General features: G+C 54.2%; 12 protein-coding genes and 2 pseudogenes across 19 annotated transcripts; 7 read left to right on the plus strand and 7 right to left on the minus strand.

Annotated features, from left to right (window-relative positions):
- Positions 1-3,440: 3,440 nt before the first annotated feature.
- On the minus strand, positions 3,441-14,608 carry STRA6 (signaling receptor and transporter of retinol STRA6). Its single transcript, XM_068410738.1, has 17 exons — positions 14,484-14,608; positions 12,192-12,270; positions 11,681-11,766; positions 11,362-11,501; positions 11,033-11,199; positions 10,743-10,868; positions 9,847-9,914; positions 9,674-9,750; positions 8,755-8,816; positions 8,300-8,480; positions 7,406-7,481; positions 7,199-7,332; positions 5,878-5,995; positions 5,589-5,690; positions 4,596-4,759; positions 3,952-4,089; positions 3,441-3,619 (listed from the first exon to the last, which is right to left on the minus strand). Exons 1-17 carry the CDS (start codon positions 14,606-14,608, stop codon positions 3,441-3,443), a joined length of 2,022 nt encoding a protein of 673 aa, XP_068266839.1.
- Positions 14,609-23,354: 8,746 nt separating this feature from the next.
- Positions 23,355-67,141, plus strand: CCDC33 (coiled-coil domain containing 33). Its single transcript, XM_068410739.1, has 24 exons — positions 23,355-23,664; positions 24,043-24,509; positions 25,673-25,846; positions 37,020-37,183; positions 41,601-41,725; positions 43,310-43,419; positions 44,212-44,313; positions 44,483-44,574; positions 44,731-44,851; positions 48,637-48,766; positions 48,870-48,991; positions 49,253-49,324; positions 54,110-54,229; positions 63,047-63,153; positions 63,431-63,520; positions 63,561-63,588; positions 64,703-64,898; positions 65,016-65,104; positions 65,329-65,460; positions 65,650-65,722; positions 65,974-66,095; positions 66,321-66,404; positions 66,492-66,609; positions 66,990-67,141. Exons 1-24 carry the CDS (start codon positions 23,355-23,357, stop codon positions 67,139-67,141), a joined length of 3,300 nt encoding a protein of 1,099 aa, XP_068266840.1.
- Positions 67,142-67,447: 306 nt separating this feature from the next.
- On the minus strand, positions 67,448-70,839 carry CYP11A1 (cytochrome P450 family 11 subfamily A member 1). The gene is made up of 9 exons (XM_068410658.1): positions 70,589-70,839; positions 69,994-70,149; positions 69,624-69,823; positions 69,109-69,312; positions 68,522-68,682; positions 68,279-68,445; positions 68,052-68,130; positions 67,688-67,879; positions 67,448-67,570 (listed from the first exon to the last, which is right to left on the minus strand). The coding sequence occupies exons 1-9, from the start codon at positions 70,837-70,839 to the stop codon at positions 67,448-67,450; spliced, it is 1,533 nt and encodes a 510-aa protein (XP_068266759.1).
- A 4,723-nt stretch (positions 70,840-75,562) lies between these two features.
- Positions 75,563-101,381, minus strand: SEMA7A (semaphorin 7A (JohnMiltonHagen blood group)). Of its 2 annotated transcripts, none has more exons than XM_068410229.1 (14): positions 101,224-101,381; positions 86,553-86,686; positions 85,139-85,189; positions 84,734-84,829; positions 84,534-84,618; positions 83,839-83,949; positions 82,407-82,546; positions 81,874-82,052; positions 81,559-81,667; positions 80,710-80,908; positions 79,207-79,322; positions 78,461-78,612; positions 77,934-78,001; positions 75,563-77,526 (listed from the first exon to the last, which is right to left on the minus strand). In XM_068410229.1, exons 1-14 carry the CDS (start codon positions 101,333-101,335, stop codon positions 77,180-77,182), a joined length of 1,899 nt encoding a protein of 632 aa, XP_068266330.1. In that variant the 5' UTR covers positions 101,336-101,381; the 3' UTR covers positions 75,563-77,179. The 2 variants fall into 2 exon arrangements, with proteins under 2 accessions (XP_068266330.1, XP_068266329.1); XM_068410228.1 differs by having other exon boundaries at positions 75,563-77,529.
- An 11,823-nt stretch (positions 101,382-113,204) lies between these two features.
- On the minus strand, positions 113,205-120,791 carry UBL7 (ubiquitin like 7). 2 transcript variants are annotated; one of them, XM_068410568.1, is made up of 11 exons: positions 120,773-120,791; positions 120,071-120,314; positions 119,436-119,555; positions 118,690-118,772; positions 118,484-118,568; positions 117,309-117,366; positions 116,629-116,762; positions 116,119-116,168; positions 114,501-114,668; positions 114,146-114,268; positions 113,205-113,782 (listed from the first exon to the last, which is right to left on the minus strand). In XM_068410568.1, exons 2-11 carry the CDS (start codon positions 120,252-120,254, stop codon positions 113,645-113,647), a joined length of 1,143 nt encoding a protein of 380 aa, XP_068266669.1. In that variant the 5' UTR covers positions 120,255-120,314; positions 120,773-120,791; the 3' UTR covers positions 113,205-113,644. The 2 variants fall into 2 exon arrangements, with proteins under 2 accessions (XP_068266669.1, XP_068266668.1); XM_068410567.1 differs by having other exon boundaries at positions 120,456-120,778.
- Positions 120,792-121,373: 582 nt separating this feature from the next.
- Positions 121,374-123,461, minus strand: LOC137668443 (actin, cytoplasmic 1-like; annotated as a pseudogene).
- Positions 123,462-123,641: 180 nt separating this feature from the next.
- ARID3B (AT-rich interaction domain 3B) lies at positions 123,642-154,874 on the plus strand. Of its 3 annotated transcripts, none has more exons than XM_068410295.1 (9): positions 123,642-123,722; positions 126,436-127,106; positions 136,513-136,584; positions 138,170-138,242; positions 149,661-149,844; positions 150,311-150,570; positions 150,796-151,053; positions 153,740-153,844; positions 154,556-154,874. In XM_068410295.1, the coding sequence occupies exons 2-9, from the start codon at positions 126,525-126,527 to the stop codon at positions 154,705-154,707; spliced, it is 1,686 nt and encodes a 561-aa protein (XP_068266396.1). In that variant the 5' UTR covers positions 123,642-123,722; positions 126,436-126,524; the 3' UTR covers positions 154,708-154,874. The 3 variants fall into 3 exon arrangements, with proteins under 3 accessions (XP_068266396.1, XP_068266398.1, XP_068266397.1); XM_068410297.1 differs by having other exon boundaries at positions 153,743-153,844; XM_068410296.1 differs by having other exon boundaries at positions 123,678-123,743.
- An 8,099-nt stretch (positions 154,875-162,973) lies between these two features.
- On the plus strand, positions 162,974-173,630 carry CLK3 (CDC like kinase 3). Of its 2 annotated transcripts, XM_068410024.1 has the most exons (13): positions 162,974-163,051; positions 163,564-163,712; positions 165,778-165,985; positions 168,118-168,211; positions 168,483-168,549; positions 169,369-169,485; positions 169,663-169,829; positions 170,007-170,101; positions 171,682-171,811; positions 172,273-172,355; positions 172,633-172,712; positions 172,879-172,969; positions 173,276-173,630. In XM_068410024.1, the coding sequence occupies exons 2-13, from the start codon at positions 163,564-163,566 to the stop codon at positions 173,459-173,461; spliced, it is 1,467 nt and encodes a 488-aa protein (XP_068266125.1). In that variant the 5' UTR covers positions 162,974-163,051; the 3' UTR covers positions 173,462-173,630. The 2 variants fall into 2 exon arrangements, with proteins under 2 accessions (XP_068266125.1, XP_068266127.1); XM_068410026.1 differs by lacking the exon at positions 172,879-172,969 and having other exon boundaries at positions 173,276-173,417.
- LOC137668479 (ubiquitin carboxyl-terminal hydrolase MINDY-2 pseudogene) lies at positions 170,143-171,673 on the plus strand (annotated as a pseudogene).
- Positions 173,631-173,886: 256 nt separating the features above from the next.
- EDC3 (enhancer of mRNA decapping 3) lies at positions 173,887-199,370 on the minus strand. 3 transcript variants are annotated; one of them, XM_068410829.1, is made up of 7 exons: positions 199,321-199,370; positions 196,150-196,331; positions 194,412-194,725; positions 187,873-188,208; positions 179,769-179,922; positions 178,419-178,636; positions 173,887-177,293 (listed from the first exon to the last, which is right to left on the minus strand). In XM_068410829.1, exons 2-7 carry the CDS (start codon positions 196,311-196,313, stop codon positions 176,959-176,961), a joined length of 1,521 nt encoding a protein of 506 aa, XP_068266930.1. In that variant the 5' UTR covers positions 196,314-196,331; positions 199,321-199,370; the 3' UTR covers positions 173,887-176,958. The 3 variants fall into 3 exon arrangements, with proteins under 3 accessions (XP_068266930.1, XP_068266931.1, XP_068266928.1); XM_068410830.1 differs by having other exon boundaries at positions 199,306-199,326; XM_068410827.1 differs by lacking the exon at positions 199,321-199,370 and adding an exon at positions 198,745-198,858.
- A 1,152-nt stretch (positions 199,371-200,522) lies between these two features.
- Positions 200,523-206,776, minus strand: LOC137669061 (cytochrome P450 1A4-like). Its single transcript, XM_068410941.1, has 7 exons — positions 206,698-206,776; positions 204,709-205,577; positions 204,348-204,474; positions 203,989-204,078; positions 203,777-203,900; positions 203,143-203,229; positions 200,523-201,930 (listed from the first exon to the last, which is right to left on the minus strand). Exons 2-7 carry the CDS (start codon positions 205,555-205,557, stop codon positions 201,624-201,626), a joined length of 1,584 nt encoding a protein of 527 aa, XP_068267042.1. The 5' UTR covers positions 205,558-205,577; positions 206,698-206,776; the 3' UTR covers positions 200,523-201,623.
- A 4,037-nt stretch (positions 206,777-210,813) lies between these two features.
- LOC137669062 (cytochrome P450 1A5-like) lies at positions 210,814-214,140 on the plus strand. Its single transcript, XM_068410942.1, has 6 exons — positions 210,814-211,674; positions 212,115-212,241; positions 212,805-212,894; positions 212,983-213,106; positions 213,509-213,595; positions 213,823-214,140. The coding sequence occupies exons 1-6, from the start codon at positions 210,814-210,816 to the stop codon at positions 214,127-214,129; spliced, it is 1,596 nt and encodes a 531-aa protein (XP_068267043.1). The 3' UTR covers positions 214,130-214,140.
- Positions 214,141-222,408: 8,268 nt separating this feature from the next.
- Positions 222,409-232,863, plus strand: CSK (C-terminal Src kinase). Its single transcript, XM_068410943.1, has 13 exons — positions 222,409-222,673; positions 227,772-227,850; positions 228,191-228,304; positions 228,677-228,789; positions 229,508-229,727; positions 230,208-230,301; positions 230,381-230,446; positions 230,586-230,685; positions 230,823-230,913; positions 231,161-231,234; positions 231,338-231,533; positions 231,765-231,851; positions 231,932-232,863. Exons 2-13 carry the CDS (start codon positions 227,836-227,838, stop codon positions 232,112-232,114), a joined length of 1,353 nt encoding a protein of 450 aa, XP_068267044.1. The 5' UTR covers positions 222,409-222,673; positions 227,772-227,835; the 3' UTR covers positions 232,115-232,863.
- A 7,554-nt stretch (positions 232,864-240,417) lies between these two features.
- On the plus strand, positions 240,418-242,647 carry CPLX3 (complexin 3). The gene is made up of 3 exons (XM_068410792.1): positions 240,418-240,578; positions 240,940-241,027; positions 242,423-242,647. The coding sequence occupies exons 1-3, from the start codon at positions 240,418-240,420 to the stop codon at positions 242,645-242,647; spliced, it is 474 nt and encodes a 157-aa protein (XP_068266893.1).
- Positions 242,648-245,582: the final 2,935 nt, after the last annotated feature.

Consider the following 245,582-nt stretch of genomic DNA (forward strand, 5'->3'; position numbering starts at 1 on the left):
AAACCCCCCCATCGCTGAGACGCCAAAACCAGCTGAAAAGCAGCTGTCCCAGAGCCGTGGGCCTCCACACAAGCTCTCCAGCCCCACGACCCCATGTCTAGCCAGCTTGCAGGCTAAGAAAATGGGCAGCCGAGGAGCTGCCACACGCCAACACCGCCCGGGTACGGCGCCGAGGTCTCCGTGGGGGTCTCGAGGCAGAAACAGCCCAGAAACAGCCAGCGGCTCCTCGCACGAACGGCCTTTGATGCTAAGGAGCAGGCACATATTTTTCCCATTACAGGCAGAAAGGATGAAAAAAACATCGTGGCCCCAACAAGAATTTCGGTTTCATTTTGTAGGTTACAACTTTTAACTCTGATTTAACTCAACAGGGGTCGTCCCCTCCCTGCCTGCTTGGGAATAGCGGGGTATGGGAGCTCATTCCTGCAGCCTTGGTTGGGAACAGGGTTTGGAGCCAAAGATAATAATAAAACAAGTAAAGATTTAGGCTCCCAGCAGCCTTAAGCCATGCCTAAAAGTCTCTGCTTGCCTTGTAGAGCTGCTGCTCCCCCGGCTTTGCTGACGCACGGCTGGTTTGTCGCCAGAAAGGTGAACTGCTTCGTATTTGCCAAGTTTACTCATAGCTTTTATGGGAAGTTATTAGTGATATTGGGCACCTCTCATTCACAACAAACAGGGCACCCTGCCACGCAGCTCCTGGGTTGGATGCTGGAGGTGATACCACACTCAGCATCACCACCCCCACTCACCACAGCCTCCAGCCGGTGCAAGTCCAGGATGCCACAACCCCCATCAGCTCCTCTCTGTCCCTCACCTTTGCAAAGCCACAGCACAACCCAGACCTGAATTTCCACTCCCCACCTGGGCATCTTTTTTTTGATAAGGGCTGTTTTCAGCCAGATCCACTCCCTGAACCACCTCACCATGGGTTCAGGGGTTGGGTGGAGAGGGGCAGAGCTATCCCATGGCCACACCAATGTTGAGGGTTTAAAGACGAGGTGAGAAGCCACCATGAAGAAGAGGAGCTCAGTTCACACCCAGGGCACCCAGTTTATGTCAAAGAAGGGAAAGAAAACAAGGAAATCAATGAAGCCACCTCCTGTCTTCCTCCTAGGGCTGTCATCTCTCACCTCAGTCCCAGCCCAGCTCCTGCCAAGACATCTCCAGGAAGCCTGGGGCAGGGCTGTGTAAACAGATGCCGAAATCCAGCTCCACCCATGGCCCAGAGCTGCAGAAGATTTCAGGGATTACCAAGGCTGCCTTCAAAATCCCAGCGCCTCAGGGACTGCAGATGGGATGGGCTGCAAGGGAAAGGTGGAGCCGTTGCTTTAAGGCATCCCTTCACCTGATACGTGCAGGACATCCAGCACCCACCAGCACTGCATCTCTCCTGTGCTCAGACATGCAAACCCCAGCACGCAAAGCCCGGAGCTGGGAAAACAGCAGGAATTGCATCTTAGTCTCCTGCTGTCTTAAAAAAAATGACCTAGATCTGCCTCTGGTGCCACCACTGTCACGCAGTTTGGTGACATTGTACTATGTGCCAGATGGTAATCAAATAGGATTAAACCAGTGTTGGTCAGGGCAGTGGATAGGACCAGGCTTTGAGCACCCAAGTGCATTGGGTGGCTGTTGAGGCAGTGCCTGCAGGCAGCAGATGAAGGCAGGGACCCTGTCCTTCACTGGGATGGAAAGGGATTGGGTCAGGCTCCTGGTTGTCACCAAGCAAACCCCAAAAAGCAGAGCTCAGGCTCACTCACCCCCAACCCACACCAACAGTGCCAGCAGCCATCCCCCCCTCCCGCACACCACAAGTGACCCAGCAAGAGGGGACGGGGTCCTTGAAGGTCTGCTCACCTCCAAGGAGATCCTTGGGGCAAGGGTCTCAACCCCATCAATCCCCTAGAGCAGAGGAGGTGGCACAGCAGCCCTGTTCCACACAGGGTGGGCTGCAACGTCTCAAAGGAACCTGCTTTAGCAAGGCTGAGGTGTTTGAGTTCACAGAATCAACCAGGTTGGAAGAGCCCTCTGGGATCATCGAGTCCAACTGTTGCCCTGATGCCACACTGTCAACTAGACCATGGCACTAAGTGCCATGTCCAGTCTTTTCTTAAACCCCTCCAGAGATGGTGATTCCACCACCTCCCTGGGCAGCCCCTTCCAATGGCTAATGACCCTTGCTGAGAAGAAATGCTTCCTAATGTCCAACCTGAACCTCCCCTGGCGAAGCTTGAGGCTGTGTCCTCTTGTCCTGTCGCTGGTTGCCTGGGAGAAGAGGCCGACTTCCACTTCACTACAACCTCCCTTCAGGTAGTTGTAGACTGCAATAAGGTCACCTCTGAGCCTCCTCTTCTCCAGGCTAAACAACCCCAGCTCCCTCAGCCGCTCCTCGTAGGTCAGACCCTCCAGACCCTTCACCAGCTTGGTCGCCCTCCTCTGGACTTGCTCCAACACCTCAACATCTTTCATCTACTGTCAAGCCTTCACTCCACATGGTTGAAGCAAGGTCAGTCCCAACCATAACCCAGGGAGACGGCTACGATAGTCCTCATATCGCTCTTGCCAGGTCTGGCTCATTCAGGAACGGCCAAGAGACCAAGCGCACCCCAAGTGTAGGAATGAGGTATGTGATTTATTATCCTTCCCCAACTCGGCACATTCAAGCAAGGTGTAAAACTCCTTTCTGCGGATTCAAGATCAGCTCACTTGGAGGGTCACCAGCCCTGCGGAACCGCCGGCTTTAAACAACACAGGTGGTGGCAGCAAGAGGCACCGGGGAGGGACGAGAGTTACGGGGAGCAGAAAACAAATGGCTCTGCAACCTCACGGCCCACAAAACTGGGGGGGAAAAAAAAGTCCTGGGGTTAGGTACAGTGCCCGAGTAGAGCCGGGATCGGACCCGAAAGGGAGAAGCTAGGGATGGGGTTAGCAGCAGGGACCTTCTCTGCGGGGAGACCACGCCGAGATGCAGGTAGCTCCTTGTGCTCAGTCTGGTTGAGGATCCCTCCACACACACAAACACACACCTTCTTCTTTCATTACTGTCCTGGTGCTGGGGACTTGTGCCTGCCTCGCCACGTGTTGGAAAGGCAACCGTTGAGAACTGGTGGGCTCATTGCAGTAGTGGCTCCTAAGAGGACATTTCTGAGATGCTGAAAGGTTTAGCTTGGCTCATCAACCCCCTCTCCATCCAGGTCAGGCTTGGAGGTGACCAGTTTGCCTTGGCTGGGTCTTCACCTCTGGACCTTGGTAGTGGCTCAGCATGGCCCTAGAGCTAAAAACCAGCCTCTGTCACCAGTGGAGGGGGCCCGGAGGCTGGAGAGGGGCAAGGGGTGCCCAAAACTCCTGCCAGTGCAGGAGGAGAGTCAACAAGAGACAGGGATGGGATGGGACAGGAGTGTGCACGGGAAGCAGAGAGAGGTGGGGGGCTTCTCTGGAGGTCAGGGCCTGCGGGAGATGAGCGGGGTGCCGTTGGCTGTGGGGTCGGAGAGGGCAGTTTTCCGGCAAGCCGTCAGCGAGGGGTTGTTGAGGAGCGTGTAGGCCAGCCACCACCGGGCTCGGCTCTGCTTGAACCTGGCTCTGCTCGGTGGCATCTTCTTGGGCTGCAGCAGCTGGATGCCTGAAAGGAGATGGGAGCGGGGGATGATTTCAGCCCCAGCTCCCCCTCGCTGGGGCTGCCCAGATGCCCTCTGCACCCTGGGGTGAAAACAGATGAGCTCCATCCTGCCCTTGCATGGGCAGAGGAACAGGAGCAGCTCTTGGGATGGAGATGGTCACACATCAAACAGAGGTGGCATAAAAGCGGAGGGTGCAGCAGACTCACAACCCTCAATGGTCCCTTTACCCCAAAAGGCACCAACAGCATCCCTAGAGAAGCAGTAGACCCACAGAGGAGACCCCAATGCCACCCCACGGCGATGGCCATGCATCCCCACAGTGGGAAGGTCTCACCTTCTTCCAGGTTGCTGGCCCGCAGCCCCGGTGGCCCCGCCGGCTTGGTTGGCTGGAGGAGCAGCAAGCAAAAAGCTTTCATCACCGGGTGAGACTGGCTGACCTCGATTTTCAGATAGTGGCAGTAAGTGTGGTAGCCTGGGGGGAACACAGCCCACAGTAAACACGTGTGGTGGGGCCAGACTTCATGGTCCCACCTCCCTCCCACCCTGGAGCCAAGGGGAGGGTGGTTTGCCAGGCTCCATTCTCCACCCTGCCAGAGCAGCTCTGCCTCCAGAGCCGGTGCTGAGCAGGAAAAGCAGAGGAAGGGCTGAGCTCTCTTCCCTCCTGCCTTTAGCACAGGAGAGATGAGGGTCCAACTCATAGGGTCTGGCCACTGGTGAAACCCAGGGAACCCCCCCAGAAGGGCATCAGCCACCCTTGGGGATGGGTGGCAAAGCAGGACCAAGTGGGCATCAGGAGGAACCACTTACTCCAGTTGTCCCACCTGCCCATTTCTGAACGCAAGTGGTTTGAAGCCATCCTCACTCCCAGCAGCTCCAGGCAATGTAGGAGCCCCTGCCATGTCCCCTGGGAGCTCCATGGTGGGAGAAGGTCCCCCATGCCCGCAGAGGCCCTGCAGAAGGACTCCCCCAGTACCCTACCTGGGTCAAAGGTCTCCACACCACGGTTCAGCAGGCTGATGTCCAGCTGGCAGAAGTGGATGGCATTGTAAAGGGCAGAAATGACCATCCTCCACACCCCGGCCACGACGCCCACCAGGACGTTGATGGGGAAGAGCAGGTAGGTGACTATGTAGAGAGCTCGCCTGTGGGTGGAGAAGGAAGAGTAAGGAACACAAACGCCACGGGATGGGAAGCACAGCCTTTCCCTGCCAGAGAAACCTCCTGCCAAAACAAGCCTCCCACCCTTCCCTCCCTCCTCAGCAGACACAGTCACTGTTTGAGGTGTCTCCATCCCATGGAGAGAAGCAAACACCCTTCCAGGCTCTTGGAGAGGAGACAGCCTGGTGTGCTGTGAGGACTTCAGAGCTTGGCCTCCAGCGTGCACAGGGTTTCCGTTTCTCCTTGAAAGCTTAAATACCAGCGATGGCATGAGTCTGGGGGGTTGGGATGAAGGACACGTGGAAGACTGGCTGCCATGGAGGCCAGGAGAGCCTACAGCAGCCTCCCTGCAAAGCTGGAGGTGCTGGAAGTGCCCTGACTGCACAGAGCAGGACACGTAGCTCCATCTGCCACCCTGGCCTTCAGCCTAAGGAGGCAGCTTAGGCAGTGACACCACGCGTAAGCAAGGGACTGCATCCCCTAGCAGCATCTGAACCACTCCAGCCGATCCTGAGGGATCTGGGCTTCCTCTGAGGCTTGCAAATGGGGGTGGCGGAGCAAGGCACAGACCTCACTAGCTTCACCCCACCAATATCAAGGCTGTAAATGGACCATGGCCCTCTGAAGCATCTAAAGAAACCTCTCTGGGAGCACAGAGCCACTTAAAACCCTCAACCCCCCCAGGCTTTCCTCCTTGAGCTCATGAGGCAGAGGAAGCCATGACATCAGGGGCATATGTAAACTCACAGTCCCCGGGGTCCTGGACCTCAAGAGGGTCAGCTCTGCTCCAAAGACCCCCCCATGTCCCCCTACCTGTTGGTGAGCTCCTTCTGGAGGGGATGCTGCTCCAGGAATTGGTAGTGAGCCGCCAAATTTTGCACGATGACTGCAACAACCAGGGTCAACCAGAAGGGCCTGGGTGGGAGGGAAGAAGCAGGTTGGACACTGGGAGGGTCCCCAAGCACAAGACACCACCCCAGGCAGCAGAAACCTCCACCAAAGCTGAAAGAGCCCGAGATAGAGCCTCCCCTTGGATAGAGCACCCCTAAACACGCTATGACACCCACTTGGGCCTTCCATCCCTCCCCAAGGGAGCGCTCACCACATATTCTGAATGACTTTGAAGAGGTACGGGGTCGTGCCGGACTGGAGCGGGATGACAAGGAGGAAGGTAAACGCTGCCGAGCAGATGAAGAAAATCACTTGCTGGATGAGGAGACCTGGGATGGAGATACAGGGAGGGAAGCCATGGCAGGGGAGGATGGAGAAGCGGTTTTTGTTCTTGCTCTTACTCCCCAAACCTGTGCTTGTTGCTGAGCATGTCTTTCATTTTAATCCCGTAAAACCCCTGCAAGATCCTTACCCGCCTCCCCCACTCCAAACACAACGCTCCGTGCAGGAGTTAATTACAAGTTCAGCCTTTCTTATCGCACCCCGCATTATCCCCGCCGAGAAGAGCCATCACTCGGGGCTGTAACTATGACGCCTCATCATAACGATCAGCCTGAGCCCTGATTTCTAATCATAAATCACACCAAGATCGGCAGCAGCTGCGGTTCCTTGTGCACGAGCTTGTGCTTCACCTCCGCTGCTTTGCTTTAATGACTTGAAAACCAAGATTTTCAAGCAGGAGGTAGATTCATGGCAGCATGGTGAGATGCAGCCGGCTCTGCCAGGGGTGCACCGAGTAGTGGGTGGCGAAAGGAGAGCTGCTTCTCACTGACAAAGGGGTGCAAGGAGCTCCTGGGGTGCTCCCCAGCTCCTCCCTCCACATTGATCTCTGTAATCTGCCTGCAAAATAGGTCCCCTTTCCCGAGGGGTGGTCACAAATAGACCTGGTGGTCCCCCGCATCCTTCCATCACCACCCCAGACCCTCAGGGTGCCGATGCGGTTGGGTCTTGCGCATGCACCACCACAGACGCTGCCCAGAGTCACCTCCCATGGGGCAGAGAGGCCTTAAATTGTCTCCAGACCATGGTGGGGTAAGGATTTCTACCCTCTTTGACATCCTCCACCCATCCATGGGGTGACCAGCCCTCCCATGCAGGGAGACTCAGGCTGTGCTGGGGAAGAAGCGCAGCGAGGAGCACCCAGGATGTGAAGGCCGGGACTGGAGGAGACAGACAGTCCTTTGCACGAGATGCTGCGACAGCTTCTCAAATCAACACATTTGGGCTTGAGCCAAAACGACTCCTCATTTCTCCCCCCCTCCCCTTTTTTCTTCCCTACCAGTTGGTGTTCGGCCTGGCCCTCCCCGCAGAAGGACAGATTGCGTTGGGGGACAGAGGAACAAAAGCCTCACAACCATCTCTTTGCAAAACGGGGCAAGAAAAAGGGGCAAAGATGCTTAAACCCAAGGTAGGCTGTGCAAGGGGGGGGTTCACCACCAATCCACCCCCTCCTGTCCCCCAGATCCCCTTACCCAGGCAGGCAAAAGCAGTCTGGAAGCTGGCAAAGCTCATCCAACAGACAATGGCTCGTCGGGATGGGCGGAGGATATGGGCTTTGTAGAAAACATCCAGCACGGCCCCTTGGTAGAGAGCCTTCAGGTTGTTCCTGGGAAGAGAGACCAGCTGCATCCCAGCTCGGTGGCAAGGTCAAGGCCAGAGGAGGGAGGAGGACACCATACCTGTGCATCACCAGGGTCCTCAGCAGCATGGCACAGGTCAGCAGGCAGCAGAGCGCCGTCGAGCAGATGAAGCAGACTGAGGAGGTGGGGGGAGAAAGACGGGCGGGTCAGGGCTGCAGCCAGCCTCAGCAACGGGATTTTATTGTAAAATATATCTCAGGAGCATTGTGGGGGCTCAGTTATGGGTGTACCCCCCTCCAGTGGGGCACTGTGCCTCAGTTTCCCTTCCTTTGTGATACAGGGAGACCCTTCTCCATCTCCCAGGTGGGCATGAGCTGGTGAGACAGTGGAAAGGGAAGGGGAAAGCCAAGCAACCAGGGGAAGTACAAGCAGTTAGGTTAGCTTAGCGCTGGAAAAATCATTAAGCGAGCCGTGATAAGCAGGCAACGTGATGGAGAGAGCCTGAGAAGATGCCCTCAGAAAAGGGGATGCTGTGGGGGAAAGCAAGAGAGGGGAAGAAGGGATGGAACTGTCAGGAAAACAAAGAGGGTGAGAGGAGCTTGGTGACTCTGGAAAAGCCATAAAAAGGGCCCCCTTTGGCTCGTGGTACCCCAAGGTAGTGCTGTGGGAGGGAGGGGGGCACCCCTGCCATCCCTGCACCCCCTCATCCAGAGCTTTCGATTCTCCAGGGGGGTCGGGGGCCATCTGCTTGATTCCAGCACATATCAAAGCCCTCTGCCGGCTCTCCAGGCCTTGCCGTCTCAGCGCGGCACCAGGCTCCCACGGCCACCTTTCATGTCCTCATGGCTGTGGCAGCTGGTTTTTAAGTCCCCCTGGAAGCTGCCCCATCACCCACCGGTCTCCTGGACCATCCTCTGGGTTAGAAAGCTCTCTGACAAGTTCTGAAATCCTCTAAAAATCACCTATGGATTCAAGACCTGTCTGGGAACCCACCTTCCAGCGACCACAGGTAGTACTTGACGGTGTTGAGCTCCTTCTCCATGTCACCCGGGACAGCCGGGTTCTCCGAGGGCACCAAACCAAACTGGACCAACAGCATCACGATGTCCTTCGTCATCCCCACCCGCACGATCTGGAGGGTGGGGACGACGGCTACCAGGAGCAGCAGGGCGACCTGCGAGGGAGCGGGTGCCACGTGAGCCCCGGGTCACGGCATCCCACGGCTGAGCCGTCGCCTTAGCTTAAAGACTTAAGGCTGGCTGAGCCCTGGAAGCACACGGCCGGTTGCTGCAGCTCAGCCGAGGGATGGTAATACCTTGAGGCACGCTAATACCATCCCCATAGCCCAAATTATGATGCAGTAATGAGTCTGGGCTCCTCTGCTACGAGAGGACATGGCCAAGGAGGCAGGGAGAGGGCTCTGCTTGATATTTAACCATCAGCATCACCTGGTAGACAGCGATCACAGTTGTGGTTATGGAGAGGACGAGCTTCAGCGGGATCTGGAAACCTGGAAGGCACAATCAGAGGGGTGTGTTGGAGAGGAGTCAGGTTGCAGGATCACCCTGAGGTGGTGGTGGAGTCACCACCTCTGGAGGGGTTTAAGAAAAGACTGGACATGGCACTTAGTGCCATGGTCTAGTTGACATGGTGGTGTCAGGGCAATGGTTGGACTCAATGATCCCAGAGGGCTCTTCCAACCTGGCTGATTCTGTGATTCTGTGATCATGGGGGAAGAGAAGAGGAGGCTGCAGGTCCACCCAACCCATCAGTCAAGGTAAACGCCCAGTGGGGAGCACTGGAACAGGGCGCTCAAATATGAACTGGGATTTCCGCCCCAGGGCAATCCTGCGAGGATGTATAGCTGGATGGGTTTCCCTCCTCTTATCTTCCTTTCCCTCAAGCCCATGAAACCTCGTGCATCCACAGCACCGAGTGCCAGTAGCCAGGTGCCTGGGGAGCCGTGTCCCTTGGGGAGCCGCGTCCTGGGACAGCCCCTGCTTCTTGCCTGGGCAGAAGAGGTGAGGAGTGATTTCCCATTCCTGGGCTGTTAGGGATTTTATCCACTCGTCACAGATTTTATTCCCTTATCAAACATAAGGCTGCAATATTAGCACAACCCACGCCTGAACCTCGCTGCCTCAGCCCCCGCAGTGTCCCCATGATGGGGGGGGATCCATCTCCCCATCCCAAACCGCAACAGTTTGTGCGAAGCCGAGGCGCCGCGCGTGCGGCAGCTGCCGCAGCACAGATGCTTTGGGGCAGGAGCCAAGAAAGGCATTTGCTCTCGCCGGGGAGCGGGAGGCAGCCTGTTTGCCGAGCTGCTGCTGCAGCCAAGAGCTCAGCCCGCGCCTGCCCGCAGCCTACCTTCCTCGGGAGCGTAGATGTAGGAGCATAAATATGTCCGGACCCTTGATAAGAGGCTCTCTTCTATCTTTGTGGGGCTGGAGGAGGAAGGAGAGGGTGAAACCCCTGTCCCTCAGGAGCAGGGACCCCCTGTGCCCCCCTTGCAGGCTGCCATGGGCAGGTGCCCTCCTTACCTCCCCTTCCGAGGGCGTTTGGACAGGACAGCCTTTAGGTACTTCTTGTAATAACCTCTCCCTGTAACCTTAAGGAAAACAGCAGTAAGTTGCCTGATTTGAGGACAGGGACATGCTCAGGCATTCGGGGCAAGGAGAGGTGACTGCCTTTTAGGGGGCCAGAGCATCTGCATCCCACCCAGCAGCCATCTCCCTGCTCTGCTTCCACCCATCGCTAGCATGATGCCCCATAGCACCCTCAGCACAGGATTCGTTATCCCAGCCCTCATTTGGATAACGAACGTGTCGGAGTGATGCTGGCGGCAAATCTTCTGGCACCACAAGGGTAGAAATACATCTGCCTTGTTCCCATCAACAAAGCAGCCCCAAACCAGGCGCATCAGTAGCAGAAACCCTCATTCCCATCAGCCAACTCCCAGCAAGAGCCTGAAGGTCACTTCAGTCCACGCTTGGGTTGACGGCTTTTTTTTTTTGAAGTAGGTTTTTCCTCCTCTCTTCCCAACAAAGCCGGGCATTTCCCAAAGGGCCAGGGATTATCCTGTCTGCTGAGAAAACAAGGCGACCCCAGTCCCGGCCTGAATGGGAAGCATTGATGCCTTAAGCCTCTTGTACTAAGGAGTTTACTCCAAAGATGGATTTTTTTCACTCCCTCTCCAAATCCAGCAAGATAAACAGAGCCACAAGCCGTGCTGTCAGAGGGACGGAGGAGAGACAGCTCCTGGTGCCAGAGCAAAGTGGGGAACACGTGCCCTGGGAGCACCCCAGTTCTCCCAGTCAGACAGGCTGCGGGGCAGGAGAGTCACGAACCAGCCCTCACCACTCCCAAAACCATGCACGTCCATCAAGGGGTTCACCCACGCTAACACCCCCCCAGTTGCCCCATGGATCTTCATTACCTCCTTGTCCAAGGTCTCCTCCTGCCCAGAGAAGCTCCTGATGAGTAGGACTGGATACCAAAGGCTCAGGAGCACAAGGCAGAGGATGATGGGGACGTAAGAGAGCGTGGAGTAGTACCTGTAGATCTGGGGAGAAGCAGAGATGTCACATGCCAGACCACCACAGCCTGGGGGTCTCCTCCTGGGCAGGTGACACCTTAATGCCACTTCAAGGAAGAGATGAGAAAGCCAACTCCAGCTCTGGGCCACACCAGCCTCCCTGCTCCTTCCCTGGGTGGTAGGACATGTACCTTCGACGACTGGGGACAATCCACCTTCTGCCAGATGTGGACCACGCAATGGCACCAGGAGAGCAGGCAGCCCATGAGGTAGCTGAGCCTGTGCCGGACGGTGGCACAGGCGATCAGGGGGTAGTAGAAGGCAGGGTAGTAGAGCAAAGCCAAGATCTTCCAGTACTCTAGATGGGACGGTGGGAAGAGAGGAGGGAAGAGCAAAACGGGCGAGAGCAGGCAGCGTGCTCAGTATGGACCAGAGTGAACAGGCTGCTCAGGGTGCCACCCAAAGCCTCCTGGGTGGGGAGGAGCGTGGTGCCCATGGGCGAGGAGGGTGCTCGCCTTACCCCGGGTGCTGTGGGAGGAGTGGGTGATGAAGGGCAGAGGGTCCCTGTCCAAGATCATCACGCACAGGGAGGAGAACAGGATGCCGAACACCGCAGCCACCAGCCCTCGGTTGCCTTCCTCCTCCAGGAAGTTGGCTGGGCTGCAAGCCAAGGAAGGGATGAGCCTGCCACCAGATCCTGGGCACTCTGTCCCCACCGCTCTCCACCCCAGAGCTGGTTTTTCCCATGCCAGCCAGGCAGGTTGCACCTCAGCACCCCTCCACCCTCTTGGCTGCAAGGTGACAGGGACCCTGGGGACCGGGGTTCAGGGTCAGGGTACCTGAGCAGTCCTGGGACACCATTCCAGCAGCTCCGGTGGAGACGCCTGCGTTTCACCAGCAAGGACAAGCCCACGAGCACGGCCAGCTGCCAGAAACCCAATTGAGGGAGCAATAAATACGTGGGTGGGGGGCTCAGACATGCTGCTATGTGATGGGAGCCTCCACAGAGACACCGTCTCCATCCAACACCCTAAATCCAGCCATGGCTGGAGTAGGAACAGGCACTTCTCAACCTGCTCTGATGAGTTATGGGCTCTGAACATCTCAGAGGGACCATACTGGGGAAAACCAAAAATAAATCAAAGCCTTTCATTGCCTACAGGCACGAAACAAAGTCTGGAGCTGTGCAAGTGCCTTGTTGGAGCATCCCAGGCTCAAACCTCACTCCAGCTCACGCTGAAGAGCCCAGACCTGCCATGTGGGAGTAGATGGGCATGACCCAAACTGGGAGGACATCAAATAGGATGTCGGGGCAGACAACCCACCCCGTGGGACTTGGCAGGTACTTACCGAGACGGGTGCCATGCAGATGTGATACAGTCTGGGAGAAATGGTGGGGTCACACTCTGGGATTGCACTGGGAAACGTGCTGGAAAGAAGGGGAAAAAAACCCCAAATTTAGTCCCAAGAGGGCAAAGCAAAGAGCTGGGGTAACACCCACGGTCACGGCGACAGCGGAGGCTTCGCTCTGATGCTAAGAGGCAAACCACAACCATGGACAGCCAGGGATGAAATCACCCTCACGAGATGACTTTATGATCAAGTGAGAGAGATAACACCCAGGAGCGGCCCTGAGACGATCCCCGCAGGGGCTGCGTGACCTCCCTGCACGTACACGGCTGCCAAGGCTGAGCAGACCAGCAGCGAAGGACGAAGCCCCCCCTTTTACAGCCCTGTCCGTCCTGGCTCTGCCTTTCCAAGGGCTGCAGCCTGCAAAGCAGCAGTTCTTGCTGCCTGAGGCGCTGCACTTATTAAATGCCAACTGGGAGGCTGAAGATCCTTTGCAGGGTGGTTCGATGCCTTTCCCATGGGAGAGGGACTAGCCCCAGAGCTGGGGCCACGGCAGAGGCGATGGCTGTCCAGGGTAGGGGCGTGCGGGACAGGGTCCCAGCCAAGCAGGCGTGCCAGGCTTAGCTTTATTTATTCACTCTCTGGCCTCCATTACATCCCTTAATCTCTGCCTTGCCGCAACCCTCCTCCTCCTCCGTTGGTGGTGGAGTCACCATCTCTGGAGGTGTTTAAGAAAAGACTGGACATGGCACTTAGTGCCACGGTCTAGTTGACAGGGTGGTGTCAGGGCAACGGTTGGACTCGATGATCCCAGAGGGCTCTTCCAACCTGGTTGATTCTGCGATTCTGTGATTCTCTCCCCAAGGCCAGGCATGATCGTGCCCACCCACCTTCGCCCAACACCAGGCAGCAAATCCCTGTGCTGGGGAGTCGAACCCCCTGAGCCCTGTAATTAGCAGAGGGGGAACCCCCTAAGCCCCATAACTCACAAGGGGCGGAACCCCCTGAGCCCCTGTGCCCCCCCCAAACCATGTAGCAATGGTGGGGTGGGCAGAGATGAGAGACCAGCCGCAGAGCAGAGCCCTGTGAGCAAGGTCTAACAGTGAAATTAGGAGTTCTCAGGTGTCTTATGTCCATGGCTGTCACCAACCTGCCAGAAAAGGCTTTACAGGACCAGCTGTCATTAGCAAAACTCCAATATCTGCCTTTTTTCCTCTGCTGACAACCGGTCTTGGATAGACCAGAAAGTTCCTGCTGTCCCAAAATACCTAGACTCTGGAGAACCAGGGCACCCACCCGCAAGAGTGAGAGCACAGGGATACCAAAATCCTTTCTGGTATCAACTGGGCTTCAGCATATAAATCCAGAGCATGCAGGAGCTGTCAGACAAGCAAACCCCCTGATGCCTTCACCACCATGGCTTGCTGCTAAGGGGGACACCCAGAAAATACCCCAGAAGGTTTCTAGCAGAGGTTTGGGTCATGTAGGTGGGGGTTTATCTGGGGAAACCAGGGCTGGGCAAGGAGATTTCAAAGGCTGTTTCACAATGCAGAAGATTAAAGACAAGGAGGAACCCTTGGGGCTGGTCACCGCTGGGATCTCCTCCTGCTTGCCCTCAGGATTAGGTATCGGTCAATTAAGCGGCGTAAAACCCACCCACAGAGGACTAAGTCAACAGAGGGACAATAGATGCTGATGGTTGGGCCTTGGGACGCCCAGTTTCAAGCCTTGTGAGACACCTTGGATAAACTGCCATGTCACTCTGTGCCTCAGTCTCTCCTCCCTATAGCAGGTCTCTTGCCCTTGTTGAAGGCACTCAGTTGGGGGAGCATGAAGAGCCAGGGTGGGACCAAGGCAGGGGACAGATTTGCAAGGCTGTGTCACGAGGATCTCCTCAAACCCAGAAGCACAGAGCCAGAGGAGCCCTCTTGATGCCAGCAAAGGCTCTAGGGGCTTCAGAGGGGTCAGGGCAGCAGTTTAACACCATGAATTTAATTTCCCATTTTGGGGAAGGGTAAGTAAAAGGGGGTGTAGCAGAGAAGCCTGCTGCAGGAGTTACACCAGCTCTTGCCAGAAGCACCCAAAGAAACAAAGCATTTTGGGGGGGCCAAAACAAGACTTTTTCACCATCTCCCGCTCACCTGGGAATAAATCCTGGCTCTGCTGCTCAGGGGATGTTGCTCTACAGAAAGGGGATAGAGCAGCCAGGCAAAAGGCTGGCAGCTGCCCAGGGTGACCCCAGCAGGGACAGGGGGGGACACGTGGCACCCACCAGTGAGGCTGGACACTTACTCCTCCTGCGGCACGGCCGGCTCCATGGTCTCATAGATGTACCAGTCGGAAACGAGGTCGTCGGTGCCGGCAAAGCCGTTGTCCAGCAGAGCATCGTGCATCCCACCGGAGCCGTTGGCTGCCATGGCCGTCTCCTTCCTCCGTCCACGGGCTGGAGAGAGATGGTGAGAGGCAGCTGGAGGCAGAAGGCAACCGAGCTTTCCCAAGGTGGGTCCTCCTGGGCTCTGGGAAATGCAGGGATGGAGGTGCTGAGCCTTGACTTTATCTCCTCAGATCACTGGGGTTGACCGGGAGCTTTCCAAACCCAGCTGTGCCTCCAAGGCTCCAGCTTTTATCTGGACTCTGAGGGAGGGAGAAGGGATGAACGCCCCCCTCACACACACACAACCCGAGTTCTCAGGGCACACCTAATCGTCCCCCGGCCGCTCCCTGCCCACCGCGGGACGCTGATAGACTCGGAGCCTTTGTTTGGGTTGTTTAACAGCTTTTACGCCAATGACTTGAAAAACCAGCACAAGGGTCAAGTTTTGGGCTTGGCGGCATGGGCTGGCTGGCAAAGCGGGGATGAGAGCTCGCCGTGGCTGGGGAGCCCGTGATCTGTGTTCCCAACGTCCCTCTGTGCCACCAGCTGCCCCACACAGCATCCAGCCTCCCCCAGCACCACGAGGAAACCTCAGCAATCAAAAGGAAGAAGGATTTGTCACGGTGCCAGACCCAACAATCTCTCATTTCTCCTTCTCCCCGTTATTTTTTGATGACTTTGGCCCAGACAGCCCCACGCCCTCCGCTGATGTCCCAGAGCTACATCTCACAAGGTGCAACGTGCGTCATCTACCATCACTATCGCAAAGGCAGGGCCCAAAGGCGTCCCCAAACGCCGGGCAGCGATGCTCAGCACAGCTTCCAAACCCCAGGAACCAGTCCAGGACCTGGGGACACCTCATCCCACAGAGCTCAGGGATGTCACCAAACGCCCCAGGGCTGCTCCGAGGAGATGGGTAGGTGACGGATGACTGAGCCGGCAGCTTTGCTCTGGGCTGCTGTTTGTACAGCTGGTGTTGGCCAGGGACAGTGATGGATATAGCACGCCAGCTTCAAAGGGATTCCCCACATCAGGGCTGTGGCCCCACAGGCAGCCCTGTCTCTGGACAGACAACTGGCCCTCATCACCATGGCCACGCTGCCCCGTGGCCTGATGCTCTGCCGGATGTCACGTCCCCAGTCAGGTTTTGGATCCCCTCCAAGGACCTGAACCCCTCTAGATCAGGACATGAGACCTGGGACCTTCACCTCCCTTCCCAGAGGACCAAAGCTTGGCTAGAAAGCAGGTACCCCCCCCACCTCCCAGCATCTTGTCCACATCAGGGTACCACCACCATCCTGCTCCCCACCAGCACAGGCTCCAGCAGAGGAAGGATGGACCCCACCAGCCTGGGGCTGGTGGACCCAAGATCCCATCCTCAGCCCACCCAGCGCATGTCCCAGCCTCAAGGCATCCACTCTCCAGCCATCCCTTGGTTTCGCCTGCACGGGGAAGCAGCTCTGACCTCACCTCCCAGGAATGTAGCACTCCGTAAAAAGGTAGAAGGAGCCTGTAAAGTTCATGGCAGTGCACACGCACGTCTGGAAGCCCCTTTCCCCTCCCGTGGGGTCACTGAAGGTTGGCAGGGCTGTGGCACCTGCCTTTGGAAGTGGGGGGCCAGGGTTTGGGCAGGTCAAGTGAGCCATGCCAGCCCTGGCATCGGGCAGCATCCTTCTGGGGATGCCATTTCCCCTGCCAGGCAGCATTCATGTGAAGGACCAGCTCCAAAAGCCACCATGGGATTGCCCATGCCCCTCTCACCTCCCCAGTCAGCAGAAAGCAAGATCCACCTCCCCACCACCATTACCCCATACGACCCACCTCCGAACGAGCCAGCAGATGCTACCTTGCCGGTGCCCTGACTTTCAGCTGCTAGGGGACACGGCGGTCGCAGGAAAGCAGGAAGGAAAGGAGAGAAATGCTCAGCAAGAGGCACGTAGAGCTGTCAGGGAGCCCCACCGGGCAAGCCGCAGCCTGAATCCCACGCTGGGACAGCAACATCACGCGACCAAGCTGACAAGCTCCCCGGGTGGTGTGTCAGCTCCCCTTCCAGCACATCCTTGCTCAGAGTATCACCTATACCTGGACCCTGGGGCTTTACTGGCCATCTCTGGCTGGGTATGGGACCAAGGTGGGTCAACAGTGTGTCCTGGCACCAGGTATCTTCAAATCCTCCAGCCCAGCTCACTTATCTTCATGAGATGGATGCTCTCCCATTCCAGGGGAAGGACCCGTCTTGTGGTCCACCAAGCAGGGTGGCAACATCTTGGTCATTATCCAGAAAAACTGGGTGTCTGGAGAAATCAGGAGGTGCTTCAGAGCCTCCAACCCATCTGCTGGACACCACCAGGCAAGCCATGGCGGCACAAGGCCAGATGAGTGATGGTGTGACATGGGGATATCCAAGCCTGGACCCCGATGGGTCTCCTCTAGCCCTTGCTCTGTGCTGGAGCAGAGACTTTGCTGGCACATGGAGGGCATTTCAGCACGTGATGAGGGTCTTCGGCCTCACAGGGAAGAGTTAACCCCCCTATTCCCACCCAGGCTACAAAGCCCGGTGTCCTGGAGGAGGAGAGGCCGGTGTGCCAAAGCCTCAGCAGGAGCAGCATCCCTGGCCAGGGCAAGGCCACCGCTCTCCACCCTGCTCCGCGGGCGCTGGCTCCTCTCGCCGGGGCCGAGCCAGGAGCTGGCTGGCTTCGCAGCCCCTCCGTGCCCCGCGTTTCCCCAAAACCTGATCTCTTTGCTCCTCCGCGTAACCTCTGCCGAAACAGGCTGGGCCTTTGATCGCAGCAGCCTGGCCCGAGATTGATGGCTTCAATAAACCTCCTTCATATTCTTCATTTCCCACTATCCATCACTCTCTGGGGAGCTTTTGCATCCCACCACTATGAATTAAACTGGGAGGGGAAGAAGAGAGGAGCCATAAGGGAATTACCCCCCCGTTCCCTCCTCCCATCCAGCCTAATGGTGATGCCTTGTGTACAGCTTTTAATAAAAATGATAAAGATCTCATTTCACGATTGTTCAGGGAGCCCTTGGGCCAGCCAGGGGGAAAAAGATTTGTTTAAGCGAGATCTCTAATTCAATTGCCATTCGGGAGCCACGCTGGTGGCTGCTGGGCTGGTCCTGTCAAAGCCAGGTGGCACGGGGGTGGCTTCGGAGGACATCAGCAAAGAGAGGAGCTGGTGACCCAGCTCGTGAGCTGCTCATTCTCAGCAGCTTCGGTTGATGGTTGGAGAGGCGAAGCCCAGTCTCATGCCAGCACAAGCCAAGGCAGCCAACTTCAGCCCCAAAGTCCACCAAACTCGGTGTTCTAGCCCCAAAATGAGGTGAGACCAGTCAGTCCCATCCTTTCCCTCCACTGGTAACGCTGGAGCCCTCCAAGCACCAAAGATGCCCAGGCCAGCCCTTGCCCAGAGCTACTTGAAAGCACTAACCATCTTTCTGGAAAAGCAGAGCTTTTTCCAAGGTGAAGATCCCATCCTGCCCACAACTCCCCCAGCCTGCCCTGACGGACGTGCCGAGGAGCCCACGCACACCCCGAACCAAGGGACCTCCAAGAAATCACTGTCCACCCTTCCCCGGGCACAGGCTCAGCCCCAGGGGGCTGAGGACGCCAAACTCATTGCACTGGTGAGCCGACGTGTCTCCCCATCTCCTTGGGAAAGCCCCTGCCCAAGGCAGGGAAAGGGCCAGAGGAAGTTTTTCATCCCTTCCAGCCTCCCCACTCCGACAGCATTTTCCTCCCAGCTCAGACCCGGCGAGGCCAGTTCTAATCCACACCAACACGCCCCCAACCCCCAAATCCCTCCCGCACCCCAACCTCCACCACCCCAAGCAGAGCCCAGGAGCCTCTCCAGCTCTTCACAAACACTTTTCTCCTCTGCAGAGCTGGAGCCTGCAGATAATAAATCCACCCCAGAGATCATAAACACATCAGCAAGCCGAAAGAAGCCCCTTTTGCATTTTAAAAGCAAAGGCACCTCAAACATTTAAGGCCAGGAGGCTGTTTAAGGTTATTTTTAGGCTCCTGACCCCCCTGCTCCCTCCTTTCAAAGCAAAGGCAGCGGCACCTGCTGCGCACAAAGCCCCCCCTCAAAGCCAGGGGAAGGGAAAAAGGCAGGAGCTTGCAGGATGGCACCAAAACCTGCTGACAAAGTCGTACGTGGGGGGGTCAGGGCAGAGCACCCCAGAGCCCAGCTCCTGCGATGCTGTGGGGACTGAGCGTCTCTGGGGAGATAACCCCCTGGGATTGACCTCTGCTGGGATTTTGGGGGGCTGCTGCACCCCCAGAGCAGGGTTTGCCCCACCGTAAGCAAACAGGCTACATATTGAAGCTCGCATTTACAACCTGGAGCAATTAACTCCATGGGTTCATTAAGCCCGGCTTCCCCCACGAAGACAAGCTTGCAAGAAATTACAACAAAGAGGGGGAAAAAAAAGAGGAAAGATTAAAAAAAAAGTTACCTTCTTGCAACCAGCGACCTCCTTGCAAGGGACCCAGAGGCTTGGCTCGATGGGGGGGTCTCAGAGAAGCGTGGCCTTGCTAAGCGGGGTCTAAAGCATCCGCTCACGGGAGCCCGGCACGGATGCGGCCATGCAAGCTCCAAGGCAAAGTTCAGAGCACCGGCGAGCGAGCGGAGGCTCGCGGTGGCTCGGGGAACTTTATCCCCTCCATCTCGAGGAGGCCTTGGCTGGGGGCCACCCTGGGGTTTAGAAAATTAAAAACAACCAACCCCGTGGGCCGCTCTCCCTTTGATTAGGCAGAGCTTTGCGGGAAAGGAGGCAGTTCGACCCAGCCCCCTTCTTCCCCAGCTCAGCTGGGTTTGAGCTGCTCCCTCCGCCTCCCTGTGCTGAGATTTAGGGGGAAGCCTGGGGACCAAGATGCTGCTATGTCCCCCCCCACGGGATGCAAACATCTCTGCTTCCTCCTGGAGTAAACCAAAGGGCTAACTCCTTACTGGTGTAAATCAGTTGAGCCCAATCCTTTGCCCAAATCTTGCAGATTTATTTGGGTTTTGCCCCTGCCCAGTGCAACTTGGAGGGGGGGGGAAACATGGAAAGGAAGCTTTGGTTTGGTGCAAGCTTGGGGACAAGTGTCCCTGGTCTGGGAGAAGCTGCTCTGGGCTGGTCACAAGACCAGAGCATCCTCCTTGCAGCTCCTCGGAGATGGCCAGATCCTGCCCAGGGCTCGCACAGCAAGTGCTGTGGGTGCAGAGTGACGGTCCCACAGCAGTGGGAAAAGGATGTGAAACGTCTTGGGGTGCAAACTGGGGGATGCTTTGCCCCAGGGGTGAGGGCAGGAGGAACCAGCCCCAGCTGGGGCAGGCAACTGGGAGGAACAGGCTCCTTGGCCACCACCTCCTTCCCATCAGTTACACACAGTCCAGGAGACAGCAGTTTACAAAAAAAATATAATCCAGACAAATACACACATAGTCCACACGTGACAGCAAGCAAAGCACAGGAAAATTAATCAAGGTTGAAGATTTAGCTTAATTTTTAGCCAAAACATTGTGGCAACCTCGAACAAAATGACCTGCAGGGTTTATTTCCCCCCCTCCCTGGGACTGTTTTTAAATGAGAAATGCTGCTGTTTGTTCCTGGGTGGAGGTGAGGGACCAGGAAAGGGCTGAAATTCAGAGTCACAGGGGGTTTTTTTTCCCCCCTCTAGACAAAAATATTCATCGATTTCCATCCTGATCTTAGCAAAGTGATTGTTACACACATGCACACCAGCCCTGGAAGGTCTTTGCCAGTCCCTGGCTACGTGCATCCTTGGCCTCTGCTCCATGCTATAAGGTCTCTTCCCAAATACTTTTTCTGCTCCTGGAGAAGTGTCCTCTCCTTGCATGCATTGATGCCCTGAGCCTGTTTTATCTTGTAGCACTGGAGGATGGAGATCCAAGGTGCAACCCAGCAGCCACAAGCAAATCACTGCAGCCATGGGGACCCTTTCCCTTATGGAAAGGACTTTTACATGGAAGAATAGAGCTAAGGACAGCAGGAACCCACTTTTGGCTGAATCACCCAGCTCTCATCGCTATTACACAGCTTTCTGGACCCAAACCTTGAGCTCATTACATGGGCAGGGCTCCAGCCATCAAAGGCCACCTTTCATTTTACAGGAAAATAAAACAAACACAGGCTGCCAAAATAAACAGACCTCCCTGTGTCCTATGAATCAGCCTCATCTCCAGTAGAGCTGTGGAAACTGGTATTTAGCTTTTTGGGGGGCAAGGGAGGGTCTCAGCCCCAGGTTTGTCTATGCTTGGTGTCACATTAATGCAATGGAGGTGGCACCTCCAGACCCACTGCACATGCTCCTCTGCTACAGCTGGGAAAATGCTGCATGAATGAGCTGTGCCTTAGATTAGGTCACGGGACAATTAGTCTTTGATGATGCTGTCATTAGCAGCAGCTCTGTAATGTGTTTGCAGGAGGGTGGGAAGGAAATTAAGCAGGCTAGTTAAGGGTATGCAGGCAGAAATGGCTCCCATTTCCCCCCATTAGAGCCTGGCAGGGTTTTAATTGAGGCAGAGGAAACTTTCAGCTGCATTTAGGAGCTGAAGACCAGGGCGAGATCCTTCACACAGATGCTAATTAGATCACTAGGATTCCTCCTGCTGCTGTGGCCCAGGGAAGCAGAGCCCAGCTCCATGGCACAGGGTCCCCACCATGACATGGGGGTGCAAGGCAGGGGCTGGAGGGAGTCCCAGCTGCACAGATAAGCACAACGGTGACATCTCCATAGGGGACAGGCAACCCAGATGGCCACAATTTTGTAGGTGAAGCAGCTTGGAGCAGCATCACACCCTCAATTCAAGCCATCCCTAGGCTGGGAGAAACCTTGTAGGTCCAAGGCAGCTCTGCTTTGGGAGCACCAGGAGGTCTCCATCCATCAGGGGAGAGAACCAACAGTTCCTCCAACAGCATTAAAAGCATTTATGCTCTCAGCCCTCTCAAGCAAGCCAGCCGTCAGCATATCGGAGCACCCTGGAGACATCAACACTCTTCACAACAGGTTTGACAGGCAGGGGAACAATCCCTCCCTCCACGATTTCACCAGCTCGAGCTTAGCATCACACAGAGCACTCTTCTGCTTTCAACCCAACTCAGGGCCCAAAACCCTCCGAATTACTCCTGTCCTCACCCTGACCTCTGCACCATCCTCACCACAGCAGGAGGTTAAATACATCAGTAGAGTTCAGCACCTCAAGGCAAGACTCCAGCCTCTATTTTTCTTTCCCAACCAGAAACCAAGGAAGGACTAGGAGGTCTAACCGTCCTCCCTGAATGCAGCAAGGAGCTGTGAAAGACCAGGATTTCTTTTTAGTGAGTCCATCCATGGCCCACGCACCCTTCCAAAGGGATTCTTGGAAGCAGTGATTTTGGTACAGTGCCCCAGGGTCTCAGATGCTGTTTTATCCCCCCAGCCCACTCCCCCCGAGAAGAACCTTGTTGTTTCAAGCTTGCACCAGCGTGAAAAGACTGGAATGTGGCTTTTTATACAGAGCACAGAGCTGTCTTAGAGGAGGGCCATCTGCTAGCCCGGCTCTGGCTCACGTTTCACTGGGAATATCCCAAAAGCTGTGGGAATGTGCTATTGTCAGCAGCAAAGGGGAATGAGCTATGACATGGGGCTCCTGGCGAGGATCAGACAGTGCCATTCCACCTCCCTGCCCACCCCAGACCACCAAACCCCTTGAGGCCAGTCCCAAAATATCCATGGTGGGATTAATGTCCGGCTGCTCAGCTGGATCAGGGGCAGGGTTAGCAGGCAGGGAGCTCAGCTCCAGTTGCACCAGCCTGAAATGCATGCTCCTGCATGCAGGAAAGAGCAACCCATGTAATGCTGAGGGCAGACCTGGACCAAAACCCCTTTGTAGCCAGCTTTGGCTCAGGACATCACCCCTGAAAGGCTCCTGACCCGCATGCAGGCACCCCACCAGCCCCAAGCTGCCTTCTGCAGCCCACCTATGCCTCTCAGAGCATCCCCAACCCTTCCCCCAGGCTCATCCTGTTCCCCTGCCTTGCCCAACCCCATGGGGAACCACTTTCATAAGCAAACCCAGCTGAAAGCTTGCCTTAGAGACAAAACAAAGAGCAGCTGCAGGCTTGGCTGTCTCATCCCATCAGCAGAGGATCCAGCAAACAGCCCCTGGGTGCAGGAGGAGCAGGATTGTCCCATGGTCAGCAGTGGCATGGCTTGCACTGTCCTCGATGCCAGCATCTCCTGGAGGGTCTGCAACAACCAGCAAACCCCTTTCTGGTGAATCTCCCAAAGCAAAGGGGGCTCAAGGAGCCACGAGCTCCCCACTGCAGGGGTGCACACCCCCCCTGTGTGCACAGACACGGCTGTGTTGCATCGCTCACCATCACCCTGGATATCCCGGGCTGGGTGCTGGAAGGCAGCCACCACTTTGCATCTAGTTACCTGGTTTCCCAACAAACAAACTGGAGTTCAAAGTCCCTGGCCCTGCTGTTGCACGGGGGCAAGAAAGCTCCCGGCATCTCCCCACAGCACCCAAGGATGCTTTTCCAGGCACGGGGATTTCTTCTGCTTTTTTGCTGCCTTTGAAAGCTGCCTGCAGAGATGTGAAGCCAACAGGGACCCATAGGCACCCCCAGGCACTTTCCCCGCTGAAGAAGAGAAGGGGACAGTGACAGCAGAGCTGGTTCAGCTCAGAAACCTGCCTCAGGCTGCCAGGAGGGCTGGCTCCAGGGCAGAGATCTGCAAGGTCCCTGCCATCGAGGAGGCTTCACCTCCAGACTCCACCTCTGTCCCCATGGCAGGCAAAGCAGGGGAGCCTCGCGTCCCCCTGACCCTGCAGCACTCCCGGCTGAAGGCTGAGGAGAAAACACTGGATTTTGAGTTTGAGCTGCTCGGTGCCCAGTTTAACCAGCAGGGCTGCTACACCCTGCGGCTCACCGTGGAGAACCCGCTGCTGCAGGGCTCTGGCACCGGCGTCCGGCTCCGCATCAACAGCGGGGAGGTCACCCAGAGCAGCACCGGCAGCACCGACACCGTCGAGCAGAGCAACCTCGGCCAGACCTCCTCCTTCCAGAGGAGGAAATTCACCTTCACCCTGCCCAGAGGTAAGAGGTTGGATGCCAAGGGGATGGCCTGATTGCAGAGGTGACCCAGCAGCATGGCTCTGCAGCAAGCACAGCCTGTCTCAGGCTTGCAGACCCACACGCCATGCTCATACCTTTGCCCCTGCAGCAAGCCCCTGAGCTGGAGTCAAAGTCATCTGAGCTTAGTGGGGTGGAGGGCAGGTCCAGCCTGGAGATGGGGCCAACACCACCGACGGTTCAAACCCCCCCACCTGGGATCTAGATGCATCCAGGCTGGATAACGCATTTGCTAGCGCTCCCAGAGCGGAGCTAAGCAGGGCTGCTGATGGCTGAGCCCAGGAGATGCTCCTGGGACCACCACCCCTCCTAAGCAAGGCTTCCCCACCCCCTCCACGGCAGGGTTCTGCAAGAACGACAAGAACCACGACGTGCGGCTCCACATTGAAGCCCTGCGCTTCCCCGGGAGGGAGGAGAGGATGAGGAGGAGCAGGCTGGTGGGGGAAGCCTTCTTCGCCATCTACCCCCGCCCCAACCAGCCCCGGATGAAGCTCTCAGCCGGGCGGGATGAGGACTGGTACCGCTACAGCTCCGTGATGGCTCTGCTGCGGGTGGGCAGTGAGCAGCCGGCCATGCACTGCGGCCGCCTGGCCTTCACCGCCTCCCTGCACGAGCACCGGCCACCCACCACGCTGCCTTCACCCCCACCCCTCTTCCCCAGCACCCAGGAGGAGGACCAGCAAGCAGCAGGCACAGCCCCAACATCTGCATCCCCATCCCTGGGCATCCCTGTCCCCAGGCGCTCGTTCCACACACCCGAGTCTGCCTACCACTCCCTGCCCACCGAGGGCCAGACCCACTCCCCTGAGGTACGGGACCCCAGACTGGGGGGGACACAAGGTATTGGGGGGTCAGAGAGATCCTGTGCTCCAACAAAACAAGAGCAGTCTGCTTAGGGCAGGATTTGGCCCTGGGGTAGCTAAATGACCCCACATGGGCACCAGCTGGGGTAAAGGCAAAAAGGGAGAGGTCTCTGGGGCTTTCACAGAGGGTATTTGCTAAACAGTACAGTCCTGCCTCAGTTTCCCCTGCCTCAGTTTCCCCTGCCTCAGTTTCCCCACGTTATTGGGTAGAAGCCTAGTGCCTGTCCCCTACCTGCCACCAAAATTAGGGACCCTCTTTGTCCAGGACAAACTCAAGACACAGACAGGGTCTTAGTAAGACTGCAACCACCCAAACAAACCTAGTAAAGAGAATCCTGAAGTCCAAACTACACCCAGAGCTGCAAGGACAGACCCTTCATGGGGTATTCACCTAGCTCAGCCCACCCCAGGGTGCTAAGCACCCACACACCAAGAAAAACCTACAGCCTGGCCCAAACCACACCCAGCAAGACCAGAGCCTCCAACCCTTCTGCTCAACCCCCCCAAATCCCCCCCTCACCTTCCTTGGCTGGCACAGGGCAGCCCCTCTAGCAGAGACCCCAGAGACGGGGCAGGCACCCAGCAGCACCCTGCCCTCCTCTGCCCCTGCTCTTTTAAGGGCTGGGAGCAGCCAGCCCCCATCAGAGGCAGCTGGGAGCTGGGCAGATGCTTCCTATGAAGGGTGGAGGGAGGGCAAGGCTGCTAAAAAGCTTATTATTAATTATTATTAATATTATATTAATTATTATTAATTATTATTAATTATTATTATTATTAAAGCTATTTTTTTCCATGAGAATAGGCTTGTTCTTTTATTTTTTTCCTCCCTCTGAGGTAGTTGGGGTTGTGGAGGAGCAATCCTTAGGGATATATGATGGGGGGGCAGCTCTCTAAGTATAAAATAAAAGTTTTTGGGATAGTTATGGTGTTTTTTTAGTGTTTTTTTTAATTTCTTGCAAAAAATTCTGCTATTGAAGGGTGAGGTCCTGAGCCCAAGTGTTGGAGGACGGAGCAGGGGTGCAGAGGGGTCTCCCTGGGATATGGGGGTAGTGGGAAAAGGATGCTGGTGTCCAAAGCTGGGCCTTCAAACCCCTTCTCTTACCCCACAGAGGCTTCAGGCTGTGCTCAGCTCCTCCCCGGAGCTCGCGGGTGACTCGGCAGATGAGCATCCTTCCTCCTCCTCCTCTTCCTCAGTGCCCGCCCCAAGGCGACTGCTGAGCCGCAGCAGCTTCCACCTCTCCTCACCAGGCTACAGCGCGGATCTGGCCTCCTCGCCGGGGCAGGTGAGTGCAGCCCATGGAGAAGACACCATCCTACATAAATAATGAAATATTATTATTTATACCAGCTTCCCATTAGGGCTTTGGAGGGGTGAGAGGGGACATGGCCACCTCAGTCCTGTCCCCAGCTCAGCTCGGGTCCCAGCTCTCCTCCTGCTCCCAGGCCATCGTGTCCCCAGCTTGGCCCTGGGGATGGGGGAATGGGGCACCAAACTTTACATTTTTAGGACCAAAAGGCAGCCCTGCAGGCTGGCCGGCCCCAGGCGCTGGATGGTGTCACCTAGAAGCTCTTACAATGCCGACTGCGGGCAGCTGGGGCTGACATATCTTCAGTATTTCATCTTGCAGCTCGAATCTAGACTTTGAGCGACCACAGGGCAGGGCTAAAGCAGACAGAGAGGGTGCATTTTTCTTCCCTTAGTTCTGTTAAAAGCTGTCTAAATAAAGGAAAAAAAAAAAAGACAGACAACCCTTACCCCAGGGGCTCCGCTTCCTGCATCTCGCTACAAGAATAACACTTCTGTTGATGAAGATGTTGTCTACGTTGCTCCCAGAGGTGTCTTGTACACCTGTGAAAACATTGCTTGAGAAAGCTGGATTACGGCACCGGAGACGGGCTTGATCTCGTGAACCCTCCCTGGGCTCTCTTCTCCTCCCAGGGAGTTCCCCCGTGTCCTCCAGCTGGGCTGGTGGGAGAGCTGGGGATGGTGGGCTTGATGGAGAGGTCTTCTGCAGCCTCTGGGCCACCAGCAAACGCTGCTGGCTCAGGGATGGGGCTGACAGCCCTTTACTCAGCCCCCCTCCAGCTACGGGCTGCTGTGGTGGGGAGGTGACAAGGGACTCCACGGGTGGTGGCTTGCACCCAGAATCACAGAATCAACCAGGTTGGAAGAGCCCTCTGGGATCATCGAGTCCAACCATTGCCCTGACACCACCATGGCAACTAGACCATGGCACTAAGTGCCATGTCCAGGCTTTTCTTAAACCCCTCCAGAGATGGTGACTCCACCACCTCCCTGGGCAGTCCCTTCCAATGGCTAATGACCCTTGCTGAGAAGAAATGCTTCCTAATGTCCAACCTGAACCTCCCCTGGCGAAGCATGAGGCTGTGTCCTCTTGTCCTATCGCTAGTTGCCCGGGAGAAGAGGCCGACTCCCACTCTGCTACAACCTCCCTTCAGGTAGTTGTAGACTGCACTAAGGTCACCTCTGAGCCTCCTCTTCTCCAGGCTAAACACCCCCAGCTCCCTCAGCCGTTCCTCGTAGGTCAGACCCTCCAGACCCTTCACCAGCTTGGTCGCCCTCCTCTGGACTCGCTCTAACACCCGCGGTGCTGTCCTCAGGATGTCCTAAATGACAGACACATGCTTTTTGGTCCTGGTGACTACGTTGGCGTGGCTGGAGGGTAAAAATCGGGTTGGCATCCCTCTGCCCTGTGGTGTGGCCCTGCACTGGGGCTACCTGCCGCTGCGGGACACCCTCGTGGCTCGGCTCTTTCCCTTGTACGGGATGAAAGTGTTGCTGAGCACTGGAGCACTCGGTTCATGTATTTCCCAGGAGTTACAGGGTGCTGGAGCCCTGCTGAGCTGCTCAGCCCCTCCCCAGGGCTCCTCGCACCGCAGGGTGCTGAGCATCATAAACCCAAGGACCCCGGAGCGACTCCTCGCCCTTTTCAGCACTTAACCTCTCTCCATTTCCAAGTGGAAGCACTATCCCCACCCGGACCGGCTGCAAATGTACTGGCCAGAAACGCTAATTAGCGAGGCCTGATTGAGTTTGCTCAGCACAACGTCTAGACGTAAACTCTTCCGAGCTCGCGGAAAAGCCGAGGAAATCGATAGCAATCAGCTGGGATGTGGAGCGGGACGCGGAGCCGGGGCCGGGGCCGTAAGGAGAGGCATTAGCAAATGCAATTTTGCTCCTGGGCCCCCGGAGGGAATGCAATAAATCACCTGCTGCTGATGTCACCCAGCAAGTATTCGCCAGGATGGGGTTTATTTAAAAATTACAAGCTGGGAGGCGAGGGGGGATGTTGGCTCCCCGCCTTCCTGGGAGGGCTGGACTGGTGGAAAATGTATTGGAGGGTGGCTGAGCTGTGGTGGGTTACGGGGAAGGGACCAAGTGGAGCTGGGAGGGAGTTTTAATCTCCAGAAGCACTCCTGGGATGCTGCAGCCCAGAGCAACCTGAAGCCTCTTCTCCCGGGCAACCAGCGATAGGACAAGAGGACACAGCTTCAAGCTTCGCCAGGGGAGGGTCAGGTTGGACATTAGGAAGCATTTCTTCTCAGCAAGGGTCATTAGCCATTGGAAGGGGCTGCCCAGGGAGGTGGTGGAGTCACCATCTCTGGAGGTGTTTAAGAAAAGCCTGGACATGGCACTTAGTGCCATGTTCTAGTTGACATGGTGGTGTCAGGGCAACGGTTGGACTCAATGAGCCCAGAGGGCTCTTCCAACCTGACTGATTCTGTGATTCTGAGTTGCTTGTTACTCTGGAGCTGTTTTGGGTCTCGGTGGTCCAAACTTGAGCATCTTGAGGCATCGTGTGTTGATCCTGCTGTGCCTGGGGAAGGTAAACCCTAAAGTGAAGTCTGAGAGCCTAAATATCTCCCTAAACTTGGGCAGGATTCAGGTGATCAATAGCCTGAGGAGTCAGTGATGCTGGAGCATGGAGAGGGGCAACTTCAGAGGGGTGAGGGCTGCTGCTTGATCGGCGTCCTGGGAAATCTGGATGCCGGCGTATCGCATCCATCTGCTTTGCTTTCCTAAATGTCAAAGACACGCGGGCGCATCCCAGCGGGGTCCCGGCTCCTTGACACAGCCTCCGTGCCCAGCATCTCATCTGCAGGGCGGTGGGGTGATGGATGGGTGCTGAGCTCCTCCGAAAGGCCAAGGCACGGGGATAATGATTTTTCTCATCTCACCGCAACCTGCGGATAATGTATTCCCAGGCACGAAGCGGGAGGCTCCGCTCGGCCGTTCAAATCCCTCGCGCGTGTTTCGGAGCCAGACAGATCCTTAATTGTCCCAGGAGCTGGACACTGCACCAAGTAGGTCGATAACGTGCCATGGATGATGTCTGAGGTTGAGCCTTGGAGCTGCCAGCTCCAGGGGTACCTCCTCCCTCAGGGAGGGATGGAAGAAAGGGGACAGGGCTCAGCTTGACCCTTGGGGACTTCGCAGCAGAGCACAGGGCTCAGTTAAGGGTAATCAGCCCCCAGGTCAGCAGGTCAGTCCCTTCCTTGAGGAACCATCCCCATTTCCCTTCCAGCAGGTCTCTGTGGTGTTGGGGGGGAAGGAGCCAGCTTTTGGAGATCTCCTTGGCAGTTGGACTTGGTTGCAAGCCCACGGAAGACGGTTTGTTTCCAGTCTCTTTGGACCAGCTGGCAGCGAGGCGTCCATCCCAAAACAGCAATCTGGTGCTGTCAGGGTACGAGGAATCGCAGCCTTTTGGCATCAAACAAATGGCTTTGCACACAGCTTGTGTTCCGGCTCGGCCTCCCTTTTTTACCAGGCTGCAGGAGCACGGGGGTACCAGGCAGCTGGGTGAGCCGCAGCTGGTGCTCACCCCATCCACGCCGTGCAAGGCCAGCACGTTCTTACGAAGCTTCAACAGGTCTGAAAAATGGGCTCAAACCCTTTCCTGGCTCCATTTGTGCTGTGCTTTATCCCTTCGGGTTCCCTAAACAGCTTCCCTAGCAAAGCGTGTAACTGAAATCCCAGGGACAAGCAAAGTTCCCCAGGAATAAGGCTCACCTTTATTTTTTAAGCAGGATACAGAGAATAAAGCAGTGACTCCTCAAGCACCGAGTGTGTTTCAGGCACAGGGACCTGGGGGAGTCTGAGCCACAGCTGGACCAATTTTGGACCATTTTTGGGGGGGGGATTTGGGTTGAGGCTTCCTTAATGCACACAGGGGTAGCTCAGGATCCTTTCCCCACCGATGAGGCGTGGATGGCAGGTTGTGAACTAGCCCTGTCGCTTTTTGATGGGGAGCAGAGCCCAGCCCTGGCCTCCCCTGAACACTCCAAATTAAACACTGACCCGTTTGCAAGCCCAGCTCAACCATCTGCTTGTACCGAGGGGCTGGGGGGGTGTGGTGGTTTTGGGCTGCGATGTTGCATTTCTGTCTATCTGCAGTGGTTGGGGGAGAGTGGGGTTGCAAGGGCAGGGCAAGGGTGCTTGTGTCAGGATGAAGGTGCTTGTGTCGGGATGAAGGCGCTTGTGTCGGGATGCAGATGCCCTCACGATGTCCCTCGTCTCGCTGAGCGATGATGGTGCCTAAAAGCTTCTGTCTTCCCATCACCGGAGCGGCAGGGCTGGGGCAGAGGTCTCTGTTAGTGGGTGATGGATGGCGTGTGTCTCCCGTCTGTCCCCCCACCCGGCTCATCCATCACTTCTCCTGATGACAGCGGCCGTCACAGCGAGGGTGGCAGGGGTCCAGCCCTCCTCCCCCAGCCTGCCGCCTTGACACCGGGGTGAGGGGCTCGGAGCCACCTCGACTCACTGAAAGCCCAATGAGGCTTGAAAAACAAACTTTACTGGCAGGGCTCGCCCCGGGATGCGGGCGAGATGAATAACGCCGCTCGGGCGAGCAATTTGTAGGGCTTTGAAAAGCTGTCAGCCCGGGGAGGAGCGTGCCGTGATGGGTTCATCGGGGACTTCACCTTCCTCCGGCAGCGCCCCGGCTCTCGGCATCCCTTGATCATCCCCTCGCTGTGCTGGAGAGAGCCAGGAGCAAAAGGGGACCTGAGGCAAATGGCTTTGGGGTACTGCTGGCATAGCACTGATTTATTAGTTTACTGAAAGGTGATTTTTTTGAGGTGTGAAATGCATGTTCCTGGAGATGTGCTGCAAGGAATTGATATCCTCTCTCACAACGAAGGGAGCTGAGGCTGCCCAGCTGCACGGCTTGGTCCAAAAGTCCCCTTCTCCTCATGCTTCTCCCTGTCCAGGTGGAGATCTGGCATGGAAATGGGCTGGTGCAGGCTGGCAAGTCACGTTTTCTTTGCTAAAACGAAGAAAAATCTTCTCAGATGGAGAAGACGGATCCTCAAGAGGTTTTTTCAAGCTGCTTCTCGATTTGCTTTTCCATAGAGCACAAACTCTTTGGGTGCTCGGAGGAAAGCAGGCTGCTAAGCTCTAATTCCTGCAATTTAAGTCATCAATGTCCCTTTAAGTGTCAAATCACTGCCGTGATGAGAAAAGCAAATGGGCTTAAAAAGAGAAAATTGCTCCATTTTAAGAGGTTGCGGGGGGGGGGAGGAAATTGTGCTGGTGCCACCGATAAATATAGAAAGTGTAAAACTCTCCTGATGGAGCAGCCGAGGCGGTGCTGGGCTGCCAGCCCATTTAATTATTTGACAGGTGAATTGGGAGTTTTCTACATAAATGGAAGGAAAATGAATTTGGCAAATTTTTAGCTCGAAGGGATTCCCGGCCGGTGGCAACGGGGCTCCCTGGGGAAATCGGCTCGGAGTCTGCGTCCCTGTGTGCCGATGGGGGAGAGCATCCTCCCTCCCCGTGCCCCAAACCCACCCTGTGATCTCTAATGAGCTCCCGCAGGGTCCCCTCGAGGAAACAACTTGCTTAGAAATAATAATAATAAGAAGAATATATCAAGCTCAGCCTGAATTCAAGGAAAAATATCCCCTGGCCCCGTTGGTGCCTTGGAAATGGGAGCAGAGCAGTGGTGTCTGCCCGTAGACTTGGGGGTTACTGGATGAAACGATGAATAAACCAGTGTTTGCTTTCCCTGCATCACTTTGCTTCCTCTCGCTTTTGTTTTGCTGGAGAACAACTAAAGGGTTTTAACCGCTCGGGTTTTTTTTCCTTGGAGGGTGATTTGAACCCGCTGCACGAAGGTGTCGGGAAATACCCCTTGTGATACAGTTGGGTTTGCTTTGAAAAAACAAGCTGGGGCTGCCTGGGGCCGCCGGTGGAGCTGAAGTTCTCCAACCATATGGCTGTTTATTGAAGGGCTGGGTTGGGAGAGGAGCTTGCCAGAGCCTCGAGCCTCTGCGGGGGGGAGAATACGCTTGCTAGCTCCTGGAAATGGAAACCACGTGTGTGCGGGCTCCTTTCAGCTGGGAAGCTGATGGCTCTTCCTTGCCTTGTGCACCCACCTCTGGCTCATCCTAGAGGCTGTTTTTCAAGGGTGAGGGCTGCTCCATCAGTTGCTAATTGTACGTGTCATTCCACGGGGACTGTGCTCTCCTCCCATCCCACGCCAAGCAGCTCCAAAGCATCGCGGAGCAAAACCTCAGGAAGAAAAAGCATCCATGCCTGGACCCAGCAGGAGAACACCTCCCTGTGCTGCGTCAGCAACCAGGGGACGACCCCACGTGCCTTCCACCGGTGCAGGGAGCTGGTGTTGACGTGCAAAAGCCCTTGGCTTTGAAAGGGGCAGCATCCTGCTGCAGCTGCATCCCTGCCTGAAGGACCACCGTGCAGGGGATGCCCGTCGGTGCTGGGGATGCCCGTCGGTGCTTCTCTCCCACAGGTGGGAGCATGGGTCGGAGGAAGAAGAACGCTGATACTGTTTTAATCTTCCTTTTAAGCGTAATTGCGTTTGGCCGGCTCCCCCCAAGCTTGTTCCGGGCGATGCGTTTTTCCTGGCTAGATTGCTGTCCTTGTTTTGCTCACTGGAGACAGGCCGGGGCCTGTGTCATGCCAGCTATGCATTAACAGAGCCTCAAATGAGATTTCACAGCCTGCAATCTGATTAGCGCCGAGGCTCCGGTTGCTTTGGAGAGCGGGGCAGACAGGCGAGGAGCCGGGATGCTCGTGGGAGCGGAGCACAAACCCGTATGGATGTGGGGTGTCACACTGCACCCTAACACTCGGGGCTCGAGGGGACCGACACGCCTGGGGACATAGGGCACAGTGCAGCTGGGGTGCAACACACCTCCCAGCCCCAGAAAACCCTGAATTCAGGATGTTAAATTGTCCTTTGTGCAGCACGTTGGGAGCAAACTGGTCTGGGCGAAGCAGCTGCGTCCGCTCACCCATCAGCCGCCGAGTCCTTGCTGGGTTGCCTGTGGCTTTATAAGCCCATATTTGTGTAAAATCCCCTTCCCCGTCCCAGTTCCCCTGTGCCTGGAGGTGCATCCTTGCTCGCTGCCCGTGCCGGAGCCGATCAGCTGCTAGCTGCCTGCTCACCCCCGTTATCAGGAGATGCTCTGTGGTGTACCAGCACCTCTTTGCATGCTCTTCCATCCCAGAGCCCTGAGGTCCAGCCTTGAGAGGTGGCTGGATCTGCTAGGATGTCCCAAGGGACACCTGGGGACCCAGCATCCTCAGGCTGGCCCTACCTCGTGTTCAGACCCCCAAGAGCCCAGCACTGGAGTTGTAACCTGTTGCTTGTTTAAAGCCAAGTACATATTTTTCCCCCTCCTCCGGGCTGCCAGGGGAGGGGAAGCAGCTTGCCGGCGTTTAGCTGCCATAAGGAAGCTTGAAAGGAGCCTGGGGAGACATCACGTAGGAAAACTCACACCAGCCCTAGTCCATCTTCGCTCGTGGAGCCTACTATTATTTTATGAAGTCTCAAGAGGAGGATAAAGCTGCCACGTTCCCAACAGCCGCTCATAAATTGTCAGGGGCAGGGAGGAGCTCGGGGCTGCGAGCGTTCCCACCACAGAGGAGCAGAGCTTCGCTCCTGGATTTAGCTGGGGCTGGGGGGGCTTGTGCTTGCTACAAAGGGCCAGGAGGGTCCTAGTCCTTCCGTGGTAGGGCAGGGGCTGGTGTCTCCTGCAGAACAGTGATGTGTGGTCCCAGGGAGCACTGGCAGGGCTGTGAGTGGGGTTGAGGAGGTGAACACTGCAGGTACACAGCCCCAAGCGCTCACCTCTGCTCTTACGCTGTCCAACGCACCGGAGAAATCAAAATTCAAGGATCTTGCAAGCACCGACCTTCTGCAAAGGGGAAAACGCAGCTCCAGCCCCCATCTGTGGGCTGGGGATGGAGGAGCCCCTGCAATGCCATGCCTGGAGGTCCCTCCTGGCTCCCAGCCCGGGCTGTCTTCCCCGAACTAAACGCCGGGCTCTTGAGGCTATTTATGTCTTGTCAACCCCCAGCCAGAAGCAATTTAATCTTGGCTGAACGCTGCTGTAAAGGAGCTGCCGGAGCGCCAGTGCTTCTTACGAGATGATAAAGAGTTGATAGAAAAACAAATTACGATGATGGCAGCTCCGGCACCGTTAATCAACCTCCTCGCAGCATCGCGGTGTGAATAATTAATAGCCATCGTTAAGGATGTTTTAAGGGCAGCTTGGGGTTAAGGTGCTGCGTGGGATCGGGGCAGTGGATTGCGTGAGATGTTGGAGATGCTCTGCAGAAGTCGTGATGCTCCAAGGGACTTGAAAGTCTTTAAAACATCTGGTGTCCCCAGCTGAGACCCTTGGGGACACGGGGGCTTTATTCTTTTTCTCCAGCTCGGCAAGCCACAGGTTGCAAACTCCTGGATGAGAGCACTTGGCTTGGCAGGGATGGAGAAGATTTGCTTGAGTAAAAGAGCAGAAAAACAAGCGTGGGCTCTACCTGGAACCACAGGCACCTTCCCTTCTGGAAGAAATATCTGAATTTCCTCCTGGCTTTGAATAGCAACAGGGGGTTTTTTTTTGGTAGTTAATCACAACCTTGCTGAGGGTTTTGGGTACTGGTTGGCTGCAAAGCCTGGCATTGTTCACGCCTGCTATTTTTAAAATGTTTTGTTCTCCTGCTGAGTTTTACGTAGCTTAACCACTCATGAATTTTCTATTAAAACCCCTCGCTAATTATCGTGCTGGAAACATTGCTAGCGGTAAAACCTACTTCGTTTTTTTAGGGAGGTGGAAATATAAGTGGTGGGTAGGAAGGTATGTGCTAAAGAAACCTGCTTCTGTTATCAGGAGTGGGAAAGAAAACAGGGAAAATGCAAGAAAATGTCCCCAAAGAGTGAACTGGAGCTGTAAATAAGGGAGTGGTGTGGGACACTGACCCGGCGTCACAGCTTAGGGCCTGGGGTCCCCCGGAGCAGGGCTCCATCAGCGAGTTCGGAGGTGTCTGTGCAAGGCAAAGCGAGGTTGTTTCCCATCTCTGCCAGCTGGAATCCCTCTGGATTGGGGTTTTAGGGAGTATTTGGGGTGCAAATACTCAACCTCCAGAGCCGGAGCCTGGACAGATGCTTCCTTGCAAGGAGAGAGAGGTCTCCAGGGAGAGCATCCCTGCCCTGCCTGCTCCTTGCCTGCGAATCCAGCACCCTGCCTCTTGGAAGCCCCCAGCCACCCTTGCCCTCCCTCGATGATGCAGCTGTGTGTTGATACAGTCCAGGGGTCTTAAACCCAAATCTATCCTTTCCTCCCCCTTTCCCCAGCACCATCCCACAGTTTGCCCTCTTTGCCGATACTGGGATGGGCCAAAACCATGCTTTTTTTTTTCTTTAGGATAGTGTTTATACTCTTCCACACCCCCCCTTTTTCTTTTCCTCTCTGGAAAAGCCTTGGGAAGGTATCAGGGCTTGCCGTGCCATGCTTTTGGGGGTGCAGGGAGAGCTGGGGTGCTCGTGGGGGATGACTTGATGGGTAACATCCCACATCAGGTCAGGAAACCGTCATTTGCCCTCTCCATCAACGTTGCTGGGCGGGGGGATAATTGCCATGGAGCTGGGGTGGGATTGAGTCCATCCCCCCCATCTGCTCTGTAGGTTGGGGAATCCTCCCCCCCAATTTTTCTCCATGTTTCTGCTCCTTGGGTGGCTGCTTTCTGGCTGTCACGGGTGCTGAGCTGGTCCCCAGCACCCAGCCCCAAGCTCCAGCCACCTTCTGAGCTGACAGCAAAAAAATATAAGGAGGGGAAAAAGCTGATTTAAATGTTTTTCCAGGCTGCTGTTGGTCAGAGCACCCAGATTTCCATCCCCCAAGTGATCCTTAGGTTTGTGGTTGTTATCCCCCATGGTGGTGGGTCACCTCCCCGCTGCCGAGCCCATCACCGCTGCAGCCGGGCGGCCTCGGGAGAGACAAGGGAGAGGGCTTAGGAGGAACCAGCCCCTCATTACAGAGTTTGGAAGCAAAGCCACGTGTCGGAGGGGATTTGCAGGCAGCGGCTTTGAGAAGCCCCCAGGGTGGTTGTTGGGCTGGAGCTCTTGCTTCAACCCCAGGAGGTCAGAAGGATGCACGCAGGGTTTGCTTTTCAGGCTCTGAAGCGGTGCGGGGTGGGTTTTAACCCCTTGTAGGCAGAGCTTTACACAATATTAAGTGCATTAATGCTGCGTGCTGCCTGGGATGGTGGCATGGTGAGGATGCAGCTGGTGGGGGGGATGGCGCCGTCTCTCACTTGGATGGGGTGTGATGGGCACAGGGACAGTCCCCCCGTGGGTGAGGAGCGGCAGCTTGCGGCTCTGCTGCTCCTTATCACGTCAGCTGGTGGGAATTAATGAGCTGGGGTGGGGGGAGCTGCCGTGCTGTCCCCTTTTCCCCTCGGATTACGCTGAGATCCCCATTCCTGCTGAGTCCCTATAAATCGCAGAGATGCCTGGGCTGGCGAGAAGGGGAGCAGGGGGATGGCAGGGGCCAGAGGGGGGGTTGTTGGCAGGTCAGAGGGCCCTGGGGGAAATGGAGGTGCTTTAGGTGGTTAATCCCTGTTTTAGTGACCTGGTCTGGGGTCTCTGGTTGGACTGTGGTGTAGTTGGGACCACACTGAGTAGGGATGCTGGGCTGGTTTCACCCCATGCAGGATGCTCTCACACCGCTGGCCATCCTCCCAGCCAGCCTGGCACCCGTTGTGGCCCTGCCATGGGATGGTGACATCCCCAGTGCAGAGCTGCAACTGGGCCCTGGTTACAGGGAAGAGGCTGCTGTGATGGGGGTGGGCCAGGGGCATCATCACCCTGGCTTGTTCTCCCCCATCTGGGCTCTCAGCATTGAGCAAAGGTCTGGGGGAGCGGCTTGGGCGATGGAGATGTGCTGGGAACACCATCTCCCTGGCTTGTTCTCCTCCACCCAGGCTTTCAGCATTAAGCAGGGGTTGTGGGGACAAGTGTGGGGACAAGTATGGGTGATGGGGATGTGCTGGGACATCATGTCCCCCATCTGGGCTCTCAGCATTGAGCTGGGGCAGTGCGGACAAGGTTGGGTGATGGGGACGTGCCTGCAGCTTTGCCAGCTGCTCCCCACCCTGACACCCCTCCCGCTTGCTCCTGGCAGGTATCTGAGTCCCCCGCCGGGACAGAGGAGCCCAGGCACGCAGTGGGGGCTGGCGAGGGGCACGTGGCCCGAGTGGGAAAAGAAGCCATCACCGTCACCCTCCACGGTGCCAGCAACCTGCCGGCCACGCGGGAGGGCCGGGTGCCGTGGCCCTACGTCATCGTGTGAGTACCCAGCATCCGTGAAAGGGGGACAATGGGGACACAGCGAAAGGGTTTAAGAGCTGTCAACCTGTTATTAACTCTTTGTAAGTCCTGGAGAGGGGGGAAACCTCTTTAGCATCACCTCCGTGGGATGCTCGGGGTGGGGAGAGAAGCCGTGAGTCCTCGCTGAGATGAGGGAAGGAGGGGAACGAGGCGCTTTGGCTCGCTGGGATGTCAGGAAGAAAGCGTTCCTAATATTGAAAGTATAAAATGCTGTCAAAGGATCCACAGGGTAACGCTGCCTGGGTTTGGGGGTGACATCCCGATAAATAAAAGAGCGTTTTAATAAATAAAACAGGATGCTTGGGTAAGGAGAACGTGGCTCCTTGTGCATTATGCATGTGCCGGGGGAGTCAATTAGCCAGTCACGCTTTGGTCTGTGCTAAGAGGGAGGCCCTGCTGCTGCGAGGTGAGCCTGCGATCCCAAAGAGCCCTTCCCAGAGGCCTTCGGCACCGCTTCCGTGGAGAAGGGGGGAGGAAGGGGCCGTCCATGGGTTCAGAGCATCACCTGGCGCCCTGGGAGTGTGGTTTCTCCAGGGCACCTTCCCTGGGCAGGGCTGGACAGGCTGGTACCCAGGCGGGTGCGTTGATGCTGGGGCACAGGGAAGCAGGGCTGGGGTTTATCCATCGGGGAAAATCAGCAGCCAGGGTGGTGAAAGCCTGGAAATGTCTTTTCTGTAAGCGTGTAGAGCAAACTGTTGCTCGCTGGGTGTTTTGCAGTGTAGGAACCCTGAGCTCTGCGGTGAAGGGTGTCCCGAGGCCTGTTGGCACAGCACAGCGTGCCTTTCCTCCACGGTGCCCCGCGTCAGCCGCGTCGGACAGCCCTGAGGCTCCCTGGGCAGGAGGGATGTGGCTCTCCATCGTCAGATTTTTGGTAGCCGAGGGCTGGCTGGCACCTGCAGTCCTGTGGGAGCTGACCGGCACGTGGGCTGGCAGCCCCCACTGCCACCCCTTCCCCACCCTCCCCTTGCCAAAGACCCACTCTCCGCCCCGACAGCCCGAGTAACTCCACCGCAGGAGTTGTCTCTATTTCCATAAACCAATTATACCCAGATCATCTCAGGAGATTTAAACATCAATATCCTAAATGATAGCACGAGGGTGGCGTGTGATTGTTGCGTCTCTCTTTACATTCTGGTGCTGCTCCATCACCGCATTGCCATGGTAACGGGGAAGTGATGGAGGGGAGGGTGGTATTAGGGATGCAGGACACATGAGGGGCCTTTTAGTAACCATAGTGAGGGAGCCAAGGCAGAAGGGAATCAGTGATTGTTTTTTCAGGGCGCTTGCTTTTGAAGAAGAGTAACATGTTGCAGTTAAAAGGTGGGTTTTTACGGACGGGAAGGAGAAGCGGTCGGTGGATGTGCCAGTGGGGACCCGGTGGCAGCTGGTCCCCCCGAGAAGTGGCTGGGTACCACCAGCGGAGCCAGCCTGAACCCAAACTGCCAGCACCCAGAGCATCACCCCTAAAAACCAGGCGTTGGATGGGAGGAGGGGTGCGATACCGCTCGCCCCAGCCTTTTGTGGCTGTGCCCAGACGCCCGTGCATCAGCACCCCGCGGCGCTCCGTAGTTGTGTGCATCGCTCCCAGCGCTCCGTGCCTCGGATCGGGGCAGGGGAAAGGCTTGGCAGAATGAATCTGAAAGACTCTGAGCAGCAGAAGAATCATCCCGCTGGGCTTGGGCTCATCCCTGCCTCGGAGAAGATGGGGATGCTCCGATGGGGATGCTCCGGGGACCTGGCAGCGGCTTGGCTCTTCTCCTCATCCTCTGAACGCTGAGCAAATCCCCCCTCCTTGGTTTCAGGGGCACCCGTGGGTTTGCTCTGCACCTTCCTTTCTCTCCTGTGTGCTCACAGATAAATTGCTCCCGGACTGGCGTGATGCAGGGATGACCTTGGTGTGCAGGAGCCAAGTGTGCTGGCAATTAACGGCACAAAGCGCCTGGCTCCGGCCGCCTTCTCCTCTCCGTCGAGTACCGCGGGCGGGTGAAAGTACCTCTCGCTTCTTCTTTGCTGCTTTTCAGAGCTGAGATCGAAACTCAAGGTCGCTGCTGAATGCGCTGTCTGCTCGCAACCTGGGGGAGGGGGGATCCCGTATCTCCCTGCCTGCAGCTTCGCCCGTGCAGGCAGCGGTCCCGATCCTGGTGCAGATGGGATGCTCTGTCTGGGAAAGGGCTTAGGGTGTTCCCACCAGTGAAACATTTCAGCTCTGCATGGGGCAGTGATGTGCCCCAAAATAAACCAGGGGCTCAGCTGATAACCCCAGAGAAAGGGGGGGTCTTCACCCCAGCCACCCAGCTTAGGTGATGGTGGGATGAAGATGGCCCATCCCAGGGTTAGAGGGTCAGGAGCAAAGTAAAAATCATGTTTCTCAAAGGAAAAGGGAAATTATAATTATTCCTTTCTCATTCTGAATCTTTTCAGAAATTGCTCTTGCACCTCTGTGATTTCTTTATCTCTATTTATTTATCCAAACTGCACCTGATCCCCCCAGCTCAGCACCGAGCACGGCGGGGCTGTATGGCAGGGACAGCATCGCCTTCCCCGGGACCGGATTCTGCCTCTGCAGCCTGGGTAACACTTGGATTTCACTCCTGCAAACCCTGGCCCTGTTACATGGGCTTTTTCTTCTTTATCTTTTATCTTTATCTTTCATCGAAGCGGTGGGTGGCTGGTGCCATCCCCGCGGGGCAGAGTGAAGTGGGGACCCTCCCAGGCAAGGAGGGACGGGGTGCATCAGAGGAGCATCTCTTGGTCCAGCCCAGCCATGGCTTGCCCCAAGGGGTGCGATCCCATGGGCAGCTGCCTGCTCGCTGGACATCCCACCTCCTGCCCCTCCAGCGGGTCTGGAGCTGGCTGGGCTGAGGAGAAGACATCAAACCATTGCCACTCTCCACCATGCCTGCTGCCCCTGGCCTACTCGTTTGATTTTGAAGCACAGCCCCATGTGTTGTACTGTTGTGTGGGGGATTTTCCCCCCCCTTCCCCACTTCACACCTCTTTTTGAATGCTCTCTCGTCCTTAGGCAAGTCTATAATGAAGGGGGCCCAGAGCAGCCAGTTCTCACCCTCCTCCCACCCGCCCCCAGCCCAGGTCTGGCTTCATTCGGACTCCGAGCACGTTGCTGGTAGAGCAATCCCCCACAGAGCTCATTACTGGAGAGCCGATTTTCTTCCAGCCCCTCCATAATGGTGCCAGCCCGATGTTAATTCCCACCTGCCAGAGCCGGCCGGCTTGGCTCCATCCCTGCAAGATGCAGGTGGGTTTCACCGGTGGGGAAGGGGACATGTGGGCTAAGGGAGAGGAGCGTGGCTGAGGGTCCGTTAGACCAGTCTCTCCAGCAACAAGAGGGCATGGAGGTCTTGCGAGCGTGGAGCATCCTCCCATCAGGCTCTTACCTCTGGGATGAACCTGCTTGGTCCCACCACTACCTGGAGCTCATGCTACAGCTGGAAGGAGCTTTATCATCTCCTTTCCCCCAGAGATGGGGTCTCCACCTCCCAGGGGGTGACAAAGTGTTACCATCTGCTCTCTGTCACCGCAGTGCTCCGGTAACCTCTCCCTAAGAGCCACACTGGCTCTGCTCCAGCAAGAGCTTTCCTGGAGGAGCCAGCACCCGAAAATTTATCATCTTAATATCCAGAGCAACGCATTGACAGGGCTGGGGCATCTACGTCACGTTGGCCTGACGCCACGTCACTGTCCCCCCTTGCTGCATGGTCCATGATGGAGAAGGCTTGAGGTCACCACATCACCAGGTGGTGGGACACTGCCACGGTCTCAGGACTCCCAGGAAAACATCAAGTGTCTCGCTGGGCAGAGGAGACCCCCCAAAAGATCTGCCAGCCCCCCTAATAGCAGGGGGGGGGCATTATTATCCTTAACCAAGCTCGTGAGTAATTGATGATTGATTAATAAAAGTGGGAGGAACAACCCCAAAACAGCGCTGATGGTGATGGCCCTGCACCAGCACGGGTGAAGAATTGCCCAGGGCTGTAGCCGCTACCTCCGCAGTAATTATTGTTCAGCCTTGTTATGTGTGGGGTTTAATGATGGCTGGTCGTTAACATTCAATCTTCTCTCTCCTTTCCCAGCAAGCTCCTCCCTGTCCCTTCATCAATACAGCCGGATAATTAGCCTCTGGGGTCTGAAAGGGCCTTTTGGATAAAAGGGGCTGCAAACCCCATCACTGGGGGCTCGGTAGGATCCAGCAGCCGGGAGTAAAACCAGCTGTGGACCCCCAGAGCTTTGCTAAGGGTGGTGGGAGGGTGTGCTGGCCGCTGTTAGCTGCACTGAGCGGGGTCAGTGCTCATCCCTGCTGACCCATTCCCCTTCCTCACCCACCAACCAGCCTGCTTTGCCTCCCTTTTCCTCCCAGTAAGACCAGCAGAGGCGATGAGCAGAAGGCAGGGGCGACCCGTCCATCCTCGGTGCCCACCCACACGCCCACCTGGGAGGAGGAGGTGACGGTGGAACTGGATGCTGAAGATGCGGGCTGGGCAGGTGAGAGCATCGGAGGACCTTGGGGACAGGGATGCCAGGGACTGGGACGTCAGTCTTGTCTCTCTGAAGGGTTAATCTGGGGATATTAGAGAGCCTCAGCTCTGAAGGACCCCCAGATAGAGGGTGGCCACGATGGGGACAACCTGTGTCCCGAGCGGCTGCGGTGCCTCGTGCTTCAGGGTAGGACCTGGAGGGATGTGCCCCCAGACATGGGGCTGCAGGTGACAATGCTGAGCTCTGGGCATCCCCCAAAGCACCCCATGGGAATCGGCATCGGGGGGGAGCACCCTAAATCTTTCACCTTGTGTCGGTTGGACCCACATCATGACACCGTTACTGCCCGCGCAGGGCTGCTCAGTCTGTAATTGCAATAACCCTCATGGCATTAGGGGCTGGGATTTGCTTCTAATCAGACCTTTGCAAAACAAACTGTGGGAGCTAATCTTCGCGTCGTGCCTAATCTCATTAGGCCCCGACCTTAATGATATCGAGAAGCTTTCAATGTACTTTGGACCTGCCCTGTGTGGTACTGAGATGTGGGGAGACCCAATGGCACCTCCAGATGCTCGGAGGTGTTCATCCCCCATGTGTTCAGACCAGAGCTGTCGTTTCCATGTGCAGCTGCACCTTTTCTTGCCCAAAAATATGGTTTCCATCCTTTTCTTGACCAGAAATGTGGTTTCCATTGGTGAGGCCACCGATCTATCATCAGTGACGACAAGCAGAAAAGCTGCTTGTCTCTTGCTCAACCCCAGAACATTTTCCCTGGTGCTCTTTCCGCAAAGGGCTGGAGAGAAAAGCCAAAATTTCCATATAAAGCAAACTCTTGCTGGTCCATCATCTTCATTTTTGGGGCATCACCAGGTTGGCCAAGCAGGAGTTAAGGCAGGTGCCTTGGCACAGCCATTAAGCTGGGGGAAGGGAAGCCCAAGTCTTGATGGCAGCATAAAGAGAGGGCGGTTTTCCCTTCCATCAGCTCCTTTTTTATTTTTTTTTGATAAAAGGCTCCTGCTCGTGCTCGTCAACTAAATTGCAGCTTTGCTTTAAGTTTAAGCTGGGGGTGGCAGTGCCTGTGGAGGTGATGCTGCTGTGTCGGGGGATAGGTGAGGACCGGGCACCCCGAGAGGGCAGATGCCATGGTGGCAAGTGGGCTGTGGGCTGACCCCAGGGCAGGGAGGGCTCGGGGCAGCTGAGTGGGGTGGGCTGGAGCCAGGGAGGTAGATTAGGTGGATTCAGTGGGAAATCTTGGCTTCTTAAATGAGCATTTGAGCAACGTTGGTGCCAGTTGCTCATCGGCTTCATGTTCTTGGGGATGCCCGGGACATGCTCTCAGGGGCTCCTTGGGATGCATGTGTGCATATAAACCCAGGGTTTATACACAGGGGGGTTATAAATCCCCTGCCCACCCCACCAGGACCTGCGAGGGGAAGGGGCTGCTGAAAAGGACTTGATCCCCCTATCGCCTCTGTCCCTTCTTCACCCAGACCTTCCCCAAACCTCTCCCCATCCCTTCATCTGCCCTCCCCTTCCCCAAACCCTACGGCTGGCCTCGCTCCTCCTGACAGCCGCCCCTCTCCCTTCCAGCCCTGACTCTCACCGTGGCAGACAAAGCCACCAAGGAGGCCTTGGGGACCTTCCAGCTGCCCGTGCGGCACCTCCAGCCCTTCCAGCCCCACCATTGCAGGCTGGTGCTGGTAGGTACGGCTCCTGCCCCTCCATCCCGCTGCTTCTAGCTCCGATTTTCACCCCAGCTGTAGTTTGGGGGTTGTGGGCAAAGGGAGCCTTGTGTAACGATGTAATCCCAGTGGGAAACTTGAAATTGGCAAGTCGGGGAAGGAGCTCAAAGAGGCTTGTGAGCAAAGAGCTGCCCGGGCTCCCTGCGAGGTGGGAACAAGGCAGGCGTTGTGCTGGGCTTTTTTTTTTCATCTCCGGTGGGAAAACATGGAGGAAAAGCAATGGAATGGCAAGCTGGGAAGTGCTTTGGCTCTCAGCGTCCTGGGGAAGGAGATGCAAGACCAAGCTGTGTCCTGCAGCAGCCATAGGTCAGCGGGTTCATTAAACAGGGGCTGCTGTGCGTTAATTAATGAAGGCAGGTACCCAGCCCTGGAAAAAAGATGCTTCCCAAGCCCCTCGGTGGGGATTTCTCTGTGCCGACACATTAACAGTCCCAGGGATTTGGCTGATAGCTCCCTGTACAGCTGAGACCTGGCAAACTTACTTAATAATTCCCCCCAATAATTCCCCCATTTGTTCTGGCTGGCAGAAATGAGTTTCCTCTTCCCTGCGCAGAGATGGGGAGCGATTAAATATTTAAATGCAGAAGGATTTATTATATTGATCTTTTTGGGGAAAGACTCCGGGGTACAGTGAGCTTTAATTATCAGTCGGTGCTTTATTGCCAACAACGGGCTGTCTGCACGCCCAGCGCCAGCGTTTGGTGGCCTTGACCTTTCCTTCTCCCATGGTTCGCTCTCCCCTGTGAACAGCCGAGGACGCGGGAGCCTGCGGGGATGGCCCTGAATGTCACCATCATCCGCAAAGGGAGCTTCATCCCTCGCTGCCACGGATTGAGCTACGTGGCCTTGGAGGTGAGAGGTGGCCCTGGGGACAGGAGGTGGCAGGGGGTGGTTTGTAGGGTGGCCCAGAGCATCTCAAGGAGGATGCTGCTGCACATTGCCTCCTGCTCTGGCAGCTGTGGATGGTGTTTCCCCCCACCCCACCATTGCTGACCCTTCACTATGACCCCCCATCTCCCAGGTGCTGCTGCGGGGGCTGTCAGCCCCCCTGGCCACCCCTCCCGGAGCCCTCGTTGCCGTGGCCAGAGTTGTGTCCAACGTTCAGGAGTACAAGTGAGTGACGGCCATGGGGGGTGGTCGGTGACATGGGTTGTGGGTGCTGGGCTTGGGACAACCTGAGTGCCATCGCCCACTCCTGCGGTGCTTGGCTTGCCGGGGGCAGGCACGACCCTCCGTGTGCTGACCCTCCCCGTTTCCATCGCCTCTCAGGCACCGCATGGAGAAGCATCCCATTACCTGGCCCACCATCAACCCAACCACCATCCCATTCCCGGACCCTCCAGCAGCAGCTTTCAGCATCGCCCGAGCCCCCAGCCGCGGCTGCCCACAGGTACGAGGCTGAGCGCACCTGCGGTGATGCAGGGGTCTGGCAGCATCCATCCCACGTGGGTACTGATGAGCATCCCTCCTTCCCCAGGGGAGCTGAGCACCCCGCACGGGGCAAAGCTCTGGGGGCAACGCGATGCTTTGAGCATCAAAGACACGATCCCCACATCCGCAGCACAGGCGGCTCCTCCTTTGTGCCTTTATCCTCCATTTTTCCCCCTGCTCTGCTCACGCCTCTGGCTCGAGTGCTGCCTTTCGAAGGCAGAGACCTGCTCCTCCCCAGCGCTCAAGTACCACCGTACTTCTTCAAAACAGCTGTTGCCAGGGAAACGTGATTTCAGCACGCGGCATCGCTGGCGAGCGGGAGGAAGGGCCACGCTTTTGTTCCCCAGCCCTGCCAAAAATTGATGGGGAAGGGAGATGCAGGGGACTGGAGGGATGCTGGCACGAGGAGGAGGTGTGATGGGGCCGAGCCAGGAGCCAGCGTGAAGCTGCTGCCCCTCAAAACTAGAGCTGCTCCATCCCTTCACCTCCGAAAAGTGCCAGCTGAACGCGTGGCGAGGGCAGATGGCCAGCTGCCCTGAAAAGCTGGATCCAGCTGGTCCCAGAGCACATGTTTCTCCATCTCCATCCTTCCCCCTCAGTGCATTGAATTTTTATCCTCTCAGAGCATAACTCCCTGTATCGACATGTTCAGGGAGCCCATAAATAAAATATTACTTCGAGGGGGGCGGCCGAATACCAAGTCGCCCAGTGAATTATCATAAAAATCGCTAGCGCGTTTCATTCATTACAATAATTGTTGGTTTATTGCCTCCCCCCTTCTCCCTGGGTTATTCTTTGCAGGTGAGAGGCAGGGGGGATGCCGGGGACCCTCTGCCTTGGGTCTGCACCTGCTTTGGGCCCCCCCAGCAAGGGGTCTGGGGTGCAGGCTGCCCACGCCAGCTCTGGAGTAGGTATTAGGAGAAGAATCCCCGTCCGCTTGTCCCCACGTTATCTCCCCCCCACCATCTCTTTGCTCCAGGGTGCAGCACCCCGAGGCTGCGCTTTCCCAGCCCAAGCAGGGATATTTCTCTCCTCTAAAGGCCAAAAGCAGCCAAAACGCTTTTCCTTTGGGTTCAGGTGGATAAATACACACACAAATCCCACGAAGTCGTGGGGCCCAGGCTCTGGGCAAGCCCAAGCCAAACCCCACAGCCCCAAGCACAGGCAGCAGTGCCAGCGCGGAGCCATGGGAGCCCAGCGCGGGAGGACGAGTGATTAAACCCGGCCATCTGGCCTGCGTGCATGCTGCTGCCTCCTCCTCCTCCTCCTCCTCCCCTCCGCGCCCACATGGCTCTGTCTGTCTTTGCACACCGCGGAGGATGCACGGACAGAGCTGCGTAACGCCCATGCGCTCTCTTTCCCCCCATCTCCTGCCTCAGTTTCCCCATCTGTAGGCCACAGTTCAGTCCCAGGAAGGATGAACTTCTAAAGCTCAGCGGTGCCTGGGGGGAAAGGTTAGGGGAATGCTGGAAAGAGGAGAAGAGAGCGTTCCTGCTCTGGTTCCAGAGGTTAACGGCTTTCCCCGAGCGAGCTCCTGCGCGGGCTAATCGGATTCGCACATTCTGCCAGCCCAGCGTGTCCTCTCGCCTGTCGGTTCCCATCAGCGTCTGCAGGCAACAGCGCTTGGGTTCACCTTCAGCAGGGCAGCTCCTGCACCCCTCCTACTTAGGGGGTTTTTGGGTTCCTGGGTGGTTAACCCTTCCTTTCCTGGCCAGGGCTTCTGGAGACATGGGCTTCCTGGCTATGAGTTAGCTAAGAGCTGCACAGAGCATTGGGTGCTCTCCTTGGGTGCTCTCGTTGGGCCAACAGCCCCTTTCTCACCCAAATGGATGGGTTTAGACATGCTGGTGGCAACGGCAAACCCGTAGGGTGGAAGGTTGGGCACCGGGCTGTGCCTCCTACAGAAAGCCACGCCGTGCCTGCCCTCCCAGCACCAAGCTCAAGCCATCGTGGTGTTGGTTCCCTCCAAGATAAATCTTTTGGGCTCTTTCCCTTGGGAAACCTTCAGCTTAACCAGCTTCTCTGGAGCTTCTTGCTCTCTTTTGGGGTCTGCACCATCCAGCCAGGCAGCTGTGAGGTCCCGGGCGTGACCCCATCGCTTGGGAGGGCAGCAGAGATGCTGAGAGCTTGGCCACCTCTGCCTCTGCTCGTGCCAATGGTGCTGCCTTTGAACCAACCTTGGGGAGATGAGCTGGGACAGCCAAGGAGGATGAAGGAGTGTCCTTCCTCCTCCTCCTCCCCGTCCCCTTTGTTGTGTTGCTCCAGGTGGCCCTTGGCAGAGGCGGTTGTTGTGCCAAGACGTCTGCCCAAATCAGTGCATCGGCTCTGACGCCCCAGCGCAGAGCGTCCATCTGTCCCGCCGAGCCGGTGGGAGACAGCCTGGCCCCGGCCAGCGCTGCTGTGCCCCCCTCCCAGCCGCCCAAAATCGGGGGGGGGGAAATCAGGAACATCCTGAGGAGCCATGTGGGCTTGGGACCTCTGACAATTGGGGTCAAATTAACAATATGCTCCCGCGTTTGACTTTTTCCCTTCCCCGCTGAGTCAAAAACGGCACCATCTCGCGGCGCCTTGTACAGGTCGATGCCAGGAAAAGCAACCGGAGGCGGCGTTTGGTGTTTTTTAGGAGATTTTCCCCCCAAATTGGGCTTTCTGAGGCTGATGAAACAGCCCCGTGGGCTGGGACGCAGGCGGTGAGCGCTGGGGAAGGGGAGGAGAGGCTGGAAGGGGCTGAGCTGGACCTGGCTGCTAGGAGCTGCCCTCATCCGTGCGGGTTTTCCCTAAGGATTTACAGGCACCGACTGGGCTCCCCGCAGTCAAAGCAAGCTGCATCCCAGCTAAAAATCCCCATCCCTGCCTGATGCAGCCCATCGTGGAGGTATTTTTGGACTCTGAAGCATCCCAGCCCTGCACTCCCCTTGCTAACAGCCCCGCGGGGCTGGGTAATGCACCGCTGCGGCTCTCCGAGGTGCGTAATGCCCATTAGCATCCCCAAACGTGAGCAGAGGGAGACCTTCCTCCCCCTCCCAGCTCCTCCTCCCACCGCTGCGAAGAGCAGAAATGTGCTGATGCAGAAAAGCTCCTCGGCAGCTCGTCCCCGCTGGGCGATGCCGGCCAAGGGGATGGAATAACAGCATTAAAAATGAGCCGCTGTCAATAATTGCGTGGCGGTGGGAAGGGCTGACCTTTGGAGAGCGAAGGGGAGCAGTCGGTGGTGGGGAGGGACCGATGCCATTTCCAACGACAGCTCACGGCTCCGGGGACAAACACGGTGCCCGCTGTTCAATGTCTGTTGGGCAACCCAGAGCTGGAGCTTGGGAAAGGGTTTTCCCATGATGTACGGACCCCGAAAGGCTGCTTGCAGGCTTGTGTATCATCACAAACCCCTTTCCCAAGCACCAGCCCTGGGTTTCCCGACAGATACCAAAAGGCTTATCCCAAAAGTCAGCACAGCTCATCCTCCAGCTCTGCCCATCGGGTTTTTAAGCATGGTCCATGTGCTGTTTTCCTCCTCTGGCTCCAAGAGAGGGAAGCTGCTGGCAGGGATTATCTGGAGAAGCTTGAAAACCCAGTGAAAACCAGTTCAAGCAACTGGGATTTGGGGTTGCTTTTGAGCCAGGGATGGGATGCAGCTGAGCAGGTTGTGTTTTTCTTTACCCCCACCTCCTGTCTCCCTCCTACCTGTCTGCTTATTTCTCTCTAGAGAGAGAACATACCTGAAGGCTAATTTCCCTGTTGTCTCCTAAGATGTCCCGACCGGCCGGGCCCCCGGAGCAGCCCACCTGGGACACCTCCTTCCTCTTCCAAGGTCAAGACGTGGCCACAATCTTCTCCGAAGACACTGCCCTGGTGATCGAATATTATCCGTCCGAAGCCAGTGAGTCTGGGGAACCCCACCGAGGATGCTCTCCCTGGTCCCCGGCTTTGGCTGGAGGCACGTCCTGGGCTGCCGTGCCCCCAGCCTGTCTCCCCTTCCCCAGTGTGGGATGCTCCGGGCACCCTCGTTCCCGTGGGATACTCGGTGCTGCCCCTCACCAGCCGTGTTTTCCGGGAGCTGGCGGCGCAGAGCGGTGGGTTACGTGTGGATGGTCTGGCCGTTCAGGTGAGCTGGGTGATGGTACCTATGGGTGATGGTACCTCTAGGTGATGGTAGCTACAGCTGCTGGCACGGTGGGAGGGATCTCTGCGTCTGGGTGGGCAGCCTGGTGCAGAACTCTTGAGCATCCCGTGGGAAACCAGGGTCCCTGCTCCGAACCGCAGCCCTGAGCTCCTGGATGGCATCTGGGTAACGCCAAAGCCACCAAGAGCCCTGGTAGGAACCCAGAGGCCAGCGCGGGCTGTGACACTTCCTCTGCCTCCCCAGGGCACGGACCTGCGAACCACGTCTGGGGCCATCCCGACCGTGGGGCTCTGCCTGCAGCTCCTTCGATCGGAGGTGAGATGCTGGGGACGGCGAGCCCCGAGGCAGGGAGGGATGGGGACAGGGCAAGAGAGGGCTCTTTAGAGCTGCCACCCTCTCTCCAAACCTCTCAGGTGGGAATCAGCTGGGCTGGATCTGAGTTTTATCCCTTGTGCTTGTTGTCTCTGGAAAAAGCAGCATCGTTCTTGTCCTCGCGCATCCATCGCTTTCCCAGGGCTTTCGGCACGTGCTCATAGCCCCGGGAAATCCCGGCTGGAGGCAGGGCATGGGCAGGGTGTTTGGGAGAGGCTGGTGGCCCTCTCCGTGCCAAGAAGGACCAAGCTGGTTAACCACGGTGACAAATATCCAGCTGCCTTCATCCTTCAGCGTTTGTGGTCCCCGGGGATGTCACAGCAGGGAGGGAATGTGGCGTGAGGGCAAGAACCCCGCTAGCCCTTGGCTCTGGGACCAGCCCTTGGGCAGGTCAGGATGCGGCCACAAGCCCCATCGATCTAACTACTGCAGCAGCCAGCCTCTGCTTCTATCTACCAAAACAAAATCCTCTCCACAAAGTGAATTTGGGACAGGTCTGGATGCTGCGCTGGTGGCCGCATCCCCCCCTGTCCCCAGGGAGCCACGGCAGGCCGGGGGCCGGCTGGTGGGGGTCTTTGGAGCGATTGCCCAAGGGGGTCAGCAAAAAGGGGTCTGCGTGTGATGAATTATTCACACGGGTGTCACTAAGTGCAGAATTAATCCTTTCGCTTCCAGCTGGCTGCTGCACTAAATTATCACTCGCAGTCATGCGGGAAAATGCTGCGGAATTCATTTAGCTGATTATTGTTTTGATCTGGGAGCTGGGATTTTTTTTTTTCCTCCCTCTTCCTCTCCCTTTCCCCTCTCCAGCCCTGCCTTCCTTAATATATGTAAGAATTGGGAGTGGAAACAAAAAGCAGGAGAGCCAGAGCCTGCCTCGGGCTCCGTGTCTGGTTAATTCACCCGACGGCAGCCGGGGCAGACAGACCTGGAGCGATGGAAATCAATGAGCGAGCCTCTGCGGAGCAGGGTGAGGGCAGGTTCGGCTCCTCCCGGCTTTGCTGAGGCTCTTCTTTCTTGCCTGGAGGTCAGGATTTCCTGAGGAAGACGCTGGCTGTGATCCCCAGCACCCCAAAACACGCAGGCAGGGGAGCTGCTGCTGTGGCTGCAGGGGCAGAGCCTCTCCTCTCCCCCTTTGGGCAACCCCAGGCTTCAAGGGGTGCTTGAAGGTTGATTTCTAAGTCCTCAGCTCATGGATTAGTCCTGAGCTTGGCTTTGGGACAGCAAGAAGGGGCCAAATGGGGGCCAAGAGGCAAAGACGCTCAATACAAGACGGATACTGACCTGGTGAGGCATCAGGGCAGCCTTTGTACCAGGGTTGTCCCGGGGTGCGAGGACCCCCACATCCCTGCCCGTCCCTGGGGTGCGAGGAGCCCCACATCCCTGCCCATCCTGGGGTGCGAGGAGCCCCACATCCCTGCCCATCCTGGGGTGCGAGGAGCCCCACATCCCTGCCCATCCCTGGGTGCAAGGAGCCCCACATCCCTGCCCATCCTGGGGTAGAAGGAGCCCCACTTCCCTGCCCATCCTGGGGTGCGAGGAGCCCCACATCCCTGCCCGTCCTTCCCTGTGCTCTCACCCCCCAGCTCTCCCCAGCCAGATGGCAAAAGAGAACAGCCTCACCGAGCTCATCTCATTTCTTTTCTTATTTTTTAATGTAATGTAGAGAGCTGAAAATGCATAACCTAGATCGGTTGGGCTTTTTATAACGACCAACAGCTAAATAAACCCTGGGCCATCTGTACTCCCCAGCGCACTCGGAGCCGGGTGTAAATCCTCCGTGGCCTCTGTGGGGATTTCACCGACTTCTACCAGGGTCTGGCTGCTCCGGAGCTTGGCTTCGGATGGGCACATCAACCCTCCGTGCTGGGAAAATATCCTCAGTGCCAGGGTGTTCTAGGGATAAGGGACTCCCCATAAATAAAACTCGTCCCCCAGTGTTTTCGCAGGGTCTCAAAACCCTGCTACGTTTTTAGTAGCCCCAGGGAAAGGGGTTGAAGCAGCTGCTTTATTAAAAGCCTGGACACCAGGGATGAGCAAACAGGAGTCGCGTTATCCCAGAGAAAGGTCCACAAGGGCAGCGCTGGGTTACAGCCCCCCTTGTAAAGGCACCGAGACCCCCAGGTTTGCCCCCACCCAGCCCGTTTTCCTCCCCTGCCTTCATCCCCCTTCGCTCTCGCTTCGGAGCCCAAAGGAGAACAAAAGACTTTGATCATCTCGGGGAGACAAAGAAATCAAAGACTTCAGCAAAATGCTGACGGTTTAGCAAATCAAAGCTGGCGCTGAAAAACTGTTGCAGGGGGAAAAACCTGCAGCTGACTCCATCCGCCTCCATACGGGCTTGTGGCTCGAGGCAGGGCTCTTGCTTTCCCTTCGCTCCTCTTTTTCCCCCCCAAATTTAGTGTCTCACCCAGGAAAGATGAGTCTGACCATGTGCAAATCCATGCGTAGGGTCTGCAGGATGGGGTTCCCAGTGTGCCCAGGGGATGCTGAGCCCCATTCAAATACACGCTGGAGGCATCTTTATTCCTAAAGGGTTTATTTATTGCCCCTGTTTATTAACCAGCCCTGGTTTATGCATCATTTTGGCACACCCTCACCTTGCTCAACGCATTAACTCGGCACTTGGGACCTCTGAGGTCACCTCAAGCCTCTGCCACCCCACTTTGCTGAGTGCCCTTGGTCACGTCACACAAGCTGGGGTCTGGGGAAGCACAGGCATGTGGTGAAAGCCTCTGAAATAAAGGGAATAGCTCGTGCTGGTTTTTTTCTAGGAAAGGGGAAAAGAAAAATCAACAGGCTGGCTATATCCTTGCTTAAACAGCCTTAATTTATGTAATTGCTGCCATTTAAAACCGGCAGCAGATCGGTGCCTGCCGTAAATTGTCACAGTGCCGGGGTGGAACTTGTCACCGTGTCAGCCCGGCGATCAAACCCCTTTTGGGCTGGCAAAGAAAAATAATGGATTTACAAATTGGTTGGGAAGGGGAGAATCGCTGGGTGTTTGCTGTTATTTCAGCCTGGCTGGCTGGGTTTGTCCTCCACGACCACCAAAACGGGGTTTTTAACCCCAAATCATGTCGCAGGGGGTGAAAGGCTTGTTTTGGGGAAGCTTTTGGGGCAGCTGAGCTCCTGCTTGCCAGCTCTTGATTGACAGCTGTCCATCAAACCCATTACAAGAGGCGTTAACGGCGTCGTTGCCGACCGGGAGCATCGTTAGCCGCGGAGAGCAGAGCCCAGCGAGGAATTAAATAATAAAACCAAGTAGGGAATGTCTTTGTTAAGGAGAATTTGTTGGGTTCCGGTCCCGGGGGAGCGTTCAGGGCAGCGCTAATTGAATTAAGAGCACATGCACTCCGGCGAGCAGCTCCGCGGCGGGCGAGGGCGGCGGGGCCGGGCTGGCCATCGCTGCGGCGCGGCGGGTAGCAGCTGTACGCCGGGGCCGGTAATTGCGAGCAGAGCTTAAACTGTTGCATTTTGCATGATGCCGTTCCCCAAGGAAGGGGAGAGCGGTGGGGCAGGGGGGTGTCTTCACCCCGGCTTTGATGCTGGAGGAGGTCGGGGCCGGCGGCGTAATGAAAGGCGGCGGCACAGGGGACGGTGATGCTGATGGTGTTAATGAGGCGGAGATGAGGAAGGGCACGGGGACGCCTCCGGACACCTCCCTGCTGCAGAGGAAGGCGGGGGGGGGGGGGATGCTCGCTGCCCTCGTTAGCCACCCTAACGAGGCGAGGCCAAGCGCAGGCACGGAGTAATACCCGCAGCCCATTTGGAGAGGGCACGCAGCCTGATTGCTCGGCTGGCGAAGCGAAGGGAGCATCTGCGAGGTGGGAAGGCAGGGGGGGAGCTGAGGATTTGCCAGGTCACGGTCGTCAGCTCTCACCGTGCGAGATGCCACGCGGTGAAATAAATGGGTGCCAGGGCGCTGTGCCTCGATGCAAGGAGCCCAGTGGCAAGGCAGGTCCCCATCATCCAAGCCCGCCCCGATACTGGGAGCCAAGGCGGCCAGGACAGGGCGAGGGTGCCTGCTCGTGACCTTGCCGTTGCAGGCAGCAGCGACTCCATCGTTTATTCCATTAGCTCCGACTTCCCTCTCTAACCGGATTAGGGGAGAGTCTATAAAAGCCAGGCTGGCAGGAGGAGAGCGGGGCTCGCAGAGCCGGGTGCGGGAAATGAGGAGCAGGGAAATCGCATTACTGCTGCCGGCAGCGTCTGGCAGGGGGCTGGCAGGGGTGGCCGGGGGACTGGCAGGGGCAGCTGGGGTGCTGGAGGGGCTGGGTCCGGCAGGCACCGCAGCCAGGAGTGGCACTGGGCAGCGAAGTGGCTTTTAGCATCCCTTTGTGCCCCCAGGACCTGGGTACCCACCTCCTGCCCGCCCGGGGAAGGGGAGAGAGGGGTTGAGCTGGGCACGGACTGGCTATTTCCACCAACACAAGTGTGAAGGACTTTATCCTCCTCCTCCTCCTCACCGTGTCGGTCCAGTGCTGGTTCACGCCAGGGATCCCCTCTCTGCCCAAAGCTCCCCTTGCACCTCGCAGAGATTAGATGAGTGTGGCCAACCCACAGCCCTTTCCCATCGCCCCGGTCCTGGTGGCATATTGGGGATGAAGAAGGGGGGACAGGGGACATGCAGAGGGGTGAGCCCTGTCCAGGTGTCTCCTCCTTGCAAGGAGCTGCCGCTGGCACTGCATCCACCCACCCTACAGCCCATTGCCTCTCCCTCCCCAGAGACCAGCGGCGTTCCTGACCCCCTCCGGCAGCGATGCCCTCCCCAGCCTGGACCCTGCTGGCGTGCTCGAGAGGGGCGAAGAGCTGCGGGCAGCCCCCATGCGCCCATTTCACTGCCAGGTAAGGAGCCACGAGAGCAGCCGGTGATGCCACATCAGCATCCTGCCCGCGGCATCGCCCTGCCAGCCTCCACAAAGGCGAGCACCCCACCTCGTAACGGGGAAAAACTGCCGTAAACCCCAAATTTTCATCTCTCTTCCAATGGATTTTATCCGTAGCCTGGTCATACCGATGATTTCTTGTGCTGTGCCCATGGAGGACCCTTTCTGTCAGTGCCTGCATCCCTGGTCCCTGGCTGTTTCGGGGTGGCACAAGGGCTGGAGAGTGGGGACAGCATCCTATCGCCTTGCTGGGAGCAGCGCCCACTGGAGCAACCAGTTTTGATCTGATTGCTCAATCCCAAATCCATTTAGCAAATTCTCTCCTGTTACCATTGCATTACGTTGGAGACCCCAGGCACCTCCAGCTCCTACCTTTGGGCTCCAGGAAAAATAAAAAAAAGCAGCTGCTCTCCTCCTCCTCCAGCCCTTTGTACTGATAAATGGAGCCTTTGGATGAATTGAAACCCAGCCCTCGTGGTCCTAATATCTTCCTGTACTTTAAGCCATCTGGCTTTAAAAATAACAGGTCGTTAAACCTCAATTCTGCTTATTAAATAGCTGGGAGGGGAGGGACGGAGGGGCTCTGAGCTGCCCAAAAGCCCGATTATTTCCCTGGCAGTGGCTGCCCAAACCCCACCTTCGACCCCATCCCTCTCCCTGCAATTCATGCCGCAAAGCAGGAAGAAAATTAGCCATTAAAAACACCCCAAACCATAAAAATACAGAAAAGCTAATGTTTTTTTTCCTCCAGCTGTTTTAATTCCTCCAAACCACTGAGCTTTATTGCTTCCCTTGCCGTGGCCGTGACGGCTGCTTTATGCCCAGCCTAATAGCAACCTGTAATGGGGTGTGCGGAGGCAGGTACCCCAGCACAGCTTAAATGTGATGAGGTCCAAAATGGGTGGCCCAAATCGCCCCGGGGCTCCAGAGAAACCCCAGCACCCTTCAGACCTGCACAGGATCCAGCCCCGGCATCACCACAACGCATTTGCACCCCTGGCTTTGCTGTTTGCTTGCGCTGACGCCCCGAGAACCCTCAAATCCAGCTCGTTTCATCCTCACCAGAGCATCCCTGCGTCGATAAAGCGAGGGAGGGTGGGAAGTGATCTCAAAGGATGCTTCCAGCATCTTATTTTAAAGCCTGAGTGGGACAAGGGTTTGCACAAGCCCTGGGCACATCCTGCCCTGCCCTTTTTCTGCCTAAAAAATGCTAGAAAGCATTGCTGGTAGGATTATAATCCCCCCCACCAGCACCCTTTGACAGCTGTCTTCTTTCTCTCAGTTTTTTTTCCCTCCCCCCCCTAAAGCACACATTATTTTCACTCCGCTTGCGTGGCAACGCGGGGGATTCGCTTGGAAAGCCCATCTCCTGCCAGGCTGGGGAATGAGGGCTGACACCCTACTAATGGGGCGGGTGTGCGGGGGGGAGCCAGGACATGACAGCGGGGTCTGGGGGGGTCTGGGGGGGAGCTCTGAGCTGATCACAGCCCTGTCACTTCTTCCCACTGCGCTGTGGTTGATCAAACCCGGATCCCCATCCCTGCCCTGCGGCTTTTGAGGTCCTACTCGGGATCTGCTCGTTAATATTGTCATTAAAAAGGTGTGTGGGGGGGGGAGGAAAACAAAGCGATGAGGAATATTCTCAGGGATGGGGTAACCCTGCCCTGCCCTGGTCCCACGGAGGCAGAAAACCTCCGCGTAGGTTTTGTGGGACATTAAACCCCCACACACCCCTTGGGCTTACCAAGGCTTGGGGCTGGTGTCTGCAGGACAAGCTTTCTGACCTTAGGTGGAGGTTTACACTGGGCTCAGCCTAACCGTGTTTTCCTCCCCCTCTGCCCTCTCGCTGAATAGATTTGCGCCTCTCACCAGCCGATGAATAATTTACGAGCAGCACTTAACGATTAGGGGGGCGGTTTGCTCCAACCTCTTCAAACATTTGCTTCTCTTCAAGCCTTTCTTTCCCCTGCTCCCACCACCCGTATTTCCCTGACCTGTGGACATGGGGGATTTCATGAGCCAAAGGGCCTCTTGTGAGGCTGGGGCAAGTAAATGTAATTCCTTTTTTTCCTTGCTGGCATTTTATTCCCTTTACTGGACCCATTTCCAGCTGCTGGGTGACTTTCGAGGAGGATGAGGGCTCCTGCACCCACTGAGTGGGGTCTTCTGCCTTGGCGAGCAGGGATGGACCCCCCCAGCACAGATGAGGATGCTGCAAGGGAAAAGGGTGGTGCATGGGATGAAGGTCCTGTGAGGGGTGAAGATGCTACAAGGGGTTAAGGTGCTGCAAGGGACAAGGGTGCTGCGAGGGGAGAGGGGGCTGCAAAGGCTGAGGATGCTGCAAGGGAAAAGGATGGTGCATGGGATGAAGGTGCTGCAAGGGGTGAAGATGCCACAAGGGGAGAGGGTGCTGCAAGGGACAAGGGTGCTGCAAAGGGAGAGGGTGCTGTGACAGATGAGGGTGCTGTGAGGGGAGAGGGGGATGTGAGGGGAGAGGGGGATGTGACAGGTGAGGATGCTGCAAGGGAAAAGGATGGTGCATGGGGTGAAGGTGCTGCAAGGGGAGAGGGTGCTGCAAGCGGTGAAGGTGCTGCAAGGGGTAAAGGTGCTGTGAGGGGAGGGGGGCTGCAAAGGCTGAGGATGCTGCAAGGGAAAAGAATGGAGCGTGGGATGAAGGTGCTGCAAGGGGTGAAGGTGCTACACGGGCCAAGGGTGCTGCAAGGGACAAGGGTGCTGCAAAGGGAGAGGGTGCTGTGACAGATGAGGGTGCTGCGAGGGGAGAAGGGGATGTGGAGGATGAGGATGCTGCAAGCGAAAAGGATGGTGCACGAGGTGAAGGCGCTACAAGGGGTGAAGATGCTGCGAGGGGAGAGGGAGATGTGAAGGTGGAGGATGCTGCAAGGGGAGGGGGTGCTGTGAGGGGAAAGGAGGGTGTGGAGGATGAGGATGCTGCAAGGGAAAAGGATGGTGCACGAGGTGAAGGCGCTGCAAGGGATGAAGGTGCTGCGAGGAGTGAGGGGGCTGCGAAGGCTGAGGATGCTGCGAGGGGCCGCAGCCCCATCTAGCGTCAGCCCCGCCGGGCCCCCCTGCACCCTGGCACAGCCTGTGTTGCCCGGAGAAGGAGACCCTCATAGCTCTAAAACTCCCCAGGAGAAGTCAGGCTTCCCAAACAAGATTTATTTTATATTCTTTTGAAGCTGCAAGTTGAGCGCCAGCCAAAAACCCACCAGCAGCTGCGACCACAGCCGGGCTCTGGTTTGGTACCCAGGGTCGCTGGGCGAGGCTGGGATGCAGGCAGGAGCGGGTGCAAGGCTGGGCTGAGGATGCTCCGCTCTGCCCTGGCCTCGGGGGAGGCTCGGTTAGGTTTGCAGGCGAGCTGGACACCCATGGGTGCCCCAGCACCCACAGGCGTGAGGCTCAGCGTGTGTCGGGCTGGGTGGGGAAGGGCAGGTTTCCCCAGCACACCCGTTACGCAGGATTAAAGCAATTAATAAACCAGACCCATAAATCAGCTAATGCGACCCCGGATGATATTTATGCCCGTCTTACTTCTCAAGGAGATTAAGGATTCAGCAATTTCCTTCCCCTTTTATTTAATTAGCTTTTCACCCTGGTGACGATGAACCCGGTGCACGAAGATGCTGCGCTGAGGGTGGGTCCCTCGATGTCCCCCTCTGCATGACACCAGGGTGTGGATGGGGGGACCCACATCCAGCAGTCGCAAGGAGGGGAGAGAGGCTCTTGATGGGATTTAGGGCATGGCAGGAGCCTCCCAGCCACCCCAAACCTGGCTGCGATATCCCTAGTCCCTGCTTCCAGCCTGGTGGCTGAAGGGTTGCTGGGGGGAGAGTAAAAGCAGCTGGAAATGCTGTTTTCTTGGGGACGAGATGGGGCGAGATGGGATGGCAAGGCGGGGGGTAGAGGGATGTGGCTTTTGTAGGGCAGTGGAGGGTGCTGGAAGGGCAGGGACCCAAGGGCTGAGGGGTGAGGGAGGCTGGGATGGGTTGGGGGGGTTGCAAAGGGTCCAAGGGTCGTGGTTACATTGCAAGAGGGTTTTTTGGAGGTCCTGGCTCCAGGCAGGGCTGAGACAGGGATTGGGCTTGGTGGGGTTTGCATGTGCTTCTCCTGCTTCGGTCTGGGTGGCTGCGGGGGTGGCTGCAGGTAGGGGAGGACTGGGAACCCCAGCAGTGAGTAAAATCAGGGGGAAAAGAGAAAACTGGCTCCAAAAATCACATTTGGGGTGTGCTTGGGGGTGCGTGCGCTGGCACGTGTGTGCCCTTGTGTGTCCTGCTCCAACCCAGCCCTGGTGACACCACTAAACTCTCGATGCACATAGCACAGAAGGGCTCATCCCTCCTCGTTGAGTGATTTCTCAGCCCTTCCCGGTGCTAATTAATGAAGGATGGGGCCCGATGGCCGGGGGGGAGCTGCTCAGGGTGGTGGGTGCTGAGGGCAGCGGGTGCCGCACGGCTCTGGGTGCAGTGGCTTGGGGTGCTGACGGATTTATGCTCGCTGCTGGGAGTTTTTATCAGCAAATCGAGTCAATATTTAAGCCAAGGTGAAAATGGATGGTCACAGCGCCGGCAATAAACCTGCTGCCAGGCCAAGGGCAAGGCACGGCAGCGCCTGGCGCCGGGGGGTGATGGGGGTGCTGGGGTGTTATCCCCCTGCAGCCGCTTCTTTTTTGAAGCCCAGGGGATGAAAATGCTTTGAGGGCACTTAAAAAGCAGGAGGTTGGGGGGAATGTCTTTAACTTGGGTCCCAGGTATAGACTTTAAAAGGTACGTTGGGAAATCAGGCTCTGTGGGGAGCTGCCAAGTCTCGCACTGGTACTGGGGGTTTTTGTGATGTTTCTCTGCTTCTTCACATCCCCGGCTGCTGGAAACGTGTTTATCTTCAAACACAGATGAGGATGTTTTCTTAGAAGGAAAAAAAAACCCAGAAAAGACCCAGCCATAAGCTGTTTCCCTCATTTTTGGATCTCAGGAGGGGGATTTTTTAGGCCTGGCCCCGGTTTGTGATCAGAGGTGAGCAGCAGCTTTGGGGAACAACCCGTCCTGGGACACCCAACCTCCTCCTCCTCCCTTTCCCCCTGGTCACCATCACTTGGGGACATCAGTCCGGCTGTCCCCATCCCTCCCAAAAGCAGCCCCGTGGGAGAAAAACTGTTTTGCAGGAGCCAGGAGTTGATTCAGCTGGAGTTTGCTCTCCAAAGTCATCCCACTACTTCTTAGCTGCCACTTTTCTTCTTTTTTCCTTTTTTCTCTTTTTTCCTTTTTTTTTCCTTTCCCTTTGAGCAAAATAAACCACCAGCGACTCGCAGAGGAACCACAGTCCCTGCTGATGGCACGACTGCTTTCTTCAGCCTTATCTTGAAGCAGCAGGCAGGCGGGTGGGATCTCGAGGAGCTGTCGTCTCCCCACCGAGCATCTCCCCTCGCCGAGTAACTCGGTGTAATCCAGAGGCTTTTATTGCCTTGTTCGACACGATATCAGCAGCCGGCAGCTGGGCTCGGAGCAGGGTAGCGATGGTAATCGCCCACCTTAAAACCATCGTGGTGCTTGGGATGGGAACAGAGGACTTGGTGTCTCTATTAAATGGAGCTCGGCACAGATTAAGCGCTTTTCGATGCAATCCAATTAACTCTTAAATTGAATTGTAATGCTTTGGGTAATATACCCACCCCCAGCCCAGCCCCTCCCCTTGCCCTGTGCATAGGAAGGGAGTTCAGCCTTGGTTCAATCAGATAAAACCCGGTTTATTTGCTGCCTGTCGTCAGCTGGTTCATCCTACCAAGGGGTGCAGGGAGCGACCTGGCTAAAAATCTCTATATTTCCCCTCAAATTCCTCAGGGATTGGGGTTCCCCAGGGAAAAACATTGATTTTGGAAGTAAAAAGGAGGGGGGAAAAAAAAACAGTTGCCCTCCCACATACATTCCTGAAGATGGGTTTGGGTACCAGTGTCCCCCCAGGGAGGGGCTGGGGGCAGCGCGGACCTGCCCTTGCCTCCCAGCCCCACATCCCGAGGGGATGGGGCAGGTTGATGGGAGCATCGGGCAAAGCAAAGTCATTACGTGCTGATGGTTTCGTGAGCTTTTGTTACAGAAAAGAGGGGAAAACGGGATTTTTTTTTTCCCCTCTGATCTTCCTAAGCTGCCGCAGCAATATTTTTATTTTTCCTCAGATATGTAAATCTGAGCTTATCCCATCTTCATAACAATTAACGAATTGGGCTTAATACTCACCCGGGGACGTGTTATTTAGTGGGCTGGAGGGGGATTGTGTTGCAGAAGAGGCTGGTGCGCTGCCAGGGGCTCCAATGCCTCCGTGCTCACAAGTGAAACGAGTTGGCCTATCCTCAGCCTCTCTCCAGGGTGCTTTGCTGTCCCTTCCCTGGCCAGGGACGGGGTCCAGCCCTGCCATGTAGGTGCAGCATCCTCTGGCACCCCCTATTTTTGGCCCCGTTGGCTCCCCCGCTCCCTCCCGCTGTGGTTTATTGCCAGCCTCCCCTCTCCTCGCTTTGCTCCGTGCTGCTCCGTCTGGAGATGAATCGATTCCAGCATCAAAGCTTCTCGGAGCAATTTGTTAAGTAAATAATAAAAAAAAAAGAAATAAATAAAGCAAACTTGGCCTAAGCAAATATGGGGAGGGGGGGGGCGGCTAGTCGGGGCGGATGAAAGGCTCGGAAGGCAGGGGAGGCTTCAGAAGCTTGGAAATGAGAGTTTCAAAGCTTCCAACATTTCAGACGCGAATTCCCAGCCTTTCATCCCGGAGCCCTGCGGGAAGGAGAGGCACAGCCATCCCCGGGTGGATCTGAGATTGGAGATGGAGGGGAAAAATGTGCCCAAATACTCTGCCCCAGTCCCCGGCGGTAGCACTGGGGTGATGCTGCCTGCTGGGAGTGGGAGCTGGGCCAAGCCTGGGCAGAAATACGGGTGGCTGAGCTGGGATTAAAGGCTGGGGATGGTTTTCCAGGTGTTATCCAAGCCTAGAAAAGCCATGGTTCAAGGCAGCGCCTGCCAGGGCAAGCAGGGCAAGCAGGTGCCCAGCCCCGGCGAGCCAAGCGCAGCCCCGTGCATTATTGATGGAGCAGATAATTGCGTGCTCCCCACCGGCTCTTTGATGAAAAATTGATGGCACAGGACGAGGTAGCGAGGGGCTCCATCGAGTGACACCGGCCCCTTTGGTCCTTAGCAAACACCGAAGGAGAGGGGGATGCAGGATGCCGAGGGAGAAGAGCCGCTGTGGGTACCCTGAATGGGGGACAGGAGTGAGGGACCCGTTCGAGCACCCAACATCTCCATCTCCATCTACCTGAAGGGAGGTTGTAGCGCAGTGGGAGTCGGCCTCTTCTCCCAGGCAACCAGCGATAGGACAAGAGGACACAGCCTCAAGCTTCGCCAGGGGAGGTTCAGGTTGGACATTAGGAAGCATTTCTTCTCAGCAAGGGTCATTAGCCATTGGAAGGGGCTGCCCAGGGAGGTGGTGGAGTCACCATCTCTGGAGGGGTTTAAGGAAAGACTGGACATGGCACTTAGTGCCCTGGTCTAGTTGACAGGGTGGTGTCAGGGCAACGGTTGGACTCGATGATCCCAGAGGGCTCTTCCAACCTGGTTGATTCTGTGATTCTGTGACGTGGGGTCCTCAGAAGTTAATTGAGTGTTTGAAACATCAGAGGAGTGTGCTGGGAGGGGAGAACATTTCCATGTCCACATCCAAGGCGTGGAAATGTGGTGTTGTCACTGCCAGAGCCACCTGACCACGCTGGGAAGCGGTTGTGGCTGCCACCGAGTTGACCTCCCTGGGTCTGCGCAGGCAACAGCGGCTGAAACGGGGCTGGGGACGGGGAGGGAGGTGGGACAGAGGGGCTGGGGATGGTGGGGGGCTGGCATCCCAAAGGCGGTGGGATGGGTGATGGCGGGAGGGAGGCTAAAGGGGACGGGACACGGGTGCCCGGGGGAGAGGCAGCGGAGCCTGGGATGCCCCAGCTGGGTGCAGCCGGGGGATTTGAGACGCTGAGTTGCTGCAGGGAGGAGTTGTTAAGAGGAGGGTTGTGTTGTAGCAACAGCCGCCCATGTGCCGCTCTGCTGCCAGCCCCTGCGCCACATAAATCCCTTTGCCAGCAGAGAGGGGCTGGGAAAAACACCTTTTTCTCCCGTCGCGACCCCTCGTTGCATGGCCGTAAGTCCCTTAGCTGGTTTCTCGGGCGGTGGCACGGGGACGGGATGTTTGCTGGGGGTGGCCAAGCTGCTGGGGAGTTTGTTTGAGGCAGGCAGAGCCTGGCAACCCGCCGGCACGCAGGGCTGCCTGCCGGGAGCGGGGTGCTGGAGGCACCCCAGGAGCAGGGATGATGCTCTACTACAGACCCTTCTCCTCCACTGTGAGTACCGGGGTGGGGATGGGGACAACACCGTGTCACTGGTTGCTTTCAGCCAAATTTCCACCCAAGGGTGCATGGCTCAACGGTCCAGCCATGCAATGATGCTCAGAGCCAGGCGCTGAGTGTCCTCTTCCTCAGGAGAAGGTCTCCCAGCCCTGTGGCCACACCGTGTTGCAGCCGAGCCCCAAAGAGAGGTGCTTGAAGCACCTCAACTAGAGGGTTTTGGGGCAGGGCTGGATCCTGACCCTGTGGCAATAATGTTTTGCCCCAGGTGAAAGCCAGGAGAGCTGCCCCCAGCTGTGGGGAAGGGGCTGAAGGAGCTCATGGCTCCCTCTCGGAGGGTTTTTCCCCAGCCTGCTCCTCATCCTCACCCTCCGCTCTGATGTCTCCTGCCAGCTCCACCGAGCCAACGTGTCCCTCCCGGCGGCTGACGCCGTGGCCAGCATCCTGCCTGGGAAGCAGCTGTTCCCACGTGGGACGGGAGTGCTGGCGGAGGAGCAGAGGTATGGGGGCCATGCCGGCTTTACAGCCCCCTCTTGAGTTCTCCAGCCCATCCTTGGGGTGGTTTCCTCCTTCTTCCATTCTCCGCATGTTTTCCCCAGCAGCTTCTCCTCCTGCCCCATCACCGCCCACCTTCCTCCTCATCCCCTCCAGGCTCCCACCCTTCCTGCACCCCCATCCCCACCAGCACTTGTCTTGCTCCCACCCCAGCACCCCAAATAAGCTCCTGTCTCCAGTGGATGGTTCCTCGGCCAAGGCTTTGCCGGTGTTTCTCCATAGGTCCCAGGAGATCATTGGGGATCACCAGGAGCCGGTGAGTGATGAGGAGACCAGAGGAGAGGGGGACATTGGGGCACTGGGGGGACAGCAGTGTCCCCACGGCAGGTCCTGGCTCCCCTCAAGGCCAAAGCCAGGCTGCTGTGGGCTCTACACTGCCGGTGAGTTGAAAGCTGGGGGGGCAGCCCCTGAATTTGGCTGGAGGGGCTTTATCTTGGGCATGAACCGAGTGAGTCTGCGATGAAACAGCCCTCGAGCAGATGGGGAGGAAGGAGGCAGCACCTGCCCCCCCTTTCCCCCCTTCCCAAGGTTGTGTGATGTTGCTGCACCCCCTCCCCATGCCCTGCTCCCACCCAAGGCCCTTCCCAAGGCTGAGGGAGCTGGAGGCACGTGGCTCCCCACGGCCAAGGTCCCTGCTGCCAGGATCCTTGCTGCAGCCCAGCGTGGCAGGGAGGGTTGCAGGAGGGTCGGCTGGAGCCATTGCAGGGCTCTGCCTGCAAAGATGTGAACTCTCGGGGAATTATTTTCCCCCAGCATCACCCAGCAAGGAATTCCCCAGCCACAGGGGTGCTAAGAAACCCCCAGGCTCATCTGCATAAAGCATTGACCCCTCCATTATTCTTTGCTGCCTCCCTTCTTTTAAAGACCTGCAAAGCCCCATAAAGCTCAGAGCTTGAGGTTGACCCCCAGCTCTGACACTGCTCCACGCCACGTCCTTGGGAGAGTTGCTTTTCCCCCAAGGGGGTGGTAGGAAGAGATGGGGAAACGCGGTGGGGTCTGTGGGGTGGAGGGAGAGGTGGGCAGGTGGAGAGAGGAAGGTTTGGAGGGACAGGAGAGAAGGATGGATGGCTGGATGGATGGAAGGATGGATGGTGAAGGGAAGGATGGATGGGTGGAGAAGAGATGGATGGATGGATGGTGAAGAGAAGGATGGATGGGTGGAGAAGAAAAGGATGGATGGATGGTAAAGAGAAGGATGGATGGGTGGATGGATGGAGAAGAGAAGGGTGGATGGACGGAGAAAAGAAGGATGGATGGGTGGAGAAGGATGGATGGGGAAGAGAAGGATGGATGGGTGGATGGATGGGGAAGAGAAGGGTGGATGGATGGAGAAGAGAAGGATGGATGAATGCAAGAGGAGGGGGAAAACTGGATGTTTCTGAGCTCCTCCATGATGGGTCTGACCTTCAAGACAAATACCCTGAGCTGAGTTCTTGGTTTGGGGAAAGCCCAGGTGGGCAGCGGGGTGCCAGGAGCTCTGCTCTGGGCTGGCAGGAGGTGGGCAGCTACCGCCTGGCACTGAAGCGGATGGCTGGGGACCTCCTGTCCCTGCGCCAGCACGTCACCAGCCTGGAGGTGGAGAACAGGCACCTGCGGCACAGCCTGGCCTCACAGGAGGAGCTGGGCCACACTCTGCTCGCCGACGTGGACCTGGATGTCATGACCCGGGAGGAGCTGCTGGACAGGCTCGGTGCGTGATGGGGAAGAGAGGGAGGGTGGAAACTGGGGGACCCCTCTCCCTGGCACAGCGGAGGGGACCTCGCCGTCCCCTGGCCAGGTGATGAGGACGTGGCACGCACTCTTGCAGCCACCCTCAAGCGCAAGCTGGTGGCTGGCACGGTGGAGATGAGGAGGCTGAAGGACCACGTCCAGCAACTGCAGAATGAGCTGATCCGGGTACGGCTGCTGGCAGGAGTGGGCAAGGGCTGCCTGGGGGACGGGGCGTGGGTGGAGGAGCAGGAGGGCAGCAGGGAGAGCATCACAGCACCCCTGTAGCCAAGCAAGTGCCTGAGAGCCCCAGGACCCCCACCATGAGGCTCTCCCAGCCCTACGAGCAATGCCCCAAGTCTTGAGACTCAGCATGGAGGTCCCTGGGAGCTTTACCCCTTCCTGCCCTCCAGAAAAATGACCGGGAGAAGGACCTGGTGCTGCTCCAGAGAGCCCATCGGCAGCAGCAAGCTGTGCTGAGGAGGTGCCAAGAGAAGCTGGCCAAGATGAAGGGCTTGGAGAAGACAGTGCGGCAGCAGGAGAAGGTGAGTTGGGGCGCACGAGGTTGAGGTGAGAAAGGCAGGTTGGGGGACATGATGTTTTTTGGAGAAGACGGGACCCTCTGGCCCATCCCACCCCTCCATGAGTGCTACCCAGTGGCTGGGGAGATGCGACGGTCCCCACAGCCTTGCATTGAGCTGGTGACACGGGGACAGCCCTACTCTCCCCCGCAGGTGATCGAGGCCATGGAGCGGATGCTGCAGGAGAAGCTCGCCGGGGTGGGCAGGAGCACTCAGAAGCCAGTGGGTGCGTGCAAACGGTGGTGAGGACCCTCGGGGTGGGGGGACCCGTATACAGCTGCTGGACTCTGATGGTGGCCAACCCCTTCCAATGGTTTGCACCACAGGATGGGCAGTGGTGGGGGATCAGAGGAGATCCTGAGTCCTCTGTCACCCATCCCTGGGCGTGGAGGAGGTGGGGGCTTGCTCCTATCCCCCATCTCTGCACGGGGTGGGGTGTAGGACACATCCCAGTGGACCCCCCACCCCATCCCACAGGTGAAGCCCTCTCCGGGGAGGTGTACACGGCGTTGCTGACCGAGAACCACAGGCTGCGGGAGGAGCTGGCGAGACCCCCCCATGCCTCACCCCCCATCGCCCCACGGCCCCCAGCCCTGCTGGTGAGACCAGGGAGGGGACACGGGGCTGGGAAGGGGTGCAGAGCTGTGGCACCCCAGAAAGCAACACTGGGGGTGACAGGGCACGCTGGGGACATCACCCAGGTGGCATCTCCGGCTCCATGGGGTGACAGCCACCCCCATGGCTTGCTCCCCCCACGTTTAGGGGGTGGGAAGGGGGGGTTATCCAGGGTTGCCTTTCCCTGCTCCTCATCTCATGGCCTGCAGGGTGGTTTTGGGGGCACGGAGAAGCTGTCGCTGCTGGCCAGGCTGGAGGAGGCACAAGCCCGTGGGCGGGTGCTGGAGAAGCAGGTGGGCATCACCCTCCTGCACGACACTCGACAGCGGGGGGCTGTGGTGGGGGGCACCTCTGGGCTCCCCCCCAAGCTTTGGAAGGAGCCAGCCTGGTTTGGGTCTGTCCCAGCTGGAGAAGGCGGCGAGGAGGTGGGGACGGGAGAAGCAGGAGCTGGGCACTCGTCTGCTGGAGCGGGAGCACGGCTTCCCCCACGCCCCCGCCTCGGTGAGCACCGAGGGGGGACCAGGGCCGCCCCACACGGGGGGCTGGCGGCTGGTGTTTGCTGCCAGGGGGAAGGAGGGGGGCTCAGAGCTGTCCCTCTGCACCCAGGCAGCTGGGGTGGGGGGGATGGCGGGGGGGTCTCCATGCTCACCCCTGTACTGGGGGGGGGATTGCCTCAGTTTCCCTGCAGGACCCTGGGCAGGAGGGAGGTGGGAGGGTGGTCCCTAGGGCTGCAGAACCTCCCCAGCATCCCAGGATACCCCCCCCCACCAACCGCAGGCTCCCTTATCACAGCCCTCTCATCCCCCCAGGAGAGGGTGGAGGGGGGATGGATTTATGGCTCCCCAAGACCTTTTCCCGTTCCCCACCAGAACCTGCCGACGATCCCCACGGCCCCCCTGAGAAGACCCCAACCCCTGACCCCCCTCCCTTAGCAAGAAGGACGGAGGAACCTCACGCTGGCGAGAAGAAGTCGGTGCTTTTTCACGTGATGAAATTACAGGAGCGAACCGGAGGCGAAGCGAAACGTTAGAGGGTGTCGGGGGACCCCCAAGCAGCTGGAGGGGTGCAGCGGCACCCACCCACCCACCCTGATCTCCCCTGGGGGTTCCCGGGGTGGCAGCGGGGCTGGGGTGGCTCCGGTTTCTCTCCCCCATGGCGTTAAGCGTGGCCTTGAGCGAAGGCAGGGACGCACCGAGCCAAGGCTGCAGCCCTGAGAGCGTCCCAGCTGTCCCCCAAAGCACACCCCGGGGCCGCCCGCTGGCTGTGCGGAGCCTAAAGCTCATGCTGGGCTGGTGGGGGTGCCCTGGGCTTGGGTGTCACCCAAGAGTGGGGTTCCTCATGCCTGGGACTCAAGCGGCCGTAAGGTCAGGTAGATGGGTTTGTCCGGGATCAGGATGAGATCAAACTTGGTCCCTATTTCCACCGCTCTCATGGTTTCGATCTTGAAGTTCTCCAGGATCTGGGATGGAGGAGAAAAGAGCGGGTGGAACATGCTGGAGGTACCAATCCCCCCGTGCCACCTCCCCGGTCCCTTCCAGCGCCAAGTCCCCGGTGTCCTCAGCAGCAGGACGCTCACGTGCATGAGGAAGAGCTGCATCTCCAGCTCAGCGATGCGGCGGCCCAGGCATTGGCGGGGTCCGAACCCAAAGCCCAGCCCCTGGAAGTGTTTGGGGCCGGCTGCCAGCCAGCGCTGAGGGCGGAACTGCTCCGGCTTGGGGAAGACCTCAGCGTCCCGACCCATGGCATAGAGCCCCACCTGCACCAGCGTCTGCGGGGAAGGATCAGACCCATGGGGCTGGGGGCCCCATGGGGCTTCACCAGCACTCGGGGTGCAGGGCTGGGATCCCCCCACGGCTGCTCCCCCCATGTCACCTCCCCATGCTCCACGTCCCACCTCTGCCCAGGATAGGGGTGAGGAGGTACCCCACGGCCGTCCTCACCTTGGGGGGGATGCGGTAGTCCTGGAGGATGACCTCTTGCGTGGTGTATCTCTGGAGGGTCACGGCCACGGGGTGTAGCCTTGGGGGGGGACAGATCCCATACACCTGATTTTAGGGACAGCCTGGCCCGGCCACGTCCCACCTCGACGTGTGACATCCCCGCAGTGCCAGAGCTTCGGGGAGGGAAGGGGCTGGGGGGTATTTTTCAGCGGGAGGCTCCTCCTCACCTCAGCGTCTCCTTGATGGCCGCTTTGAGCAGCCGGATGGTTTTCAGCATCTTCACCCTGTCCCCCTCTGCCTCCCGCTTGGCGGCCAGGACCTCCGCCCGCAGCTGCTCCTGCACCCCCGGGGACCGCGCCAGCTCGAACATGGCCCACTGCAGCGTCATGGAGGTCTGGAGAGGGGCAGGAGAGCAAGCTCAGCGCCTGCCAGGACCTTCTGCCTACCCAACAACCCTGCCCGCTCTTTACCGTGTCCACCCCGCCTGCCATCATCTCGGTGACGCTGGCCTTGATGTCATCCAGGGGCAGCTTGTCCCTCATGATGAGGCTGCAGAGGATGCCCATGTACTCCTTGGTGCTCTTGCGCTGCAGCCGCAGGTCCCGGTAGACGTTTTGGATGCATTTGTCCGCTGAGGAGATAAGGAGACAGGGCCATGGTAGAGGAGGAAGGCACCAGCTGTGGTCCCTGCTGCAGGACCCAGCAGCGGCTGGGTGGGTACAGAGGGTGGGGGGTGAAGGTGCCCCGGGGGGGGACATCCTACAGGAGGGCTGTCCCAGATGCCAAAAGCTCTCTGAGCCCACAAGCCCCTCTGGGAGAGCTGCTCCCCTCAACATGATGCCCATCATCTGCCCTTCAACACTCCTGGATGGCTCCGTTCCACAAGCTCCAGCTGGGCAGATGCCACCTGGAAAGCCTTCCTGGACTTGGTGGCCCTGTGCTGGGTGGTTGGACAGGAGAACATCTCCACGCTGGTGACATGAGGCTGTGCTCTGGAGCTAAGTCCTCGAAGGGGCCTTGGGTGGCACAGGGAGGTGCAGGCAGGAGGAACGCTCACCCTGGGAGAAGATGGCATCCCAGGCCCAGACGTGGTCCCGCCACGTCTTGGCGTTGAGGTGGCGGAGGAGGGCGGGCGGCAGGTAGAGCATGGGTGAGGTGGTGTGGAACATCAGGCTCACGGCGTCGATGAAGCGCTGCGCCTCGGGGTCCACGAAGTCCTGCAGCAGCCCCAGCCGCTCCCCGTACAGCACGTGGCACACGGCTGCGAGCACAGCACCCGTTAGGGGACCCGTCCCCATCCCCTCCGCCCTCCCATAGCCAACTCCAGCCTTCCCATGGCTACAGGGACCTGGCTTGGCCTCCTGCTCTCTCTGAGCATCACGGGGCCATGGAGCTGGCGACCAGTTGAGGAGCAGCAGATGGACACCCCTCCAGACCCCATGGCTTCAGGGGAGAAGCTTGTTTGCCCATCTCTGAGGGTGAAGTCAGGGGAAAGGCAGCGTGTTGCCCACCTCGGGCCCCCCGCAGAGGGGTGTTTGGGGAGGGGAACATTTGCAGACCCCCAACACTCACACTCCAGGGCGAAGCGGAAGAGCTCGTGGGTGAAGTCGGCCGTCCAGCGCTCCCGGCCGCTCTGCCCCACCTGGGCTCGCGCCCGGCGGACGAAGTCCTCGCCCACCTCGCTCAGCAGGGGCACGAAGCCCTCCACCACCTCCGGTGACAGCACCTCCTTGTTCAGCATCAGGCGGTCCGAGCGCCAGGCCTCCCCCGACCTGCGGGACACCAAACCGGGGGGGTCCCAGCCATCTCCCCCCCACCACCATCCACGGAGGATGCCACCCCCCAAAGCACGGGGCCAGAACCTGACGCTCCAGCTTCCCACCGCCCCACGGCTATCGCGATAGGACCCGGGACCCCCATTTTAGGGACCCCCCCGACTCACTTGAGGAGCACGCCGTAGGGCTTGTTGCGATAGTCCCGGTAAGCCACCCAGGGGGGCACGCTGAAGCGCTCCGGCAGCGTCCCCTCCGCCTGGAAGAGGGTGGCAGCGTCCCGGGGGCTGATGATGTTCACGCTCTCGTAGACACCCAGCTTCTCCCTGCCCGGGGTGTGGAGGGGGGGGTCAGCCCCACATCCTGACCCCCCCCTGCAGCTCCTCACCTCCTCAGATCACCCACCCTCCTCCAGCACCCCCATATCAACCACCCTCCGCCTCAAAATCCTGCCTGGAGAGGTGCAGGGTCAGGTCCCCAGGGCAGGCACCACGGGGGTGCTGGAGCAGAGACCTCCCCCCGTGCCCCTCTGCCTGGGGATGTCAGCACCAGCCCTTCGGAGATGACTGGGGGGGGCAGAGCCCCTCTCCAGCCCTGCCACCCCCACATCCCACATCCATAAGGACACGGGTGGGTTTCCCCTCTCGCCCCTCACCGTGGCATCAAGCCTGGCCGGCACACAGCACAACGAGCTGCTCCAGCTGCGGGAGCTGGGGAGCAGGGGTAGGGGGGGGATGCCAAGGAGGGGGTCAGACGCTGCCTCACCTGTAAATGGGCCCGAACTGCTGGAACTTGCGCGCCATGATGTGATGGACGTTGTGCAAACCGCCCTCCTGCCAGAAGCGGTAGAGGTTGAGCCAGCCCGTTCGCCAGTTACCGGGCAGCTGATTGAAGGGCCGAGGAGTTGAGGGTGGGACGAGGGGAGCACGAGATGGGGTGACAGCCCCCGCAGCCCGGCAGGGGACAGGGGGACATCCCCGCCAGGCGCTGGGCTTGGGCGCAGCCCGGGCAAGCATGGGAGCGAGCGGCGGCAGAGGGAGGCGAGGGTGGCCTCGCTCTTATCCCCCCGGTTGGCCTCGCTCAAGGCGAGATGCTCTCGCCCGCCTCCCGCTGAGTCACGGCCACCTCAGGGCCGGGGACAACGGGGACGGGCGCTGGCAGCGGGGTACGGGGCGGCTGAGAGCGGTGGGCTGAGCATCAGCCCCCCCCAGCCTCGCCACAGAGGGGTTTGCTAGGTGATGGGGATCTCGAGAGGCGTGGGGTGACAAGGGGTGACAAGGGGTGACGCTGGCAGGTGGCTCATGCCACCTCAATCGAGGGGTGAACTGCTTTGTCTGTGAAAGAAATGATTAAAAACGATCTAGGGGGCAAAATAGGGGCATTGGGTATGATAAAGGTCAGGCCCGATGGGTCACCGCTGGAGGGGACAGCCTTGGGGACACCGCCGGGGGGTCTCCCCGGGGCTGCAGGAGGCACGTCCCCCCTTGCCGGGCTCTCCTGCCCCAGGGCATCAGCTGCCGCTTGGGGCAGGGACCCCAAACCCCCCCTGCCAGCAGGGAGAGGCTGTTCGGGGTGTCATGGCTCCCCCGGAGCACCGGGGGGCGCGCCTGCCCCTCCGCTGCCACCGGGGACCGCCACCGGCCTGTCCCCTCCCAGGGCACAGGGGCTGTCCCCTCTTATCCTGGCCACCACCATCTCCATGAAGACACCCACCCTGGGTGAGCACCCACCAGCTCGGTGTGCGCCCAGGAGCAGCCCCACACCCCGGGGACATGGTGGCACAGTGCCACCCACCCTGTCCTTCACCCCTGCGCTGTCACCGCCCTGGGTGGCACCTGCTGCCTCCCCTCTGGGTGCGGGAACGGGGTCAGTCGGAAGCAGTTCGGTCACCTCGGTGCTCGTAAAGGTGGGCCCAAGGGACACGGAGGGACACGCAGCCACGTGGCTGAGCTCTGCTCCTGTGAGGCTGGGTGGCCCTGTTGGCCACCAAGAGGGGACAGTGTCACCAGCGTCACCTCTGCACCTCCTCTTTCCAGTGTCTCCCCGAAGGGTGAGGAGCCAGCTCCTGGGCTCCATCACCCCACACATCTCCGAGGGGTCCCGTGCCCACCCTCCGCGGTGGAGACCTCCCTGTCCCCCGACCTCGGGAGGTCTCCAAAATTCCAGGGCACCCCTCCAACAGCGTTGTCACCCCTGTAGCACGAAGGAAACGTCATGGTTTGTCCCCACTCCACCAGCCCCTGAGCACACAGCGGGGGGGGAAACCGCCGGCTGCTGCGGTGGGCACAGGAACCTGCGGGGTCGGGGGGCTTGGATGGAAACTGGGGGGGCAGGAAACGGGGCGGAGAGGTACTGGGGAACCCACAGCATCACTCTTTCCCCGGGTAGCAAAAACGGCAGCAGGAGCTGGGCTCTGACCGCTTCTGGTGACGGCCTCAGCCATGACGAGCAGAGCGGGTGGTGGGAGGAGGCATTTCACCCCCTCCGCAGGCAGCAGCTCGCCCACAAACCCCGCGTGACTCGGGTGCACCCCCTACTATTTTTGATAAGCCAAACCAAAGCGTTTCTCCCCTCCTCGGTGGCCTTTTCCCCGTGTCACCCACAAGGGTGCCTCCAGCGAGGTTTCCTCCTCCGGAGAGGTGGCACCCGTGGGTGTCCGCTCTTGCTTTCCCCCCGCGGGTCTTTCCTGGCGGGTATCACCTCCGTGACCAACCTCCCGGCCCCTTCACACCTTCCCCTCCCGGTAAATCACACGCTGCTGAGAAACCCCTCAGCTTTCTGCTCTGCAGCAGGAAACCTCACCGAGCTGACACCGCAACCCCAGCCCCAGCCCAACCTCCATCCTCCATCTTATCCCTCGGGCACCTGGGGCTGGCAGGGCCAAACCTGCAGCGATTCAGCAGCGTGAAGGTGTTTTGGTGGAGCAGCTCCTCCTTTTTACATCGCTGCGGGCAGTTCTGCCTCGCCAGAGCCGATGGGAACCAGCTGGCATGGGGCTGACTTCAGCCAAGGTGATGCTGGAAGCGGTTTGGGGTGGAGAATAAACACCCCGCATCCCATCGCTGGGATGGTGAGGGGAGCAAAGCAGGCATGAAACCAGCACCTGGAAAAGGGGCACGGAGCTGACTGTGTTGCTTTCTTACCTCAAAACGACAGCCCGCAGCCATCTGGGGACACACATCGCTCAGCTCCCCGCGTCCCTCGGGAAGAACGGTGTTTTTCACGTATTTTCCCAACAAGTTCTTTTCTTTTCCGCAGTGATTTCATCCTGGGGGGTCTTCCACGAGCTGGGGAGGAGGCGAACCCATTCATCACAAGCTTTCAGCTCCTGCCCACGAGCAGGTGGTTGGGGAAATCTCAGTAGTCAAACTCCTGCCCAGAAACCCCCTGTGATTCAGTTCGGGGCTGGAGGGGAGGGGGAACAACTCCTTTTTGTAATACCATGTTCAAACAGAGAAAACTTTTAGCTGCAAACGAACCATGAGCAAGCAGTTCTTGCCGGAGGATTTCCCCCGGGAGCAGACAGAAGGGGATGACCCAGCAGTGTCCCCGAGGTGCTCGGGGCTGGAGGAGCTGCTGGGGTCACCCAGAGCAGCTCATCAGGAGGACAGACCCAGGCAGGACAGGACAGACCCAGCCAGGATGAGCTTTAACCTGAAACAGGGGTGATTCAAGCTCATTTTTATTGTCCCGCTCCATTAAACTGAATCTCTAATTTATTGCAGACCTAAAAATTGCCAGGTTGATGGCTGGTCTCTGGGGTCTCCATGGAGCTGGGATGGGGTATCTCATCGTGATGGGACACGTCCTTTGGCTGCAATCGCCCCTCGGGGTGGAAATTCATGGCTGGGTGAGAGGGGAAGCATTTGAGGAAGGCACGCTGGGTTATCCCGGGTTTAACTTCCTCGGGCGGCTCCTGGGTCATTTCTAGTAAGCAGTTGGATTTCCCACTTGCAGCTCCAGCCCCGACCTGCCTCGGTGGTGTAGTGTCACCCACGCCACATCCCCCATGCCCCAGGGTGGACCATGGGCAAAAGGAGCCCAGAGGCACGTAGGGACAGACGGATGTCTGGTTAAATCCCGAGATCCTCAGGGAAAAGGGGAAAATAGCTGGAGGGCAGCAAACAGTCCCTGCAAACTGAGCTGAAGAGAGGGGTGAAGGCAGGCGGGGGTGAGCCAGGGGGGTGGCATGGGTTTGGGCACCCGCTCCAGACACGTGAGCTCAGTTTGTGCCATCGGCTGCATCAGGATGGCCAGGACACCCCTGGGAGAGCTGGCTCGGGGGTGATGGCACCTGGGAGTGCCCCTGGGCTGGCTCCAGCTCTAAACACCGCTCAGATGGGGCTGGAAAGGGCAGCAGGTGGTGGCCGGGCTGAGCCCAAGATGCAAGATATACGCTGGGAGAGGGTTCAGGCTGGTCTTCTCCATCCCTGGGACCCCAGCTCTGGTGAAACCAAGGGTGGCCATCGCGGCAACCCAATCCCAGGCTCCAGGCAGCTCCTTCTGGGGTTGCTCCGTACCCCAATCCTGCCAGGAAAAGCTGTCTAGGGGGGGTGCTAAGGCTGGAGCCAGCATCTCGGCCGAGCCCTCGGTCAGCGCACACCCCGAGCACGCAGGGATTTCTCACCAGCTCTCGCATCTGATTCAGACCAATACAGGATTTCCTGGGTCTATTGTCCTCCCACAGCAGCCCCCAAAATAACCCGCTCCAACAATAGGGCTAGAGCTGGGGTGAGGCTTTTCCCTCCCCCCCTGTATATTTGCTCAGCAAGCTCATGGGTTTCGGCTCATTGTATTCATAGGAAACAGCCGGCGGGCAGGGGAATAAAAAGCCTGAAAAATCAGTACTTGCTGCTTTGTTTTTTCCAGGAAATTTAGCAAAAAACTCTTTCTTTTGTCCTGGCTATCCCCAGGGAGCAGGGACAAGGGCCCACAGCCTCCAAGCCATAACACCGCGGCACCAGGTTTCTCTCCCCTTTCCTCCCGCCTGCCAGAAAATCACACTTCTTGTTTTAGCTCTGCCCGCCTTTTGGGCTCGTTTCTTCTTCTTTACGTCAAGCTGCCGCATATGCCACCGGCAGGAAGTTTTCTGCTAAACCCAGTCCTAAGAAAGAAACGAGGCAGGGGGGGGAGGCTTTCGCTTTCAGCTGCCAAACCCCGCCGCAGACCTGCCAAACCCTCCTGCAAATGCTGGGTCAGGACCTAGAGCACAAGTCTCAGGGGACACAGGGCTTTTTTTATCAACCATCAGCTCATTTTTCCCCCAAAAGCAGCAAAAAAAAGTTGAGCCCCACTGTTTGGCAGGCTGTCAGCCCGGCTGTTCGCTCCTAAAAGCCATTCCCCACGTCAGAGGCAAGGGGAGCAGCACGGCGCCTGCCCCAGCTCCCACGAGCAGAAGGTGCCGGGCTGGCTCCGCACCCACACAGACCCCCCGTCGCTATTTATACCCCTCGCTTTCCGCGGGCATGGGGTGGGTGGTGAGGAGGGGGGTGCTGCCAACACCCCCCCTTTGGGGGTTTTTCCAGGGGAAATTGGCCCGGCTTCTTGTTCTCGATGGTACCAGCCTGAACTGGGAGCAGCAAGCCCAAGGCACAAGGGGCTGCTGCTGGAGAGGGGAGGTGGGTAAGACATGGAAGAGGGTGAGGGGACCCCTTGGCCGTGGGGGAAGAGAGACAGGGAGAGCCCGGCCACCGTCCCAGCAGCATCCCTCAGCTCCCAGCAACACCCAGCACTCGCCTGCTCTTTGCCACTCTTTTATTTCAGCGATGACATTCTCACTTTGGTCACAGCTCTGAAAGGTTGTTTTTTTTGGTAGCTGTTGTGTTGCTTGTTTTTCTTCATTTGAATCCATTTTCTATAATATTATAAAATTGTACAAGTGCAGTAATCACCGGTTGATAATAAATAGGTATTTGTTAGTTCACAAAGTTAAAGTGCTTTGAGAAGGGATGTAAGAAGCTCTATCCTAGATTCAGGGGGGGGATCTTGGAAATGTAGTGCTGTAGGAAGCTCTGGCCTGTTGTCCGTAGTCTGTGGTCACGAGAGGCACATGGCATCTCTCCCTCTCGCCCAAGAGACCCCTGGGGCACTCTGAGGGTCTCTGAGCAGGCACGAAGCAGGAGCTGTGCTGCTGTGACAGGTTATTGGAAGCATAAGATACAACAGCCCCTCCGTTACACGGCCCGAGGCTGGGGGGGTTCGGCCGTCCAGAGGGTTTGGACAAGGTGGGGGATCGCCCCTTGCCCGTAGGCGCAGGGAGAGCGTCCCCTTTTTCACAGTTTAGTCTTGCTCGGAGACCTCAAAGCCCAAGGGAACCAAACCCTGGTCCCTCTGTCCCCTCACTGCAAGGGAGAGAGGGAGATGTGCTGCGGGCAGCGGGGACAGCCGCAGCCCCCCGAGCCCGGCAGCATCGCCCTGAGATCAGCAGCCTGCAGCCTCTTTCCCTGAGGAAGCTCGATCCCTCTCCCTGAGGAGAGGTGCGGGGAGCAGGGGCTGCCTGCTGCCCACACATAAATGCCCTTAGCTGCCTGCAGAGGATTTGTGCGTTTAAAACTTCGTCCCAGGGCCTCCCCGGGTTTGGTTTGGGCTCTGCTTCCACCTCCCCTTCCAAGTCATCCTCCAAGGCTTTTCCATGCCAAACACCACTTTTGCACCTGCCCTTGCCTGCAGGTTGCCAGCACTAGTTCCCCACCTCCCTCCCATGTCAAAGCCAGCTGTAAAAAAAAAACAAACCCAATAAACCAAACCCTAAAATCCTTCCAGAGCCCAATTCTCCGGACCAGAAGGGGACTCACACATGACATAGGGAGCATTCCAGCTGCTTGCCAACCCAGTCATTAGCCACTAAGAACGTGGAGGCATCAGTCCCCACTCAATCAACCAGTGAGAAAGGCCAAGGGCTGGCTCCTCCTCTTCATCCCATGCACATTCCCGAAGAGAGGAGTCCTCATGCCCTGAGGATCAGTGCATGCACATCAGCAGAAGTCCCCTGAATGTCCACACCAGGGTAGGCTCAGGATAACCAGTACAGAGCTACCAGCGCGTGCTTGGGGAGAGGCCGACACCGCTCCCTTCATGCTGCTGGGTACAGTGAACGTCCCCCACGTGTTTGGGAACCCCTTCCCTCCCTGTCCCCAAATCCTGCTCCATCTGGCCCTGCAGTTGCCTCTTCCTCACCGTGACTCTTCCACCAAGGCCAAAGATGGAGGGGTTGCTGCCCAGGAGCCCTTTTGGGACAGTCAAAGATTAACATCCAAGGAGTGACTAAGAGAATGGGGAATCTTCGTCTCAGGAGCGGACAGCAAGTGCAGGAAGAGCAGCAGCAACCAGGACGGTGGGAACACAGTCCCGTCGTGTTCAGTGGAAGAGCTTCACCAACACCACCATGAGGAGCAGCTGTAGCCAAGAGCCAAACGTCATGGTGGCCTGGCCCTTCTGGGACATGAACCTGAGCTGGTTGACCAGGCGCTCCTTCACCAGAGCCTGCTTGAACCCGTCCTCCTCAGAGACGCAGACGTAGTGGCCGTAGTGAACGTGGCTCACGTTCTGGATGAAGTGGAAGCAGTCCTGCTGGGGGTGGGTGGTGTTGCAGGTCTTGATGAGGCTGTTGTTGTGGTACCAGTTGTAGGTGGCATAGTGGGACTCGATGGGACAGTTGAGGTAGTAGCGGGAGAAAGGGACGACTGAGATGTTCTGATAGTCATCTACTGGAAGAGATTGAGAAGGGGGGGATGAGACATGCATCTCCAGGAACAACAGATTCCCCCACAAGGCTGGAGGGAAGAACAGTTGGGTCGATGGGGACAAGTTACATGGCCATTTAATGACAACAGCAGGGCCTGACCCATGCCTGGTGAAGTCCATGGGACTCTCCTCCCTGGACATGAGCAAACACAGAGTTTGAGCCCTCTCACCCAGCTCAGAAGTACATTATCTAGCGATTAACTCCAAGCTGGGACTTGCTTGGTGTCTTCACCTCAGCATGGTGATCCCCAGCCCCCCAGCAATAAGCTGCAACTCCTGGCACAGCCCACACAAAGCCGTGAGAACCAGCCACCCTGCCCCAAACACCCCCTGGATAAATGGCCTACAGCTCAACATCTTCACATACCTTCCTTAATACTCCCCTTCTGGCACTTTCCTCGCCACGGGTCCAGGTTCAGGTTCTGCTCTACCTCCCTAGTAGATGGGAACAGGCATTAACAAAGCACTAAGGGAGAAGCAGCCCTTCAGGGCTTAGGAAAGGAATCGAGGTGGATCAGATAGGGAAGAAATTTTAAACACCTGCTATTATCTGTGGAGGGAAAAACACACCCCACACCCCCCACAAATGTGACACAACCAGCAGAGCCACACACATTTCTAACAGCAAAAGAGGGGCTGAGTGCTCCAAAGCCATCGCTCTCTCCCTCCCCCAGAGCAGGGGTGCTGCAGGAGGGACAGACCCCTGCAGAGGCACAGCTTTTAGGGGACAGCACAGACATCTGCGCTGTTACTGCCTCATTTCTCTGTGATGGGAAGATGGTCTCAAAACCATGTGCAGCCCTGGCTGGGAAGAAGAATACTGAGGTCTGGGTATTTCTCACGCAAAAGCAACCAGCTGAAGGTGATGGAGCAAGAGCAAGTGGTGCCACGTACCGGTTTAGATAAACCGCCTGGCAGCTCCCGTTGAGCCACCCGCAGTACGGGTCCCTCGCCAGCAAGCAGCTGTCACAGTTGTTCCGATACACCCTGCACATGGCCATGGGTATCTCCACGACTTTGTTTGTTGAGCCGACGTACAGCATCGCCTGCAGGAGGAAAGCAGAGGGGCTGATCATCCCAGCACTGTCACCTGATGAGTGTCCAGCACTTGTCCTGCAGCTTCACTGGGATACTGGGGTGGATTTCACCTGCAGGGCTGGTAGATCCCCAGATAATATGGTCATATGTCCCCAGCATGAGAGGGGAAGCAGCCATCCTTCCCCCACCAGCCCCGTGTATGAATAAGGTTGCTCCATCAGTGACAGCAGTGTTGTCACCTCTGGGTTGGAGCATCAGTACTGTCTGCCAGCAAGGCCCAACAATTAGAGGGAAGCTGGAGGGGGAGGAGAACACTCCCCAGGGAGCAAACAGCCTCATTCTTCCCTCACCTCCAGAGGACAGGAGGTATCTGGAAAGCTCCGTTGCCCACTGACCAGACTGTTACCCAGGACTGGGGACACCAGTCCAGCTGTAAGGATTTAGCAAAACACGCTGCAGGGTCCCCCCACAAACCCACCCAGAGGCTACTTCCAGATCCAGAGGCTGTCATTAAGCCATCTGTCCCTGCCTCCCCTGCTGCCCGCTTTTAAAGCTACAGCCTGACCCTTGTTTTCCTTTCTACAGAGCAGGCAGAGACCCACCCTCTTGTGGTCCAGGATCATGGACTGGATCGGGTCCTTCTTTGGGAAGACCTGCAGCTCCATGATGTTGTGCACCCCGTCCGGCAGCTCCACGATCTTGTGGATGGATCCCTTGTCTAGAAAGAGAGAGAGCCCTGATGAAACGTGCTGAGAGCAGAAAGGCAAGGCAGGGGGGCTGCAGGCAGGGGGGGGAAGCCAGGCAGAGAACCAGGCAAGAAAAATCAATGACTCTCCAGCTCAGCTCTGCTTCCATCACTGGCCTGTTCTTGCATGAGCCTCATCTCACTGCTTGCCCGAGGCTGAAACTTGGGGGTTTTTTTGCCTGTTTTTCTAATTAAGCTGACTCCACTCCTCAGTTAAATGACTCCAAACTGGTGATTTAAGAAAACGAGTCAGTTTGGTGGAGGGGTGGAAAGAGAGATCCTGAGGGAACAGTGCTCAGGAAGCCTCAAAGTTCACCCTCTTTTAGTAACTCCCATGGTTTCCCCTTCCCAAATAGACGCTCCCTTCTCCATCATCAACCAGGAGGAGGTGAGAGATGTCACCCCAGGTCAGGCAGGGATTAGGACCCCCCAGGCGCCGGCCCTTCCCTCCGTGCCTGCCCCAGCGAGGGTGGCAGCTGCCCTGCCAAACCCTGCATCTTGGAGCAGGGTTCTGCAAGGCTCAGCTCCATTTAAGCCAAGCCTTCGGGCAAGACAAGAACAAGCTGAGCACGCGTGGGCCCTAATCCAACCCAGGCCACCTACTGAGAGCCGTCTGCTTTTTTTAATCACAGATTGGGAAACAAAAGCCCCAGAAAGTCCCTGCACAAGTGCCAGCGATCAAACCTCAGCGAGGTGTAGAAAAAAGGGATGAGCACAGTTGTAGGGAGTGAGTGCAGGCAGGCAAGAGAGGGAAGAGCTGCGTTAGGGACCTTTGCACCTCCGGGGCAGCGAGTAGCTACACGACATGGGAAGCCAGGCAGCTGCCTGACCAATGCTCTGCCCTCCTGTTCACCTGCAGCTGAATTGCCTTGGCCCAGCTCCACAGCATCACCAGCTGCCCCAGGGCCACCAGCAGCTGTGATCAGCTGGCCGTGTCTCCAGCCAGAGGTGCTGGCCTCGCAGGAAGTCTGCGCTGCTGCACTAGAGCAAGCAGGGACAGGAGGTGACGGAGCAGGTCCCTTTGCAAAGGATTTCTGCTTGACAGTGTAAAACTGCACCTGGGGAGAGCTGTGCTACCCCTCCCTTGCCTGAAAACACTTGGCCTGAGACCTACCACAGGGTGAATCCCATGTGGTGGCATTCTGCTTTCAGCCTGTCTTTGCCTATGCAGCCAAATCAGATGGATTTGGCTGTGCTGGGACTTGGCAGCTCTTTTCTGCTTAACAAGCATATGCTAAGTTGGGAACACAGCCCCTTGCTTCGCTCTGCACTGGGGGATCTTGTCTGCTTCCCTGGTGTTCCCTGCCCTCGAGGGGAAAGCAAACTCCTGGGGGACTCCAAAGGGAATAGTTCCCAGTACCTGTTGCCAGATAAAGCACGTTGTAGCGGCGTCCGTCACCCGCAGAGACCTCGTGCACCCCGATCTTCTGGTAGCGGTGCTTGTTGTGGAATAAGGGGCTCTTGGTAGGGGAGAGGGGCTCCACCCGGTCCTCTACCTCTGGGTGGCTGTCTGCTATCTTGAAGGTCTCACTTGGGGTGTGCTGTCCAGAGGAAACGCACTGCAGCGAGAGGGGACAAAGCCACCATCAGAGTCAGACAGGTCGCTAGGGGTGAGGCTGGAGGGCAGCAGAGCAGGGCAGGGCACAGCATGGACACCTCAGCCCAGGGGAGGATGCCCAGGCACAGAGCACAAGTCCCAGGGCTGCTGTGATTGTGCCCGTGCCAGGCCCTACCACTGATCTCCCCTGCAGAAGTCGCAGTTTAGGAGACTCGTGCCCCGTCCCCCTCCACCGAGCAGCTCAGAGCAGCCTCCCCCCACCCCGCTCTTTGCTGCCAGGTCAGTGGTGCCCCCATAACTGTGGGGCTGGCCTGCAGGTTGGCTTGGTGCAACGCACAGGGATTAGCGAACACAAGGCAAGACATTGTCCTGCAGCTTCACACACAAGAGCTCACAGACCTGTTGGCCGAGGCACTTAAGAGCCTCCCCTTACTTTCTATGAAGGCGTTGGACTTTATCCAGCCTCCTTTTGTTTCCAGCAACAAAGCTCAGATCCTTCCTGCAGTGCCTACAACCTTCCTGGCTGCTCGGTGCTGGGACAGTCCCCTCACCTGCCTCAGCTACTCTGACAACTGCAGTGGCAGAGCAGGGACCAGCTCTCCTGGCCTCAGCCAGCCTCTCCACTTCACACAAGCACATTTTACCACTCACCTGCCCAGGCTTGATCTCTGGGTCAGGACCGTTATAGCCTTTGAGTTTGGATGTCTGAAACACGTTGTCAATGTCCCCAAAGGAATAGACACAAACGGCAGAGCTTCCCCTGTGGGCAACAAGACGAAGAGAGGGTCAGGGAGGTACTGGTCATCATCCCTACGGCCAGGACACGGCTGTGTGCATCGCACCTTCGCTCACTGTGTCCACTCTGGCTGTTTTCCACCCACTTGCCTGCCAGAAAGACCAAAAGGACTGAAAGAAAAGACTTGGCCCATGGGACAGAACATGCCCCCGTTTCGCAAAGACTCTCACCAGGTGTTTGTGAAGAGCCCGTAGACTTTGGAGTGCCGCCAGTTACTCGCAGGGACAAAGACGACATCTTGCAACCAGTTGAAGTTGCCCTTGGTGACCGGGTCGACACAAATCAAGCTGGCCTTCAGGAAGGTGGTCCACTTGGAAGCGGAGAGTGAACTGGTCCCCCCTTTATCTTCCTGGGGGAGAGGGAAAGCAGGGAGTCAGGGTCCCCCTGTCCAGCATCTTGGATGGATAACTGGGGGATGCTCTAGAGGTATATTTGATGCTGGTCATTGCAACAACCATGTACCTCTCCAACATCCTAGTGAGAAAGAACAGGATGATCTTCTCCTATCTCCCCTACAGGCAAGATAGGAGTCAGATGATGGGAAGGCCAAGGGACATGGCCGTACCCCACATGACCTCTGTGGCAGAGGAGAGAATTGAGCCAGAAGGGCCAACTCATGCCAATAACACCAGGTGAGCTGGCGTGTCCATTTGCCACCCCTGTAACACTCTTGCTTCCCCACCATACACTGTTCCCGTGGTACCTTACACAGCTGGGCCACACGGGAGATGTTTCTGGGGGCCTCAGGACTCTTGTCTGGATTATCTTCACGAAAGAAGTAGTAAATCTTGTCCTGGTGAGGCTCTTCATGCCTTAATGTGGTGGCTTTGACAAACTGAGGGTCTGAAAAGGAAGTGAGCTGTCAGAAAACCTTGGCCTGAACACCCACGTTTCATCTGAAAAGCCACCAGCGGGGACCAAACCAGCATGCTGTGCAGCTAACTGCTCACCCTCAGACAAGATAAGGAAACAGACACTGTCCGTGCTCCAGGTAAAGGACAGGTCCGAGCCCATCCTCTACACCTGCCTGGTGCATTGCTCTTCACGTGCCACCTTCGCAGCATGTTCCCCCCTTCCCTCTCCCTTCCACCCACCTCCATGCACCCGTTCCTTTGAAGGCCAAGTCCTCAGAGCCTGGTGAAGCCTCAGCTGCTTAGCAGCAAAGGAAACCCGTTCTCCCCTCTGGTGCAGAGGAGCTATAATCACAGAGGAAGGCTCCCTCGGTGGGAACAAGCTGCACTGTTGTTTGTGTTCACTGTGGAAAACCCAATGATGCTCTTCCTATTAATACACCAGTGCCACCAAGGGCATCCCCAGCAGCAGCAGGGTCCCTCAGAGCATCGTTAGTTGGTGTCCCCGTGGCAGGGAGCCCTGGGTAAGTGTGGGATTGGCCTCGTGGCTCTGGGTCTATCAGGTTTGTTTGCTGGTGCCTGGGTTGTCCCCCTCCACTGCCCTGAGTGAACAAGTCCTGTTTCGCCCTGGTGTCATTTTGATTTTGTCTTTGGCCAGGGGTTCAATAATCTCCCGTATCCCGGTGTCACTGGGGAGGCTTGGGGGAAGACAGCATAATAAGCTCATGGAAATTGAGGAGGGTCCTTTCTATTCCCCACCCCGTCCCATGCATGGCCCATCTTCCTGCTTCAAGGCCTCACCCTGGCTGGGGATTTGGAAAAAGAGTCACTGCCCGAAGTGGAAGTTGTTCTTCCCTTTTCCACCACCGCACGGCAGCTGATGGGCACCTTTACACAACCGTATTTCCTTCCAGCAATCTGACAGGGGACTTGCCCTTCATTTCTCTCCATTTCCCCATCTCCTCACCCTGAGCAAGAGGAACTCGCTTGTCAGTTGTTTTGTCCCAGAAGCAAAGAGGTGAAATTCCCTCAGCTGGCAGCAAGAGAGCTGGAGGGAGCCGCTGGGTCCCTCCTCACCAGCACTGAGGATGGGGACTACATTGGTCCTCTCTGCAGCTCTAGGGGTGACCAAACCCAAGCAAAAAGCTCCAGAGCTACACCTCATCGGGGCAGAGAGGATGCACCCCTCCAAGCTGTGCTGTGTACTTATGGCCCACAGCTGATGACTGACAAAGAGTCCATTTTATCTGCCCAGTGGGGCAAAGCAGCAGGTCCCACACTCACTCTGCATCACCGTGTCACTCGTGTAGAGCTCTCCACCACCTCTCACTCGTCGGAAACGGGGTATCTTGCCATTCTGCTGGCTCTTCTTAATGGTGGAGTAGATGTCGTGACCTGTGGGATAGGAAGGCTCATTTGCAGCTGTTTCCAGAAGAGGCAGAAGGGTTTGTGAGAAGAAAACAAAGAACCAAGAACTATCTGAGCACATGGGCGGGCCAAGGGGACTCATGTAGGTGGTGGATACAGGTCAAGAAACCCAGTCCTCACTGCCTAGGACTGAGCAGGCCTGGCAGAACTCCCCGAGGGACCCCCTTTGATCCTTTTCCTGACAGAGCAGCAGGGACAAATTCTCGCTGCACCTCTGGAAGGGAGCCCCTTCTCTCCGTCTGCCAGGTCCAAAGCAGCAGAGTCACTGCAGGACCCTCCTTCCCTGACGTTTCCATTGCACTCTACCCTCCCGCAGACACTCAGCCCTCATGCCCTCAAGAGGAATACAACCACCTTGTGCTGTGCTGTCCTAGAACGATGTGCATTTTGACAAGGCAAAAGGAAGAAGCAGTAAGGCAAATCACCAGCTAGAGCAGAGGGACAAAACCCTTGGAGCAGCCTCAAGGTGCCCAGGAGCCCCTTTTGGCCACAGAGAGCCCAGCCTTCCTGCATGGCATCACAACCAAAAACACATGGGCAGTCACGCTTACCATCAACAACGACGAGGGTATTCGAGTCCGGGGTGAAAGGAGCAATACCTCTCCCATCCCACGAAGTCCTCTCCTTCCTCTGTGTCTGGAGAAGGACAGAAAGGGCCCTTTAGAAGCGTGATAAGTGCAGGGGAGCCACATGCTCGAAACAGAACAGCAAGTGCTTTGCTCTGGTCCCATCACAGGTGGCCACAACATACCAAGTTCCAGCAGGTAGGAGCGCAGGCACCGGTCCCACACACTAACATCCCATCTCCGTACTTCTCCACTAACGTGAGGTAATTTTTATTGTCCTCCTGCAAGAAAAAGAAGAGGAGCATGAGCAGCTGTGAATGGCAGAGCGCAGCCCCACAGCTCCGAGCCCACAGCGCTACCAAGCACACTGCTACATGGCTGCTTAGATATTCCATGGCTCTTAAAACCAGAAGAGGAAACTGGTATCATGTCATCTGACCTCCTGCTCTACAGGCACTGGAGGTTTCACCCAGAGAGAACATGTGAGAAGCATACACAGTTCCTTCCCCCGCAGTCCTTCAGCCCAAGTCCTCCAACCCTCACCCATCCAGCTGCTCCTCATATGCTGTTCCACCACATGTAGGACCTACCGGACTCCCAGGCATCATGCACAGTTCTTCATTTTTCACTGGGAAGTCTTCCTAGAATAAAAGAGAAAGAGATATGCTTTAGTTCCTTCCCTCTAAAAGCCAACTAACATGGGCTCAGTCCCATGCACCACACACTAGTCACTCTCTTCGCAAGAAGGTCATTAACCACAGCAACGCAGACATCTGCCACACCTTGGCATTTGAAAACCCTTGGGGAGGCAGGGCTGGAGCTCTCAGACCCTCAAGGTGATGGGGACAAGTGGGGACGCAGGGCCAAAGCAGCAGGCATGACTAGCAGTCAGCCTAGGTGAGGTGTTGGAGCGAGTCCAGAGGAGGGCGACCAAGCTGGTGAAGGGTCTGGAGGGTCTGACCTATGAGGAATGTCTGAGGGAGCTGGGGGTGTTTAGCCTGGAGAAGAGGAGGCTCAGAGGTGACCTTATTGCAGTCTACAACTACCTGAAGGGAGGTTGTAGTGGGGTGGGAGTTGGCCTCTTCTCCCGGGCAACTAGCGATAGGACAAGAGGACACAGCCTCAAGCTTCGCCAGGGGAGGTTCAGGTTGGACATTAGGAAGAATTTCTTCTCAGCAAGGGTCATTAGCCATTGGAAGGGGCTGCCCAGGGAGGTGGTGGAGTCACCATCTCTGGAGGGGTTTAAGAAAAGACTGGCCGTGGCACTTAGTGCCATGGTCTAGTTGCCATGGTGGTGTCAGGGCAACGGTTGGACTCGATGATCCCAGAGGGCTCTTCCAACCTGGTTGATTCTGTGATTCTGTGATTCTCCAAAGGATTTGAGGAGAGGATCTGTTGTTGTGGGGAATGGGTGTTCGATAGTGAGTGGTGGTGTCTGAGGGTTGGGATGCTCGAACCACTCTGTTCCTGGCAACAAGGAGGGAAGTATCTGGGCCCAAACTCCAGCAACCGACTTGAGAAGGACAAGAAGGGGTCATGAGAAAGCCAACCAGGGGGGGTTTCCTGCTGTATTAACTCAGTGCCCAGCTGATCCAGAGCTTCCTGCTTTTGAGGAAAAGCAGCCTGGGCTCCGACAATGGAAAGGGATGGGAACTGAGCTTCTCCCCAGTGACGTGAGTCAGTGTCCCTTCCCATGCTAAAGAAAGGGTGCCCCACCGGGAAAATCCTCCCCCTGGGGCAAAGGCCTCAGGAGGACCACAGCCTGGGAAGAACCCATGCACAACTAGCATAGAAGACTCCCCCCTTGCTGCAACCACTCGTCATACTGACGTTGCAGCTTCCCGGATAGATGGGGCAGGCTGGTCAGAGACCAGACCCTTCCAGACCTGACGTGGCTGCTGGCAAAGACACCGAGCAAGGTATCTGGTGTTTGAGCTGTGAGATGGATGCTGAACACTTTCTTACATGGCTCCAGGGCCAAACTTGTTAGCAGAGTATCCTTACCGTGTAGTTCTCATAGGTTGCAAAGTTGTAGTAATAAAGCTTTCCCTCTCCCCCGACGTAGATGGCTGAGCTGTTTTCTTGGTGATAGAAGACCGGGTACTTCTCACTCCTGGGAAATGCGTACTCTTTCGCACCTAGGAGTGACACAGAGGAGACACTCATCAGGGGAAGCGCAGCTGACTGCAGAGAGCAGCCAGCTCAGGCTGATCACCTCCCTTTCCATGTCCTCGGTGCGAGTGAGGAGCAGAACAAGGCCACAGGGCTGGGGGCCCTCTGGGATGGCTGGCCCAGCACCAGGCAGGCAAAGGCAGCTCCCAGGCTCAGAGCTGAGCTATTGTCCCCTTGGCCCCAGGGGACCAGAGAGCTGCACAATGGAGTGGCCCTGCCTGGCGCCTGCAGGGCTGGGGATGGAGGAGGAGGAGGAGGAGGAAGGGAAACTTTACTGCAGGAGCTCTAGTGCAGAGCAGAAGCTCAAAGTGACTCAGGACTGGCTCTGCAGCAGCCAGGTGAGCGCTGCCTCCTGCCTCCCAGCTCTGAGATGAAGGGCTCCTTCCCCGCTCTGGCCATCCCCTGACAACCACCTCGCAGATTTGGCTCCTGCACCCTCTTGCGTTTGACATGCCACAGCTTTTTGTGCTCTGCTTTGAGATCTTGTACACGCTTAACTGGGGCTGTGACTTCTCATCTGCCTTGCAGCTGGGGGTCTGCCTCCCCGTGCTCACAGGGCAGATCATCTCCTAACCATGCACAGCCCAACATCACACCTCTGCCCACCAGCCTCCAGCTGCACTGTCAGCATCCTCCCTCCCAGGGCCAGGAGGGACGGACAAGGTTTAGAGCCCCCAGGCCAGAGCCCACGTGTGACAGGGGAAGGGTGCACATAAAGCCACAACTCACGGGCTCCACACCCCAGATGTGAACAAGAAGTGAGCTGCAAGACCTAGGACCCATGTCACAACCAGTTGCTGCAGATGGGAAGCTTTCCCGGCCCAGCTGGGAGGAAGAACTGCCTGTCCTCCCTCCCCTCTTTCCTTCCTCTTTTACCTTCTGACATTTCCAGCTCCTCTTTCCTAAAAAACATCCTCCCTTCCCCTCTGCGTTGCCAGCTCAGGTGTGGGAGGCTGGCCCTGCACCGCAGCGCCGTCAGGAGCCTCCTCCTTTGAGGCTTTTGCTGTCTTCTTCATGGGGTCTGCTGGTCCTGCATCTCCTCTGGGATGGTGCAGCCACATCTGGGCAGCTTTGAGCAGCCGTGCCGGTGGCCCAGCTCCGCGGCAGGGTGCAACGCACATGGCACACGTGCGCTGCCAGAGGCTCCCCTAGTTGGCAGCAATGAGATGCATTGCTCCTCCAAGGGGAAAAAATCTGCAGTCAGGACTGACCTCTGCTCAGCACGACAGGGCGCTCCCTTTCCATCTCTCCCTCTTCTCCCTTTTCCAGAGGAGAGGGCCTCTCTCCTGGCAAGTGCTGCTGCTCCCAGCAGAAAAAAGGCTGCATCTGCCTCAGGAGCTGGCTGCCTGCACAGACAGGCAATTAATCAGTGGCACGTGTCCCTCTCTATTTATAGGGGTGCTTGGCAGGACGGGCAAAGGACAATCTTTACACAGCCCAGCGCGCGCTGCGCAGGGGTCCCGCCAAGGCTCTGCAGAGCCGAAAGGAAAAAAAAGACTTAGAGGTCACTGAGGCTACTGAATGCCTGCTCCATTTGTGGCTTTTTTCTCCACTTCACTACACTGGTCACATCTCCTCCAGGTCTCTAATCCCTGCAGGGCTAAATGGCACCCAGGCAGCAAAGCTCCGCTGCTTCTCGCTACCACACCACCTCCCGGCTGCCCTTCCCCTGCACAGCACCGGGGACTCAGCTGGCGGGCCCCCACAGCCAGGAAAGCCCAGCTGGATGGCAGTCCTTGCCTGCTCCCCTGTCCCTCCCCAGCCCTATGGTTTCTCCTCGAAGGACTCTGAGAAACTCCTGAGCATGTGCTTTGCCTGCTGGAGAAGCTGGCATCGAGGCTTTTCAGAGTGACTGTGCAACTCATTCGCTTAAGTGGCCCTACGAGCAGGATGCCAGCCAGGCACACCAGCTAGCCTGGGCATCTCATCAGCCACAGCCTCAGTCTGTGCTTGCTGGGGAGGAGAGGACTACAGAATCACAGAATCAGCCAGGTTGGAAGAGACCTCTGGGATCATCAAGTCCAACCATTGCCCTGACACCACCATGCCAACTAGACCATGGCACTAAGTGCCATGTCCAGGCTTTTCTTAAAGACCTCCAGAGATGGTGACGCCACCACCTCCCTGGGCAGCCCATTCCAATGTCTAATGACCCTTGATGAGAAGAAATGCTTCCTAATGTCCAACCTGAACCTCCTCTGGCAAAGCTTGAGGCTTAAGACTAATCCCCTTTCCACCAGCCCCCCTTCCCAGCAGTCCTCAAAATCCCTCTCTTGCAGCAGGGCAACAGCCCACGCACACGGGAGCCCCTAAAGCCCTTCTCCCCCACCCAGCCACCACAACCCATCACCAACACGCCACAGACTTCAGCAAACTTTGCTTTTGTTTTCGAACCTTCAGCCCGGCCCCAAATTTGCTGCTAACCCAGGGAAAGCTACACCCACTGCCGTTCCCCACTCCTCCTCCTCCTCACCCTTTTGCACATTTCAGCCCTGCGTGATCCTCTTGCCTTTGGTTTCGTTTCGAGGCCTTTTCACAACACTGCCTCTTTCGTAAGCTCCAGCTCTGAGCGCCGTGCCACCCTGCAAGGACACACTTCTCTCCAAACAAGTCAGAGACAAACAAGCCCAAAACAATCATTTGGTTGGCGCCAACGTATTATTTATCCTGCTGTGCCCTGGGGACTGCCCTGAATCACTAAGCCGAGAGTAAACAGCTCTGCTAGCCAGGGCCCAGGAGCATGTTTGCGGCTCCAGCGCTGATTTAACTTGATTTGGAAGGGAACCTTTTAAAGGTGTTTCCGTGAGCGTGTGCTGGGGTCCCTCTGCCTCCACCACCAGCCCTCCAGCTGATCAGCAAAGCTGCCTGAGACAGCTCGGCTTAGGTGAGCGGTTTGACCCCCTTCACCTCTGCTTCTCCTCCAGCAGGATCTGGGGGAGCAGCCCTGCTCCCCCAGACCGGGAGCCTGGGGTATAAATGGCTTCAAGAGCTGGGGATGATGAGGCAGAGGGCATCTAACGGCCCATGTTATGCCCCCAAAGAAGGGGACGTGCCTCTCCGAGCAAGACCAAGGCTGCTTTTGATGCTGCAAGGAAAGGCTCACCTCCCTGGAAGGGGGAAGGCATGACCCTGTCACCACCCTCCCTCCAAAATAGAGTCCAGATCTCCAGAAGACACAGGGCTCATTTCCAGAGCCTCGCTAACCCCATCGAGTCCCTTTGCCCAGCCTGCACCACAAACCCCACCGTCATCGTGCAAATCAATGGAACAATTGTCATGTGAAATGCTAAGCCCGGTCCGGAGGAATGAATGGGAGAAAAAGCAGCTTTGTGCTTTGCAGGCGAGATGGAGAGTACCACAGCAGATTGTAGAAGAAGAATATTAAATGAGGGAGAAGGAGGGAGCCCGGTGCATCGCGGAAGGATGCCTGTTGGGTGAGGTAATGGAGGAGGAGGGAAAGGAAAAGGGAGATGCTCTGGCTGGGATGAGGGCAGGGAGGCCCGTCCTAAACACACAGAGCACGATACAGATAACGGAGCAATCCTGCTTCCCATCTCATCTGGGCACAGCAGGGTGATATGTCTGGCCTCCCTAGACACTGCTTGGGCAAATCCAGCTTCAATGACACACCAAAGGGCTCTCTGGCTCCCTTTGGCTCCAGGAGTCCCTTCAGAATGGCACCGAGAGCCTGGCCCTCCCCAGCACCACGGCGAGGTCCGGCTCCCAGAGCATCCCAGAGCTTTGTGCACGTGGGGAGCGTGCCCCCACCTCCAGAACAGATGTCCAACTAGAGCAGCAGCGTGGGCGTGCAGCATCATCGCAGGCAAACCCAAAAACCCAGCTCTCATCCCGGCTGGAGGGCTGACTCAGCTACGCTGCTCCTTCTTCCCTCCACGCTCCACCATTCCCTGGTCTGGCAGCTGGCTCCGGCATCCCAGACGCTCAGCTTAGTCACTGGCTTGCACGGCTCCCAGCGCCGGTAGCCAGTGAGTCTTTGCAGGTCTGCAATTCACTGATGCTGGGGGAGGACTGTATCTCCCTAAAATGGATGGGATGGTTTGGACTCTGCTTGAAATAAAGCTTGGGAAGGAAATAAAAAGGGAAGGAGGACAAGGTAGGAACATCCTGGGAGCGGCGCTGATGCAGACAGGCAGATCCTTAACCTGGTGCTCATAAAACCCTTGTTTAGTGGGATCCCCCTGGAATATGAAGAGGGGAAACCAGGCAGACTATGAGATTTACCTGCTCCCCAGCACTACCCCCTCCACACCATGGGTCCTGTGCTGCCTGCACTCTCCCAAGCCCTCCTGCTGCTGCCGTAGGACTGGAACACGGGGCTGGATCACTAAAGAGCAAAACAGCATTTAAACTGGGGCAGCGCCAGAGCTCGCCTCCGCGTCTCCGTGCTCCCTGACGCCCAGGCAAACCACCCGGGGACTCTCCTCACTATAACACATTACAACACTGTCAGTCATTGCCGTCGCACATCCTACCCTCCCCGGCACGACGCCCGCGGCACTGCCACCTGCTCTGCTGCCTGTAGGTCTGACAGCCAGCGTGCTCCTGCCTGAGTCACGGCACTGCTCAGACCCTTTCCTGGCTCCCTCCTTCTCCAAACAACTTCTCATTTCCCAGGTTTTATTCCTTCCTTCCTTTTTGAATAGATTGAACAGGTTACGACCTTGATAGCGGCACATCCCTGCCGCAATCCGACCGGGATGGGCTCTGACGGCAGAGCTGCCTCCTCACCGCTGACTCACAGACTGGCCATGCGGGGAGGGTCCCCCAGCTCTCACCCCCTACACCTGTGCCAGGAGCCCTCATCCCCCAGCAATGCGGGCCTGGCCGTGAGTCAGGGCTGACTGTGCACTCCAGGTTTCTGCACATCACTCCGCTTTTGGGAGCACGAGCGCCGCCTCGCCCCGATGACATCAATCTCTCTTCTGCTCTCACTTCCTCAGCGCACGCAGGACGCATGACAAGCGGCCCAGCATGGACACATCGACTGCTTCCCTTTAAGGGCTGGGAATGCAATTCAGGTCCCACTGCCTTAGTCACCCACTTTGGGGTCAGGACTCTGACATCACCCCACAGCGTGGTTCCAGTTTCCCTGTTCCCCATGGTGAGACCAGGAGGATAATCCCTGGATTTCCTACCTGCTTGGCCAGATACCACCAGACAGTCCCCACCCCAAGGGGAGTCACAGCACCCACCCCAGAGAGATGGAGACACCCCACAGGGCTGCCATGGGTCCCCTCCATCCCTGGGAGAAGGACTGGACCGAACCACACTGCTCCCATCCAAAAGCCACGTGCCGTCTGCCTCCCCAGCTCCGCCATGGATGCCGGCAAGAAGCCAAGCTGCACAGACTTTTTTTTTAGATGATCTATAAATTCCCAAGTTGAGACATTTCGGAAGGAGGAAGCATGCCTCCAGGGAGCTGCCGTGCTCACTGAGCAGCTAGGCTTTTCCTTCCCCCGTGACTGCCTGGAGGAAGCAATGTGACACAAGGAAACCACAGTCGGGCCAGGAAGGTGCTCCCCAGAGCCCTGCTCACCCACCAGCCATCCCCTTCCCAGGGGATGGATGCCTTGAGCAGTCTGATGGGCTTCTGGGACCCAGCAGATCCTGCAGAAACAGGTTATTTTTTTTTATAGGAATAATTTGTCTCTAGATGACACAACCCAGGAGGGATGCTCTGGCAGGGGGTTGTTCTGGCCTGCCACAGAGTAATTGAAGGGCTGCGAGTTGCAAGGTCTCCAACACGCCACCGGCCAACGTGCCTCACGGAAAATGATAGGGTTTCTGAGAAAGGGGCAAAAAAAAAAAAGGCAATACAATGTGGGAAACCACTTCCTTCTCATCGCTCACAAAAAAAAACTGGCCCCTTGTTGCCTCCTCTCCCCAGCTTACACCAGCAGCACGCTGCTGAGGGATTCAGCTGCGGCCCTGGGAACCAGCCTCATTCCAGCCACCTCTCAGCGCTGGGGAAGTGGAGGATCACCCCTTGGTGCACAGGGCAGCCCCGCACCATCTCAGTTCAACCTATGCTCCAACATCAGTCACGTCTCAAAGAAAGCGCAATAAAAAGAGCAGAACCCATACAGCCCCATCCCCTAGAGATTTCTATCCCAGACCCCTGCAGTCCCTCCCAGGACCAAAGACCATCCTTGTCCCCCTTTCGCTCCCTCCCTGTCCCCTACCTGTTCAGCTTGGCACAACGTAGTGGACTGGGAGCATGGCCACGAGCTGGTACCCATCAGCCTGGTGCCTGGCACGTCTCAGAAGGGGTTTGTGCTGCCTGCCTTCCCCTCCTGGTCTCCCCTCTTCCCCCATCACCTTTTCAGAATGCTTGCAGGGACCTCCCAAAAACTCCTCTGCAGTATGAAGTCTGCCATGGGCCAAAAGATATTGGGGAGCAGCACTGGCAACCAGGCAGCCAAAAAGAGTGCTAAAAAATGTGTCTTGCTGAAGTGGGACCAAACCCAGGCACACGTGTTCCCTGCTCCCTGCCACGGGGAGACCCCCAGGCCGTGCCCATGCCCATGACGAGAGCCAGAGGGCAGGGTCTGGCAAGCAGATCAAACAAGCCCTATTGCAGGCATCAGTCATCTCTACGGATTTCACAACCCACACAGCCTCTCCCATGGGGCAGGGAAGGGCACTGGCCAGGTACGGCAGCAAGGCTGAGGTCAGAGCAGCTGCCTGTGCTTTAGCCAGGCACTCCCACAGATGCATCCCAAAAGTATGTGCGTGCCCAGAAAGGACAGAGTAAGTAAAATGGTTTCCCAGTGAAGGCAAAGTGCTTTCTCATCAGCCCGGGGCAGGTAAAAGCCCTGACCGCAGTTTCCCCATGCCCTTCATCCTGTAGGAAATGGTGTGGTTCAGTTCCCGAAAGCAGCAGAGCTGAGAGCGAGCGCCTGGGCTGTGAGCTGCTCTCCTCTTCCATCTGTGACCACTGTCCTTCGCGTGGACAACCCGTGAGCCCAGCACTGGGCAGCACAGGCAACCACAGCAGCTCGGGGAGCATCAGCGGGACATGCAGCCCTGAACCCTGGCTAGGGGTCCGTGCGCTTGTGGGAAACCCGTGAGAAAGAGGTGTGAAAGCACGGAGGGGAGACGTGCAGCTGGGAAGCCCACGTTACTCAAAGCCAGACCTGATTGCCTTACACATTTCACTCCTCTTTCTCATTTTAAGTTTGCAGCAAGTCAGAGTGACAGGTTTTATCTGCTTGGTAATTCTCATCCTGTCTCTCTCCCAAGACAGTTTGGAGACAAGCAGCATTTAATCATCTGCCAAGAAACCTCACGCTATCTTTTCTCACACCCCTCCCTCTGAGCACCCCTCCAAAGGAAGGAGCGAGGCCATGGGTAGGTCAGGAACATCTACATCCTCCCCACAGCGGGACTTTTCCACCCTACATTCCCGGCTACCACCATACAACGCTACTTGCCCTTTCTTTGGCTTCTTCCCTAACCACTCCTGAAGACCCCACAATCACGGGGCGCTCAGGCGGCTGCTTTCTGCTGCCCTCGAGAGATCCCTACCATCAATAGCAAAACGCTCCGGAGCAAAGGAAACAATTCAGCCTGCATTATCAGGGATACATCCTACAAAAGCTCTCAGCCTGAGCACAATCCAAATGCCCTGAAGGACCACACTAGTACAGAGGAAAGGCTCGAGCTCGCAGAGTACACTCAAACTAGACAAATATGCTTTGAGTTACACTACAGAAGGCAAATATTCTGGTGCATTAATGATTCCCAGTCTATTTCTGGTAAGCTCCGTAGCGCTTTGGCAGCAGGCAGTAGTACTCAGTGCAGGGGTGAGCGAGGGCAGGGAGGAAAAAAAACCTCTCAGTTTGGTAAGCCAGCTGCTGGGCATGGGCATGCCTGCTCAAAAGCTCTTTGAGAGCTACGCAGCCCATATACCCTTTGCTAGGGGCCTCCAAGCCAGAGCCAGAGCCAGCAGCAATCCCAAACGCCCACTCAGCAAACAATAAAAGAGATCCTTAACCTGCAGCCAGGAAGGAACAAGCCTTGAATTCAAAGCCTCCACCATCAGGCAGGGCTTCATGAACGCGGGCAGCGCTGCAGGGCTCCGCTCCCCCTCTGAGGGCTTGAACCACAGTACTTCATGCTCCAGGAAGCATGGGTTGCTCCTATTTAAACACAAAATGACTATGTGACAGGCATGGCAGCGTTTTCCATGCATGCTAACACATTATGATATCCCCTGCCCGCCTCCCGCGTGCTCACCCCTCCCAAAATTCTGCAGCACTGAAGCCCGTGCCACTGCAAGATGAGTCCAGTGCCTTTGATTTCACGTGCTTGTCATCTACCAGGTACAGTTTTTTCCCTACCAGCCCCGCAGCCGAGCTGCTCGCTGCACCCTACGGATTGCGGGTGCTAAATTTAGAGCCAGGTTTTGTTACTTTCCAAAAGCCCTTCTCTATAATGACAGTCCCGTGCCGTGTTCCTGCTGGAAGCTGGAGAACTCTGGCCTCTGATGATGGCATTTTATTGTACGGTCACTGGAACAATGGCAGAACAACAAAAGGATCCTTTTAGCAGGAGAGCTCCTGTCTGGAGAAGACGGCTGCCCCTCCCTCTAGGAAGATCAGTTTCCAGAGACTGATTTATCATAAAAAGCCTTCCAGAAGAAAAATTGCCCTGAGCACCTCTCTGCACATCCACCAGCAAAAGAGCCGCTTTACCTTTTAGCTTAATTGGCAGCCATCTCCCACCTCCCTGCTGCTGGGGAGGGCATGGCCAACAAACCCTTCTCGGGCACGTGCCCTCTTCTCCCAGCCCAAGGGAGGCTAGCCAGGAGCTGGGCACAGCGTGAGGGGACTGGGCAGTGCCCCATGGAGCCTCCAGCCTCTGCAGATGTTTCAAGGTGAGAAGAAAGATCCACGGCTCCAGAGCGAGGATAAAGTTTCAGTTCCCTCCCGAAAACAGATGAGATCACGCACGCAGCAAAGGGACTTTCTTCCTAGACTGGGAAGGGCCCTGGCATGCTCTTAGCAGCCCCCCTACCTGCTGCTGGAGGCTTGCCACCCCTGTAACGAATGTTAGCTAGGTCTCAGCCCTGCAGCCGTAGGGGTTTGTGCCAGGGAAGGCCACGCAGACCTTCCGAGCATCCCCTTTCTGCCCCCTTGACCCCCACCAGCGGGAACACACAATATCCGTTCTTCTCACATGCATCCTTGGCCGCATTACTCAGCCTTGGAAAGCCAAACCACGGCATTACAGTCAGTCATCTAAAACCAGACACTCCGATCAGACTTTCCAAAACTTACGTTATCCAAGATACAAACAAACGCACAGCCACGGTTGTTGCAAGCAGCCTAAGGGCAGGTGTCTGGCTGGGGCTGGCCACGCATTCCTCAAGGAAACTCCTACAGCTCCGTAAACTTGCAATGCCCTCTCCCTCCTAGTACACACATGCCCCACAACAGAGAATAATTTAAGCCAAGTGGTTAATTAGAGGTGTAGTCACAGCAGCAGGAGGATGGTGACACCAGTTAGCACAGGGTTCAAACTGGGGACTGGATATTTACAGCACTAGAGAACCAGAGGTGTCATTAAGGGCAATATTAGGTTTATTGTATGAAGCTTGTTGCTCCAGACTTAAGCTGCTCTGGAATTAGTAGAGATGGGAGGAGATGCTTCTGCATCCACCTCCTGTGGCACTTAGAGCATTTCTCTGTCACACCAGACACCGGACGCAGTTAGACACAGCCTACTACACCGGGTGGAGCTGGGATCGAAAATAAAAGAGGGCCCAAGAGGAGGAACAAGTCCTATTCTTAGAGCAACCAGGAATAGCCACACACCATCGGATGTGGCTCAACAGGAGAGACCTGGCTGCAAAACAAGGCATTTCCTCCCTCCAACTCACCTTCCAGCCCTTTTTCTGGATGGAAGCTTCCTTAAAAAGCATCTTGTACTCAGTACTCAGATTTAGTTTGTACTCAAGTGCTCAGGCTTAGATTTAGTTTGTGCTGCCTCAAAGCACTGAGCTGGACTACAGCAGCTACAGAAAAACTTCCCAGGTCCATTTTATGCAGTTCTGACCCTGAATCAGCCCGAGGGTTGGCACAGAGCTGGGCAGCAGGTCAGCAGTTTGCATCTGGCTCTTTCCCAGCCTTGAACATTTCAGTGAAGCAGCCACAACTTTTGTTAGTTTGCCCCTGCCTGTTTTTTCTTGTGTGTCATACTCTTTCAGCAGGAGGTGGTTGTGTTTCACTCGGTTTGTTTGGTTTGTTTTTCTTTTTCAATCTGCACAGAGAAAAGAATATTTCCAACCAACATCTTCCCATATCAGCATCACCCACCCTGTGAAAAAGAGCCATCTGCAGAAAATAGCATTGCTGGGAAAGTGAGTAGCTTTCTCCTGGAAATATTGATGCTCTGAGAGCTTCGTGTGAAACTGCCCTACAAAGATGTTTCACACCCATGGGACTGTGGCTCCTGAGAAAACAGTGCTGCCGTCACTGAGGAGTAAAAGCTGGTGCTAGCACCACAGCCTCTTATTTTGCCACCGCTCCACAGCGGTATGAGTCCAGCCTCGCCTCTGCTCAGCTCTCCTCTTCCTTTGCTAGCTGAACACAGCACCAGTGGGCAAGCACAGCTCCTAGAAGGGCTCTTACAGCACTCACAGGTGCTTGCTGGCACAGGTTTCCCAAGACCAGGAGAGGCAGCTGAGCTTGGCAAAGCCCAGGAGCTACTACAGGCAGCGTGTGCTATTTCCAGGAATTGCCATTTCAACTCCCTGCCACGACCCAGGGCAGGCTAGACCCAGTTTATCCAGTCGAGGCAGCCAAAGGTCAATCTTTTTCCCCTTTGGGACCTACTTATATCCTGTGAGCTACACACCAGCTCAGAAGCAGTCCCCTCCAGCTTCCAGCCTCATCTGTTAACGAGAAAGAGGGGAATAATTAAACTGCCAGACCCCATCCTACCCCAAGATGGGAATGCAGCCAGAGAGGGGCTGTGAGTTTGTCTCGGATCTGCACACACACAGGTAAACAGGGACAAGACCAGCTTAAGCATGGCAGTAGCTAAAAATTATTCCTGTTCTGTACCAAAGGCCCCAGGCTACAGGAGCCTGACCCAGCCCTCAGGCTCCTGCCTCTCCTCGCTGCTCTCCCCAGTGATGTTCCAGTCATGAGACAGCCAGCCTGGGATGCCACCCTCCCGCGCCACACAGAGGGGCTGTATCTGCTCGCTCTGTCACCCGGACAGCTCTGCCCAGCCCCGGGACACAGCGGTCTCCCTCTCTCTCTCTCATCAGAACAGTAAACAGGGTATCTGTGCTGACAAGCAAAAGCTCAGTGTGGGATGTGAACACACCTTTTCAAAACAAAGCCCAGCTGGTCAGCGTTTCGTTAGAAAAATACACAGGGGGAGGGCAGGACTGAAAGGGAAGATAAGCAAAAACACAGCGTGCAAGGTTGAAATGCTTCTGCACCAGCCCAGGCTAAGGCTGAACTCACTCCCACTCTGCAAACCTCAACAGAGGGGTAACTTGCCATTTATAATCTTCCTTCGTCAGGACACCGAGGAGGGTAACAGCCAGAAGAGATCCTGACCCATCTGTGGGCTGGGTCAGCCGCAAAGGGGAAGGGGGGCAAAGTCCTTGTCAGTAAAAAGGATCTTAAGCGTTTGAGAGATGACCAGTGGTCCGGGCTGACCTCAGCCCTTTGCTCCGAGTGTCTTTCCCCTAAGAGGAAGAAACCCTGCAGAGTCAGACATGCTTTCAAATAACTGCTTACCCAGCCGGAGCTGAGAACCAGCCACCTGTGCTGGCTGCTGGGAGGGCTCCAGGGATCCCTCACCCTGCCTTCGGTGGCAAACGCTCCCCAGCACATATTGAAATGGGGCTGGCTGCTGGGGGGGAAAAGTGTGCCCCTTCCTCACCCCCCTCCTGCACAGTGCTGCAGCATCAGGGAGGCAAAATAAAGGCAGAACAGCAGCAGCAGCCAAGGCCTCGAGGCTGGCTCTGTACGCACTGCGTGCAGAGAAAGGCAGATCTGCAGAACACAGTGCTCCAGCCACCCACCACTGCAAGCCCAAGTCCCCAGGACTGTGAAATTACTTAAACCCAGGCAGCTCCAAGCACCGAGACTGGCTGACTCTGTTTCTTTGTCTTCAGATCGGAGCTCAGGATGCCACCTAAGCCCAGCTATGTTTTTTTCTCAGCTCGCAATGTCCCCTCACCTCTTTCTTGCTATCAAATCAGACAACAAGGGACCATGGGGTGAAACAGTGGAATAGTTCAGGCTGCCTGCAGTGAGGCCGAGGCTCTCCCCAGCTCTGGCGGGGTGCTGGTGCTGGGAGTACAGCTGAGAGATACCGTTTTGCCCAGCACCAGTTTCCTCCTCTCCCCCAGCACCACAGCCTGCACATCCCATGCACGTACTCTTCCCTTCTGGAGGGAGCTGGGCTCCAAGCCAGCTGCAGCAACCTCCCCCCTTGCCCGCTGGGCTGTAACGTCTCAAGGTGTCTTTGCTGAGGCTGCCATACCTGGTGCTAGTGATGGGCTGTGGCGTGTAAGCAATTTAATTAGGTGAAGAGCTTCCAGCTCCCGCGGAGCCCAGGGCTGAGGCCAGCACTGCACCACAGCAAAGGCAGCACGCCAGGCCCAGCCCCGGCACAAACGCCCATGCAAACGTCCCACGCTGCTCCTCTTCTCCAGCTCACTCCCAGCCTCCAGGACCAGGTTTGCAGCTCCATCTGCAAACCAAGCCCTGCAACCCTGTCACCCCCCTGGCAAGGGACGAGCCTCTCTATCTGGATGCAAACAGCAGCTTGCTGACCTGCAGGTTTGACCGAAGATGCTGTGCTTGCCTTTCACTGCGCCTGGAGCGCTGGGGAAGTGAGAGGGCTCCCTGCCACCCACCGTGTCCCCTTTGCCCCTGTCCCATTTCTTCAGCCTTCCCCACAGCCTCCTCCTCACCCACAGACCCACTTCCTAAAGGGCAGAGGTTACGTCGAGCGAAATGCAATCTGTTAAACAGGACACAGGACTGCCTCTGATACCTCCCTAACTGAAATCCCTCAGCCTGTGTCCCAGCTAAGCTCTCAAAAAAAAAAAAACCAAAAGAGAAACAGATAAGCAGAAGCTGATCCCCTTGCAGGGAAGTATCCTAACACTGAGTGGCTTAGGTGTTTGTTGGTGGCAGATCCTCGCTGTGTTCAGTGCCGGGAAATCCACGCTCTGACAGATGCAGGGAAAGGCCAAATGAGCCCACTGCGTGTGCGTGCCACGCACAGCTCACGGGGACAGGTGGAAGGCAACCACTCAAGCCCTCTCTTCCCCTTCAGCACAGCTTTACTCCAGGACAGGCACTTCCAACCACACCAGACCCCTGCAATTCAACTTTTCCCCCCTTCTCCTCTAAGCAGCACAGGGGAAATGTCTATGCAGAAATTGATGACCCCCATCCTCTGTTCAGTCTCAGGCTCCCCCCCGCTTGCATCCCCTTTTCTGAGCTTCATTTGCCAGCAGATAAAAAGAATGACACAATACTAAGAGCAACCTTTCAGTGCCCTCCTTGCCGGTGTCTCTCCCCTTTGGCAGGGGCCACCCCTGAGCCACGCACCCACTGCCCTTCCCTCTGCCCCTGCAGAAGACAGGTATAATAAATAACGGCCGAAGACTAACAGATGGCACAGAATAAACCACGGGAAATTCGTGTCCTCTGAAGTTGCCGGCGAATAGGAAGAACAGAGGAGCTGTTGTACTGCAGAGCAGCGCGAGAGCCGCAGCTCGGCTGGACCCGCCGGCTTAGCCAAACACCAGAACCTCCGGGGACAAGACGGGGGCTTTTGTTAAAGCCTCCCTGGAGGGTATTAATCAAAAAGCTTGGAAGACACACGATAAAACCAGTAAATGTTAGTCTGTCTCTTTCCAACACACAAAGCTTGGGCTGTGCTCTAAGCTTGCCCCTTGAAAACATTTCTTTGTTCAGTTTCTGCTAAGATCACATCTAAGTCCTCACATGCCATTTTAGACGTATATATTTTCCCAGAGAACATCTGCAAATATTTACTCACAGAACTCATTTGCAGCTAACAGGGTAAGTACAGATTAAGAAGAAAATTAACTGTATTATGCAAATACACTTCTCCATTTCTCCCTGTGAGTTAGAGGAAACAGTTACTGTGTCTGTTTTAGGGCTTTTCGACAGCCTTTAACACACCCAGCTTGTAGGAAAATGGTTTTAGAATATACAAAGGACATGGCAAGAAGAGGGACCTAAAAATTCAAATAATAGCAAACAAGGAAGCCACAAGCCCCTTCCTGAGATCACATGCATTTTAGCACACTTTAACAAGAGACAAAAGTCTTCCTGAAGAGACAAAAGAAATAAAAAAAGACCAACTCTTCTCAAAAGACACACAGGTAGAAAATACAGGGCACAGGGAGTAGCTGTCAGCTGCAGCCACTGCTGCTGCATCTCAAGGTTGCAGCCCACCACAGCCCGGGACTTACCTTGCGGAGCCGTGATGATCCTGGGGTTCACCTTGGAGCGCCCCGCTGCCCACATGCCCAGCTGGCTGGCCCACAGGGCCACGAAGAGGGCAACCGGCGACCTCCTGCCCATTTCTACTCACTCAGCGAGCAGAGATCCTCAGCTTGTGAGGCTGACAGCTGCATCGCTTGCCTTATACAAAAGAGTGAGCAACATCCAGGGCAGCCAATGACTGAAACAGGGCGGGACTATGCTTAACTTCCTAGGAAGCAAACCTCATAAGAGAAAAAAAAAAACGCAAAGTGACCCTTAATTTAGCACCTGATCTTTCACAGTTGGTACCTGCAGGCTTTGCTGGGGGTTTTTGGTCCTCCTTTATTTTTTTTCCCCCCTCTTTCTGTAAGGGGAAGGTGGGAATCTGATGGCTTTGTTCACCTTCAGGCTCTCGAGAAAAGCTGCAGCTGACCCAAGCCTTGCAATCAACTTATCATAGAGACTGGTAAGAGGAATATTAAGGCTGATATAAATGAAATAACAATGGAAATGCGTGTTAAGAACACACAAGAAGCAACAGCAGACCAAGGGCGCAGAGACTGCTAACAAAGGATGCTGCTCCCGGTTGCTTAGAGGGATGTGTGGAGGCAGCAGGAACACCTTGCTAACAGGAGAGCCCACTCTACTATCAGGAGGATGCAGCAAGGCTGCAGCGTATCTCATGTGCCAGCCTTCTTCCTGCTAGTGTTACAATAATAGCAGAAGACCACTCCCAGCAAAACAAAGCACTGCCCAAAAAGTCATTTGTCATTACAAGTCAGGAAGATCATTAGACAAATACCAGAGACATGATGACAACTCAGCTGTGTCCCTGTGTAACGCACCCCCTCGCCAGACCAGTCGTGCTGGTGGGAGTGTGGGAGTGAATGACATCCCAGAGCACATGTGGGAAATCCTCTTGGAGCTGGGGTGAAGAAATACTCCCTTCCCTAAGACCTGCCCTTACTTTTGTGATGCTAATGTTCTCCGAAAGGCCGGGATGCTGCGGCACAACCCTTGGAAAGTGACTTTGCTTAAACCTCCCCATTGCCCATGGGGAGGCCAGGAAGGGCTGTCTTGTCTTTGTGAAGCGCCGTGAGGTTTGTTAATGAGAAGAGCAGGGCATTACGTGCGAGGAAAGCGAGGTGGGACGTGACCAGAATAGGAGAAGCCCCACGGGGAACTCGCAAGGATGAGAGACACAGCTGCGCTCTTTAAAGTTGGTATTGAAGCTAGACCCAAGACTGCTCTGCTCCTGCAGGAGATGAACAGTGGCAGGGTGAGGGGGGCATTTTGGAGGAAGCAAAAAATTAATGAGCCAGCTAATGGTGAATTTTAAGGACCCAGAGGAATTTCCCACCTACTCAAAGCATGGGGGTTCATCTTTCTCTTTGAGCAAATATCTGCTTGGGTAATTACAGTATGATAACATACAGATCATCTCTGGCTTTTCGCTTTTGGACATGGTGATTCCCAGCCTTGAACCATTTTGCATTGCTGCTCTCACCTCAAAACAACTGCCTGTTCCTTCCCTGAAGCGGCTGCATTTCTCTATCTGCCCCATTGCTCCCAGAGGTGCTAAACCCTGTTATCACTTGTTTTCTTGCTGAAAAAGAATCTAATCCACTAAGGCTTTCTCACACAGTCAGGAGCAAAAAAGAAAAGCCATTTATAAGTCAACAGCCTAAGCCATACAACCCACACCGATTCCTTAATAAACATGGGGACTTAGCATCTTGCATCCCCCCCAAATTTGGGTTACACTATCAGAGTTGCATACATTATTATCTGCTTTGTCCTTTAACAACACGACGCAGCTGGTGGGCTGGGAAACTGGCTTTCAACTCCCACTCTTGATAAAGTTGCCAACTGGAAACACAGAAGGGTTCTCATCAGAGATGAACGAGAACAGTTTCTGCCTTATGAGAACAGTAAATCCTTTGCTCTTCCCTTTTCCTTGCCCCTAACTAACACAGCTGGGGACTCTGCATGGGTAGCTTTTAGGTTTTTTTCCCTACCTACAGCTAAATACCATGCTCCTGTGTATAAAAGCTTCAAACTCCCCCAAGAGTTTGGAAGTGTTCAGCTCTGGGCTCTTCCTACGATGCCTACTCCACCTCCTAGATCATAAGCAGAGCCACCCCATGCACACAACTGTATTGTGGTCCTGGATTCAGAATGATGCTGGAGCACCTTCTGCGAAGCAGGAGGCTCAGCAGACAGCTTGGTGTGTATCAATTAAGTACAAAGCTGTGTGAGATCTCTACGTGCCAGCTCACCAGCAAAGCAGCCTGCAGAGAAGCAAAAAGTGACAGTGGTGGAAGAGGAAAGTATACATGAGCGTCACACCTAAAATGCTGATTACAACTCTTCAAGTGAATGGTGTTCCTTAAAACAGAGCTTTCACCCCAATGCCTTTGCGCCCTCCAGAAGCTACAGCTCCCCTTAGCGTCCTTTTTCCTCCCCACAACCTCCCTCAGCGCAGCAATGTGACTGCTCAGCCAGGGTGAGCCCGACTCCCACAGACACAGAAACATCCCATCATTGCACAGGATGACATTAGGAAAGAGACTTCAACACGTGGGCAAGATCTGGAGGGTCAAGGGAGTGGCATGACACACACCATGCAAGGCACTGGGAAAATAACCCCACGGTGAGTTCCCCATGGGCAGGGCTGCCCCACGCAGACACAGAAAGCAGCACAGTGCAACTCCACACGTTTGATCGCAGAGCAGCCCAGCTTGCACGCTTGGGAGGAGCGCAGAGCTGATTTCAAGGTTGCTCCCACCCTGTACCAGTTTGCAGGGGGTGCTGAACACACAACAGTGCCCTGAATACAGCCAGAAACCCCTTGTGCATGAAGTATACACACCCGTCCCAAAGCAGGCAAGCACTTTGGGGACAGTTTGTTTGCTCGGACCTGCTGGGCCACATGCCATGTCCTCCACTATCGACGAGGAATGCATACACAAGAGATCGGATTCCAGGCACGAACTCCCTGCTCAGCTCCCCCCGCGAGGTTTCCATCTGCTTCACTCAAGTATCAAAACTTCCACAGTGCAGTTTTTTCCAGATCTTGCTACTCAGTTCCAACACAGATCAGAAGGCAGCTTCCCCTTAAGCACCTTGTAAAAATCATAAGGCACAGATTTTCCTGAAGAGGAACAGTTTTATTCATCGCTCCAGAGGAGCCAGACTGCTTGAATGTTTGTGGGCAGTCTAACTATTCTGAAACCTCCCGTTTCAGTTGGCATCTTTTCATCAGAGAAGAGCAGGTATGTTAGGATATTACGCACAAAAACATATCAATTACCTTGTGCTAACCCCAGGAATGTGACCCTGGGAAACAGCCAGTAGGCGTGATGGGTTTGACCACAGACAAATCTTCCACGGAAAAAATGTCACCACCATAAACATTCTTATCCCTGCGAAAGCCGAGCAAGATCTTTTCTCTGTTGTGCCATCTCTTCCAGAAACCTGACAAGCATATCTCAATCTTTGGCTGTTATCAGCCATGGCAGCTTCAGACCAGCACAAAGAGGGACCTTTTTGAACATGGCAAAGGGCTGAGGATGCTCACCAGGTCTGTCATGCCACACGTGTGCATGTGTTTCCACAGGATGAGATTGGGAACCCGCATGTTTTGGCACAGAGCATGGGAAATCCTCTGTCAAACCCTGCCTGTGCAGGGACCCTGCTGCAGGGTGGACTGATGTCCTCTGGTGCTGGGACACAAGTATAAATGACCATTACAGAGCTTTGGAAGACCAGAGCTTCTATTTCTTACCTCTTTCATTTTGCCTTTAGGAATAAGTAGATTTATAAGCATAGACGTTGAGAGGAAAAAAGTGAAATTCCACTCACTGTTTCTTTTGGCACTTACCAACAGGTCTTTTAGCCCTCAGATGACAAAGTGAGGTGGGAAGGAAGCAGAGCAGATCATTTATCAGCAAGCTGCTGCATTCGGCTTTCAGCACACAAATCCTCCCCCAACTCACATTCCTTGCAGCAGCTACCACAACCTCAACCATCCCCTCCTAAAGCCACAGCCTTGCACTGGCTGTCACCCTTCAGCCTCTCCAGGCACATTGTTTTCATGCAAGCTCATCTCCATCAGCTATTTAAGCTGCACTGAGTCTGGGGAGCATGATCAGTTGGGATACCTTCCCCTCCCAGTTCTGCCATGATGCTGAAGGACACCACAGTAAATCTACTGCCTCAAGAATGGTTACCAAAGGGGTCAGAAGTGCCCATGTGCTAAATGCCACTCTCAGGGCTTCAAAAACAAGTCAGGGAAGGGGAGAAGGAACCATGCGCTCCAGGACATCTTTTTCTAGTAGATCAAGCCCTTTGACTTGCCAAAGGAAACCTGTGGCAGAGCTGTCTCGCACTCAGCTCCTTGGAGAGCAGCACAAAATCCCTAGCCAGGACTCCCTTTCCTCAGTGAGGGAACTGCTGGGACTCAGCCCAGGCAGGACCTCCCAGGCCAGAGCTTCACAACACTATCCACCGATCCCAGGAGCTTGCAGAGATCCTGCCCTAGGACAAGCCACAAACAAACTCGGCTCATCTAGATGACCCCGAACCACACCTCACCTTTTCCATTGCAAACACCCATTTGGTTGGCAAACGAGTTTCACCAGAACACTCGTCACCTTCACCAGCAGCACTGTCAACAGTGGTTCAGTGAGAACTCCCTGGCAGAGCAGGAAAGGAGGTACAACAGATGCACATCAGCGACACAAACTGCCAAGAGCATGCGCAGCCCTCACACAGGGCTGCCAAAGGCTTTAGGCAGAGTAAGCGAAAGCCCAGTGCAGAATCCTACCCAATTAAAAAAAAGTTAAAACAAAGAGGACAGGAATAAGTTGCTTTGTTGAGATGCATCTGCCACACTCCCACCAGCAGAGCTGCACATTGATACATTAATGCTGCACAGCACATCACGTCTGTACTCCTATGAGGGCCCAGCAGGCCAGACTGTGCTTTGCTTACCTGAAACTCTTGGTGTTTCTTTTAACCACCGTGCTCCTCTGCTTCCTGGCAGGGCCTGGATTTCACAGCAGCATCACCTCGGGCTGCAGAGCAGCTACCATGCTCTCCTGCAAGAATGGCTACGTTTCTGCAGTGGGCAAAGCAGCCTCCTCAGCAGTACCAATTCCTACATCTACCACTGCTCTGACCAGTCCTAAGAAGGGTCCAGCACCCACCATGCCATACACAAGCTTATAATCCCCCTTTATCAGCACCATCAAACCCACAAAGTCCTCCTGAGAAGACACAAATTAAGGCTCACTCTCTGCAATCTGCTTTCCCATCCCCTGCCATAATATGGGTTGGAATTTCAGGACAATTTTTTTCTGGGGACTCAAAGCATGTCACCTAGTCCCCAAGAAGCCACTTCAAATTGCTGCTGGGAAAAACGCCAACAATCTCTTACAAACTGGCCAGGCACGTAAGATTAAGTGAAGGCTGCATAGGAAAGTAGACTAATTTAAAGATATTAAGTCGACCTTGCAGTGTTCAAGTACTTCCAGCAGTGATATCTGTCTCGCCAGGAAGGGAGAGACATCTAAGAAGTGGTCTATCTCCTGCTCCTCCTTCCTGTGTTTGCCCCTGCTAGCCAACCCCGGGCCAAATGACGCAGAAGGTAAGTGTCTGCAGTTCAGCACCGTCCTTGGCAATAAATTCAGAGCCTGCCTGGTGAGACGAAGGCTCAGCACCACAGATGCACTGGTTTCTCGTTCCATCAGACATGGGAAGCCCGCCATCTCTTCCAGCAGGAGAGTGGGAACAGCTCAGGATCTCACCATGTGCTGGACCCGTTTGACTTATTTTTCTCTGTGACCTGTCAAAAACTCTTGAAAGGGACTCTGGCCTGGGCAGGGAAGAGCTCCTCTTTCTTCCTGCCTCCCATCTGCCCTTCCTTGTGCGGGCTTTGTGCCTGTCACCTGCTTCCTGACTATTAATGTGTCCAGATAATTCCCACAGGGCTCATTTGGGAAAGCAATTGCAGGAAGCCATAAGCAACCAGGTCACAGGCTTTTGGGAGGGGAGGAAAAGAGGAATAAAGATAAGGTGGAGGAAGAATGAATTTGCATGACCACACACCAGCTGGCAGGATCCACGGGATGAGTAAGTTACACGTAACCGGGGATCCTTTGAGACCAAAAGCATTTAATGCCAGGGAGTTACACCTCGGGAAGAAATCCCCTGGAGACTGGGTGATGGGCACTCCTTCCCTTCCCTGGAACCGGGCTGTACGCAAACAATCCAGTTAACACAAAGGCAAACAGTTTGGAGTCTGCTCTGCAGGACGGCAGGGCAGCACGCTGAGCATTGCTGGGGGATTACAGGGCTCTGCTGTCATTAGCAACCTCTTCTGCTTTAGTGAGATTAAGTGACAATTTTCTTCCTGACTGCCCAATTCTCCCGGCTATCCTTGTCACTTGCTGCTGCTTCAGTGGCCACAGCAGTCCCAGGCACCTCAAAATTAAACCTCAGAGCTTTCCTGCAACCACCATCACCCCGTAGAGTGTGACATCCCAGAAGTTACCTGTGCCACAGTCCCACAGCTGCACTGCATCTGCTCCTTCCAGCTGCTGAACACTTGTGGGTCATGGACTTTGAACCCGCAGCAGAACTCCTTGCTGTAGGGTGGCACAGAGGCTACAAGTTTATCTGTGTTTAAAGAAAAAAGTGGTGTGGGGTCTGTTAGCTATTAACTCCCCATATCTAGCTTTAGAAGTCCCTAAACCTCAGACAACTGTATGCTGGAAAATCTGTTAGAGATGGATCTTTCTCTGTCCACCCTGTTCTTAAGTTTTTCTGCAGCTTCTATTATTGGCCATTGCAGGAAGACAGGGGACTTTTTATCATCCCTGACGTGGAACTCCACAGCTCTCCAGCTTCTCCCTCAAACTCAACATCTAAACTAACACACCCTGCTGAACAAGTGGACCATGCTCTTAAACTACCAAGGTATTTATATCAGTGGTAGGGGAAAAAAAGTCTCAATGTGATTTTGGGACAACCCTTCTGCGTGCTGGCAGCCTGGAACACCCCGAAGTCAGCTAGAGAGACTATGTGGGCAGAAATGCTCCCCAAAATCCCTGGTCTCACCTTAAGAGCATTGAGGGGGTGGTGGTGTTTTGTTTCAAGTTTTCAAGCTCAGTTTAAGAGGACTAGAGCCAGGAAGCTTCATGTTCAAACCCAGTGGCTCAGCCATTGTCTTGACTTCAAAGGATGTATCAGGGGATGTTTATCTTCGTCCCTCTGAACTTTCCTTTTGCTTACCATACTCAAACTCAAGCAACCTTGTAAGGCAGAACCAGAACTACACGCACCACTAAAAATCAAAGGATTATTCATAAACGCTGTGATTTATAGATATCAGAATCCTATAAATATAGAAGAAAATAGTAGGAAATAGAAGTATTTCTGGTGTGACATTTTCAGTACATTTCTGCTCTCACCAAGTTAAAATAGAATCGGTTGCCTTAAAACCTCCCTGGTTTATGGTGCTGTTCTCCCGTTGGCATCACATGAACTCTTAGCTGTGCAAAGCACCGCTCCTTAAAAGGACCCTTTGGTGATTACAGTCAGAGCTCCCCTTTCATCATTTCTAAAGAGAAATTATTTGTGCTAGGAAAGGGACTGAGTCCCACAGGACACAGGCTGCTGGGAAGCTGCCCTGATCTTTGGGCTCTCACCTTATTCCTGACCAGTTGCCCCAGCATCAGTAAAACTTTCCTCCTTCCTCGAAAGTTTGCCTGAGAAAGAGTAAAATTAAGATTTCATTATTGCCAAGGAAATCCCACCAGGTCCCATCGCCCCCTCCTTCCCTTTGCCCTAGCACCAGCCTGGCCCCCTCAGCGAGACCGTTCGGCTCAGTGACCCAGCACAAAGCTAACTTAAGAAAAACTAAAAATGATTACGCGTTTCCTGATGCTTTGGCATTCCTCACAAGGACAAAGCTGAGAGCAGCCAGGAAACCACCGAGTCCTCTGCAATGAAAGCAAGGGCAAGGGCTCTGCCAGACGAGTTCTCGGCTGCTGTTCATGATATAGATGTATCCCTGATAGGCTGCTCAAGCTTACGCCTGCCCTAGCAAATCCCAAGGGAGATGCTGAGCCGCCACCTCCTGAGCCACAGCAGCACTGGAGAAAGTCACCTTCACCAGTCTTCTGAATTAACTGTGCCAGGGAGGAGCTGAGGGGCCAAGATGTGTAGCCCCACACTGTGCTGGGGAGAACGATGTTCCCCCACCTCAATACAGGCACCCATGATGAGGTTCAGGTTGGATATTAGGAAGAATTTCTTCTCAGCAAGGGTCATTAGCCATTGGAAGGGGCTGCCCAGGGAGGTGGTGGAGTCACCATCTCTCAAGTGGTTTAAGACAAGACTGGACATGGCACTTAGTGCCATGGTCTAGTTGACAGGGTGGTGTCAGGGCAATGGTTGGACTCGATGATCCCAGAGGGCTCTTCCAACCTGATTGATTCTGTGATTCTGTATGAGTAGGGCCATTGCATGGTTAGTCAGTTGCCTCCTGCACATTTCGTTTGTGGACAATGCTGGGCAAAACAGCAACACTGGTTTAAGGTGCTCTAGTTGCCCAGACAGGGAATTGGTTCCCGTGCCAGGGTCCCACAAGCAGGGGACACTCAGAGCCTCTGTTTGTCTGGGGGAATAAGGAAGACACATTTATGCCGAAATACTGGAGACATGTGGGAGGATAAGGGGAAATCGCCACAACACTAGTCATTTGGAGCCAGAAATCAAGGCTGAAGAGCTTGAAACTTTGGCAGTTTATAATCTGATGCAACAAATCACCCCAGCACACCCACACCAGAGAGACTGTGTCTGCACATAAACAGTCAGTACCTCAAACATCAGCATCTGCTCCTGGAATAGATCTCGCCAGTTGTGTTTACACACGGGAAGGCTCCAGCATCACGAAATCAGAGGGAGATGGAGGTGGGCAGTGACGTAGGCTGAGGTTCTGCAGAAGCCATCATGGATGGGAAGCCTGGGAGATTCTGCTCTGTCTCCATTTCACCCTTTTGCTGGAAAAAATTACCCTCCCACACCACTGCTTTGCTCCTTGTGGAGACAGCCAGCTCAGGACTGCCTTAGGCAAAAAAAAAGACAAGGTGGAAGCGGTGACAAAGCCATCAAAGTGGGCAAAGTAGAAAAGGGCAGTACGGTGAAGAGCCTAGATGCCAGCTGAACTGCCAACCCCTGCAGGTGTCCACCATGTGCCAGCATTGATGGTCAAGCACCAGCACAAATAACAAGATTACCGAAAACACAGGAGTACAAACAGCTGCCGAAAACACCCGCTGTTACTGCTTCCCTTGTCAGCTCCACTCCAGGCAAAGGAGGAACTGACCCAAACAAATTTCTCTTTGATGTCAGAAGCAGAAAGTCCCTACTGAAAGCGCTTACGTTGGGGAACTGTGGTCTGACCTCCACCTCTTCCAAAGGGTCAGCCAAGCACCTCCCAGTCTGAGGTGAGGCAGGCAGGCCACAGATGCTTGGCTGGTGAACAGAGCGTGGTGGAGGTTGGGTACACAGGCAGGATACAGATAATCTGAGACCCAACCAGAACGGATACAGCTCTAACCCACACATGGAAGCAGTGACCAAAGCTGGTGCAGGAGGAGGGGAAGGTGGCAGGGCAGCGGCACCAAGGACGGATCACAAGGAACAGGCAAGCACGAGATAGTGCATCGCAATTTGCTCCCAAAGGGCAGAATCTGTTGTGCTCAGCCACTGACAAGGGCCTGGTCTTAGCTGCTTTCTCAGCAAGAAACAGATCCCAGCAGCTACCAGTCACTCCAGTTTTGTTCAATACCTCTCCTGGGATATAGGCTCCTCCAATGACTGTAGAAGTCAGGACAACGATCCTGGACAAAAGCCCTCATGCTGCATCCCCCTAAGCCACATTTAGGCTGCTAACCCCAGGCAAAGGGCCTCCTCAAACAAGCGTGTGCCTCCTGCAACCTTCTCCCAGCTGGTTTCTCCCTCTCAGCAGAGCCTGTGCTCGCTGAGCTTTCTCTGCACACAGAGGTGGCTGCCAGCATCACTTTCATCTCAGAGCTGGGAGGCAGGAGGCATTCAGCCCTTAGAGCAAAAGGCAGCGCTCACCTGGCTGCTGCAGAGCCACTTCTGAGCAACTCTGAGCTTCTGCTCTCCTGCAAGAGCTCCTGCAGGAAAGTTTCCCTTCCTCCTCCTCCTCCTCCTCCATCCCCAGCCCTGCAGGCGCCAGGCAGAGCCTCTCTTCCCATCCCTGCATCTCTAAATTTGCCTGGTTGCTGAGCACGTCTATTCTAGGCAGCCAAAGAGAGGCGAGATGAGGGAAGCGAAGCGCACGCATCAGTCGCTTCGTGAACAACGCTGGTGCCAAGTTCTTCTCTGCTGTAACCAGTTCAGACAGAGAATGTGTCTGATGTGGTTCTCCGAGCCAAGTAACACCATTTGTGAAAGAAATGGTAAAAAAGTTCTTTCCGTACAAAACATCCAGGCAATTCCCAATTATCTGGGGACACAGGGAGAAGCAGAAATAGCCATTGTAACAGAAGAAACCACTTAATACAAAACATGGGTCAACAAAGGGATCAAATCATAGGAGCAAGGTCTGGACTGAAAAGAAATACCATTTTGGACACCAAGAACCCCAAGCCGGCCTAACCTGAGAAGTGACATGGTACAGCAAAGCAAGCAAGTCACTCTGGTCCCAGAGAAAGTCCTGCTAGCCCTGAGGCCTGTGAGAGCCCGCAAATCCTTTCCAGCTTTGGGCAGCAGCATCTGCGATACAGCTAATCCCCAGCTAGCCCAGGAGGATTGAGGGCTGACAGCAGGGCTTGTCTCCACAGTGGGGAAGGGAGGATGCTGTGCATATGCTATCCACTCCCCCAGCAAAGGAAGGAGTGAAAACACCAAGGATGGGAACAAATTAATCAGTTTTCATATGCAGAAAATCATAACCATCATCTGGTTTTTCAAAGCAGATAATAAGGGCAGTAACCCAGAAGGGTGTTATCAAGTCAGGAAAGCCGTTTATGTCCATCACATCTTATCTCCTATGTATTGAAAAATAACAACAGTCCCTCCCTCCTGAGAGACTTAATCCTCTAGACAGGATTAAAGTCTATCAGTGGGCTGCCCTGGAGAGAACAATCCAGTATCTGCTGGGTGATAGCAGAGATTGTATCAGCAAGTGATCGTAGTGCTTGGAGAGGAATTAGAGTGGAACACAGGCAGCCTGGAGGTAGGAAAGCATTTGCTGATTTTAGCTTCCCTAGTCATGCACAGTGGCATTTCAGGCAAACCAGCTCCCATTTTCATGCCTTGTTAATCTCAGTGGTACAATCAGAGTGAAGCCAAGGCCAGCTCTGGTTCTGGCTTCTCTCACTTCCCATTAACTGCAATTAGAGGCAAATGCCTTTGATTGCCTTTGCAGCTCAGGTCCTAGGCACCTCGAATGTGGCACCCAGGATTTGAAGACACTTTGGCAACTGCCTCAACCCTTGGGCTTATAATTTTTTTTTTTTTTTTTTACTGTCACCCTGTGGTGGCCATGAACTCCTGCACCTGTACCCTTGTTCTCATCAGCTTGCAGGACCCTACCAGCTAGAGAACAGACAGGATTCTGCTAAGGAGGAGACATGATGCTTCTCTGCAGCACCTCCTTGGAGATGATCAGTAGCACAAAGTTCTTTTGTATTGCTCTAACTCAGGGCAGGATGGCTACGCAAGTCAGCTACACCCCGAACTCTGCTCTCCCAGCAGATCCCGCTTTGCTCTGTAAGAGGAGTGCCCTCTGCTGAAACACCAACAGTCCTACAACAGGCAAAGCATCTCCTCTGGTTTCCTTCATGCAATGAGCACATTGCCTCACAGACCTGGAACACAACCCGGGACAGATCACAACCCAAACGACAGGCAAGTGAATACAGTCCTTTTAATACAGTCAAACACAGAGGGGCCACAACAGCAAAATAAAATAAGACTGAGGCATGTCAGGTGAGCAGGAATGAAACAACAGGCAGGAGAATGTGTTAACAGATCTAAGACTGCAGAACTACAGGTGCCACACCTCTCCAATGCACAGAGCCACCTCTTTCTCCGTGCTGGACAAAGTTCTGAGGTCTCATCTCTGGTGGCCAGAAGAAGGAGGCTGGAGAGAGCTAACTGGAGCTGGAAGAGCTGCCCTCAGTATGGCCAGTGCTCTCAAACAGGAGCACATTGCTCACCTGCAAGGAAAGGAGCAGCCACCCCAACTGCTCCGTGCTGGAGAGAGTAACACCAGTGCAGAGAAGAGTTTGAGTCAAGTCCCAGACCAAGGAATGTCACAGCTGCCTCTGTGCAACTCACCCAGTCCAGCCTCTCCTGCCCAAAAAGCTAAGGAGCCCCACCAGCAAAGATGAGCTCCAGGGCAGCCTGAATGTCCCCTCCAGTGGCCTGCAGGGCTCGGAGACTTAGCTCATCATCGTGTATGCCCATGTCTCGCAGCTGCTGAAGCTGTGGTTGCCACTGGCTCTACAGACAGGAAACAAGAAAGCTAAGGGTAGGTGCAAGAGTCCAAGCATAAACAGCCTTCTCCACAGCCCACTCTTCCATGCTTGCATTCTCCCACCTCTCTAGCCCACCAGTGCAACACTAAGTGCACAAAGAGATCCTGAAAGCTCAAAGTCTTGCTGCAAACTCCCCAAATCCACCAGCCCACCCCTCCCGCTTCCACCTAGTACTTTTGCATCAGTCTATCAAGCACCACTTCTCCAGTGATGCCACTTTTAGCTTAATGTACTGCCACAGGAGGCAGCTGGAAGAACCACCTCCCCCCTGCAACACTCGATGTGATATGGGGCTTCCACAGGCTCCCGACAAGGCTGCGACACTGACCTGCAGGCTGGGCTGCCCCGAGGCCTGCAGGGCATGCTGTAAGGCCTGGCTGAAGAGGTCATTGGTGATGGGTGTTCCTGACTGTACACTGGATGACATCGGGGAGGTCCCAGAGGAGTGTCCCTAGGAGGAAATAAGTTGTATATGGATCAGTAGAACACTTGTCACAGGAACCAGAGCCACAGGGCAATGCCTGCTGCACCCCCACTATCATCCCCAAGCCCACAGGGAGGAGACCCCAGCCATAAGAAAATAAACCAGCGAGGGCTCCCAGACCTAAGCAGGGCTTGTGCTCAGTCAAGCAATGGATTTATGGCCCAGGAGTATCTCCCTAGCTGCTGCGCTGCCGCTGTACCTGGGTGCCAGGGGTAGGTGTGTGGGAGCTGCTCTCCGGGGTGCTCGCCAGTGCCAGCGCAGTCGCCAGCTCGCTCTGGGTGATGGGCCGGGGTCCAGCAGCACCAGCGTAGCCAAGGGAAGCTGGGCGGGAACCAGAAGTGCTGCTGGAGGGTGTAGATCTTGTGCTCTGCATGAAGGGGAAAAAAACACCTGATGTTCACAGAATCAACCAGGTTGGAAGAGACCTCTGGGATCATCGAGTCCAACCATTGCCATGACACCAACATGTCAACTAGACCAGGGCACTAAGTGCCATGTCCAGGCTTTTCTTAAACACCTCCAGAGATGGTGACTCCACCACCTCCCTGGGCAGCCCCTTCCAATGGCTAATGACCCTTGCTGAGAAGAAATGCTTCCTAATGTCCAACCTGAACCTCCCCTGGCGAAGCTTGAGGCTGTGTCCTCTTGTCCTATTGCTACTTGCCCAGGAGAAGAGGCCGACTCCCACTTCACTACAACCTCCCTTCAGGTAGTTGTATGCTGGTGTCCATGTCCCAGGAAAATCTGGCTCTTGTGCTATTCCTAGGGATCCTTTTCCTACAACACTTGAAACTCAAGTGCAGAACTTTTGGAAAATAAATACGACCAAATCAGATGTGCTTTTTTCCCCACAAACAGCTTTTACAAATGTCCTGGTTTCATCAGGATTTTGTTTTAGTGTGTGGCCAGCCATGGTGATCAGGGCCATTAGCAGTTAAATGCAGGGCAGCTGCCCCAGGCTGGCCCACAGGTGTGTTCTATAGCAGTAACATCAAGTTCACTATAAAAGGGAGAGCTTGGGGGGAGGGGCAGGCTGTTTTTGCTCTCCTCTCTTCTGGCCTCCCCTTTTTCCTCATTGCTAACAATTGCTATTCCTGGACAACTTGCTGCAACCTGTAGCTAAGTATAATTTTGTGTGTTTTGTGTTAGCATATATATTAGTTTATTTTATTAAATCTGTTTAATTTTAACCCCTGAGTCTCCCTCTTTTTCCCAATTTCCTTCCTTAGTTGGGAAAGGGATATTGGGTGAGAGAAAAACTTATTGTTTGGCCCCAGGTGCTAAACGAAGACATCAAAGCTGTGGAAACTGGCAGTAAACCTTTTAATAGATCATCCATCAGCTTAAAAACAAAGTGTTATTAACCTGTAACAAAACAATTAGCTGTTGATAGGCACTTTTTTGGCCTAAATATGCAATTTCTCTTACAAAATAATTTGTCTTTTGGAGAGGAAAACCTCCCTACATTATAGAAGGGCAAGGATCAACACTCCCATGCTTCTCAGCCATGCTCATCTGTGCACAACTCTCTCTCTGCATCAGTTTGGCTATGAAGGTGTTCACTCCAAGTAGCAAGTGCTACTCCAAGTTGTGCTTCTGCACCCTTCTGTTGTGACCCTGCCTCAGCACTCAAGAAAATCCTAACACAAAGTGCATCAAAGCACACCATGATAAATACATTTGTCTCCACAATACCCCTGGGAGCCAGAACAGCTCATGAGACAGGAAGAGAGAAAACCTTTGGAGTCTTTAAAGGCAACAAGTTAAAGCCATATTGCAAGTCCCAAACAGCCATTCCACCTGACCTGGACACCTACCTGGTGGAAGTCATCTTCATCATCAGAGAGACCTTCAAAGAGAAAGCCACCTGCAACAGAATGAGAATCAATAGATACCAAAAACTGGGTGCTGGCAGGAATTAGGCACCAGATGAGGATCCTGTGGAGTCCTTGGCCATGCAGCCAAGGCTCAGCCCCAGCTAACGCACTGGTTAGGACAGAGGCCTCAGCACCAACAAGTTCCCATGCAGCAGGTCAGTGGAAGACAGGTCAGGCCCATCATTTGCACTAAACAGAGGCCACAGCACTCTGCTACCAACAGTCATTATACACGCTTGGTTGGGAGAGGCCCCAAGGCCAAACTGCCCCAGACAAGTCTCACACAGTGCAAAATCTATCAAACCACAGCGCATGTTTCTAGCTCAGGAACCCAAACCTCTTTTCCTTCCAGCCTGGGGATGACCGTGTCAGTACAGCACAGATTTGTCTACAAATCCTGCAGCACATCATCTCTGCAGGTTCCCCACTTATCCATGTGGCTGAACGTACCTGGCATGTCCCGGTAGGAGCCAGAGGACATGCCTTGGGAGGACGTCTCTGGGGCTGGGAGAGGGGTGCTGCCAGCCACTGAGTGCTGAACAAGAACAATGGCGTTCACAAGTGCGGGATGAGCTGGAATGAGCCTGGAGAGCAAGAGTGGAAAAATGAATCACATACACAAGGAAACCAAGAAATGAGCAGCTTGATATCGGCAAAGAACTCACAGCAGAGCCATCCCCACAGGCTGCGCCAACACCACCTCAGACACTGCCTTTGGCTGTCCAGCAAACACCTCCCCACCTCGCTCTACACAACCAGAGAAGCTGAGGCTGCTTCTTGATCCCCTGTTGACCCTCCCATTGTGTACATCTCCCCTATGCTCTCATGGGAGCAACTCTGCTGTGAGCAACCAGATCAGGATTTGAAGCTACAACCTGGCTGTGATAACAGCCCCATTTCCCACTAATATCCTTTAGCTTAATCCAATAGCAGAGGTAGATGGGTACCAAAGTATTAGTTCCCTTTTTCCTGCTGTTGAGGAAAAAAGAGTCCTCTCCTGAATCTCTGGCCTGGTGTATCTGTATTGACAGGCAGAAGCAGAACTCTCTTTCCCACCCAGAGAGAAGCTGTCTACGCAACAGGGCCACAAAGGCATTGCTTAGTCACTGCACCAGCTTACGTGGACTTACTTGTCCAGCATGTTGGGGTCTGCAAACACTGAAAAGAGATCCTTGTCCTGTAGGACTCCTGGGAGGGACCAGGAAACACGACGAGGAAGAGACAGGATGCAAGGAACAGGAGCCAGTCAAACAAGGGCCATGGGAAAAACCAAAAGAATTAATTGTTTTTCAGGAATTGAGTCACTAGCAGTCACCATAAATACTTTTATTATTGTTCTCTCCCAAGGCTTTCGTGTCTTCCTGGAGAGACTCTCGATCACAGCCACACATCCACGGGATGGGCCTCTCCCAGCAGATCCCACAGACAACTCTACCTTAAGGGCAGGATCCAATCTGGCACCCAGCTCACCCCAGCCAGCTGCTTGCTGCAAGAGGTTACAACTGCATCCCGTATTCCACCAATGTGCCAAAAAGGCTAGTGACTTCCAGGGCCAGAACAAACACGTTACATTGAATGAACATTTTTGGAACACTTTGCAGCAGGGAAAAAGCATCCATCCCCACTGCTCTCCTTCAGGCTCCACGTTCCCTAACCCTTTTGAAGCCAGCACCCATCCCCAAACTTTACCCTGACTCCTGAGCAGGCACCAACTCTTACACTCCACAAAGGAACCGAAAAAGACACTTTCTCCAGAGCAGGAGAACTCTCCCTTCCCTGTTGTCTTTGTTTAGCACCCAGGGCTAAACAATAACAGCTTTTCTCTCACCCAATGTCCCTTCCCCAACCGAGGAAGGGAATTCGGAAAAGGAGGGAGACTCATGGGTTAAAGTTGAACAGATTTAATAAAATCAGGTAAACCAATATCAAAGATAACACAAAACACACAAAATTATACTTAGCTACAGAGCTGCAGCTGGTTGTTCCAGGAATACCAATCATTGGGAATGAGAGAAAGGGAGGCTAGAAGAGAGGGGAGCAAAAAGAGCCCTGCTCCTCCCCTTTTGTAATGAACTTTATGTTAATGCCATAGAATACACCTGTGGGCCAGCCTGGGGCAGCTGCCCTGGGTTTAGCAGCTAAGGGCCCTGATCACCATGGCTGGCCACAAACTGAGACAAAAATCTAACAGAAACTTGATTCTATAAATTTTATCCCCTGAAACCAGGACACCTGTGTCAGGAATTAAACACTGACCATCCTTATTTGGCTTCCCTCAGATCCTCTGAATCACATCTGGACTCACCCAAAGCAACAGGGTCACTGCTGAGGCCAGGAGTAGCTACAATGATCTGATCCAGCGACTCCTTGTTCCCCAGCATTTTGAAGACCTGCCAGATAAATCAGAGCAGATCAGCAGCATCAGACAACAAGGCTCCACTCAAGGACTCCCTTTACAGAGAGGGGACAGACAGAAGACACCGAGACAGCACAGTACAAAGCCCCACTCACTGCATCTCTGTAGGCAGGACTGCTGTGCAGGGCACTGTGAAGGACCTGGAACTCCCGTACTGCTGCCACCTTATCCACAGGCTCTGAGTGAGGAAAAACAACAAAACAAAACACAGTTCTCCCTGTCAGCTTTACTAGCCATTTCACATGCCCCTGGGACTTCCACACTGCACTAGCAGTGGTGATTCTTGAATTCACCTGGGTTCAACTGCTCCAGAGAGGAAGGGTACAGACTAATGACTGTGAATGTCTCAGTAGAGTTGCCGCAGCATAACAAGTACCTGCACTCCCAGCTTCCAGACATACAAAAATACACAGATTTATCCTCCTACATGTACCAAAGGAGCTGTATTAAAGTAACAACTCTAAACTAACCCATCTTATCCTACAGTCAGGCAGTCTAGGAACACACACAAGCCTGCTCATCCCTCAAGCTGAGTAACTAGTTGTTTTGTTCCTGCTTCTTTGGCAACACTCTAAATTAGTCACAGTCAATTAAGGAAAAGATACTCTCCACATTACATAGCTCATTCCTTGACTCTCCCATCAGCTAGAAAACATAACACCCATTTGCTGCTGTTAGAGGTGGAGAGCTCCCAAATAAACACATCGATCAATTCCTCCTCCAAACCTCCCATCAGCCTCCCAGAAATAAATCACAAATGAAACTGTTCCTCAGTCACAAGAGACCCACACCAAACACATCCCAAGGAGATCTAAGTGGTAACCCACAGTCTTCTCCCCACCTGGTTTCTGATCAGGCTCAGGCCAGGACTTGCGCAGGACATACACAGTGGAGCCAGAGTGGATGCCATAAAAATCAAGTGTCTGGTCATCCCGCAGCTTACGGCCACAGTAGATCAGATCTAGGAGAGAGAAATATCTAAAGATAATTATCTACAGCACACTCAGAAAGGGCCTGGGGTCTTTCAGAACTGAGGACTGCCTGGGGGTTATTGCTCTGCCTGCACAGCTGCTTCAGCAAGTCAGCAGCACAAGGACTCCATAACACAGGGAAATCAGGGAGCTGAGATTCACACATGACTCTGCCACCTCCTTTAGAAGAGCCAACCTCTCTCTCAGTTCTCCTAAGGGATCTCACAAGGCCACATTGGTGTTAGCAAGGAAAAAAATTTCTTAACAAGGGCCCTAACACTGTAGGAGCACTGGGATCCCAAGCAAACGGGGAACAAACTAAGACTGCTGCAGCATAGCAGAGTCTCTGAAGCCAGCTTTGATCCCCCATGCCGTGCTCTCTGGTTGTGCCAAGCCTCCCCACCAGCCCAAAATCACTAACTAGGATGTTTATGCCCCGGCCACAGCAAGGGCAGAGGGTGGCCCCGCGGGGTAGGGCTCTGACACGACGCACACAGGCACCTACCGATGAGCTCAGGGTCTGGGACTAACTCCTGCAGTTTGCTGGTGATGAGCTGTTTGAGGTATGAGATGTTGCACCCACTGGGCGGGCATTCTCCCAGCCCTGTCTCCGGCAAACGTAAGATGGATTTGGGAGCCAGCGGCTGATCTGCCAGCTTCACCGCAATGTGCCACTCCGGCAGGGACATCTCAGCCTTCTCACTGAACAGAGCCAACGGTCAGAAAGCCAACCTAAGACCCACAAAGCTCTGGAAAAGGAGGAAAACAAACCAAAGTAAGACTCTCCCCCAAGCAGACGCCTTATAAACCCACAGGCCTCACCCTTGCTGGGGAGCACACAGGACACTAACAGGAGGCCTGACCAACACACTTGCTTTCTAGGTTCCTACCTCAGTCTTAAGCTGTATCTGAAGCTACGGGGAAGGCAGAAACACCCCCGCCAGCCTCAACACTCAGCCGAGGAAGAAAAGAAGCCAAGAGCAAGGCCCGGCCCGCGTCTCCGGGCAGGCACATCCCCTAGGCCCGGCTCCAGCCCCTGAAACCCCCGTTTCCCGGTACGGAGACGGCGGAGCAGAGCGGAGAATGTGGGGCAAGGCACCCGCGGCCGCTCGGCGACGGCTCGCAGCAGTGCCAGCCGCCCTAGGGACCCCCCAGACGCGGTCCCGGCCCGGTACCCGCCGCAGCGGCTCCCTCAGCTCCGCTCTACCTGTGTCCCCAGAAGCGGGAGGGCGGGCCGGAGGCGCGGTGCACCCTGGGAAACGCAGTCCGCCGGGGGAGGCGGTGTGCAAAGCAAGGCGGTTCCAAGGGGTGGGGAAGCTGCCGATTGGCTGGCCGCAGGATGACCAACCGGAGCGAGCCAATAGGCAGCCGGCGGAGGGTTTAAAAGAGGGAGGGCGGCGGGAAGAGCGCACTGCTCAGTGCGGCGGCTCTGCCAGCGGGAGCTCTCGGCCCGCTGCCTTCCAATTAATGATCTTTAATTAAGCGGCGGCCGCCCAGCCTTCCCCATGGGCAAGGAGCTCCTGTAAACCACCTCCTAGAGCAGGAGGGACCAGCTCCCCCCGAGCTGTGCAAGCTCCAGCACTATCTGCTGCTTCATGTCCTCTCCCAAAAAAGGAGAGGCCTCCACTCCACTGCTCACCCAAACTTTTTGACAAGAAGAGCTGTTCGCATTCTAAAAAAAGCTGAGTTACCATGAAAGTTAAACAGGCAGCTACAGGGCAGGTTTAAGTCCAAAACCAGGTATTACACAATAATTCTTTGTAGCAAGGAGACCAAGAGCCCACCCTGAAAGTAAGCAAAATAACCTCTTGTAGTTTTTAAGCCTAAGAAGTTTTATTTGTTTTCCTACAAAGGAGCCAGTTGTGACAAATCTAAAGGTGACAAGTCTACCTTTAGTGTCATCCCACCAGTGTTACAAAGTGAACAACCCACCATCTACTTCCAAGCCCCAAGGAGCCACGAGGAGGACAACTACAGCCTAACAGGCCATTAAAATACACATCGCTCCTCAGTACCTCAACTAACAAGTTGAACCGCCGTTGAACCGCCGTTGAACCGCCGTTGAACCGCCGTTGAACCGCCGTTGAACCGCCGTTGAACCGCCGTTGAACCGCCGTTGAACCGCCGTTGAACCGCCGTTGAACCGCCGTTGAACCGCCGTTGAACCGCCGTTGAACCGCCGTTGAACCGCCGTTGAACCGCCGTTGAACCGCCGTTGTCCAAGGTGGAAGGAGGTAGACCTGGCAAGGAGGGCCTCCTGGTTGCTGATCCACAGCTGCTGGAAGGTGGAGAGCGATGCCAGGATGGAGCCCCCAGTCCAGAGCAAGTATTTACACTCAGGTAGGGCAATAATCTTGATCTTCATGGTGCTGGGTGCCAGGGCCGTGATTTCCTCCTGCATCCTGTCACCAATGCCAGGGTACACTGTAGTACCCCCAGGCAGCACAGTGTTGGCACAGAGGTCCTTCCAGATGCGCACATCGCACTTCATGATGGAGTTGAGGGTGGTCTCATGGATGCCACAGGACTCCATGCCCAGGAAGGAAGGCTGGAAGATGGCCTCAGGGCATCGGAATCGCTCATTCCCAATGGTGATCACCTGCCCCTCTGGCAGCTCATAGCTCTTCTCCAGGGAGGAGGAGGAAGCAGTTGTGGCCATCTCCTGCTCAAAGTCCAGAGCAACATAGCAGAGCTTCTCCTTGATGTCCCACACAATCTCTCTCTCAGCTGTGGTGGTGAAGCTGTAGCCCCACTCCATTGAATGTCCTCATGAGGTAGTCAGTCAGGTCGCAGCCAGCCAAGTCCAGAGGCAGGATAGTGTGGGGCAGCGCGTAGCCTTCATAGATGGGCACAGTGTGGGTGACAGAGTCCATGACGATGCCAGTGGTGCAGCCAGAGGCATAAATAGACAGCACAGCTTGGATGGCTATGTACATAGCTGGGGTGTTGAAGGTCTCAAACATGATCTAGGTCATCTTCTCCCCGTTGGCCTTGGGGTTCAGGGGGGCCTCAGTGAGCAGGACAGGGTTCTCCTCTGGAGCAACACACTGCTCACTGTAGAAGGTGTGGTGCCAGATCTTCTCCATGTCATCCTACTTGGTGATGATGGGGTACTTCAGGGTGAGGATGCCCCTCTTACTCTGGGCCTCATCCGCCACGTAGCTGTCCTTCTGCCCTATGCCCACCATGACACCCTAATGCCGGGGACACCCCACAATGGAGGGAAACACAGCACAGGGAGCATCATGCCCTGCAAAGCCTGCCTTGTGCATGCCAGAGACATGCTTGGTCCACTACCAAGGCAGTGACCTCCTCATCTGCCATGCTGACCTGAGATGAGCAGAGACAGAGAAGTGTCACAGAGTTCCTCCTCAGATGGAAGGGAGGAGGAACATCAAGGAGCCCTAACACTTGTCCCCCACACACTACAGAACTGAAAAGCATTGAGATGGTAGGGAACCCCAACAACAGTGTTGCAGGAGGGATCCTGAGGAGCCTCAAAAGCTTGCCCCACAGAGCTTCAGTAAGGACACCAGGGAGCCAGAATACCTATTTACTCCCCCTCAAAACACACACAGATGCAGCCCCTGAGAAGACAATTAAAGAACACGCACAGACCCTTCCCTCCACCTGCCCAGGGGCCTGAGTGCATCCCCCCACACCCCCCCTGCCCTTCACCCCAGACCTGAGGGAAGGAAGAAGAGCCCCGACATAAAGTACTTCCCACCCTCCTCCCAAGGACTCAAAGGGACAGTGGGGACCCCTAACCCCCCCCCCAGGAGACTGGGGGGGGGGGGTCCCACCGCAGCCGCCGCCTCGGCCCTCACCTGCGCGCGCTCCCTCACACCCCGCACAGCGCCTCCTCAGCGGCTGCCCCGCGCCGGCCCGCGCCCGCCCTTTATATGCCCTCCGGAACCGGAAGCCGCCTCTCTCTCCGCTATTTAATTGGCTCCCGGGCCCGCCGGGGGCGGGGCGATCGTTGCTGGGGCGGTAGGCGGAAGTGGGGCGGGCGCTTCCGTTGCTAGGCCCCGCCGCCCCGCTTCCGGCCGGGCCGAGGAGGGGCCGGTGGTGGGGGGAAGGAAGGGGGTTGTGCTGCGGGCGGAGCCCAGGCGGCCGCGCACGGGCCGGCAGCGACCCGCTCCCGGGGCCTGCGGGAGGTAACGGCCCCCTTCGCCTCGGTAGGGGGGGGTGGGTGGTACCGGGGGAGCTGAGGAGGGTGGGGGTACCCTGGGGGTCAGGCCTGCACCGGGGGCCGGTAGCGAAGCGGGAGGGGGTGGGTTGGAGCTCACCGGGTGGGTGGGGCCGGGGGAGCGGGTACAGCCGCCCTTGCTCGGGTAGGTCCCCTTTGCGGGGGGGTTGTTGGTGGCTTAGGGGGGGTTATGGGGTACGGGAGGGCTCCGGTAAAACCGTGCGGGGCGGGGAGGGGGTGTTGGTGGAGTTGTTTACCATCCCCGGAGCCCTTTCCCTTCCTCAGGGCTGGTCTCGGCGGCTCCTCTCACGCTTTAACTCTTTCAGGTGGTTTCTGCTTGGAAACCCTCTTTCCCAGCACAGAGGCAGGCGTTTTCCCTGTTCCGCTGTAAATAGAGCTCGTTAAAAAGGCATATCAAGAGGCTTTTTAATTAAAAAGGGCTCTCCCAGGAATTAAAAGTCACCCAAAGGCTGGTGCGTAAGGACCTGAAGGTTAAACCAGTCCTTTCACTGCCTTGGTTAGGAGAGACACTGAAACTAAGCAAATATACATGCTGAGGGGCCAAATGGATGTTAAAACCTGAGTGGTTTAATGTTATTAGTCTGGTTGCAGCTCTTCTCTTAAACTGTGTCGTGATATTGTGACTTATTTGTTATGAATAATGTATCTCATTGACCTAAAACTCACCGTAAAGTTGGCTGCCTTGCCACAATAACATCGATGTTTGCTGTATCCAAAATTCATCTCTTGGGAGGCTCGTTCTGGGCTCTGATGAAAACCTTCCGCAGCTGCACATAAATCCTGCCGCAACCTGTCACACGCTATTGTACCTGGACTCGGGGAAATAACGCGGGTGCCGCATACCAGCGTGTTGCTGCACCCGAGGTGTGTTTGCTCGACGTGTTCGCCGAGTATCGGGTCATTTATTATCGTTAACGTACCTGAGGCGTGTATTAACTGCGTGTATTAACTCCACGCCCTGCTGAATGTCCCCCGGGCAGGAGAAGGTGACACCTTGCTGTGCCTCAGGTGCAACAATAGACAGCAAGGTGTGGGCTGGAGGTTCTCTGACACCCAGCCTGGTTTATGGTTGCTGCTTGCAACAGCCGCACCGGTTCATTGTTGCTTTACTGGAGGAGTGTGTGTGTGTGTGGAGCAAGGCCAGATGGTGTATTGTGCCTTCCTGAGGAGCCTAAGACTCTTTTTCAGCTGGCAGGTAATGCATTATTGCTCCTGACATTCAAACCCCTAATCCACTTTATATTGTTTCATTTGCAAGCTAAAGTGCTGCCTGCTAGATAAAAATGCAAATACGTGGGCAAGGCTTTTCATTTTGGTGATGGGTTGTTACTTAGTTTGCAGAGGGAAAATGAGTTGGGCACAGTAGCTTGCAGGCACTTTGTACGAGAGAGAGACGCGGTCTGACCGCCTTAGAGGAAGACTTGGAGTTGCGCTGGGGATACTGGAAGTTGCCTTTTGCTTTTAAAACAGCTATCTGGTAGGTTATTTGTTGTTTTAGAGCAGAACTGTGTCTGTTTGGAAATGGCTGTTAGCAAAATAGTCTCTTTTTTTCAAGTATATGGCTTGAATAGCACCGTGCTGGTTGTAAACAGGGTGGTGGGAGGTGGCCAGGAGACTCCTTTGCTTGTTTGTAGGTGGCCTTTCCTTTGTTTCTCTAAGCTGACTGTATTTTGATATCAATGAACCTTGAAGGGCAGCAAGGGAGATCTCCTTAAGCATCTTTTCTACATTAAAAAAATAAAGCTTAGGAGGACTGTCTTTGTCAGCAGGTCCAGTTTGTGACACACAGTCCAAAATACACACGGTGTTTTTAGTAGTTGGGGTGTAGTTGTCTTTCCAGGATTCGCTGTAGATCTGTACCGTGTTTCCAGCCACAGTCTGCTCTGTTGGTCTTTGCTCCAGAGGAGGCTAGTGCTGGCTCAGCAGGGGCTTGCTGCACGTCAAAATGGAGAGCTAGGAAAAAGTTCTGGGGTCCTTCAGCTGGGAAAATCGAAGGGAGGCCACGGCCAGCGCTTGAGATAAACTGGCAGCTCTGGGAACCAGAGGCAGGAGTTGCTCGGTGCTCAGCAGCCTGTTTCAGGCTGCAGTGGTCTTTGCTTTACTCTTGTCTCACTCTCCTTGGGAAAATTAAGGGCTAAATATAGTTGTTCTTTTAAGACAGACGTATAAAATGTAAAGAATTTAGTAAGGTGATGAAAGCATAAAAGAATTGAGAGATAACTGGTGTGCAATAAATTCCTGCCTGTTTTTTAACAGAAATATGGTCAAGCTTGTCCTGGCTATCTCCTTTTAAGGTAGTGTTTTCAGAAGCACCAAACCCTGGTTGTTAAACCTAACATTTCAAAAGTGATGATTTAGGAAGCGTGGAAGGATTCTGACAAAAAACTGAACTGTTGGGACAGCGGACAAAGGCATTTCAGATGCTGTCTTTGGGGTATATGAAACTGAGGTTATAGCAAATGTGTTCAGCTTGAAAATACAATTAAACAGTCTGAAAATTGAATGCAAGTTTGAGCCTGAGGCTGTTAAACATGAAGCTGATTGTTTCACGGTCTCCTGCACAGGAAAGAGTATTGGCTTTGCACTCTATTTATCCTCTTCCTGGGGAAAAGATGAAAGCATTTTATATTCATACAGACAAATATTTGTCTATCTTTCAGATTCTGTCAGTCTCCCAAGGTCGGGGCTTGAACCCTGCCAGATAAAGTCAAAAACGCCCCGCTCTTTTCCCAGCCATGCGAACGGCGGGATGAAGCTGGAAGCTGTGGTCGAGCAGCTGCAGAAGCAGCAGCAGAAGCAGCAAACGCCTCTGCAGATGGATTCCAGGGAGAGACAGCAGAGGCAGATGAGAGAAGCCCAGCTGCTCTACACTCAGCAGCTGGCTGTGCAGCAGGCTGTCCTAGCAGCCACATCTGGCAGGGCTTCGGGAGGATCTGCTGTCGGTCCCTTGGCCAGAGGCCCACCTGCAGCCGGAGCTACGCGGGCTTTTGATCAGAGCAGCATGAATTCAGAACCAGAAGAGGAAGAGGAGGATGAAGAAGAGGAGGAAGATGAAGAAGAGGAGGAAGAAGGGGGTTTGGAAGGTGGAGATCTTGAGGATGGTGCTGATGTGACTGGCAAAGAAACCTGCTCTGCTCTGAAATATTTTCACGCTCCCAAAGTTACCCATCACAACCAAAGAGTGGCCTCTACCTCGAATCCTCTTCCAGTGTCGGGGCACCAGCGGGGACAGCAGGGCAAAGAAGAACAGGGTAAAGACACTACTAAGCAACCGTATTCCGGTTCCCCGTCTGGACGCCAGAGCTGGCGGTTGGACGAGCAGCTCAAACAGGTCAGTGTTACCATTAGTTCCTTCTGTGTGAGAATGACCATATTCAGTCAGACCGAGGATTTCTTTAGCCCAGTGTCCTGTTACAAGCACTCCCTGCTTGCAAGTGCTTTGGAAAGGGTGCAGGAACTGGGCATGTGCAGAGCGATGCTTCCTTGGTGTAATCTTCCAGGTTTATTCTTTTATAAAAAAAATTCACAAGAACTTGATTTGCTTTACAGATACAGATTTCCAGCTCATGATATAGAAACCCCAATCTGTAAGAGCCTTTATGGAGAGGCAGAGGTTTGATCTTCGACTCCTTTATCTTTTCTCTCACTGCTGCTGTGCCATTGAGAATGGAACAGGCTGGTGTTATATTTATTTTTGGTGCAGACACTTGCCTGCTAATGTCTCCCTGAAGTTATTTCACATGACATCTGTAACCCCTTTGTGTAAGAACTCCGGGATGCAACGACTTGGGCTGGGTTTCTGGTTGGTGCTGTGGGCAGGGGAGAGTGTGTGTCCTGCCACTGATCCTGTGAGTAAGCAGAGCTGTTTTGTGTGTGGGAAGGAAGGAGCTACCTTACTGCTGCTTGGCTAATTCTGTGTTTGAATGAAGAATTACTACTCCTTGTAGATAAATACCAGAGGATCAAGAATTCTTTCCTTTGTTGTAAGTGGGTATTTCAGCTAATGTAGCACTTGTGTGCTGTGCTGTTAACAGCTCTAGCTTGAGCAGACTTTCAGAGACATTTACAGCATTTGTGTGTTGAAACTGAGCCAAAGGGCTGCACAGTTTAAATAAAGAAAAAAAAATTGGACTCGATTGTCCTTTTCTACAGATGTCAGCCTGAGTGTGAAGAGGGTTAGGTTTTGCTTCAGATTGAGTTCTTTGAGCTAAGAAACCTTATATGGCCAAAACCAGAGCTGTTTTTTCCTTCCCTCCTGTAAATCCTGTGAAGTAACAAAGCTGGAGCTGCTTGGTGGTAGCTGGTGAACTGTAGGTGTTTGAAAGTTTGATGAGGGCACTCAGGGCAGTCTCTCCCCTTAGCTGTTGGGTGCATGCAGGAGGTGATTCATTTTATGCTGTCACAGGCAGCATTTTGAGGAGGAACTGCTAAAGCTCAGCAAGCTTTACTACTTCCATTCCATTCAGTGTGACCTGTAGGCTCCTACAAAACTGTACCAGTTTGGTGGTTCTACACCAATGCAGGTGGCAGGAACTCCTCCAAATTGCGAGGTTAATGGTGTTTGTGACCATTGGTGCTGTAAAACATGCTGGTGAAGCAGCCCTGGTGGATGGGTTGCAGCAGGCAACCAGTTGCTGCTGTGTTTTCTCTGCGCTTGCTTCTCAAGAGGGGTTGGGTTGAAAAAAGGAGTTGCTCAAGCTGTTGTAGGGAAATGAGGTGAGTATGTCGGTCAGGGGCTGGTCGCTGAAGAAATTGCTTCAGAATTTACTGGAGTGACTGGTGGAAACTTCCTCTTTCAGGTCTCTGGGTGGAGAAGAGCAGGCAGGACTGTGGTGTTAGGTGATCACTTTCTAAAAATACCAACAAACTTAGCCTTAGTCAGTGGTGGTTTTTTTTTTCTAGCTTGCCCAGTGCTAACAAGTATGTCATTGTGCTTCCTTGCAATCCTTGCTTATCTTGTGAGAGTCCTGTGAATCTTACTGAATTAATAGGCTTGATTCCTAGGTCATTTGCCCTGTTCTGGGAAGACCCATGACCATTAGCATGCCAGGGCTGGTCTTAGCTGATGCAAACAGCAAAAAAAAAAAATAAAATACTATTTTACAATTGGCACACTGTGCACTAACACTGATCCAGTTACTTTGGCCCGTTTTGGCAGTAATTGAGTATTTTGGTAGTAGATTGCAGCTTTGTCTGGTTTCAGGCCAATTTATTCTGGAAGCCAGAATGCACAAAGCTTCACTGGGAAGCAAAACTGAAAGAAAAACCCTCTCACTGCTGTGTTAAAGTAATCTGGGGAGGGAGACAGTGCAACAGTAAAGACAGGAATTAGAGAAATTCCTGGCATCAAGTTAAGGAATGGATTATAAAGGAAGATCAGGGATGTGCTGTGCTACAGCAGTTCTGGATGGTGGGAAAGTATGGCAGAAAGTGCCAGGTTCACATGTTGTCCTGAAATACTGTTGTTGAAGATAGAGAACTGGGCTAGACGGTCTGCCCCAGCGAGGCACGGCTTCTCTTCCTAGTCAGATGTGATTAAGGTACTATAGCGTGCTCAAAAGGCCGTACTGGGGTGCCCAACGTTAGTGATGCTGGTGCAGTAGATTCACCTTGAGTAGGGTAAATATTGCAGATCAAACTTGTTTGCATTCACCAGCGGAGCCTGCATACCAGGGAGTAAAAATTTAACTGTGGTATATCAGGGGTGGTGAGCGGGGACTGTGTGAAGGCAGGAATAAACGGGGGGGCAGAGAGGAACTGTTAGCTGGCGTGACACCAAAGTGGGGGGGATGTGTGTGCAACAGTGGGCTGTCCACATAATTCTATATGCTAAATGGTAGCACGCTGCCCTCCTGCAAGCCTGGCTTGAATTTTTCATTTTAAATGCATACTTTATAGATACTGGGCTTTTTCTTTTGTATTTGCCTAAAATGGATTTAAAAAAATACAGGATCAAATGCACAAGTGCCTGTGTTCTCCAGTTTGTTTCGAAATGATTCCTGAACTTGTCTTTTTTTTTTTTAGCTTTGGTTAAGATGGAGGCTAATAACTGGTCAGTATACACTGCTTCCAGCTAGCTCTGCTCTGGGAGTATTTGTGGTATGCGTAATGGCTGTTGCTTGTGGAAGAGGGAGGAAAAAGTCACTTCTGTTTCTTCTTTCAAGTGTGGATTGTGATGTTCTTGGGGAAAAACGTATCTTGAAGACGTAAGGCTAAGATTGCCTGGGAGGTATGCTGCATGAAGATGGCAGAAAGATGGAAACTACCAGCGAGATGAAGCCCTGCTCTGTTCAGTCCCAGACAGCCAAGTAAATAATTGTAGAACAAGCCGGCAGACAAAAGAGCTGGCTCAGCTTGTGACACGGGTGGTGGGAATCCTGTCAGCACAAAACAACAAGGGAGTGGAGTTGCAGTCCTGAAAGAAGAGCTGGGGGGGTGTGTGTTGGGCTCAGCTCACTCGCTCCTCAGACTTGCTCGAATCCCCTGCAAATCCATCACGGCTCCCACAGCCCTCCTCGAACAGGGCCTTGTGGGCTGCCTGTCTTTGAAGAAAAATGAGCTTTTAATTCCGCGGGTGAAAACGTTGCTTTTAGCAGATGGTTGGGTGTGGGTCCTCGTCCCGTGGGTTCTCGCATTGCTTGGCCACGTCCCTGGTTACCAGGGTGAGCCGTGTAGGAAAGGCAGGACCACGGGCACCCTCTTGCTCCTTTGCCACCCGAGGCTGGTGTGCAGCACTAGCAGGAGCAATTTTGTTGGGCTGTTCCTACAGCACGCACGTTAGTATGCACATTCCTTCGTGGAATGTAAAAATCAAGCCAAGGTTTTCAGGCATCAGCTGATACTTAATGCCTTCTTAAATGCAGCAAGGTAAGTCTCCGTAAAGCAGCTGTCTGACTTGCTGAGAGTGGTTTGTGCTCTGGTTTTAGGGGATGTCTCATGTTAGGTTCTCAGAAATCACCAGTCACGCCTGAAAATCCTGACCTAAACTTTTACAGAGGTCATGGTGTTTATTAAGATAAGTCAGCTTAAAATAATTACTTTGCTTTTGCTCTAGGGTCTAGGAATGAGTGGCTGAGATTCCATAACCTTAAGTATGTGCCTCAAGTGTTGTGCGGATCGAGGTATTGCTCAGGAGATATTCAGTAATCCGGAGGGGGTGAAGGTCCCAGGAATAAAGAAGTTGCATTTCACAGGGTGCATTTTTTGCGTCCTAGTTATTTCAGATATCCAGGGCCCAGTTCAAGGGTTGGATTTTTTAATTCTTTATGGGTGTCACTGGGTATTTTTATGGTGTAGTGTGAGGAGAATTCTTTATTAATAGCTGATGTTAGATAGTTTTCTCTTTTAAAAGACCGTTTTCAATGAGAACAGATTTTAATTCTTAAATTGCCAATTGCATCTTCTCCTGAAATTCGTGGTTTGGGTTTGTTTTGATGAAGTCTTCATCCCTGTGACACTCTACTGCTGCTGTAGCATCTAACTTGGTGTTCATGCTGATAATGTAACTTAAAAGTGGTTGGAGCATAGCAGGGTCTTGGTAACAAAATCACCTTTTTGTTTAATATACCAAATAACGTATGGGATAGGAGAACCAAGAAAAACCCTTTGTAGGCAGCAGCCTACAAACACCTTGTATTAGACATCACCGAATTCCCCCAGAGCTTCATCTCAAGGGGCCATTCCATAGGCTTCATCGAGGTTATGCTATATGGCGGTGCCTGCGCTATATCTGGAGGCAGAGCAAGGAGCTCATTTCTATCCTGGGGAAGACGTGGCTCATTTTAGGATTTGTTTGGGCGCTAAGTGTAGCTTTAGGAATAGTTGCAGCTTGTCTCCTTTGGTGCCATTTTATAGAAATTACAGCTAACGCTGGAGACAGTAGGTGGAAAGAGCTCGAATGTGTTGTAGTCTTAACGCTTCTGTTTTTCTCACTTCAGGGTAAATCTGAGACTTGTGGCAGTTAGAATTTCTCTTCCCACAGCCATATAGCACTGGACAAATCTGCTTGTCACTTAGGTTTTAGCTAATTCCTCTGAGTATTTGTGAATAGGAGTCATTCACAAAGAGTCCGACTTTTCCTTAAGGATAAGGAAGCAGATTCCTGTTTTGCAAAGGATTGTGTTGGGGCTGCAGTCACTAGGTCATGGGAGCACATAAAAGCAACTTAATAAAAAAAGGTAATTAATCTGTTAACTTCAGTCCATTCTTTTTCTTTTCCTTCCCATCCTCCCTGCCATTCCTGAAATCACTAAAATGTTTTCAAACCCTATCTTTGAAGCTGGGGATATTGAATTGAGCTCTGTTATTAGTAAGACTGGGGAAGGGTTTATTCCAATTTCAGCAGAGCTTTACCAGGCAGCCTGTGCACGCAGTAATTATAACTTGGTTCTCCATGCTTGAGAACTTGCAGCTCAGGGCAGTAGTCCTGATCTTATCAGCGTTTTGTAGTACAACAGTTTTCTTTATAATAGCATCTGTTTCACTTCCTAAGGCTTAACTCTACCCACAAAAGGAATTTCTGTGGATTCTCTGATAATCCTGAAATTGCTGCCCCTGTACCTTTTCATTGACTCTGCTTTCAGTTAACCCATGGGGTAGGGGAGGGGCTTTCTTTTTTCACTGCGACATTTAGCCTAGTCCCTACATGGATATTTCAGCACATTTCTGGCCTAAAACCTCTGTCACAACTGCAGGTCTGCAGTAGGGTGGTGCAGAATGATTGAGTTTCATGCCAGAAGTTGTTTTTCCCCTTTTCTTTGACATATTAAAGCTTCTGTGGGCTCACTCCAGTTTAGAGATTGCTGTTTGAATGCAACTTTGTAGTCCGGTAAAACCTCCTCAGGCTTTAGCTGAGCCCTTCTCATGGTATGAAACTGGGGTGGGGGAGAAGGGAATGCCCTGGAACAGGAGCATTTCCAGTTTCTCATCATGGTTTGCACGCTAACTGCAGTTTGTGCGGGTGCAGCTGGAGGAGATGATGAGCTGCCTTAATAATTCACTTTTTTGGTGGAGCACAGAGTTTGTGTGATTTCTGTGGTCTCTGTGAGGGGCAAGCACGTGAGATGGTAATAGTTGAGGTAGGTTCTTGCAGGCAAGGGTTGAGGCTGCTCGTTTGTGAGGATTTTATCCTCGAAAGAATGGGCTGGACGAAGCAGGAAAGCGGTTTGTCATCTCCTTTGCTGTCTGCTTGGCAACTCAGGGTTAACCCTGGCTTTTGAGTGTGGGATTGGAAACCAAAATTGCTCTGGACATCTGAGCTTCCCTCTAATAAGATATTCCAGGTGGTTAGGGAGTAATCCTAAAATAGCTGCAGATATAATTGCTTCTGAAGCCAGGCTCGCAGCCTCTTGGGGAGGGGGTGGTCCGGGGGGGCTCTGGTGGCCTCTGAGGTGTGTCTGTGGCGTGGGGAAGCTCTGCCAGCAGCTGGTGAAGGTGGCCAGCCCTTCCTGACACCTCTGCCTTCCCACTTGTGCTTTGCATCAGGGCTCAAGCACAGCCAGGGCCACTTCTACCACCTTTTTCTGCAAGAAACCAGATAAATTCTTGCCCGTGGTAACGCAAGGGCTGTTTGTCAAACGTCAGCAAATTCCCTGGATACAAATGGGTGGAGGGAGAGGCAGGACTCTTCCCCCAGAGAATGACCTGCCTCTCTGAGCAGTGTTTTTTCCTTCCTGCTACTATTGCCTGACTTATACAAAGGTCTTTTAATGACTTGTGAGGATATATTGATTTCTCAGGTTCCTGCTGTTCTTACGGAGGAGGGCTTCTCAGCGGAGGGTAACTTTGTTTTCCTAGGAGGAGTAGAAAGGAAGCTTGATACCGAAGCTCCTGCTGAGCTCTCTTGCTGTGCAAAACGTAGTTTATTCTGCACATGGAGCACCTCTTGCTTCAGTTGCTTTGTGGGGCTCTTTACTGATTTACCTGTTCCAGTTGTGCTCAGGTTGCTGCTCTGGCTGCTGCCGATATTTGGTGGCTTTGGTCGTAGCCTTGGCACGGACCCAAAGGTTTTGGTGAGCAGAATAGTCCCTCAAGATCAAAGCTAGGGCCTGGGAAAGTGCCTGTTGGTGCTTGCTTTCTGTTCTCTGAATAAATAAGGCTTTATTCCCCAGCTGCTGAGCTGACATTTCATACTAGCCTGAGACTTTGCTAAGTCTGCTACCAAAAACAAACCTGTGCTCTGTCCTCACATCCCCGTTCCTCAGGGAGGAGCAGGGCCGGTGGCATGAGGCGGAGGGGCCTGGAAAAGATTTCTAGCCTGTAATAAAAGCAACGTAGCCTGAGGTGAAGTGCTTTTCACCCACCGACTGCAGATTCACAGGGACACACGTCACAGAAGCGCTTCAGGAGCGGGTGGAACGGCTGAAGATGAGTCCTCATCTGCTGGAAGTCACAGCCCATGCGCTGTTTCAGTGCACCCTTGCTGATTTACACCGGTGCTTGCACCGAGGTGGATGAGAAGCGCTCTCCTTATCTCTTCTGATAGCTTAATGTGGGGAGTGATAACTGGCTTTAAACCTTTCCAGCTATTGCAGGAGGAAATGCTAATGCTGTCACTGTCTCTCACCTCGGATCACTCCGTCAGGCCAGGTGATATCCATCTCTGCCCATTTTCTGGACATATGGCAAAACACTGATGGCTTCAGCTAGCTTTAAGCTCCTTTTCACTAGCAGAGTGTGGGGGGGTGTTACTTCTGTGCTCTGGAGCAGCTCAGGGTGTAGGTATGGGAAGTAGGGTTCTGCTTATTCGGTGTATCAAACCTTCAGCTTGTCCTTCTTTTCTAATTACCCTTTTTCTTCAAATAAAACAAGTAAAATAACTTCTAGAGAGTCTTTAATCCCATGGAAAGTTTTGTTCCGGGAAATTTTATCAAGTTCAAATGCACTGGCAGTAGAGAATTGTCTCCTTTAAGCCCTCTTCTCTTTTCTGTGTCCTCAAATGTAGCGGAATAAGCTCTCAGCAGGACCCAGGTTCCCTATGAAAGCCAGCGTTTTGCTGCTTGGAGCACCCGGTTTAACACCATGAGCAGTTTTGGATTTATAACCATAGTACAAACTCGGGCAGAAAGCAGCTCAGGCCTCTACAAATCATTTTGCCTCAGAGTATGTCAAGTTGAGGATGGGAAATAGCTGCTGCCTTCTGAAGGGGCTGGCTTGTCTCTTATTCTGACTGTTCACATAGGTTTGATCTGACTCAGCAATCAGTGGGGGTTTAGGAGCAGCTGGATGTTACTGTAATTAGCAAAAAACCTGTGTTTTTTATCCCTGCTAGCAAAGGATACCCAGATGAATCCTCCTGTGAACAAAACCGGTCTTCAGATCTCTTCGTAGAGAGGGCTGGGAATTGATCTGCTGTAATAAACAGCTGACATAACAGAAGTGGCAATAATCCCCCATTAAATATCTTTCAGTTGATGGGACTCACTGGATAATTGACTTTCCAGCAGGAATTACTGGCTCAAACTAAATCAGCAGGCATTAGGGCAGCTCACTGCAGTGTTTTTTAAAGGGGGAAATGTAGCTTTGCCTGGCCTTGACAAGAGCTATTCATCTTTCTAATTCAATGTATGTGTCACAACCAGATGACTCCAAGATTTCAGATATTGGACCACCTCTCTAATTCACATGCCTTTTTTTTTTTGTGCTGAAACCTCTTGCTATCTTCAGTGCTTTTCTAGCTGCGTTAGGATGCTGTGTGTTTATGGGGACAGGGTGGTCCAAGCTACCTTGCCAGGTGGATTTGGCTGTTTGCTTTCCTTGAGTGACCCTGGAGCACTTGGTGTACTGGAACTTCTTGAAGTTTATGGTTTAAAGATGCTTGAACAGTTTTTCAGGATCATTCTTCTGGTCTTGCTCCTGCCATACAGGCAGAGGCTGCTGGTTTCCAGCCCCACTGATCATTTCAGGATGATGATTTACCAAGTAGAATAAGCCTAACCAGAGTAATCCTTTTAACACCTAATAAGAATGAACCTTAATCCAGCAAAGCTGAGCTTTCCATTTCTGTGGGGAAAATCCCCATCCAGTAGCTTCCAGGAGTAAGAGTCCTGGCTTGGCAAGAAGTGTGCCAGTGGGATTATTTCCTTCTTTCTTCAGCATACTCTGAGTTTGCTTTTGTAGGAAAGCAGGGGGAGGACAGAAGGGCATTTCCAAGCATGAAGGGGAGCAGTTTGTCACTTGGGGGACAGAAGAGAAGGATACCTGAGGAACGCCTGCACCTTTCACCAGGGGCTTTAGGAAGTGCAGCTGGTAAAAAGATGGACATGGAGAGGAAAAGCAGCACCTCTCTATGTAGGTGTTGGAACTCATTACAGCAAAGCACCTGCTCTTGTGGGAGGGGTTAGCATGCTGCTGTTGAGCAGGGTGAAGGCAGGAAGCTGTTGAAGGTGTTAGGACTTTCCTCTAGAAGAGTTTTCCCTGACATCAAGCAACTTTTTTGAGATACATTTCTGCAACAACAACAAAAAAAAAAATCTTAGAGCTGAAAAACTTCCCCTACCTTCAGTAGTCTCCTGGAAGGTGAAATGCCACTTCCCATGTTGGGCTGAGTGTCCAAGATTCCAGGAAAGTGTGCTGGAACAAATGCACAAATGTCCCTGTCGTTCTAGTCTCTTTGGTCTAAGCCAGCAGCTGCTTTTGCACGTGTTTGTGCCCAAAAATGCACATTTGCAAGCTTTCTGGAATAGTATGCAAAGCCTTTCCCTGATGATCCTTTCACCCTTTCATTTCTCTCTCCCTAGAACGGCAACGTGACCTGGAGTGATGAAGGTGATGGATGCAGAGGAAGAGAAATTTCACGAGACTTTGCCAAGGTCAGTCTGATCACAGGGATTTGGGGGAACAGGGAGGGTGTGACTTTGGGGAATCTGTGACAGAGGGTGACTCCTGAGCCCTCACTATTTCTCTGCAGTGAATTTGTAAGAAAACTGCTCTGTCCTGTAGCCCTCTCCCTCCAAACCTGCTATTTTTTGTTGCTTATATATAGCCCAAACCTGGGCTGCTTTGTTCCCTTTGGTCACTGGGATATAGTTTGAACTAAGACTTCATAACCAGACTTCTGAAGTTTAAAATCTTAGTCAATACTTTCTCCAGCTGGGAGAAAAGTATTTCATTTCTTAACCTTGGTTAGCACTGTGGTGGTGGATCTGAGTGTGGCAGCTGTGTGGCACGTCAGGCAGAGGAATTCATTTTAAACTAAGCTGGCTCTTTCTGAAAGGGTGCAGCTAATTGCTCTGCAAATACACTGGTGTGTTTTCTTCCCAGAGCTCAGTGTGTGAAAAAGCACAGAGCTTCGGAGGAAAGGAGCCCCAATAGCCCCTCTTCTTTCAGGCTAGATGAATACCAAGTAGCTAGCAGCACCTACAGAGAAGCTGAAATTCATATTTCCCAGTGAATCTTTGCTTTTCCATTCAGCTGCTCCACAAGAGTAGCTACCACCAGCAAAAAATCCCCTGGAATGATGCAGGAGTCTTCCTCAAAGCAAACGAGAGTAGGAATTAAATTCTGCTTCATGTACAGTGCTGTCTTCTGTCTTGTTCTATATCTTCCTGTATCTCAGTGAGAAGCTGACTTCAGCCCTTTCAGCCTGTCGCTTTGTGGCCTCACAGGATTCTTGATAGGTGAAAATTAGATTTTTTTCTGTTCAAGAGGTAGTTGTAAGATGATGCTCATGCCTGTCCCTTCTGAAAAACAGGGGATAGTGCTGGCATACAGTGTCTCTCCTCTGGAATAAGCTGCTGATGGAACTTTAAGTGGTTGTTTTTTAAAGCCTTTTTGGTAAAATTATTTCTACAGCAAATTGGTTCGAGGCTGGTTTCTGATATTTTTCAAGGCTTTTTGACTGACTTTAGAGGAGCCTTTCCTGCCAGGCATTAGTAGTTACAGGAAAGCTCTATCCTTTCATCTCCTCCTTCAAGGGACTTGGAGTTTGTCACTTATGTGACAATCCCTGAAGGAGGGAATGATGAGGCTAGGGGAAGCTGCAGAGTTTACCTCCCTGGTGCCTCAAAGGTACAGACCACTAATCTGCCCTGAACCTCTGTCACTTTCCTTTTGGTTGTCTCCTCTTTCTTTCCAGCTTGTCTTAATAGTTTCTCTCCCTTTTCCACATCAGTGCTGTTAACTGAGTTGAATCCTGTTCCCTTCAGGGTCCTAGGCTGGATTGTGCCTGGACAAGGGGCTGAATAAGAGAAGCTGTAAAGAGGGTCCTCAAACTGTCACTGTAGCCTTGTCCGCTGAATTGCTCAGGAGTCCATCCTTGGTTTGCCTCTTTGCCTGTGGCTGCCTTTCACCCCCTCCCTGTACAAACACCAGATCACCCATTGAAAGAAGCTAATATTATTGCTTGATTTTTCTGTCTCATTGTGGATTGTGCCTTCATTTTTTTTTTCCCCCCAGCTCTATGAACTGGATAGCGACCCTGAACGGAAAGAGTTCCTGGATGACCTCTTCATCTTTATGCAGAAGAGGGGTGAGTGAGAATTTCTTTGAATTTGAGAAGGTAAAATGGGGCAGAGGGGTGCTGCTGCAGTTCAAATTCTTCGCTCCTGAGTTTGGAAGAACAAATCCAGCCCTTGGACTTGCAGATTGGGTGGAAGAGCAGTGGTAAGAGTTGAGATATTTGCCTTGGGAGATAAGTTGCTCAGTAGGAAAGAACTCTTCTGCCCTGTAACTTATTTTCACAGACACTATTTTTGTACCCTCACTCCTACCTCATACTCAAGTTGTCCATGCACTGAGGAGCCCAAGAAGCCTGGTTCCCCAAGGATTTTTGAAACAAGGCTGAGTACCACTGGGGATTCTCTGGTCTCCCCTTCAGGTGGCATGATCACACATCTTCTCATGTTCGCTTTCAATGGCATGTGGAAGCTGAGTGTGAATGCCTTCACAGTCTGCAAGGAGTAGTGGCATGCAATCTGGGGACTGGGAAAATAGACACGAGCCACATTTTCCTGTAGATTCACAATGTGTCAGCTTTCCATTTAGCAATTTTGTGTCACTGAGTGCAGAAGTGCACAGTTTAGAAACCTTCTCATTCCTCCCTGTGGTGTCAGCAACTTGTATCTCTCCTTGCTACAGGAGTGGTGATGCATGTGTGAAGTAGCTCAGCTGGGATGTCACCAAAGGCTTTCTCTCCTCTAGTTATAAAAGTTCGATTCCCTCATTGCAAACTATTCATAATAAAAATGTACATATGTGTGGTATCATATGAAACATCCATCTCTGAACATTGGCGCTAAACCCTTTGTGGTGCTCTTTTCCTTTACCCCTCCAAGCATGCCAGGCCAGACAGACTCTTCCAACAAAGATGTTTCTGACAAAAAGTGTTACATTATGCTATAGAGCTTTTCCTTGTTCCCACAAAGTCTGCTGAAGGTAGGTGTGAAGTGCAGACATAAAAAGGACCCTTTGCTCCTTCACGGCATAATGAGCTCTGAGCTGGACCCAACAAGCCAGGTTGTGCCTATTTGGAAGGGGGAGCACCTTAGTGTCACCAGCAATATTGCACCCTGAGAGTCCAATAAAGTATAAATATGCAACATCTCAGTCACATCGATCTGAAAATTATCTGGTTGCTGGGTTGGAGCTGGAGGCTCATTTCCAGTGGTCTTTTGAACCCTGCATCTTTGGGTGCATCCCCCTCTGGGTGACTAGATGACACGCAGAGGAAGGGCTATCCAAAATGCAGATATTGCAGTTGCTCTTCATCTTCTGTGTCTTTCTTTCCTGGCACGGCTAGAGCTGACAGCTGACCTGTGTGAATTTTCACTCTCCAGCAGTTTGAGGTTATGCTTCCAAGTCGGTTAAAAATTAGAGCCGGGTTTTGCTGATATTTTTGGCTTTCATGTGCAGAGGCATAACTGGGCTTAATTAGTTTACTTGCAAATGTTAACCTGAGCTCACATGTAAGGGCTGGGATGACTGACAGACAAGACAATAATCTTAAGGGTGTGATTGGCAGCAATAGAAACCTCCAGATACCTAGAGAAAAATCTGCTTAGTACTTCAGTATCTCCTTCCTATTACCTTTTAATTATTTATAATTGGCATGTTCCTGGTGCAGGGGCTGAGCTGGTCACCAGCTGGTTGCTGTAGGAGGTTAGCTTTTAATCATCTGGGCATTTCCAAGTGTGTTTGTGTTCTGGAGACTCCCTTGTTTTCTTGCTTGCTATAGCAGGCTGAAACTGAAATACAAGAGCCCAACACTTGTAGGGGGAGAGATGCAGTGAACTGACAGCCCTCTGCCAGAGGGGCTGGAAATTTTTTGCCCTTACTCTGGGGAACTGGATAGATTGTAGGGTACGAGGCAGTTGTGGGCTTCTTTTATATTTGGGCACCCCCAAAAGAAATAGGCAGAAGGACCCTGGGAAGCTAAATTTCTTCAGGTTGGTATGAGAACTGAACAGCATAGGTTGAGCTGTGGGAGGCAGCTTCTCTTCTGCTGTTAATCAGAGCTGCTGTGCAAAGGAAATCTAAATTGGGAGCTTCTACAGCAAAGTTATAGGATACCATTCAGGCTTTCATTTCTCTTCCCCTCGCTTTATGTGCCAAACAAGTATCCTAAACCAAACAAGGCTGAGCAGCTGCCTTGTTCTGAAAGGGTCCCCCAAAGATGGATGCAAGCGAGGCCTCATTACACCTGAGAGCAAAGTGCTGTGTTTCTTAGCTGGTATGTGTGAAGAGCTGATTAATTTGCACCTCATGTCTGAAGGGAATGGAAAGCAGCTCTGCTAATAAACATTGCTGGTGTAAAGATGGTGGTTTTGCTGTTGTCCAGGAGGAGCTGGAGAAGCGCTGGCCTGTATTTGGGGCTGATGGATTTGGGGCACAGATTGCTGACTGATGCTGAACCAAAAAAAAGCCTGATGTGAAAGATAAATGACAGATTTCACAGGAGCTACTGAGTGGTTGGAAGGATGAAAAGATTTGGTGGTTGATGCTGCTGTTAGGAATGTACCTAGAAATGTGAAGCCATGAAACAGGCTTAATGCAGATCAAATGTGCAGGTCTCATCTGCCTCTGAGCACAGCAGGTTGTCCCTGAATGACCACAGCTGCAAGTGATAAAATGGCCCTTCAGTGGCAATAATGATGGAAGAGGGAGATGAGAGGAAAGCTGTAACTCTTCCTTTGTTGGATGTTTTATTCCTTGTATGTGTTTAGGTGAATGGCTCCCACCATGGCTGTGATTGAAGGGGCAGATGGGGAGAGGAGGGGAGACCAGCTGATGAGAGCAATTAGTGTGCAGGACCAACTTCGAATCAGGCCTACAACAGGACCGACCTGGTGATGATAGCTTGCTGTGCTACTGCTGCCACCTTCCCCTTTCTCAGCTCCTCTGAGATCTCAAACCAATGTTGTCTTTCCTGGGATGGAACAGGGATAAGCAGCTTCAGCAGTGGCTTCCCTCTAGGTCCATTGCTGATCTGGTGTCTTGTGACAAGTTGAGCCTGGGGGTCTTGAGGTCTGGTTTCTCAGAAGCTGTATTTTTAGCCTCCTGCTACTTGAAGATCCTCTCTATGGGCAAGTTTGTGGTTCAGGGCATTTTTAAGGGCGTGGGCTCAGGCTTCTTTGCTAGTGCGCTGTGGAGTGGGCTGCGTTGTGGGCACGGGGGCTGGATTTGTTCTGCCTGCCACTGAGGATGCTGCAGGCAGGAGCAGTTTTTGAAGTGCCCAGGCTAGAGCTCCATCCATTACAATAACTCAGGGTAATCTTGTGTTCCTCCATGTTTTGTGTTACCAAAAAGAATTTTCTTACAGAAGTGTATGTAGCCAGATGGGCAAGTTCATTTACTCAGATCAGGCTCAGTATTAAGAGATGATGACATCTTCTACTTTTCAGGTCTTTCTCATCCTGTGAATCTTTTTTGTGTGTGATAGAGGGCGTAGGTATGATGAGTAGTAGAAAAATGTAGCTGTTAGCCCTGTAGCATGTAATAGGTAGCACAGCTAGACTGCTTTTTGTCCCTGGATAGCGAAGGACTGTTGGTGACGTGACTCTTGGAGCTGCTAAGGAAGGCACCAATAATTGAGCTGACTGTATTCCACTTAGTGCTGGTCAGGAGAGAGTTGGAGTAGCGGGACTGTTTCATCCCCTGGAAGGATCAGCAGTGTTCGTGCAAGTCATCCCTCTGGAGAAAAGGTTTGATGGGGAAGAGATCTAACTGTGTGCTATGGTGTATTAGGAAAGGCTCCCTTTCAAGGGAAGCTGTTTTGTTCATTTTAAGTACTGCCTTTGTGAAGACCTCATAAAACGTCTCCGATTGTACAGCTCTACTAATTTTGTTCAAGGTTTCTGCGTGACCTTGGTTTTCCCAGATGGCTTGACCATTCTGGTTTTTTATGTGTATATCCATAGAAGGGGCTTTGTAAGTCTGCCCGTGTGGTTTTAATGTTTTCCTGCTGTTGTGTGCTCTGTCCGCACACTTTAAATGTGGAAATACAACAAATCCAGGGTATTGACAAAAGCATTCACTGATGGATTCTTTTATCTATAGGCCAAGTGGTGTTTACGAAATGTTTGTCCAGGGAATACACTTCATTCTTCTACTGATTCAGGTTTGCAGGTTTCTTCTTTTGATCCTCAGGCTATATTTTTGAATCTGAATTAAACAATGTAGTTCTTTAAATGAGACATCAATAGACATGCGTTCTCAGCACCCTTTGCTCACGCAACCTACTTAATGCCACAGCAAATGCTTCCCTGAATAGCAGGTGATGTTCTGCAGTGGAAAATTCTCCCTCGAGGCACTGCAAAGGTCTCATCTGGATGGTCCAAACCACCCAGACAAAGTCCTCTTCCCCGTTAGACCCTTGGAATTGTACGCAGCTACATGTCTGCCTCTTGCATCTCCTGTAAAGAACCTCTTTGGTCAACTGTTCAGGCTTAGACTCGGGGAAAAATGGTGAGCAGTGTCTTGTGCAAGTGGTAAGCAGTGGGGATCAGTGAAATATTTTAGGCTTTTACTTTTATATTGTTAGAAAGAATGACTTTTTCTTGGGTTTTAGAGGGAACTGGTGTTCTGGTTTACATTCCTCTCTATTCTTAAGTGGTTGAAGCCTTTCAGAACAGGGAATGGAGAATGCATTACCCTGTGTACTCAACCACTTTTAAGTGATGCTGGGATAGAAACAGGTGGAAAGCAAAGTGCTTGGGATCTCTGTTTTTTTGCAGGGAGTGTCTTGCTCATCGGCCTTAGGTGGCAGGTGACTAAAAGTCTTCTCCAGAATATCAATTTACATATCTGGTGGAGCCTACCTGGGTCAGTTTGGAATAACTTAAAAGTAGTTATCAGCAGGTCCTTCCAATAAGGAAACAAACCTTCTCCCTCTTGATTTATAAATCAAAACATTCATTCCAGTCATGGAGACAGGAGATTTTTTTTCTCTAATTTGGAAAAAGCCTGGAAGTTTCCCTTTGGAAAGATCTAAAAAGTCTCTTCTGGGAAAATACCCAGCACAGTTAATTTGTCAGTCCAAGTAATTAATATCCCTGGGTTTTTAAGCAGCTGAGAAATGGTATTTTAGAGTGAATATTGCTTTAGCTCCAAAGAAAAATCATATTGGAAAGCTGCAGTTGTAATTAATGGGAAAATAGTATTAGGAGTTTACTTGGTTCTGGCTTACAGGAGATTTGTTTTAAATTTAGCCAGCATGAAGAATGTTTGAACAGCTTAAATGTTATGAACTGAGTTGGCATTGGACAAGGTACAAAAGAAATTAATGATTGGTGGTTGTTGCTTTAGATGAACCTTTCTGGAGCTTAGTGGTCTGATAGCAGTCTGCTCTAGTGATTGCCGGCCAAGGATCTCTGAATCCCAGGTATACAGAATTGAGTGAGGGGTCAAAGGGGGTTTTTTCCTCACTTCCCCTGAAGACTGAGGTGTTAAATTGTCACGTTTCTTCAGCATCTCAAAGACTGGATGGTTGTGTCTCAAATCCTGGTCGTCTTGAGCTCTTCCTTATATTGGTACTTCCTCTTTGCTTTGGGTGTTCTGGGCCTCCCCTTCTAAATTAGACAGCGTGTTTTTCAAATGCTTAATGAACTGCTGCACTCCAGAGGCAGTTCAACACTGAAGAGATGACCCTGCGTATCCAGGTGGATGGCAAAAGGTGGAACCGTTTGGCATAAAGATGCCCCAGTTCTTGACTTTGTGCAGCCTGCCTGACCAACCTTGCTGCCCCCTCTGCATCGCCTTCTGTATTTGTACCTCTGCCTAGAGAAGAAGAGTTTGTCCATTTGGTTCCAAGGTCATATGTATGGAAACCCACCACTGGTTGCATGGTGGCTCAACATCTGGTGAAGAAATTTATCATAGCAAATATATTGGAGCCAGCTGTGTCAGTAGCAGCCAAACAGTTGGGACTGTAGTTGAACTGGGTCCAAGAGAGCAAATCTCTGGGGGATCTCTGTGTCAGGGGTGGAGGAGCACCCTGGGCCGGGAAGGTTAATGTGGCTGGAGCCTTGGCTAACGTAAGCGCGGCACTGGATGCCAGTTAGGCTGCCTCCGGTTCAGCAGCCGAAATCTGATAAGGGGCTGCTGTCAGCCTCACTTATTGAGGAGGGAAGCAGAAACCGATGGCGTTTTGAGAGGTGCAGATAAGAAGTGGGCCTCTTGTCAAATAGAGCATGATTAATTACCCTCTATCCTGGCTCCTGCTTTGATAGGAGTCTCTAATGGTCTGCAGGCTTGCGGATCAGGTGGTGACGTTCCTGTTGGGAGGTGAGAATGCCTGCTGTGGGAATGCCATGCACAGGGAGAGATCAGATCAGCTGTGGCATGGACAGGGAGGAAGAGGTGGTTTCCCTTCTGTGTACCTTTGCTTTTTATTTTAACGTTGAAGGCTTGGGACAGACTCAAACCAAATGAACAAATACAACTTTGATGCAAAGGAGCTGGGCTGGCTGAACAGGCAGCTTCGTGTGAAGCCAGCCAGGGTTTGTCCTGGGAGAGGAATTCAAGAAACCCAGGAACTGGGACAGTACAGGGTTCAAGTTGATTTGCTTGTATCCTACGCTGTTGGTTTGCCGTTGAACTGATTTTTACCTCTGTTTAGCCTGGGAGAGTGGGGAGATAATTCATACCAAGGAATTACTCTGTGTCCCTTTAAAGAAACATGACGATCCCTTCAAGATTCATTTCAAAATGATTTTAAATCACTGGGCTTCCCAAGTCTCCTGGGGAAAACCTGTTCCTTTTGGCTGTCTGATATTGTTTCTCTTCTGAACATATTTAGAGTGGAAGCTGGAAAGAACAGCTCTTTCCTTACCTGTACAGGTTGTGGCTTAAAAATCCCCCCTCTATGCTTGTTTTTCACTCCAGAGTGTGCTTTCTTGCGCTTTGAATGTTGGTCTGCAGAATAAATGTTTGGGATTCTCACCTTTGTTCCTTACTAAAAAAATGGACACTTCTGAAAGTAAACTGGATAGGAAAAAAAAAATGGGAGGTGATTGAAAAAGTACTGCTGCGGGCTGGGTATAATTAACTGCTCTTTGTCTCTAGCATGCAGGACAAGTCATGGCTTAGACTGCTTGCTGGCGGGGAACTCCCTGCAGTGGGCATGGCTCAGCATGAGGAGAGGAGAGAGCGGCCCTTGGCAGGGGATCCCCAGCGTGGAGGACTCTCCAAGCCCTGCAAATGAGAGGGGGACTTACTTCTGATTTGGTTAAGAACAGTGTTAAGGGCAGTTTCTGTTGTTTAACATCAGTCTTACACCTTCAAAATCAGGTCTAATTCTGATGTCTGGCTAAGGTAGGATGAAGAGCAGGAAAAAAAACCCACCTTAAGCAGCGTGCTTGGGTGGGTGAGGAAGACATTGGTCCAAAGCTCAGGTCCCTGTCAGCGTGTGGGAAGACTGAGTGAGTGGCTGTCACAGGAGCAGAGCCTGCATGTGCCAACAGCTCAGCCCTTGCCCCTTCCCCAGATACTAGTCCATTGCCAGTAGATGTAAAAACAGTCATTCCAAGATTACCCTGTGCTTACAGCTTCCTCAGACCCTTCTTAAAGAGCTCTTGAAGGACCAAAATCAAACAGTTGCTCCTTCTGCCACTCCAGCATAGAGGACATAGGGGACATTCAGGCCTATCCATATAAGCCCTTTAGGCTTCTGTTATGTTGGCCTGAAACAGAAGAGGCTTTTGAATGGGGTGAAGCAGCTTGGCAGAGGGGGGCTGCTTATTTCCCTTGAAGGACAGAGATGTTAATAGTTACAGTCAGGCTTCCTCCAGGGGAAACTATTCCAGAAATCTGAATTGTAGTTACAGCTGGCTTTCCCTTCAGAAAACCAGGAGCCCATGGGCTACGGGATGATTCTTCCTTCTCCTTCCAGAGTTTACCTGCCCTCGAGTTTGGTCTTCCGGAGGTCTCCCATGCGCATCAGCCATGCATCATCCCTTTTCCAGTGGAAAGAGACTCCTAGTCCCCCGACTTTGGCTGATTCCTTGCAGGAATGGCCCATGCTTGCATAGCTGGGGCTATACTAAAAGGAAAAAAAGTCATTTACTGAGAAAACTAGGAGAGGAGCAAGTCGTCTTCATTGCCCTCTTCTCAAGTCAGGCAAGGCTTCAGGCTCTCTGCAAGCACAGTATGTATAGCTTTCCTGAGAGCCGGCAGAATAGAGAGCCTTGCAAGTACAGTAAAATGAGTTTGCCATCAAAAGGCAACAAGTCTTATGCTGTGCCCTGGGCTGCTGACCTTTCCCTCTGGAATTCTCCCCTCTGACCTCCGGATCATTAATCCTGATGCTGCCAGATGACAGTAATCCATCATGGCCCCTGACAAGCCTTGCAGCAGCCTGTGAAAGGATCCGCTCGGCTTCAGCATCCAATCGTCCCATGATACTCGTTTTTCAGCCTTTCCTGTTCCAGTGCTGGGGGTTTCCAATAAAGACTTTATCGCCTTTCCTCGGAGAGGGGCTGGGGGAGGAGAGGGCTGGGAGAGCAGCCTTGCCCTTTCCGTGCTTCTCAGCGCTCTTGCAGTCAGCTCCTACAAAACGTGCCCAGCCCTGGCTCCTTCAGTGGAGAGTTACAGTTAATTTACCAGGTCTCAAACCCAGATCACTCTTTGCTGGCTCTGGGAGATACTACTGTGAGTGGTACTATGAGAAAGCACGGGAGGAAAAGGATTGCATCTCCATGCTTAAGTGGTAGGAGGATGGAATAGTAGTTTTGTCCCTCCTGTAACATTTCTCAGCCTGCTTTATGGGTGAAGGGAGCTATAGGTTTTAGCTTAGTTTATAAAGCTACTGATTTCAGGGTGCTTTGGTCTCTGGGTCTTGTTTAAAAGCGAACTTCAGGAAGGGAAGGTGTCAAAGGGGTGGTTACAGGAGGTGGGGAGGTCAGATCCAATTGCTGTTTCTACTCCAGCTATGAGCTGGCTGTCTGGAAATATATTGAAGCTTTTATTTCTCACTGATGTAGATAATGTTTGTCTCTTTCACGGGAGTGTTTGGATGAATTTACTTGTGTACTTTTTCAGATGCTGAGATGGGAGAATCTAGAGAAGAGTAAAACTGTGTTTAGGATAAATACAGTATATTTAAAAGATATTTCCTTATACTTCTGTGTTAGCGGCTTGTTTGCTGAGGAGCCTTACCCAGGACCCTTCCCTTTCACTGCCCAAGGAGAGTGGGATGAAAGCCCTTCTGGACAAGTTAATGCCATTCCCTAGAGTGGATTGGGGTAAAGTGGGTGGCTGTGAGTGGTGTGGGGGTGCTGGAGGAGCGGGGGAGAGGGTCTTGGTGCTGCTCCAGTGCAGCAAAGGCTTTGCTGGCAGTGCCGTGCCATTAGGACACCCTGGCTTCCCTTGGTGCAGGGCAGAAGTGCTGAACTGTTAATGAAAGGGCATTTTGAGGTGGGAAAAGCCACCCCTGGCTCTTCCTAGAGCCCTCAGAGAGAAATATTTCCCTGCTTTTCATTTGGAGTGGGCTGGGTGTGACTCAAGCTACTGTGGCTCAGCTGATGAATGATAACTTAAGGCTGGTAACATGATCACCCCCAGCCCTCTGCGTGTCTGAAATGATGCTGTTAGTGTGCTCTTAATCTTTGCAATAACACACCGAGACAAAATGGTGGCTGAGGGAAAACCGAAGCAAGCGGAGGATTGCATTTACATGGGGTGGCCTTTTGGGAGGGCCCAGCTCCTGGCTTGGGGCAGCTGGCTGGGATGGATGGAGCTGCAGAGCGTTTAAACAGGTTGGAAACATTTCTCTCTGTTCCCCGAGGGAACTGTTGTATCTGAAATGCAGGAAAAGGATCTGATGCAGTTTGTGCAATTACTGCTTTGTGCACTTTTCTGTTGTGGACAGGGAAGGGGTTGTTTATACAAGGCAAAAGGAAAAGAGGATATGATAGATATAAAATGACGGAGTGTGCAGAGCGAGCCTGATCAGGTTGCTCTTTGTTTTCTTACAATTTCAGAGTTAGTAACTCGGTGAAATTGGAGGCAGCCCTTTTAAAGCTGAAGAAGTTTACTTTTTCTCGTTAACCTGTGGGAATTGGTGCCATGAGCTAATACATAATAGGCTTCAAAAAGAAAAGAGAGGAGAAAAAAAAAAATTACACTTCCATGTATAATGAGGACATCTGCAGAGCTGAGCTGAACTCCTTTTCACTAAACAGAATAAAACCCATTTATAAGGGCCATAAACTGCTCTGCTTCGGGGCATTAACTGAATGGCTGGCTGATGAGCAGTGGCAGAAGCCTCCCCTGTGGGTTGGGTATCCCATAATTGTCCATTACGGCGCTGCGCAGGCTTTCCTGTCCAGGCTGGCGCTGACCATTGTGGGAGACAGGATACTGACCTCAGATGGACGGCTCTTTGATCCAGGATGGTATTTCCTATGCAAAATAAAAGGTTTGCTACATCAGCATTTTCCTCCCCCTCTTCCTCTCCTTGCTTAAATCTCATTAGTTTGACCTTTTCAAACCCTGCATGCTTTATAGCTTTAAGGTGCTGCTAAAAGGGCACTATCAGGTTAAAAATCAGATTTTTCTTAGCTCTGTTAACCCACAAGATGACCAAACTGAACAGGAAGGATAGCTGTTTCCCTGTGTCTGCCCTGGACTCGCAAGGATAGAGCAGGACCTTGTTTGGGGCTCAAAAAGTGCTTGGATGCCCGGTGCTTCTCCATGAGGATGCTTGACTTTGTGTGATGCCCTGTTACACCACTCTTTGGTCACCTCCACCACCAACACCCTTTCTCTAGCTCTCTTGCAACACGTTGCTGCTCCAGCAGCTGGGTTGCAGTTGCTACCAAGGTGGCCTCACTGGTGTGTCACTTGGGAGGGTGTTCAGGGGAAAGGCGTGGGAGGGGGAAAGCGCTTCATGAGAGCAGGAGCTGGAGGAGAACGTTACGCGCGTGCTCGTGAGGGAGGGCAGAGGTAAATGGACGTGGGGAGGGAGATGCTCTCCAGTGTCACGTACCCTTTGCTGTCGCTGTTCCCAAGCAGTCAGGGTAGCAGGTTAGCTGAATCCCACCGTACGAGTGGCTCGAGCTGCCTGGCTGCTCAGCCCCTTCCTGAGCACAAGCGATACAGATTTTATCTGAGATTGCCCTGGGAGCTCATAAAAAGGGATTCCTCTGTGCTGCTCCCTCACCCCAAGCATTCAATAGTCCCTACTCCCCCTCTTTCTATTTTAGAAGTTGCTCTTAGCTGCAAGTTATTTGGCTGATAATTGCTTTTGCCTACCGGAAAGGATTTTTCGTGAAAAGGACGTGCCACGTAGCTACACTTCTGGCTCATTTACTCACCCATAAGAGAGGCCTCAAGTCAGGCTACAAACAGTTGCCTGAATTTCCTATCAGAAAGATCAATAGCCCCAGCCTGCTGGGTTTCATGGCCTCATTTTCTCTCTGACTCTGTTTCCTTCCCTGCTGCTTCCCTGCAGGAACCCCCATCAATCGGATCCCCATCATGGCAAAGCAGATCCTGGATCTCTACATGCTCTACAAGCTGGTGACTGAGAAAGGAGGGCTGGTGGAAATCATCAACAAGAAGATCTGGCGAGAGATCACCAAAGGCCTTAATCTGCCCACCTCCATCACCAGTGCCGCGTTCACGCTTCGAACCCAGTAAGCCTAGAAGGTCCACGAGCACGGGTGTGGGAACTAGGGGCTGCAAAATAAGGACTGGGGTGCAAAACTTGAGACTAAATTCTACTCTGTGGCCAGGGAGGAGCTGATGAATTGCTTTATTTATCCCTTTGAGGTAATTCCTCAAATTTCTTTCCTTGCATTAAGTGTTAAAGTCCAAGATCTTTAGGATTTTAGCTGGTGTCTCAGTTTGAAAGGAATTCTGGATTCTTTTCCGCCCGTGTGGGTGTGTAGTATGTAACTATGTGCTTACCTGTAAACACGGAGTAGGCTCAAAGTTGTGCTTCACACAGTGCTTATCAAACCAAGCGCAGCGGTGGTCGTGATACGCAGAGAGCCTCAGTCTGAAAGTCTTCCTGAATGCAATGCTGGGTGCTGCAGCCTCTTAATTTCGTGTTTTGTTGAGGAACCTGCTCGAGTTGTCCTGTGCTCGCCTCTCTCCCAGGTATATGAAGTACCTGTATGCCTACGAATGCGAGAAGAAATCCCTCAGCTCTCCTGCCGAGCTTCAGGCTGCAATCGATGGCAACAGGCGGGAAGGCAGGCGGCCCAGCTACAGCTCCTCTTTGTTCAGTTACTCGCCCACCACCACGGGGCCTCCTTCCCTCCTGTCTCCCCCAAAGATCCGCTTCCCCATCATCGGCGTCACGCCAGGCAGCGGGACCAGCAACCCTCGGGTGTCTCCGGCAGCAGCTGTCAGAAAAGGTCAGCTCCTTTTACTCGCGGCAAAGAGAGTGGCTGGGTTAAGAGGTGCAGGTGCTGAAACACACTTATTTCCCATTTTGTCCACCCAGACTAGTTTGGACTTGAGAGTAGTGGGACTTGGGTGGCTCAGGGCACGCAGAATATTCTGCCTGCGGTTTAAACCGTTGCGTGTTCGCTGTAGGAAGGGCTGTGGGAGGGACTAAGCGACCCTTTTTCCTTTGCCAGGTGACGGTGTGCCCTTGACTGTGTCTATGCCAAATCGTATTGCTGTGCCAGTGACCTTGGCTAGCCAACAGGCAAGTGTGGCAGCAAGAACAGCCACCCTGGAGCAGTTGAGGGAGAGACTGGAGTCAGGAGAGCCCCCGGAGAAGAAGGTCTCGCGGATGACGGAGGAGGAGCAGCGGCTTGTCCAGCAGGCTCTTCAGCGCAACCTCTTCAGCATGGCGCGGCAGATCCCCATGAAGGTCAAAATCAATGGCAAGGGTGAGCAGCACCTCTAGAGACACAGAGGGTCTGTGCAGACTGCAGCAGGGAGGGGACTGCTCCCAATCTAGGGTGGCAAACACCTCTTTACACACAGGCTTGATTATCTTGCCGGGTACCAGGCAGAGGTCGCCATCAAGAAGCTGATAAAACGAAGCACGATAAGTGCAAAGCTAAACTGCAGCAACACTTTGTTAGGTTTTTATTCCTGTTGATGCATAATCCTGCATCATCTGAGGCCAGAAACGCCCTAGCTGTGCTCAGAAAGCTCTGCATCTAAGCTAATAAAAGTGCTTGACCCATACAAGACCCTCGCTGTAGGCTGATGACCTCCTGTGTTGGTCGCAGTGAGGTTGCTTCAGGTCTTGAGCTGTTCTGTCTCCTCAGAACTTGCCCCGTGTGGGGAGTTCCCCCTTTCAGTTGGTGCTAGCTCAGTTGTCCTTGGAGCAGTGCTATGTTGTGTGCTGTGAGTAGGCTCGTTCCTTCACGGGAAACACATGGGTTGGCTGAAATTGCTTTGGCCCACGTAGCTGACACCCCTGTGTTTAATACTTCAGCTCCGAGAGTGTGGTTTAGCCTAGGCAAAGACAGCCCTGTGATTCGGCAGTCCATGAGATGACTTTTGGAGGGGAAGCCCTGTCATACATCAGCTGCTCAGCTTTCCCCTGCTCCCATCTGAGCCTCATGCCAGCGTTGTGCTGCAGGGGAATGATTTTTCTGTCCTTTTCCTAGTCAGGAACCCTTTTAATTGATCGTGGAGGTAACAGCTTTTTCTGTATGGGTAGCAGACTGCGGGAGGTGGGGTGGAGAGAGAGATGCCCAGCTTTTGGGAATCCTTTCTCAGGTGTGATGAGGAGGCCACGGAGACCTGGGTATCTGCAGGAGGCCTGACGCATCCCAGGGCTTTTAGCAAGTCAGGTGATTTCTACCAACATCTGCAACCCTACACACAGCCTGCAGGCAAAGAACTCCTGGTAAGGCTGGGTTAGAAGGTCACGTATAAGCAGCATTCATGGCCTGGGAAATGTACTCCTGAAATGCTTTGTAAAAGGGGAGTCACCCTGTAAAGGTCACGTTGTCAGGATCAATACTGTTATACAGGGGCTTCAAAAGCTGATTTAAGTGCCGTGGCTCCCTTACCTGTCCTGGGGGCTGCACTTCACTGCACAGCAGAGCCTCAGAAAATTTCAGGCCCGACAGCTGCTTCCTCCAAACCTTTTGATCCATTCAAATTAAAGGTCTCAGAGCCCCTATTAATTGTACATTTGGATGTAGGCACAAGGCCAGGCAGGTTTGGCATGGCTTAGAAGAAAGGGAAGAGTTGTTCCTGAGGCCTTTGCTGCGATGCTGGGAAATGCTTTGCCAGAAATATATACAGCAAAGGGTCAAAGCAGGTTCCCCTTTGAAGCAGTAGCAGCTTGCTGCGGAGTTAAATGGGATTGGGACTTCACATCACAATTCCTGACAGCTATGCATCCACCTCAATTTCACATTTACATTAAAAAAAACCCCAACAAAACAAAACAAAAACCAAAATAGTGAGTAAAAGGGAATACAAATTTTATCAAGTAATGTTTGTTCCCTCTCATCTCACTTTATTCTTTTTTAAATCTTCCTAAATCAAAATGCTGGGAACAATTTGAGTCTCTGCAAATAGTAACAGGCTGAGGGGTTGAGCCCTGAGGGCTCAATACTCTTCCCACCTTTGTTAGGTGACTGTGGACAAGTCTGTCCTGTCTTTCGTGCCCTAATTTTCCCAGTTGCAAAATAAAACCAACATTGTGCTTTGTAAAGTGCTTTTCAGAGTCGCTTTTGAAAAGCACCACATGAGTGATAGCAACATTTAGCTTAAATATTAAATGTCCTCAACATTCTTTCCAGGGACGGTGGAATTGCTGTCCCAGCAGACCTGAAAGGAGCTAAACCCATGTATTTTACATGCAGTGTCAGAGCCTGAGCAGACTGTCTGCATAATTTCTATCTGTTTTAATAGCCCAGTGCCCCAAAACCAACACTGGGTGGGCTGGTAACCATGATAACGGCTGTGCAAACTGGAAGCGTGGAGAAGCCATCCTACAACCCCGGCTCACAGTTAGGGGTGGCTTAAATTGGAGGTTCAGAAGCATCTGGGAGAATTGAAGGGGAGCTGAAGATCAAACATCAGTGCAGGGTGAAGCCCTGCTCTGCATTGGCACTTTCAGAGCTGCCCATCACTGCTTAGAAAGGAGTTTCCAGGGTGAGGACACCAAAAGAAATAGATTTCAGACATGTCGTAGGGGCAGCCAAGCATAAGTGTTGCTGGGTTTGAGTCCTGGGCGCCGTGTCCCCTCCCTCCAGTGGCCGCTGACGCTGCTGCAGGCTGAGTCCTGCCTAGGGAGTCACCCCAGCTCCCCGAGCAGCTGCCCCCCACCCCTCAGCCAAGGGGGAGAGGCCTGTGCGTGTGCTCCCAGGGTGCTGCACACACAGCCACAGGCCAGCCCTTTGACATACAGTCTGGTCTCATGTGCTGGCAGCTCTTTCTTTGGAGGGGATGTTAACTTGGCCCTCAGTGTGACTGGAAGTGGATGTTGTGTGAGGGTTTGCTCACCAAAGAGGAGACAAAGAGGGCTGCGTACACCTCTGATCATCTCTGGGTAGTGCAGGAAACAGGATAGTTCCTAACTCTGCATCTCTCTTTTCTTGGAAGAAGATAAACCGGACTCGGCGGCAGCAGCAGCAGCACTGAATTTGTCACCCAACGGCATTGGGAGTATTAACATGTCGGTGGAGATTAACGGCACAATTTATGCTGGTGAGAAAGAACCGCTGCTGGGGGTGGGTAGAGAGCCAGGCTGGTGGTGCGGAGTGGGACAGGGAGAGGGTGCTGTGCGCCCAGGGGCTGGTCTTTGCCAAAGCACAACACACACAGCCTGTTAGGTGGAGAAAGCTCAGCAGGAACTGTTCTCTTTTTTGGTCTTTGGCAGCCAAGGTGAATGCCAGGTGGTGGTGGTTAGAAGTCCCTTCCCTTAGATTTAAAAAATACTATAAAGTGTTAGCAGGAAGGAGTGTTATCCCTCTCCTGCTGTTGAGGAGTGGCTTTACTCAGCTTTACTCTGGGAAGCATGAATTGCTGTTGTCCCCCGTACTCTGCTCAAGCCGATTGACTTCCACAGGTCACGGTCCATCCTTGGACAAAGCCCAAGTGGAGGCTGGGCACTGCAGTGCAATGCAAGGGGCTTTTCTCCTCCAAAGGTGCTGAAGCCGTTTGGGATCTTTCAGTCCTCTGGAAGCAACACATCCCTGTGACAGAGGCTGCCAGAGCCAAGTCCTGGCAGATCCCTTCTTATATCCTGGTTATCATTGACCCTCTGAGCTGTCTCCAAGCCTGCTTGTCTTGCATTGAGCCCCTTTCTGTTAGGAGGAGGTCTTTGGGGTTGGATAGATGGCTCTGTACCCTGTCCTTCTCAGCCGTGCCACCCCACAGTCCCAGTAACCCTTCTCTCTACCTCCCTGTGCCTTGCAGGAGTGCTCTTTGCCCAGAAGCCAGTCGTCCATCTCATCGCAGGCTCCAGCACCCAAAGTTCCTGCAGCAGCAGCAGCTCCCACTGCTCTCACAGCCCTACCTCATCCCGGGGAACCCCCAGCGCAGAGCCCTCCACCAGCTGGTCTCTCTGATGGACGGCCGAGCCTGCTGTCTCTCACACTGGCCTCCGACAGCTCTTCCTCTCGGCAGGGAGCGAGCTGGGAAGGAGTCGCACAGATTTACCTCATCTCAAGGAACCTGGTTTTGTGGTTGGCCAATGGCAAGATGATGATGATAATGCTGAAACCTTTCCATGCCAGCGAGTTTTTCTTCATCGTCTGTTTGTCCAGCCTTTTTTTTTTTTTGTTCTCCCCTTTCTTCCTCCCTTTTGCTTTTTGTTTTCTTCCTCCTCCTCCTCCCAGGGTTTGCTGTGTTCCTGTTGAGGGGTGGGACATGGAGGGGAGGGGGGGGGACGCGCCTGGCGTTTTTCAATCAGGGATCGTCTCTAGGAGCTGCGGGTTGAGAGATGGCTGAGACGTCACCAAGGCAGGTGGAAAGAGCTGGAGCTGGGGCAGGGAAACTTGGTTCTCCTCGAACCAGTAGCCACAAGGACTCTTCCCACAAAACACCTCTGTGTATTGACAATCCTAAGAGCCAGTGGGGTGCCTTGCCGCTCTCCTCCCGTGGCTTGTGCTGCAGAAGGCCATGAGGCTGTGGAGCAGGCAAGTGGCCTCTCTTTTCTGCAGGCTCTGTCTTGGTCCGGTGTCTGTATGTCCTCCCCTAGAACACACACTCTTGGCTTGTGAGTCTCCTTCCCCCTCTGCAAGGTCTTGGCAAGAAGGGAAGGACTTTCTCACTGCTATGTTTGACCCATAGACACATTAAAAACCTCCCGATCAGCTGCTTCGTTCTCCTGGCTGGTGCTGGCCTCTTCCCTACTGTTGCCTTCAGGCTTTCAGCCAAGTTTTAAATGCCCTCAACCTTGTCTCTCACCACTTGAGGAACTCATCCCACTAACATTTACCCTGACAGCCTGAACTTCTTTTGGCTTGCTGTTTTGATCCTCTGCCCTCTTGACACAAAAGGGCTGTCATTTAGGTTGATCTGGGCTTCCTGGAGCCTCTTCCTTCTGGGAAGATGTCTTTTCAGTCGCCCCTGGAAGCTCTCCCCATCTGCGTGCTGAGAAAATAGGAGGTGATGTTTGAAATTTGCTTCAGTGGGGCTGTGTAGGTGTTGCACTTACTGTGACACATGATCTTCCTTGGTCTATGAACCGGCCTACAGATGCCCAGTCCTTCAAATTGTACATGAGCAAAAAGGGTCTTGTTCTCAGTTGAGGAAGACTTTGTTCTTCTGGGTGGAAGCAGAGAAAAGGAAATCAAGCCCTTCCTTGCCCTTTCCCCTCAGACCTCCAGCTGAAAGCAAATGAAGGCTGGCCATGGCTCTCCTGTGGCTGGAGCCAACCAAGCTGGCTTAGTGACTCCATGAACTCAACTCCTGCTCATGGCCTCATCCTGTCCCCTCTCCTCCTGGCCTCTCCCACGTGTGCTTTCCCCAGCCTGCAGATCGGGTCCAAGCACCCTCCATCCTGCCCTGGTGACGTCCTCCCCATCCTCCAGGCCCAAGTCAGGTTTTTTTTTTTGAGCAGATGAAATACCTCAGATATGTACTTGTTGTTGGGTTTTTTTTGTTTGTTTTGGGTTGTTTGTTTTGGGTTTTTTTTACCCTCTTCAGGAAGTATTGGCATATCTTATCGCTTGTTTTTATATGTGGTTTTGCTGACATTGTGTTTGATGGGGTGGGTTTTTTTTTTATATTTGTATCACCAAAGACAGAAAAAAAAAAAAAAAAGCTGAGTGCAGGAGCAGTGGCTTCCCCATCCTTTAGGGCAGCAGGAGATGAGCTGACCAGCATCATCGCAGGACATGTGCATGACACAGGAGGACAGGTAGAGATAGGAAGAGGGCAAGGGTGACTGCTGGCTTAGATCTGTCCCTCATGTTGGACACGAGGGTGTCTCCAAAATCCCTATTATCTTTCCAAGCTGACCTTTAGGGAAGCTGCTTACTGCAGCTGGGAGATGTTGGCACTACAGGCCTCTTGCAGAAAGGTGGGTTTTGGCACCTGAAAGCACAGCTTGGGCTTGTGTGGCACCCAGACCACCTCCTGACCCTGCACTGCTGAGCCCAAGCTCAGCCAAGAAGCATCTGTCCCTTCCCTGCTCAGTTTTTGTGATGCACTGTGAGCAATTTGAGCCTGAGCACTCTGTGGGACTGCACAGGTCCAGGGCAGACGCCCTCCTGTCGTACCTGTGGTTAGCTGTGGCACTGTCCCTGCGCTCCCAGGATGTCCTGCTCCCAGAAGCTGTTTATTTTATACTACTGAAAAGAGCATGGCTTTAAAAAAAACCCACCTCCTAGATACTGCCATGGGAAAAGCCCCATCAGCAGCCTGAGGATTGGGTTTAAAAATATCCATGGAAAATGAAATGAATAATCCTTCCTCTAACCTCTCAACATTCAGGTGCTGCTTTTCAGTCCTGCAGCACTACTCGCCTGGGCTCTGCTCTGTCCTGGAGAGCCGAGTGTTCCTGCTAAGGCTTGTGTAAACCACAAGCGCAGAACCGCAGAATCAACCAGGTTGGAAGAGCCCTCTGGGATCATCGAGTCCAACCATTGCCCTGACACCACCCTGTCAACTAGACCATGGCACTAAGTGCCATGTCCAGTCTCTTCTTAAACCCCTCCAGAGATGGTGACTCCACCACCTCCCTGGGCAGCCCCTTCCAATGGCTAATGACCCTTGCTGAGAAGAAATGCTTCCTAATGTCCAACCTCAACCTCCTCTGGCGAAGCTTGAGGCTGTGTTCTCTTGTCCTATCGCTAGTTGCCTGGGAGAAGAGGCCGACTCCCACTGCACTACAACCTCCCTTCAGGTAGCTGTAGACTGCACTAAGGTCACCTCTGAGCCTCCTCTTCTCCAGGCTAAACACCCCCAGCTCCCTCAGCCGTTCCTCGTAGGTCAGACCCTCCAGACCCTTCACCAGCTTGGTCGCCCTCCTCTGGACTCGCTCCAACACCTCAACACCTTTCTTGAAGTGCGGGGCCCAGCACTGGACACAGTACTCAAGATGCGGCCTCACCAGTGCCCAGTACAGAGGGACGATCACTTCCCCAGACCGGCTGGCTACACTATTCCTAATAGAGGCCAGGATGCCATTGGCCTTCTTGGCCACCTGGGCACACTGCTGGCTCATGTTTAGCCAGCTGTCGATCAGCACCCCCAGGTCTTTTTCCGCCGGGCCGCTTTCTAACCACTCTTCCCCCAGCCTGTAGCGCTGCAGAGGGTTGTTGTGGCCCAGGTGTAAGACCCGGCACTTGTTCTTGTTGAACCTCACGCCGTTGGTCTCGGCCCATCTATCCAACCTGTCCAGATCCCTCTGTAGGGCCTTCCTACCCTCCAGCAGATCGACACTCCCACACAGCTTGGGGTCATCTGCAAACTTGCTGAGGGTGCACTCAATCCCTACGTCTAGATCATCTATAAAGATATTGAACAGCACCGGCCCCAGAACTGAGCCCTGGGGAACACCGCTAGTGACCGGCCGCCAGTTGGACTTTGCCCCATTCACCACCACTCTCTGGGCTCGGCCATCCAGCCAGTTTTTAACCCATCCAAGAGTCCACCCATCCAAGCCCCGGGCAGCCAGTTTGTCCAGGAGGATGCTGTGGGAGACAGTGTCGAATGCCTTACTGAAGCCTAGACAGACACATCCACAGCCCTGCCCTCGTCTACTAAGCGGGTCACTTTGTCACAGAAGGAGACCAGGTTGGTCAAGCAGGACCTGCCTTTCATGAATCCATGTTGGCTGGCCCCGATGCCCCAATTGTCCTGCATGTGCCATGTAATGGCACTCAGGATGATCTGTTCCATCACCTTGCCTGGCACCGAGGTCAGGCTGACAGGCCTATAGTTCCCTGGATCATCCTTCAGGCCCTTCTTGTAGATGGGCGTTACATTTGCTAATTTCCAGTCAGCTGGAACTTCTCGAGTTAACCAGGACTGCCAGTAGATAATCCAGAGTGGTTTAGCAAGTTCATGTGCCAGTTCCTTCAGCAGTTGCAAGAGGCTCTGTGCTCTCTGTGTGTTTATACACTATGGCTGGAGTTACCCGCTAGCTGACGTGGTGAGGGCTTGGTGGGAGGAGGAGGGACAGTGGGTGAGCGTGCACATGTCCTGAGATAGATGCTGCTCCCAGACGTCCCCTTGCTGGTTGATTTCAGCCAGGGGAACGGCCACCAGCTGGGCATGGGGAAGCTGAGCTGCTCTTTGGCTGCAGGGTGTTGGCTTGGCAGACCCCGCAGGCCTCCACGGCATTTCATCCTCGCAGGCTCGGACAAGGTGTTCCAGACTCTGGGGCTTGTTCAGGTTGGGGTTGTTTTTTTTTCCCTTTTTTTGTTTTCTTTTGTTTGTTTTGTTTTATTTGGGGGTGGGTTTGGGGGCTGTTTCCTATGAGTGGGACTGGGGGACTTTTTGCTTTCCCTTCTGCTTTCTTCTCTGGTCCTGGGGAGCAGAGGTTAGTAATGGGTGGTTTTGCTTCTGTCTCACACGCTAACGTTGTGTTTTCTTGCACAGAAAGGCACTCGAATCACTGAACTGCTAAAACAGCTTTGACACTACTAGAGTATTAATGTTTATAAGCTTTACACAACTAGACTGGAAATAGACAGGGAGTAAAACAGATTTTGTATCCAATTCAGGGAAAGAGTCAAGTCGGGATGCGTTAACAGATACCTCAGTTAATAAAAAAAATAAGCTGCAACAATAAACTGGTCCTTGCCCAGTACATAAGGGCAAGGACCAGCCGTTCAGACTGTGAAGAGTAACCCTTTCCCTCAGCCTGGCGTTGATACTGGTGGTTGGTGTAATGCTTGTTTTGCCGAGCTCCAGATCTCCTGCTGAGCTGCCAGGCTCTCAGAGGGACAGGGTTATGGAAACCAGCAGCAGAAACGGGGCAGAGGGGCTGGGGAAGGGCTGAGCGAAGGGTGGTGGATCCCCTCTCCCCTGCTCCACTTCATTTCACTCGACCGTGATCGATTGTATCGTACTCAGGGGTTTTGATACTGCGGGTAGGACTGTTCCTCGCGGGAAGCGCTCCGCTTTGCAGCGTGGTTAATTCTCTTTCAACTCCAGACCAGCGAAGGTTTCGCAGCGAGCAGCCAAAAAATAAAAATCCAAAAGCCCCCCAGCTTGCTTCCCTGCAACCTTCATGCTCCTGTTTCAGGGGGATTTGCCAGCTGGGTTTGATGCCCACCTGGGGAAAAAAAAAAAAACAACAAAACCAAACCTTGCTCATCCTCTTCATCCCAGTTTCTGCTGGGAAGGCACAAGGATTGTGAGCTGGGAGAGGGGGAAGAGGTGAGGGCGGGGGGGAGGCTGCGCGCCTGCTCGGCTCCCAAAGTGAATGTGAACGTGTCACACCAAGTCCTTTTGGCCGCTGCGTGCGTGTGTGTGTGCGTGCTCCAAATGGATTCAGATCAGATGTTTTCACCAAACAGCTGCAGCAGCCTTGCTACTAGTTTTCTTACCTATTTAAAAAAGAAAAAGAAAATAAATAAATAAAAAGAAATGTGATAGCCTAGGCGGTGGATAAATACCTCAACGTCTCCTTCCAACAAGTGTCTGTATATGTTGTTGTTGGGTTTTTTCTATCTTACACGTTATCTGAATGTTTATATTCCAATAAACTTCTACCTCTTCACACGGTGACCCCACAAGCCTCCTTTGTTTCGCTTAAAGCGCGAGTTAAAGATTTCCCAGCCCTTTCTTCATCCCAGGGAAAGTATTCCTGGCAGCTGGGTCAGCCTAGAATGAGGTCTCTGTCCTTGCAGGCCTTGATGTTCCCAGTTTGTACCTCTGTGGGGAGAACTGGCCTGTAAAGCCGGTCTGGTGTGATGCACAAATGAGCTGGGAGGTGAAATGCTCTGGCTCCCAGGTCGGATGCTGGCTGGGAAGCCCTCCCTGTGCACCTCTGTGGGCAGAACAGTCATTAGATGAGTGATGCCATCTCCTTTCCTGGGCAGTCCTGAAGGACTTGGTTGCAGCCGTACCTGCCCCGTGTCCTTTACCTGGCTCCACGAGGGCCTGGCTGGGGCAGGATCTGCTCTCCCCAATCCCTCCTGCGTCGCTGCACAAAAAGGACATATAACACTTCCCCAGAGTTCACTATTTACATACCACCTGATGCTATTGTTTCCAGTCACTGAACCAGTTCAGCAGCTGGAGAGGAACTGGTTTCCAGCCCTTTTCATACCAGGGTTCCCAAGGCCCCAGTGTCATGTGTTTGTTTTGGCCAGTGGCCTGTCCAGTGCTGGGATGCGGCCCAGTATGTGACCTTCCTCATCCTCCCACCAAACTTGCCTCATCCCCAGCATCCCTACACCCATACACCTTCCCCAGCCCTACAGACCAGCATGGCTCTATGCCTGGGGTGGTCACGCTCCAGCCCTCCCAACTCACTCTCCAGGGGTGGCTGGAGGGCCACGGGCATTGGCAGCCATCGTTTGGGCTGGAATATAATCCTCCAGGCCAGTTCCCAGCCCAGCTCCCTTCCTTCTGTCCCTCCCCTAAATGCTGCCATTCCCTGCTCATCCCAGCCACAACCTGCCTCCCTGAACAAAGAACAAAGAGCTAAAGAGAGCCCGACGCAGATTAAAGCACCTGGGGTGTGAGACCCCACTTGCTTTTTCTCTTTCAAACATTAAAATCCCTTTACTTGAACCTGGCTCAGGCTCTGGCAGAGCTTTGTCCAGCCCCTGTTCTCCACAATCCCTCGCTGCAGGGCTGGAGGCGAAGCCAGCTCCGGGCACGGGGAGCTTGTTGCCCACCTCTGAAGCCCAAGTTTCCTAAGAAATTTCAGCCCTGACATCCAGGAGTTTGGTTCCCTGGGCCTTAAATGAGCAATTATGCAGAGATGCCACCCTGCTCAGCTGCCAAGGAGCCTGAAACCCCGCAGGCATCCCCACTAGAAGTGACAGAGCCCAGCTTGTCATCAACCCCTGTCACTCGTGGGGTCAACGGCGGCTCTCAGCCCCATTTGGTGGAAGGAGAGCGTGTGCAGAGCCCATGGGGAGAGAAGGTACATGGGTCACTGTGATGCAGAGCATGGTGACGGTCACCATGGCAAGGGTCGTCATGGTGAGGAAGGCCCAGTTGTGAGGAAGGCTGTGGTGAGGAAGGCCAAATTGTGAGGAAGGCCGTGGTGAGGAAGGCCATGGCGAGGCAGAGCCCGGCGAGGAAGGCCGTGGTGAGGCAGAGCCCCATGAGGAAGGCCGTGGCAAGGAGGGCCGTGGTGAGGCAGAGCCCCATGAGGAAGGCCGTGGCAAGGAGGGCCGTGGCGAGGCAGAGCCCGGCCAGGCAGAGCCCGGCAAGGAAGGCCGTGGCGAGGCAGCGTCCCGCGAGGAAGGCCGTGCGGCTGATACCAGACGGTTTAGTAACAGCAGGCCTCAAAGCAGGCCCTCAAAGGCCTACTCTGTGTAACCTTTAGACAGAATCAACTTTTCTTTCAGCAATTTTCCTTTCAGCTATAATAACAGTACGTTCTGAAGCTAACGGCATGTTTTGAAGACAGGGTCTGCTTCTGGGACTGATAACACTTAGAGTTACAGTCATCACTGACTCTTCCTTGCGCTTAGTCTTAGAGAATCCAAGGTCTCTGTTAAACTCCTCACTAATTACAAAGAAGGGCCAAAGATAAACAAGACTGTGAACAACATCTTCGTAGTGTCTTAAATGACTTGATTCGCAGCTCTGGCGCCAGGAGCAGAGATAAATCCTGTAAGAACCAGAACAGGATCTTCTTGGAGCCACCTGCGCGTGTCAGCAGAAAGGCCTCGACCGCGCTTGCGCAGAAGCGGGGTTATGCAGTGGACAGCATCACTATGGGGGGGTTACAACCACCAGAGCCCACCCAAAACCCCTTCCCCAATTTAGTAGGCATGTGCAAAGACAATTACATCATGTATTAGCATATGCATGTTTGTTGGAATAGGCGGGCTTTTCTCGGAATTGTACGAATATTCACTTTTCTATAACGTATATAACGCGTGTGCTTTTGTCTCTCAGTGTGACGCGAGGAGGAGAGATCCCCCGTGCACCCAGCGCTGCAATAAACCACTGTCGGCTTCTAAACTATCGCTTGGGTTAGAGAGTTTTCCTGGGGGCTATTTTCCGGTAACACGGCGGCGCGGGGGCCCGTGCCGAGGCAGCCCCCAGCTCCCGGTGCAGGCCTGGCCCGGCGCGGCAGTGGTTAACGGCGACCTCCGGGGCACCGGGAGGCGGCCACAGCGCGGCGGGGAGGAGCGACTCCGGCCGGGCACGGAGAGGCGGGCGGCGGCGGAAGCGGAAGCGGCGGCGCTGCGAGGCCGGTGGGGCCGGGCCGGGCCGCGCCAGGCCGGGCCGGGCCGGGCCGCAGGCGTGGAGGGCAGCGGAGGGGCGGTAAGCCAGCGGGGCCAGCCCGGGGGGGCGCGGAGCGGGGCTGGGGGGGCGCGGCGGGGGCGATCGGGTCGGGGCTGGGCCCAGCCGCAGCGCCCCGGGGTCGTGCTGGTGTCCGCGGAGGGGCCCGTGCCCCGGTGCGGGCAGGCGGCGGTGCCGCGGCCCCGAGCTCTCCGGTTCCGGGGCCTCGGGCACCCCCAGCTGAAGGGTAACGCCGGTTCCGCGGAGCCGGTTCGTAGAGGGGCGATCGTAGCGGGGGGAAATAACCGGTGACGTTCTGTGTAAACCCCGTCCCGGCTGGCGGCTGCTGGGGCTGGTGGGCAGCAGAGGTCTCGGTGCTCACGGTGGGCGAGGGTTGGTGGGCAAGGGTTTGCACGGTGGCCGTCGCCACGCTTCCCAAGCCCTTTGGGGTGGTCTGTGCCCGCAGCCTTTGGGCGAGGGGGTCCGAGGGGGTAGGAGGGCCCTCGGGGAGCCGGTGAAACGAGGTTTGAGCCAGTAACTTCTCGCCTCCTCAGATGCATCACTATAAGAGAGATCGGTCCCCGGTGCAGGAGAGCTTCCTGGCTCCCGAGCAGAAGAGGAGGAGGTCTCGTAGCAGAGACTACGAGGGGAGACTGCGCTACCCATCCCGGAGGGATCTCTCCAGGAGATTGCGGTCGAGGAGGTACGAGTGGGTTTGGGCAGGGGGAGGCACGGCGGCCAGCAGCCGGGCTGGCGTGGGGGAGCAAGCGGGGATGGTTATGCCATAAACCCTCGGCCTCCACTCTGGTGGTGTTTCAGAGTGAGTGCTGAGCGGCGGCAGCTTTCCTTGCCTGACTGCAGATCAGCTTTAAACCCGTAAATCCCAGGCATGGAAGCAAAGGGCTTAATTGTCTGTGCCTTCCCTTACACATTTCTGCCTCTGTATCTAGCCAAAAATTCATCCCAAAGTGACATCTTTAATATTAACGAGGGAGAACAGCCTGCCCTGGAATCACATTTCCCAGTTCTAATGCTGTGTAGGCATTACAAGTCTTCCTTTTTAAAAGCTGCGGCGAAGGTTCTGGAATAGAGGCGGGAGCCGTGTGCTGACAGGTCGGGTGTGTGACCGAAATAGGCTGGTGGTCCTCGCTGGTACCGGAGCCGGTGTGGTTCCACTGGTTGAATAGGGCAGGTGCAGCCAGAAGGGAGCTGAGTTCAGCTTTAAATTCCTGAAATGTTCGACAGATTCATTTCTCTTCCCAGCCTGGCTTTTGTTTACTCGAAGGAAGCGGGTTGTGAAGTACAGCTGACGCACACACCGGGCTTTCCCATCCTTTCATCTGATGGGTTACGTAGGATGGATTTGGGTGAAAACCTTCTCGCCCCTCTAGCCTCGCACTCTGAGCCTCTCGCAGGTTCGCTGCTCTCCTCTGTATTTTAGGTTGTTATTTCTGAATCCTTTGTACCTTAAAAGTGTGCACTGAAGTTTCACAAAGGCGCATTTGGAGTTGAGTGTTGGTGTTGGAACAGAGCCGTGGAGTTTTTTTGGTGTTCTGGATAGTTCAGCGGTGACCTAGAGCCGCTGCTGTCTTGGCAGGCAGCTTGAAACTTTATTCTTGATGCGAGACGAGCTGAACCACCACGCGCATACCTGCGTCCCGTTAAGCTGTCAGCGAGAGAGCTAATTGTTGCCAAAGCAGAGAGGCGCAGACAACAAAAGCTCCTGCTTCCGGACTGAAGCAGCTGCAGCGAGGAGAAGCCGTTGCTCCTCGCTGTCGGCTGGGTACCCAAGGCAGCATCGATCCGGCCAACACACTGCTCTGATTTCTGATCTGCAACATCTCCTACCTAAAACACGGCTTCTCGCTCAATGATGTGTGAAGCCAGACTCGTAGTGGAAGCTGTGTTATTAGACCAGCTGTAATGGCTGAGGTGGAGAAGACAGTCGTGCTTTTGGGGGTAGAAGCAGGGCACTGCGAAGTGACACCATTTTTACTGGACAGTTTAAAAGAGGTACCGTAATAGCCCTGCCAAGGAGGCACGTGGGAGCTGCAGAGCAGAAGGCAGGAGCTGCAGAATCGCAGCTCTAGCAGATACTCTCTAGTCGAGCGCAGGGCAGGGAGAGCTCTTCTCGTTACCTAAAACTGCATGTGCAACTCCAGCTGGTAAATACTCAGGGGAGCTTTGTCTGAGGTCTTCTGGCCCTTCCTGATGCAGAGATGAGCTTGACTGAAAGTTTCCCTTACCTATGCAGCCCTTGGTTGTCGTTCGAGGCATGGGAGCTTGAAAATACTGTGGAGACCAAATGTTCCTTCTGGCCCTTGCTAATGCTCTGTTGAGCTGGCGTGCGTGCGTACACCGAAGGGTTGGTGTTTTGGGGCCTGCGGTCCCCGCTGGGGTGGTGACTAGGGCACCGCTGCTGCCTTCAGTTCTCATTTGTTTACGAACTAAGGAGAGTTGTTCCTGGGGGAAAACACTTGCATACGGTGGCGGAGGTGGCTCAGATGAGGTAGGCAGCTCAGACGGAGCTCGAAGTGGGTGGTTTCCCCGCCCCGGCTCCTTGAAACGTGGGAGTGCAGCACCATTTTCTCTTTCTGTTACTGGAGAAACTTGGTGAGAAGTGCTCAGCCTTTGAGCCCCAGCGGAGCGGGGGTTGAAGTGAGGATGCTTGCTGTTGTTCCCCTGCCTCCTGCAGGAGCACTTAGTTTCAGCAGGACTCTGCCTTTCGTGCTTTCCCAGACATAAATGTGTTTTTGTTTGTGCTACAGCCATGACAGGGTGCCTTATCAGAGGAGATACAGACGGGACAGCAACGCCTACAGATTTGAAGACCGGAGCCCGTCTTTCGGAGAGGATTATTACTCGACCCGCTTGCGAAACCGGTGGCGATCCAGAGGCAGAGAGCAGCACCATCCGAAGAAGCACCAGCATCGCTGCCGGAATCGCAGGACCAGGTCTCGTAGCAGTACCTCCTTGGTGAGTAGCATCCAAAACGAGTTCAGGATTGTTCAGGGTTTTAACTGTTCTTACCTCCTTTCAGCTCAGAGCGCTCTGGGTGAGTACCTCTAATCCTATTTTTTAGTGTTTGTTTTCATGACGTGGAATGTATCGTCCAAAATCTGTGTCTTGTTAAGCAGGAAGCGTTTGTAGCTGGTGGTTTTTACTAGTCCAGCCCCTGTAGCCTTGATACATGAGGAAACTAAGCTGTATTCTTTATGGCCAGGGAGGGGATCAGGCAACGCTTCAAACGGCAGCCTGCCTGCTGCAGATCAGTCGTTGTGCAGGTTTAGAGAGGGCCAGGGCTTCGCTTCAGCATCCTGCTGCTTCTCTGGGGGCGTTTGGTACGCAGCGGTGGTACGGAGCGCTCCTGCCAAGGCACCTCGGTGTGACTTTGTGCCAGGACCTCGTACCAGAGGGGCTCAATCGGCCTGGTTCTCCCGAGTTGTTAGCCCTGTGGTTATTAACCCCTGTGCCACGGGACTTAGAAGGCAACTTCCACCTTCTGAGGATATGCACGTGTCCTCTTTGCCTATTTCCACACGAGTCTCCTGGGATTTCAGCTTCTAAACTTCCCCGTTTTCCACCCTGAAATGTAGTTATTCCTTTCAAGGATTAACAGGGAATATTTGCGAGTGGGTGGGGAGGCTGGGCCCCACTTGCAGCAATACCCTGGAAGTGGTGTGAGGTATCAGACCAAATGTCTTTGCTTCACTCCTGTGAGGGACATTTCCATCTTTCACAAGTTTTGTTGCTTTTAAATGTAATTCCAACTAAATGACCGAGTCCTGATCCCTGCAGTTATCTGCACAGCTGGGAACTTCTGATGGTCTGTTGCTTTTCTCCTTTTCTTTCTTTCCCGTTGACTTCTTCATTTTAGTTTTAGACAGAGCCAGGGTTATAACAAAACCCCTCTGGTGCGGTTGGTGTGTGCACGGGCGGTGATAATGGTGTGCAGGTTTGGGCTGGCATGTGACCTAAATCCTTTGAAGTCTCACAGCTCTCTCAACTGTCCTCTCTCCCTTCTCCCCTCCGTTTCAGCTGACCTTTTGGGGGTTGATTGTAGCTCATTATTTTGGACTAGGTCGGGGGGTGAGGGGCAACAGAAGAGAAGCCTGATAGAAGCTCAGATGTGGAAACGTAGAGCTTTGTATTAATTTCTTTGGCTGGAGAGATTGTAACTTATTTTTAAGGCTGAACAGAAAAAGATGAGGAATTAGGGCAGCTTGCTTTGTGGACCCCGGGTCCTTTTGGGAACGTTCAGCTGGTTTTCCAGTAGAAGCTGGCAGTAGCAGGGGGGAACGTGACCTCATACCTTTAGTGGATGCCTGAAGCGGAGTGAACCACTCCCACTGGGGATTAATTTAACTGTCCTGTTCCTCAAGTTCTCCCAGGCTTCAGATGGCATCCTAAGGCCGATGTGCAGCGGCAGGTCTGTTTGCAGCCAGTCGGGGTACGGACCGAGGCTCAGCGTGGTAGTTGGTTCTGTCGAGAAGGGAAGGGCTGGTCCGTAGCCGGGCAGGACACGGCTCTGCGTAGCTGCCCGTCTATTCCCCGAGGTACAAACGAGCGGGCTGCAGAGAGGGAGAACTGCTACTCTGGCTTCTACTGGACAGCTTGGCCAAACCCACGGCTTGTATACCCTTCGTCACGTTTGCCAGAGGAGAAAATGTCCTTCTTGTGGCAAAGCCCTCCTCTTCTTGCACCTCCGGCAGCATCCTCCAGTGCTGCAGGGGAAGCTGCTGCTCTGTGGGCAACGGTGGTGCCAAGCCAAGCCACCGTAACCCTGGAGCTTCCCAGCTGCTGGTTCCCTTCAGAGGAGAGGGGGGCGTTTTCCTGCCTAAGAGGTGGCTGTAGCTAATGAGTTGTCTTTACATAGCTATAGCTGTTGATTACTTTTCTGTTTTGAAGGTAGTTTGTGTCTTGACGTGTCCCTTGCAATATCCCTATCGTTATATATGCTGTGTGCCTTATGAAATGCTGGGATCTGGAAAATCCAACCACCGACGCATCGTCACCTCCAACCTTTGAATGACAACTCAATCGTGCCACTTGGAACCACCCGCTGTGCACGCTTGGTTGTACGCCGTTGCGGTGTGCGGTGCGTACAGAGAAGCCAACAGAGCAGTAAGCACAGCAGGAGAGTGGAAGATGACAAGGAAGGCCACCTGGTGTGCAGGATCGGCGATTTCCTTCAAGAGCGATGTACAGCCACCTTTCGTAACACTTTACCTCCCTAGTTTCTATCCCCGTGTTAGACGAGATCTCTCGTATTGTACTGGAGGGGTCTCTATATCTGCTTATAAATGGACTGAGCAGTAAATTGCCTGAGGCAGACAATAGATGCTTGAGTTTTTAAAGAGCGTAGCAGTGAGAGACATTTTGTTTGCTTTGACATTTTATTGCTGTGAAATGGCAGGGCCTCAGCTCTCGCCCAATCCCTGAAGTTCACGTCCGCTCCTGTTTTCTCTCCTAGATGAAATTGTCGGCAACCTTGGTGAAGGCACTTTTGGCAAAGTGGTGGAGTGTGTGGACCATGCCAGGTGGGCACCTTTCCCTTCCAGATAAGGGAAGGGACGTCGTCTGTCCCTTGTGTGACTGGCCCACGTGTTCACAAGCGTGGCAGGATTAACGCTGCCGGTTTTGCCTGGGCCTCCACTGCACCAAGCTGTTGTCACCTTCCACTTGTCGCTACGGTAGAAGTTAGTTCTTGTAGCAAGCAAGAAGTGGCTTGGGTCATAGCTCAGCCCCCCTGAGTTTGCAGACTCGTGTTAAGGGAAGCAGGGTAGTGTGTTCAGGGGCTTCGGGCTTCAGCACAGGCTGTTCTACTGCCCCAACTCCAGCCAGGCAGCTGGGGAAAGTGACCTCTTAAACTTTTGGCATATTTATCTTTTTTTTTAACCTCTCCTGTGATTACACTTGACCCCTGTCTCTTCCTGACCTTTTGTCTGGCTCTGAGCCGTGGGCTCAGCTCAGTATAGGAGCCGCTGGGATCTCCTGCCTCCTCAGAAACTTCTCTGGCACGGCTGGAGAGGGGAGGTGGCTGCTGGAGGCGCGGTGACCTTGCGGACAGCTGTGTCAGGAATCGGTGCGCTCGCAGCGCTGGCTGCAGCTCTCTTTGGAGCCTTACGCAGCAATAGCCTCTCACTTCACCTTTTCCATGGTGATATTTAACTACTGGTCAAGCAGCATGAATCTTTGGCAGACCTCAAGAGCTTTGTTGGGACCCAGAACTGACTAAGCCTCTTAGCACATGAACACACGATTGGAGTAACTGGCACGTGCCCTCTCTCTGTGGACTGAGGATGGATGTATGTAGGCTTTTTCTCTGATTTCATCCTTTTTTTCCTCTTCCCTTACAGAGACAAAGCTCAGGTGGCGCTGAAAATCATAAAAAATGTTGGAAAGTACCGAGAAGCAGCTAGGCTGGAAATCAAAGTCCTGGAAAAAATCAGAGAGAAGGACAAGGAGCACAAACAGTAAGTTCCTACGAGCCTCCTGGGTAGTCGGTACCATGTCCTTCCAGACGAGCAGTCTGCTTGGGCAATGTCCAGAGAAACACGGGGCTGAGGACTGGAACACCAGCAACTGGAAGAATGACTGTTCTGTGGAGTCCCTGAATGCTGGTTAATCCTCGTGTCTTTCTCTCCCCGCAGCTTGTGTGTCCTGATGTCAGACTGGTTCAACTTCCACGGCCACATGTGCATTGCCTTTGAGCTTCTGGGCAAGAGCACTTTTGAGTTCCTGAAGGAGAACAACTTCCAGCCGTACCCTCTCCCTCAGATCCGGCACATGGCCTACCAGCTCTGCTATGCCTTGAGATGTAAGTCACCCAGGGCCAGCCTTGCCAGGCGACGGTGTCTCACCAGAACGGGCTGGGAGGGAGCTGAGCAGGACTTGGCTTGGCTGGAAGCGGCGCTTTGATGGGCAGAGTTGTCTGGGTGCTTCAGTCATTCTTACATGTATTTTTTTCTCTTTCTCCTCTTTGCCACCTGTGCAGTTTTACACGAGAACCACCTGACTCACACGGATCTCAAGCCAGAAAACATCTTGTTTGTCAACTCAGATTTTGACACTCTCTACAACAAGAAAAAGGTGCGTTATGTCCGAAAGAGAAGCAAAGACACCAGGAATAGCCTGCCTCTCCCTGCAGAAACTGGATCCTCCCTGTTCTGTACATGGCCACAGGGCCTTAGAAGTCTGCTTAGTGGGAACAAACTGGAAGTCAGGCCTCTTCTTTCTCCTGTGTCTTCTAAAAGCTTGCTTCAGTGGCTCCAGCCCATGAAGTGGAGTGTTCAGCAGCTTCCTTTAACACTGATCTGACATGTAACCTGACGGATCTGACAGATCCTGCCTGTTGCTGGCCATCATGAACGTGCTGCTCCTGGCTTGGAAGATTAAGCTGCCCCCAATGATGGAAATCATAACGGCTGAACAGCTGACGGAATACTTAGGAGACTATATTCTTGATGCAAAACCTAAAGAGATATCTGAAATTCAGCGTCTAAAGTATGAGCAGAATATGAGTGATGCAATGGCAATTCTACATGAGTTACAGAGGGGTCTGGGTGTCAGTGTGAAGTTTACAGGTGTACGAGTATTTGAATACACACCTGAAGGCACAGTGATCTTCTTGATACCCCCTTGCACCATGGATGGTAGGTGGACCCTCGGGTTGCTGACACAGTAAAAGCAGTTGGTAACTGCAGTTAATCAGCTAGTGAAGATAATTTCTTGTGAACAGTTGGACAACAGTGAACTGGTTAGTGAAGGTTTTGTAGCTGAGTAATTTCTAAACAACAGCTACACAGCTGACATACCATGGACTGTGTGAGTTGACTACAGCTGTCCAGGAGGGAGAGCTTTGTGTGTTCTTCAGGAACAACCATTTTAGCACCATGACCAAATACAAGGGTCAGCTTTACCTGCTAGTGACAGACCAGGGCTTTCTTACAGAAGAGAAAGTTGTTTGGGAAAGCTTACCCAAGGTGGTTGGGGATGGAAATTGCTGTGATTCTGAATTCCACCTACAGTCTCCATCACACCCTGAAACTGTCTACAGAGGGCAGCAGGATCAAATAGATCAAGACTATCTGATGGCATGGTCTCTACAACAAGAGCAGCAAAATCAAGAGTTTAACTGGGAACAGATCGCAGAAGGAATCAGTGATCTAGAGCTAGCAAAGAAGCTCCAGGAAGAGGAGGACGGGAGAGCTGCTCAGTACTACCAGGAACAAGAACAAGCAGCTGCTCAGGTCCAGCAGGTGCAAGGTGCTGCTTCTCCAGCAAGTGGAAGACAATCTGGGAGTCATGAACGCAAACAGAAAGAGCCTCGAGAGAGAGAGAAAAAGAGAAAAATAGCTGTATTCTCTTGTAATAGAAAATGGATTTAGTCCAGAGCCAAGTGCGTGTCCTCAGAAGCAAAAACAAGGAGTAAAAAGGAAGACAAACCCGTTACATGCCGCCTGTGCCTGATTATCACGGTTGGACTCGATGATCCCAGAGGTCTCTTCCAACCTGATTGATTGATTCTGTAAAGAGCTCAGAGCTTCACAGTTACAATCCTGATTAGTAGTGCAGACAGGGCAGTTCTGGGGTCGGAGGGCTCCTCTCAAAGCCTAGCTGAATCCCGAACCAGCTATTAGAAGCACTAAGGACTTCTTCTTTGCTTGCAGAAATGCGAGGAGAAATGCATTCGGAACACGAGCATCCGCGTGGCAGACTTTGGAAGTGCCACCTTCGATCATGAGTACCACACCACTGTCGTGGCTACCCGGCACTATCGTCCACCAGAAGTGATTCTCGGTGAGCACTGCTGGGGTTGCGGGAGTCTCGGAGGGGTGGAGGAGAACAGTTGTCCCAAGGATGCTGTAGGATGATGCTGGCTAGAGGAAAACAGCTGAAAGCGCTCCAGTTCTGGCTTGGGAACAGCCTGTTCCATGCCTTGCTTCAGTGCCAACTGGGTGGTCCCAAGGTCCTGATTAATGATGGATAGCGCAGGCCCTCGAGCTGGAGTTCGGAGAGCTGAGGAAAGCCTGTGAGACTCGGGAAGTTCTCCTCTTGGCTTTAGGGGAACGTGGAGTCAGCTTAAGCTGAAACAGAATCATCGCAGGGGGATGTGACAGTCCTCTTGTCAGTGTGTAGCACCGGAACGGGCACGGATAACTTCTAGGTCTGTCTTCATGTAATCCCTGCGGTTTCAACACGGAACTAGCAGAAATGTGGTGGGACTCAGGAGCGCAGAGTTAACTGGGTTCTCTTTGCAGAGCTGGGCTGGGCACAGCCGTGCGATGTCTGGAGTACCGGCTGCATTCTGTTTGAGTATTACCGCGGCTTCACGCTCTTCCAGGTATGATTCTCAGGAGAGGCATTGTACCCTAAGAGTCCTTAATGCGAAGGGAAATGCAGATCAGGCACTAAAAATTGGAAGCAGAATTTGAAAATAAACCCAGGAAAACTCCCAGTGTGAGGATTCGTGCCTTGCTGGAAGGACAAGGAGGAGAGGAACTGCATCAGTCCTGACGGAGGCTTGTCTCTTCTTCCCCTGTGCTTATACAGGGGACAGACCTTTTGTCACCAGCTCTCCAAGTTCTGAATTAAGGCACCGTTGCTCTTTTCCTTTGCAGACCCATGAGAATCGTGAGCATCTTGTCATGATGGAAAAAGTCCTCGGGCCAATTCCTTCTCACATGATCCACAAAACTCGGTAAGAACCTCTTCCTCACCTAAGCCAGTCCGGTCAACTCTTTGTGGCTCATTACTCAGGATACCAATTCCCTGTCCTCCCACGGGGTCACACCTACATGGCTAGAGCTCTTCCGAGTACGTATGCCCCCCGCGTAGCCTTGCTGAACACCACCTTTCCTCTCCAGGAAGCAAAAATATTTCCACAACGGGAAACTGGTATGGGATGAGAACACGCCCAATGGGAGATACGTCCGAGAGAACTGCAAGCCCCTGCGGGTAGGTGCTGCTCTGTGGCTGCTGGAGGGCTGGCTGCATCCCAAGGCTGAACTGCTGTGCAGTTCCCTCCCCCAGAGCAGCGGTGTGGGGCTTAGGGAGGGGAGTTTCCCTTACCCCTGCTGCGGGTAACCGGCTTTCACAGACTCAAAAGTTTACTGGACAGGTACTAGGGCCTTGGAGGGAGGCTGGACTTCAGGATGGGAAAGGGCCAGTGCCTCGCCGTGTATCACCAAGTGAGGGCCTCAGGTTCGCTCCCTGTCCTCCCAGAGCACTACACTCCTCTGTCCCCCCGCCCTTCTCTTTCAGACGTACATGCTGCATGACTCGCGGGAGCACGTACAGTTCTTTGACTTGCTGAGGAGGATGTTGGAATTTGACCCTTCCCACCGGATCCCGGTCTCGGAAGCCCTCCTGCATCCCTTCTTCGCTCGCCTCTCCGCAGAGGAGAAGATGCTGTGTGGTCAAGACGCCAGGCGGGACCTGCCCAGATGACAGCTGGGGAGGGTGGGTGGGCTGCCTCCTGGGGATCTCTGAGGCCAGAGGGGCTGGACACTGCAACAAGGACCGTGGGAAGGGGAAGGGAAGAGAAGCTACATGGGAAAGCACAGTTTTGTCTATTTATATGTTGTAAAGTTAAAAATAAAAGTGTTTCTTATTGTTTGATACTTCCCTTGTAGGCAGGTGTAGGGTTCTCTTGCTCCCACCTTTGCCCTTTTCAACATAGAGATGTTGAAAAATTAACTGGAAGCCTAAGCAGCAGGAATCGGCTTCACTGGAGGGCAAAAAGTGAGGGTGAGTGGCCTGAGTCCCCCTGGGCTCTGCCCTCGCTCCTCTGGTAGTGCAGAGCAGCAGGAAGGCTGTGGTGGGAGGCTCTCCAATGATAGCAGGCAAAGAAATAGCTGCACGTGAACAGCACACATGAATAGTTGCACTTTATTTCAGGGCATCCCCCAACAGTGGCAGGAATTAGTCGTTACAAACATCAGGTCACACATGGAATATCAAGCAGTGACATAGTGCAGTGATCTTCACGTGTTAGTGACCAGAGCAGCGCTCGTGGGCAGTTCCTATGACGGTGGTTAAGGTGGGTAGAAACTAGCTCAAACACAGCTAAAAAAAAAAAAGTGTTTCATTCTTTGAATTAACTCTGGCAATGTGGGGAAAAGGGGAGAAGGGACCCAGACCTCTGTGGGTCTCAGATTGCTCCAGAATGCATATAAGATGCATTTCATGTGGGTGAAGCCAGTACTTCCTCGAGTAACCCTTTGTTTCGGAGGGAAAGTACAGCCAAATACCCAAATCGAGTCTCCTCTCCAGAAAGTGAGCACACCGCAACGTTCAAGTGTGCCAAACACGGCCCAAAGCTGCCTGCTGCCCCCTCAACACTCCGCACAGGTAGGGATTGGGAATCCCTTTCCTCGCGTGAGGGTTTGTACCCTCCTGTTGTGCAACACTCTGCACTTTAATTCTTTTTTGTTTCTTAACCGTGGGGAACCCTATTGCTCCGTGGCTGGCAGTGCACAGGGCCTTGGTGCTTCCCGAAGCCGTGCAGCAGCAAAGACAGACCCGATCCCAGCTGCCATCCCTGCAAAAACATTTTTACCTGGTTCAGGGCCCTTCTGGGCATGTAACTTCAGGCAGTGGCACAGCAGTGTAGAGGCAGAAGAAGCCTTCGGTATTTCTACGCTGTTACTACTCGGTGTGTACAATTTGGAGTTCACTAGCCGAAGCCAGAAGAGGTGAGAAAAGCCTGCAGCCTGGTCTGAGGAAAGCAGAAACTGAAACAGCAGGTTCTCTTAGCGAGTGTCTCGAGCAAGGAAAGTGAAAAGAAGGGGGCTAAAGCTAACACTGTACTAGCAACGTCCTCCTTTTGAACCCAGCTGCTGCTCCTCTGCCTGGCTAAAGATGAGATGAAGCTGAAACAGCCGAAGAAACAAGGAAGGCAGAGGGAAGCCTTGCATTTGGGTTTAAAATAACCAATCCCATTGCCAGCCCTTCCCCATGCGGCCAAATCAGAACCACAGCTTGTTAAATGCCACCACGGCTCAAGCTGAAACATGGTTCACCTGAGGAATAGGTGCTTCGGCTTTGCCCTTCCTGCGGGCGAGGAACCACTCGAGGGCAGAGCTACATCTACAGGCTGGGTCTTCCCCCATCACTCCACACTTCCAGGCAATATTAATTCCTCAGCTGCTTCTTTTCAACCAGGGAAGTCTCTTCCCTCCTCCTTTGATACGCTTGGCCTTTGTTCTAAGCAGATGAAAGGGAAAGACAAGTGCCTGGTCCGTAAACCCTCGCCCCTCAGAGCACAAGTGGGTCAGCAGGTTTGCTCAGTGGGACTCTACCTGCTTAGCAGAGCACAGGGACCATTTCTACATGTCCCTGCGCTTCAGCCTCAGAAGGGATCCAGCTCCCCTGGGGAAAAGGCACCGTTTGAAGCTCTGAAGCTCTCCCAGCTGCCAGCAGAGGGTCTGTGCAAGGTTTAGGTACCTGCAGGAGCTGTGGGGACGGGTAAGGTGCCAGAAGAGCAGCAGAGCGTCAAGCACTGCCCACGCTCCTGGCACCGGGAGCAAGCAGGGAGCCGAGCCCTTGCGCTCCCCTGGATCAGCGACCGTGCACAAAGCCTTCAGAGCCAGCGCTTCGCATTCCTGAAGCCAGCCAAGGGTTCCTCAGCTTGTCCCTGCTCCAGGTACTGCACCAAGGCTCCATGGGGCCAACCAAAGAACGCAGGAAAAGAGGACCCAATGCTTCCTGGCAGCACACGGGCAGCGAGTGCGGCACAAGAGCAGTGAGCAGAGCAGATTCCCTACGGTAATTTGGCCAAGACCCTCTTGCCATACCCTCCAGGAGGGCAGCAGCACTCACCACACCATCTCCTGCAGGCAAACAGGACCGTGTGAGCTGAGGACCCAAGTCCTTCCTCAAGCTGGTTCCCAGCACACGGGTGCACGCAGACACCCACACGAGCCCACAGGGACCGAACAGATCCATGACCTACTTCCCAAACCACCCTGAGTGTAGGAGGGACACTGGAAGCACTGAGGGAACTCACCCAAACATCACCTGCACCATACACCACCCAACAAAAAGCCAGTGACACTGCCCTGCTTCGCTATGCTTCCCTGATGCAGCCACTCACTGTACCAGAAAGAAGAAAGAAAGAAAAAACCCCAAACAACTATCCTGGAGAAGTTCTTCTCCAAAACATGCCTCTCCCCGTAGACCTGGGCTTCACCCACTAAGCCACCAAACAAACCCAACAGTTTATAAGCGAGTAAGGCCTAGCTGAGGGCACGGCTGTTCCCACAGCATGTGCGACCCGAGAGCTGCTGGCTCTTGACACAAGCTTTCTGAAGAGGGAACGCTCTCCTTGAGGGGCTGGCGGGTCCAGGAGGGAGAGCGAGCTACAACTGCCTTCAGGAACATACAACAGGGGAGGGGGGAGTCCAAAAGAACAACAGAACAAAACCAAATCAAACCCTCCCTCTCGGAACAACTGCAACAGAAGGTATTTCTACACAATCCAGGGGTGCTGTTGCCACGCAGGTGCCCTTGCTGGGTCCATCCGCCCAGAAGGACCAAGAAACTCATCTCCAATCTCCAAACCACCCGCCACTTGTACCACCTCCTCGTACATCCCCTCATTAAACAGCCTCCCGGCCGGGCCTGAACACCAACGGCCGCCTTTGCCAGGGACAGACACCGCCTTCCTGCACGTTCCTTCATATAATGGCACAAGAGAATGAAAACAGCTTTGCAGGAACATTCACTTCCTTCTCTTTTTTTTTGTTTCTTTTTATGATTATATTCTTTTTTTTTTTTTTTTTTTAAATACACAATGTTTCTTCTGGAAGGAAAACTCTCCAGAACTTCACATCCTTAAGGCGTCACAAGTTTACTAGTCAGGATCCACTGGACATCTTATTTGACAGACCTCCTCCTCCTCCTTCTCTCTTCTCACCCTTCAGAGCCACGTGGCTGGCTGGGCTCTAAGTGGAGTGCAGGGGAATGACGAATTTGCAGCCAAAGGGCGAGTGGTAGTTTATTCCCACTTCTTGAAAGACCTTCTGAGGAATGCCAATGTCACAGAGGTACACGCGCCCTGCCCTCTCACCCAGGGGCAGGGGCAGGCCCAAGGCCAGCGACCACTTGGCATCAATGCCCTGCTCCATTTCGTTTATCGGAGGGTCTATGCTGAGGACGGGTGCCCGGTTTTGGTTGGCCCAGTCCACAACTGCTTTGTACCAAGGCTGATCTCTCAAAAAGGCATTTTCATGACAATCCAGGCAGTTGATCACTAGGTCAACAGGGGTATCTGGGAGATCTGAAAGAAACACAAACACTGTTGAGGACCAGCTTGGAACCACCAACCAAGGCTCAGTGCCTTTCCTCCTCACATTGCCGGCAGGGTTTTCATTTTTGCCTCCAGCACCCACAGCCCCACTGCACAAAGTCTGGCTTTACCAGCTGTTACTGCTGTCCTTCTGCAAGAGACCGACACCGATATTCAGAAGCTCTTTAGCACTCTGGTTTAGTTCACAGACCCTGAGGTACAAAATCTCATCAAGCAGCCCCAGATGCTGCTGCTGAGCTGGCTCACCAGTCCAGGCAGCCCAGGGAAGCAGTGGTGTTCTCTCTCCATTATAAAAGGACCATTTTATATTCCACAAGCTGAAAAAAAAAAAAAAAAGGCCTGTTTTCTGGAACACACCAACCACCTCTGCTATGGATAGACAGCTTGTGTGCTGCACTGCTGCCTGCCCCACTGAGCTCTGTCAGTCTGGCTGCACTCACCTGCTCTGTACCACGTCCGCTGCGTTCCTCTTACCTCACAGACCACGAAGTCCTTGGTGCAAGGACTCCTCTTCTATATTGGCAAGAAGCTCAGCCAGCACAGCGCAAGCCCCCCACCCTGCCACAACACATTGTGCAGTTCCCTCATTCCCACGTTTGTTTCTCCCAAGTTTAAATGAAGCAGGTTTGAAAACACCACTGGTGAAATGCCAAACAGAAGCCAGCTCTCCCTCAGAACATAAGAGCATCAGTTTATTCTAGGGAGTACTAGGAGATCTGAATTTTGACAGCTGCTGGGACTAGTTCAGCAAAGCCATCTGCTTGGTTTGAAGCAGCAGCTGGACGCTCACTGACTTGCAGCTTCGACATGCTGAATAAGGCAGGCCCTTATCCTAAGAGCACGGCTGCTCTGACTCCCATCCATACGGCAGCTCTTCCGTATTTGTTCATACAGGAAACATCTGCACCAGCACAACTGCTCCACTGTTGGACCTCTCCACTCTCTGCTGTCCCGCCAGCCTCCCACCAGCCATCTGCCTGTGGTGGTGCCACTAGATGGTGCCACCGGACCGGGCAGGCACTGCGGAGCTGAGCGGCACAGGTCTCTGCAAGGCTCGAGGGCAGTGGAGAGCAGATCTGCTCCTCGCTCACTCACCTTTGACACTGGACACTTGCTGGCCTTGCGTCTTGCTGAAAAGGTTCAGCTCGTTGGTGATGGATTCTAGCATCTTGACAAAGTTGGGTAGGAAAAGGATGACGTGGACGTCGTGGTTGGAGAGGTGTCGTCCGCAGCTGATCCCCTGGGCCCCCTTCACGTGGGGGCCGCACAGCAGGGCTACCGTGGGCCGCTGGTGCACGTTCTTCGGATTCAGCCTAAAACGCAGACAAAAGGGGGACTGTTAATAAACCCAAGAATCTCTCACCTTCTTCCTGCAAGAGAAAAAGCAGTAAAATGCAAATTGACAGGTGTTTTGCAAATCTTCCGTTGCCTCCGAAGAAGGAACCCACATCCTTTTGCAGCGCTCACGCTAGAGAGCTGCTCTGCGTGCAGGTTCCCTTCAAGACCTCCTTGCACCCACAGGAGAGAGCACAAGGTGCCAGTCTATCTATAATTTCTACTCCCTAAGCCACTGCAAAATAAAGTTGATTTATTTAAATGGCCTGCAAGCCATGAAGGGTGGCTTACAGTAGGATTTTCAGCTGATAGGGTCAGTGCTGCCTGGTTGTCATCACTTACTGCTCTCAGTCAAATGATCAGGTCCTGGTAAAGTACTACTGAGTAAAGAGATGGAGACTTAAGGCTCTATTTCAAGAGCAAATAATTTGGAGCAGCTATCAACAACATAAGAATACAAATGCAACTGTCTACCCACACCAACAACTATGGTAAGTGCAGGCACAGAGCAGACCTCTTCAAAAGAGTCAGCACGTCTATTCGTGCGAAGGGCAGTAAGCGCACTTCAAACCTGCCAGCAATGCAGGCAGGATGTTCTCAGTTGAGGTGGAGATGCCTGAAGGCTCATTTCACGCTGCGAAAAGCTAAGCAGCACTTTGTTTTCATGAGCTGATTTTTGGTTTTATTGATCTCATTAAATTGTAAGAACTCCTGGGATGCCAGAGCCAAGCAGAAGCCCTTAGTAAGTCATTCATCCAAGGTGGCATGTTCAACCAGCCCTTTCCTAGAGAGGGGAAAGAAGTGTGAACATGGAAACGTGCTGTAAGCCTTCCTCCCACTTCGTAAGCCTGAGCCTCACACTTGTTTTCATGATTATTTGGAAACAGGCTGACACATGAGCTACAACACAGGTCTGCATGGCATTGGGATGAGTTTTTTCTTGGAAGCAAGGGAGGCAGAGAAGGGACAGCTGCCTCCTAGCACAAGCAGCAGCAGGCATCCACGTTACACCGACCTCAAAGGTAACCTCTCGGCCGCTTTTACCTCACCCCCACTTCACGGAACAAGCTAGAGGGGCCAAACCCACAGCAGAAAAGGGAAGAGCTTTACCTGTTGGGTCCCCCGAGGAGGCTCAGGGCCATCTGACTCGCGCACACCCCCGTCATCTCCAGCCTCCGCTCCAGAGTCAGCCCGTGCTTCTCAGCAACCGAGAGCAGCTTTTTGTGAAGCTCGTAGGACACGCTTGGTACAACCAGCCCGGAGTCTAGGGTTCAAAGAGAGGGGAGGGAGGAAGACAGAAACGGGTATAATCAGAGACTTGCAGAGTGCTGCAGACTGGTAAGGTTTTATATGACAGCACTTAGAAATGTCGACAGTGACAAGGCTTATTAGCTGTTACCACGGGGCTGCTTAACCCAGTAATCCAGGATTCTTTGAAGACCATCAAATGAAGACTCATGCATCAGACTCAGCTTACTCTGTTTGAGTGAAGCAGAGACACCTAAGCACAACTGCTGGGCTTGAAATAACACAAGTTCCCATGAAAATTCAGCAGGCAGCTGGCAATTTTAGCAACACGTGGACCAAGAAGGCCTTTTTAATTTACAGACTGAACGTTAAGTTCTTTCTTAACAGTCTCCAGGCCACCAGTGCTTTAACCCACACACATGTAAGTGTTCCTAATCACTGTGAAAGTCAGAAGAGAAGCTGTGAAGCAGATTTCCCACCAAAAAACCCTTGGATGCATTATGCTTCCTGCCATTGGTAGTGACCAGCCCCCAACTTCCAGCCCCTAACCCACATATCACAGCAAAACAAGACATCCACAAAAGCTGAATCACGATACACTGAAGCAGCAGGGGAACGATGCGGCTTGAAAGAATAAAATCTGTAGAAAAATACTTCTCAGACGTTTTTGACAGCCTGGTCTGCGAGCCAGGAAATGCTCCAGCATGTGAATCAAGGGAAAACAAACAAGAGAGGTTTTGTTAAGTGCTGAGAACAGCGCCTGCAGCAGGCAGCAATACAATCCTTCCCTGGAATCAGCAGGTAGGAGAAACACAAACCTGAACAACTGTCCTGGCCGATTCTTTATACTTTCCTTCTCCAAACAGGCCAAGCTGACAGTGACTTCACAGAAATAAACCCTGCAGTAACATTTGTAACTCTCCCAGATATAAACACAGAGGATGCCTTGCCACCACAAGGAAGCTCGCTCCAAGGGAAGCAATTTTTTGGTAATGTGTTGAATAGTGGAGGACAAGGAAACTGAAAATATTTATGGTATATGGAGAGAGAAGGACAAAATGTTAAGTGACAGGTGAGAAAACTGCTGCAGCAGCCAGCGAGATATCCCTAAATATCTTCTGCCACAGAAATCAGCTCAGGCACGACGTCAAACGTCAGGCCAAAGCGTGAACTCGGTCCTTCCATCGGCACCCTCTGCTTCTGAACTCGGGGTGACGGCAGCCACGCGGGTGCTCATGGCAGCCCAGCACCGAGCAGCACGGCAGGGCTAATGGGAAAGAGTCGTGGGAACACGACATGGCCCAGTGAAAACACTCTGCAGCGATATGAGCTCAAAGGGGAACAGCAACAGCAGCGTACACATCCGCTCAGAGAGGAAATCTAAAGGTTACTCGTGGGCTCAGGCTCTTTTGCAGACAAAAAACACAACAAGAACCAGTTGTAACAAGCAAGTGCCACATTCAAATGAGAAAAGCAGCACGTATTTTAATTGTGAGGATTTATTTGTACTGCCATATTTCCCCAGGGTGCCCCAGTCACAAACCACTGAGGCAAGCTACAGTGGGAAGTGGCAGGTTTCGTACATCTTGAGGTTTTCAGAGTCACATCGGAGGTATTCCTGCAAGGTAACAGGAAAATGTTGTGGAGCAGATCCTGCTGAGCCCTTCTGGCCCTCATTTCCAAACTCACCAGCTAGTGCTCTGCGGAGACAGAGGGCCCAAACGTGTCCAAACACTTGACCTTGCATGCTAACCGCTGATTAAGCTACCTCCGGTAACAGCCTTTCATGACATGCAGCACACATCCAAGCGTGCACATTATCAAAGTCATTTCAGCCTCCTGATAGCAGCCACCGAACACTCGGAGTCATAAGCCACTAATAATCCTAAGCCAGTCACACCAGTCACGCACCTGCCCTGCGTTCACACACCCTCTTAGCCTCCAGAGTCACGCAAGGCTCGGCTCTGCCTCTCTCCCATTCATGGTCTTGCGACTTCATCAGGGCTTGTTTTTCAAGCTCCAGGGAGGACTTGAAATGAGTGACCCGAGGTCAGGATATCTCCAAACAGTTTGATGGGACGCAGCCTCTGCTAGCCTCAAACAGGGGGCTCCCAAACTGTGCTTTTGCTCCTTCTGAACCGCAGGGCCACAAAGTCCCTGCTTAAACTTGGCACGAACTCCCCAAACTCAAAGGGTGAAACAGTTGATCTATACCCAGCATCTACCAGACATCTTCTCCGTAACCATTTACACCTTCCCCTCACTCACTTGCCCCAGACCACGAGCTTTAGTAAACCCGCGTTTACCAGCAGCTAGATGCGACTCAGTGCCCAGTGGGTTAACGCAAATGGGGTTACTGGGAGGCAGCAGAGGCATGAGATGAACGTGCATTTAGCATGCCAGTGCTACACTTTGTCCTAATTGCTCCCTCTCAGGAGCAGGCTTAAATGCCAAGAGAACTTCCCTTCTTCGCACTCACGCAAGGTCCAACCAGTCAGACTGGCTTATCAAAACCAGGCCGGGGGAGTTAAATAAACTCTGGCAGAAAGCAATCAAGGAGGCGACGTGTAAACCCACAAACAATAACACTACTGCAACAAAACTGAACTCCTGCCAACGTTAATTATGTTTGGGTTGGACAGTGCATCTTTATTGTTTGGTAATGAAGGTAATAAAAGAAATTAGCTCAGGCTTTTTAATATTAAATAAATGTATTTTACAGCTGCCCCAAAGAAAAAAAAAAGGCAGATATAGACTAAACAGTTTTGTGACACGCAGAGTATTGCTGAAGCCTGATTAAACATGAAGTATTCTCCATTTATGAGGCACACTCTGTCCTGTGCACAACTGCGAACGAGTTATCTCCTCCAGCTTCACTGTGCAATGGTACACACATACTGGTTGGATTAAACCACCCTGCGCCAGCAGGACTGAGCTAACTCTCCAGAAGTTAACGAAATAAGAGGTTTTCCCCAAACAAGCCCAGAGCTACGTTGCCATCAGAAGTCCAAACGCCTCCCATGCTTGCAGTTGCAGGAAAAAAAGGAGCACGTTGCTGCTAGAGTGGCTCAGTGTGTAAGCCCCATCTTTTCTCTCCACTCTTTCAGCAGCTCTCTAGCTACTAAAATAAATACAGGCAAGCTGCAGGAATGGATGAGATGGAACTAGACTTAGGATCTACCTGAAAGCTGTACGTAAAGCCATTAACTCTTTGCTTTAGCAAGAAATAACTCCAGGTTCCAGAGCCACACAGCTCATGGTCTGAGTTACGTGAAGTGGGTCTCTTGTCCAGTTTAGGCAGATGGGACATTACTGGCTGTAAAGCTGGAGCCACCGGCCTGCAGACTCAGCAAAACAGAGTTACTTGCCCCATAAACATGAATTATTTTCCCCACAACCTTCAGGGCTAGATTTTTTTCTTTTTAATCATCATTATTTTTAATTAAAGACAAATTCTGCGGGAGTTCTGGCTGACGTTCCAATGTCAGCCTCTCCCAGCATTAGTGCACAATTCACTCTGGCTGAGCAAAAAAAACCATCTGAGGGACAAAGAGACTTCGCCCCATGACCACTTTGTTTTCTCCTGTGGCTGGATAAAGTGAACTTAATTTGCACTCTACTCAAAGATCCCAGGAACACTTCACACATTCAATATACACAATTGCTGTAAGGCAGCCATCCAGAGACTGAAGAGCTAGAAGCTACAGAGAGTAGAAAAGTCAGTCAAGGACATGGCACACTAAAAAAGAAGCCATAGTGTCGGCATCATCCTCACAGAACAGACTCGGTCTTAAGTTTTGTAGTCTGACCCTGGCACATAAGCTCTGCCTGCTGCATTGATTTACTTCTAAGCGCACATTTTCTTTCACTATCTCCTTACCGTGGAGGGAAAAAGGTTTCTTGGAAGGACAGGCTTGAAGTCTGATTAGGGGGAGCACAGAGAAAGATCGACACTCAGTCCGATTTTTTTGAGCACAGTCCTGCTTTCACTTGACAATTCCTATAGCAGCTGAGTTTGAAAAATCCCACTAATTTTCCAGAAGAGACACTGAGATGGAAACGGGATATTTTCTACACTAGCAGCATTAACTAGAAGAGAACCTGCTTTGGACAAAGCCTTACTAGTACATCAGGGAAAGAAATAAATACCTTACCTAGGTGGCACAGAGCTCTCCTCTTTACTCATCTCAGTGTGCTCGTAAAGACACTGCCTTGGCAGACAGCACTGCTCAAAAAGCCAGGCTTCGGGTACAAGCCCACTGCACACACCTGCACCCCCTGCACTGTGTGGGAAAGAGGAAAGTTGAGGCGTTGTGGCATAGGGGAATTGCAGTCCCCTTTGGTGCCCACAGTCCAGGAGAGGGCGATTTTAATCCAGTATAATCATCATGAACCGGAACCCATGGTATGCATGTGCTAGCAGTGATTCAACAAAGTGAAGAGGAAAGGAGAGAAGGAACCATTTGGACAGCCTGGTATGCTTGAGATCATCTTATACAGAGTCACTGATGATGAAGTGAGATACTCCATCCTACTGCAAACTCCTCTGAGCTCCAACATACCTGCAGAAGGTTGGCTTTGCAGAAGACCTGATCCCAAACCACAGTGCTGTTCAAACACAGATCGTTCCAAGGAACAAAGACAGAACTACACCAACACACATTTCAATTCTCTAGCTGGACAGCTCTGGAAGTAGAAAAAGACATCTCACACCTCATACAAGGATCAGATTCTTGTTAAACAGCTGCACTTCCCCTTTCAAGCGTCATGTAACGGTAAATAAAGAGATGGATCAATAGCAGCCAGCCCAAAAGAGCAAAGATTAATGATATATTTGGGAGTGGATTCATATGTGGAGCTCCAGGGATGGACTCAGGTCAGTCAAAGACTTGGTAAGCTCTATTAGCTTCATGTTTTAACTTTTGTTGGAACAGATCCCCATCTTCCTTCTCTGCTTACTTCCAAAACACACACTAGTAAACCTACTTGACAGCCTGGCTCCAGAGAATTAGCTCTCAGAAAAGCATCCTGGTGGACTGAAGTGTTTATCAAGCTTTGCTTACATCCTACACGGCTCGACTTATTTTAGTCAGCAATAAAAACACAGACTGGAAGCCCTGCAGATTAGTCTTTCGGAGAACCGGCACCAGCAGTTTGCTGGTTTTACCACTGCACAGTCCTGGTTATCTCCCAGCTCCATGGACACAGGCCACAAAAGAGCATGCAAGGATTCACAGCCTTCTTCCTCTCCCACAGTGACAAGAGCTGGCTATTAGCTCACTGTCAATCACCAGTATCACTTTGTTTGTGCTATTATAGCAGACAGGAAAATCACTGTATCAGCCAGAGCTCTTTTAAGAGCCAAACATCTTCAAAATTGGCCTAGGGTAAAAAATTACAGCGTAATTATTTCTCCTATAACTAGGAAGTGCTTTTTGCAAGCAGAGCTCCCCTCAGGAGTCCAGAGGAAACTCTGTATGGAGAATTTAGAAGCAGAAAGAGAATTCCTGCCACAGATATATCCAAAATCATGGCTTTTGGGGCTGTTGGCACTCGTTTACTTTCAGCAGCTGCTGTTCTTTGAGCCACCAAGAGGCAGGCTGCCTACAGCTTAGCATCCTCTTTCCAGTTGCTAAAGAAAGAAATCAGGAGGTTTTTTTTCAAGTGACAGTCCATCATTACTCCAAGCACACTGGCTATCTTTCTGTCCCTCGGAGGGCTGACTCTGCTACAAAAAGCGCTAGACTGAATGCCAGAAACAGCAGGCAAGTTACGAGTGTTTACAAGAGCTTTTGCTAGCTAGCCATTAGCATTTCCTAAGCAAAAGTAAACTTCCTCAGTGGACACAAAGGAAGTCACCCTCTGTGGGAAAAGTATCTAGAGAGACACAGCACTGGGACACTTTTCTCGTCATTCACAGGACTGTGAACGTGCCCTGCTCAGCACAGGCAAGAGGGAACCGGAGTTGTCAATCCCCTGCCCGTTGTGTGACACGACAGCTTTTCTTCCAAACAAATCCAGAATTCCATAGGGGAGACTAATCACCCAACAGTAGCTAATGAGGCTAGCAAGACCCTGCAGCTACCGAGGGGAGTCGTTTACCACCCTCCCTGGGCAGGCTTGCCAAGAACAAAACAAGAAAACAGCAGTCCTTTCACTGGGCTGCCCACTCCAGCACACTGCAAACGGGGCAGCCAAGAGTTTCCATAGTAAAGGACGACGAGGTTTAGCAAAATATGATTTCATTTTCATCCTCTCAGTTTACTTACTGATGCTTGCTGCTTATTGCATGTCAGAGTTTTCCTCCCAGGAACTGTCCTGCTAGAATACCGTATCAGCCATACTTCTCAAATTGGCAGCTAACAGTAGGTTAGCTTTTGTTTCAGACTAGACATACATAGAGGCCCTGTCTCCTCTCAAACAAGCCAGCTGGAAGAAGAATTGACAAGTAGCAAATTTAAAAAAAAAAAAAAAAAAGTAAATCCCATACGGAAATGAAGAAGTGCTTATTCACACAGCACACAGGCAATCAGTGGAGCTTCTTGCCACAGGACACCGTAGAGATATTGAAAGCTTGCATAGATTTTAAAAAGCAATAAGTTAAATAGTTAAATTAAGCAGAAGAAAAAAAGCCTCATCAAAAGCTATGGATACTGAACTATCACTTCTGCTTCAGGAAGTCTTAAAATTGTGAAAGACAAAGCACTCAGGGGAAAGTCTGGCTGCATGTTCACTCTGTCCTTTCACGTTTCCTTAAGCATCCTTGGAAACACAGTACTGAGCTGGACAAGTTCTGATATGACCCAGTATGTTTTTATCTCATTCGAGAGCAGAACAGATCAATAGGAAGATGGATGACACAAATGGAAAACTATGATATCGTTGTATAGCAGAAACATTAAAAAAGACTTTTTTTTTTTAATTGAAAAACAACAAATTACAAACGAATCAGCTTCCTTCTGTGAAGTGTTTCACACCCCAGATGGAGTTTCTGGGCAGAGAAAGAACGACAGATCAAGGACCTGATCACACTTCTGCTCAGTGGCCAGACCACCAGGGTATTAGCTATTTAGCATCTCTCTACAAAAAGATCTGAAGTTTAATTTTACCCTGATGCGGAAAAGAACTGTTCCTGGAACACCAAAGCACCTACGTTTTGCAAGTGCTAGAAAGCATTCAAACCGAACCACAACTAGGCTAAAGTCACAGGGAATTTGCACCTAAGTGCATCTGCCTAGAAGTTTTTCTTTCCTTTTACAGTTAAGACTAAGGTAGAGCAAAGGAGAGAAGGACACAGCTTTCTCTCAGAACACATACTTTACACACGTGTTAATGCTGTGTTCATCCAGCTTTCTGGGGCTCAATCTTTCACACAGCAGCAGTGGACAGTGAGCGGGAGGGAGACCCCCCATAAAAAGCCTTTTGTACACTGAATGTTTGGAATTATGGATGGGAGGAGCCAGAACTGTTTCTTTTTACATTTAAAGATCTGCAAAACCACGCAGAAATATTTAACTACCTCCCAAGGAGTATCAGAAGCACATGAAATCTCCCGCCTTTTACCAAGAAAGCGCAAATTACAACACACTACCATGTACTGGAATCCCGAGACCATCCTTCCCTCTCAGGAGCCAGCAATCAAGTCCACGCAGGTTTGTCACACTACTGAAATCAAAGCAAAGATTCAAATGGCTCCTGTTCAGTTGCCATTCTTGTTATCCAGCCATCAGTTTTGTTCCCTACTGCAAAAACACTTACCTTGTTGTCCTATCTGAGTATCTACCTCGGAAATACTGCAAATAAAGGTTGTATGTAGATAGAAGGCACAGATTCAATCCTACGTAAACAAACACCCTTGCTTGTACCACATTAAGCTGATTGACACCTCTTGGGAAAACCAATCCACCACACGTGCCCCAGAAAAGCGGCAGAGTTTGCATCCTTATCAGTAAGGGACGTGGCATACCCGTGCAGAATTCTTTGTTAGCGTTCTGGGGGACGACAATCCTTCTGTAGACGATGGGCTCCGACTCCAAGATGTTCTCGTCGTGCCGATAGCGAGCTGGTTTCTCGTTTGGGGTCCCCCGGGAACGAGTGCCGCTCCTCCTCTCATAAGTTTCAATCTCTTCAAACACAGCTGCCTTGTCAAAAAGGGCCAGGTTCCCTTCAAAATCAAAATCTGTGTCTGGGATTTCATCAATGTCGTCCCCAAAGCACTCATCATCTTTGTTCTTCATCTGCCCGTTTTTCAGGCCACTCTTCTTTGGAGTCACTTGGTTCGGATGACGGCTACTGGATGACCCTAAACAAGAACAAAAGCAAGTTGAAAGTGTGTCATAACCAGAAAAAGTCACGTTTGCTCATACACTTTCTCAGCAAATGTTGTAAGAGAGGGGAGCGCGTGCTCGCAGTCCACCGACTCAAGGGATACTCGCTTCCCAAAGGAGCTGTAGGCCTCATCTTTGGCATTACTCACGCTCATATAAGCTAACAGAAAATAGAACAAGAGCATCAGGAGAGAGATTTTCAGGGACTTTCCACCGGCAAGGTTAGAAAAACAAGCTTAACCACAGGAGCAAAATAAGCATTTCTCCACATTTTATTTAATTCAAGACGGTGCCACGTTAGTGATAAGCTAAGCTAGCTGTGATCTAGGACAGTTTTCCTCCTATACTGAACTCATGCTCATGCAGGATGTGGCTCAAGACTTTCTTTGGAATTTCCCTAAATTTCAGAAACTAACGTGGGTGTTTTCTTTCATAACAGGCTGCCACCTATTAATGATCTCTAAAGGAGAACTTCAAACCCTATAAAGCATTTCCTTTTCCTCACACTTGCTATCAATAGGTACACATTTCTGTACCGATATGAAGTCCACTCCCTTATTCCTATTTTATTACTCTACTTATTCTTCATCTTGCATGTCTAAGTACACTTCCTCCCAATCACAAGTAATTGTGAAAGCCTGATTTCTCTGGAGTGAGACCGATGAAAGTCTCCTCATTGCCAGATTATGGCTGGAGATCAAAAATACAAAACCATAGGTACAAAACCATAGGTAATTACGAGGTCAACATATCCCTTTGCTTATTTCTTACGTCATTATTCAGGTCACCCAGACAAACTCAGGTCCAGACAATATTAATCTCCTTGTTATACCCACTGTTAAATTTGGAATTACTAGAAAATATTTCAGGCCAATTCCAGCAATTCCAGATATCACCTACAGTGTACAACAGATGGAGGAAGAGTTATCACACCAAAACTGCTGGCTCTACTGAAATATTTCTTATCGTTTAAGATAATCACCTTTGCGAGTCATTTATACAAGTGAGTTTATTGACAGAATCCATTCAATAACACAAACTGCCACCAAGTTACCACGATGGTGTGTGCTCTTTATATACCTCCTCCATAAACGAAAAAGCAGCATTTTATTGTCTTTACACGTTATTGCCAATCAGTGAGAGAAGACAGGAAGAATTCAAGTCCCCTAAGGATACTTAGAAAACATCCCAAAATGACTGGCAACAGGCACAGCCTCCTGCAAAGTTCCTTGTCACCTTTGTACGTGCACACAAGTCTAGCTCGGTCTTGACAAATCCCTCCTTCTCCCTGCCTGGAAAGGCTTATTTATAACCTCGGGTCAGACTGGCGGAGCAGCCACAAGCTGCCTAACGAACCTGAGCTCTGATTTCCCACATTTCCGAAGGGTGAAATTCTCCACTCCATCGGCAGGAAGAGCACCTCCCCTGGAAAGCGAAGGCCCTTCCTCCTGCCAGCTGTTTCTACAGGAGCATTCATTCACTTCAGGATCAGGATCAGGACAGGAACCGGCACATTCAAGACCAATGTGCCAAGTTTGGCCAAGTTAACAACCAGAACTCGTCTCTCTACAGCACAGTTATTCAGTAGCTCAATTACACAAATTGCTGCCGTCAACTCCAGAACACCCTTATGATCTACCCAAAGCCTTTACAGAAAACACTATGTAAACAGAACGGAGCAGAGCACGCCTTCCAGGAAGATACTCCAGGCTTGCCTGGAGATCTCAGATGCTTACCAAGGACTTTGTAAGCTCTGGCAAATTTCTTTGACAGCGTGATACTGAGTTCACCTAACACCACGCCTAACTTACACCGTGCTGAAAGACGACTGGCTCAGGATCTGTACTTGGCTGTATTCTCAACTAGGAATGCATTGTTTCAGTAAGGACTCCCCCTCATTTGTTTTTCCCCATATTTTCGACAGCGTGTCACTTGTTTTTTTCCAGAGAACTGTTTAAGTGTTTAACCTGAAAGCTTTCCCCCACTGAAATGCTCAGCAGCTCCTTCTCTGGAGCGTGTCTCAAGTACTCGAGCTACACAAAATAGACCTGAACACCCTAAAACACTCCCTCTCAAAAAGCTGCTGCAGCTTCAGTCTCCAGGGTCATTAGCCATTGGAAGGGCTGCCCAGGGAGGTGGTGGAGTCACCATCTCTGGAGGGGTTTAAGAAAAGACCGGACATGGCACTTAGTGCCATGGTCTAGTTGACAGGGTGGTGTCAGGGCAATGGTTGGACTCGATGATCCCAGAGGGCTCTTCCAACCTGGTTGATTCTGTGATTCTGTGATTCCAATTATGCCATAGTCCAGCAACAACAAAAAAAAAAGAAGTCAGAGTCCACTACTTCACACCTCGAAAAGCAGGAGATGAGACCCCAAACCTTCAAGGCTTTGCAGAGTCATCCTTCCTCATTAAAAAAAAAACAACAAAACCCCCCCACAATGATCATTTTCCTAGTGCCAGTAGTTTGTTGTTCTCTTTGTTTGTTTGTTTTAAATATGGCAACAGTTTGAGTGCTCAACTTATACCAGTTATAGAAGAATTTTGCTCAAGCATCCCTAGAGCAAGCACTGAAGAGACTGGAAGATCAACTTTCCCCAGCTTTAATGAAAGATGTTAGCTTTTCCCCTTCTTCTCCAACACCATTACATGATTATAGTGACAGCACTGCTATGTTAAACATCTTAAAGGGCACCTACAAAGTTAGGACAGTTAACAGTTAGGACAGACACAGTGACTTTCAAGCTGCTGCAGATGTCAAGGAGTTTTTCTAAGCAACTGGGTGAGAACAGACTACTGTAATACACCTTTTGCCAAGAAGCCACTGAAGCACAGATAGCAGAATTCAAGAATTGCTGGGGACAAAACATGATTTAGGAGAGAGGAAGGGGTAAGGCCTTCTGGCAAGGTGTATACAAGCTGTGACCAGTCATTGAAATGCATAGCTTTGGGAGAAGGGGAAAGCTTTTTACCAATGCACAACTTTTAATCTCTGCTCTAGAAAAAGGATTCCCAAACCAAAGCTGACATCTAAACCACTCCAAGGTTGTACGCAACTTGGTATGATGCTAGCAACTGCCACCACCGACAAGGGCATCGCCTCCAACGCTGCTCTTATCAGCCACACAAGAAATGAAAATCCAGACCAAGGCAACAGGCCGAGTTCTCCAGATGTTCCCAAACTCCAGGTCAAAGCAACAGTCAAGGGACTCTCAGAGTTCAGATGAATATGCTAGAGCCTACACTGAACACAATGGCAAAACAAGCCTGCTCCTTGTGTCAATGTCAAGTCACGGCAAGTCAGTCCGTTCCTGTCACCCACCAAGAGCTTTTACGCTCACTGCCAGATTCCCCTGCACACAACTGGGGATAGCTGCACCGCCATGCAGCGGATCCAGGGGACAGAAGCAGCTGATGTGAGCAGCGTGTAAATGCTGACGGAATAAAAAGCTGCACTAGAAAAGCTGCGAGAACAATGGCTGGAAAGCTCCCTGGGCTCCCCCGCAGACACAATGAATGGGAGCCAAGACCGTACCTCATCAAAACGAGACGTGCCGGCATTGTGGTGGGCAGCTCTCTAATCCATACCGATGGATGCCAACTCTGAAATACTGCTGACCCGCACAACCAGCTGTCTTTTCACAGACTGTGGTACAACCTCCTAACAGAAGTCGCACAGAACATGGCAGAGGCCTCCAACAAACTCCAAGCAAAGTTATGTGGTGCTCCTCTTCCAGCCTCGCCATCTAGACAGGCAAGAAGACTGGCAGTTGATGCCATTCAGGGAAAGGAGAAGAGCCTGAAAAGAGGGCAGGGGGAGGGAAGGGAAAACTCAGGCAGAAGAATCTGAGATAAGGCTAACAGGAGAAGTGTCCACTGCCTTCCAGGGCACTGGTGTGACACACCAGACCAAGCCATTGCCTGAAAGCTGCAATTCACAGCTGTACGTGCTTCCACGGCCTGACCCAGTCCTCTGCCAAGCAGCTCCAGAAATCCAGACCTTCTAGTCCAGCTCCTTTCAGAGCGCAACTTTCGGCGCCTCTGCCCTGCGTGTGTATGCGTGAAGCTTATTAAGGAGAACAGCACATGGCTCCACGTCAAGTTGGCAGCTTGACGCTGCACAGAAAAGCGCCTCCCTCAAAAGATAAACAATACTTCCCAGGCTTTTTTTGTTTCTTTGGGAAAAAAACCCTTTCATGTATAGCACACAAGCAAACGTAAAGTCTCTAGCGAGCTGGCCGCCTTCCTGCTGAGATCCCTGCGGGAGCTTTTGCCGCCAGCCCTGGCATGAACGAGCCCGGTGCCAGCACGGCACAGAAACCATTGTTGTGAAACCTGCCCTGGTATTTGTTGTTTATTGATTCCTGTCACACAAGTGCTCTGAAGAGGGAACTTTGTCCTGGACTTAGCACGCTAAAGGGCATCAAGAGGTCAACTTTCAGCTGTACTAAACCCTATATGACTTAAGTTCCAGATGACATCTCAGTCCATTCTTCCCCGGACAACTGTACCCACCACCTCTGTAGAGCCAGGGCCTCCTCCACCTTCACGAATCATTTGCCCTACCCTCCAAACACACACATTTTAGAGGGTAAGAGTTCACTTTTCTACTTCATTTATCCTAAAATTAATCCAAGCTAACAATAATCTACATCTAGCACCTTGCTCAACTTGTTTCAAAACAAAGTCTGTAACAGAAAATCCAGACCTGCTGTTGTGCTTATATAAAACTGATGAAAGCTATCTGTGGGCTGAAGTGGTTCAAAGCACTCACTGCTCACCCCAGACCTACCAGATGCTGGCAAAACAGCGTTAAGCGAGGTGACCCTCCTACACGCTCCATCCAGCCAGAATTAAAACAAAGCAGGAGTTACCTTACACATTTAGGTGGCTGACTTTGGAGTTTGAAAGTTTTCCTGAAATCAACCAAAGTAACATACTCAAACAACTGCAATTGAGGAAGAGTCAGGGAACCTAAAAGAGAGTAATAAATCAACCTTAAGGAACCACAGCTCTCTTCCTACAGCAAGTGCTAGAGTGTTTAGGTCTAGGCAGAAGTAAAACACTCAAAACCAGACAGGCTTGAAGACGGTTAGGTCAGCAAAGAGTGCACATCTCCCCCTCCACATCGTTCTGCCCTTCCTTTTCCCATCAACCCTGTTTGGCAACCAGTTAAAAAACCAAAGAAGTGAATACGAAAAGAGTTACAGCCCTTGCAGAAAATAATACAGCTGTTGGTGGGGGAGGAAGACTTCAGAGGTCCAGGAACTTCTCCACATAAATACAGCCTTTAATCTCCCTGTTCAATTGGCCTTGCCTACCTTGGTTTTGCTTCTTTTCTAAACACAAAAGCAAAGGAAAAAATAAAGTCATGGAAATATGCTGGACAGATACTGATGCTTCAACAATTAAGTAATGGAAATATGCTGGATATATACTGATGCGTGATGAAGATCTGGAAAGGAGCATAGCCCAGGGGGCCTTGAGAAAAAAAAAGAACATACCCAATTTTGGCACAGCGTGAGAGCTGGCTGAAGATTTTATGAACAGAAATAAAAATAATGGATGCTTGACTTTGAGATGCGCTGATTGTATCTCTACATCATCCTCATTAGAGCCCGTTAATGTGTATTTTCAACAACACAGCAAATAACATCTGTAATTACCTGTAGGGTGATGTTGTAATCGGTTATGGTCACACAGGCCTGAAATAGAAAAGCTTTATAATACTGCCATTTGTTTCAAGTTCCTTTTAGAGGGAAAATGGAGGCTGGCAATTGGGCAATTTTCAAATAGGAAAGACAGCAGGAATGAGGAAATTGTTGTAACTGACATTATTCAGCTCTACATTTCCCAGCATTTGATGCTGGTGAAGCAGAATAACACGCAGGGTGGGACAGGGAAGATCACCACTTCACTCATTAAATTTCAATATTCACTTTAACAAAACAAATGTTAAAGAACTATCTTCCCTTCTTCAGCAAGAACATTTCAAACGGTGCTGAAAGCTTCTGTTTGTTTGCCATGCAAAGGTGTCCCTGCCTGTGGCAGAGGGGTTGGAACTAGATGATCTTTAAGGTCCCTTCCAACCCAAACCACTCTGTGATTGTATGATTCTATGTTGCAGCGGTAACTCCTGTAGGCAAAAGGAAAGTTGCAGGATAACACACATACTCACAGGAATTGTGTCTCCGACGGAAGCCTTTGGACTGAGTCAATGTTTCCACGTGTCGATCCATGTAGCTCTTGGAGCACTGCTGCTGTGGAGAGATGATGATATCCTGATTCTTCATGTCCGTTCTCCTTGGGATGTTCTGCGGGGCGCTGCTGGACATGGGCTTCTTTAACACCTTCCCGGTGCCGTTCTGACTGGGACCCACTTGGCAGCCAACACCAGGGATGCCCATTTCTGTCTGCTGCAGATCTCCACATTGTCTGCTGTCCCCTGGCCCCGGGATCTCCAAAATTTTCAGCTCAGTAATGTCACCTGCCCTAAAAACAGGACAAGAAAACAGGAATTTAACATTTGAGGCACCTTTATGAAAAACAACCCCAGCAGAAAAACACGCAACATTGTACAATGTTTTTTTTCCGACACCATTATCAACAAGAATTATTTTAATACTCAAACACGGAGGAGATTTCCACAGACATCAAAATATTCAACTGAAATGGTATGGATCTTCAAAATAGCAACTCGAGTATTTCTATACTGCTGCTGGACTTTGTTTGCACGGTTCTGTTCCGAGCTGAAACAGGAATCAGTCAAGCAGAAAATGGGAGCAACTGGCACAGATCTTTGCAGAAATCTGTATTAATTTAACAGTTTCTAGATAATATAATTAATCTCAGCCTCGAGGCTACTATTACTTTTAATCCATTTCTACAGAAAGGTACCCTTAGATTTGTGCATTCACGCTCAGACAAGGATGGTGCTTCCTGTTTCCTCAGAAAAAGGATAAAAAAAACTAATATAGCACTGGGCATGAGCCAAAACGAAACAAAGAAGTGGTTACAAAGGCCTCCATTTGCACTGATTGCAGGACATAACTCAGAAGTTAGGGTCTCCTCTTTTAAACTTAACAAGTATTTGTCCAACTGGGATATAAAAGTAGCGAGAGCTTCTTGCAGACTTCCACACATGTCCTGGAAGAATACGGTCACCATCTTTCCCCACTCACTCTCTTCAAAATCCAAGAAAAAAATCTAAGAGTATTGACTTTGGGCAATCTTATCTAAAAGTCAGTGACTCAGAGTCTTAACTATTGTAACGTGCCAGGTAACAGGGAAACATCCAGTGACAAGTGACCCTCATTTATTCTTTTTAAGCACAGTGTCACCAGGAGCTGGTGGGAAAGAACTCACGGGAGCTACAATACTGCTGCGTCGATTCAGGTTTTTTGGTTCACAACTCTTCTGTCTACACAGAGGAAAGAACATGGTGAGAGGCAGAGGAGGTGGAGTTGGATTTAGTAACTGCACTTATGGGGGCAATAATTTTAATTGATCTACTGTTCGGCTGTATCTCCTGTCATACTTTAATTACATATAGTGCACATGCTGAGGGCAAAGCTTGAAGAGACTATGCCAGCCCCTTTCAACTACTTGAAAACTGAACAACAGAGTATACACAAAACCATATCTGTGTATATACACACACATAGTTTCACCCACAAATAACCGCCAAGCATAAGCTACGCGACTTCTAACACTAGGGTCACAGAGCCAGAAAACAAATCTCCTGCACACAAACTAACAAACAGAAACACGAGAGGCAATTCTCATCCAAAGACACTCAGTAGCAGTCGGGAGATGTAAGGCAAAGAGCCCAGTTCTGGGGAAAAACAAAACAAAACATCCAAAGCGCCGCAGAACTTGCCTGGAAAAACACAGGAGGAAAAAAGAAAGACACTAACCTGAAGGTGACTTCTGGCACCAGGCACTTGACCCCATTATGGAAGGGTCGCGTCAGGGAAATGGTCTGGCTGACCTGATCCACAGCAGACACTCGTCCTTGGTAGACTCCCAAGCTTTCTCCACAATTAATTGACACAATGCTCCCAAGCCAGTCCGTAGCCATATTTCTGGCACACAATCACTGTAAAGAGACACAGGCCTGGCTGTAACAAGATGCAGAAACTGACAACCCGAATCAGCATCAACTGCATCCCCCGGCCCAGAACCCTGGCTCCCACCCAGGCTCCGGCTTTGTCAGCTCCTCTCTTCTTTGTGGGGTGGAAATAACATCTATACAGACACCGAGGATCACAGCAAGCGTGTAAATCCCTGGACGGGGCTTTGCCTATACGGTTGTTTGTAACGCAGATCACTGTTTGCATGGTTAAAGAAATCATTTTCTAACTGAATTCAAGACTACCAGCTTCCAACAGCAATATTTAGTATTTAGTTCTGTCTGTGGACATTCTCCCTGGAACTTCAAACCAGGAATTTATCTTCACGTCCCGTTTTAAAATTTGGGCATACGAACACCAGGGCAGAACAGCTTTTGTGAATGTTCAGCAGTGAGGAGACTGAGCACTGCACACACAAAGGAAAAACAACACCTTTAAGGGAACAGATACAGAGTGGGGAGAAAAAAAACAACGCTGGAGTCCAGGACAAAAGTCTTCATGCTCTCCAAAGCCAGGAGTATTAGCATTACTGCCACAAATAAGTGAAAAAAGAAAGTTGCACTCCTTTCCAGCATCGAGTTCTACAAGAATACTGGGGAAAAAATGCACTTTGTTTAGTTAGATGTTCAGTCCCACGTAATTCCCGCAGTTTAGATGCTTGACTGAACTTGTATCAACACGCTTCGAAGCGGCTAAGCCCATCTTTTGATCCGAGATTTCTTCCTCCAGACAAAGAACACAGGAAGACGACAGGCTCACCAGCACCACGGCAGCGTGAAAGAGCTGACAAGCTCATCAATGAAAATGACTACCGTATATATTTGCCTTTCACGCTGTAACCAACAGTAAGAGGGAGAACACTCGGTATTTACTGTAAGGAACACAAAGACAGAAAGCACAGGAGATAACCCAGGAAGATTAACATCAATATATAAACCACATTTCTGTGAGAGTCATTTTAATTCTCCTCAAGCCCTTCCTGCCCTGAGCTTCCCGGAAAAAGATGCAAGGGGGGAAAAAAAAAAACCAGACTCTGGAAATAACTAGGAAGCATGCATGCTACCTGAAAAAGCTCACTTGCCCCAACTTTCAGGAGACTGAAACCAGGGGATGCTTCAAAGGGCAGCAAACGCCAAATTTGGTCACTGAGCTGTGATCTTTAGGAACAGCCTCCTTTCTTTCCTGTTTCTGATATTAACCCATGATAACAACGTCTGGATTCTGAGATGACGGCTGGTAAAAAGCACTTTCAAAACATGGATAGCACATCCTCAAGCACCTGCAATCAAACTCAAGTTTCACTCCCTTTCCTGCTCTTTGTGTCTCTTCTTGAAAACAAGGGAAAGAGTTGAGTACACACCACCACCTTACAAGGATACTTTTCAAAAATAACAGCCTCCTTTTAGCAACCAAAAAAAATCCATGTTTGCGCACAAATATAAACTAAAACAAGGGAAACTCATCTCAAAGGCTCTCATTCTACTACTGTGCGTGCAAATCATTTAGAAGAGGGAATGAACTGTACATGCAATGAATTATTTACTTCGTCACATGTGACAAACGTGAGCACATTTTTTTGTTTACATGCACTGGGAAAGCCAAACCTCCTGTCTAATATTCTTAGATTCCAGGTTTTTCTCATACAACTCGCAGGTATCTCATATCTCTGCGCATTTCTTATTTCAAGCGTGTATTACTGATGTCCCTAACAGTCTTGCAAGTTCTAAAAGAAATTCAAGTCACAGAGCTTACTCAAACGTGCATGCAGCCACAGAGTTTGTGAGTGATCACTTAACACGTGCTGAGGCGATAGCTTTGCACGCCGGGCACTGCTGCTCGAGAAGGTGCCACTCTGCCAGTGTTCTCCCTGTCTGACAGATGAGTTAGCACGGGGGTGGTTTCGCTCGTTTAGGAGGAAAGTAGCCACCGAGCCTACCCGCTCCGTATCTGAGAGACAAGCTGGTGTGGGCGGTGTGCTCCCAGCAGGGCTCACCTCCCCCGGCTGGATCAGGGCGGGCTGCCTCCGGCCTGATCCCCACAGGAAAACACAGGGCCCCCCCCATAGGTAAACACAGGGCCCCCACCGCCCGCGTCTGCGCGGCCCCCCGCCAGAGGCAGCCTGCCGAGGCTTGGAGCCCGGTGAGGGGAGGCGCTCAGCCCTGCCTCCGCAGGCCTCCACCCCCCCTCAGCCGCTCCCCGGGCCCCAGCCTCCCCGCAACGCCCCCGGGCAGGCCGGGGAGGGCCTGGCGCCACGGCCGCGCCTCACGGGAGGGCCGGGCGAGGCCCAGCTCCCTGCCGAGGGCCCCGGCTCGGCCCGGCCCGCTCCCGCCGGCACCCCCGGGGCGAGGGGCAGGGAAGGGGGGGCCGCCCCCGCCTCACCTGCACCCGCCGCTCGCTCCCGCCTCACCCGCGGCCCCTCCGCCTCGGCGACGCTCCGCGCTTCCGTCACTTCCTGCCCCGCCTCGGCGCGGCGCTCAAGCCACCGGCGGGCGACCATAGAGAGGCGCGGAGGAGGGAGACGCTCGGCGCATGCGCGGTAACGCAGCGGCTCCGGCGCGGCGGGAGCCACCGGCTGCGCTGTACGCATGCGCGGCGGGAAGGCCCCGCCCCGTGCGCCGAGGCGGGAGCCGCTGCGCGCATGCGCAGGACGGGCGCGCCGCAGGGACCCCCGTGACGGCAGCGCGCGGGCCGCCGGTGTCCCCCGCGGGCCCTGCCACGCCTCGGCACCGCTGTGCGCCCCGCCGGGCCGCCACCAGCGCTGCCACACGACCTCCGTTACGGATCCATCACCTCCATCCCGCCCTCATCCCCTCCATCACAGCTCCATCACCCCCATCACAGCTCCATCACTCCCATCACAGCTCCATCACACCCATCACAGCTCCATCACACCCATTGCACCTCCATCACCTCCATCACGCCCCCCTCACCCCATCACACCTCCCTCCGACTCACTGCTTCATCTGCTCTCTCCTTGGCTCCATTAAAATCAGCCCTTCTTCCCCCTCCAAAGCTGGAGGCTGTTTTGCTCGTTACTCGGAGGAAGGAGCGGGTGGGGTGCTGGACCCGTGTGCCAGCTGACCTTCCCAAGCGAAACAGCAAGCTGTGAGGGGACACTAATTAAACCCAAAATAATTACAATAGCGGTCGGTAACAATACCACGAAGGTGAGCGAGGTCACGGCAGGAAGAAGGCTCCTCTTCCAGAGAGCAGCCACAAAATTCAAAATAACTCCGTGGTACAATGGGTAGCAGCCTATGGATCGCCATTTAAAAAGCCACTGAATCATTCACCCGTCCTTTACGTCCCAGTGATGGATGGAGTCAAATCTTAACCTTTCTGCACTTATTTTGACTTTTTATCCCTGTGTGGGGTGAGAGTAGCTCGTGCCACAGAATCCCAGGGCAGGGATTTGGGGAGGAGCACGCTTTTCAGCAGAAGGCTGCATTTTGCCAACACTCCTGACATTATACCCCCATTTGAGGGCTTGGCTAAATATTTGTGCCCCAGGAAAATGTGCCTGTGGGGCAAGAGTGGTTTCCTACCCCACCGAGCTGGAAACCCCAGAGGGCTGGTCCCTGCAGGGATGCCACTTCAGCTGTGTTCAGACCCCAATTTGCCATAAACTGCCTTATGATTTCTGTGGCAATTTAATGTTTCTTGCCCTTTTTTTTAAGGGAAGTTATGCAAAGCCTCAGAAATAACCGTGCTCTGAGATGGGGAAGAGCCGAGCAGGCAGTGGCCCGAAGCGTCCCTCCATGGATTGCCTCCCTCAGGGTTGTGAAAGGCTGTTTTTAACCTATTGATTTTCTTTTTCAGGGATAGAAGAAGCTGGTCCTGATTTTTAGTGAAATCCTAAACTGAGCCGTAGCTTGGCATCACCTCTCCACAAATCCCAGCTGAGGCTTTAGCTTCTCCCAGGGAGAGGACCAGAGCCAGCACCCACAGGGACTAAAAACTCCCCCTAATGCCACTGGAGCCACAACCCTCACGGCAAAGGAAGAACCAGGTCATATCTCCATAGGAAAAATCCAGAGCCAACATATCCAAGACAGATTTTTAAGGTTGATAAAAGAGGTGTGGTTTGTTTGGTTTTTTTCCCCAAAAACCTCTTTCCCAGTGGATTAAGACCAGCAAGAACGAAGCAAGAAACTTAATAAACTTTCATATAAGTATTTATTGGGTTACAAACGCTGCGCAGTTTAGATTCCAGCGTACGGACGCGTTCCACACAGGCACCAACAAGTGGGAGTCGCTGCTCCGTTTGCTGTGAGAATTCACCTTCACGCTGGCCAAAGCTGCCCACATCTCCTGCAGCCCTCAAACCCTTGCTCCTTTTGCTAGTCTGAATATAGAAATCTATTGCTTGCTAAAAAAAACCAACCCAAAACTAAAGAAAAAGCAGCAAATACATAGTCTGAAGGCCAGAAGTGTTCTGCTGTGCTTCTTACTCCTTCTTGTCCCTTATTCTCAGCCCTTTTGATATTTTGCAGGAGGCTTCTTGCTAGGGGTTTAGCTAAGAGTGACATTTGTGAACAGCACTACTTATGGATATATATTTTTTTTTATTTTTCCTAGTAGGCTGTCACCGAGGGTTGGTAGAAACACTCGGGATTCATTTCATGAATTTATATTCAGGGAATTTAGCTGTGCGAGGGTGCGCCCAGGACGGGTCCGCTCGAGAGGGGTGGGTCTGGGCTCTGCATCACCTCGAGAGCCCTTCGGAAGGCAGCTGGAGCAGCGGGGAGAGCCCGTTCCCACCGGCACAGGGAGCTGAAGGCTTTGCAAACAGACTTTCACCCCGTGCGAAAAGGCTGGCCAGGTTTCTTAGGGAGGAACCGGCAGGTTTATTCCAATTTGGTGGATGAAGGGAGTTGCCTGCGGCGGCTCCGGCTCTGCCCGCGGCACCGGGCAGGGCGAGGACACCCCTACGGACATCCCACACCGCTTCTCCCAGCCCAAAGCATCCTCCTCCCCACCGCAGGGCTGCGGCCCCCCTGGACCTCCCCAAGAGGGCTGAGCGGGCGGCTGAGCTTTGCTGTAGGCAAGGGCGATGAAGCTGGCTAGGGGGGTGTGAGGAGCCCAACAAAGGCAGCTTTATCCCTCCCCACTCACATTTACATGAGATGAAGAAGCCTCCAGTGAAGCAACACAGCGAGGGGGCTGTGCTGGCTTCTAGAGAGCATTAGTGAAAGCAGGCTGAGTGTCCGACTCCAAGGGCTGGCTTCCTTCTGCGAAGCGATGCTTCCTCCCGCAGCTTATGGGGAGCTTTTCATGGGGAAACGCTTCTTAATCTGGAAGCACTCGCACCTCTTGTATTTCATTGTCAGTCCGTACTGAGGAGTGATGTCCACGTCCGCCCCGGGGCGGAGGCTGAACTCCAGCTGCTGCAGCATGGTGGCCAAGAAGAGGAAGACCTCCCACCGGCCGATGGACTCCCCGATGCATCGCCTCTTCCCCAAGCCGAAAGACAGCACTTTGTCGCTCTCCGTCCTGCTTATTTCGGTCCCCGCGGCATTGAGGAACCGCTTGGGGTTAAAGGTTGAGGGGTCCTTCCAAAGCTTCCTGGAGCAGAAAGGAGAGAAGACCTGAGGAAGCTGTTTTCACCCACCGTGATGGGGACAGCAGTCAAAACACTCCTCGCAGAAGAGCAGCATTGCAATGCTTCCTCATTTCACCATCCAAAACCTTTGGCAGCCTCTTCCTGATCTAAACTGCCAACTGCATGTCAGACCCCATCAGCTCGGTCTATTGAAACCTCTATTTCAAACTCATACGGTGTTTGCCTGGGCACATACCGGGGGTGGATTTAATTCAGCATGTGACAGCTAGAGGTCCTGCAGTTTCAGCCAAAAGGAGAGCATAGAAGTTGGTCAGCACTACTTAAAAAGGAAGGATTGAGTCCCGAGGGTTTTCCCACCTTGAATCCTCCCAGTAAAACTTCCCAGCCTGTCCCAGCCTGGCTGCTGGGAGGCACCAGGTGGGATTTTCCAGTGCCTTAGCTAAGAATTTCTGCTTGGATCTGGGGAATCCTCTCTGGCCCTAAGGACAGCGTTCCCATTGCAATGCTCACCAGCATATGCAGGAGCAGAAGGAATATTGCAATATTTCTGCCCTGTTGGGCTATCGGGATACAAAGGTCTTGAGATTCTGATCCAAAATACCTGGTCTGGGAACCACCTTCTGTATCAAGCCTTAGCCAACCTACTCCCGCCAGGAGGGTCTCTGCTGGGGATCAGGGGAGGGGTAAGATGGGGCTTTGGTTTCCAGATTCCCTTTTATTGACCAAAGCTGATTATCAGCAATAACAACACGAGCCTATTGAGTTTAACGAGAGTCACGTCAGGACATTTTTCTCCTCAAAAGAGGAAACCAGACGCTTCCCATTGAGCACATCCAGAGCCGTCAACCCGGATCACAAGGGCTGCTTGGCAAGAGGATCTACCGATTCCTGATTATTCAGCAGCCCAAGCTGCCAGCCCTCGCACGTACGTGGAAAGTCCAGTGCACTGAGGACATCACCACGTTACTGCACATAAATTGGGTAAGCCCTGGTGTTGGGGGGTTGCTGAAACAGTGACCAAGTCAACCCAGAGCAGCTCTGTGCCCAGAAGCTGGGCTCGGCACCAAACCCATATGATTTTTTGTCAGATCTGCCTTTTCCTGCCTTCACGACCCATTTGGCTTTTGGGATGTTGCTCTAAAGGATCAGAGCAACCTTAATGCCATGCAAACCCATCGCAGCCTGGATGAGCCCGGGGGATCTGGCATACTCACTCATCGTGATTCACTTGCCACTGGTTGACAAACACGCAGGTGTCCTTGGGGATGTAATAGCCGTTCAACACCGTCGCTTTTGTCGTGCTGAAGGGAACACAGGCGGAGGAGAGAAGTTAAGCTGAGACCCACAGTGAAACAAAGCTGGGCGACTCCTAGGGGTGCTTCATTTTCAATGCCCTATTTGCACTCTTAGGAAATACCCTGTATTTGGGAGACTGAATTGTCTTGGTTAACACCTTTCCTCAAGCTGAAAGATTCCAGTTTCAGGAAGCTGGATGGGTTGTGATGTGGTTTCTGCCAAGGCAAGGGGAAATATAAACCCAGGGGTGATCGCCATCCCTCCGTTAGCAAAGGTTTTGGAGTGAACCTGCCCTCAGAGTAAAGGATCCGACCCCAGGAGGGCAGCAAGCTGGGCAGCTGCCGGCTGCGAGGGCAGCGGGTGCAGCCACAGGCACCAACGCAACGTGGCAGCTGCACTGTGAAAGCCATAGGGAGCTTCACCACGAGTAATTCAGGAATATTTCCCCATAGCAGGGATGAATTCCCAGGCAATTATCTGCCTAAACGGCATCTCCCAGAAAACCACCCCAAAAAATCCCCCAAATAACGCGTCAGCCGCTCCAGCCCGTACCTGTGCGGGATGGTGAAGGGCAGGAAGGAGGAGTGCCTGAACATCTCCAGGATGAAGGCTTCTGTGTAGGGCAGTGTGCCCCGGTCCGACAGCCTTGGTCTTCTCTCCTGGCCAATGGTCTGGTCTGCAGGAGGTGAAGAAGGAGGGAGAGGGTTGGGGTCAGCCCTGCTGGAGAGATTTTGGCCCTGGAGGAAGCATGTTCATGGACTTACCTAGTTCTTCCTGGATCCTCTTCTGGATGTCGGGGTACAAGGCAACATACATGAGGCTCCAGGATAAGGCAGTTGTCACAGTGTCAAAGCCTGGACGGACATGAAAAAGGCATTTAGTTACCAAATGAAGACACACAAGCGGGTATTTACAGATCCTGTCACTCCAGATGTTTCCCGTGGAGCAGCTCCCCCAGCAGCTATCACTGAAAAGCCATCTGCTCTGGTTACCACTCAGGAGAGCACCCAGAGCCCAGCAGCAGCTCCAAACACCCAAGCATGGCCAGGGTCTCACCCCGACAGTGCCGGCTCCCCCATCCAGCCTCCCAGCAGAGAACCTTTGCCCTCAGAAGTATTCTCACCTGCCCCAAAGAGGTCATTGACAATGTTGATGATCTTCTCATTGGAGAGCGAGACCCGGGCATCCTCCCCTGTACTCTTCTCCTGGCAGTGCTCAATCAACGAGTCCGTGATGTCCCGAATGTGCTCCTGGGGAAGAGATGGTGGGTCAGGGACACCATGGACACCCAGGGCTGGGGAAACCTCCCCCAGCTAGTGCTGGCTCCTGCAGGGATTAACTGCAGATTGGAGAGCTCCAAGGAGCTTTCCTGGGCAGAGGTGGGGGGGACAAGGGAGAACCCTCTTCCCCCCATTGCCAGGCAGGCAGCATCTCTGACAGTTGTAGGCATCTCTACCCACATCCAAGAGCATCCAAGCTCTTACCTTATCAAAGCTGGTATAATGCTCCTGGACAATTTTTTGCACAAAGAGGTTGAAACGCCGGTTGATGTCCTTAAAGAGCTGCATGGTGCGACTTGGAAGATACTGGAGCACAGGGATGAAGTCAGCGGGGTTGCCAGAAGAAGCCACATCCCCAAATTCATTGCTGAGGTTCACCACACTGAGCAGCTCTTGGTCATTGTGGTCGTAACGTTTGCCAAAGCACATGGCACAGATGACATTGGCCACAGAGACCACCAGGTACTTGTTAAGGTCAAAGCTCTTCTCCTTCTCCATCAGCTGCAGGAGCTTGGTGACCAGGTAGTCAGCCTCCTTGGAGACGTGCTCCTCCAGTAGGCAGGTGGAAGAGGAGGTGGGGCTGGGGGCAACGGAGAAGGTCTTCAGGGCGTTCTGGGCCAGCTTTCTGCGGGCTTTCCACACCTCCCCTGAGTCGGGGCTGAAGGCCAGGCTCTGGCCATTCGAAATGTATTGGGAGCTATGGAGGTCAGGGCGCCCCATGAAGTCTTCCCCTTGCTTCACCAGGGCTTGCTTGATGGTGTCCAGCCCGCTCAGCACCACGACGGGCCGCGTGCCGATCCTGACCTGCATCACGTCCCCGTACTTCTGGCTCAGCCTGGTCAGGACCAGGTGCGTGTCCTTCCTCAGCTCCAGCACGTTGCCGAGGATGGGGTAGCCTCGGGGTCCCGGGGGGCTCTTCAGCCCCGGGGGCACGTGCTGCTGCTGGAGGGACTGGATGAGCAGGAAAACCAGGCAGAAGACGGCAGCCACGAGGAGGACCTCGGTGGCCGAGACAACGCCTTGGCTTCCCACCAGCGACATCGCAGCCGTCATCGCTGCCGGCGTGTAGGAACCTTAGTAATAAACCAAAGAGACATTATGAAGCGGGGAAGGACCATGGGGCATCTGTAGTTTTAAATGCTCTTAGTAGTGACTGCAGGCAGGAAAGCCGGGTTTAACTTCTGATCCAAAGCTGCATCGATTTTCTGCGCTTTAGGAAACTGCTTGCACTTAAAAGCAGGGTTTTTGCTAGCCAGGAATGAAAGGAATAGCTCCCATGGCTTTTTGTCTGTGTGCCAGGGTAGGAAACGTGTTCTCTTAACTACAGAACCTCCCTTTTATACTGCAAAGTCTTTACAGAGCACTTGACTATAGGAGAGCTGAATCCTCCTGATTTGAGTCATCTGGTTGCTCGCGCCGAGCCTCTGCTCGCCAAACTAAACACAGCGTGCGGCGCTCTGCTTCCACTGCCACGGATCTTCCTAAAGACCAACGGCCCCAAAAGCTCACCGCCACTGTGGTGGGACGCTGGTCTCGAGTGCTGATCGTTGACAGGGCTGGGAAGGGTGAAGACCCTTCCCCGGTGCATTCCCCGGAGCCAGCCACCCAGCTCAGAGAAGTCTAACCAGCTCTGATGCGCCCGAACACCCCTGGGGAGGGAGGTGCAGGACCCCACAGCGCCCGTGGGGCCGGCAGGCTGTGGGCACCCTGCTCCCAGCTCTGGCAGAAATCCCTTAGAAAATCCCGAGCCAGGGGTAGGAAGAGGTTGGATCTGAAATTCCACCTGCCCTCGGGTTTGGCAAGGTGCTACAGCCCCCCGAGGGACACCCGGGTCCCATGGGATGAGGAGCCTGGGGGGGCTGCTGGGACCCCTGCATCCCAGTGGGTGCAGCCCCGCTGGAACCCCCTCCCAACCCACGGCTGTGGATCGTGGCCACCCCAGGGTGAGAGGGGCCGTGGGGCAAGAATTACACCCAGGACCCCCAGCTCCCCCAGAAACCACCTTCCACCAGCTGCGGGAAAGATGCTAGAGGAGATTTGGGGAGCCAGAGAGGGGGGACACCCCGCAGCAGGGCACCCCTCAACTTTCCAGCCCTCAGGGGTCCTCTGGGGGTGCTGGCAGTGCCCCCCACAGCTCTCCACGCTCCGGGCAGAGAGCCGTGCCCCGCAGCGGGCACCCCCGAGGGTACTCACCTCCGGAGCGGCACGGCTGGGGGCCCGATCCTCCCGGCAGGTACCCCCGCTTGCCCTTCGCTCCTGCTTTATATGCATCGCCGCTCGCCCTGATTGGCCCGGCAACCTCCCGTCACGTGACAAAAGCCTAATCAAAGCTGACGTGCGTCCAAACTCCGAAATAACTAACCCGGACCCCCCCCCCCCCCCACTTCCCACGGTGACAGGAGAGGGGCCGCGCAGCCCCCCCCTCCCCACGCGTGGGGTGCGGGACCGCCGCTCCCCTGCGTGTCCCCGGTTGGGGGGGGAAGGCTGTGAGGAAGGGGGGGGTCCCGTCGGGTCGGAGGGGGGGTGCTGGTGCCTCCCGTGGGTTCCAGACCGAGGGGGGCATTGCGTGCGAAGCGGGCGGGATGTTTGGGCAACCCCGGTCACTCCAGTCACGCTACCGGCAGGATCTTAAAGGCGCCAGTCCCGTGCCCCGGTCCCCCCCCCCGGACCCCCCCGGGGCGGTACCCGAGTTCCTCCGCTTCCCCCGCCCCACAGCCCTCGCTGCGGGCACCCGGCCCCATCCAGCCCCCCCGCACCGGTGCCTGCAGTCCCGGGATGTCCCCGGTACCCGGAGCCGCGGGACGAGCGGCAGCGTGGGAAAATAGCCCCGGGGTGCTCGGGGCAGGGCAGGAGGGGGGATTCACCCCCCCGCGGGGCTCCGCGGACACGCAGGGCTGAGCGTGGACCACCCGCCCCACCGCGATGGTCCCCGTCGGGGAGGGGGCGGCGGGGCAGCCCCCGGGGGTCACGGCCCCTGCTGCCCCGGTCCCGGTTAAAGATTGTCCAGGTTCGCGTGAGAAGCGGCCGTGTCCTCTGTCACCTCCTGTCCCCTTGGGGACACAGCGGCCCCGGGGGGCGAGGTGACGCGGGGATGGGGCAGGGGGTGCGGCGGGAGATGGGGGGCACGTCGTAGGGGATGCCCGGGGGACCAAGGCGGGGGGTCTCAGGCAGAGTTAGCAGCTCCAGCCCCCCCATCCCTGGTCCCCGTGGGGTGACAGGCCACAACCTGCCCTTCAGGGAGGACAAGGGGCACCAGCCCGCACCCCAAATCTCACCCCCTCCCCCCGCACCCCTGTCCCCCGCCCAGGCACAGCGGGATGGGAGAGGGACCGGAGGGGGGTCCCACCCCACCGAGGGGTCCCAGAGGTGGCACTGGGGACATCGCGTGCGAAGGGGCTCCGGACAGACCCGGGAGGGCCGCCCCGGTCACTCGCAGTCACGCTATGGGTGGGTGGGGGGGGAAATGGCTTGTAAAGGACCAGGGCGGTGGCCTCAGCTCCAGGAGCCTGGCCCGGGGTCAAGGCGGCGCCGGAGCAGCTCAGGATCAGCCCCCTCCCGACCGGCGGGGTGGGGGGGTGCTCCCGAGCACCAGGGACACTGTCAGGGGTAACGGGGTTTGGTCCCCTCTGCCACGGGACGCTGCCATCACCTGCAAGGGGACAGCATGCCCCCCTGCCACTTGTGTCCCCACTACATGACACAGAGGTCCCAGTCCTTTCCAGGCACAAGGAGAGGGGGAGAGAGTGGTTTCCCACGGTGCAAAACAGGGGGGTGCCACCGCAAATGGCCCTTTTGGGGTCTGGGGGACACTGAACCGACTGTCCCAGGCAGGGCACCTGCCTAGACACCTCCACAGGCGTGTGGCTGCACATACAAACTACACACGTGTGTTGCACACGCAGAGCTGACGCGCATCCATGCTCTCCTGAGAGGTTTTGACACACTCATGTACACAAACACGCTACATGTTTCTTACATACACATAAATACCGCGCTTGCCCACGAACACACAGCACATCCACGCTCTGTCATGTACATATTTGCACGTATTCACGTACACACGTGCTCTGCCACACGTGCCTGCGAGGCACCGTCATCCTCTTGCTCACCTACATCCTCGCACGCACGCGCTGCCACGACCGTACACGCTAACGAACCCACGGGCGCACAGCGGTGGAGGGAAGCGAGGTGCATCTGGGTGCCCTCGCAGGCATGTGCCAGCCTTGCCAAGGGCAGGGCACCAGCAGCGACCCTCTGGCTGTGCCCCCTGGCCAGCTGCGGGGAGCCGAGGGCTCGGTGGTGGGTGGTGGCCGGGGTGGGAGCCCGGCACTGGCTGAGGATGTGTTTGGGGTGTGAGGCTGCCTGGCACGCAAGGCGGCAGCTCTTAACGCTGTTCTCATCAGGAGGCACCCTGCCCTCGCAGGGCTTGGCAGCGGGCACGGAGGAGGCTGGGAGGGGGCAGAGAAAAGGGCGGTGTGGGGGGGTGTGGAAACGGCGCAGGTAGGTCCTGCGCACCCCTCTGGAGTCCCCAGGAGCCTCTCCAGCGCTTTGGGATGTGATGGATCAGGAGAGGGTGATGTGGGCTCCCTGTCGGTGCATGGGCACCCAGGTGGGGGTCAGTCTGCCCCCCTCGCCCCCCAGGCAGTGCAGCCGGGTAGATCCGTGGGGATGGCAGACGCCGGATGGGTCCAGCCCACGAGACAAGCCTCACGTCGCCCTGCGCCCGTGAAACCCCAGCCTGCCTCCCCAGCAGCGCTCCCAGGCACCTTCCTCGCTGGCGAAGCCGGGGCTGGCAGGTCCGCGAGGTGCCTGGCAATTACCAGAGCGAATATTAGCAGCCGGGGTTTTGTAACTGTTCTCGCCAAGCGTTAATGAACGGCGTCATCGCTATTAACGAGCCTGATTAGACCAGATGTTGAAAGACTTTATTAAAGATTAACTCCCCTTTTACCTGGGCCAAATTCCCACTGTAGTTGTCAAAGATCGAACGAAACTTAGGGCCAAACCCCGAAGCTCCGGCTCGTTCCTGCTCCTCCTGCTCATCCCAAAGCCCTGAGTTTGCCCCAGCTCCAGCAGCCCCTCTCGCTCCCGCTGTTTTCGGAGGCATGAACTGCCCCCAGCCTTGCCCCGCGCTGCTCCTTTCACCTCTCCTATCTCACCTCCTCCCCTCTGCCCCGCCACTCCTCTCCCTCGCCTCCTGTTTGCCCCGGAGGAGCCAGGGGAAGCGAGCCAGCCGCCTTCTCACGCGAACCTGGGCAATCGTTAACCTGAGCCTGGCTCTGCCGCTGGGCCAGAAGGTCCTGCCACCACCGGTCCCTGGGGCACGGGGACCTGCAGGGTGACTCCCCGGGATGCAGAGGGCTGTGGCCCCGAGGATGCCTTGCTGCAAACCCAACCCCTCGCTGCAGATCCTGCAGCTCCCAGCACCTCCAGAGTGACCGAGGAGGTGACAGCCCTCTCTGTCACCTCCCTACCAAGGAAGGGCTTTGCGGGACATGCATCTCACAGGGCAGCGAGGCCGAGAGCGTGTCCCCCATCCTTCCCGGGGCAGGGCTTAGGGACCCCCTTCTGCCTCCCCATCCTGGGCACTGGGGCAGGCACATGCCCTGGGCAGGAGGAGAAGTCACCAGAAATATCTGCCCTGGTTTCTTGGGCTGGCTCCAGCCGGGCTCGGCCCCGTTTGTTAATGGGTAGCTATTCCCCAGGGCTCTTGTGCCATGACCCCCCAGAGATAAGCCCCAGCCGTGTGATGAGAGGAGCACGTATAAAGCTGTGGCTTTCCAGGCAGCAGGAGAAGAAGGTCCAGGCGGCAGAAGAGGATCTCCCGTGCTCCTCAGGGCAGGCAGCTGCCAGACACGCTCTGCCACCCTTTGCTGGGAGCCACAGGCAGTAGAACCAGCCCTCTCTACCACGAGGACCCGCAGGTAGGAGACAACGCGTGTGCATGTGTGGTTTTGAACATGGATATGGGATCAGGAAGGTCATATTTGAGTCTGAAGGAGAAATCCATGCACCAGGCTCTCCCTCCCTCCCCTGCCCATGCAGCGAGCCGTGCGTTCCTGCAGGGCAGCCCCACAGCAGCCCTGCTCCCCATGCCCCCATGCACCAGCAGCCACCCAGCAGATCCAGCCTCCTGGCTATAAATCCTCACAGATTGGGTCAACACGGGGCCAGCTTCACTGAGGGGTTGCTGTTCCTCTCCTCCTGCCACCCTGCCCTCTCTCAGCACCAGGAGCGTCTGCAGGACTCAACCTCTTGCTAATCCTGGCTCTTTGCCACGCTTCTGGTTATCTCCTTTAGGGTTCCTACATGCCGGCAGCGATGACGGCTGCGATGTCGCTGGTGGGAAGCCAAGGCGTTGTCTCAGCCACCGAGGCCCTCCTCGCGGCTGCCGTCTTCTGCCTGGTTTTCCTGCTCATCCAGTCCCTCCAGCAGCAGCACGTGCCCCCGGGGCTGAAGAGCCCCCCGGGACCCCGAGGCTACCCCATCCTCGGCAACGTGCTGGAGCTGAGGAAGGACACGCACCTGGTCCTGACCAGGCTGAGCCAGAAGTACGGGGACGTGATGCAGGTCAGGATCGGCACGCGGCCCGTCGTGGTGCTGAGCGGGCTGGACACCATCAAGCAAGCCCTGGTGAAGCAAGGGGAAGACTTCATGGGGCGCCCTGACCTCTACAGCTTCCGCTATGTTGCGGATGGCCAGAGCCTGGCCTTCAGCCCCGACTCAGGGGAGGTGTGGAAAGCCCGCAGAAAGCTGGCCCAGAACGCCCTGAAGACCTTCTCCATTGCCGCCAGCCCCACCTCCTCTTCCACCTGCCTCCTGGAGGAGCACGTCTCCAAGGAGGCTGACTACCTGGTCACCAAGCTCCTGCAGCTGATGGAGAAGGAGAAGAGATTTGACCCTTACCGGTACCTGGTGGTCTCTGTGGCCAATGTCATCTGTGCCATGTGCTTTGGCAAACGTTATGACCACAACGACCAAGAGCTGCTCAGCGTGGTGAACCTCAGTGAACAATTTGGGGATGTGGCTGCTTCTGGCAACCCCGCTGACTTCATCCCTGTGCTCCAGTACCTTCCCAGCCGCAGCATGCGTTTATTTAAAGATTTCAACAAGCGATTCCTCAATTTCCTGCAGAAGATTGTCAAAGAGCACTATGAGACCTATGACAAGGTAAGAGCTTGCAGGACCTTCACCTGCGCCAGAGATGCGTCTCTGCCCCTCTCTATTAGTGAGTTGTTTTTGTTCTTGCAGCCAAGCGTCAATGGACGTCTACGTCCTTGCAGGTATTGCTGCATTTAGCCAGTCCAGCTGTAGTCTCACTCACCTATAGTGTCTCCATGTGCAGCCCGGTACTGCAGTCCTCCTCCTCCATGGCCCTGTGTGATAGGGCCAGTTTGTTGGTTGAACATCTGACCCACGCCACAGCTTCCCTGGAGAACCTTCTCCTTTTTTTCACAGGTTTCGAAAGCAGTAGGGACCATGGGGGGGCTGAGAGATGATGTTCTCCAGAGCTCATATGACCCTGGGCTCCCCCTGCATCAGGTTGTTGCTCAGTAACACCCATTCCTTTACTTGTTCTGCTGCCATGACTTGTCTTCTCTTCCTCTCAGAACAACATCCGAGACATAACTGACTCCCTCATCGACCAGTGCCTGGAGAAAAAAGTGGAAGCAAATACTGCCACGCAGATCCCTAACGAGAAGATCGTCAACCTTGTGAATGACCTCTTTGGAGCAGGTATATTTTCCCACCAGTCCCTCAGCTACTGCAGATTTTCTCAGGCTCCTCATGTTATAGATCTGTCTGACCCATCTTTGTCCAACTCCAGGCAGCCAATCTGGGTCTAAGCACTCGTTCTCCTGCTCACTGGTCTTCCTGGACCTTCCAGGGCTACCCCTAGAGACCAGCATGGGACATCAGCTCTGGAAAGAGGCTTCGGGGAAAAGCGAAGGGCACGGCTTATAGCACAGTCAAGCTTCACAAGCCAGGGTGGCTTTTCCTGGTTGAGGGAGACGTCTATTGACTGATTCACCTTTGAGTTACTCTGTGGAAACTCCCCCGATTCCAGAGAAGTTACACAAACCTGACACAACCCAAGGGTGAATCAGGAGGAACGAGAGCAGAATATTTTAGCAAAGTTTTCTCCAACAGGATAGAAACCCAAGTCTTAGTGTGTGCCCAGGATGTCCTCTGCCTTCTTAGCCATCCAACACTGCTCCATGTGGTGGTTAGGCAGCAAGCCAAGGCATGTGCCCTGCGTGTTATGCAGACCCCATCTTCATACTTTCGTCTTTGACCAGGCTTTGACACTGTGACAACTGGCCTGTCCTGGAGCCTCATGTATCTCGTGACGTACCCCAATATCCAGAAGAGGATCCAGGAAGAACTAGGTAAGTCCATGAACATGCTTCCTCTGAGGATGAAACCTCTCTGGTGAGGGCTGACCCCAACCTGCTCCCTCCTCTCCACCTCCTGCAGACCAGACCATCGGCCGGGAGAGAAGACCAAGGCTGTCGGACCGGGGCACGCTGCCCTACACAGAAGCTTTTATCCTGGAGATGTTCAGGCACTCCTCCTTCCTGCCCTTCACCATCCCACACAGGCAAGTGCTGGGGTGGCAAAGGAAGTGGAGGGACAAGGTGGACTTGAGGCATCTTGTTAGAGCCACCACGGCACCAGCATGGTGAGGGTCAGGGAGATTATTATTGACTTGTAGAATGGTGGCTTCATCACGGACACGGGGAGCTCACAGCTCTTGTGCAGGGCCAAGTGGGAGCTCCCAAAGAGCAATCCTTGCCTTCTGCTGACTTCACTTGAAGACACTCCACCCCGCTTGGGCAGGGGTTGCCCAATCCAGCTCACAGACAATGCAACTACCCCTCATAAAGCCATCTCTGCAGGTTGCATCCCTACTTCAGCAGCATCAGGAGCAAACTAATAGTCCCCTGAGGATGCAGAAGAGCCTGTTTGCTTTCCAGACTCTCACAGTTGTTTCTCTCTCCAGCACGACCAGGGACACGGTGCTGAATGGCTACTACATCCCAAAGGACCGCTGCGTGTTTGTCAACCAGTGGCAAGTGAATCATGATGAGTAAGTACCTTCTGCGGCACAAAGCCTCCTGCAGCGACGCACAGGTCGCTCCTGCACAGTTCCCTTCCTGGGCAGATGTGGGGTCAACCTGCTTTAAGAGAAAGGGGAATAGGGGAGGTATCTACTAAATTCAGGGATAAGATTACTGACAGCTCCCACCTTCCAGTGTCCCCCCTATACCCATGGCCAGGAGGCACCATCTCAGCATCTGATGTTTTCCCTTCCAGAAAACTTTGGAAGGATCCGCTGGCCTTCAACCCAGAGCGTTTCCTCAATGCTGCAGGGACAGAAGTGAACAAAGTGGATGGGGAGAAGGTGCTGGTTTTCGGCCTGGGGAAAAGGAGGTGCATCGGGGAGCCCATTGCCAGGTGGCAGGTCTTCCTTTTCCTGTCCACCTTGCTCCAGCAGCTGGAGTTCAGTGTCTGTGACAGCAAGAAGGTGGACATGACTCCGCTCTATGGGCTGTCCCTGAAGCACAAAAGGTGTGAGCACTTCCAGGTGAAGCAGCGCTTCCCCATGAAGAGCATGAGCTGAGCTTACCCATTGCCCAGACATTGCCAGGGGACAAAGACCTGGGTGCCCCTGTAGCAAAGCTGGGCCTGGTAGAACCTTACAGGGTGATATAATAAACTGAAGCCGTTGAAGCTCCTGTCTTTTCTCTTGTTCTCTTTGTAGCATTTCTTGCCTTTTTCGTTTTCCACCATTTCTGATGTTGGATATTCCATCACCTCTAGTCTTAGTACCACAAAGCACGTTTATGGGGCCTGCAAACTGCCTTTTGCTGGAGGGAAAGGGAACGTACCTAAAACCACATTGGCTGACTACTGTTAGGCTGTATTCTTTCAGCATCGCTCTCTGATAGCTGAAGGACAGCCATCCCATGCCATACTCCCATGGCCTCCACTGATGTTCAAGAACTTGGCTGAACTGATACCCAAAGCTTGAGTGGAGATCAGGATGATGCTATTGAGGTCCAGCCAGTATCACTATTTCTGGGCTAATAAGAGGACAAATTTTCACTGGTTGAAATTTACCTTCACTGTAGATGTGTCTGCAGGGAAAAAAATCTTGGAAGTCTTGGAAAAACACTAATACTTCTCCAAGTCCTTTAAGAACAGCCTGTTCCCTTGTTTTTATGTTGTGTTTTTAATTGCCTGGCTGACTTGTCCTGTCATTCTAAGATCGTGCACGGGAGAGGTTTATCTTTGTCCACAGAGGAGCTCAAAGCACTTTAGAACCTCTTTGAGAATCTATCAGATAACCTTACACCAGGGCTGCTTCTGCTGCTCAGATGACTTTCTTCAGAGAAATGAGAGGGATCCTTCAAATGAACCAAGCTGGAGGAAAGGACCTCTGGACCAGTGTGTTGGAGGACTTCAGCCACCTTGAGCCTTGCTCACCATAGTCACTGCTGGCCCTGAAGTTGGCAAGGAAGGACACCTTTACCCCTCTCTATTGAGAAAGCCAAGCTGCTGGTATTCTGGGCTGGAGCAAGGGTGTTTTCGCAACAGAGGAGGAGAACAGGGCTTTCTCCAACTCAAACCCAAAAGTTTACATTGGCTGCCAGTCAACCCACGCCAGCAGAGCCAGATGCCTCCTTTTCTTCAACTTACATGCAAAGACATCTTAGCCAACCCAGTACCTGGCAAGCAACAGTACAGGAACAAGTATAACCATCCAGTGCAACACGCTCTGCTCTTGAATCTGTTCCCATGGGTGGCATCTGCTCAGCCATAGCCCCAGACCCTGACCAATGAGAGCTCCTGTCAGGTCCGAATACCAATCACTCACCATGCATTGCACAAAAGCTTCCAAGAAGACACAGAAACGAAAGAGTGTGTTGGGGAAGAAAATGGGGAAGCTGATTGCCCAAGACTTCAGGGAGATTCCAGCAAGAGCAGGGAGGTGTTCAGACCCGCTAAACAAGCCTCAATGAAAAGGAGTAACTCTCTGTCTCTGTATGTCCAGGTCCTGCCTGGTCACTAGTTTGTGATGAAACACTGAGCCGATACAGCCTCAGACCCACCTGAATTCACTGAACCAGCTTGAGCAGCCTCACTCTGTGTCACAGTGGCTTTGTCTTCACCGCTCAATGTCATAATCTCAATATTGCAGGAAAAACAAGGGAAGTCCAAACTGTGGTGTGAGCTGTGGGCTATCAAAGGCCTTGGAGGAAATGTGGAAGGATGGCTTAGGACAACCCATGAGGTCCATCAGCCAAATAACATCTCCCCTACCTATGACAAGGGCCATAGGTCAAGGCAATAGAGTCATGAACCACCTTTCCGCAAGGGACATCCCAAGGATGGCATTCATCTACTGCACAGGGAAGGTGGGATCATCCTGGACATGGGTCTGAGTCTCTCAGTGCCTAACTTGGTGATTCAGAAGAGCACCAAGACCGCCAGGGACTCGGCAGCAGCGTGTCACGCCACCCCCGTGGGGTGGGCAAGCTCTCATGGACTTGGCCCAGTGATCCAGCTGCAGCGGGAACACGTGATGCTGATGCTGGTGTAGGACCAGAGGCCCCATTTGCTGGAGCCATTGCGTGACGCTCTTGCCCTGAAGGCTGGCTGTGTTTGCTGATAAGGCCCGCAATAAGCAAGGGCAGATATAAAGAAAAAACAGTGGGAATTTTTTTTCCTTGGGAGATGAATGTTTTATAGACCCAGGGCAGATAAGCAGCTTAATATTAACATTACTGACATGAAACAGCTCCTTGCTGATGGAAGGTCACCCCGAGATGCAGTTATCAAGGGCTGATGGCCTCCTCTGGGGACACTGCTGCCAGTCTCCACTGGGCAGAGCCTGGAGACCAAAGACCTAGGAGAAAAAGTCACACCGGTGGCAGGATGGAGAAGGGAAGAGGCTTGAGTGGAGAGAAACGAGAAACTTCATGGTGTCTGAGGTGAAACACCCTACACTTCATAAAGCCCCATCTTCATTTGGCATTTCTCCCTCCCCTTGATGCCAATGGAGGCATCCCACGCAGCTGCAGGAGACCTTTCTGGGCAGCTTGAGCAGGCAGGAGGACCCCCTGAGACCTTGGTCTGATGTCCCCACATGCACACATCTCCTTGGACATCCTGGCCCGTTCAACACCCTAGTGACCCCAGGTGAGGTCCCAGTTTTCTTGCTGGGGATGCTGCAATCAAACTGCCCCTTCAATCCCAGCTGCCCTGATCCCACACTGGGGCATCCTGCCTGTTCCTGGACAATATGGTTGGAAGATCAAAGCTGAGCAGGCTCCTTCGCCAGATATTTCCCCTGCTGGACGTCTTGGCAGCCCCCAGCTCACAGGGAGGAGCGAGCATGGCCCGAGCATTGAACAAGGTACTCCAGCTGTGCACTGCTCTTTGCTCTGGAGTGGAGATGTGCCCTGAGATCCCGCCACCCAGGGACCCTCTGCGAGGAAGGGATGGGGGCACCCTGCTCCCTTTGGGGGTGCAGGATCTTAGTGTGTCACCTCCTCCTCTTCCCTGTTGCCTCCTGACAAACAAATCCATCGACCGTTGCCATGAAAGCCCCAGTTGCTCACAGTAGGTAAGGGACTTGGCTCCCCTATCTTTGTCTTTCCCCTAATGATCTTCCTCAATTAAGCCTTCCAATTACTCCCCAGGTAGCTTGCAAGTGCCGTGATTTCGTTAGTGGAACTGGGGGCAGTGATAAGCCAGGGGAACTTTTATCATCCCATGGCCAATTGCTTTTATTGTTGGTTTTAAAATGAGTCAGCAGACCAGCCATGGCAGCCGGGCTCCAGCTCCTCTTCCAAAGAGGGGAACACTCCCAGCTCCCCCATTCCTGACAGGAAAGGTCCAGGCAGCCGCACACCTTCTCCTTTGAGCCAAAACACCTGCCTGGTGCCGGCATTCGGGCTGGTGGCATCTCCTTGCCAGGAAAGTCTGTACCCAGCCCCAAAACGGGCTGGAGGAACCACTTGTGGCTCTTTCTCCTGTGTGGAAGGAAGAGGGGAGTTGCTCCAACACTTAATGACCCTCCTCGTTAAAAGCGCATCCTGTATTTCTGACTTCTTTCCTTTGGCTGTTTGTTTATTCTCCCGTGAGATCTGTTATCAGGAATCATCTCCCCACAGGGATTAACTCTTGGGTGTCTCCCTTCTGCTGCTTGTCCCCAACACTGGTGACAGTCCCTTGACATCAAAAAAATGTCATCTCTTGATGCCCTAGAACTTAAAGTAAAGCTCTGGATCACACCTCAAACTCTATTTCTGAGCCACATGTGCCTTCTTTGTGCCAGTGGTTTTGGGCACACCTACCTCTGAGCTGGTGGCAGCTGATCCTCTAAGCGTGGTGGGCTTTGCCGTGGTGTCCCGCTTGCCCTGCTGCACCATCAGGCCTTGGGAGCTTCCACCCATGGAGAAGGAAACCCTCAAACACCACCTTTCTCCTTGCAGCTCCACTCCTGGGACAAAGCCAGGCTCCCCCCTGCCTTGAACCCCAGGAGCAGCTGTTTCACAGTGGGGATGACAGTTGGTTTCTGCCTTTTGGGGGAGAAAATCTCCGCTCAGCCTCCAAGCCTGAGCAGCTTCTGGGGCACTGGAGCTAGTGGGACCTTTCCCTGGCAAAGTTTCTTTCTGCGGTGGGTTGGAGAAGATGCTGATCCTCTGTTCGATCCAGGCTGGACCTGTGGATGTAGGAGAGCTCGAGACAACAGAGCTGAACATGTTAAACCTGGCACGTGGCTCTGCCCCTATGTTGTGAGGGCTCCCAAGTCAGTGTGAACCCTTCCTCCTCATCCCACCCTTCACCTCCACCTTTCCTCTGGAAAGGAGACAGTGCTCGGGCTGATCGATTGCCCTGTGTCATTAGAGGTACAAGGTACCTGTTAATCAGAGAACATGAAAGCGGGTAAGGATGGAGTTTGTCCCCAGGTTAGGAAGGGAACGGAGATGCAGAGATAACTGCTCCTGCACACCAAGGGCTGCTGGAGAAAAGCTCCAGGCTCCAGGGAATGGCCTTAAACCTGGCTGTCCCCCAACCCCGGCGTAGGCATGGGCATGATTTTGTATGGGGGGAAAGAAAAGAGGGGGACAGGGGACTGCAGGGCTTGTGACGGGGAGCAGCCATGGAGACATATCCCTGTGGAGCTGGGGGACATCAGGTCCCGTGAGCGCTAGCAGCATGAGCCAAAATCCTGTGGGCTTTCGGGTGCTCCCCGGACCCAGCCTCGGCAGCAGGATGCGCGGCGGACAGCCGGGATGCGCCCAGGGTTGGCAGCCACCTGTATGTCCCTAAAGCTGGCGCTGGGTCTGCCGGTGGCAGGGGTAGCACAGGCTATCACAGAGCAAGGGTAGATCTGGGGGGGTCACACAAGGGGACAGGCTCTCAGCTCACCCCATATACGCCCCCCCCCCAAACTGACCCGATAATAAGAGGTCCCAGTTGACCGCTCCAGTCTCGTGCCCCTAAAATCAGCTCCCTGAAGCCCATCAGGGCAGGTAAAGCAGGGCTGGTGCTGACCCCCCCCAGTGCCGGGGAGGAGGACGCGGGCAGTGCAGGGGGTCCAGCCTGATCCCACGCTGGAGGTGCGAAGCCACCCGCCGAGGGGCAGCGTCCCCAAGCTGCTCCCTTTGGCTTTAATTAAAACCTCCCTGGAAAGGAGGGCTCTGACACGAGGCTGCCCTCCGCCACCCCAGAGGGGTTTTGGGGGGAAGCCCCCCAGAGCCAGGGCTGACCGGCAGCGCTGGAGAGGGGCAGGATCCTAACTCACTCGGACGCTTCCGAAGCCTTTTTGTCCCCTCTCGCTGGGTTTGGGACGTGATCGCCCTCCCGTGGCATCTGCCACAGCACCTCCACCAGAGCCTTTCGCTGCCGAGCGAGTAGGAGCGAAGGGTTTTCCCCCTGCTTGGAGTTTTTGGGGAGAGGCCCATTTGGGGAGGGGGATCTAGAGGGGACCAAGCCCTCTGCAGAGCATCCCACGTCCCACATCACCCCAGTAGCTCTGGGAGCAGCAGAACCAGCCAAACCTGGTTCCCTTCGGGGTTTTTTCAGCTCGAAGGTGAATTCTGCAGGGTCGAATGAGCCGGGAGCTTTCACGCCAGCTTTCCTCTGATGTTCCCAGCCCCTGCCTGCGGATCCTCCCCTGTCTAGTGCATCCAAGGCAGCAACCCTCCCCTTTCCTTGCCTGAATCCCCCCGAGGCACCAAACCCGCTGCCCAATGGGGACTAAACCAGAGAAGAGGCAGATGGACAAAGCAGGCTATCACCCATACTTTGCTCCCTTCAGCAAAGAGGAATATCACCCGCTTGGGATTTTATTCTCAGCTCCTCCTCTGTTGTATTTTTTTTCTTTCTTTGTATTATTTTTCCTTTTCTTGCTGATTCCCACCAGCTGAAGGGCCCCCTCTCCTGGTGCAAGGCAAGGAGATGCCTGCCCACATCTCCTCCCAGCATGGCCAAACCCATCCTTCCCTGCTCTCCAGCCTGGGCATCGCCTTCCCAGGAGAAATCCCAGGAGCCACACCTGGAGGAGTCCCCTTCGGGTCTCCTGCATGACCCAGCCTCGGCCACCATCACCCGCGTCACACTTCCAGCCGTCCCTGGGGATGCTGATGGTCTTGGGGCTTCAGGGATGGAGAAAAAACCCTGACAGCAGCTCTGAGCATTCGTGGCTGTGCAGTTGTTGGGGGAATTTCCCTCTTCCTAGGTCTGATGGACTGGGAAAAGTTGGGACCGGGCACGGCTCCTCACCAGATGGGGTTCGGTGCTTGTGAGCGCGCACGGGTGCGTCGATGCGTGTGCAAGCCCGGGTGGGTGCATCGGTGCATGCGTGGGTGGGTTTGGGCTTGCATCTGCGGGTGCATTTCTGGTGCAAACAGATGCACGAGCTGGTTTCGTTTCCTCCCAGGCCTGCTCTGCTCTGGGGCTGCGCGAGGACGAGCCTGTTCCCCACCTCCCCGCTGCCAAACGAACCTGCCGGGCCCCGGGGGAAGCTCGGGGCTGCGAAGGCCCTGGGGTGCCCGACTCCAGCAGCGGGTCCCAGGCTCTTTCCCACGCGCTGTAGGGGCGAGGATGTGCTCCCTAAAAATAAGCCGGGATTTGCAACCTGCTCCCTTGGCCGCTGGGATCTCCCTGGCTCTGTCCCCTCGCCCCCTTCGCAGACATCTCCATCACCTCTTGCCCGTCCCCTCAGCCCAAGGAGAGCACCCTCCCCTCCCAGCCACGCAGGGCCAGGGCTCAGGCTTGGGTTTTGAGCAGGATTGGGGCGGAGGTGAGGGCTGGTGGTTGGGAAGGGCTCCTGCACCCCCCACAAATCCTTGGGGGTATCACGCTCAATGCAGGGATGTCGGCCGCGATCTCTTCCCACGCAGTGACATCCTTCAGAGGAGCTGCTGGCATCGTTCCCCCCTGGGTTTCTGGTCACCAGCACCTCGGCGGGGGGATGCCGAAGCACGGGGAGAGGTGAGAGGTAGCCAAAAAGCGGAGGGAGGCCCGTGCCCGGGCTTCCTGCTTTGCCGTACATGGCGGCGGCAGCGCCGGGGCAGGAAGTGACAACCCCCTCGGTGTGGCGAGGCACCGAGCAGCCCGCGGCCGGCGTGGCCTGTCCACGCAAAGGGGGTCCCTGCCCCAGCACCCACGAGCCTGCGCCCTTCCCCGGGGATGGGTGCGCTGGGGACCCAGCCAATACCTGAGCATCCCAAGGGAGCAGCGTGGCAGGAGACAAGGAAACGTGCCAGGATGCCCAGACGCTGTTTCCTCTCTCCCATCCCTCTTTCCATCCTGTTCACTTGCGGGGTGCAGCCGCCTGCAGCGGGGTGCTGCCGTCCCTCCCGCACCCTGCGGCCTCCCAACGGTGCTGAGATGCTGCAGCCAGCAAGGGAGGGAGACAGCGGGGAGGTGTCCAAGCCGGGGCTGGCCCTGGGCACCCCGCTGCAGCCGGGCCCCGCCACCCTCACCCCTAGCATCATCATCGTCATCATCATCATTATTGTTGTTGTTTCTTGCTGTTGATATTATATTATAGAATCATAGAATGGTTTCGGTTGGAACGGACCTTACAAATCAGCTAGATATGATATATTATATTATATTATGTCATGTCATGTCATGTCCTATCATTATATTATGCTATTACATTATATTACATATTACATACTACATATTACATTATATTACATATTACACTATATTATGTCATATCATATAATATCATATCCTATCATTATGTTACATTACGGAATATTACATTATATTACATATGACATGTAACATATTACATTATATTATGTATTACGTTATATTACATTATATTACATTATTATTTTGTGATCGTTTTGTTATTTTAGCATTTTGTTATTTATTATTATTATTGTTTTATTCACATTTTAGCATTCTTTTAGTACTATTTCCATATGATTTCAGTACTAAGTTGCTCCCACGCGAGCATCCCCCGAGCAGACACCCCTGGTCCATGCACGAACCCAGGAGACGCTGCGGGGCCGGGGATGCGGGTGGGCAGCACGGCTCGGTGCGGGTACCGTTACGGGTGCGAGTCCCGGTGCCGGTCCCAGTGCCGGTGCGGGGCCTGGTACGGGCCCCGGTGCCGCTGCCGATGCGGGTTCCGGCCTGGCGCGGGTGCGGGTCCCGGTGCCGGTGCAGGTCCCGGTCCCGTTGCCGTTGCGGGTCCCGGCGTGGCGCGGCGGCCCCCGGCAGGTGGCGGCCCCGCGCCGCTCCCCGCCGCGCCGCGCCGTGCCGAGCCGGGCCGGGCCGTGCCGGCGCAGGCGCGCTGCTCGGGGCGCTCCGATTCCGGGCGCCGCTTCCTTCCAGCAGGCCCCGCCGCCCCGGGCGCACCCCGCGCCCCTCGCCCGGCCCGAGGCGGGCGGCGGACGCGCCGCTCCCCCCGCTCCCCTCACCTCCGCCCGGACCCTTCCGCCCCGCCGCACCGGGCTCAGCCCCCACCGGGCGGCTGCTCCGGCGGCTCCGGCTTCCTCCGCCCCTTCCGCCCCCCCCCCCCTGCCCCGCGCCCCCCCCCTCCCCGCCGGCCCAGCCGAGCCCGGAGGCCCCCGGCAGCGCCGCATGGAGCAGCCGGCGGCGGGCTGAGCCCCCTGCCCGGAGGGAGGTGAGTACCGAGCACCGTGCCGGGGACCCCCGCTGCCCCGGGAACCGGGGGGAGGCCCCGGGGGGGGGGCTGCTGCTCCGCCCCACCCCGCATCCCCCCGCGTCTGGGGGCAGCGGCCCCTCCGCGCACCCCGCGGCGGCGGGCAGCGGGGCCGGGAGGACGGCGGAGCGCAGACAATGGGGCCTGCGGGGCGGGCCGGGGCCGCGGGATGGATGCGGGGCGGGGAGGGGGGGGTCCGGCCGCCTCCGCGCCGCTTGTCCTGCTGGGTCACCCCATCCCGGGCCGCTTCTGCCCAGCCGCTGTCCCCAGGGACCCCGTCACCCCCAGCCGGGGGGGCCGCATCCAGCCAGGGCAGGGACCCCGGCAGCATCCCCCTCTCCTGCCGCCTCACCGCCAGCCCCGCTGCCCGGCGAGGGGCCGCCACCGCATCCCCCCGCCCCAACGCAGCCCATACAAAGGCCGGGGCCGGTCGGGTACCGTGAGGCCGAGCCCCGAGGTGCTGGCGGGGTTTTTGAGAGCGGTTGGGGCGGAAGGAGGGAGCTCAGCTCGGGCTGGGTGTCAAAAGGGGCTGGCAGCGATTTTTTTTTTTTTTTAATTAATTTTTTTTTTTTTTTTTGGTCAATAAGGCGGTGACGGGTTATTTATAGCCACGGCTGTTGCTCGTGGGTTTATCGAGAGCGAAAGGGGCCGTGCCATGGTGTGGGGGGAAAAAAAAATAGTTAAAAAAAAATTACAATCAAAGATGCGAGGGCCGGGGAACGGGAGGAAGGGGATGGCTGCCTTCCTCCCCGGGCAGAGGGGATCTCGCCCCCAACGCTCCCATGGGGTTTGTTCCCACCGGCCCCCCGCAGGAGCCTGTCCCGACCCTGAGCGGCCGATGAGCTCCGTGGGAGCACGGCGGAGGGATGCAGAAGGTTTCGGGAGCATCCCCAGGAGCTCCTCATCCTCCCATCCCTCACTGAGCGTCGGTGGGGATGAAGCAAGGCCTCGTGGGGAGCAGCACTGGAAGAAGCCCCCCGGGATGCTGTCCTCATGAACCCCGGGAGTTTGGGGTGTGCTTTGCCCCACGACTGCTGCCTCCCCCCTTGTCTTGTCAGCTTTGGGTGGGTGTTTGCAAAAAAAAAACCCTTTCAACCGCATCCCGGCGTGCCCCGAGCCCGCGCCGGGGCGGCTTCACCAGCAGCCACGCCACGTGCCCATCCCCAGGGATGCCCTGACACCCTCCGGGACGTGGGAAGGGGGTGCCAGGGTGATTTGTGGGGTAACGAGGTGGGGAAAATCATCCCGATGAGGTTTTTTTGTAGGTAAGAGGAGAAGGACCAGGAAAACCTCTCTGTGATGGGGAGACCGGGAGCAGCATCTCTCCAGGCCTCCACCTGCCTCCGACTATCCCCCAGGCACCTTCTGTGGTTTGAACAGCATCACCTTCTCTTTTTCTTTTTAAAAAAAGAAAAAGAAACCCCCCCAAAAAAGGAAGGACCCCCCCTTTCCCCCAGCAGGGCACCCTGTGGAGGCTGGGCCGGGGGAGCGGCAGCGAAAGCCCCACTGCGAGCGCAGCCAGCTCGCTGATGAGATAAAGGAGGAGCGTTTTCCTTTCGATTAGAGTAATCGTAGGTGTTACTTGTAATAACAGGCGATAAGATCTTTTGGAGAGAGCGAGGATGTTGTCTGTTTTGGGGTTGGGTTTTGTTTTTTTTTTTTGTTTTTGAAGTTTAAAGAAAGTGGGGTTGAGCGCTGGGAGACGTTTCGGTGAGGGCGAGATGGATGGATGCAGATGGAGCCTGCACGTTTCCGACGGGAATGAAGCTTTCCTACCATCGGCATCTAAACTTTACTTTAAAACAGAGTCATCCTTAGCTGGTGCTGGGCAGGGTCTGCGCCTCGTTTCCCTCCGGCTAATTGGGTTCGAAATGGAAATGCGGCGTCTTTCCCCCAACCCGTCCCATGGTACCGGTGCTCTTCGGCTTGGGGGTCCCAAAATGCCCCCTGGGCGCCGTTCCCAGCCTGCCTGCGGGTTTGGCCCAGAACGATTTTGGCAGGAGGAGGAAATGCTGGGGATTAATGAGAGGAAAAGTTTCCCCCGACTCGTTTCGCCGGTGGAATTATCAGGGTGGCAAAGGTATTTGCTTTGCCCACCTTCGCGGACAGCTTGGGGCTTTGCTCTCGGCCATCAAGCTGGGCTTCCCGGAGGGAAATCCAGGAGAAGGGCTCGGAGAGAGCCGGTGGTGACCAGCACGTGCCCCGGCCCTTCCCGGGGCGCAGCGTCGGGCTGAGGTTCCTCACCGGGGTGCCCTGGGCTCGAAGGATGCTCGGGCGGAGGGTGCTGAGTTGCTTGCGCTGCTCCCAGGCTGCTTTTTGAATTATTATTTTATTTTTTTTCCAACCTGCTACGCATCCTCCTTGGGGAAGCGCCTCTGCTTTAGGAGGAAAGGGACCATACGGGTGTTTTCCTGGAGCTCTCCGGCGGGGAAGGCGAGGGATGCTGCTGCCTTCAGGCTCTGCATCCGCGCCGGCATCACCGCATCCTTCTCCCGACCCCGGCATCCCGTAGGGATGAGCCCCGGTGGCGGAAGCGAAGGCGGCACGAGGTTAGGGCCGGCCTGGGTAACGGCAGGTGACGCTGGCTGTCACATGAGGCCACCGCAGGCGGCGGGTGCCTTTGGGGGGCCAGTTGGCAGCGGCCCCGCAGCTCGGTGCTCTCGGGGACGTGTGGTTTCCTCCTCTTCGGAAAGCCTGGGCTTTGAGGTAGAAATTAGGTAACGATTGAGGAAAAAAAACAAACAACCAGAAAAAAAATCAGGCTGCTGCTTAAAAGGAAGAAGGTCTGCGCCGAAATATAGAAGGGGGGGATCAGGGGTGCCGTTAGCCACCTCCTGTAAAACCGATAAGGAAATTGCTCGTTGCTGTATTTATAACAATGCCACCGCCCCATGCCATGGATTTCCACAATCTGGGAAGGTAAAAATGCTGGGACTGGCTGGAGCGTGTTCCTCTTGGCAGGGTTTGCCGGGACAGTTTCCTCTTTTTTAAAAGAGAAGGAAAAAATACTCTTTATAAAGGCTCAAAAGCCCAGAGGCAAGCTATCAATTTTGTATCCTCTCCACATTTATAAAACAGAAACGCCAGTGACATTCGTGAGCTGAAAGCCCAAACAACTGGCCTTCGGGATTGGAAGGATCTGGCTCTTAGGAGTGGGGGAAAGGGGCTTTTCCAGCCTCCAGAAGGGCTGCGGACCCCTGGGCATCCCAGGTGATGCTCCCCGGCATCCCAGCGCAGCTCCAGTGGGCTCTGGGGTCACGTCTCAGCCGAAACCTCCATCCTGCTGCTTTTTTTTCCTCCTTTGGTTATTTTAAAACAGCGGCGGCGGAGCGCTCGGCCGGTGTGAAACGCTGACTCGGCGCTTTGGGGCTGAGCTGCTCCTTGAGCAATACCCTGGGCCGGCTCCTGCTCGGCGTCCCCACGGGGTGCCGGGTGGGGAACGGGGCCGAAAACCCCGGCAGTGGGACATTCCCTCTGCGGGGACACAGGGGAACTTGCTCTTAAACTGGCTCTTTGCAGCCTTTGGCCTCCAGGGACTGATGGAGGGGTGTAGTTTATTCCCTATTTTGCTTGGACTGGAGGAATCAGGACCCTTTGCTGAAATTTTTGCTCCACGCCGGGTGTAAATTCAGGATTTAACCAAAAATCAGCTTGAAAACCAAGAGGGTTTGAGGCGGGGATGTTTCAGGGGGCCGCGTTCCCGGCTGGTGCTCTCCGGTCCAGCATCATCCACCCTCCCTTGAGTCCGCGCCACCTCCGTGGCAGCATCCCCGGGCTCGCAGATGCCATCAAGTTGGGTTTGGGTGCTGTCTCGAGAGGCTTTTCTTCATCAACAGCCTCAGGGCTGGCTGGGAAGAAAACCAAGCTGACACACGGGGCCCAGACGCTGCGGTGACGGGCTTCACTGAAAACCCTGGTGCTCAGCTTCAGGTCCCCAAACTCTGTCCTTAGGGTGAGTGTCTGAGCCTCGGTTTCTCCTTTCTGATACCAAAACCGAAGTGACTCGTGGCGTGTCCCCGCTCTGGGGGGAAGGTGAGGGAGGTGGCGGCAGCGTGACGCCTTTTCCGGCGGGGTCCGGGCATGGCTGCGGTGGAAACGGGGCCCCGTTCGCACCCGCTCTCTTCCTCCCCATGGTTCTGCCCCTTATCTTCTTCCTCCTCCCGTCTCGGCTGGCCTTGCCCCTCGTTTCAGTTCCTCCTTCCCAAAATATTTTGAGCTGCTGACAGCGGGGCTGGGGAGCGATGGCCGCTGGTGGCCCCGAGTCGATGCCGATGGGTTAAGAAATACCCGGGTGGTTTTCGGGGTGCACGGGCAGGGATGCCCTGCCCGTATCCCGCTCCGTGCCCCCCGCCTGGCGCGACCCCAGCGCCCCGGCCCAAGAAAGCCGGGTTTGATGCCGGGGCCGGTGACTTCATCTCTTCCCCGGGGGTCAAAGCAGCGAGAATAAAGCTGGGTTTGTTCCCCTCCCACGCGCCGGGGCAGGATGCGACCCAGCCCGGGGCCTCGGGGTGCTGCCGAGGGGGAGCACGGTCAGTGCATCCCCCTGGGGTTCGGGAGCCGGCGGGAGCTGCTGTGTCCCTGGGTTTGATCCTGCAGGAAACAGATTTATTTTATTTCTTTTGGATCCCAGGGCTGGGTGTTTCCACACGTGGCTCATCAGGCGCCGTGGGAGAGCGGGGCTGCAGCCGTGCAGCCCCCGGTGCTGCTGGGGAAGGGAGTAGGATGGTGGCCTGGGTGTGAGCCTGGGGCTTGGGGGAGCTGCTCCTCGCTGGCCGGATCCCCTCGCCACCCCGTGCCTCAGTTTCCCCCCTGGGTGCTGCAGGGCCCACGAACCGCCTTGCTGGCAGCCCCCAGGGGTGGGCGGAGGAGGCTTAGTGGGATGAGGCGGGGGGGATTTTGGAAGCGGCGCCTCGGACAGGACCTGTTCCCTTCTTGGTGACAGGAGAGATGCTCGCGTGGCCCCAGGAGCATCCTTTGAGGGGGGCTGCTTCCCACACATTGTCCTTACGCAGCCCTCCCCGCCCTGCCCGGTTCTCAGTCGTCCTTTCCCCCTCTCCAGGTCTCATGGTACCAAGTGACGTGTCCCCCCTGTGAGATTCACCCCCCGCCAACCTCCTGAGAAGATGTCAGGGATGCAGGTGAGCGCCGGGTGGGGAGGCAGGGACGGAGCAGGCTCTCCAGCTTCTCCATCTGCTTCAGAGCTGGCCCCAGGGCTGAGGAGGGACATGGGGACACTTGTCCCTGTGTCCTTGCAACAGCCCAGCACCGTGGGGACCTGCGGGTTTGTGTGTGTCCCCCATCCCAGCCAAAAAACACTGTCTGAGCCCCCCCTGCTGCCAAAAATCCCCCAAATTACTACTGGTTTAGTGGGTTGGGTCTGCATCAGAGGGACAGGTGCCTGTGGGGGGGTCCCCGTGGGTCAGGGCGGTTTGGGGGGGGGATGAGATGTCCCTGACGCCGTCCCCCTCTCCTCGCCAGGCCGTTTGGCCGTCCGGTACAGAATGTATCGCCAAGTACAACTTCCACGGTACCGCCGAGCAGGACCTGCCCTTCAGCAAAGGAGACGTCCTCACCATTGTCGCTGTCACCAAGGTAAGGCCATCGCCTCCCCGCGTCCCCCCCAGCTGCTGCATCCCTGCTGGGATCTCCACGGGGTGCCGGGAGCATCCCTGCATCCCGCGACACCGGTGGGGATCCCCGTGTCCCACTGGAAGTCCTGCAGAGCCAACGGGGCAGGAATGGGGCCATGCGCTCGGTTAATTAATTCACAGCCTCGTTAGTTAAGGTTCCTCCGAAATGTAAGCGCCTCCTGGGAGGCAGAGGATGGAGGGGAGAGGCTTGCGGTTGCTGGCTGGGAAAGGAGGGGCATCCCTGACACCCCCTGGGTTCCTTTGGTGGCTGTGGTGGAGTGCCACCATCTCCGGGGACCATGGGCTCATCGTGACATCCCCGTCGTCCCCGCAGGATCCCAACTGGTACAAGGCGAAGAACAAGGTGGGCCGGGAGGGCATCATCCCCGCTAACTACGTGCAGAAGCGGGAAGGAGTGAAAGCTGGGATCAAGCTCAGCCTCATGCCGTGAGTACCCACCGAGGACCCCGTTGTCGCTCCTGGGGGATGCCACCGAGGTGGATTTGGGGGGAGCTGGCTTGGTCCGGAGCATCCCCGCTGTGTCAGACCAAAGACCTGGTTGACCCCGTGTCCAACAGAAGCAAGATCCTTAGAGAGGTTGAAGGCAGGAAGGGCAGGGGCTGGGGCTTTCCCAGCGGCACTGGTTTGGGATCCGCTACTGCTGGGGAAAGCTCTGAGCACCTTGGAGCTGCCTGCAGAGCTGGGAAGGTGATGGGTGGGGGGATGGCGTTTCAAAATGGGTCTTTTACCCAAAGTGGGGTTGTAAAGGGTGCTGGGAGAAAGAAGCGGGGTAGGAACAGGGTCTGTATGGGAAGGATAGTGGATAGGTGGGCAGATGGATGGAGAGATGGTGTTGGTGTCCCTGCTGCATCCCAGAGCCACCAGCAACCCCCAGCCTGGAGGAGCCGGGGCTGCCGTGGGGAGGAGGCCCCCAAGGGTGTGCGGAGGGGCTGAGCCCAGGGCTGGGGAGCAGGACGCGGTGGAAGGAGCCGTGTTGTGGGGTGGGTGAGGGGAGCAAGGAGGAGCACGGGCAAGCTGGCCCTGTGCAGGCAGGGGTTGAGGCTGCTCCACGTCCCCATCACCCTGCCCACAGCTCCCTGGCCCCACGGGACCCTTGGGCCAGCGCATCCCCGGTCCTTGACGTACCCTCTGTGTCCCCTCGCAGGTGGTTTCACGGGAAGATCACGCGGGAGCAGGCGGAGCGGCTGCTGTACCCACCCGAGACGGGGCTGTTCTTGGTGCGGGAGAGCACCAACTACCCTGGGGACTACACCCTGTGCGTCAGCTGCGAGGGGAAGGTGGAGCACTACCGCATCATCTACTCCTCCAGCAAGCTGAGCATCGACGAGGAGGTCTACTTCGAAAACCTCATGCAGCTGGTGGAGGTGAGATCTCGCCTGCCCAAGGGAGCTGCCACCGCTCCTGTCCCCCTTGGCCACCCTGGGGATTATAGATTTGAGATCTGGAGGTGGGGGGACATAGGGGTCAAAGCCTGTGGGGCTGCAGGTCTGGAGCCCAGGAGCTGGTGGGACCTTCTCTGCTGCTCTCGTGGGTTGGGGCTCCTGGGGACAGACCCCTGGGGCAAGCAGGGGGACAGGGGTAGGATGAAGGGGGTGGCTGGGTGGGCAGGGCAGGATGCGCAGGGGATGGAGGGACCAGGAGGAGGGGACAGGACCCCCCCAAGCCCCCGCTGGTCCCATCTGCGGCCTCGTGCTGCCACCTGGTGGGATCCCAGAGCCCGGCATCGCCTTGGCGGGGACCCCCCCACCCCAGGGTGTCACCCCCGCACCGCCACCCGTCCCTACTGACCCTGACACCCCCGCAGCAGCTCTGCCTCTCACCCACCCCTTCCCCCCCCACCCCAGCATTACACCACGGACGCGGACGGGCTCTGCACCCGCCTCATCAAACCGAAGGTGATGGAGGGGACGGTGGCAGCGCAGGACGAGTTCTCCCGCAGTGAGTGGCCGTGGCCCTTCCCCAGCTCCTGGGGACCCCCCCAGACCCCCCTCACTCTCCTTTTAACCCCTCCCCGCAGGCGGCTGGGCCCTCAACATGAAGGACCTCAAGTTGCTGCAGATCATCGGCAAAGGGGAATTTGGAGGTGAGCGCTGCGTCCCCAACGCTGTGGTGGCCCTAAGGGGTGGGGGGGCTCCTCTGCAGCCCCCCCGGGGTGATGGGGGGGTCCCGAGAGGCCGGGATGCTTCCCAGCACCTCCCGTGCCTGTCTTTCCTGGCCCGCAGACGTGATGCTGGGGGATTACCGAGGGAACAAAGTCGCCGTGAAGTGCATTAAAAACGACGCCACAGCGCAAGCCTTCCTGGCGGAGGCGTCGGTGATGACGTGAGTGTTACCGGGAGGGGGGCAACGGGAGCTGGGGGGCACCTCCATCCATATGTGGTCCCTGATGCCCCGTGGGGACCGTGGGAACCCCCCCCTTCTCCCCCAAACCCTGCCCTGAGCCCTCCTGCGCCGCGCAGGCAGCTCCGACACAGCAACCTGGTGCAGCTCCTGGGGGTGATCGTGGAGGAGAAGAGCGGCCTTTACATCGTCACCGAGTACATGGCCAAGGTGAGACCCCCTCCGCGGGCACCCGCTCTGCCTCCTTCACATCCCCACAGGGTCTCAGGGCTTCACCCTGGCAGAGCCAGCTGGGTCATACCAGCTTGGGTGGCATCTCCCTGGGGCCACCATGATGTTCAGGGGTGGCATTGCTGGCTCCGAGGGAGGGACATTGCCCCCAGGTCCTGCCCCACGTGGGAGTGGGAAGCAGGTGGGATGCTGACCCTGATGGCACCATCCCTCTCCATCCCTCCAGGGCAGCCTAGTAGACTACCTGCGGTCGCGCGGGCGGTCGGTCCTCGGTGCAGACTGCCTGCTCAAGTTCTCCTTGTAAGTACGGCACCAAGGGTTGGCCGTGCCCACCACCCTGACCCGCATCCACCAGCGTTTGGGGGCCACCTGGCTAAGCCTCTTCTCCTCCCACCCCAACCAGAGACGTCTGTGAAGCCATGGAGTACCTGGAAGCCAACAACTTTGTCCACCGAGACCTGGCGGCGAGGAACGTCCTGGTCTCGGAGGACAATATCGCGAAGGTCAGCGATTTCGGGCTGACCAAGGAAGCCTCCTCCACGCAGGACACGGGGAAGCTGCCGGTGAAGTGGACGGCACCAGAAGCACTTAGAGAAAAGGTGAGTGGAGGGTCTCTGTGCTGGGGGGAAGGGGACACAGCCCAGGTTTGGAATCACAGAATAGTTTTGGTTGGAAAAGACCTTTAAGACCATCAAGTCCATCCCCACTTCCCTCTGTCTGACCCCGCAGAAAAACATCTGCCCTGAGGGTGAGGGAAGATCTGCTGCCCCCCCCCACCCCATCCCTACCTGTACCCACTCACGGAGCTTTTCTTCCCCCCCCAATCCCAGAAATTCTCCACCAAGTCGGACGTGTGGAGCTTTGGGATCCTCCTCTGGGAAATCTACTCCTTCGGGCGAGTGCCTTATCCGAGAATCGTAAGTGAGGACCACCCCTGGCTGGGTTTTTTTTTGGGGGGGGAACCACCCTGACCCCCCTCCCTGTCGTCCCCACCCAGCCCCTGAAGGACGTGGTGCCCCGCGTGGAGAAGGGCTATAAGATGGATGCCCCCGACGGTTGCCCAGCCGTCGTTTACGAGGTGATGAAGAAGTGCTGGACCCTGGACCCCAACCACCGGCCGTCCTTCCACCAGCTCCGCGAACAGCTAGTGCATATCAAAGAGAAGGAGCTCTACCTGTGAGGGGAGGGGGGGCTCGCCCGCCCCGGCAGCCGCAGGGGACCCGCGCTGGCTTGGGGGGGACGCGCCGGGGTTGGGGCAGCCCCCCTGCCCGGCCCCACCGCCAGGAGCGGCCAGGAGGGAGCCCTGGGGGTGTTTCCACACCTCCCCAAATCTCCTGGTTGCTTCCAAACTTCCAAATCAGTCTTTTTTTTTTTAATTATTTTTATTTTTATTTTTTTTTGGCAGATTTTGGGGTTCGGTTTGGGGTTTTTTTGGGTCTCCCAGGCTCTTTTTTTTTTTTTTTTTTTTAATTTTTGGGGGTGTTTTTTTTTTTGTCATTTTTTTTGTCGGTTTTTTTATTATTTCAAGCAGGGCCCAGCTGAGCGCCGGGCGTTTTGCTAAAGTACGAATCTTATTTTTTAATGTAATTAAAAGAAGAAAAAAAAATAAAAAAAAAAAAGAAGAAGGTTAATAAAAGAAGAATAATAATAAAATAAATAAGCCAATGAAACGGACACACGAAAAGGAAACCCCAGCGACAGAAGTGATGGTTCAAGGAGACGCCGGACCCGCCGCCCGGTCGGGAGAGCGCGGCCACGTCCCCACGAGATGCTTTTTTTATTTTCTTTGGGTTGTTTTGCTTTAAACTCGTTGCAATGTTTGCATGCTGTCTCCAGAGGCCTTTTTTTCCAGTCCTGTCCAGTGCTTTATTCTCATGTAATGCTACCGACTGTGAGATTAAAACTGTAATTAAAAAAGAAACACACAAACCGTTCCATGGGGACGCGGCACATCCCGCCTCACCGCCCCTCTGTCGGGGATACAGCCCCGGGGGGGGACACACGGTGCCCTGGGGGTGCTGGGAGCCCCTGGCCAGGGTACAAGGTGGGGACGGTCCCCCCCAGTCTCTTCCCCAGGGTCACTGGGATGAGCAGCCTGACTCCATCCCGCTGCTGAGAACTGTCGAGGTTGTGACACTGATGACGCTGCCAAGTGCTGGCAACGCTCCTCTAAGCCAGGCTTTATCATGCAGCCTTGAAGCTGCTTGGACCAGATCTAGGGATGCATTTTGGGGCTGATCCCTGGATCTCGTGGCCCTCTCAGACCTGTGTGTGCAGCAGGACCCTCCATCTCCTGGACCCCCACCCCAAAAGAGGTGTCCCCGTGGATTCCTTGCTGCCTTGAAGGGTGGTGGGGCGGAGGTGGCGTCTGGCACGCAGGTTTAAAATAGTTCCCTTCGTTCGATGGAGAATTATTCAGCATCGGCTTTACCAGCTGCCTGGTTCACAGATGGAGTTGTGAGCTCTGGGTGTGTTTGGGGCCAGGATGGGGACCGAGACACCTCATGGGGGGGGGTTGAAGGGAAACCCAGGGAGCGCTGGGCCAGAGCAAGCACAGGTGGGCTGGAGGATGGTGACACAGCCTCTGGGAGCCCTTCGGGGCCGAGGGGAGGTGGCAGCAGCCACAGAAGCCAAGCTGATCCCTTCCCCTGAGGCCTCGGGGTGGCTGGAGGGGACAGGACAGGGACGTGATGGGGCTTGAGCCACCTTAGGGTTTCATTTCTCCCGGACTAACCCCCCTCCTCTTGTCCACACCCCCTCACCCCATTCCTCCGGCGAGCCCCAGCCATATAAGCAGCTTTGCTTTTGGGGCTTATGAAGATTAAAGTCATTTACAGGCGAAGCCTGCAAGAAACACGGCTTTTGAGATGGCGAGAGAATCTCTGGGGCTGTGCTCGGCCCCGTGGGCAGGCGATGGGGGTTTGGGGGGTTGGTGCCACACCGACATCCTCAGCGGTGTAGCTGAGGGACACTGAGAGAGGACTGCTGTAAGAAATCCCACTCTTCACTGCAAAGAGGGGAGCTTAACCCTGCCAAGACCCTCTTGCTGTCAGTGTCCGTGCCTCAGTTTCCCCCACCCGGAGTTGTTTGCTCCTGACTCCTGTCGCTGGGTCTCCTCCTTTGGGCCGCTGCCTGGTGATGCACAGCCAGGGACAGCCTGTATCCCACCAGGGGATTTCTCCCCAGGGCTTTGGAGGCTTTTTTTTCATGAGCTGCAAACCCACCAGCAAGCTTTTCCTTCCCTAGCCATCACCCTGCACGGACTCGCTGGGGTCACCCTGGCCAGAGCATCCCTGGGGCTCCCTCTCGGTGCAGCCTGTCCCTTCCCCACTGCCCTCAGCTCCCTGCAAATACCCTCTCCCTTCTCTCTTTGGGCTCTTCCCCTTGGTTTTTGCCTTTCCCCCCCCCAGCCCCTGCCTCCCCTCTCCCCCTCACCCCCAGAGCCCCAGGGATGCTCAGAGCCCTCCTTCTCTGAACAAATAAAAACCCAGACTCGCTCCAAAGGGCACCAGAGCTCCCAGCTGTTCCCAGCGCCACTCCAGCTGCAGCCTGTTTCCCAGGGTTGCAAACCCCCCATCCCAAGAGGAGGGGGTGCGATGTGCCCGGGCAGGCCCCCTCCCCACCCTCCCCACTGCTCAACTCCCTCTGTGCTGCTTGGGGCAAGTCACCAGCTCTAATTATGGCCCGACGAGCTCCTTCTGCCCCATCCCTGCCATGCGGGCTCCCAGCCCCTGGCAGACCTCGCCAGCATCTGGGCACTGCCTGCGCCTCCTCCTTCCCCCTCCGCGACCTCCTTCAGCCCCAGGACTATTTTTAGCGTGCTGTACCAAGCCATTCCCATCGCATTCACCTCTCCGGCTCCTCTCCCCGTCCTTCCCTCCCGAGCCCTCCAGGACATGAAGGCAAGGCTTGGAAGATCCCCCGTGGGAGAACTCCGGCTGCGTGTGTGCGTACCGGCTGGCGTGTGCCTTCGCTCCGGGCGTCCTCTCCACAAGCGGCACATGGGCTCCCCATGTGCCCGTGTACATGCTCTGTGTGTCTGTCCCTGTGTGTTTGTGTCACTGCTTGGGGTGCAGACTGCCGTGGGAGCCCCCCCCGCCTTCACCCAACCGCCTCCCTCTTCTTCCTCACCCAGGGACTACACCCACCCGCTCCCCTGCCTGCTCACCCTCCTCTTTAGAGAACGCACCCACGGCACCCCCAGCTCCCCCCATCCCTCGGTGCACGGGCTGTATGTCCCCCTCCCCACAGCCCGGGCAGGACCATTCCCATCCCACCCACCCCAAACCCCCCCAGTCCTCTGAGCCTGGGCAGCCCCGTGCTCAGCCAGACACTGTGATGAGACCAGGGGGGCAGAGGGAAGTGGGGCGACATCTCAGCAACATCTCAACATGTTGAGGTGTTGGAGCGAGTCCAGAGGAGGGCGACCAAGCTGGTGAAGGGTCTGGAGGGTCTGACCTATGAGGAACGGCTGAGGGAGCTGGAGGTGTTTAGCCTGGAGAAGAGGAGGCTCAGAGGTGACCTTAGTGCAGTCTACAACTACTTGAAGGGAGGTTGTAGCGCAGTGGGAGTCGGCCTCTTCTCCCGGGCAACCAGCGATAGGACAAGAGGACACAGCCTCAAGCTTCACCAGGGGAGGTTCAGGTTGGACATTAGGAAGCATTTCTTCTCAGCAAGGGTCATTAGGCATTGGAAGGGGCTGCCCAGGGAGGTGGTGGAGTCACCATCTCTGGAGGTGTTTAAGAAAAGACTGGACATGGCACTTAGTGCCCTGGTCTAGTTGACAGGGTGGTGTCAGGGCAACGGTTGGACTCGATTATCCGAGAGGGCTCTTCCAACCTCATTGATTCTGTGATTCTGTGATTCTCACCCCCAGCTTCCCTTCGCAGGTACCACCCATGGTCTCCCTGGGGATTCTCTGGAGACCACCCCGGGGCGAGGAGGGGGACAGCCAGCCAGGGGTGCTGGGTTCATCAGGGTACCTGCCTGTCCCATCTCCTCCTGCCTAGAATAAATGGGGAGGGCCTGATCCTTCCCGCGGGCTGGCGTCAAACCTCCCTGGGCAGCCAGGGCTCTGGTGGTCTTCAGCCTGTGGGGATCTGAACAGGATAAGTTGCAATGCCCATGCACGTGTGTGAGTACTTGTAACAGGGGTGCACGGGAGATATATCGCTCAGAAGAGTATAGGGTACTCATTATCAAAATGCAATATAAATGATAATAACCAGCAATATAAAACTATTTAGTTGTTACATCCTGGGAAAGAGAAGAGATGGGCATGACCCTCCCTCGTCAAGGACCTTGCAGCTTCTTCCTTCGTGCCCCCTCTCACGCTCAGCATCCCCGCCGAGGGCCGCCCCTCGGGCACACCAACGCACGAGAGCTCGGGATGCAATTAAACACCAGCTGTTTTAGGGAAATAAAACTTCATTCCATGACGCAGCATGTGGCACAGAGCCTGTGTGATATGTGGCTCTCCCGGAGTGCAATAAAAGCTTAATTCCAAATAAGAGCAGTAATAACTCCCCCACTCTGGGATTTCTTACTCCTTAGGCGATGATGACAGATTTTACTGAACTTCCAGGCTGGTTCTATAGGAGTAGGAAGGCTTCACGTTGAAACTGCTTCCCTTGGTCACAAAAAAGCACCTTTGACTTCATTTCCACCCAAAGCTGACTGCTGCGTTCGTATTCCTTGGCCCAGACAAACTCCAGAGGCTTTTAGCTTTATTTAGTGACATTCAAGTAACATAGAATCACAGAATCAATCAGGTTGGAAGAGACCTCTGGGATCATCGAGTCCAACCATTGCCCTGACACCACCATGGCAACTAGACCATGAAAAGAAGTAAATTTGACGATTTACCCCCTAAACCTTCTCTATTCCCTATGGTAATGGCACGACAGCACTTTTACCCCAGCGAGCGCTGGGCAGAAGGGGAGTTGCTGCCCTTTGAAGGGGTGTTATGCCCAAGACCTCGGGATATTTTCCCTTGAACTTCTGGCAGCTGAAGCTTGTGGTGGTCCATAACAGTGCTGGGACCCTCTGGTCAGGCTGTACCCTCCGAGGTCCCTCAGCATTTCCCCCCCCAAACCCCAGCATTTTCTTAATAACTGTCCTGGAGTAATAGTTACCTTCTCACAGCCGAGTAGTTTACACAGAGAAGCTGATTGCACCGCTGAGGATACACACCATACTTTCATGGGCTGCTCTATGGGGAAAAAAAAGATGTTTCAGCAAAGCTTCATTAGCATTGAGGTTTAATCAGTGTATTCTCTATCGCTTTTTTGCTGGCAGTGACCTTAAAGAAAGGGGGCAGATGTCCCCCACTGTCCCCAAGGCAGGAGAAGCCCCAGGGCTGGCAGCAGCTCCTTGCCCAGGGGATGCTCAGCTCCTGGGTCTGTTCCAGATGCCACCGGCATGGGATGGATGTCACTGTGCCTTGTCCCAGTACCTGGAGCAGCGGTGGGCACAGCGGGGTATCCCTGTCCCCATCCCGTCGGAGCATCCCCGGAGCAGGTGGGAAAGAGCAGAGGCTTTGCTCGTGGGCACTCAGGGCTGCGCCTGGAGGTCCCTGTCTTTGCAGTGCCTGTCCCCATCACGAGAAGTGACAATCAGCCGCCGAGTGCAAGCGTGACTTCTCCCGGCAGAGAGCCTGCTTTATTTAGAAACGCCTCCTCATTTCCTCCGCCGGCGTGTCTCCAGCGCACACACACACACACACACGTCTTTCCAGGATCAACTCGCCTCCCCAGGGTCTTCAAAGGTTGAAACCTTTGTGTTCCCCTGGATTTCAGGCTGCCCTTTGACGGCCTTATCGCTATTGCACCCTGACCCAAGGTCACAGAGCCTTCCCCTCCCCTGTGTCATCTATAGGATGACCCCAAGAAATCCTGGCCATCTCTGGTCCCCTTCAGGGATCTCTGGAGCATCCTATGAGACCTTGGTTGAGGAGTGAGCTTCCAGGTGTGGCCTTGGAGCCGGTTCTCCTCTTAGTTGGAAAGAAGAGCCGAAATGATCCCTCTGAGCACGGCGAAGGGAGCAGAACCGCTTGCATCCTATTCAAATCAGGTGTCAACGCTGCGAGAGGATCCTCTTAACTTCCAACCGGCTTGTCTGAGCCTGGCTGCTACCGGGGCACGTTCCATCTCCCTCCCGCCTAATCCGCGGAGATGGGTGATATAGCATAAGCTAATATAATAGGTCATGCAAGGATTTGCATCTCATTACCGCAGGTTAGAGTCCTGGGAGCAAGGATGAGTCATTCCTACTGCATGTATTTCAGGCATGAGGAACAGTTCAGCTGCCCAAAGAAAAGCAAACGGGAAATCGACCACCTCGAAGCATCGCCGTGGGCTCCAGCACCCTCTGCACCCTCTGAATCCCCTCCCTCCCCCACCTCCAGATGGGGCACTGGCCTCCCTGGGAAGAGCACAGGCCAAAGGGGTGGGAGCGCTGCCAGCAGCTGCCAGACCTCGCTGGAGGTCCTTCCCTTTGCCTTCTGCTCCGTCCCTATAAAACTGGCTTCCCAACCACTCTGGGTGGCAAGAGGCTGCCAAGAACAACCTCACGGTGCCCCTCCGTGGGGCACATCCAGCTCCTGGTGAGTGAGCACTCCTGCCACGAGCGACCGAGTCCTCAGCCGCTGCCTGTAATCCCTGCTCGTTGTCACCTAGCTGCTTTGGCCAAGCATTTGTGCTCATCAAGAGCTGTTTTCTCTTAGTTTCTCAGACAGGGAGGCTGCGTGGTAGCTGACCCGTCTAACCCAGCTGGAAAAAATCGGTCCTGACTTCCAGTCTCTTGCTGTTAGCGACTGCTTAGATAGAAATCCGGATTGAGCAAAGCTCCGAGGACCGGCCGCGTCAGAAGTCTGCTGTGAACCGACCTGAGGCTCAATCCCGCCCGGCATCCGAGGGCAAGGTGGCTCTGGGACACAAGCAGGGACGCTTTTTCTCCTCCCTGCCCCTCTTTGCAGCCAGTCCTCCTCTGACCAACAGCCAGAACTCGAACATGCTGTTGGTGACGGGAGGTCTGCGGAGTGCCTGGGGTCCTTCACTGGGACAAATCCCTGGTTTTCACTTCCAAAAGTGATCCTTAACAGCATCAATCTGCTGACCGGATTATTAATCAAGCAAAATATATTTTTTTTTTTTAATTTTCCTTTTAAGACAAAGTTTTGCCTGGTGCTACCTTAGGCAAGGGGGGAAGGGAGAAGATGGGCCAATCCCCCCTCCCTCTTTCACTTGTTTCACAGCTGTTCCATCATTTTAATCTGCAGAGATTGTCTTTAAATTTCAGAAATTAAATGATTTCCCGAAAGCCAAGCTCGGGGTTCGGATCCACGCTCATTTTTCAGGAGCAGAGAAGAAAAAAAAAGGGAGAAATGTTCTGTTAAAGGCAGGCTGGCCATCTGGAAAGGAGGTGTGCTGCTGATGCCCTGAATTGCTCGCTCCCCAAGGCCCCCGGTAAAGGGGATGGCAGGAGTGGGAGCGGGGTAGGACGGGAGCCGGAGGGGCCGAGGGAATCCCGGGAGGAAATCCATGCCCCTTCCATCCTCCTCCTCCTGTGGGGTGACCGATGGATGCGTGGGTTCCTGGTACATCGGTGAGGCAGCGCTTGTGGGGTCTGATAGCGGCTTTTATTAGAATTAATTAATAGAAATAATTAGTATTGGGAGAAAGAAGGAGCTTTTGGGCACGCCAGCCCTTGGATCTACGTGAGAACGACAGTTGTGTGGCGCCTGAGGTACAGCTGGCTCTTCCTCCAGCCTGACCCAGGGGATGGGGAGTAAAGCGGGACCTTCCGTGCCCCCGGAGAGGAGGGGGGGGGCGGCTCCGCCTCTCTACCGGGCGGCGGGGGGGCGGTGGGGCCGGGCGGGAGGCGGTACCGGCTGGCGCCCGCCCCCCCCGTGCTCTGCTCCGCTCCCCGCTCAGCCCGGTCCCACCGTGGGCAGCGGGGTGATGCGGCTCCGCTGATCCCCGGCAGCCCGGACCCTCGGGAACTCACCTCCCGCAGCATCCCGGCTCCTCCGTACCCCGGTGCTCCGGCATCCCGGGAACCCGGCTCCGGTGATCCCGGCTCCTCCATACCCCGGTACTCCGGCATCCTGAGAACTCAGCTCCGGTGATCCCGGCTCCTCCATAACCCCATACTCCAGCATCCCCAAGAACCCGGCTCCGGTGATCCCGGCTCCTCCATACCCCGGCACTCCGGCATCCCGAGAACTCGGCTCTGGTGATCCCAGCTCCTCCCTAGCCCCATACTCCATCTCCCCAGGAACTCGCACCCTCAGCACCCCATCTTCCCAGTAACTCCCTACTCCCAGCACCCCGGCTCCCCAGCTCACAGTTCCCCCATAACTCAGCATCCCCATCGTCCCCGCTCCTCAATACCCCAGGACCCCATCTCCCCGTTAACCCCAGTTCTCCCAGCACCCCAGCCCCGTGGTAGCTCTGCACCCCGGCTCCCCGGTCCCCCGTGGCCATGGCGTTCATGGTGAAGAGCATGGTGGGGGGGCAGCTGAAGAACCTGACCGGTGGCCTGGGCGGCGAGGAGAAGGGCGAGGGCGAGAAGTCTCCGGCCGAGGCGCAGGGAATGACCCGTGAGGAGTATGAAGAATATCAGCGGCAGCTCGTGGAGGAGAAGTAAGTGTGACCAGCTCTGGGTACCAGGGTGGGCTGGACCCCGGGGTCCTGGCGAGGGGTGGGGTGCTCCCTCTGCAGCCCCCCGTCCTGTGATGGGAGGGCTGGGAGGGGGGGTGAGACAGCGTGGGGGCAGCGGGGCCGTGAGGGAGTTTAATGAACCCCTAATCCCTTAATCCGCTTCCTCGCCCAGGAGATGGGATTGTTTTCTCCTGTCAGGCTGCGCTGGGGGGAGGAAACTGTGGGGAAGCGGGACTTGGCAGAGGAGATGGGGGGTACCCGGGTTGTGGGGGGGTGTGTAGGGATGCTCAAACCCAGGGACTGGGGGCTGCAGCTCCCGGTAACTGCCCTGTGTGGTTCACAGGATGGAGAGAGATGCCCAGTTTGCCCAGCGCAAGGCGGAGAGGGCCACGTTCAGGTCCCACTTCCGAGACAAGTACAGGCTCCCCAAGGTACGGCCATGCTGGGCTCGAAGGGGGGCACACGGGGGGCCAAACCCCATCACAGCCCTCCTGGGGGGGCTCGGTGGATGGGGACACGGGGGGACAGACAAGAGCCCTGCTCTGCAGGGAGGGGAAGGGGCACTGGCCCCCCTTGACTGGGTAGGTTTTGGAGCTACGAAGCCCAAGCGCAAACCAGTTCCCCTAAAAACACCCTTTCACCCAAGTCACGGCCCCCTCCCGTTACCCCTGAGTGCTGCAAGCCACCAGCCCCACACAGCGGGACCCCCGACATGCCCTCTCTGCCTCACTTCATCCCCCTCTCCCTCTCTTTTGTCCCCTAAATGCAGCTGGATGAGGGAAACCCACCTCCACCCCAGACCCCCAGCCCCGTAGCCAGAGTTGCCCCTTCCCAGCTGGATTAGCCAGCCCCTCTCCCTGGGTTATTTGGCAAACATTTCTGAGCTAAACTCCTATTTTGGACCTTCCGCCTGACGAACGATTCACTAGAAACAATTTAATCAAGGATAATTCAGCCATTCTTGGAATTGCCACAAGCTCTTCTCCCCCCCCTCCCAACCCCCCCTCCCCTTTTATTCAGCGAGAGTCTCTCAGCGGTGAATACTCTAAATTGGAGTGGGGCTAATTTTAGTCCAGAAAGGGCAGCTAAGCCAAGCGATATTGTTCAGAGCGGTCGATATTGTTCGGCCAGCCTGCACGCACACCCCCCGCTCCTCACACCCCTTGTATCACCAGGAAATAAACAGCTGCAGAATTTCTTTTCCCCCTGCCAAAAGCAAGAAAAAGCAGAAAAAGAAGAGATGGAGATGGTTTTTTCTCCAGGGGATTCGTTCATATCTGTCCCCCCGATCCTTTGTGCTGCTTTCTCATGCTTGACATGTCCCTTCTCATCTTCTGACGAGTTTCTTCTGCTCGTTACTGATCCCGCCTGGCAGTCGGGCTGCCTCTTGCCAAGTCTCCCTGTGGCCCTCCAGCACAGAGCTGACCCCGATCCCCGAGGGGCGCAGTCGTTAAGCATACGTGTAGCTTAATTGGGTGCCTAAACCTCCCCGACCACTCCAAGATGAGCTGAAAGCCGATTTATACCGATGCTGGCACACTCGGGTTGTCACTTCGGCTCTTGCTGTGTCCATGGGCGTGAGCCTGGGCTCTGCTCAGCTGTGTCCCCTCGGGGTCAGTGATGACGGAGCTTATGGGCACCATCCTACCCACAGCATGAGGATGGTGGTGAGCCCCAGGGACCAACGCACGTGGACCTTAAAATGGGAAGAGAGCCCAAAGCCCACGCAAGGCACCGCTGTGGACCTTGTAGAAGGTTCCAGAAGCCCCCCCACCCCATTCCCACTTGCAGCATCCCACGCCTGACCTTCTCCTGGCCCGTTTCAGAACGAAACGGATGACAACCAGATCCAGCTAGTGGGAGGCGACGTGGAGCTGCCCAAAGAGCTGGCCAAGATGATCGAGCAGGACAACGAGGAGGAGGAAGAGAAGAACTCGGTTATCGGCCAGCTCAGCAACATCCAGAACCTGGACCTTGATTCCTTGAAAGACAAAGCTTCGGCCACGCTAGAGGACCTGAAGCAATCGGCTGAGAAATGCGCCGTGATGTGACGTGACGGTGGGGGAGAAGGGAGGGGACACAGCGAAGGGTCTGGCGGTGGCTGTCGCCCGCAGCGGGGACCCCCACTGATGTTGTCACCCTTGCCTTGTGTGAGCCGGGTCCTCCCTCCGAGCCGTGTGAAGCCTCGAGTCCCTGACCCAGCTGTCCCTGCTGTGTGGTTTTTGTTTTGTTCTCCGGTCTGAGGTTAGAGCAAAGAGCCAGCATGTCCCCCCCCGTACCCCAACACCCCCTCCTGTGCCCGTGGCAGTGGGTGTCTGTAGCGAAAGCTGGGTGAGGGGGTTGCAGGGAAGGAAAGCCCTGAGCGACCTTGGCGTGTTGCTGAACCACGTTGGTACGGGAAGGCGAAGGCTTTCCAGCGAGGCTCCGATTCGCTCCGCAAGGACGAGGCACAATGAGAAATGCCCCCCCCGCTGCATCCTATACCCATCACGTGAGAAATAACATCCTGTCTGTGTAAGAAATACCAACCACTTCGCCCTTGAGGGCCCCTCTCAAAGGAGTCAGCCGGGAAGGACCTGCTACCTGATCCCACCTAGCCCAGCACGAAGGGGAGCGTTGAGGGACCAGAGGGGTAAAGCCTGAATTAACACCAGAGAGGAGCAAACCCCCTCCCCGGTGCTCGCCTGAACCCCACACCAGCCCTTCCCCGGGGCGGTGGTGGCACATCCTAGGGGTGGGATCCACTCGTGTCCTTGTTCCTTCCGGGAGCAGACCAAAGCGATAAGGGAAAATCTCCTCCTCCTCTTGCCGTGCTGTAGCTGTGCGCCGTGTTTGAGTGTCTCCCCACCTCCTATGCTGTCCCCGTGCCACGGTACTGTTATAACCGGTGGAATAAATACCAGGAGATGTCTATGCATTCCTTTCTCTCCTCGAGCAGTGCTTTCCTGTAAAGGTGTTGGGGTTCCCCAGTGCAGGAGGGGTGCACAGAGATCAAGCGCATCCCCTTCACAATGCAGGAGGGAGCAGAGATGGGAGCTTGAGGGAGAAATCTCTCATCGTCCAGAAGAAAGCATCACGCCTGGTTGTGGTGGGGGGTGTTCTGCTGTATTTCATACCAAAGGGATGCTGTGAAGGGCTCTTTGTCAGCAGCCGGGTTTAAAAGCCAACAAAACCCCCCAGATTTCACAGATTTTTGGCTATTTTAGGACAAAGCCTTCGGGTCACTCACCAGCTCCCCGCCTCAGCCTCATGGGCACTGTGGGGTGTCCGCGGTGCTGCTCCGAGCAAGGACACGTCTCTGCGGGCAGGAGACTGGTAAATTCAGGTGTGACTTCACGCCGGAGCAGTTCCGACCTGCCGGCATCCCGGCGGGCGGTGGGCTCCTGCAGCCAGCCTTCCTGGAAGGACCTGGCACAGGCTGGGAATTCACTGCTCCAAATCCCAACGGAGCCGATTAACTGCAATTTGCTCCTGCAGAGGGCTTGGGTCATCCAGGAAAACGCAGGGGAGGGCGCTGGGAACCTGCTGTGATTATTATTATTAATTATTATTGTTGTTATTGCAGCAAGGGTGGTGGATCAGGCCATGCCTGGGGCTGCTGGGCTGAGAAAAGCTCCCTGGTACAGCCAGGAGATTGCTTTCTGCCCCCGCTCCCTGGTAATACCATGCTCGGGCCAGGGAGTCCTGAGAAACTCCTGATGCCTTCCAAGGTCAGAGGCTGTCCCACCTCTGAGAAGAAATGAGCTGGCAGGACGGATGGACAGAGGCAGTTCAGGCTCCTGGGCGCAGCTTAGGCGTGATGCTCTGCCCGTGGGCACCCACATCATGGCAGCCCTCCAGCCCCATGGACCAGGCTGCTCTCCAGCCCCACACGGACCCACTGGCACCTCCGGGGGTACCTGCCCCAGGCACGGCCCTAACCCAGCCCCACACGGTGCTGGAGGCTGGCGAGGAAGGAGAGGGGAGATGGGCAGAAGCAGCTTTAGCTTTGGAAGCAGTTCATACCTGAGGAGGATGAGTCCAAGCTCACCTAATCCCCGACCAGGACAGGGGTAGCGGAGGGCAGGCTCTGCCCAAGACAAGCCCTCCAGCCTGGCGTGGCTTTTTAATCCCCGGCTGATGGCAAAGCCTGAGTGATAAAACATCCTGGGGGCGAAGCGGGCTGGGGCTGGGGGATGCAGCCCTGCGGTCCATCCCCACCCACAACCCCTGTAACCCCCCAGGACCCTCTCCCCTTGTTTTTATTTTGCCCCTCCCTTCCCCTCTCCCCCAGCTGCGGCCCTCGGGCTCTGCTCCGCGCTCGCTCCCAGCCCACATGCCGCCACGCCGAGGCCGCGTGAAGCTCCGCGGGTTTATTTTAGGAGGCACCATGACCGACCCCCCCCCAGGCATGTGAAAAGCAAAGCAGCACGCGCTCTCCCCGCTCGCCTCTGCGATGCATTAAGCCTCAGCAACGAGCGTCGTGAGCTCCGAGGATGCTCCGAGGATGCTCTGAGGATGCTCCAAGCCCACAACCCTACTCCCACGGCTGGCCCTGGTGTCCGTACCGGGGAGGAGAGGTTGGGATGGGAGGGGGGAGAAGGAATTATATAAAGCCCTATAGAATTTCCTCAGCTATAGGGCCAGGCTTGGGGTGGATTTGTCCAAGCAAGCCCTTGGACCTCCTCCTTGGACCTCCACCCCTCCTTGCTGGGTGCTGAAGGATCTCTACAAGCAGGGGAGCTTAGAAATAAATGCCCCGTGGGCGGGCAGAGCTCCTGCCCACCCTCCTGCACCCAACGTGGAGCAGCAGGATCAGGACCCCTTCCTGGGGCGGTGCGAGGGGTTTCCCCGACGCCCCAGCATTAAATGAGCTGTGGTTAATGAACCGCCACGGAAGGACGGGGGAATCTCCGCTGAGTGCTTCCTCCTCCTTCTTTTTGCAGTCCATGAAGCCTGCGAGATGCTGCGGGAAGGGATGGCCCCGTCCAGCCCGCCACAGCACCC

This window comes from Nyctibius grandis, chromosome 11 (genome assembly GCF_013368605.1).
Source record: "Nyctibius grandis isolate bNycGra1 chromosome 11, bNycGra1.pri, whole genome shotgun sequence".
Lineage (NCBI taxonomy): Eukaryota > Metazoa > Chordata > Aves > Nyctibiiformes > Nyctibiidae > Nyctibius > Nyctibius grandis.

What these genes read in the sequence shown, in the direction of transcription:
- UBL7 (XM_068410568.1), bottom strand. Translation starts at nt 120,254, where the DNA reads ATGTCCCTGCCGGAGTGGCACATTGCGGTGAAGCTGGCAGATCAGCCG. An exon ending in TGAGCCTGATCAGAAACCAG is followed by an intron (nt 118,773 to 119,435) that starts GTGGGGAGAAGA and finishes TTCCTCACTCAG; the next exon opens with AGCCTGTGGATAAGGTGGCA. An exon ending in CGGGGCAGCCCAGCCTGCAG is followed by an intron (nt 113,783 to 114,145) that starts GTCAGTGTCGCA and finishes TCCTGTCTGTAG; the next exon opens with AGCCAGTGGCAACCACAGCT.
- EDC3 (XM_068410829.1), bottom strand. Translation starts at nt 196,313, where the DNA reads ATGGCTACGGACTGGCTTGGGAGCATTGTGTCAATTAATTGTGGAGAA. An exon ending in CCGTCGGAGACACAATTCCT is followed by an intron (nt 188,209 to 194,411) that starts GTGAGTATGTGT and finishes GTTCTTGTTTAG; the next exon opens with GGTCATCCAGTAGCCGTCAT. An exon ending in CTCCTCGGGGGACCCAACAG is followed by an intron (nt 178,637 to 179,768) that starts GTAAAGCTCTTC and finishes TCTGCGTTTTAG; the next exon opens with GCTGAATCCGAAGAACGTGC.
- LOC137669062 (XM_068410942.1), top strand. Translation starts at nt 210,814, where the DNA reads ATGCCGGCAGCGATGACGGCTGCGATGTCGCTGGTGGGAAGCCAAGGC. An exon ending in ACTATGAGACCTATGACAAG is followed by an intron (nt 211,675 to 212,114) that starts GTAAGAGCTTGC and finishes TCTTCCTCTCAG; the next exon opens with AACAACATCCGAGACATAAC. An exon ending in GAGGATCCAGGAAGAACTAG is followed by an intron (nt 212,895 to 212,982) that starts GTAAGTCCATGA and finishes CACCTCCTGCAG; the next exon opens with ACCAGACCATCGGCCGGGAG.
- LOC137669061 (XM_068410941.1), bottom strand. Translation starts at nt 205,557, where the DNA reads ATGACGGCTGCGATGTCGCTGGTGGGAAGCCAAGGCGTTGTCTCGGCC. An exon ending in CCCTTCACCATCCCGCACAG is followed by an intron (nt 203,230 to 203,776) that starts GTACGGGCTGGA and finishes TGTTCCCTTCAG; the next exon opens with CACGACAAAAGCGACGGTGT. An exon ending in TGGCAAGTGAATCACGATGA is followed by an intron (nt 201,931 to 203,142) that starts GTGAGTATGCCA and finishes TTTCTGCTCCAG; the next exon opens with GAAGCTTTGGAAGGACCCCT.
- CPLX3 (XM_068410792.1), top strand. Translation starts at nt 240,418, where the DNA reads ATGGCGTTCATGGTGAAGAGCATGGTGGGGGGGCAGCTGAAGAACCTG. An exon ending in CGGCAGCTCGTGGAGGAGAA is followed by an intron (nt 240,579 to 240,939) that starts GTAAGTGTGACC and finishes TGTGGTTCACAG; the next exon opens with GATGGAGAGAGATGCCCAGT. An exon ending in ACAAGTACAGGCTCCCCAAG is followed by an intron (nt 241,028 to 242,422) that starts GTACGGCCATGC and finishes GGCCCGTTTCAG; the next exon opens with AACGAAACGGATGACAACCA.
- CCDC33 (XM_068410739.1), top strand. Translation starts at nt 23,355, where the DNA reads ATGGCAGGCAAAGCAGGGGAGCCTCGCGTCCCCCTGACCCTGCAGCAC. An exon ending in TGAAGATGCGGGCTGGGCAG is followed by an intron (nt 41,726 to 43,309) that starts GTGAGAGCATCG and finishes TCTCCCTTCCAG; the next exon opens with CCCTGACTCTCACCGTGGCA. An exon ending in GGGGCACTGGGGGGACAGCA is followed by an intron (nt 63,521 to 63,560) that starts GTGTCCCCACGG and finishes TCAAGGCCAAAG; the next exon opens with CCAGGCTGCTGTGGGCTCTA.
- ARID3B (XM_068410295.1), top strand. Translation starts at nt 126,525, where the DNA reads ATGAAGCTGGAAGCTGTGGTCGAGCAGCTGCAGAAGCAGCAGCAGAAG. An exon ending in TGGACGAGCAGCTCAAACAG is followed by an intron (nt 127,107 to 136,512) that starts GTCAGTGTTACC and finishes CTCTCTCCCTAG; the next exon opens with AACGGCAACGTGACCTGGAG. An exon ending in CATCTTTATGCAGAAGAGGG is followed by an intron (nt 138,243 to 149,660) that starts GTGAGTGAGAAT and finishes GCTTCCCTGCAG; the next exon opens with GAACCCCCATCAATCGGATC.
- CSK (XM_068410943.1), top strand. An exon ending in ATCAAGCTCAGCCTCATGCC is followed by an intron (nt 228,790 to 229,507) that starts GTGAGTACCCAC and finishes GTCCCCTCGCAG; the next exon opens with GTGGTTTCACGGGAAGATCA. An exon ending in GCGGAGGCGTCGGTGATGAC is followed by an intron (nt 230,686 to 230,822) that starts GTGAGTGTTACC and finishes TGCGCCGCGCAG; the next exon opens with GCAGCTCCGACACAGCAACC.
- CYP11A1 (XM_068410658.1), bottom strand. Translation starts at nt 70,839, where the DNA reads ATGCTTGCCCGGGCTGCGCCCAAGCCCAGCGCCTGGCGGGGATGTCCC. An exon ending in CAGTTCGGGCCCATTTACAG is followed by an intron (nt 70,150 to 70,588) that starts GTGAGGCAGCGT and finishes CACCCCGGGCAG; the next exon opens with GGAGAAGCTGGGTGTCTACG. An exon ending in TGCAGCTCTTCCTCATGCAC is followed by an intron (nt 67,571 to 67,687) that starts GTGAGCGTCCTG and finishes CCTCCATCCCAG; the next exon opens with ATCCTGGAGAACTTCAAGAT.
- CLK3 (XM_068410024.1), top strand. Translation starts at nt 163,564, where the DNA reads ATGCATCACTATAAGAGAGATCGGTCCCCGGTGCAGGAGAGCTTCCTG. An exon ending in CTCGTAGCAGTACCTCCTTG is followed by an intron (nt 165,986 to 168,117) that starts GTGAGTAGCATC and finishes CGGTGCGTACAG; the next exon opens with AGAAGCCAACAGAGCAGTAA. An exon ending in GCGGCTTCACGCTCTTCCAG is followed by an intron (nt 172,356 to 172,632) that starts GTATGATTCTCA and finishes TTTCCTTTGCAG; the next exon opens with ACCCATGAGAATCGTGAGCA.
- STRA6 (XM_068410738.1), bottom strand. Translation starts at nt 14,608, where the DNA reads ATGGCAGCCAACGGCTCCGGTGGGATGCACGATGCTCTGCTGGACAAC. An exon ending in CAGAAGGAGCTCACCAACAG is followed by an intron (nt 4,760 to 5,588) that starts GTAGGGGGACAT and finishes CTCCACCCACAG; the next exon opens with GCGAGCTCTCTACATAGTCA. An exon ending in TGTGGAGACCTTTGACCCAG is followed by an intron (nt 4,090 to 4,595) that starts GTAGGGTACTGG and finishes TGTTCCCCCCAG; the next exon opens with GCTACCACACTTACTGCCAC.
- SEMA7A (XM_068410228.1), bottom strand. Translation starts at nt 101,335, where the DNA reads ATGGGCAGGAGGTCGCCGGTTGCCCTCTTCGTGGCCCTGTGGGCCAGC. An exon ending in GATCATCACGGCTCCGCAAG is followed by an intron (nt 86,687 to 101,223) that starts GTAAGTCCCGGG and finishes TGTCACTCCTAG; the next exon opens with GTGCGAAAGAGTACGCATTT. An exon ending in GTGTGGCCCAGCTGTGTAAG is followed by an intron (nt 82,053 to 82,406) that starts GTACCACGGGAA and finishes CCTCTCCCCCAG; the next exon opens with GAAGATAAAGGGGGGACCAG.